The 288,358-nt window shown below is 35.3% G+C and overlaps 3 protein-coding genes across 4 annotated transcripts; 1 reads left to right on the top strand and 2 right to left on the bottom strand.

The window, feature by feature from the left end:
* Positions 1-28,335: 28,335 nt before the first annotated feature.
* LOC149795009 (carbonic anhydrase 14-like) lies at positions 28,336-89,178 on the bottom strand. Of its 2 annotated transcripts, XR_016422233.1 has the most exons (9): positions 88,949-89,178; positions 60,900-60,932; positions 52,428-52,601; positions 42,896-43,041; positions 40,624-40,719; positions 38,323-38,389; positions 36,950-37,113; positions 31,348-35,454; positions 28,336-31,306 (listed from the first exon to the last, which is right to left on the bottom strand). XR_016422233.1 is itself a non-coding variant. In XM_089964668.1 (8 exons), exons 1-8 carry the CDS (start codon positions 89,019-89,021, stop codon positions 34,804-34,806), a joined length of 1,404 nt encoding a protein of 467 aa, XP_089820794.1. In that variant the 5' UTR covers positions 89,022-89,178; the 3' UTR covers positions 28,336-34,803. The 2 variants fall into 2 exon arrangements, 1 of the variants encoding a protein (XP_089820794.1); XM_089964668.1 differs by having other exon boundaries at positions 28,336-35,454.
* A 45,695-nt stretch (positions 89,179-134,873) lies between these two features.
* LOC149795008 (uncharacterized) lies at positions 134,874-204,587 on the top strand. The gene is made up of 10 exons (XM_089964675.1): positions 134,874-135,062; positions 136,632-136,709; positions 142,817-142,937; positions 154,019-154,147; positions 162,504-162,808; positions 175,881-175,952; positions 179,196-179,269; positions 186,697-186,852; positions 190,982-191,072; positions 193,505-204,587. The coding sequence occupies exons 1-10, from the start codon at positions 134,905-134,907 to the stop codon at positions 194,775-194,777; spliced, it is 2,457 nt and encodes an 818-aa protein (XP_089820801.1). The 5' UTR covers positions 134,874-134,904; the 3' UTR covers positions 194,778-204,587.
* A 22,844-nt stretch (positions 204,588-227,431) lies between these two features.
* Positions 227,432-288,106, bottom strand: LOC149795007 (stress-70 protein, mitochondrial-like). Its single transcript, XM_089964667.1, has 17 exons — positions 287,937-288,106; positions 286,651-286,712; positions 283,988-284,257; positions 278,681-278,805; positions 277,167-277,240; positions 270,739-270,845; positions 269,655-269,817; positions 267,301-267,393; positions 266,471-266,680; positions 261,258-261,347; positions 260,814-260,951; positions 249,619-249,723; positions 245,536-245,653; positions 239,870-239,964; positions 236,928-237,020; positions 232,246-232,386; positions 227,432-230,646 (listed from the first exon to the last, which is right to left on the bottom strand). The coding sequence occupies exons 1-17, from the start codon at positions 288,024-288,026 to the stop codon at positions 230,569-230,571; spliced, it is 2,052 nt and encodes a 683-aa protein (XP_089820793.1). The 5' UTR covers positions 288,027-288,106; the 3' UTR covers positions 227,432-230,568.
* Positions 288,107-288,358: the final 252 nt, after the last annotated feature.

Below are 288,358 nucleotides of genomic sequence, written 5' to 3'. Positions count from 1 at the left end.
AAGCATGATGGTTGAGAGTTGGTTTCTTCAGCAGAGGCTTTACAAAAGCAGTTTAAAAAAATGATTGGAATTCCCCAGATGAGAGAGAGGTATTAATAACATCAGTTAGTGAAGGCAATACTGAATCTAAGCACTCAAGCAGCAATGATGTTGGAAATGGATAAAGTTCACATGACTTTGGTGAACTCTTCATCATGATTGTACATACTAAATCCATAGATGCAGGTTCAAATGCTGCTAATCGTTGCTGCTGAAATTCTGTATCACAACTGTATGGTGATGACGAGTCAATTGAAATTGTGTTGTCAGGCTTATCTCTAAGGGTTTGTACTTTGTCACAGAAGAAATTTGCAAACAGGTCCAGAAGGTCGACTTGAGAGAAGGTATTTGTAAGTGGTGTACATTTGTTCCTTGACATTAACTTGTTAGTAATCTCAAAGAGCTCTCTGCAGCTGGAACTTCCCATGATCTTTGTTCTGTAGTAGGCTGATTTCGCTGCGTGGACTATGTTTGTGACATTCTTCTTAGCGGCTTCATAGATTTGCTTACAAATAGTGAGTCTGGTAGAAACCCAAAGCCTCTCAGCTGTACGGCAGTCTCTTTTAGCAGTCCAAAGCTGGTCCCTAACACTGCTATACCATGGAGAACACTTTTGAATTGATACTCTGCACTTGGTTGCTGGGGCATGTTTGTCAGGCAATGAAATTGCAGTTATCAAGTTGCTCTGCTGTAGGAGGTAAGCAAGTGGTTAGGTTTGCTTGGATGTCATGCATTAGTTTGGTTCTATTTATCATGCGGAGGTTTCTCTTAGCAGCAAATAAAGGTGGGCGGTTAGGAACTGATACATCAAGATGGCAAATAATGCAGAGGTGATCTAATGCACGTTTGTGGGATACCAGGGAGGAGCATAGAATGTTATCATCAAGTCTATAAAGAATCCAGTGTAAAATGTGACCATGTTTATGGATGGGTTGGTTAACTGACTGTTTGAGGTTGGAAACGTTACTGGAATCTAGGAGTTTTGATTTGTATGGGTTTCCAGGATGGTCAAAGTGAACACTGAAATCTCTAAGAATAATCAGGTTGCCACCTATTGAATTTCCATACTCCAGAAGATTCGGAAACTGCTCCAAAAAGAGAGATTCAGTCAGCTTGTTTTTTCCACTAGGAGGAAAGCAGTAGAGGCTGGAAAAATGGACAGACCTTTTTTCCAGTGTGAGTGTGGTTTGGACTAGTTCAAATGATGTGTGGTGAAAATTGACGGTTGTAGTTTGGTTAAGACGTTTGATCATGGAGTTCTTTGCGATGACAGCAATTCCACCTCCGCTAGAGTGGCAGGGGAATGACTTGATGGAGTAACCAGTGGATGTTAGATCTGCGCACTTGGGGTCATCGCCTGATATATTTAGTCATATTTCTGTCAGGAAAAAGATGTTGATATTCTGATCATTGATAAAACAATTAGTGAGGGGTTCATCATAACATAAATGGGTTGAGTCACAGGTGAGTATCACATGATGGCAGTTTTGTTCAACAACAAAGGATGTTGTAGCAGTGGGGCAAGACAGATGAGAAAAAGTCTAATTGTTTCTTGTTTCCAAAACAAGGAGATGAAGAAACACATATGAACTGAACAGCCAATGCATGATGAACACAATATTGTAGATGAAGACAGACAACAAGTACATATATAATGAAAAACAGCACAAAAAATAGAACAGCTGCTTCAAGCCAGTTAAGCTGTAGTGGCCATCTTGTACAAAAAAAGCACACAAAACACGCACAACTTTCTGATTTGCTATTAAACCTCCAAAGAAACTATAGTGTTCATAAAATACAAATTTATGTGATCCTTTGGGTGTCCTTTATTGGCAGGTTTCACAGTAACTAGTTTCCCTTCCCTTGATATTGTTATCAACATCACAAGATCACATCATCAAATGGTTTCTCATGATATCTTCCATTCAAGTGAATATCCACAACTTTGCAGAAAATATCAACTAATGACCTTCCAAATTCTGTTGGAGGTCACCAGAACCAAATATTTACCTTAGGTTTGGTCCAATGATACTAGAAATATCTTTGTCACATAATGACTTCCCCTTTTAGTCACAAAATGTTGGCTTTTTATGCTAATAATTGGGCAATTTTTATGTGACTCTCGTAACTAAATTTCATTTCAATCAAAATTTTCCAGTTTCTTCTGTCAAGTACTAAAAGCCCACCCTCTGTAATCACAGAATGACATTAATTGTGTGTACTTGGGGGTGGGGGTATACCTGACTTATAACCACAGAAAACAAATAATCAGGGCTATATTCTACGATATCATTGCTGACTTGTCTTAGTTACAAACTATTGTACACTATTATGGTATCGTCTAATCAAACCATTACATTGAGACAGAGATACCATAATTCCAGTAAGACCTCACTGAGACAAGAAAAATTTGAGATTTATCTTTTATATGGATGAGAGAGAATGATGTCATACAGAGCAACATTTGTAAAAGAGGATATTCAATGATGTCTGGTATCAAAATACACTTGTAAGGATGCAATTATGGTTTCAGCTATCAGGCTGCATCACTGGCTATTTTAATGCTTGATAATGGTAATTGATACTTATTTACACTCTCACTTAAAAGTGGGAGGCTGTGTAGATTTTTTTTTTATGAATCATGAGTTACATAATCTAAATTAGATCATTCAATTTCCTGCATCAGCAGGAATTCTATTAAGATTTCGAAATGAAATCTTATCATGAATATTGGCTTACTGAAATGGAATAAGGTTTCAAGTCCTTGTAAATATTATGAAAACCTGTCCACTGAGATGCTGAAATAATACGTTTATTAGCACATAAAAAACGTAATGGAGATGAAACTTGTACAAACCCAGGTTTTATAATACTTTTCAGGGAATTGTGGTAGATTATCTGACTCATTATCCAAAGGCCTCTACCACTCCGGTGGCATAGTGGTTAGAGCATCCGCCTCAGATGTGGGAGGTCATGGGTTCAATCCCTGTCATACCAAAGACTTACAAAAATGGTATTAACAGCTGCCTTGCTTGGCGCTCAGGATTAAGAGGTTAGTATTTGGAGGACTGGTTGGTCTGGTGTCAGGATAATGTGACTGGGTGGAACATCATGCTACATGTCTGTGGCATAATGCCCCAGTGCTAGACTTCACTATAAACTGCCACATTGCAGACATCATAGCGATATGACTGAATTTTTTTAAAGCTACATTAAAAATCAAAATTACACACAAACACACATTTCCTCAGTGTGATATGGCCAATAAAAATGACATTAAACCTACATACACAATAAATAAAAAAAAATGTTTCAGGCTAAAACCTATGACTTTAACTCAAAATTGAATTGTTGGAAATCATCGTTTTGTTAAACCAGATTTTTAAAAATTTTACAGGAATGTTATTGAAAATGTGCAGTAGACATAGTTAAAAAATTTTGGATAATAAAAGCTGTGAGGTATTCACTCTCAAACTGTCTGAAATTTTTCACTTGCTTGAAAGTGTTCTGAATTTGGAATAAGATATTTTGAATATTGTCTTTTAAGAAATGAAAGAAATCTGGAAGAAAAGAAATTAAAAAAATGATTATAATGAAGCATAATGAAGTAAACCTGCAAATAAAACAAAAAGCAAAACAAAGTACACTTGAGAACAAACCTAAGTGTAATCAAATACATTTAAGAAAAAACTTTTTCAGTTTTATTAAGTATACTTGAGAATAATCCTAAGCATAATCAAGTACCTACATATGAGAATAAACCTAAATAATATCAAGTACATATGAGAATAAACCTAAATATTATCAAGTACATATGAGAATAAACCTAAATATTATCAAGTACATATGAGAATAAACCTAAATATTATCAAGTACATTTGAGAATAAACCTAAATATTACCAAGTACCTATGAGAATAAACCTAAATATTATCAAGTACATTTGAGAATAAACCTAAGCATAATCAAGTACATTTGAGAATAAACCTAAATATTATCAAGTACATTTGAGAATAAACCTAAATATTACCAAGTACCTATGAGAATAAACCTAAATATTATCAAGTACATTTGAGAATAAACCTAAGCATAATCAAGTACATTTGAGAATAAACCTAAATGTTATCAAGTACATATGAGAATAAACCTAAGCATAATCAAGTACATCTGAGATGAAACCTAAGCAAAATCAAGTACATTTGAGAATAAACCTAAGCATAATCAAGTACATTTGAGAATAAACCTAAGCATAATCAAGTACATCTGAGATGAAACCTAAATATTATCAAGTACATTTGAGAATAAACCTAAGCATAATCAAGTACATTTGAGAATAAACCTAAATATTATCAAGTACATTTGAGAATAAACCTAAGCATAATCAAGTACATCTGAGATGAAACCTAAATATTATCAAGTACATTTGAGAATAAACCAAAGCATAATCAAGTACATTTGAGAATAAACCTAAATATTATCAAGTACATTTGAGAATAAACCTAAGCATAATCAAGTACATCTGAGATGAAACCTAAATATTATCAAGTACATTTGAGAATAAACCTAAGCATAATCAAGTACATTTGAGAATAAACCTAAATATTATCAAGTACATTTGAGAATAAACCTAAGCATAATCAAGTACATCTGAGATGAAACCTAAGCAAAATCAAGAACATCTGAAAATAAACCTAAGCATAATCAAGTACACCTGGGAATAAAAGTAAGAATTAGTTCTTGTAATTCAGCGTCTGATTACAAGTTACAAATCTATAAAGTTTTATGTTGAGATGAATGTCAGATCCATGTTACACTTTATTAGTTACAAATCTATACAGTTTTATGTTGAGATGAATGTCAGATCCATGTTACACTTTATTAGTTACAAATCTATACAGTTTTATGTTGAGATGAATGTCAGATGCATGTTACACTTTATTAGTTACAAATCTATACAGTTTTATGTTGAGATGAATGTCAGATCCATGTTACACTTTATTAGTTACAAATCTATACAGTTTTATGTTGAGATGAATGTCAGATCCATGTTACACTTTATTAGTTACAAATCTATACAGTTTTATGCTGAGATGAATGTCAGATCCATGTTACACTTTATTAGTTACAAATCTATACAGTTTTATGTTGAGATGAATGTCAGATCCATGTTACACCTTGTTAGTTATAAATCTATACAGTTTTATGTTGAGATGAATGTCAGATCCATGTTACACTTTGTTTAGTTTAAAATCTACAGTTTTATGTTGAGATGAATGTTAGATCCATGTTTCACTTTGTTAGTTACAAATCTAATCACTTTTATGTTAAGATGAATGTCAGATCCATGTTACACCTTGTTAGTTTTGGTTTTGTACTTTATACAAACGTTTATAAATCTGTATATCTTATGTTAAGATGAATGTTACCCTCTGTTAATGATGTGTGGTTTTGGACTTTATAAAACCAGTTACGAATCTATACATGTTATGTTAAGCTGAATGTCAAATCCATGTTAAACTTTGTTTTTGACTTTTGATTTTGGACTTGATACAACTAGTTACAAATCTATCAATCTTAAATTAAGATGAATGTCAGATCCATGTTACACTTTGTTTGTGACTTGTGGTTTTGGACTTGATACATCTAGTTACAAATCTATCAATCTTATATTAAGATGAATGTCAGATCCATGTTACACTTTGTTTGTGACTTGTGGTTTTGGACTTGATACAACTAGTTACAAATCTATCAATCTTATATTAAGATGAATGTCAGATCCATGTTACACTTTGTTTGTGACTTGTGGTTTTGGACTTGATACAACTAGTTACAAATCTATCAATCTTGTATTAAAATGAATGTCAGATCCATGTTATACTTTGTTAGTGACTTTTAGTTTTAGGCTTGATACAACTAGTCACAAATCTATATAACTTATGTTAAGATGAATGTCAGATCCAAACACATTCATATTAAGGACACTTGCATATAATGAACAATATAGTCAAACAAATTCTAAAGGCAACTTATCTTTTGCTACCACCTATCTTAAACAGACACCTTTTCAAGATACCTTACACTACATGTAGAAATAAACAAAGCAACAAGTTTTCTCTAGGGGACATTTTTTTTGCATATTAAATTAATATGGCTGCTTTCTAATTGATCAGTACTCCCTCACCATAATGTTGATGGTAATCATAAAAGTAGACCACCGTATAAGGGAGTCAGGTTATAATGAGGTATTTTATACATATTATTATTAATTAATGAATTAGGATCCATGACTGTGTGTGCCATATAAAGAAAATCCTTACTTTGAGGTACTTTATAGTGTGTGTGTGTGATTTGAATTTTTAACGTAGATTTAACAATTTTTCAGTCATATCACTACGATGTCTGCAGTGTGGCAGTTTATAGAGATGTCTAGCACTGGAGCATCATGCCTCAGACATGTAGCATGATGTCCCACCCAGACATATTATCCTGACACCAGGCCAACCAGTCCTAACGCTAACCTCTTGATCCTGAGCGCCAAGCAAGGCAGCTGTTAGTACCATTTTTATAAGTCTTTGGTATGACTTGGCCGGAGTTCGAACCTGCGACTTCCCTCCTGCATCTGAGGTGGATGCTCTAAGCATTAGGCCACTGGAGTGGTCCTTACATTATAGTGAGGTGGCACAATATGTTATACCTTATACTAAGGGTGTACTGTAATTGCCTGAACTACTACTATTACTACTACTACTACTACTACTACTACTAATAATAATAATAATGGCTTTATTTAAAGAGGGAAACTCAATTGGTTAACTACAACAAATCTTGCTTGAGACCTTCTAAACAACTATTTCCACTGTAGTGAATATCCCAGCACAGACAGCTAGTTCCAATGCAATGAATGTCCCATTATAGAGAGCAGATTCCACTATAGTGAATGCCCATCAAAGACAGCTAGTTCTACTGTAGTGAATGCTAGTAGCTTTATTAGTGATGACTTAAGATTAACAAGCAGATTTCATTTTGAGGTAGTTTTATTAGTTATGACCTGTGATTGACAAGCAGACTTCATTTTGAGGTAGCTTTATTAGTTATGACCTGTGATAGACAAGCAGATTTCATTTTGAGGTAGCTTTATTTGTTATGACCTGTGATTGACAAGCAGATTTCATTTTGAGGTAACTGTATTAGTTATGACCTATGATTGACAAGCAGATTTCATTTTGAGATAGCTTTACTAGTTATGACTGGGATTTACAAGCAGATTTCTTTTTGAAGTGGGACTATATATTATACCTTATACTATACTAAGGGTGTACTGTAATTGCCTAAACTACTACTACTACTAATAATAATAATAATGGCTTTATTTAAAAAGGGAAACTCAATTGGTTAAATACAACAAATCTCGCTTGAGACCTTCTAAACAACTATTTCCACTGTAGTGAATATCCCAGCACAGACACTGAAATGAATGTCCCATTATAGAGAGCAGATTCCACTATATCTACTGTAGAGAATGCCCCAGCACAGACAGTTTTGTTGTAGTGAATCATAAACAGTTTGTTCCACTGTATTGAATGGCCTCATCATAGACAGCTAGTTTCACTCTAGTGAATAACCCACACCCATCATAGACAGCTAGTTCTACACTATTGAATGCCCCATCGTAGGCAACTAGTTTCATTCAATAACTTTTACAAGACCAGTGATGCTATTAATGATGAATGATTCCACATAATAATCCTTTTATTTAGAAAGTTAACATGCAGTAGCTAGAATCTAATACAATGCTTTTGAATGAATCATAATTTATTTCAAGATACTCAGTGCAGTCAACAAGGGTAATATGGGTTTACTCAGGCCAGTCATAAACTCAAGGTCACGTGGTTTACTCTAGCCAATCATAAACTCAAGGGTCACATGGTTTACTCTAGACAATCATAAACTCAAGGGTCACATGGTTTGCTCTAAGAAATCATAAACTCAAGAGTCATGTGGTTTACTCTAGCCAGTCATAAACTCAAGGGTTACATGATTTACTCTAACCAGTAATAAACTCACGGTTCACATGGTTTACTCTAGGAAATCATAAACTCAAGAGTCATGTGGTTTACTCTAGCCAATCATAAACTCAAGGGTTACATGATTTACTCTAGCCAGTAATAAACTCAAGGGTTACATGATTTACTCTAGCCAGTAATAAACTCAAGAGTCACATGGTTTACTCTGGCCATTCATAAACTCAAGGGTCATGTGGTATACTCTAGCCAATCATAAACTCAAGGGTCACATGGTTTACTCTAGTCAGTCATAAACTCAAGAGTCACATGGTTTACTCTAGCCAATCGTAAACTTGAGGGTTACATGATTTACTCTAGCCAGTAATAAACTCAAGGGTCACATGGTTTACTCTAGCCATTGATAAACTCAAGGGTCACGTGGTATACTCTAGCCAATCATAAACTCAAAGGTCACATGGTTTACTTTAGCCAATCATAGTCTCAAGGGTTACATGATTTACTCTAGCCAGTAATAAACTCAAGAGTCACATGGTATACTCTAGCCAATCATAAACTCAAGGGTTACATGATTTACTCTAGCCAGTAATAAACTCAAGGGTCACATGGTTTACTCTAGCCATTGATAAACTCAAGGGTCACGTGGTATGCTCTAGCCAATCATAAACTCAAGGGTCACATGGTTTACTTTAGCCAATCATAGACTCAAGGGTTACATGATCTACTCTAGCCAGTAATAAACTCAAGAGTCACATGGTTTACTCTAACCACTGATAAACTCAAGGGTCACATGGTTTACTCCAGCAAATCATAAACTTAAGGGTCACATGGTTAACTTTAGCCAATCATAAACTCAAGGGTTACATGATTTACTCTAGCCAGTAATAAACTCAAGAGTCACATGGTTTACTCTAGCCTTTGATAAACCCAAGGGTCATGTGGTATGCTCTAGCCAATCATAAACTCAAGTGTCACATGGTTTACTATAGCCACTTATAAACTCAAGGGTCACATGGTTTACTCTAGCCAATCATGAACCCCATGACTTCCATTCCATTCTTGTCGATAACATATGCTTACTTACTCATATTAGTATGACTTAACTTTGAAAATTATGAATGAAACATCATATGCTCTATTCATGTCACTCGTAGTACAAACTACAATCATAAGACTTTTTTTAGCATTAAGTTGGTCATTAACTGAACAACAATTACAGAACTAGTATTATTTTAAAAAATATACATTTTATAGATATACATAACAATGCAAGGTTTATTTTCAGGTTGACAAGCAGATTTCATTTTCAGGTATCTTTATTAGGTATGACTTATGACTGACAAGCAGATTTTGATTTTCAATTTTCTGTATTTGTTATGACTTACGATTGACAAGCAGATTTCATTTTGAGGTAGCTTTATTAGTTATGACCTATGATTGACAAGCGGTGTTTATTTTCATATAACTTTTTTAGTTATGACCTATGATTGACAAGCAGATTTCATTTTGATGTAGATTTATTAGGTATGATCTGTGATTGACAAGCAGATTTCATTTTGAGGTAGATTTATTAGTTATAACCTATGATTGACAAGCAGATTTTTCTTAATCTAATATATATCATCTCCAAAAACTCTTACTTTTATTGCAGGTGAGTTAACAATAGAAACAAGACAATAGTTAGTGACAAGTCATGGTAAGTACGTTTTATATTTATATTCGATTTCTTACATTGTAAGTGGAGCTGAACTTTTATAGCGCATAAAGGTTACAATTTACAGCTACATCAAATATGTAAAACATAGTTATCTACCTTTAAGTGCTGTCTAATTTGTAGAGGATATATATATATATATATATATATATATATATATATATAGAGAGAGAGAGAGAGAGAGAGAGAGAGAGACTTACTGAAATGTTACAATGTTTACTTCATTATGTAAAAAGTGTTCTGTAAACCCCAGAAAGGAGGGAATCAATTTTTCATTAGATCACTTTTAGTCTGGTCAGTGTCATACCATGTTATCTGCTTCATTGCCCGATGGCAACAGAAAGAAAGCATTAAATAGTTCATCACCTCATTCCTGCAATCAGGAAGGACTTGGAATATGAGATGTCAATTTAGCACATAAGATACCATGACCTATATGTACACTGAGACAAGATTCTTGCCTTTGGTAATTATCAACAACAAATGTAATCAGTAGATGCAAATCAAATCTGACTGCAACAGAGTGACTGTTCCCAATTTGCAGAGACTGATTTAATTAAATATTGTTCATGTGACATCATGGTGAATTTTTCCGAGTTCAGCTTAAAGGCACGTATCTTAGAGGAGTAGCTAATATTACATTATGATAACCTTTCTTTGGTTGAACTTAAAGGCAAATATCTTAGTTCCTGTGACATTATGATAATTTTTTGGGGTTCAACTTAAAGGCATGACATTATGATAACCTATCATAGGGTTCAACTTAGAGACATGTATCTTGGAGGAGGAGGAGTAGTTCATGTGATATTATGATGACCTTTCTTGGGTTCAACTTAAAGACATGTATCTTGGAGGAGGAGTAGTTCATGTGATATTATGATGACCTTTCTTGGGTTCAACTTAAAGACATGTATCTTGGAGGAGACTGTATACTAATAGCTTATTATATTTAGTTTGATTTTAAAATGCTGATATGACTGACTTATAAGAGTTATTTTTCAATTCTCACAACATATTTCTGGTGTTCTTTTTACAGATTGTTCTTTATTCCAACAAGACATTTCTAGTGTTCTCTTTACATATTGTTCTATATTCCCACAAGACTTTTCTAGTGTTCTCTTTAATATTGTTCTATATTCCCACAAGACTTTTCTAGTGTCCTCTTTACCTTTTGTTCTATATTCCCACAATACAATTATAATGCTTTTTACAAATTGTTTTGTATTGCCACAATACAATTCGAGTGCTCTTTACAAATTGTTATGTATTCCCACAAGACATTTCATAAGGTATCTTTACAGTTTGTTTTAAATTCTAACAATATTGTCATCTTTACATATTTTCAATATTCACATGATGCATTTCTAATATTCTATTTATATACTGTTCCATAGTCTTGCAATGCATTTCCAGGGTTCTCTTAGAGTACAGATTGCTCTGTATTCTTGCAGTACATTTCTGGTGTTGTTTGCAGACTGTTCTATAGCTACAAAATGTGTTTTAGTGTTCTGTTTGCATGTGGTTGTATATTTTCATAATACGTTGATAGTGTTCTCTTTACAGACTGTTCTGTACTCTTACCATGCATTTCTTGTGTTCTATTTACAGACTATTTTATTTTCTCACAATATATATCCAGTGTTCTCTTTACAGACTTTTCTGTGGAAATGTGTAACATGGGGACCTCTCATGGTTTGGTGTGTACACACATCGGCTAGAGCAGGAACCAGAGCCTTAGGGCAAAGCCCAGTTATGCAGAAGCCCTTACGTTTTGGCAAATTTTTGCATTCAGCATAGACACATTTTCCAGGGCAAGGGAAAAGAACTTGAGCCTGAGGGCAAAGCCCAATAATTCCAAGTCTTCAACAAAAGCACTGATGCTGTGACAGATGCCGTGTAATGTTGTACAATGCATCGCTGTCAAAGCATGTACATTTCTATGTCATACAATGCATCACTGTCAAAGTATGTACATTTTGATGTCATACAATGCATCACTGTCAAATCATGTACATTTTGATGTCATACACTGCATCACTGTCAAAGCATGTACATTTTGATATCATACAATGCATTGCATCAAAGCATGTATATTTTGATGTCATACAATGCATCACTGTCAAAGTATGTACATTTTGATGTCATACAGTACATCACAGTGTATTAAATGCCAAAACCATGTAGTATGATATCATACAGTACATCACAGTGTATTAAATGCCAAACCATATAGTTTGATGCTAAATACTACATCACAGTGTATTAAATGCCAAACCATGTAGCTTGATGTGTTTCAGTACATCATAGTGGATCAAATGCCAAACCATATAGTGCAATATCATACAGTACATCACAGTGTATTAAATGCCAAACCATAGTACAATATCATACAGTACATCACAGTGTATTAAATGCCAAACCATATAGGTTGATGCTAAATACTACATCACAGTGTATTAAATGCCAAACCATGTAGCTTGATGTGTTTCAGTACATCATAGTGGATCAAATGCCAAACCACATAGTGCAATATCATACAGTACATCACAGTGTATTAAATGCCAAACCATGTCATTTGATGTGATACAGTACATCACAGTGTATTAAATGCCAAACCATATAGTTTGATGCTAAATACTACATCACAGTGTATTAAATGCCAAACCATGTAGCTTGATGTGTTTCAGTACATCATCGTGGATCAAATGCCAAACCATATAGTGCAATATCATACAGTACATCACAGTGTATTAAATGCCAAACCATGTAGTTTGATGTGATACAGTACATCACAGTGTATTAAATGCCAAACCATGTAGCTTGATGTGATACAGTACATCATAGTGGATCAAATGCCAAACCATATAGTGCAATATCATACAGTACATCACAGTGTATTAAATGCCAAACCATGTCATTTGATGTGATACAGTATATCACAGTGTATTAAATACCAAACCATGTAGTGTGATATAATACAGTACATCACAGTGTATTAAATGCCAAACCATGTATTTTGATGTGATACAGTACATCACAGTGGATCAAATGCCAAACCATGTAATTTGATGTGATACAGTACATCACAGTGTAATAAATGCCAAACCATGTAGTTTGATGTCACACACTACATCACAGTGTATCAAATGCCAAACCATATAGTGCAATATCATAAAGTACATCACAGTATATTAAATGCCAAACTATGTAGTACGATATCATACAGTACATCACAGTGTATTAAATGCCAAACCATGTACTTTGATGTGATCAGTATATCACAGTGTATTAAATACCAAACCATGTAGTGTGATATCATACAGTACATAACAGTGTATTAAATGCCAAACCATGTATTTTGATGTGATACAGTATATCACAGTGGATAAAATGCCAAACCATGTAATTTGATGTGATACAGTACATCACAGTGTATTAAATGCCAAACCATGTAGTGCAATATCATACAATACATCACAGTGTATTAAATGTCAAACCATGTAGTTTGATGTGATATAGTACATCACAGTGGATCAAATGCCAAACCATGTAGCATGATATCATACAGTACATCACAGTGTATTAAATGCCAAACCATGTAGTTTGATGTGATACAGTTCATCACAGTGTATTAAATGTCAAACCATGTAGTTTGATGTGATACAGTACATCACAGTGGATCAAATGCCAAACCATGTAGTTTGATGTGATACAGTACATCACAGTGGATCAAATGCCAAACCATGTAGTTTGATGTGATACAGTACACCACAGTGTATTAAATGCCAAACCATGTAAATTGTGATATGATACAGTACATCACAGTGTATTAAATGCCAAACCATTTAGTGCAATATCATACAGTACATCACAGTGGATTAAATGCCAAACCAAGTAGTTTGATGTGATAAAGTACATCACAGTGGATCAAATGCCAAACCATGTAGCATGATATCATACAGTACATCACAGTGTATTAAATGCCAAACCATGTAGTTTGATGTGATACAGTACATCACAGTGTATTAAATGTCAAACCATGTAGTTTGATGTGATACAGTACATCACAGTGGATCAAATGCCAAACCATGTAGTTTGATGTGATACAGTACATCACAGTGGATCAAATGCCAAACCATGTATTTTGATGTGATACAGTACATCACAGTGGATAAAATGCCAAACCATGTAATTTGATGTGATACAGTACATCACAGTGTATTAAATGCCAAACCATGTAGTGCAATATCATACAATACATCACAGTGTATTAAATGTCAAACCATGTAGTTTGATGTGATATAGTACATCACAGTGGATCAAATGCCAAACCATGTAGCATGATATCATACAGTACATCACAGTGTATTAAATGCCAAACCATGTAGTTTGATGTGATACAGTTCATCACAGTGTATTAAATGTCAAACCATGTAGTTTGATGTGATACAGTACATCACAGTGGATCAAATGCCAAACCATGTAGTTTGATGTGATACAGTACATCACAGTGGATCAAATGCCAAACCATGTAGTTTGATGTGATACAGTACACCACAGTGTATTAAATGCCAAACCATGTAAATTGTGATATGATACAGTACATCACAGTGTATTAAATGCCAAACCATTTAGTGCAATATCATACAGTACATCACAGTGGATTAAATGCCAAACCAAGTAGTTTGATGTGATAAAGTACATCACAGTGTATTAAATGCCAAACCATGTAGTACGATATCATACAGTACATCACAGTGTATTAAATGCCAAACCATGTAGTTTGATGTGATACAGTACATCACAGTGTATTAAATGCCAAACCATGTACTTTGATGTGATCAGTATATCACAGTGTATTAAATACCAAACCATGTAGTGTGATATCATACAGTACATCACAGTGTATTAAATGCCAAACCATGTATTTTGATGTGATACAGTACATGTGAGAAAGCTTGCCAGTAGCTTCTCGTGGGTCGGTGGTTCTTTCCGGGGTTTCCCCGGGTTCTTCCTCCACCATTAATACTGGCCGCCATGTATAGCCTATCGTGTGCTGAAAAATGGCGTTAAACCCTACAACAACAACAACAAATATCAAAGCATGTATAGTGTAATGTCATACTATACAGTATAGTATTATTTTTCTTTCATTCACTAAATGAAATTATAATCAATAATTATTAGTAATTTGTAAATCAGTCTCAGATGTATTGTTAAGTATTACTTGGATTGACCAGCACACTGACACAGAAAATATTCCTGATGACCTGTAATTAATACACTGGATTGACCAGCACATTGACACAGATAATATTCCTGATGACCTGTAATTAATACATTGGGTTGACCAGTACATTGACACAGATAATATTCCTGATGACATGTAATTAATACATTGGATTGACCAGCACATTGACACAGATAATATTCCTGATGACCTGTAATTAATACATTGGGTAGACCAGTACATTGACACAGATAATATTCCTGATGACATGTAATTAATACATTGGGATGACCAGTACATTGACACAGATAATATTCCTGATGACTTGTAATTAATACAGTGGGATGACCAGCACATTGATACAGATAATATTCCTGATGACATGTAATTAATACATTGGATTGACCAGCCTACTGACACAGATAATAATCCTGATGACATGTAATTAATACATTGGATTGACCAGCAAATTAACACAGATAATATTCCTGATGACTTGTAATTAATACATTGGGTTGACCAGCACATTGACACAGATAATATTCCTGATGACATGTAATTAATACATTGAATTGACTAGAACACTGACATAGATAATATTCCTGATGACATGTAATTAATACATTGGGATGACCAGTACATTGACACAGATAATATTCCTGATGACTTGTAATTAATATAGTGGGATGACCAGCACATTGATACAGATAATATTCCTGATGACATGTAATTAATACAGTGGGATGACCAGCATATTGATACAGTTAATATTCCTGATGACTTGTAATTAATACATTGGATTGACCAGCACATTGACACAGATAATATTCCAGATGACATCCAATTAATACAATGGATTGACCAGTTTACTGGCACTGATACTATTCCTGATGACATGTAATTAATACATTGGATTGACCAGCACATTGATACAGATAATATTCCTGATGACATGTAATTAATACAGTGGGATGACCAGCACATTGATACAGATAATATTCCTGATGACATGCAATTAATACAGTGGGATGACCAGCACATTGATACAGTTAATATTCCTGATGACTTGTAATTAATACATTGGATTGACCAGCACATTGACACAGGTAATATTCCAGATGACATGCAATTAATACAATGGATTGACCAGTTTACTGGCACTGATACTATTCCTGATGACTTGTAATTAATACAGTGGGATGACCAGCACATTGATACAGATAATATTCCTGATGACATGTAATTAATACAGTGGGATGACCAGCAAATTAACACAGATAATATTCCTGATGACTTGTAATTAATACAGTGGGTTGACCAGTACATTGACACAGATAATATTCCTGATGACATGTAATTAATACATTGGATTGACCAGCCTACTGACACAGATAATATTCCTGATGACTTGTAATTAATACATTGGGACGACCAGCACATTGACACAGATAATATTCCTGATGACATGTAATTAATACATTGAATTGACTAGAACACTGACATAGATAATATTCCTGATGACATGTAATTAATACATTGGGATGACCAGTACATTGACACAGATAATATTCATGATGACTTGTAATTAATACAGTGGGATGACCAGCACATTGATACAGATAATATTCCTGATGACATGTAATTAATACAGTGGGATGACCAGCACATTGATACAGTTAATATTCCTGATGACTTGTAATTAATACATTGGATTGACCAGCACATTGACACAGATAATATTCCAGATGACATGCAATGAATACAATGGATTGACCAGTTTACTGGCACTGATACTATTCCTGATGACATGTAATTAATACATTGGATTGACCAGCACAATTACACAGTTAATATTCCTGACGACATGTAATTAATACATTGGGATGACCAGTACATTGACACAGATAATATTCCTGATGACTTGTAATTAATACATTGGGATGACCAGCACACTGACAGATAATATTCCTGATCACATGTAAATAATAAATTGGATTGACCAGCACAGTGACACAGAAAATATTCCTGATGACATGTAGTTAATACATTTAATTGACCAGCACAATGACACATGTAATATTCCAGATGACTTGTAATAATACACTGGATTGACCAGAACATTGACACAGATAATATTCCTGATGACAGGTAATTAATACATTGGATTGACTAGCCTACTGACACAGATAATATTCCTGATGACATGTAATTAATACAGTGGATTGACCAGTACATTGACACAAATAATATTCCTGATGACATGTAATTAATACATTGAATTGACTAGAACACTGACATAGATAATATTCCTGATGAATTGTAATTAATACATTAGATTGACCAGCACATTGACATAGATAATATTCCTGATGACCTGTAATTAATACATTGGATTGACCAGCACTTTGACACAGATAATATTCCTGATGACCTGTAAGTAATACATTGGGATGACCAGCACATTGACAGATAATATTCTTGATGACCTGTAATTAGTACATTGGGTTGACCAGTACATTGACACAGATAATATTCCTGATGACCTGTAGTCTTGTATTTCCATCATTGCATACACATGATAGTTGCATTGATGGAAGCCATGACATCATACCATGTTTTTGATTGAATGACTGAATATGTTAACATTCAACTGTCCAGAAATCTTGAGGCGTTCACCAGTGTTTTTTATTTTTACAAAGTCTGTATTTAACATTCTTCAGTTGCATATTTATCTTCATATTCCAAATACATACTTTAAGATGGTACAATCTTCCTATTCTGAGTACATACTATAAGATGGTACAGTCTTCCTATTCTGAGTACATACTATAAGATGGTACAGTCTTCCTATTCTGAGTACATGCTATAAGATGGTACAGTCTTCCTATTCTGAGTACATACTGTAAGATGATACAGTCTTTCCATTCTGAGTACATGCTATAAGATAATGCAGTCTTCCTATTCTGAGTACATGCTATAAGATGGTACAGTCTTCCTATTCTGAGTACATACTATAAAGATGATACAGTCTTTCCATTCTGAGTACATGCTATAAGATAATGCAGTCTTCCTATTCTGAGTACATACTATAAAATGGTAGTCTTCCTGTTCAGAGTACATACTTTAAAATGGTACAGTCTTCATATTTTGAGTAGATACTATAAGATGGTACAGTCTTTTTTATGAGTACATTCCATATGATTGTGCATAATCTTCCTATTCTGAGTACATACTATAAGATGGTACAGTCTTTCCATTATGTGTACATTCCATATAATTGTGCATAATCTTCCTATTCATTGTACGTTCCATGTAATTGTACAATCTTCCTATTCTGAGTACATACAGGGCCAACAAGAGGAGGGGACAACCAGGGTTAATGGGACCCAGGTTGAACAACACGTTTTAATTTTATAAAAGAAATATTTTGTTTGAACAAGAACTAGGAGACGCCCAGGTGTTTCTTACCCCAGGGCCCATGATCGCGGCCCTGAGTACATACTTTAATATGGTACAGTCTTCCTATTCTAACACATTCTGTAAGATGATACCATCTTTTCTATTCTGTATGCATACTGGAAGATGGTCCAGTCTCTCTATTCTGAGCACATACTATAAGATGGTACAGTCTTCCTATTCTGAGCACATACTATTAGATGGTACAGTCTTCCTATTCTGAGCAGATACTATAAGATAGTACAGTCTTCCTATTCTGAGTACAAAATATAAGATGGTACAATCTTTGTTCTGAGTACATACTCTAAGATGATACAAGCTTTCCCATTCTAAGTACATACTTAAAGATGGCACTCAAATTTATAGAAGGAAGCAAATCAAATGTTTTATGGATGAACAACCTGACCTTTAAAATATTAAGGATTTTTTAAAATAAGAAACATAATTTTGATACTTGTTTAGGTCAACTTAACTTGAAAAATGTATACAGCTGTTAGAATATAGTCTGGCGAACCATGCTACATGAACTGAATAATGTTTCATACCTTAACACCAAGGAATTATTTCAGTTTTTGAAATCAGATGCAGAAAGAGATCAGGTCAGATTCAGGTTTCCATGGCAATAACAAAGAGTCCTATCATTAGCAAGCATTCTATGCAATTTGTTTGGGGTTGAAATCTTTCCACTTCATAGATCAAAGTTTTGATTACTTTTATTTGCATCTTAATAATACAGTTTGCTTAGATTTATTGATCCAAAATCATGATGATATGCCTGAACTTCACTAGTGCACTGATATAGAAATAAATGCAGTTTGCATAAACCATCAATTTAGCATCTTTAAATGGCTCTTTCCATACTATTATCACACATTAAGCATGCTTTGTTGATGGCTGCTTAAATTTATAGTTTCCTCTTGTCATGCTGTATCATGTCTCATTTATGGTGTTATTGCACTTTAATCTTGTTTATATAATTCTTCATGATCTCTCTGAAAGTAAAAAGTATGCATTCAAAAGATGTTTGCATAAAAGAAAACCTGTCAAAATAGACAGTTAAGGACCCCAAAAATGTGTCCTTTTTGGACAGGTTTCTTATCTATCTATCTATCTATCTATCTATATATATATATATATATATATATATATATATATATATATATATATATATATATATATATATATATATATATATATATATAGAGGTCATAAATATAAGATAAAGGGTGCACAAATTGTTGTTCATTGTGGACATGCTACCTTTATATGAAGGTGATTGCTAAGGCAGGTTTTACTGTATATTTGCCTTCTTGTATTAAAACATGCTAGTGTTTTCTCCAAATCATAAATTATTTTAAAATATTTAATCCTATTTTATTAATTAATGTTGTGTTTTTCTGAACTAAGTAAAGCTTGCCTGCAACATGCATCTTCTCAAAAATGCAGTTATTATCAATGTTGAAGTTAATCCTTGACAGATTGAGGTGTATCACAGTGTTGAAGTTAATCCTTGACAGATTGAGGTGTATCACAGTGTTGAAGTTAATCCTTGACAGATTGAGGTGTATCACAGTGTTGAAGTTAATCCTTGACAGATTGAGGTGTATCACAGTGTTGAAGTTAATCCTTGACAGATTGAGGTGTATCACAGTGTTGAAGTTTATCCATGACAAATTGATGTGTATTTGTGTTGAAGTTTATCATTGACAAATTGAAGTGTATTTCAGTGTTGACATTTATTGATGACAAATTGATGTGTATTTCAGTGTTGAAGTTTATCCTTGACAAATTGAAGTGTATTTCAGTGTTGACATTTATTGATGACAAATTGATGTGTATTTCTGTGTTGAAGTTTATCCTTGACAAATTGATGTGTATTTGTGTTTAAGTTAATCCTTGACAGATTGAAGTGTATTTCAGTGTTGACATTTATTGATGACAAATTGATGTGTATTTCTGTGTTGAAGTTTATCATTGATAAATTGAAGTGTATTTCAGTGTTGACATTTATTGATGACAGATTGATGTGTATTTCTGTGTTGAAGTTTATCCTTGACAAATTGATGTGTGTTTCAGTGTTGAAGTTTATCTTTGACAAATTGTTGTGCATTTCGTTGTTGAAGTTTATCCTTGACACATTGATGTGTATATCAATGTTGAAGTTTATCTTTGACAAATTTATGTGTATTTCAGTGTTGAAGTTTACCTTTGACAAATTGAAGTGTATTTCAGTGTTGGAGTTTCTCTTTGACAAATTTATGTGTATTTCAGTGTTGGAGTTTCTCTTTGACAAATTTACGTGTATTTCAGTGTTGAAGTTTATCTTTGACAAATTGTTGTGCATCTCAGTGTTGTAGTTTATCTTTGACAAACTGATGTGTATCTCAGTATTGAAGTTTATCTTTGACAAATTGATGTGTATCTCAGTATTGAAGTTTATCCATGACAAATTGATATGTGTTTCAGCAGTGAAGTTTATCTTTAACAAATAGATGTGTATTTCAGTGTTGTAGTTTCTCTTTGACAAATTGTTGTGCATCTCAGTATTGTAGTTTATCCATGACAAATGGATGTGTGTTTCAGCAGTGAAGTTTATCTTTAACAAATAGATGTGTATTTCAGTGTTGTAGTTTATCTTTGACAAATTGTTGTGCATCTCAGTATTGAAGTTTATCCATGACAAATTGATGTGTGTTTCAGCAGTGAAGTTTATCTTTAACAAATAGATGTGTATTTCAGTGTTGTAGTTTATCTTTGACAAATTGTTGTGCATCTCAGTATTGAAGTTTATCTTTGATAAATTGATGTGTATCTCAGCGTTGAAGTTTATCTGAATTTTTATATTTTGCAATCAGCATGCACATGACATGGGAAACTTATTTTCTAAAAGTAGAAATTGACTGTCTGGTAGTCAGAAATACTGAATTTTGTCTCTGATGGCATGCCATAAAACTTCAATGAGCGAAGTGTCATGGCCACTGGATTACCCTACCAAATTTGAAGATTTCTATCCATATGAGAATAAAGAAACTCTGTTGGTTCAGATACTGTACTGGTCCTCTTCTATAATGAGTCTACCTTTATTTAATGAAAGAACACAGTTGTAAAAATATGCAAGTTATGTATGGGGAAAAGATGACATTTGATTTGTGAATGTCCTCATTTGGGGCAAGGAAGAACTTCAGTTGCTCAGTGGCTTCTGTGTCATACTCATGACCAAAAGGGTGTATGTTCACATTCTGTAAGTTGGATCAGCCTAGGTCAGCTACTGTGGTGTTTACATTCCCTCAGATATATAACTCAAGAAGTTTTTGGCAAAAAGTCAAAGAGGTTTTATTTTAAAACAAATTCAACAACTCTCCAAGGAAAAATATTACTATTTACAAGTTGAAGATTTACAGACAGCTCTTCCCCAATTCAAGAATTATTTGAGGTTGTACCAACCATGTACTGGCAAATAGTGTGAGTAAAAGCTAATGCCTGTCTATTTATATGCCATTAGGAACAAGAAAGTAGGTTACTGTGAACCAATGCATTGTGTTACAATTTTAACCTCTTCTACAACCATTTTTGTTTGCAGGTTGTAGATAAAAATATACTGTTATTATGACTCTATGGTCTTAAATTAAGTAAAAGAAAAGTGCAAAAAGCATCACTGTTGTAAAATTCAACAAATAATTCATTTCCCTAAAATATAAAGTGAAAATTTTAAAAGAACTTAATGTATTGCAAATTAAATCTGAAATAGCCCAAAAGGTTCTGTCACCAGTCCTTAAATGAATCAAGCTCTAATTATGTTCCAGTGGTGTTCAAAATAAGATAGAGTGTTGAAGGTTTTAATGTGCCTGTAGTCTTGAATTTACTATAGTGTACCAGTGGCCTGAAGTGTGTTTATGTGCTAAAAGTCTTCCAATTAATCACAGTAATATAATCCAGGATGTTCTTTACTGAATTCACTTTAATTCCAAACTAATGTTTCTGTCCAAGAATATTTTTGAGCACTTTGTAATTCCAGAGAATAATAATTTGAATAAATAATTCCTAGCAAATCAAAAATAGAACACAACAATACAGATGATTCTGCTTCTGCTGTTATCACAAGAATGAATAATTTGTCATGTAAACAAGGTTATATAAAAACAAAGATAAAAATATAGAGCCAGGATTTAGGTCCAAAGTTTGTTTCTAGATAACTCTAAGTTATAAACAGATAAAATCTGTTGATAAAATTATTAGAAAAAAATGGGGTAAACATCAGGTAGCCATGGTTATTCTGTGGGGGAATTTCAGTGTCCCAGAGTCTAAGATAAACATGTTTACATTAATAATAAACTGAATGCTTAATTCACAATCATAGGAAGAATATTAGCTATGTATTCTGTTGTCTCCAAAACAAATGTTACTGGTCATGTACAACATGAACTTGAATTTGGACAAGGTCAAATCCAAAATACAATTATACGTAACATAATCATGGGACAAAAACTAACAAATACAATTAAATATGCATAACATCTGTGAATTGTTTTTATTGGTGGGGTAAAGCAATATTTTGTGGATTTTGATATTTCACATTATCAATTTCAAGACCTAATGAACAGTATTGGATTCATAAAGACAACTGGATGTTTTTGCAAATTCCAGTACTAATGAAAATGGCAACAAATAAAAAGGAAAATTGATTGAGCCTTGGCAGCATTTAATGTTAATGTTTTGTGAGAATGTTTTGCAACCAGATACATGTATAAGGAATTCATATAAATTGCATGGACACAGATGAGATAATTGCATGGACACAGATAAGAAAATTGCATGGACACTGATGAGATAATTGTATGGACACATATAAGATAATTGTAAGGACATGGATGAGATTGTTTGGACACAGATGAGATAAATTCATGGACACAGATAAGATAATTATACACAGATGAGATAATTGCACAGGCACAAATGAGACACCAGGTTTTACAGAACATTTGCTTTCTAAATAAGTAAGACATTACAACTGAATAGATTTCAGTTTTTAAGCACAAGACCAATTTGGAAAAGGACAGTGTGATGCAATAAAAGCAATCAGTATAGATTCCTCCATGAAAATGTATAGATTAAAAAGACACGAAGATATTGTAATGCTATGATATAGTACCTCAGGATTACTTTTAAACCCTTTGATCATGAGACTTGGGAGACTAATTGCTTATTTGTTCATAATGCATCTTTGTATGAAGTCATATATTATTTCCTATGAATATTGCTGGCACTTCCTGGAATAATAAATCACATTTCTTCTTCCACACAAACACACTCAAACAAATGATAAATGAGCAATTAATGTAGATGATTCCTAGTTCTGGTTTCATCAACCTTCAGACCGGATGATAAATAGACCATGTTTAACCTTTGCTCTGCCATATCTTGTTTGTATGGGCTATTTTTATAATCACTGGTCCAGCTGGGCACTTGCCAACATCACATTTTACCGAAAAGAAGTCAAAGGTACCAAGAATGTCTGTGGGTTTATTTTCTGATGATTCTTGTCCTTTCCACAAATTTGATGCCACCCCACCCACCCACCCATCCATACTGCTCAAAAATAAAATTAGTCATTGGAATCGATAATTTGTGGCACCAAAAAGAATGAAGAAATGCTCTTGATTGTGGTTCAAATGTTAATTCTTAATTCTTCATTCAGGGAGCAATATACATATATACAACTTTGGATCAGTGAATTTAGTATTCGGGTAATTTTTCCCTATAGATGTCAAGAAATCTGGTCACACAGAAGGATAAATAGCTTAAATTTGACTGCATATACCAGTACTGATGTGCAAGTTAGGTCCATTTGCAAACAACATAGACCCTGATCTGCCATTGCACAATGTACCAGCAGATTGGCGTTTATGTTGCTAATGTTCTATTAATTACGCTTAACAAACTGCAAAAGACCCAGATCTACTGACACATTATGCAATGGCTGATTTATGTCTGCAGTTTGCAGTCTGATATGACTAAATATCAGTGTATACAGTAGCTGTCTCGTTTTATTCTTATGCAAATAATACACTAATTATCAACCGATTGTTTTTATGAATAAGAATCATGTTAGAATAAATAAAGTCTGTAAGATCAATAAAAGCCTCTTTGTTTAATTCATGGTTACTTTAGCAGATATAAAATTTAGTGATGCTGTCCAAAATGAGTGGCCTTAAATTTGCAGATAGAGGGAGGTTTCTATCTTACCACAGATAATCAGATAAAAATAATTCAGTCCATAATAACACAATCCCTATAAAAGCATTTACAATATCACTGATATCAATATATTTTAATTATTAAATTTATGAATAAGATTCAAGGATGAAATATGCATTTTGGATATGGTTCATAATTATTGTTATTGTAATTTTGCCATGCATGTGGCCTACACAATTGGATTAAACAATGGAGGTTAGCTTATTTAGCTCTACTTGGCCTAGACCAGTAGAGCTGATGGCCAGTCATCTGTTAATGCAGTCTGTCCATCTGTCAGCACAGGTTATCATGACCCTTAAACTACCAGATATTTATTTAATTGGTCCAAAATGAAAATGATGCCGAGTTGATGTCTAATATGGCCACCACAACAGCCATATTGAAAATCTTGTTAATCATTGCTCCTCCTGAATGTATGGTCATATCAACATCAAGTTTTCACCAAAAGACTACTGATGATATCTGGTTGGCACTATATAAAAAAGGTGTCACCAGCACATTCAATATGGCCACTACAGCAGCCATCTTGAACAGTTTTTATCACTACTTTGCCTGAATGAATGAACATGTCAGCATGGGGTTTCACTGAAAGACTTTTTATGATGTCTAGATGGACGTAAATTACAATGGTGCCAATTTGACCTCCAATATGGCAACTGCAATGGCCATCTTGAAACTTTTATCATCACTATTTATTCTACATATCTGGGCATACTGACATTGTTCTTTCACAAAAAGACATCTTATGATATCTAGTTGATTCTACATTGAATTGGTGTGAATCCAATATCCAATATTGCCACTTTGGCAGCCATCTTAAAATAATGTTTGAATAATGGGGTCATCTTGCACATAATTGGTTGAATAATGGGGTGATCATGCATATAATTGGCTGAATAATGGGGTAATCTTGCACATAATTGGCTGAATAATGGGGTGAACTTGCACATAATTGGTAGAATAATGGGGTTATCTTGCACATAATTGGTTGAATAATGGGGTGATCTTGCATATAATTGGCTGAATAATGGGGTGATCTTGCACATAATTGGTTGAATAATGGGGGTGATCTTGCACATAATTGGTTAAATAATGGGGTGATCTTGCACATAATTGGTTGAATAATGAGGTGATCTTGTATATAATTGATTTAATAATAGGGTTATCTTGCATATGATTGGTTGAGCTTCTTACCGCTTGAGAGACTGTAATTCTGACCCGATTTTAATAAAACTTGGTAAACAGGATAATGTCATAACCTGTGCACATTTTTGTGGTAATCTTGTATCAGATTGGATAAGTTTTTCACTGCTCTAGAGAACTGAATTATTTTGATACATTTAATTAAACTTGGTAAATCATGATCTTGATTGAGTGTGATCATTAATGAGATTCATGCATATTTTAGTAAGATGGTAAACTGCTAAGTTATGTAAGCCAGATGAGTGGTATCAGGCTCACTTGTTTTTCTTGTTGTTTTTTTTTTATTTTTAGTAAATTAGTTTACATACAAACCAAGAAAGTGTTGCATGCTACTACAATGTTAAATTAGGTCACTATTTGATAGACATGCACATTAATCAAAAACATCAATATACAATTACTCACCCCTACAGTGATGGAAATTCAATACATACTGTATATCAAATAGTAAAATTGATTTTGTGTCAGACCCTATCAAACTACATATAAATCTAATATTGATCTGTGTTACATTTTTCAAACATGACTTTGTAGGCTGTCAAAAAATGAGAATTTTGTTTTATATTATTTTAGGTCAATATTGAATTATTGCTGCAGTGTGTACAGATAGAATCATGAATTAAAAGAGGCCCAGAATCTCAAAGTTCCACATTTTTGACCATTTTCTAGACAACGCTTTAAAGCTTTTGATTCTACCCAAGACTGCTGTGGAATATGATTCCATATTGTTTGAAGTCATTCTAGCCCAGACTGCTACAGTATTTAAGATTCCACAAGGTTTGAGTCCACTCTACTCCAGACTGATGTAGCATATAAGATTCCACATTATTTGAGACCATTCTACTTTTGCCTGCTATAGTATATAAGAGTCCACAATATCTGAGGCCATTCCATCCCAGACTGCTGTGGTACATAACATTCCACATTGTTTGAGGCCAAACCATGTCACTGGCACAGAAACAGATTTATTAAAAAAATCCATCAATATAAAATGTTTAATTACCCATTTTCTGAAGAAGAAAAAAGTGGATCACATAATTCTCCATAGAAAAAACTAAAACAAATGCAAACACTTAGATAAATTATACAGAAGTGGTACATATTGATCAACTGCATAACACTTTATATCTTGTAGAAGAATTGTGTGTGCCAATTTGTCTCCATACAAAGAAACTTACAGTATTGTGTATTAAACTCTCTCACTACAGTCTTAGTATGACACTTCTGTTCACAGGACAGTGATGGTTCCTTTTAAAACTTTATACAGATTTCACTGGTGTGTCAAGGACACTTGTATAAGGACACAGTCAAATTTGTTATTGAAAATTTTATACGAATTTAATCTGTGTCTCTGGGACACTTGTCCAGAAAAAATGCAGTCAGCAATCCTTATTTGAAATTTTATAAAGATCTCATCTTTGTATTATGGACACTTGACAATAAAGAACACAGTGATGGAGCCATTTTTAAAACTTACTATGGATTTCATCTGTGTGTCAAAGACATTTGTCCATAAAGGAAACAGTCATGAACCACCCATATATAAAGGATGACTTTTGATAGATTACACCATGATAGATCTCTTTGTTTCACTTTATACAAATACACTGTATTTTCAGCTTCGTGTCAAGGACACTTGTCCATAAAGAGGGCACAGCCAGGAATCTTCTTTTTTCACCTGAATAAAATAGATGTTATAATGGGTTATTTATATACATAGCAAGTCATGAAATACAGCTAAGTGAAATCAGTTGAATGGTAATTTCAAAAACAAACTTCACACTATAATGTACTCCACTTCATATCAAGGGCTTTTGTATACCATGACATCTTATAATGAGGGACCACAAAGAATATTTCCTACCAAGGTACCATTTACACCCTCTATAGTAAGAGACAGTCAGGAACCATTTTTTTCTAATGTACTTTATAGTGAAGGACAAAAATTTACTATTTTATTCCAATGTACTTTATAGTGAGGGACAACAATAAACTATTTTATTCCAATGTACTGTATAGTGAGGGACCAATATGAACTATTTTACTCCAAGGCTGCTTACAGTGAGGGACAGTCAGGAACAATTTTATTCCAATGTACCTTATAGTAAGGGACTACCATGAGCTATTTTTTGCTAAGGTTGCTTGCAGTGAGGGGCAGTCAGGAACTTTTTTTATTCCAATGTACTGTATAATGAGGGACCAATATGAACTATTTTATTCCAATGTACTGTATAATAAGGGACCAATATGAACTATTTTACTCCAAGGCTGCTTATAGTGAGGGACAGTCAGGAACTACCATGAGCTATTTTTTTCTAATGTTGCTTGTAGTGAGGGGCAGTCAGGAACTTTTTTATTCTAATGTACCTTGTAATTAATTTAGAAGTATGATGAGGAGAAAAGAAAGACAATCCGAAGTAATTTGAATCACTTTATTGGTTCCTTTATTTTTGTCTGTTTCTTTAATACTTGGAATTCAAGACAAAAATAAAATATCTGCTTAAATACTTACAGCAAGAAATTATCATACACTAATTAAAAACAAAAAAGACTTGGCAAGTTTTGTTTGACAAAATGACTTTGTTGTGATTTCATGACAGGTTAAAATGCTTTCAAATCAAGATCATAAGTCTAACACATGTGAAAGCATTGTAAGAAGATGAATAACACAAGTATACTTTTTTTTAAGGCATTTTGTCTTGATGTATTGTGAAAAATTACATTTTTATCAGTTGTAAAATTTGTTAAAAAAAATTCTCCACACATTATTTTATTCATTGGATTTTTAAAATGTAATTTGTAGCAACCTTAAATAAAATACTGCTGTTACAATGTACTGATAATTTAAAACAATAAACCTTTGGTTACCAACATTCATTGTGTCTGATCGCAAACAAAATAGACCCTGATCTGCCATTACATAATGTACCAACAGATCAGGGTTTATGTTTATTCAACTGAATATGCCTAAAAAACAACAAATATACATGTCTGTGAAGAAATATTTGTACTTTTGTCCTACTTCACAATGTAATACAATGGAATATTTCTTTAGCAGTTGCATAGGAGGGTCAGTGGGCAAGGGGGATTATGTAATTCAGGTTGCATAGGAGGGTCAGTGGGCAAGGGGGATTATGTAATTCAGGTTGCATAGGAGGGTCAGTGGGCAAGGGGGATTATGTAATTCAGGTTGCATAGGAGGGTCAGTGGGCAAGGGGGATTATGTAATTCAGGTTGCATAGGAGGGTCAGTGGGCAAGGGGGATTATGTAATTCAGGTTGCAAAGGAGGGTCAGTGGGCAAGGCGGATTATGTAATTCAGGTTGCATTGGAGGGTCAGTGGGCAAGGGGGATTATGTAATTCAGGTTGCATTGGAGGGTCAGTGGGCAAGGGGGATTATGTAATTCAGGTTGCATTGGAGGGTCAGTGGGCAAGGGGGATTATGTAATTCAGGTTGCATAGGAGGGTCAGTGGGCAAGGGGGATTATGTAATTCAGGTTGCATAGGAGGGTCAGTGGGCAAGGGGGATTATGTAATTCAGGTTGCATAGGAGGGTCAGTGGGCAAGGGGCATTATATAATTCAGGTTTTAATTCTCATCTTGAATATTATAAACATACAAGCATTTCTGATTTTACTATAAAATATCTATTAGATTTCCATTAATGTAAAAACGAATAAAATTAAATATACTGAGAAAAACTGCAACAAATTATGTACATGAATGCATTTAACAAAGTTATCATCTTCAGAAAAAAAGCACACTTTGTTTTGTGGAGCATGTCATTGATTGGCCCTTAATATGGGTCACTAGTTTACTGGCCAGTATAAAATAATGTCAAATAACAACAAAAAAATTTCAAATGGCATCAAAACCTTTCAAAACTTTGAATCCCCATGGCAATACCCTTTAGTACATCTATATTTCAGTTGTTTTCTTCAAGAAAGTTGCTACAATGACATCCTTAAGTGATAATATGTTTGCATAAAAATAAGTGACAGATACAGCCAGGGTGTTCCAGAGATATATTATATTTGTATAAACATAAGTGACAGACATAAACAAGGTATTCTAGTGACACAATATGTTTGCATAAATATAACTGACAGATATCAACAAGGTGTTCTAGTGACACAATGTCTGTATAAATATAACTGACAGATATCGACAAGGTGTTTCAATGCAAGGCATAAGCTGATATCTTTTTTTTTCAAGGAAAGATCTCAAAAAGAACTTAATAGTGTCTCTCTCTTCAAAGTAGTGTTGTTAAAACTTCATACGTGCAATGTATAATTAGATATACAAATAAATGTACAAATATTTAATAAAAAAATATTTTCTCATTCTGGGATATTCCTCTGTAAATAGAACCTTTTTATATTTTATATCTAATATTTCCTTTTACAATAAAAATGGGAATGCATTATCAGCAGCAGCTGATAATGACAATGGTAATGTCAATGATAATGATGACAATTATTAATATTGTTGTTTTTCATGTTTGGGGGTGGTGGTGGTGGTATTCTTATTTGATGAAAGTTAAGTTTACTCATTAGAATTCAAATTACAAAAATTTCATAAAAGTACAAGAGATTAATAAGTGAGCTTATCAAAGAGGTCAAAGGTTGCACTTTAGAAAATCATTCATAAAGGGGGATTTCTCACAGACTTTGATGACATGTATCCTAATGAAGTTTTTAATGCTAAGCAGAGTTTTATAGAGACTAACTATATTTGCATACCATTACAGTTTTTAAAATGTTAAGAAAATGTGTGTGAGATTTGAATTTTTAATGTAAAACAATATAAAAAATATATAAGTCAAGAAATAAAGAAATGCTTGAAGAATTTGCCATTGAAAGGATGGTATGGTGAAATAATTTTGTCAAAGTCAACCATTTTAAATGAATATTTGATATTGTGAGATAATTATTAATGGTATTTTTTAAAGCAAAGGTAAGATGTCTGATATGAAAACTTCAATTTGCATAGCATTCCAAATGTTTGTTTTTACTATTGTTTTTATTGTTTTGAAATCCTTTCCTATAAGTAATAGCACATTCTTAACTTTCAAAAAAATAATCTTCATGAAAAATTATTCTTACGGTAATGACAAGATGTTAATGAAAACTTGAATACATACATCTTGTTCTAATTCTGATTTGACCTTACACTGATGATGACTAGACCTTACACACTGATGATGATCAGACCTTACATTGATGATGATTAGACCTTACTCTGGTGATGATTAGACCTTACACTGATGATGATTAGACTTTACTCTGGTGATGATTAGACCTTACACTGATAATGATAAGACCTTACTCTGATAATGATTAGACCTTACTCTGATAATGATTAGACCTTACTCTGGTGATGATTAGACCTTACACTAATGATTAGACCTTACACTGATAATGATTAGACCTTACTCTGGTGATGATTAGACCTTACACTGATATGATTAGGCCAGACACTGACCTTTCATTGATTATATGCCTTATACTAATTCTGATTTGACCATGCACTGATTCTGATTAAAGTTTACGTCAACATGGTCATGCAAGCACATTTACTCATCTTGAATTAAACATGAATTGTTGTTGTAAAATTTAATACAAATAAAGTTTAACCAAGGTTTGTTCAGTGCTAATTGCTGAATGCTTTGTACCTTAAATGCCATTAAAAAACTTCCAACAAAAAATTATGAATCACTATGTACTTTTGCAACAGTGGCCATGTACTAAGCAGGGTCAAGAAATGAGGATATGAATTCTGTTTCAGTTTGTGCAGCTTTCATTGTGACACCATAGCATGACAGTCAGGTTTGTACTGGATCAAACCTTTAGGCCAACCTTTTCACATACTTTGATTTTCTTGAAGCATGTATGTAATGGCCTTCCATGGAATATGGATGTAGGAGAATCAAAATAAAGCGAATAGTTGTTATTTCAATGTATGTGTATTCAAATAGTAAAACATTACACCAATTACTGAGATATTTGGTACTGAATGCGTACACGACTCATAGGACTTGTACTTTGGACCTTGCACTGAGTTTGATTAAAATTCTTTGTAAATATTGTTATATCAGAAAAATTCAAATGGATTGTAATTTGTTTTTAAAAAGGAATTAAAATCAAATTAAAATAAAATTGATGGCATCAAAAATCAACTTTATTCTGAATATTAATAAAATACTGACTTTTAATTACATACAAATTAAAAAAAAGCACTTGGTTTTTTAAAATTACATTAGGATAGGATTTGATTTAATATACATTATATGGACTAATTTTTATTGTATCATATGCTAATCAAATGATAATCAACTGATGAAAGCAATTGTTACAGTTGATCATACTTGTACCGGTTCAAACAACTACAGACTTTCATTTAAATAGGATATGTTAAAGGGGTAATAGTTGCAATTATTTGATACTTTATAATGGGATATATTCACAAGGAGGGTTCACTATAGTTGTGATTAATCCGCCTTCAAGAAAATAAAACAAGAAAAATTTGCTAAAAGGCTAAATATGACTTTTATCTTGTGGAATCATGCTCATGGTCCAGATATCCACAACATCATGAGTTTCTGTATATAAAATGTTGGCCCCATTAAAATACTGAGTTACACCTTTACAACAAAATATAGAATTCTTAATTTTGATTTTATTGAAATAAAATCATCACAGTTATATCTTGCCATATAAATTGACAGAATCTTCCATTCATTTTCATGTTATGTGTAATAAATTTTTAAAATCATTTGTTTACATATGCTATATACATGTTTACAAAATTTGATACAGAGTAAAAGAATCGCATCAAATAAGATCACATGAAAATTGTTCGCAAAGTATTTGTTAATCAAATCTGATGTCAATCTAATATATGACAGACTCTTCAATTCTGAAAATCCATGTGACTCTTTCATCTGATAAAAAATTTTAAAAAGTATTTACCTGTAGAGGTAATGAACATCAATGAAACCATGGCAGTTTATTAACTTACATGTTTTTAAATTAAATTTTATCAATTATTTTGAAGGTATATGCTAAATTGGGATCAAATTTATTAGTTCAAAATTTTAGCTCACCTTTGTAGAACAAAAGGATGAAAAACATTGTAATACATAGAGATTGATGGTCTGTGAATATATATAAATATATCAAACGTCCGTAACTTGTTAATCCATATATTACCTACAATTAGAATTGATAATAACAGTATCAGGTTTAAAAAGACCACAGATTATTTTCTCCCAACAAAATACCATGAATCCACTACTAAACCACACAAAACAAATACCAACTCCCTCCCCTCTTGATATACCCTGAATCTCGGCCAGTTCACACACACACATGCCAAAAATACCAACAGTATTTTAAACACCACCCCCAAAAACTTTGATCAATGACTGATTAAGAATCAAAACACGTCTTCTATTTGTCGTGATTTGATGATGCTAATGATGTTGTTGTTGTAGGGTTTAACGCACATTTTTCAGCACAAGATAGGCTATACATGGCGGCCAGTATTAAAGGTGGAGGAAGAACCCGGGAAATCCCAGGAAAGAACCACCATCCCTCGAGAAGCTACTGGCAAGCTTTCTCACATACCCATATTGGCTGAATCCGAGACTCGAACCTACACAGACAGAGGTGAGATGGCAGTGATCCGTAACGGAGAGTGCTTTAGACCACTCGGCCACTCGGGGCCCCAAATGATGCTAATGAAACTTCTAAAATATAGTAACATTAATATATATGTATATACATGAGAACATACTCCTTTCCTTTGCACTTTCGCCCATTTCATTCTTCTACACTTTATATCTACACATTTTTTTTGGCCATAAAAATTAGACTGTTCTTGTGTACAATAAAATGGATACGTGGAAATCTGACTTAGTGGATACACAAATGCATTTATAACATATCGACTTTCTTCATTTATAAATTCATATAACTTGTGAACTCATGACCAAAAGGTATGGGTTTGAATCCTACATTAAGATAGGCCAAAGTCAGCTGCCACAGTGTGTCCTATGGTAAGGCACTTTGTAACAGATGCCTTGGGTAAGGCACTTTGTAACAGTTGCCTTGGGTAAAGCACTTTGTAACAGTTGCCTCGGGCAAGGCACTTTGCAACATGAATAACTTGTAAGACCATCTAGTTAAACAAGCCAAACCAAATACTGAACCTATACATAAAGTTAACCTGCCACAAAGGACATTTTTGATTCTTGAGTGTTCTCTCAAGACAAATTTCATGATTATCTCTCTGATTTTATTGTTAAAGAAAACACCATTCTGCATTTGTGTAGCTGCTGTTTGACACTGCAATATGAAACCCAAAGGGTCATACTTTAGGTACTTTTTCATACAAGAATTCTGTTTAAATACAGTACATCATACTATGTTAGCATAATGAAATATCATTTTGTTCATAATGTCAGACATCAGTGCAACGAATATACACGCATGCATGTCCATCCACACACAGGATCATTGTCAATGTTACAGTTATTTACTTAGTTCAAGTTTTACTTATTTAAGAAAGTATGGTCCGATTGTATGCTTCCCCCCACCCCACTACCACCAGCAGCTTCTAAACAAAAAAAAAATGCTGTGTATAAACAGCTTAAAATAAACTAACAATGGCTTACTTATTGAATCTGTACAAAATGTCATTTAATAATTGGCAGCAAAATTATGTACAACTCGTTTAAATTGTAAACAAATGTTTTGTACACTTCTTGACATCAATTTCCATGATTTTTTTTAAAACTGAAAATGATTCATGTATACTTTTAAACTCCCAAAGCAAAGAAATTTGCATACTGAATTGTTTTTTTGTAGAATTCATAAAAAATATTTATATTAATGCAAATAAAGTTATAATAATACATAGTAAATGTGTAATTGTGGAGAAAAATCTTTGCGCACCACTGGATTGGTTATTCTGACGGCCTGTCCAATAGTTTGAAGAAGGGGATGGATGGTCAAGAGCGCTGAGGTACTTAAAACTGCGGTAAACAATACGTCCATTTAGAGGTTGAACTGGGCGGTAATTGTTCACAAGAATTTCTTGAATTTCTGCTGATTCCTTGTCCAAATTAACGGATATATCAGCAGCAACCTTGTGTCCACCTGTGATATATTTTTGAGTCTCATCCCCATCTTCAGCGGGCTCTGGCATGGAGTCCTTATGCCCATTATGGTGGCTGCCTTGATGGTCATGTCCACCATTGGAAGTATCAGTTATTTTCTCATTCAACTCATCTTCCAGAGTGAATGAGCTGGACATTTTCCCCAGTGTTGCTTTTGTTTCCATTCCATGTTCATCACTGGACATATCTTTACTGGCATTCAGCAAGAGTTCAGTTTCAAACTTGGCTTTCTCGATAGGGTTGTCCTGAATTCCAAGCTCCACAAAAACAGCTTCCTCTCCCTCCTCTTTAAGGGATCGTTTCTTATGTTTGCCATGCTGCTGCTTTGGCTGCAAGACCTTTCTGAAATGATGTAGCTGGAAAAGAGACAGGATTATATACAAGTTTATGAGCTATAATTCACCTCAGTATTATTTAAAAATAGTTGTTGTTGTGGGGTTTAATGCCATTTTTAAGCACACGATAGGCTATGCATGCCGGCCAGTAAAAATGGTGGAGGAAGAACCCGGGAAAACCATGGAAAGAACCACCGACCCACGAGAAACTACTGGCAAGCTTTCTCACATACCCACATTGGCCAAATCCTAGACTCAAACCCACACAGACAGAGGTGAGATGGCAGTGATCTGTAAAAGAGCGCTTTAGACCACTCAGCCACTCGGGGCCCCTTTAAAAATAGTATCATCATATCTGAATACACTAATAATTGTTTAACTCTCAAAGAACAAATTTTGATCTATCACTGTTTAAACACATTTTCAAACATGTCTACACAAATCTGGTGCATAAAAATGGTGGAAAATGATGGTTTGTATGGCTCTACAACTGACAATGTCATGATATTACTTTCATGTGACAGTTTGTATGGCTCTACAATTGACAATGTCATAATATTACATATGACAGTTTGTGTGGCTTTACATGACAATATCATATTACACGTTTGTGTGGCTCTACACAATAATATCATGATACTGAGTGACCTTTATTGACTGGTTCCACTGTACTAGTGTTTCTTATCTTGAATGTCCTTGATAGGCAGGTTTCATTATACACATTTTGTATTCCTTGAGTGTCCTTTATAGAGAGGCTCCACTGTTTCAATGTATGTGATCTCTGATTGTCCCATATAGACTAATTAACTGTATGAATCATTTGTCATCCACTTAGTGCCCCTTATAGACTGTACTAAGGTTTTTGTGTTCTCTTGATTGACCTTTATAGACAAGTTCCACTGTACTTATGTTTGAGATCCCTTAAGTGACATTTATAGGCTGGTTCTAGTATACCAACGTTTGTGATAACTTGATTGCCCTTTATAGACTGGTTTGGCTGGAGTGGTTCCATTTTAACAATGCTTGTTTCTATAGAAGTGTTTTCAACTAACCAAGCATGTATGTATGTACCTACATCCATCTATCCATCCATCCATAGAGGTCAGTGTGACCAAAAAATTCCTTAGAGCTTGCCACATATATCCACAGGTTATGAATAATGATGATTTTGCTAATGATACTGTCCCTCAGAAACCTTTTTTTTTAGTTCGAGTTAGTATTAATGACTTATGAACATGAAAATTCTTTCATTGACTGAACAGGATACACAGACTTTAGGGCACGGGTCTGACGAGTAATTTTTAAAGTCATGCACTATGATGAAAAAGAAGCAGTTAGAACCAGGTTAATGGACCAGATCTGGCCTGCAAACTTTAAGTTTTATTAGAATGCAATCAAGAGATGCAAAGGATTAATTACAGTTTTATAATCTTCTATAGGATTAATTATGGTTTAATAATCTTCTAAAAGATAATGAAAATTGCTGATATTTCTGAGTGAAAAAAATTGGACTAACCTGTCTATGTGAGATAGTTTGATGACGAGCAAAAACTGTCCAGATCACACTTTCAAAACAAGCCGGTGTTGTCAGGGAACCATTGTACCGATAGAACATGTGTCCGTCTGCTGGTAAATAGCGCTGTAGACCTATTGCAGGAATCTCCACACGTTTTTTCAGATCTAGTGTCAAAAAGCAGAAATTTTTTTAGATTTGAGGATTCTGGATTTATTTTAATAGTCACCTAATACTCTCTACATTATTTTAATATAGTCGCCTAATTCTTTTAATAATCACCTAATAGTCTCTACATTATTTTAATAGTCACCCAATACTCTCTACATTCTTTTAATAATCACCTAATACTCTCTACATTCTTTAAATAATCTCCTAATAATCTATACATTCTTTTAATAATCTCCTAATAATCTATACATTTTTAATAATCACATAATACTCTCTACATTTTAGTAGGCCAGCAAATGAGGAAAAAACAGTATTATTAAAATTTCTGAAGACATTTTCAGATTCAAAAATAAAGTTGTACATTATACATTTATTGGCCTGTTTAAGTGGGCAGATTTGTAGAATTGTTCACCCAAGGCAAGCCATATTCTATATGGGTGAAGCCTGAGTGGATCATGACTTGCTGAGGGTGAATAAATGTTCATATTGTGCCCAAGTAAGTGCAACAAATTATTTATTAAACTAAATCAATTTAAGAGAGGGAAGCATGAACATGAGGGAGACATGTTATGTTTCCCAACATATGACATTCTGTGTGCCAATAATTGACACTTTTATCAGGAATAATATAAATGACTGAGGCACCTGCATTATTGTGTCTATAGCAATAATACAAGTGATTTAGGCACCTGCAGTGTTGTGTCTATATGGATAATAGGATTGAGACACCTGCAGTGTTGTGTCTATAGCAATAATATAAACGACTGAGACACCTGCAGTGTTGTGTCTATAAGGATAATAAAACTGATTGAGACACCTGCAGTGTTGTGTCTATAGGGATAACAGAAGTTATTGAGACACCTGTGGTGTTGTGTCTGTAAGGATAGTAGAAGTGATTGAGACACCTGCAGTGTTGAGTCTATAGGGATAACAGAAGTGATTGAGACACCTGTAGTGTTGTGTCTATAAGGATAGTATATGTGACTGAGACACCTGCAGTGTTGCGTCTATAGGGATTGAGACACCTGCAGTATTATGTCCACTTACTGGTATAAATTTTGTTGTTACTTTATTGGAAAATAATCTTGTGTCCTCTTGCTGTGCCATACTTTCTTGTTACTTTATTTTAAGGTAATCTTTACACCCACTTCCCTGGGCACACTTTCTTGTGACTCTACTGAATGGTAATTTTTGTGTTTACTTACCAGGATTCTTAACCCTGTGTAAGACTCTGATCAGAGGTTCCAAATCAGGATTGTCCTCATGTGCAACCTGTCAATTATAAGAAAATTTTAATCAGTAATATTCTTTCTTTAAATATAATGAAAATAACATGAACCAGAAATATGCTCACAGAACATCAATACTATTCCATTGTCTTGGAAACTGACCTAATGCAAGCATTTAAGTTTAACAAATTAGAGTAACATCCTTGCCCTACGAATGTCATAGTGTCATGGTGGACATACAACCAAAAAATAATTACCTAATCTTAGAAATGCTAACCAAAAAGAACCCTGGGTATCAATGCTGTAAATTGTTTTAACTAGACTGCCAAAATTCTGGTGCAGAGTTAGACTTTAAGTATATCAATGATATTGAAGTTTATTTGCTGCAGTCATTAAGTCCTCAAACTAGACTGCCCGGGTTCTGGTGCAGAGTTAGACTAAGTATATCAATGATATTGAAGTTTATTTGCTGCAGTCATTAAGTCCTCAAACTAGACTGCCCGGGTTCTGGTGCAGAGTTAGACTAAGTATATCAATGATATTGAAGCTTATTTGCTGCAGTCATTAAGTCCTCAAACTAGACTGCCCGGGTTCTGGTGCAGAGTTAGACTTTAATTATGTCAATGATATTGAAGTTTATTTGCTGCAGTCATTAAGTCCTCAAACTAGACTGCCCGGGTTCTGGTGCAGAGTTAGACTAAGTATATCAATGATATTGAAGCTTATTTGCTGCAGTCATTAAGTCCTCAAACTAGACTGCCCGGGTTCTGGTGCAGAGTTAGACTTTAAGTATGTCAATGATATTGAAGTTTATTTGCTGCAGTCATTAAGTCCTCAAACTAGACTGCCCGGGTTCTGGTGCAGAGTTAGACTTTAAGTATGTCAATGATATTGAAGTTTATTTGCTGCAGTCATTAAGTCCTCAAACTAGACTGCCCGGGTTCTGGTGCAGAGTTAGACTTTAAGTATATCAATGATATTGAAGTTTATTTGCTGCAGTCATTAAGTCCTCAAACTAGACTGCCCGGGTTCTGGTGCAGAGTTAGACTTTAAGTATGTCAATGATATTGAAGTTTATTTGCTGCAGTCATTAAGTCCTCAAACTAGACTGCCCGGGTTCTGGTGCAGAGTTAGACTTTAAGTATATCAATGATATTGAAGTTTATTTGCTGCAGTCATTAAGTCCTCAAACTAGACTGCCCGGGTTCTGGTGCAGAGTTAGACTTTAAGTATGTCAATGATATTGAAGTTTATTTGCTGCAGTCATTAAGTCCTCAAACTAGACTGCCCGGGTTCTGGTGCAGAGTTAGACTTTAAGTATGTCAATGATATTGAAGTTTATTTGCTGCAGTCATTAAGTCCTCAAACTAAATTGCCTGGGTTCTGGTGCAGAGTTAAACTTTAAGTATGTGAACAATATTAAGTTTATTTGCTGCAGTCATTAAGTCCTCAAACTAGACTGCCCGGGTTCTGGTGCAGAGTTAGACTTTAATTATGTCAATGATATTGAAGTTTATTTGCTGCAGTCATTAAGTCCTCAAACTAGACTGCCCGGGTTCTGGTGCAGAGTTAGACTTTAAGTATGTCAATGATATTGAAGTTTATTTGCTGCAGTCATTAAGTCCTCAAACTAGACTGCCCGGGTTCTGGTGGAGAGGTAGACTTTAAGTATGTCAATGATATTGAAGTTTATTTGCTTCAGTCATTAAGCTTAGGTTTTCTTCTGTATATTTATACCATGTGTTTAACTTTTGTCCATGACAATAATTTTAATGACCATTTGTAAAGAACAAATGACAAAGCAAAGTTTTGTTTATGATTGTAAATTACATTTTAGAAATAATGACGATTTTGTCAGCAACATGTTTACTTGGATTCGAATTCAGGACATTAATGTTTCCCTTGGGAAAAAAATAGTCTACCTGATGTTTGTCAGGTTGATTCACTAAAATTTAAGTAAATAGACCAAATATTATTTCCAGCTTCTGGTATTTTCCATTAAGATGATGTGTTTTTTCTTCTTCAGAAAAGGTTATTTTGAGATAGATCAAGTGGGGAGGTAGGTGTGTGTGTGTGTGTATATATATATATATATATATATATATATATATCCCTTGAATGCTAGAGAAACCGGGTATGTGTGAAGACTGATAGTTTTATCTTGTGATATGTTATGGTGGTAACAACATTTTTACATAGTCTTATTGCACCAACATGTTACAGTGGTAATAACTGACTGACATTATTTTTAAAAAATTGTGTTTACATGTAGCATACCTTGAACATTATACCAAGAACAGCCAGTCCCTGTGGTTGTATAGCTGCCTCTCCCAGGCTTTGATACAGCTCAGAGTTATAACTCACAATATGCATCTGAAATTGAATTTATTAAATCAGAATTAGAAAAAAGTACAAATTATTATCATAAATTATCTGTTCCCTAATAATTGGAAATGTAGTATCATCAACTCATCTTTATAAGAACTGAATTTCATATTTTACAGGATTCATTAAGTGCTGAACCTTTGAAATTAATTACACACTTTTTGTATGAACTGCAACATTGGCTTTGCTTTGGCAGTTCCTGTAGTGTGTAATCCATTTTCAAGCTTAATTTGAATTCTTAATTGAACAGGTTTAAGTTGTGGTGTAAGGAGAATGGCCTGACACACACACATGTAAAGGGCTTAAAATATGTTATCATGTAACTAAATGAAGTTATACCATTTAAATAGTCTTTTTATTAATACTTAATCTGTGATATTATTATGTAGTCTTTAATAATTTTTCTTAGTCATTATTATTCCTGTCTTTTTTATTTTATTATTAATCTCTATTATTATTACTTAGTCTATCATAATTACTTGGTCTCTATTATAGTTATTTCTTAGCCTTATTATTACTTTTTATTAGTATCACTTGTTCTATTATTACTAAATCTTTATTATTTATTACTAAGTCTCTATTACTAGTATACTTAGTCTCACCTTGAAAAGTTAACTTGAAGATGTATAACAAGAGAAATAAACGATAAGAAATTGGTGATTTCAGTGTATCAGGAGTTGGCTCCCTTGGATGGTCAAATGCAGTGCTTTCTATTAACAATTAATAATTACCCACTACATTTATTTCAAGCATCAAATATTTCCTGTTGATGAACTAAACATACTGATCTGTGGCTATAAACAGTGGTTAAACAATATGGGAGAAGATAAGGTAAAAGTAGAGCGTTCCCTGGTTATAATGTGATAGTATGACATACTTGTATTTCATTTTGTCAAATAATTAAAATAAATAAGTAATTAAACTAAATAAGTAATTAAACTAAATAAGAATACATAATACTAAGCTTCTTTTTTTTTTTGAACCCATAAAGTCATTCATTTGATTGACAGATTCAAGCACAATGGTTTACTCTGCATTTATGGATCCATCATGGGACCATTTTATATCCAGACAATGGTTTGTTTTGGGTCTATAGTTTGACTATGTCTGCATATTACATTTTTTAATTTATTTAACCTTAAAAAATTTATTTTAAAGCATCACCAATTTATCAACAAAACAAGGGTTTCACATAATTCAGTGTCTTACTTAGGCTTTATGCTGTTATGCACCTCTCTAGTATACAGTGTTTCACATAGACGTTGTGATGTGATGTACTCCTACAGACTATAGGGTCATAACTGGGTTTTATGCTGTATGCACCTCTGTAGTATAGTGTTTCACATGGACATTGTGATGTGATGTACTTCATACAGACTATAGGGTCATAACTGGGTTTTATGCTGTATGCACCTCTGTAATATAGTGTTTCACATGGACATTGTGATGTGATGTACTTCCTACAGACTATAGGGTCACAACTGGGTTTTATGCTGTTATGTATCCCCCACAGAATACAGGGTCACACATGGACATTGTGATGTGATGTACTCCTACAGACTATAGGGTCACAACTGGGTTTTATGCTGTTATGTATCCCCCACAGAATACAGGGTCACACCTGGACTTTATGCTGTGCTGTACCCCCACAGCATAGAGGGTCTTACTGGGACTGTGATGTACCCCCTACAGTATAGAGGGTTTTACCTGGACTTAATTTTGTAAGGTACCCCCACAGTATAGATGGTCTTACCTAGACTTTATGTTGTGATGTACCCCCATAGCGGAGAGGGTCTTTCCTGGATTGCATCACCACAGTATTGAGGGTCTAACCTAGACTTTAGGCTGTGATGTACCCCCCACACACACACAGTATAGAGGGTCTTACCTAGAATTTATTTTGTGAGGTATCCCCACAGTAAACAGGGTCTTACCTGGACTTTGTGTTGTGATGTATTGGTACAAAATATAGGGCCCACATGGGCATTATACTGTGATGTACCCTCACATTATATCTGTCTAGTAAAAGAACTTTCACACAGGATCTCAATGTCAACGACTGTAGCACTGTCACCACTGTATAAGTGTTACCTATATCTTACCATTTTCAAATGCAGGCCAGACAATATGTAAATACTGATATTTGTCAAAAGTAAGGGTTTACCTCAAGTGGCACGGCATGTCCATTAATTTTATGTTCAGAGCCATGATTATTGGCATGACCCCAGTGGAAGTGATACTGGACTGTGGTGTACATGTGTGGCAGGCCACCATTTGCCACATAAAATGAACCTTCAGTGTCCACCTGCACTGTAAATAAATTAAAGGTACGTTATAGTACATCTTCACCTTGCTTTATAATGATATAAACTTCTACACATATATGTAGGTCATGAAATGTACTCCTACACAGGCATGTAGGTCATCAAATATACTCCTACACAGGCATGTAGGTCATGAAATATACTCCTACACAGGCATGTAGGTCATGAAATATACTCCTATACAGACATACAGGTCATGAAATATACTCCTAAACAGACATGTAGGTCATGAAATATACTCCTATACAGACATGTAGGTCATCAAATATACTCCTACACAGACAAACAGGTCATGAAATGTACTCCTATACAGACATGTAGGTCAGGAAATATACTTCTACACAGATATGCAGGTCATGAAATATAGTCATACACAGACATACAGGTAATGATAAATACTCTTACACAGACATCTGGTATTACTTATGATTTGATGATTCTTTTTGTTGTGTTTTTCAAGTTATTTTGTAATAATATACATTACAACCTGATGATTTCAGAAACCATATTTAATGCCCACCCACCCCAACACCATTTTTGCGAAAATTGGCAATTATTTACTATTTGTTAAGGATATCTTTGACTTATAATAAAGACTGGATTTTCTTGACCTTAAAATTAACTGGCCACCTATGTTGTACAAACATGGGATATTATTACAGTCATAAACAGAATGCATTTGTTATGTGTGCATACCATAAAAATGTTTAATTAGACTTAAAAATCCATTTTTTAAATGAAAAAAATTATTTGGCAGTCTCTGTAAACAATGGTCAGTTTCTGTGTGTCAAAAAAGGATATAACGTACATTTATCCCTTCTATTCAACCTAGCCATTCAAGTGTTTATTTTCCCCAAGTAAATGTGTGATATATCTTATGATCGTGCTTTTGTACAGCAAAATATGGTGCACTGTGATGCATATGGATGTAAACAACAGAGTGATGATGGGACAAAAGTGTTCTTTCTTTTTCTGAAAGACCCTGTTTACTAGAAGAAAAAGAAGTGGATTGAAGCTGTGGGATTGAATAGGGTGAGGGATGGGAAAGTTGTATCATTTATGCTGGATTATAGTCATTTGGGCTGAAAGACAATTTGGCCCAAAACAATTCGGCTCAAAATGGGACAAAATTAAGACAATTCGACCCTTACTTAACAACAGTTGGAACAAGTTCTTTTTCTTCAAACAACAAGTAGATACTATGTACAATAGGTTTTAGGAATAGGTTTTAGGAAAAAACTAAATTTAAACAAACCAAAGCATCTTGATATTCTTTAAATGAAAATAAAGAATCATACTTCGCAATGTACATACATATATATATATATATATATATATATATATATATATATATATATATATATATATATATATATATATATACACACACACACACACACACATATGAATGAGAGAAATGCAAACTGACATATCATGCTTGTTCTGATTAAAATATTTATGCTAAAAAAATATATGCGTCTGTACAACGACATTCTCAATTTAAGTCTTCAGGTCAAATTATCAATATTGATTTATAAAACAATAATACTTAACAGATAATATTCTATAGAATACATCTACATTTTTCCAAGGGTAGCATACATGAGATATTATAAATATATTTATATTTTAGGCTTCAGGTTGTAACACTGCTGCATATAGTACACACTCGATTACACATGAAAGAGAGAGAATAATGTTGATCATTTTGTCTGTGTTTAGTTGCTGCAATATGAAGCTCTTACCAGTTAATTTTATTGTTTGTTTTTATTTTTCAAGTTGTCTTCATGTGTGCACGTGTAAATTGAAAGCTTGTCATTACTAGTTAGTATTGTCAATCATATCTGCTCCATTATTCCATACAAATAAGAAAGAAAATAATTTTGTGTTAAATTTGTGCTCCCCCAGCATGGTACAATAAAATTGATAAACAAACACTTATTTGAAGATAAAATGAAAGAAACTAACCTTCCATTGTTATCATTTATTCCTTCTTTTTTTATCATGCAAAATTTAGTAAAGAAAAAAATATATCCAATAATACCATATACGTAGCGGATACCGGCTTGCATATGCATCTTTACTGTAGTGTGTATCGCTTATGTCACATAACAAAATCGCAAAAGATATGAAAATATCCCCTGATTGCTTGAAGGCACCTGCAATTCACACATGATAAGTTACAAGGTGCAAACAGACTGTATTGTATCCAGGTTAACTATACAACAGTATCTGGCAAATAAAAAAAATCATTTTAAAATATATTCACTGTGAGTGTAAATGATAATCTTTTCACTAGCATGGGTCATAAAAGTATTATTAAAGTAAGTTATTGTTGTGTATACTATTTGCCTTGCAAACACCAATTATGATTACATATGGCAAACAAATACAAGCCCGGGTGATGAACAAACACAACTGGCAGTGTGCAATAAACTCCTTGCTTAAACTTACCAACAGGATATCAAATACAAATGTTATTTTATTACAAAGCAAACCAACCCTGGAAACTAACTTTAGTATCTTTTAAGTGTGCAGATTTGTTCTTATGATGTTGGCCGACATAAGGAAGCCAAGTTTGATTCCTTGGAATTCTTCTAAGTGTGCCAATTTCTTTTTTTTTTTTATAATGTTGGCTGAAATAGGGAAGCCAGCTTTGATTTTTTTTTACCTGTATTAATGGGAATTTTCAAAATAAATTGAAACAATGGAACAGTTTTTGAAAGCGACACAATCTAGTGCATCATGCACGCATATCAATATAAGGCTAAACAGTAAATAAGTTTTCAGTAGTTTCATCTAACTGTTCCCTATCCATAGTTTATAGTGTTTTACTCTTCAACAACAAGAAGCATGTGCTTGTCTTGTGGGGATAAATTATGTCATTTCCAGTTGGTGCCCTCTATAGGTGGGAAATTGTAGCTAAGGGATAGTAACACCATTGTATACTTCTATTTCGAGTGATTATATTTTCTTCTTTTCACTTGATATTTTTTTTGGTTCTTTTTGTGCAAGTATAACTACTTTTAATCATGTAAGGTAAATCTGATGTAAATATATATATATATATTTAATATAGGAATATGGCAATTGTGCATATTCACTACTGTAATGGAAACATTGTTTATTGCTTCATGTTCAGTTGGTATGACACCACATAACCATCTTTTGAAGCAGAAATATGTTTATCTGGTATTACATGACATATCATTCTTTGCAGTGGAAATATGTTCATCTGGTATTACATGACATGTCTTTCTTTGAAGTGGAAATGTGTTTTTTTGGTATTACATGATATATCATTCTTTGAAGTGGAAAAATGTTCATCTGGTATTACATGACATACCATCCTTTGAAGTGGATGTAGTTCCTTTAATTTAAAATAAAACAACCTCTAGGCTTGTCTATTAAATAAAAGTTTTTTATATACTATTTTAATACCACAATGAAAGAGTAATTCCAGTGCAACTATGTGAAGAAGTACATGCACTGCCTGGATATTTAATTAGCTGTTTTCAAGTAAGAAATTAAAGTTTGGACCTTGTGAGCTAGAAACTTAATTTGTCACATGTCTTTGTGTATAATTCATTAGTGGAAAACATTATGTAGTGTATAATTGACCAAAGGACATTTGTCTCTTTAGTGGGAAACTGTCTTCGAGTCTTTGTTATATATAATTTACTAGTGAGAGACTTGTCTGTGTTGTGCATAATTTAATAATAGGAGACTTATCTGTTGGGAATAATTTACTAATAGGAGTCTTGTCTATGTTGTGTGTAATTTACTAGTAAGAGACTTGTATCTGTTTTGCATTATTTTATAGTAATGGGACTTGTTTCTGTGGTGTATAATTTACCAGTAGAAGACTTGTCTGTTGTGTGTAATCTACTAGTTAGAGACTTGTATCTGTTTTGCATATTTTTTATAGTCTGTTTTGCATATTTTTTATAGTAATGGGACTTGTCTCTGGTATATAATTTACCAGTAGAAGACTTGTGATTGGGATTTTTTGTGTAGCTTTTAACAATTTTTCAGCCATATCACTAGATGTCTGCAATGTGGCAGTTTATAGTGATGTCTAGCACTGGGGCATCATGCACAGACATGTAGCATGATATCCAACCCAGTTATCCTGACACCAGGCCTAACACTAACCTCTTAATGCTGATCACCAAATGAGGCAGCTGTTAGTACCATTTTTGTAAGTCTTTGGTATGACTCGGATGGGGATCGAACCCACGACCTCCTGCATCCAAGGTGGATGCTCTAACTACTACCATGCTCTACTAGCATAATTTTATAGTAATGGGACTTGTCTCTGTGGTGTATAATTTGTCTGTTGTATGTAATTCACTAGTAGGAGACTTGTCTCTGTTGTGTATAATTTTATAGTGTGAGATTTGTCTGTTGTGTATAATTTACCAGTCGAAGATTTGTCTATTGTGTGTAATCTACTGTAACAGACCTGTATCTGTTTTGCATAATTTTACAGTAATAGGACTTGTCTCTGTGGTGTATAATTGACTAGTAGAAGACTTGTCTGTTGTAATTCACTAGTAGGAGACTTGTCCCTGTTGAGACTTGCCTTTGTTGTGTATAATTTACTAGCAGGAGACTAGTCTCTGTTCTGCATAATTCGCTAGCAGGAGACTTTGTGATATACAATTTACTAGTAGAAGACTTGACTTTTATGCATAATTTACTAATGGAAGACTTGTGTCTGTTGTGTATAATTTACTAGTGTGAAACTTGTCTGTTATGCCTAATTTACTAGTGGGAGACTTGTCTGTTATGCCTTTTTTACTAGTGGGAGACTTGTCTGTTATGCCTAATTTACTAGTGGGAGACCAAATTTTGTAATGCTTTATGCAGTGACATTTTCTCAAAAGTGTTATTTAACGGAACACTTTGATGTTATCATTGACCTGAATTAATTCCACAAATTCTTTTACTATCAAAGTAAGAAAAACTTTGTGACATGAAGATGCACCTATAACTATATACTACACACTTTTAAAGTTCATTTTTCAGATATTCTATATACAGGTCAGATGAGAAGTGCACGACTCGGCTTTTGATCAAATTTCAGCGCTTGTTCTGGGGCAAGAATACTAGGGAGTACTATTACTGTAACAGTACTCTGACATACTTACCAACCAAAATGTTGTCATCCTACACTCTGTTTGTATTACGTTATCATCATGCGATTAACATCCTTCGATTTCTAAGCTTCAGGTACTTTTCAGGTGACACAGATTTCAGTAATTTTAGAGACTTCTTGATAATTCAAGGTAGATAAATGCAATCGGATCAACTCTTTGTCCCTGAATGACTTGCTCAATTTCAGTGTTACATTCATACCAATAATCGTATATTTAACGCTGTAAAACAGATTTTGTGTCAGATAACAAAAAAAGATATGACATCTTGATGGAATCAAGAGATACCAGCGTCTGTAATTAAATACATTCAACTTTTGGAGAATTAGGCAAACAATAGATTCAGTAAGAAAAGGGGTTTTCATATTCCTCTCAAGTAATACCACTGATGGGACTGGATCGGCAGTCTAAATGGGAAGTTTTTCCTCTTTTCAGGGGAAAGGTATGCCATATATTTCATTAAATAAATTGAAATCAGTTAAGTTTTGGTGGTAGTGGAATGGTTTCATTTCAGTGCCAGTTTGGTCTGAGAGGTTTTCTTTGTTTTTAAATTTGAAAAAACAATTATGCAGCAAAACACACTCTGTATATTAAACATCAGTCACTCAAGATTTTATGGAAAGTATTCTCTTGCTTGTGACTGCAAAAAGCGTAAACAAAAATATGGGCCTGATGCTCTTGAATCTGTACATGTATTTCCACCTAATTCTCTCAAGAAATATTTTCTTTCATTTTTCCTGAGTAAAATGTAATTATTTATTTCACTCTGATTATGTAAGATTTAATAATAAGCGAGGAATAGTTAAATAAATAATGTAACCTGATAAAATTAAGAAAAGTATTTTAACATCTGATAACTTGAATTTTATAAATTTCAAATGTATTAATTGTATTTTAACTATTTTAACAATAAAAACTTTAGCTGAATGGTACTGAGGTAAGCTTGGCATTATATGTTTGGTGGGGGGGGTGCATGGCTTAAGGTTAATGTCCTTAAATATAACCTTTGTCAATGACTGGTCACTGTCAGGTGTCAGACTAGGGAGGTTAGAAATTGCCAGGTGAAGAGTTCTTTGGTGACTGTGTCATGTGCCTGTTTTATCAGCTAAAGGTAGTCATTACTATTCTGGTATACCTATAGACAGGTATCTGCCAACTTAACACATTTCAACTTGCAGGAATTTTGCATTAATGTGATTTCATATGAATTGTTTTAATTTTTTTAGTTTAGAGTAAAATTAATGAAACTTTTCATCTAAACAAATATGGATTCATAAACATCTAAAATGAATAGAATTAAAGCTAACTGAATTACTTGTTTTTTTTAAAAAAATTAAGACAATGAAACCAAAACTTTTGAATTACATGACCACTCTTGGGAACATAATTTCATGCAATTCTGGGGTTAGCTGTATATATGGGGCAGGAGTCCAGACTTAAGTAGTATTAGTAATAAACACTCTGATGGCACTTGTAGTACACTTCTGTATGAAGAATAGTATTCTACACAACAGATCTTAGAATTTAAAATAATGTATAACTGTATATGCCCATTTACAACACCTGGCACTTAAAACAACAGATCTGGGCTGAAATGTTGACTGTATATACCCATTTACAACACCCATGTACTTAAGCTGAGAACAGATCTGGTTGAAATTATTACTATGTGTATTCATTTACAACACCCCCACACTTAAGCTGAGAACAACACCCTGGGTTGAAAATATTACTGTATGTACTTACTTATAACACCCTTGGTTGAAATTATTACAGTATGTACCTATTTACAACACCCTGGGTTGAAATGATTACTGTATGTACCTGTTTATAACACCCTGGGTTGAAATTATTACTGTATGTACTTATTTATAACACCCTTGGTTGAAATTATTACAGTATGTACCTGTTTACAACACCCTGGGTTGAAATGATTACTGTATGTACCTATTTATAACACCCTGGGTTGAAATCATTACAGTATGTACCTATTTACAACATCCTTGGTTGAAATGATTATTGTATGTATCTGTTTATACTGTGAACAACAGATCTGAATTTATACAATTTATATCGTGTTCTAGCACTGTAACCATAATTTTATTTTATCTTTAATTGTTATTGGATTGTGCTGCTAGCCAATGTAATGAAGAAACAGATAGTGTTGAAAATATAGCTGAAACAAGATTGCCAAACATCAGGATGTGAATTAGAATGAATTAAATTCATGATGATACATGCCAAAACATACCCCAGATCAATAATAATAATAATAATAATAACAATAATCTTTATCAAATTTGTAGATGATAACTCATTTAGTTGAAGACAGTTCTCTGTCTGAGGCTGTCTTGATAAGAAAGTACCATATAACAATTTGTCAAACAAGTTAATGCTAATTGCTATTTAGTTTAATATGACTGTATAAATATAATACCAAATTTGTATTGTTAACAATATCAACATGCTAATATTATTCCTTAAATAATATTTTCTACAGATTTTATAGGCAGTGGGGAATTATCAGTAGAACTGTACTAGAATACAGCGTTTATATACAGTGAAGGAGAGTGATCCATAGAACTACTAAAGTCTGACTATACATCCCCATTTGTTTGTACCCTCCCACCCAATTTCAATAACGAAAATGTTTAATGTGATAAAAAGTGCACAGAACTAAGTCATATGAATCATTGATTTATAATTTCTAACCTGACTGTGACCAGAATGGCACTAATACTGGCATTCCCTCCACCTTTCATGCTAAACGGACTTTCCTCCATACTAACATGGCACCATATTGCATACACTATGGGCTAGTTTATTTCCATCAGACAACATAATGATGTCGTTTATCCTATTTGGTAACTGCCGGATAATTTCGTAAATTACCATAACATTGAGAATTTGGAGTTATATCCCTTTGCACACATAAATATAGAAATTAAACCGCTTGTTAAATCCATGAGAAAGGCAAATTTGTTGTTGTCATTCTTTTCCTTTGCTTGATTCAAGATTGTAAATATCAGAAGCAGACAACATATGTATATACATCTGTAGTCGTGCACACACCCCTTTGCTGAAAATGGACTTGTCCAGGAACTGGAAATGGATCTCAAGCATGTCCGTCTATTATACTGAAAACTTCCATTAAGCAGATAAGCGCAGATGATGACATTGTTAGGGCCACTCTACTCAGAGTCAGGTCAGAAATTATAAATCAACGAATGAATCGAGTAAGGTCTGTGCACTTTTTATCACATGAAAGATTACTGTTTTTTAAATCGGTTGGGGAGGTACAAACAAACGAAGAGGTATATTAAGACGATACAATACTGATTTTAAGTTTAGTGAAGGAGTTTTCCATAGAATTGTACTAGAATATTGAAAGCTTTTCTTGAATTGCTCTGTTCTTGCTTTTTGTGGATGAAGATTTCCATTGTGATTTGATCTCGAGTATTAAAATGTTAAATATGGCCCAAATAAATCCTGAAGATACTCCGATGCAATTCCATGTAGACATAGTTACCATAACTGCCTTGTGAAAAAAATCAATCCTTTCATATACATTATAGCAGTGGTTCCCAAACTTTATCAGGTCACCTGCCTCCTTGGTTATCCTCAGCGCCCCCTACCTTACACTGTAAAAAGCATTATTCAGCATTAGCACCCCCCTTGGTAATCCCATCACCTCCCAGGGGCAGTAATGCACACTTTTGGAACCACTTCTCTATATAATTTTAGTTCTGTAAGTATCACTTTTAATAAATAGTCAATCAATGGGTACATATGCTGCTAGGTACTGTCCTTGGGTGAAAATGCTTCATATATACCCATATGAAAAGCAATAAATACATGCTATAGTATGCTGTTGAAAATACCTAAATATCCTTTAAAAAACAACAACAACAACTAAGACTGATCTATGACTTTTTCCAGTAGGGCCCATTGGGGTATTGGGCCTCAAGATTAAATAACCTTACCACAGATTTTTATACTGTTGAAATGTATGTTATCAGATTTTGTAACACTCCATCATGCTGTGAAAATAAAGGCATAATGGACAGGTATAAAATTAAATGGATTAACGATGGGCAGACAGGGCATCACAGTACCTGTGTATGCTTCTGTGCTAGTATGTTTTGATAAGATCACTGTTTAAAGAAAGTATATGCATAGTGAATTTTAATTACTGTAAACAACAATTGCCTACCTGTATGCCCATTATTGTGGAGAATAAATCTTGACCCTGGTCGTGGAGGGTTAAACCAGAGGGCAAACTCCGTCAGGTTTGGGTCATACACTGTTAGTGATGTCTGGATATTAATGGGTGATTGGTAGAGACCTGAACATGCATCAGGGAACAGTGTGTCCCAGTGATCAACACCTGCAATAAAGATGACCAAAGATGTAAATTTTTACATTGAAGCCAGTTAATTATAAGCCATGTAGGTTTAAATTTACTAAAACCCTTTATACCATGCTTATAAGGAAAGTCCAACTGCAAACTGCACAGACCCAGATCTGCCATCACATAATGTGACAGCAGATCTGGGTCTGTGCAGTGTTGTGTAGTAGTAATCATTAGAACAAACACAGATCCTGATTGGTGGGCACATTATGCCAGTGCCTGTTATTTTGTTTGGGCAGATCAAGATCTTTGTTGTTTGAAGTTTAACTTGTCTTATAATCAAGTATATATGGTAGCAGAATGAAAGCTATATATCACCCAGATTTGTGCTGTATCTTTTAGATAAATAATGCAAAATATTAGGAAAGCAATTCCCAAGAAAATATAGTCTTTTTAAAAAAATCTCTGTCTCTATTTATAGGACTATTGCTTTAATACCATGTCATGACACAGCAGGGGAAGCACAAGTCACCTAAGCCACTCACCTTTATGGCTCATTCACACATCTCATTATGTCCGAGTGAGTTTGAATCCTGGCTTGACCACTGTGGGTATTGGTATGTGAAAAAACTTGGAATAGCTTCCCATGGGTGAGTGGTTCTTCCAGAGATCTTCCTGGTTTCTTCCCCAACAAAATATTCTGGCCACCATGTATAGCCAGTCTATCATGTGCTGCAAAATGGCATCAAACCCAACAGAACCAAAATGCCACAGAAAAACATAATAGTCATTTAATGCTAAGACAACTGGTGTCAGGTGCCTTGCTCAAAGACAGAACACAGGAACCAACTTAGCCTGAATGTTTAGTAGTAATTGAACCAGTACCCTGCAGCTAAAAACATGTTATAGTAGACCTGCTTCAGTACATGCAGTTTAAATCAAACATGTTACCATATTTACACGTATATATCACTTTCAACAGTGACTGTACTGTCAGATCCCTTCATGTTTCACATGACAGTAGATCAGGGTCTAGATGGTTTTTGATTCAAATTATCATAGAACCTGATTTGCCAACATGGTTTCCATTTAGTTTACATTTTATGTACATGAATATGAGCATCTGTTATGTGAGCCTTGTAGGAACCAATATTCTTCATAACGCTGGTACACTGTACTACAATATTTGATGCATTAATTACAATCATCATCATTATCGTCATCATCATCATGATGTTGGTTTTACAATATCTGATGTATCTGAACAATCATCATCATAGTTTCTATTCCTCTTCTATGTTTTCACAAACTTTTCATTTTCCAGCTGTATATGATCATTGTTTTCGGAAGTGTTAAAATCATATCTCCACTGTTGTACAGGAAGATCTGACAGCGAGCACTCAGGGGTCATGCGCTGGTAACCTATGCTATTACCATAATCGCTAATTTTATCAACTATTCAGATGAAGTCTTATATCTTCACGTTTGGAGAGAGAGCACTGTGGATGAAGAACATAATGTGTACCAAATGATTGGATTCACTTTCAGATATTTGAAAGCTGCATTTCCATTGATTAATTCAAAGATCACCAGAACATGACCCTTAAGGGGTCGTCTCCAAATCTTCACGTAGGACAGTGGAGATCTGATTTTGATCAGATTGTTGGGGAAGAGTATTATAATCCTTTAAATTTTCCTCATTACAGATCATCAAGACTAAATGTGGCAAGCATATTCCAAAATTGTGTAAATTATTTTGATTTTGTTACTTATTTTCTAGTTTTTTTGTGTGTGCCTCAGATCAAAGTTTCTTTTTCATTCCTTGTAATGCAAATGGTTCATAAAATGTGATGTGGATGATGCAGTCCAGTTGAGTATATGTTGTTGTTGTTGTTGTTGTTGTAGGGTTTAACACCATTTTTCAGCACACAATAGGCTATACATGGCAGCCAGTATTAATGGTGGAGGAAGAATCCGGGAAAACCCCCGGAAAGAACCACCGACTCACGAGAAGCTACTGGCAAGCTTTCTCAAATACCCACATTGGCTGAATCCCAGACTCAAACCCACGCAGACAGGTTAGATGGCAGTGATCCGTAACTGATAGCGCTTTAGACCACTCGCGGCCCCTCCAGTATAAGTGACGTGGACGATGCAGTACAGTTGAGTATAAATAGGGACTTGTCCAGTTCAGTATACAAGTCATGCAATGTGTATAACCATTTCACTATTCAAGTCATGCTCTCTGCCTGTTCTATTTCATTATATAGTCATGCACTGTGCTTGATCAAGTTTAGGATACAAATCACAGTATGTCCATTATAGTATGCAGGTCATGTGCTGCATGATTGGAGGTTTACATTGCTAAATTGCTTCATTTACAAACTGATTTTAAGTTTTTGTGTCCACAAATATGCTCAGAAATCTTTCAGTCATACATAAAAAAAATCTCCCAGTTGTTACGAAAATTCTAAACTGACAGACCTAAAATACATGGCAATGACCCAATCAAAATAACAGGCACATGGTAATGAACCAGTCAAACTATCAAGCCCTATCATATGACTCAGACTTCATATGTTCATGTATCAATCAAAATAACAGACACATGGTAATGAACCAATCAAGCTATTAAGACCTATCATATGACTCAGATTTCATATGTTCATGAACCAGTCAAAAGAACAGGCAATGGCATATGGCATAGTCATATGGTAATGAACCAATCAAAAGAACAGGCACTGGCATATGGCATAGTCACATGGTAATGAACCAATCAAAAGAACAGGCACTGGCATATGGTACAGACTGATGGTCATGAATTAGCCAAAATAGCATGCACTGCCATAAGGTTTAGTCACATGATAATGAACCAATCAAAATAACAGGCACTGGCATATGGCATGGTCACATCATAAAAAAACCAATCAAAATACCAGGCATTGGCATATGGCACTCTCATTACTAAAAGAATGCATGCATGTATAGTTAATGTGATATGATGTTTATAACCCTGAAATATCCATAACTAAAATTATTATTTTGTAGTAATATACATTTTTCTAAATCAGAATTTTCAGTTTTTCTTTGGGAATTTTAAAAAAAAACTAGCATATGTAATTGGACCAAAATTGTATTTGTTAAATGAATGCATATACATGTACTATGGATATGGCGTCAATAATAATAATAATAATAATAACATCATTTAAAGAGTGACGAGTTGCATGGAACCAATCCTCCTTAATGCCCTCTAATAATAGCATTTACATATATACATAACAGAGTAAGCATGTTCGTGAGTTGGCATCTCTGAGATGGGCCTGTAGGACTATTCTGCTTATTGCAGGTGAAATAAATAATGCTGGTTTGTCCAAACATTCATGTGCACAAATATTGTACAACAAATTGTACATAGTTGTGCATATTTGCATATACAATACATAGCATTTGCATATATACATACACAGTATATATTTGTGCATATTTACATACAAAGTAGATAGTATTTGGATATTTACATACACAGTAGATAGTATTTGGATATTTACACACACACTGTACATATTTGTGCATATTTACATACACAGTAGATAGTATTTGGATATTTACATACACAGTACATAGTATTTGGATATTTACACACACAGTACATAGTATTTGGATATTTACATACACAGTACATAGTATATGGATATTTACATACACAGTACATAGTATTTGGATATTTACATACACAGTAGATAGTATTTGGATATTTACATACACAGTACATAGTATTTGGATATTTACACACACAGTACATAGTATTTGGATATTTACATACACAGTACATAGTTTCAAACACAATAAAGGAAGGCGCATACAACTCTTATTTCATTCTAGTAGTAAAATTAAGTAATAATAAGTCGTAAACTTTAAAAACAGTAAATGTTATTAGAACTTGTTCATATGAGGGATGTACGGTATCTAAAAGAAAGGAGGCAAAGTGCAAGTTTTATGAATCGGTATTTTGAAGATATTTTTATTCCAAATCAAATGGGCCCAGTGTTTCATTCAATGAATTGGACTGTTACAATATGTATATTGCACTTTCCTTTGGGATTCTGTTCCAAAATATTGACCCCAAATACTAAAAATGTTTCTCTGCGGATTTTTTCTTCATTTTGGAATGGAAAAGTTTTAGGTGAATTGAGAGTGTTGTCTTACATAAACTAGTTTCTTGATATATGATGGGACCATATTGTTTTACACTGTGTGCAACTTCAGCCTTTTTCAAAAATATTTTCTCACTAATACCATCGATATTTTAATGTCATTGTATTTGGGATGCCTTCAGTATAATTAAGGATGGGTGGCTTGCAAGCTCTTTTTTTGCATTGCAAATAATCATGTTACAAGTGTTTCCCAAAACATTACAGTCATCTAGGTATAGCATTTGTAATATATTAACTTCTTTAATAATTCACAACAAAATGAAAGTGACAACTGAATAATGTATTGCTTTCTTTATCTCCTTCCTGGAACATTAATTAACAACATATCAACTGCTACTGAGTGCTTTATGATTTCACCTGAAGGAAAAATAGAGTAGGATGTGTAAACGGACATATTTTATCAAAACAGGACATGTGGTTGTCTTCCACAGAGGGCAAAATTAGAACAGAAATTCATCATGAGAAAAATTGATTCACCAAAGCTATTAATAAAACTGTGATCCATGATGTGAAAATAATAAAAAGGCATTAATCTGAACATGTGATAATGAAAAATTTGAGGCATGTGTAATTACTATTCAATGGATATGTCCTTTTTTCATGTTGTCGTTTCTTTAATTGATGCCCTTACACTTGATGTGGCAAGGGGCATAATCATGTCATGCAGTTTTAAACAAAAGTCAAGGAGCAATGTATTTGACCACATTCAACTTTTAGAACATTATTTCAGCCAGTGCTGAGTTTTTATTCACCCAAATATGTCCAAAACAATGATAACTGTCACAGGGATAAAGACCAATACGTCCAAAACATTGATGATTGTCACAGGGATATGTTACAGGGATAAAGAACAAGTTTTTATTCACCCAAATATGTCTAAAACATTGATGATTGTTACAAGGATAAAGACCAATACGTCCAAAACATTGATGATTGTCACGGGGATAAAGACCAAGTTTTTATTCACCCAAATATGTCCAAAACATTGATGATTGTCACAGGGATAAATACCAAGTTTTTTTCTCTCACCCAAATACAGATTTCATTAGGAAATCTAATGTTATGGTTAATGTTTGGGCTTGAATTATCCATGTGTTTGGAATTGAAGGAATAGGTACCATATTATATTCTCACCGGACATCAGTTGTTACTGTATACAGTTATATACTGGCTCATGACAAGTTCGTCCATCGAGTCAACAAGGATCTCTGTGGCTGAAGACGCCATTATGCAGAAGATGAAATATGGTTGACGTACAGAATTAAACAGCTGGCTAAATTCTGAAATATTGTTCTAGGATTTTATACTAAGCACGTTCGTGAGTTGGCATCTCTGAGATGGGCTTGTAGGACTGCTCTAATCACTGGTGAAATAAATAATGCCGGTATGTCCAAAAATTCATGTGCACAAATATTGTACAACAAATGATGGTTTCCATTAGGCTAATATGTAACCCATATATTGTTTTTTAGTTGTTTTGAGATCTTACAAAAAATGCCCAAAGTTAAAATTTTACTTTCGTCAATCAAATTTACCTGCCATCCCTATATTTGCGGCTGGCCAGTCCAAGAATCTAAATAAGTTTATAAAAACTTATCTAAAGATTATTGGAGAACTGTGCCATTCTTATCTCCAGGGAATCATTGTTAGTACATGTATGTATATATGGATGTATATACTGTATATCTTTTTCCAGCTCAACAAATAAGCACAGGTAAACAAAGCAATGTCACCTTCACCAAACTGAGGTCATTATCATCATTTTATCATGAGTACCATATAAACTCACATATAAATCATCAGATCCAAATGTAATCAGCATGGACCCAGACCTGTCTTATCTGCTGGCAGATTTAGGTATGTCTAGTTTGTAAGGAATAATTAGTAGAACAAATAACAAAAACCCTGATGCAATTATGCTCAGGCAGCTTAGGGTCTATGTTGTTTGCAGCAGGATTCGATTTTTATGTGAATATATACGATAAACAGTACTAAGAAAAACACCCACTAAAACATGGTAATATTTTGGCTAAATTCAATATTTGTTAAATTCCCAATATCTGGTAGTGAGATGAATAATCCAAATAACAGAAAATTGGTCAGAAATGTAAAACAATCGAGCATTCAGTTATAATTGTTGAAAAAAGTCAAACAGCCAACCATCTGATTTTAACTGGTCAGGTAAGTCAACAGTGAAATATTTGATTATGATTGGTCAGAAAAGTCAAACAGCCAACCATTTGATTTTAACTGGTCAGGTAAGTCAACAGTGAAATATTTGATTATGATTGGTCAGAAAAATCAAACAGACAAGTAGTCAGTTATGATTGATCCCAAAAAGTAAAACAACCAATCATATGATTATGTGTTGTCATTTTATGGATTTTTAACATAGCTTTAACAATTTGACTCATATTGCTATGATTTCTGTAGTGTGGCACTTTTTAGTGATGTCTAATACTGGGGCATCATGCTCCAGACATGTGACATCATGTTCCATCCAGTCATATTATCCTGACACTAGGCCAACCAGTATTAAAAATAAAATCTTAAGGCTGAATGCCAAGCTAATTTCCCTAATTAAATATAAATGTTTCAACTTTCTTTTACCATCTATTCAACTTTTTGGGGATGAAATCTTTCAGGAAATATAAAAATATACAACTAACAGGTTCCAGTTAATATAGTCGTCATCAAACCAAATAATAAAATGGCAGAAGGCAAACCTGGAATTAAACTTGACTTGAATGTGATACAACAAGTACTTGATAGGCCTCATGTACAGATTTATAGGTAATGTTCATACTGTACTCAATAAGCCTCATGTACAGATGTATACATTTATGGCAATAATCATACTAAACTCAATTATCCTCATTTACAGATATATTTATTTATGGCAATGGTCAGATTGTACTCAATTAGCCTCATTTACAGATGTATATATTTATGGCAATAATCATACTGTACTCAATAAGCCTCATGCACAGATATATTTATTTATGGCAATGGCCATACTGTACTCAATAAGCCTCATGTACAGATGTGTACATTTACGGCAATAATCATACTGTACTCAATTAGCCTCATTTACAGATATATACATTTATGGCAATGGTCAGAATGTACTCAGTTAGCCTCATTTACAGATGTGTACATTTATGGCAATAATCATACTGTGCTCAATAAGCCTCGTGTACAGATATGTACATTTATGGCAATAATCATACTGTACTCAAAAAGCCTCATTTACAGATGCATATATTTATGGCAAGGGTCAGACTGTACTCAATAAGCGTCATGTACAGATATGTACATTTATGGCAATAATCATACTGTACTCAATAAGTCTCATGTACATTTATTTATGGCAGTGTTCAGACTGTACTTTATAAGCCTTATGTACAGATGTATTCATTTATGATAATGATAATATTGTACTCAGTAAGCCTCATGTACATATACATTTATGGCAATGATAATACAGTACTCACAAAGCCTTATGTACAGATATATACATTTATGGCAATGGTCATAATGAAGCCTCATGTATCGATGTATAAATGTATGTAAACTGTACTTGATAAACCTCATATACAGATATCTACATTTATGCCAATGGTCATAGTAAAGCCTCATGTACAGATAAATACATTTTATGGCAATGTACAACCTGTACTTTATAAACCTCATGTATAGATATCTACATTTATGATAATGTTCATCCCAGGTTTGCCAAATAACAAGTTCTGAAATTTTTTTAGCAGAATACATACATGAACATCAAGTTGAAAGGTTTTATGAAAGGGGACCAGGCCATTTACCCTTCTCTTGAATATTCATTTGCCATTATGTCCATTCTCTACTGAGAAAAAAAGTATTGCTGTACATGCTTCTTGGGTCTATGCCACAGGGTATTGTTGATGAGGTACACGAGCATTGCTATTTCTCAGGTTAATTAGACTATTTTAATATTCTGATGAAAGATAAAGGTTCAAAACCTTGTCAACTAGTGAATATCTACAGTACCAAGTTCATTCAAGTTAAACCATCTCTACAGTGTAAAATTGATGACAACAATCTCCAAGTCTGATACGTGGTCAAGGATGGTACATACCTTTGTCCCCTTCATATCCCCAGTTAGCACCACCTAGAGAGAGAAAAGAAAAGGAATAGTAATAAAGGGCTTAAGGGTCCTAACCTATACCATTTAAAAGACTAATTATTATTAACAGGGCTTATATGCTCGTTTATAAGTAGAGTCCAACTGCAAACAATAAAGATCCTGATCTGCTGTAACATAATGTGCCTACAGAACGTGGTCCATGTTTTTTGTTACACTTACTGCTCCTGATAAACTGCACATACCCAGATCTGCCAGTGTATTATGCAATGGCAGATCTGGATCTGTGCAGTTCAAAGTTGGACTCATAACAAGTATATACAGTAACATATGCCATTTAAAAGACTAATTATTAGTTATTATATGCTTATTATATGCCATTTAAATTCCTTTTAAATATAAGAATATTGTATGTTGTTAGAGTAAAATGTTTTCATTTTGATATAAATTTCAACTGAGTCACATTAAGGTGAAGTGAAATTGTTCAGTTTAATTTGTTGCAAATTCAGCAGGTCCCTATTATATGGTCCATCTGTATTATGTGAGGTCACTGAACCATGAAAATTACTGATTACCATATATACTTGCTTACTGAACCATGAAAATTACTGAACATTACCATATATACTTGCTTTCTAGATGAATAAAACTGCAAACAACATAGAGCCACATCTGTGGTAGCATAATGTGCCTCCAGATCAGGGTCTATACTGCTTGTTCTACTGATTGGTCAAAACAAACTGCACAGACCCTGACCTGCCAGAGTATTATGTGACAGCAGATCTGGGTCTGTGCAGTTTGTCGTTTGACCATTATGCTAGTAGATACAGTATTGATGGAATTTCTACATAATTTTTTTCACTTAATGTTATTTCTTAACTGTTTCTATCCTACTTTAGTGTGATTTCACTGAAATTATGCCCTATTATAATACAGTTTTGCATTCAAAATACCCATTAAATATTAGCCTGTTATAATACTGGTTTGCATACAAAATACCCTGTATAACTTGGCATATTATAATAATAATGTACAAAATACAAAATACCTCTCTATAACATAACCTATTATAACATGGTTTTGTATATAAAATATCCCTTTATAACACTGCATTGCTTATGTTATGACTCAAAATAAGGTGGCCTCACCTAAAATGCAAGAGATTTATAGCATTCTGTGTATGTGAAAACTATATTTATTTCAATGCTTTCTTTGCCACAACCTTTACCATCATATTTACCCTTTCTGTGGCTGAAGGACATTACTTGGCTATTTATCTATGTCATTTACATGTCTGTGTGATCACACATGCATACACAAACATAAATAGGTCACAATATTATTCATACACAAGCAATTCTCTCTCTCTCAAAATGTTGCCTTTGCTTATGTGTAAAAAAACAGTTTTTGGTCTTTATCTTGTTCAAATAATAGCTCTGTACTATTGTTAGGACTAGCTGATGTTTTAAGTGATTTATTTCATTCAAGTCTTTTTGACTGGAGACAACTTGACATCTAACAGTTAAACTTATGGCTGTCATTTGACCCTACCTGGTTTTAGTTGGGCATTGCTGATAAAGAATGATACATTGGCAGAGGACATAAAATGCGGAGATATTGTGAATTGAACGCATGACAATGTCATGACCCCTTTGATCACAAATCATACTCAAAAATAAAGTTATCATGTGATCTGCATTGGAAAACCAATGAAGTCAGTGACATTATCTGGTTATCAGTGATGTTGGAAATCTGTACCTAAAGAGTATATTTGAAAGAAAATCCAAAGGTCCATACAAGTTTTGGACATATTGACCTGATTTTTGGATACATTGACTTCATTATTATATTTAAATGCCTGGGGTTTCAACTGAATGACCTCGATAATATACAAAGCCTGAGGTTTGGACACTAGTGACCTCAGTAATATAGTCACAGCCTGAGGTTTGGACACTAGTGACCTCAATAATATACTGTCAGAGCCTAAGGTTTTCCACCAACATTGACCTCAATAATATACAGTCAAAAAGCCTGAGGTTTGGACATAGTGACTTCAGTTAAGCCTGAGAGTGCTGGTCACAGTGACCTCAATAATATACAGTCTAAGCCTGATTTAAGCAGCAATTCCTAGAAAGTGAACAAATGACATTGAAGACATGGGGCTGCTAAATGGTCTTTACTGTTTCAATAATTGAATGAAATGAACCAAAAAATATGGAAGATGATAAAGAAAGGTGATTTCTAAGAGAGTTGATTTGTAAAACATGCTGATCATTAGATATAGTAAAAGGATTGTTCTGCAGAGGGGAAGCTGAAACATCACTAAATCTGCACTGAATAAATTTTCTGGCAGTCCTCTGCACCCACAGCAACTGCCCCACACCCAACATCACCCACAATCCTAATGGTTAATTATAATACTACAAGTTCTTCAAGTTAGCATCATGATTTAAAGATATACAAGCTGCAACGTATTTGGTTTGCACCTCTATAAGTCCTAGTTTGATCCATAGTTGAGACATGTGCAAGAGGTTAACAATACCAGGTTTATGGTTTTCTCAGGGTTTGCCATTTTCCTACAGAGTCCACTTCATGCAGCATCTGAACTCTTGACAGTTCCAATAGGTACAAACAACTTATTTTACAACTCATGTAAAGTGTGAAAATTTTCTAATCAATAGAAAATAATTTGTCTTTTTCATATTTATTAGCGGGTATCTTACATAGTATTATAAATTAGCTAATTAAGACATGTATACAATCGACAGGAACAGGTTGTATACAGCTTTATAAACCATCACCTAATAACTGACACAGGACAGTATTGGTTCCTCATGTACAAATGTCGAGACAATGAAATAACTTAGGAGTGTCACTGGATATTTACTATGTGTAAGGTGTTTTTAGTGCTGCAGTGTTGTAATGGGCCTTTATTTTTAAATTATGTGATCTCCTTTTATTGACTCTGAAATGTGTATAATGTGATCTCCATTTCAGACAGTATTGACTCTGAAATGTGTATAATGTGATCTCCATTTCAGACAGTATTGACTCTGAAATGTGTATAATGTGATCTCCATTTCAGACAGTATTGACTCTGAAATGTGTATAATGTGACCCCATTACAAACAGCATAGACTCAGAAATGTGTAAAATGTGATCATATTACAAACAGCAATGACTCAGAAATGTGTATAATATCATCCCATTACAAACAGCAATGACTGAGAAATGTTTATATGGTAATGTCATCCCATTACAAACAGCATAAATTCAGAGATGTGTATTATGTAATTCTATTACAAACAGCACAGATTCAGAAATGTGTATTATGTGATCACATTACAAATAGTATAGACTCAAAAATGATTCTATTACAAACAGCATAGACTCAGAAATGTGTGTAATGTGATCACCATTACAGTTTAGACTCGGACATGTGTATAATGTTATCTCATTACAAACAGCATTGATTCAGAAATGTTTATTAAATAATCCCATTACAAACAGCAGACTCTCAGAAATGTGTATAATGTGATCCTGTTACAGGCAACATAGGCTCAGAAATGTGTATAATGTGATCCCATTACAAACAGCATAGACTCAGAAATGTTTGTTATATAATCCCATTACAAACAGCAGACTCTCAGAAATGTGTATAATGTGATCACATTACAAACAGCATAAATTCAGAAATGTGTATAGCTTGATCCACATACGAAGAGCATAAACTCAGAAATGTGTGTACTTTGATCCCCATTACAGTTTAGACTCAGAAATGTGTAGAACTTGATCTCCATACAGACAGCATGGACTCAGAAGTGTAGAGAACCTGATCCTCAATTTAGTTATGTTAGAGACTCGGAAATGTTTAGAACATAATCCCATGCCATACAGCATAGACTCAGAAATGTGTAGAAATAGTTCCATTACATACAGCTTAGTTTCAGAAAAGTGTTGTTGTTGTTGTTGTGGGGTTTAATGCCATTTTTCAGCACAAGATAGGCTATACATGGCGGCCAGTATTAATGGTGGAGGAAGAACCCGGGAAAACCCCAGAAAGAACTATGTGTGTGGAACATAAACCCCATTACATACAACATAGACTCAGATGTGTGTGGAACATAACCCCATTACATACAACATAGACTCAGATGTGTGTGGAACATAACCCCATTACATACAACATAGACTCAGATGTGTGTGGAACATAAACCCCATTACATACAACATACTCATATGTGTGTGGAACATAACCCCATTACATACAACAAAGACTCAGATGTGTGTGGAACATAACCCCATTACATACAACAGACTCAGATGTGTGTGGAACATAATCCCATTACATACAACATAGACTAAGAATGTGTTGAACTTGATTCCATTACATTCAGCATAGACTCAGAAATGTGTGGAACATAATCCCATTACATAGAGAAATGTGTGGAACATAATCCCTTTACATACAGTATTGACTCAGAAAAGTGTAGTACTTGATCCCATTAATAATACATCATAGACTAAGATGTGTGGAACTTAATCGCATTGTATGAAGAAATGTGTGGAACATAATCACATTACACACAACATAGACTGACAAAGGTGTGGAACATAGTCACATTACATACAGAAATGTGTGGAACATGATCCCATTACATACAGCAAAGACTGAGAAATGGCAAAACTGTCATGATGTTGTCATATAACCATGATGATGAATCAGCATAAAAAATATAGATCTATGATGTACGATGTGAGATACCCCCTGGCCATGTAAATCTGTTTCCAGTTCAGTGCAAATATGGAGTAGTATATTTAAAATAATCAGCCTATTCCTATATTCAAACATTTCAGTCAATATATATTTGTTAGATACAAACAACAATAGTCATCAGTCAATGTCTGTAAACAGATTTTTCCAACAGCTTTAACCATGACCTTAGTGATTGACTAGTCATGTGTCTTCACAGTCCAAAAATGATGATATTATCACAGCAATATCATTTTAAAACGTACCAATATCATAAAATGACTTTGGACTAATGATGATGTCACTACAGAACTGCCAATTTTCACATAATGTTCCAACAAATAGAGACTTTTTGTTCTATCCATGATTTAACAGCTCCAGTGGCCTAATGGCTAAAGCATCTGCCTCGGATGTGGGAGGTCGTGGGTTCAATCCCAGGTCAAGTTATACCAACGACTTACAAAAATGGAACTAACAGCTGTCTCACTTGGTGCTCAGCATTAAGAGGTTAGTAGTGTTAGGACTGGTAGGCCTGGTGTCAGGATAATGTGACTGGGTGGGACATCATGCTACATGTCTGCGGCATGATGCCCCAGTGCTAGACATCAATATAAACTGCCACAATGCAGACATGGTAGCGATATGACTGAATTTTTTTTAAAGCTACATTAAAAATCCAAATCACACACACACACTATCAATGATTTCATACAGTCAGTTTGACCCAAATTTACTTGCATAGTTTGTGATTGGACGTCTGGGTCTATAACGTCTGAAGTTGGAGACATATTCAGTAGACGCAACTGTAATCACAGATTTTGTGATGTTTGGTTAAGGGTTTATGCTATTTGAAGCTGGGAATGTGGTATATTAAATTCAATTATACTCACATTTTGATATGTCAGGTCTGGGTCTATGTGGTCTTAATTTGGGAATGTGTTTACAGGAGACACATATGTACTTGCACATTTTGTGATTGCAAGTCCAGGTCTATAAAGTTCTGAAGCTGGAGACCTGTTAGACACAAATATATTCACACATTTTGTGATGGCTGGTCTGGGTTTAAGCTGGTTGAAGTTGGGTATGTGTTACAGGAGACCCAGTGTACCTCATACTGTGGTGACAGGTTTGGATCTGTGCTGTTCAAAGTTGAGGACATGTTACACCCATGTAAATTGCGTATTTTAGTTACCAACAGATAATGCATGTTTTGCAGCACACTTGATTTTCACTAGTAAAGAGAGCATTAATTTAAGGGGCCCTGAGTAGCAGAGTGGTCTAAAGCGCTCTCCGTTACTGATCACTGCCATCTCACCTCTGTCTGCGTGGGTTTCGAGCTTCTTGAAGGTCAGTGGTTCTTTCCGGGCATTTCCCGTGTTCTTCCTCCACCATTAATACTGGCTGCCATGTATAACCTATCATGTGCTGAAAAATGGCGTTAAACCCTAAAACAACAACAGAGCATAAACTTATGAATGAAGACTAAAGAACATGTACAATCTGAAAGTAGGCCTGTAAATATTTATCATCCTTATGTAAATGGGATGTCCTTAGTTACCCTCATAGTCAAGAAAACCCTGCTGTCTGATTTAGCTATGTCAAATACAGCCAAGATAAGATTTACCAGACTGAAACACAGAAGAGATAAAACTTAGAAATACAGGAAGTACTCATTGACATTTCTTTGATGACAATATTTTTTTTTACTGCAGATGATTGCACCTGTACAAGGTATGAGGACAGGTTTGGCTATTAGTAGAATCAAGTACCAGACTGACCCGACTGTGCATGTTTATCTCAAAAGTATTAAAAAACAAAATGACACAGCTAAGATAATCCTCTATTTAGATCAAAGTCTAGTCTTTAGATGGAATTATGGTATTTAATTTGGTAGAGCAGCAGACTTATAATCCAAAGGTCCTGGGTTTGACACCCATCCAAGTCAGTCCAGATCACAGAACCCATGAGAGAGATACTTAGCTCCCATTTTCCCAGCATGATATAGCCAATAAATAAGCTAAAATGACATAAAAACCAACAACAACTCAACAAGGACATTAACAGCATTCAAGACTGGAATTGTTTAGCTCACCAGCACAATACAGAGGCGAGTTACAGTACTTCCCCTAGCAAATGGCACTCATGCATATAAAAATATATATAAAGTCATTTGATCTGTCACTATCCAAATGGCATTTAACAAATGACAAAGGGTTGTCTCATCCATGTTGGTGATTGATTATTATTATTTGCCAGTTTACAACTTTATTAACCATCAGCCCAAACTGTATAACATGGCTTTGGTTATCTTATTTACATATCCATTAGTCATCAGCTCAGACTGTATAACATGGCTTTACTGGTAGTTTTCCTGTTGACATATTTACTAACCGTCAGCCCAAACTGTATAACATGGCTTTGACTTTCCTGTTGACATATTAGTCATCAGCCCAAACTGGATAACATCACTTTCATTTTCCTGTTTACAAATGTATTAGCCATCAGTCCAAAATGTGCATCATTTTTGTTTTTCTGCTGACCTGGTTTCAACCTTTAATGATGTATTTTGAAATCACCTTTGCCACCTCACTTCACAAGATCATAATACTACAGGTGTCACCTGACATTCCAGCAAGCACATGAGTTATACATGTATATTAATACATGTTACAATGAGTGCTATCTGCGCACTAGCTATTGGTTCCTCAAATACTGCTTTTGCTATTGGGTCCTCAGATTCTTCACTAGCTATTGATTCCTCAAATACTGCTCTAGCTATTGGTTTCTCAAATACTGCACTAACTGTTGGTTCCTCAAATGCTGCACAAGCTGTTGGTTCCTCAAATACTGCTCTAGCTATTGGTTCCTCAAATACTGCACTAGCTGTTGGTTCCACAAATGCTTTGCTAGCTACAGGTTCAATAAATGCTGCAGCAGCTAATCGTTCCTCAAATGCTACTCTAGTCGTTTCCTCAAATGCTACTCTAGCCGTTTCCTCAAATGCTACTCTAGTCATTTCCTTAAATGCTACTCTAGCTCATTTCCTCAAATGCTGCTTTAGCTGTTGGTTCTTCAGATGTTGCTGTAGTTACTGGTGCTTTAGCTGTTGGTTCCTCAAACAGTTCTATACATATTTATTTGATATTATTTTACCTTTGCTTTTTGGCATCGAATTATGGCTGAGGAACATTTTAATTTTGTCCAATCCATTTGTCCATCCCAAGAAAATTATTAGCACGATTTCACAAAAGAGACCCAATGTGGACAGATAAATTTGGCATGCATATTTCTAGGTATTTAATAGTCAAGTTTTTACAGCTATTGTTCAGTCTTTTTACACATGTTTGGACATCTTGGACTTTTTGACAAAAATCATGCAGCAAAAACCTTTGAAGTAGACACATGAAATTTTAAAGGCATATTTATTTACCTATTTAGATGACTTATTAGATTTTCATACCAGTTCTGAACTTCAGTAATTTACACACAACTGAAGCTTGAGAATCAATACTTTTTGGATGAAAACCTTGTTGGCACAAATCAGCAAAAACAAGAAAATTTGGCATGACTTTTTAGACTTGATGGTCCACTTAACTGCACATATGCCTGTGGAAAACCAAACTCTAGCATAAAGAATTCAGTATCAACATGTAAACATATGTACACTTAATTGCACATATGCCTGTGGAAAACCAAACTCTAGCATAAAGAATTCAGTATCAACACATAAACATATGTACACTTAATTGCACATATGCCTGCGGAAAACCAAACTCTAGCATAAAGAATTCAGTATCAACACAAACATATGTACACTTAATTGCACATATGCCTGTGGAAAACCAAACTCTAGCATAAAGAATTCAGTATCAACACAAACATATGTACACGCCTCACTGCATCTCACCCCTTCTTTCTTCCAAGTTTAGTCTTGTTTAACAGTTTAGATTGGGTTTGATAGCACCTACTCCCTGGGGAGGAGATTAAGGAGACCGAACTCTGTACACATATGTACATTTAATTGTATATTGTTGGTTCAGTTTTGCGTTTACATCATGAATCACATAGGTTCTCATGCAATCTTTCTACATACTCTGTGTGTGTGTGTGTGTGTGTGATTTGGATTTTTTTAATGTAGCTTTAACAATTTTTCAGTTGCATCACTACAATGTCTGCAGTGCAACAGTTTATAGTGATGTCTAGCACTGGGGCTTCATGTTCTGTCTGAACCTGAAACAGTTAGATATGGAGTACCAAAAGGCTCAATTCTAGGTCCATTACTATTCATTTTATTTATTAATGACCTACCACTTTTACTAAGAGACTCAATATCATCTACAGATCTCTATGCAGATGACACAACATTGTCAGACATCCAAAACACAAAGCATGAGCTCGAAATTTCTTTACAGAATGCACTAAGCAAACTGGAAAACTGGTGCACATGTAATGGCATGGTGGTAAATGTTGGTAAAACTAAAATATTATTTATCTCAACACGGCAAAGAAGGACAAATCTTGATAGTGATGAACTATGTCTGACATGGAAGGATACAAATCTGCAAATGGTCAGTCATGACAGACTACTTGGTGTTCTGGTAGATAATAACGTATCATGGACTGAACATGACAAACATATTAGTAAAAAAGTCAATTCAAGTTTATGGCTTCTCAGTAGGATAAGACATTTTCTCCCTGAAAGGTACAGAAAAGTATTTTATAACAGTTACATACAACCCTATTTAGACTACTGTAGTACAGTATGAGGTAATTCAAATGATAAAAACATAGCAAAGCTGGCACATCTTCAAAAAAGAGCATTTGGGCTAATATCAATCCAGAAAGAAAGCAAGGAAAGTTTAGCTGGTAGGTTAAAAATATTACCTATTAAAGACCGTGTCTGTTTGAGAAAAGCCAAATTAATGTACAGGATATCTCATAATAGTGCTCCTGAATATTTACAATCACTATTCCAGTATAGGCTACCTGGTAATACTCCCCACCTGCGATCCATGTCTACCAAACAGTATAAAATTCCCAAACCAAATAAGGAGTTATTTAAAAAAAGTTTCCAATACTCTGGAACTCTGCTCTGGAATTGTATTACAGTTGAGATTAGAAATGCCCACTCTATTTCCTTCTTCCAAACCCAATATATCCAGTGGCTTCAGAGATGCAGCTGAAATAAATTCCTTTATATGAGGGGCTCAAGGTAGATTAGTTTTTAGCTAATTGTGTTACCCTCTTTAAATAAGGTCATTATATATATGGAATCAAATCCTTGATTTTTATCTGTACTGTAATGGAATCAAATCCTTGATTTTCATCTGTACTGTAATGGAATCAAATCCTTGATTTTTATCTGTACTGTAATGGAATCAAATCCTTGATTTTTGTCTGTTCTGTAATGGAATCAAATCCTTGATTTTTATCTGTACTGTAATGGAATCAAATCTTTGGTTTTTATCTGTACTGTAATGGAATCAAATCCTTGATTTTTATCTGTACTGTAATGGAATAAATCCTTGATTTTTGTCTGTACTGTAATGGAATCAAATCCTTGATTTTTATCTGTAATGTAATGGAACCAAATCTTTGATTTTTATCTGTACTGTAATGGAATCAAATCCTTGATTTTTATCTGTACTGTAATGGAATCAAATCCTTGATTTTTATCTGTACTGTAATGGAATCAAATCTTTGATTTTTATCTGTACTGTAATGGAATCAAATCTTTGATTTTTGTCTATACTGTATGGAATCAAATCCTTGATTTTTATCTGTACTGTAATGGAATAAATCCTTGATTTTTGTCTGTACTGTAATGGAATCAAATCTTTGATTTTTATCTTTACTGTAATGGAATCAAATCCTTGATTTGTATCTGTACTGTAATGGAATAAATTCCTTGATTTTTGTCTGTACTGTAATGGAATCAAATCCTTGATTTTTATCTGTACTGTAATGGAATCAAATCCTTGATTTTCATCTGTACTGTAATGGAATCAAATCCTTGATTTTTATCTGTACTGTAATGGAATCAAATCCTTGATTTTTGTCTGTTCTGTAATGGAATCAAATCCTTGATTTTTATCTGTACTGTAATGAAATCAAATCTTTGGTTTTTATCTGTACTGTAATGGAATCAAATCCTTGATTTTTATCTGTACTGTAATGGAATAAATCCTTGATTTTTGTCTGTACTGTAATGGAATCAAATCCTTGATTTTTATCTGTAATGTAATGGAACCAAATCTTTGATTTTTATCTGTATGTAATGGAATCAAATCCTTGATTTTTATCTGTACTGTAATGGAATCAAATCCTTGATTTTTATCTGTCCTGTAATGGAATCAAATCTTTGATTTTTATCTGTACTGTAATGGAATCAAATCTTTGATTTTTGTCTATACTGTATGGAATCTAATCCTTGATTTTTATCTGTACTGTAATGGAATCAAATCCTTGATTTTTGTCTTTACTGTAATGTAGTATTCAGAGGTGAGAGTTTATTTCCTATGAGATATAATGTTTTTGTTGAGATCACTGCAAGTTATTTTCTACAAGCATGCCAAGAATATTATCAAAATAAGTCACTTTCAGATCAGTGCCACCACAGAACATGCAGCATTATCAGTTTGCAATCTTGCTTTTTTCTGCTGTGCAGTTATCAGCATGACTTCAGTTTTTCTGTAGTCAGGATTATGCCATTTTCCTTGCACCATATTGGAAGTCTCTTGAGAGCAGTTTTTAGGTTTTTCTCAAAATTCAGCTTGATTACTAAGTAGTGTCTTCATTGTTAAAATGTATTCTTTTAATTAGTTAAATTTGAGAAACTGTATGGCCTGCAATTGCAAATCCCTATGCTTTTGTTTGCCTGTCCCAAACTCCCATTCATACTCTCCCACCCCAAAGATTTTGACCCAGGAGTCGTCATGCAAAAATCTGTTGCATAGATGATGTATCTTTCTAATACAACTGTACATATAATATTTGGTCAGATAATATATGAAAACGTTATCAAAATTTGTCCACCCCCACCCCCAGTGGACCCTTGTAATGGCGGCTAAGGATTATCACCCTCTTGCAAATGGTTATCTCAAGGGAAGCATAAATTTGAATGTTGAATATTTGCATATCATTCATGGAAATGTGGTAGTGTATAAATGAATGAACAGAGGGGTGGATGGATAGACAGGTGGAGCCCAGTTAAAGCATAGTGATAACAGGTGGATCCCATTTAAAGCATAGTGATAACAGATGGATCCCTGTTAAAGCATAGTTATAACAGATGGATCCCTGTTATAACAGATGGATCCCTGTTAAAGCAGATTGATAAAAGATGGATCCCTGTTAAAGCATAGTTATAACAGATGGATCCCTGTTAAAACTAGTTATAACAGATGGATCCCTGTTAAAGCATAGTTATAACAGATGGATCTTTGTTAAAGCATAGTTATAACAGATGGATCCCTGTTAAAACAGTTATAACAGATGGATCACTGTTAAAGCAGATTGATAACAGATGGATCCCTGTTAAAGCATAGTTATAACAGATGGATCCCTGTTAAAGCATAGTTATAACAGATGGATCCCTGTTAAAGCATAGTTATAACAGATGGATCCCTGTTAAAGCATAGTTATAACAGATGGATCCATGTTAAAGCATAGTGATAACAAGACCATGAGTAAATGTAGATCACTTGACTAGTGCTTATATCTGGATGTGTCAATTTCTTTTGGCACACATTTATTAATACATGTGTTGCCTTTGTGATGTTGAATCATAACCGGCCTAGACCTGGTCAACATACCTGTTCTTCGCTCAACACATTAATTTTAGTCACAAAGGTTTTAAAAGAACAATAGTGTCAAAGAACTGATACGATAAGATCAAGTTTAATTAAGTGAGTAATACTGAAATCTAGAGCTAAATGATGTCACTATGTGCCCATGTTTTGCTGACTGCGCGCCTTTGTGATCAAAGAACTGGAAACAGATACTCTTTTTTTTTTAAAAATAGACTGTTGTATGCACAGAGAGTGTTCTTTTAAGTCATTTATTTGCAGAAAAATTGCCTATATTTTGATGAATACATTTTCTTTCAAACATGGTTTGCCTTAATCATGACAAGCTTGTAAGTTTTGTTAAGTATACTTTTGTAACAGATACACAAATATATTCTTTTTAAACTTTTTAAATTGCTACTGATACTGAAAACATAATTTTGCAAAATATACAATTCCTTAATCTAAACACTTTGGTGGGATATACTGTGATACCCTCAATCTTTCTATCTGTCACAGAAGAAGGTACATCATGGATTTTTATGATGGGGTTTTATTATCTTCACACATTAGATTAGTGGAATATATTGTGATAACCTCTGTCACTAGTCTGTAACCACACCTCGTAAACTGCTGGATGAAAATTCACGAAACTTAGTACAAGGTTCCCCATGTCGTGACCCTTTGCACGAGCAGTTTGATGTGATCTCTTGGAGACTCTTCAAGGTCAAATGAAAAAAAATGTAGTTATAGTGACGTTTTTTAATATATCTGTTAAACAAATTTGATCATGCATTTGTAGATGAACACATTAAATGTAGCAGATATTTGGTTATAACCCCAGAATCATGTTTTAGATTTGGGGGCAGTGGCAGGATTGGGCAGGGATTGGGATTTAATACAAAGTATGTGGTTTAAAAGTTTTTATTACCATTACAACTAGATATACTTCTAGATTACCTATACAACTAGAATGATAATTCTAGAGTGCCAGTACAACTAGAATGATAATTCCAGATTACAAGTACAACTAGAATAATTCTAAATTACTATTACAACTTGACTGGCAATTCTAGGGTACCAGTACAGTTTGATAATTCAAAATTACCAGCATAACTAGAATGATAATTCCAGATTACCAGTACAATGAGATGGACAATTCAAGATTACCCATACAATTTGAATGATAATTCCAGATTACCAGCAGAACTAGAATGATAATTCTAGATTACCAGTACAACTAGACAGATAATTCTAGATTACTATTATAACCTGACTGATAATTTTAGAGTACCAGTATAGTTTGATAATTCAAGATTACCAGTACAACTAGAATGATAATTCCAGATTACTAGTACAATGAGATGGATAATTCTAGTTTATCCATACAACGTGAAAAATAATTCCAGATTATCAGCACAAGGACAATCTACAGGGTTCCCACGCTACTGGGAAATCAGGAAAAACTCTGAAGAAATGACAGTTTTTTTTCAGACTGTGAAAAGTCCTTGAAATTTGCAAATATTGATGAAAGTCGGGAAAAACCCATGAATTTTCCTCCACAACGTGACGCACAAAACAATTATGTAATTGAGTCGTAACTGAACTGATCATGAGTTTAATTTATTTCTAACCAAAATATTAGGAGGATGCAGTATGGATCATTTGGGTGCTTACTATAAATATATTTGTTGTTATTGTTGGGTTTAACACCATTTTTCAGCACACGATAGGCTATACATGGCGGCCAGTATTAATGGTGGAGAAAGAACCACGGAAAACCCCAGAAAGAACCACTGACCAACAAGAAGCTACTGGCAAGCTTTCACACATACCCACACTGGCTGAATCCGAGACTCAAACCAGCGCAGACAGAGGTGAGATGGCAGTGATCCGTAACGGAGAGCGCTTTAGACCACTTGGCCACTCGGGGCCCCCAGATATATTTGTTGAGACAATCCAAACGCTCAGTGGATTAGATTCATCTAATAGACTTTTTGTTTCACAGACAGCTCGATATCCATATTTATTTTTTTTGTATGGAAGCTATGAAAACCAGTCGACCATCACAAGCGGCCAACATGGTGGTGTTAAGTATATCCCCTTAGTGGATGGGCTAGTAAACTTAAATGTTAAATCGAGTTATACCTGCATGAAATTGATATGAAAATTATTTACTTTCTCAGAAATTGTATGAGTATTAAAATCGTTACGTCTTTAATCTGCTGACAGACATGAAACTAACGTGTTGATGAAATTTGAGCTGGTACTAGTTACTTCGATAGCATGTCGCACGAGCACACATAATCTCAACTGTCATTTTGGAATATTGTAGAAAAAATATTAAATCAAAGCTGTATACGGGTTGTAATAAAAATGCAAAAACGAAAGAGCTCAAAATTCTCTATATTTATTCCGAGACCAACTTCAGAGTTTGGTTGTATCACATGATTACCACGCTGACATGTGCTCTCTCACGTATGGAGAATACGAAGCACTGTAACCAGACTATTCTGCTTGATGAATCAGACTGGCCCAGTTTCTTGTAGTTGTTCTCAAAATAAATATGTTGCGAATTATATGTTCTTTCTGGTTTTCACAAAAGGTATCAGACTTTCATTTAATATAACTGAAATTTTATAAAACAATATTAGAAAGGAGTTTGTTGTTGATATCACATGCCTATTGGACTTCTGATGTCACTGTTTGAGATTTGTGAAGTAATGTGACTATTAACGCAAATGGTGAGTACCAGGTCAAGTTTCATCTATGCTGAGTTTCGTCTAGTCTGTCAGTGGAATAAAGACGTAACAATTATAATACTTGCCATTTTTGAGAAAATGAATAATTTTACTATCGATTTCATGCAGGTATAGCTAGGCCCGCTGGTAAACTATCTTACAGTGGCAGCAGATTCCAAATTTGATATGTAATTGCTCTGAACCCACACTCCATCCAAAATGTCCAAATGTGAAAAAATGGGGTTGGAATATTCTGCGGAAACCCTGATTAGAAAAATTTCGGATCTGAGCTGAACTTTGGTGCGAAACTATTACACAGTGACATTTTAGCTTGAAGCATTGGTTTCAGATCTTAAATGGAATGCAGGAAAAATGGGAAATTGTCGTCCCTTTTATCATATATTAAGAAACGATAATAGCCCGGTTTGGGGACTGGCTTATCGAACTACAAGAAGATACGTTTATTTCACAGAAAATTCAGTCCTTGTTTATACAACAGTATATCATTTTGAAGATCTTTTGTCAAAATTTAAATCAACCCTGTTGTAAATGTCTTTAAATGATGGGATTTTTAACCAGATTGTCTTAAGAAGTTTAGGTTGGTTGAAAAATCTTGTTTGAGATTTTATTGGCACACATAATTTCATGGTTAAACTTTTTCTGTAACAAGATAAGATTCTAAAACTTTGCATTTATTGGGGTTTTTTCATACTGTGATAGGAAATGTTTACTTTGTATAACATGTACACATATTGCTCTAGAATTCTTTGGAATTAAAGATTTGAAAGGAAACAAAATGTATGCTCATTATGTTGTTTCCATGTATCAACATAATGCAGGTCAGCAAAGTTAGAATTTGTAATCTGTACATTGAAATAGCTTTAAATGCCAGTTTATGGGAATATAGTCAGATTTGTTTCATGTGACTCATTTTGTGAATTTGTTCATGATTATCTTATCTGACATATGTTTTGGAGAGTCTTGTAAGAGAAACATCTTCAGATTTGGAAAATGCATGTTTTATAATCCAGAATGTTCTTTAATTCCATTCAGTAATGGTCATATGTTAACCTCGAAAAAATTAATTTCATCCTGGAAAAAACCTGGAAATTTATATTTAGGAAAGCGTGGGAACCATGGATCTAGGTTACCAGCACAATTACTCATAATTCTAGATTACCAGTACATCTAGACTGATTATTTCAGGTTACCAGTACAACCAGACCAATAATTGCAGATTACAAGTACAACACAACTATATTAATAAATGAAGACTATTAGCACAGTCAACCAAACTGACGATTCTGGTATACTAGTACAGTAGTCCGAGTTTCCTCTGACCCTTGTCACCCCATTTTTGATATTTATTTTTGTTTGGGGTGTAGGGTCAGAGTCCATCCCCTATCCAAACATTGGAATTCGCCGACACCATTTGGCCACTTACTAGCCGGCCCATCAACTTGAATGACCTTTCATCAACATATACCTGCATGAAATCGATAGGAATATGATTTATTTTCTCAAAAATCGTGAGCATAGCATTTGTCATGTCTTTAATCCATTGACAGACGAGACGAAAGTACGTCGTTGCTGAAATTTGAGCTGGATCTAGCCATTTGCATCCAGAGTGACATGACTATACAAATCTTGCTACCATCATGTCAATTACATCAGAGGTCATACAGTCATGTGATAATGAATATACATATTTCCAAATTTGTTGTACATAGAATTTGGACATATTATATAGAAGTCACTTAATGTTTGTAAATAAATATAATGCACACTTAATTCTTAATATATTCATTCTAAGAATAACGACCAGAAACCTGTCAGTATCGCAGCAGGGTGGAGAAATCCATTTTCAAGAAGTACCGAGCATGTGTCAGTGATTTTTTTTTTGTGTCACGTAACTACCACACTGACATGTGCTCTCTGCATAGTGAATCTGGTTTTCTTCAAATTGCTGCAACATTCACAGATTTTCAGTCGTTTTCACAATTAATATTTTGAGAAGTTTTTCTTCTTCATTTTTCTATAAAAATTACGTGACTTTCATTTATATGTTCGATTTATTTTCCTACAGCAGCACTAGAAATTGTTTATTGTTGATATCATGTGACTGTATGACCTCTGATGTCACTGACATGTAGGTTATGAGAGTTGTATAGCCACATGACTAGGAATGCAAATGGCCAGATCCAGGTCAAATTTCAGCAATGACGTACTTTTTGTCTTGTCTGTCAGTGGATTAAAGACATGACGTATGCTATGCTCACGATTTTTGAGAAAATAAATCATACTCCTTTTGATTTCATGCAGGTATATCTTGATGAAAGGTCGTAAGTTTTTTTGACTGGCAGGTAAATGGCTACCCCATGTTGGCAAATTTCATCTTTTTGATAGGAAATGGACTCTGATCCTACACTCCAACATAAATATCCAAATACCAAAAATGGGGTGACAAGGGTCAGAGGAAACTCAGACTACCAGTACAGCTATAGTGTTAATTCCATATTACCAATACAACTAGACTGATAATTCCATAACCAGCGTAACACAACTAGATTAATTAAAGACTACCCACACAAGACTGATAATTCTAACTAGATTTAGAACTTTTAACTGTAACCTGTCTATATGACACTCAAGAGATAGTAAGAGCTAGTCCTTTATCAGCATGTGTCCTTTATAACAAGTTGAATATGAAAGTGAAAATGTACTCATAAATGTCCCTTATGTGCAGGTGTTTTTATGAGGGTTCCCACTAAGGAAGCTTTCACAGTACACATCTCCCACAATATTCAGTCAAGTAAAATTTTACTGAAGCTTTCTTTGGAATTGTTTGAACCAATTAATGACCATCCTCAACCTCTTACCCTCTAAAGGTGGACCTCAACTCAACGACTATCCTACAAAATATAGACAGACCAACCTCAAGTTTCATACCTTAGTAATCATTCTAATTTGCATTTCCCTTTGCAGAGTTACCAATGTCATGGAACAAGTGTTCTTTGCATATGTACAAGGGCTATTGTAGCTTAGTTGGTAAATAATCAGATAAGAGGTCTCACTAGATTTTAAAACTAAGAGTCCAGGACTCCTAACTTGGTAAAAATTGGAGTCCCACCAGAAAAAGTTGCAGTCCCCTCCCAGAAACATGCTTAAGTGGCTAAATGTCCATTAAAATGCCAGGAATAAACAGACACAAAACTTTGTCAGTTTTATTTATTTGTAATCATTTATTATTCTATAAAATTAAAAATGTATTAAAATTGATATGTACAAAGATCATTCTTTAACTACAGCATAATTCACTTTTGCCTATGTCGCGTTTCAAACAATTTTCTGATGCTTTGGATTCTATTCCTCCTAACTAGGTCCCTTTTCTTTGACTCGCATCATTTGTGTTAAGGTCTCGCATTTTATTCTGGACCTTCCCTTAGTCTTGATTTTGTTCTGCACACTGAAGCCTCTCTTGCATGTCATGGATGTCACTGGTGACACCAACACAATCACAGCCGGTTTCTACAAAGTCTGGAAATCTCTACTCTTGAAGTACTTGTATCGGCTTCTGTCAGTGTGCAGTTCAATGATTTTATGACTACCTAGCAAGTAGGTGGTCTTTAGATGTCTCATGCCTAGAAAATGTAGAACTTTGCAGATTAGAAAAACCAGTAGTTACCATTGAGTTTAATTTTACACATTTTTACACCACTGTCATATAGCTCTTGTTTGTTAGTCAATATGAATTTTGTAAATCCAAGGAAAGTTTTTATTCCAAACACTATGCCAGGCATCACGTACTTTCTTTCTTACATCTGGTTACTGTCCCATCCGAACTATCAGTTTTAGCAACTTTAGCCGAGTTCTGAATCTCATTACAATCTTCATCAGTTTTCCGTTTTAACCCTAGTCCTAAATGTAAGACCTTATGTTGTGGGCGCTTAAACAAAAACAACATGTGCTGTGTCTTACATTGTAGGTCTACGTTTGACTCCAAAATACTTTTCCAGATTTTGCACACGGCATTTTGTCCAAGTCTGTACGTGCCTTGATTTCGAGGTCGCATGCAATATGTATGCAGCTACAGTCAGAAACGAACACAATATTACAGGGATCGCGCCAGGCTTCGCCAATGTCGCAAATTGCGATTTTTTTTTCTTCTAATTAGCGACAGAATATACCATCTGGAGATATTTTTGGCTGATAAAAACTGTATATACAGGCTTTGGAGTGAAGAAATTCAAAGGCACCATGACAGGTCCCCGCCATGTATAGCCTATCTTGTGCTGAAAAATGGCGTTAAACCCTAGAACAACAACAAAAACAGGTCCCCGCAAACATGGATATAAAAATGCACTGGAATCTATTGTTACATAAACAAATCTTGTTTCATATTGACAAACCACACCAACATTGCATTGTTATGTCATGATCTGTTGATGATGGTGTCTGGACTTAATACTGTATGATGTAATATAACCACAATAGCCATGCAACTGACTACTACAGGCAACCACCTGTGAACGCGAGAACGGAAATTATTAGTCGACCAGAGGACAGCAATTTTTGTTGAAAAAAATGTAACAGGAAAAAAAAATAGTTTTCCTGCAACTTCAAAGAAAACTGATTACCTTTGAAGCACCTATATATACCAAGCAAATAAATAAATAAAAAATTTATACAATTATTTGATGTTGGCGCAGAAATAACAAACGGGTATTTGTTTGGTCCTTCAAAGAGAGCCTTTAATGGCGCCTTCAGTAACACATGCACCTTCATCAAAGCAAGCCAACGACCTTTGATCAAAGGAAGTCAGCAAATAACCTAAATAAAATTATTGTTTCATTTTTTTTCCCTCACTTTTCATAGTGATTGGAACATATTTTATTGTGCCGCAAAACTTTCTGTTTGCAAGACACACAAAAAGAGTGTACGGAGGACTCCTGCGTGGGTGATTTTCTGCGTCCCAGATATAAAAGAAATTGCGTCCAAATACGTGTTAATTAAGCTTTTCCGAGATCTGTCTGACATCAGATTTATCGAAGGTTCGGCAAACGATTGTAGGACAGAAAGATACGAGACAAAAAGTCAATTCAGATTTTTACATTTATGAAAGTGGTGTGGGGAAGAAAAAAAAGTCAATTATTTTGATTGGAGTTTAATGAAAAAGCTGTAGGTTAGCAAGTCTTCTTACTGTAAGAGTTAGACCCATGATCATTTTTAAACTCCCATTCCTACTACTGTTATTCATCAATTTTTAGTATTCAGATCAAGTTTTGGGTTAAAATTATAAATTTACATTTACAGATGCAATCTATGAAACATTTTGATCGTGTTCTTTCGTGTTATTTGTAGTACAGTAACACAACACTGTAATTATTTTGTACAGGTGTGTGGGTAGAGAAGCATAAAGAGGGGTTTGTAATACAGAACGTTGACCAGGTGCCTATGAGTAATATAATAACAAGATAAAAATAATAGAACTTTTAATATTGGTATAGCAATTACAAACAGAAGTGAAAAAAAATCAAGTTTTATTTTACATGTTTTGATTCCATTATGAAAAGATAAATTTCCATTACGCTGAACAACACCCAAAAGCGGTCATAAGACAGCTGAAAATTCTTATCAAAACCACCCTTTCCAGGGTACAGTATAATTTGATAAAAGAGACCAGACATTTTCTTCCATGCATAACCTATAACGTTTTTTACACAGTAATTAAAAAACAAGCCATGCTGCCAACTGCTACTTTCTTATAAAAATCACCCTTTCCTGTATAACATATCTGCTCGAAGAAGCAAACCAAACTATCAATAGCTAAATTATTGTCAAAAATACACCATGTCTAACACTCTTGCTCTAGATTTTGTGTAATATATTTTTTCATTATTAATTTTACCATTTTGTTGCATTAAAATTTTCAAGTGTTACATTTTGTTTGTAACTTTTTGTCCTACAAGTTCACCATAACAATCAAAATATTAATTGTGACTTTTTTCCTGTGAATTATATTATCTGTTTTTATGACCTCTTTTCCTACGTATTTTTGTGAATTTCTGTCCATTTATGTTAGCAAACATGTAGCCTAACCAATTTGGACGCCTTTATGTTGCCTTTATGTCCCACGCAAGGGTAATCCAGGGGTTGCAGAATCAGCACACACCCCTGCAAACAAGTTTGCTATAAATTTCAGATGATTATCAACTATAAAAATTCTATGAAAGACTTTAAAAAAACATCTAATTCCAAAGTAAGAAATATCTTATGCCTGTAACTGAATCTGTATTGAATAAACCCCAAATTCTTATTCAAAATGATTACTTTAAACTTGGACGAATGTACAAAAGAGACAAATATAATTAATTTCTTTATACCATAATAGTTTTTCATTACCTGATATGGGCCCTACAGTTAATAAATACTGGAGTCTACTCAAGTTATCAAATAAAAACTGTAACAACCTTTGCAACAGCAGGCTATAGCAAGCTTATAGAAGACCTAGGAATTTGCAAGTTTCTAATCTTGACCTAACAAACAGAATATAAAAATGTTTATCTTCGTCTAAATGTAACACACGTCAGAGTTTCAATGTAAAAATATTACAGAAAGAACCTATCTTAGTAGTTCCAATACAAAAGAAACGTTTTCACTACGTTAAAACACTATCAGCTGATGTAATTTATTTGACAACTTGTAACAAGTGTAACATGCAATATGTTGGACGCAATGAGTTTCACAGAGTATGAATAATTGGTGCTTTCATATAAAATATTGTACTTATCCTCAGTTTCAATATATGTTAATACAAATAACTGCTCTTTATGTAATTTTTCTTTCATGCCAACCAACATTGTGCATGGAGAGATAAACAGACCCTTCAGTTTGAGTCTTTGTATCCCAATGGTCTTAAATATTGTGGTATTAAATAAAACTGCATAGAACATCAATATACAATCTAGATGTTTATACATTGACATCAGATTTAAATATATATTAACAGAATGCATCACCATTGTCTCTGTACTGTGATTTCATGTTAGTATGTTATCAGAGATTTTTGCATCTTCATGTACATGTCCCATTTATTGTGATATTACAGTATATACTCACTTATAAAATGAGTCCGACTGCAAACTGCACAGACTCCAAAATGCCATCACATAATGCGCCAGCAGATCTAGGTCTGTGCAGTTTTGTTTGGAGTAATCAGTGGAACAAACAACATAGGCTTAGATCCACAGGTGCACTATGCTATGGCAGATCAGATCTTTTGTTGCATGCAGTTTGACTCGACTTAAAATCAAGTATATATGGTAGAACGTCTTGCAGGCAACCCAGCAACCCACTTAGTTCTCTTCTCGTAGCTTATTTCACATCAGCTCTGAGTGCCAGTATAGAGTGTCACCATACGTTCCTGAATGCCTCTTTTACTTTAATTTGAAGTTAAAGAAATGGCTGTTATATAGAAGATTAGCTGATCAGTCTCATTTTGTATGTAGCTGTTAAAAATAGAATAGACCACTAGCAAGGAACCATTTATTTGGATAGCTGCCACCTCACCCACCTCCCATTATAACACCCAGACACTGAACAGGCACAGGTTAATAATCCCATATTGAATAGAATCCATAGGTTACTAGCATATTCTGCAACCTTATGCAATATTAAGGACCTGAAATAGATTGTTTTCTTTTACTTGAAGCTTGTGTGAAAGCTACTAAATTCCTTCTTAATTACTATTATCAGAAAGCCAAATAGGATAAAATTAGCCCATTTAAACATTTTTGTACAAGGCAACAAAGAAGTTTTCCCACTGTAGCTTCCTTAGGCTGTGTTTGTAAACAGGTGCAATGAGAGAGAGAGAGAGAGAGAGAGAGAGAGAGAGAGAGAGAGAGAAAAATATAATATAGATACATATATAAAATGAAGATTCATCAACAAATCCTAAATCCATGTGTGGGTTGAACCATAAGGTTCTTTTTGATAAAGATCATTATATTAATTTAAGGACAGTAAAAACTGTAACTGATGATATTGTTAATTTATACATGAGATCAACTCAAGATTTTTTTTTCTCCAACAATTACTGTAAATAACACAGAGATTGGATATTCCAGAATGCTACCAGACATTGGGTGTAAGATAAAATACCCCCATTTTAAGTTTTTAAACTGTTCAAAATGTCAAATATTCTGGAAGAACCACTATAGAAATCTGAGGTATCATCAATATTTGATTTAATGACGGACTTTTTCAAGTTTATCCAATAAAAATTTGGCTTGGATTTTAGTTACTTCACAAAGTATATCAATAATGATCAAATACCATACTTATTTCATCTTTATGCAAGTAATGCATTATTTTTAGTCGATACGGTATACGATAAAAAGGCAAGCGTTAAAAATGTCACTGCAGCTACAATTAGTCTTTTGATCAAAGGATCATTAGACATCTTAATCTCTTTTTCTGTTAAGATCTAACATGTAACCCAGAGTCTATCCGTCTTTTATCAACTCAAGGCAAGCCGACACAAGGCCCAAGCCCACATACAGAGATGTATGTTTGTGTTGGTTTAATAAGTTTTAAACAGGCCACACTTGTACTCGGGGAGGGGATTGTGTCCTATCTTTCATGTTTATTTAGGGATTTCATCTGAACCCACCAGATATCACCTGTTCCCATTTTATATGGAAATAGGTTCACAATTAGCAGCAAGATCAGTGTCTCTATATTGGTTTTAGAAGGCCCCCGAGTGGCCTAAAGCGCACACCGTTACGTAAGATCACTGCCATCTCATCTGCGTGGGTTCGAGTCTCGGATTTGGCCAATGTGGGTATGTGAGAAAGCTTGCCAGTAGCTTCTCGTGGGTCAGTAGTTCTTTCTGGGGTTTTCCTGGGTTCTTCCTCCACCATTTATGCTGGCCACCATGTATCATGTATAGCCTATCTTGTGCTGAAAAATGGTGTTAAACCCTACAACAACAACAACAACAACATATTGATTTTAATGGTACTTTTAACACAGAGGAAACAGAACCGAAGTGCCTTTCCAAACTGAGGCAATCCACTCAGACTGATCCTATCAGGTATCAAACTTGGGATCCTTCAGCTAATTACTCTTAGCTACTGCAGCTGCCAGGGGACCATTATTTTTCTACCTTTTCCATTTTAAATTGATTTTGTATTTGCTAGTATCAGTAAACATTAACATAGCTTCCCCTCCATTTTGATAGATCTTTTGTAATTTTACGACACTTACAAAAATATAATTTACAATTTGCAATAGGCTACTCTTAACTATAAAATTTTAAAATTTCAATATGGGTAAATTAGATAAATTTAAGTTGCAATTAGTACCAGTGCAGTTAGTTCTCAGTGTGACGGGGGATATAAATGTAAATTTTATTCACGTATCTCCCAGACAAATTTTACAAAAGTGATTTACCACAAGCTGTGATTCAGAATTTCTATCCAAATTCAAAATTTATCTTATACCTCTGATTTTGTTAAAAGTGCACTTAAATGTCCAAACAAGTTACATCAATGTACTCATTAACCTTTTTTTCTTACGTTAATAATGAAATATTGTAACAGTATGGTTTACAAAATTGTACGATGAATGAGCTTTCCCAACCTCATCAACAAATCCATATTATGACCACGCACTGCAATGGGAAGTCATTTGCGTTAGCTGAATGGAATGGGCTTGGCTTTATAGGGATTTTCTAAACCACCTCAATCAGTCTTTTTTAACTTAACTTTTTTTTAAAGTACTTAATATGCCTAAGGGGCACATTCATCGTTATTGTTAGTGTTTATCAATAAACTGAAAATAACTTCCTTTTCATACACATCTGTTGCATGTAATAGGGGGAGGTGGGTCTACAGATATTGTGAACTTCTTAAGAGAGTCGCGGGTGTAGGGTGAAGGTTATTTAAATTTGCAACACGGAGAGAATGTTAGTATACCTATATGTGACTTTTGTGTACTGTGGCTCAAATTTGTTTGGAAATTTACATGATCAAAGCACACAGCCAACTGAAATGACTGCTCCCTTGTGCTCCAAACAACAACAACAACAACAAAAAAAAAAAGAAGAAAAAAGCCTAATTAATCTGACGTACAAATCTTCAGCAGTTATTAAATTAGGAAAATGAAATTTGAAAGGCTTGACAAAAGAGCTTCTGATAGTGCAATTAATGCATTATCAAAATATATCAAATGTAAAATGAAGTTATCGGCCATACTGTACTTCGTTCTACAATTATTTTAAGTTTGTGGAAACTTGTCACTTGTTGACAGGTTTTAATTTTCCTATGATTAGCCTCATTCCCTTGGTAGCCTCTGAATGTTGATAACGTTTGTTTCAGGCAGTCCAAAATCCAGGTCAATTAAGTACATGTAGCGAGCGTGTAAACAACAAATTATCCTTATTGTGGGAGAATCCCTTATGACGTCACAAATAAGCGTGGACAGTGTTCATATATGGCAGTGAATGAATAGAACGAAAGTGTGTGCTTGCTATAATGCAAAAGTTAAATACCATTAACAATTACATGGGACTGGTTGATCCAAATTATCTCAGATTCGGATAGACAAGATTTGTCCTATTTGTGTTATATTTTTTTATCACGCTGATATTTTATGCCGGTATTTCAGCATTTAGTTCCAAACCATCATTTGCTATTTTCATTACACATTGGATAACTAATATTTATTACAAAACCTTGTGAAGCAGTGTCAATAAATGATGATGAGATAGATGATAATATTATGTCCATCCCGAGTCTGCGCTACTGATTGAAAATCGTTGTGAATTGTTTAGTAACAGGTGTTTGGTGGCAATAGGATATAGGTCAAGCGAGAATTACTATAAACGTGTGTGTGTGGTGTTTCCTGACAGGATGTGACCGATACATGAATATTCAAACATGTCATTCTTCACATACTGTACAATTCGCAATTTTATATTGATCCATAACACGTGATTCCAAAGCATGCATATATATATATATATATATATATATATATATATATATATATATATATATATATATATATTTGGACATTTATATTAGCTTGTAACAAATATTCATATTCCAAAACTGGGGTGGGATGAGTCAGTGGAAACTCGGATTACTCGCCCAAAGCCGATTCGGCACATTACGAGTTCTGACTACCCAAATCGGTTTATTTATGTACATGGCCCATCACGTACTCGGATTATCGGTCCAATGGCGTTTATTCAGTTTATATCGGGCATTGTTCATCAACATTCCACTGAATATTATTGTATAAATTCGTCGAAAAATGCGTAACGGCAATGATAACGTACTTCAAGATTTGTATGCACAGTCAAGCAAAGGGGGTGGGTGATCTCGTTTAAACCGGATTTGTCGCGCGCTATTATGTAACAAGGAAAGCGTCCGCGGTTGGAAAAAAGTTGTACTGCAAACAAACAGGACAATGTTGTCATTTTGGAAAACACTGGCAGAAAGAAAAAAATATCACACAAGTCCAATAAATTGGAGGCAATTATGCAACGTCGTATATAGCATCCATATGGTCCGTCATGTTTTTTTTTATTATTTCAGTTCGTACATAATAACTATTTTTCCCAAGCAAATATGTGCTTTCTTGCACGTAAAAGACTAGAAACACAGCTGTCAGTTCAGATTTATTTTAGTTACATTTTAAGTTAGGGGCCATTCATTTACTACATACGCAAAAATCTGGCAAAGCTTCACCCCTCCCCTCTCTGTACGCATGCGTACTTTTTTTTACACACACACACACCTGCGTATGTACACTTGACGCGCGCACCCCCCACCCCAGCAATCTTAAAAACGGCCTATATTTAATCTACGCAGAAACCCTAAAGGATTAATACTATTAACGTGTTTAATAAAACATAGTCCACCGATGTTGAATGTCTGGCTGCATCAACGAAATAAGCTGCGTAACTTTAAACATTTTGTCTAGTGTCCGCTAAAATTCAAACGCCGACTGAACCCATCGAACAGGTTACGTATTAGACAAATTATTATCGAGGTTTCACCACCCACCAACCGTTTCCTATGCGTACGTACACGCAAGCGTATGCATTTGGTCCCCCCCCCCCCATGCGTACGTACTAAATGGACGGACCATTATGCTAAATTATCATTCTAAAGAAATGTTAAATATACAAGCTATGAATACAATTTATTGTTATGTTACTCTATCCCATTCATAGTTGAACATCCACACAGGAGATGATGCGCACAACTTCTTGTTCACGCAATCGTACACTTGTAATAGTACAATCCAATATCGCATTCCTTGACTCAGTGTAACGCCGAACTACCATTGTAAAAGTCCATAGCAATCGATAACTTTCGTCTGCAAATTTTGTTATGACAATTAATGTGTAGATCACTCAGAAATCGAGATTGAATAAATTTTATTGTAACTATATTTCGAATAAATTTTCAAAAATAATTAAGTTATATGTATATGGACCGACTCTGCAATATGCCGGGTATGTGTGTTATAGGCCGAGAGCCCCATTCACCGTCCCTAACTTATAATTCAAAAGCAGAATGTATGTAAAGGGCATTTGTTACAGTGAAATTCTTCACTGCACGACATCTGGATAGTTTATCAGCTTAATTATAAACTTCGTGATCTTACAATTTTTAATTAGATAAAGCAACATTGTTTTAGATTAGAATAGCAGTATAATCCAACACTTAATAATCTTCTTCAACTTACCAATACCATTCAAAAATCCAGAGAGAACTACTATCGCCACAAAACCAATTCTTGCCATATCCGGACAAGACATCTCCAAAGCAATTAACTGAAGTGAACTGAAATGTACGCAGGCAGGTAACGAGTAAAGGTGGGAACAGGTAACTGGTAACTGCTGCCCCCCTTCAGGAATTGTACATATGTGAGTACCGCTTAAGTGATAAAGCTAAAATGCGCGACGACGTTTGTGGCGTTAAATTAAATGTTAGGCTTGTGGCGAGTTCTTGTCACGTGACAGTGTAGTTTGTGCCCTTCGTGACAGCAATAATTGTCTATAACAAGCAGAGTTTGTATAATCAAACATTTTTCAGTTTGTATAATTAAACATTTTTCACATTTGATAGATTAAAAACAATCACTTAGTGGAAAGGTATATTTTGGGAGAGCATGTATAAACCCCAGTTCATAATTTATCATAAAGACTGAACCTGTGTAATAGGAACACCATATTAAAGACAGCGTGTATGAAACACTGTTCATAATGTATCATGAACATTGCACTTATATAAAAAGGACACTTCATATCAAGGACATCATTATGAACCAGTTACTCTTTATCACGAAAATCGAACCTACATTAATGTCTATATACATGTACATGTTACTTGGACAACGGATTAATGCCAATATACATGTACGTGTTACTTGGACAACGGATTAATGACAGTATACATGTACGTGTTACTTGGACAACAACTAATGATTAAAATAGTATCTCCTGAATGAGTATTGATATCATGCAAAGGCTGTCTGTCTGTCCGTCTGTCTCGTAGTTTTCTTTTCATAATCAAACAAGACATGTACCGTACTATATATATATATATATATATATATATATATATATATATATATATATATATATATGTGTGTGTGTGTGTGTGTGTGTGTGGCTTAGAGCCGTATGCCTGATCTTTTGCTTAAATCCATGTATATTGATCTCTTGAAATTTTGTATATGATGTGTGCAAATTGTTTGCCAATAAATTATTATTATTATTATTATTTTGTATACCTTTTAAATGTGTTAAGCGTGACCACCTTTTGTATTCTAGGACTTCGTGTTTACTTTTAGACAGAAGTGTTTATCTTTCTGATTGGATTTTTTTTCTGCAATTTTTTTTCTTTGCATTTAGGGCACTTGAGTTTTATTGGCACTATGTGCCAGTCTTTTGCGACCACTCCGGTGGTCTAAGTGGTTAGAGCGTCTGCCTCGGATGCGGGAGGTCGTGGGTTCGATCCCAGGCTGAGTCATACCAAAGACTTACAAGAATGGTACTAACAGCTGCCTCGCTTGGCGCTCAGCATTAAGAGGTTAGTGTTGGGGCTGGTCGGCCTGGTGTCAGGATAATGTGACTGGGTGGGACATCACGCTACATGTCTGCGGCATGATGCCCCAGCGCTAGACATCGCTGTAAACTGTCACACTGCAGACATCGTAGCGATATGACTGAATTTTTTTTTTAAAGCTACGTTAAAAATCTAAATCACACACACACACACACACTCAATTTAAATGACCAGGATTTTATTCACCATTGTTTATAATTTTAAATAATTGTTTTTGGTATAGAAAAATTATGTGTATTTTTAAGTCTTCCTGTTTTGTTTTAAGATGGAAAATCACTTCATGATATTATTGATAGAATATGGCTGTTTCAGTTATTAGCGAACCTGATAGTGAAGTCAGGTGGCCATCATGCATCAGTCATAGTGCATGATAAGTTGTGCATCACGTGTCCATTTATAATTGCTTCTTACCACACTGGAGTCACAACCGTTCCGTTGGCCTAGTGGCTAAAGCGTCAGCATCGGACGCGGGAAGTCGCGGGTTCGAACCCAGGTCGAGTCATACCAAAGGCTTATAAAAATGGTATTAACAGCTGCCTCGCTAGGTGTTCAGTATTAAGAGCTTATTTGTCGGTCTGGTGTCAGAATAATGTGACTGGGTGGGGCATGATGATACATATATGCGACATGATGCCCCACTGCTAGACATCACTACAAACGGCCACACTGCAGACATCGAGCGATATGACTGAAAAATAGTTAAAGCTACGTTAAATATCTAAAACACACACACACACACACCATTCTTGAGTCCATATTGCTGATTTGATTACAAACTTATGTGTGTGTATCTTCAAAATCTCAGATAAGTTTAAAAAAATGAGCGAGATCCAAGCATGTGATCGTTCACCTGATCAGCCAATCTGGCAACCACCCTGGAGGCCATATTTCTAATCTGATGCTGATGCAACTTTTAAAATGTGTCTATTTCATTAAACCTTCAGACAATTTCGCTAATGAGTGAGAGCCATATGTAATGGGAGAAAATCTTGCATCTGGTTGGCTGGTTACCACTATGTAGGCTGCAATATTTATCCGATTTTGATCAAACATGGAAAGTAGGCGTATAACAGTCAGATCTTGGATCAATTTGCTAATGAGTTAGGTTGATCATACTAACAATCTGATGTCGGATCAGACTGGCTTAGCTTATTACCCATCTGAAAACTTTCAATTGCTCTTTGTTCCACGGTTACAAGACTTTCTTCGAAGACAATCAAGGTACAATAAACATACAGTTATATCAGAGACATAGAATCCACTTGTCCAGTAGAGGTACTACCCTGCACCTTAAGAATATGGACCAATACATAAAAAAAAATTTTGAGCAACGATTAGGCGAGAATCGTAATTTTTTCTGTACTGTGGAGTGTAGGGACATGCAACATCGAGGTGTCTGTATGGAAAGCAGATTCGTTGCTATGTTTGTAGTGAGCTAGGACATGAACAAAAGTCATTTCCCAGTCAGCAGCAAAGGGACCGTCTATTTAGTACGTACGCATGGGGGGGGGGGGACCAAATGCATACGCTTGCGTATGAGTGGTCTGCTGATAATGTACGTACGCATAGGAAACGGGGGTGGGGATGAAACCTCGATAATAATTTGTCTAACACGTAACCAGTTCGACTGGATTCAGTCGGCGTTTGAATTTTAGCGGACACTTGACAAACTGTTTAAACTTACGCAGCTTATTTCTTTGATGCAGCCAGGCATTCAACATCGGTGGACTATCTGTTTTATTAATCCTTTATGGTTTCTGCATGGATTAAACATAGGCCGTTATATAGAATGGGGGGTGGGGGTTCGTCAAGCGTACGTACGTAGGTGGGGTGCGTAAAAACATACGCATGTGTACAGAGAGGGGTCAAGCTTTGCCATATTTTTGCGTACGTACTAAATGGATGGCCCCAAACTGGACTAAAACCTGTGTTCAGTTCTGAATGCAAAGACTTATTAAACAGGTTTCAGACATTATCTGATCTGTGTACCGAGTGCAACTTGTTGACATGTAAAAGCTTTGTACTGTCGATAAATTACTCTACAAATACTGTGCAGCTTGTTGACATGTAAAAGATCTGAACTGTCAATAAATAGTCATACAAATACTGTGCAACCTTTTGACATGTACAAGCTTTGAACTGTCACTAAATAGCTCAACAAATACTGTGTAACTTGTTGACATGTAAAAGCTTTGAACTGTCAATAAATAGCTCTATAAATACTGTGCAACTTGTTGACACGTAAATGCTTCGAACTATTAATAAATAACTCTGCAAATACTGTGCAACTTGTTGACATGTAAAAGATTTGAACTGTCAATAAATAAATCTACAAATACTGTAACAATCATTATAAAGAAATATAATGAAATGAGTATGAATCTTAGAGACTGTATCAGTCTACTTTCAGAAGGGACCGTTCCGGTGGCCTAGTAGTTAGAGCGTCCGCCTCGAGTGCGGGCGGTCGCGGGTTTGAGCCCCGGCCGAGCCATACCAAAAAGTTATAAAAATGGTACTAGCAGTTGCCTCGCTTGGCGCTCAGAACTGAGAGGTTAGTAGGACTGGTCGTGCCTAGTGACTGGGTGGGACATGATGCTACATGTCTGCGGTATAATGCCCCAGTGTTAGACATCCCTATAAACTGCCACATTGAAAACTTGTCAATCTGACTGTTATGTGATCATTGTTGTGTTGTGTTAATAGCTACAGTACTGGGTCTACTTGTACACTTTCCTTCAGTAATGAAATAAATTCTCTAAGAGACGATATCTTATCAACTGATGCAAATAAAACTACTTCTATTAACTTTACAACTTTTGGTTTAAATAGGAAAGGTTTAAGGACAGCACAGTTAAATATTCACTATGTTGCACCTAAACCCACCCACCCCCATACGTGCAAATGGATTGGTCAATATTTTGGGACTTTGTAAGACCTTTTTGAATTTTACAATTCCAAAATAACCTGCTTAGTATAGATAATTATGAACTTGAAAGGAAGGACAGAAATGATCCATGGAGTGGGTGTTCTGCAATGCATTGCACATGAATTGGAAAGGAAGGACAGAAATGATCATGGAGGGGGTATTCTGCTATATATTGCACGGTCATTAAGATATAGATGAAGGGAGGATTTAGAAATAGGCAATATAAAAACAATATGGATTAGAATATAACTTCCTTAATCCATACCATTACTTCTTTCATCCAGACATATAATTTATCAAAAATGATCGCTCATGTGGCCTAGTGGTTAGAGCGTCCGCCATGGATGTGGGAGGTCGTGTATTCGATCCCCGGCCGAGTCATACCAAACACTTATAAAAATGGTATTAACAGTTTCCTCGCTTGGCGTTCAGCATTAAGAGGTAAGTGTTAGGACTGGTCGGCCTGGTGTCAGGATAATGTGACTGGGTGGGACATCACGCTACATGTTTTGCGGCATGATTCCCCAGTGCTAGACATCACTCTAAACTGCCACACTGCAGACATCGTAGCGATATGACTGACATTTTTTTAAAGCTACGTTAAAAATCCAAATTACGCACACACACACACACACACACACACACACACACACACACACCCAAAATGATCGATAACCCAAGAGAGAAAACTGAAAACAGTGCTACATTTATTGAACATATCTACTCCAGCAGACCAGAAAATGGTAGTGAAATGAAAGTGCCTGTTTATGTCATAAGTGACCAATAACCGGTGTGTATAACCAGACGCTCTCCACATCTCTCTGTTGTCATCACATGAACACACTTGGAAATAAGGTATAGAGAAATGAAGCACTTTAAGAACAAGGAATTCATTTACGAAATGGCTCAAATGCCTTTCCATGAGTTTGAAAATATTTTTTGTCATTAACACTGCTACTGACACGTGGTGCACGAACAAGAACAAATCAAACATCAGTATCAACCTAAATGGATAACTTCGAAACTAAAGGAAACTAGACATAAAAGGGATAATTTTCATCAAAATAAAGACTTGAAAAACGATAGAAAATTTCAACATAAAATAAACTTTTTAATCAATAAACCTAAGAAAAGTTAATAAGCAACTTCTATTAGAGAACGCAAAAATTATATCTCCCATGTGGCAGTATCTGAAAAAGCTCTATCAATGAAATAAGAACTCCATTCCAAATCATCTGAGTCATGAGAGTACTGTTCTGTAAGTACAATATATAGCTGACATGTTTAATTAGTTCTTTACAAATACAGAAAATACATATTCTGACAGTGAACAAAACGGATGTATCCCAGACTCAGACCGGATCTTAAAAGTTGTTGTTTTTTTTTTTGGGGGGGGGGGGGCACCGTGGGTTCCTGGAGATCTACATTTTACCTTAGATATGGTAAATACAAAATCAGCTCAAAAATGTTGTCATGTTATACAGGAGAGTGGGACCAAAGTCCTACAGTTAATTAGTTGTAATAGACAGCTTGTGTCCTAAATTACATAATTATGTTTTAACATTCAAATTGAAGGCTGACTATCAACTGTTGTGTTTATTTTTTATTTTTTTGGTGGGGTTGGGTTGTTCACTATCTAGGTGGTACAATTTTTGTAGATCTTTACATTTTAAAAATGTCTTAATAGTTTCATGAACAAGATTGCAGACATATTGTTACTTAAAAATATTCTCTGTATTAAAGTTGAATTCGATACATCCTCAATTTTAACGAATCCATTTTTTAAAAAAAATAATAAATCACATGCATATCTTTTGCATATAAGGCAGTTAATTATTTTAAAGGGTGCAGTGAGGTGGGACAGTATGAAAAACCAACATATTTACTTGCTTGGGACAATACAAATGATACGAAAATTATACCAGGGTTAGATTAATTGTAGAAATGTACTAATTCCTTAATGCAGAAGAAACAGGAATTCTGTACACAGTCAGACCAGTATAAACAGTCACTCAGAGTCTAGGCCACCGGAACGGTCAGCTTATTTGCTAGTCTTGAATTAAAATCGTGGCATTGATATACAAATAGTCGTTATCTTAATGCAGGTGGTAAATATGGCATACAATTGTATGTGCTAGTTTTGAGTGTAAATTTAGGCGCTTTGACACATATGACCCTTTTTTTAATACAGGTAGTTGATATAGCAGGTTTCGACTTCCCAAGTTTGTGTACTAGTTTGAATTTAATTTTGGCAATGATAAACAAATAGTCCTTTTAATACAGGTGGTGGATATAGCAGGTTTGAACTTTCTTTACGCAGAAGAAGTAGTCAAATATGTTATACATTTTGGATTGACATACATTTGACAAGTATTACAGCATGTGCTTTATGTATGTTGAGTGCCACATTTAACAAGTATTACAGCATATGATTTATGTATGTTGAGTGCCTCATATGTAGAACACAAGTAATGTTACATGTAAAATGTGTTAAATATGTTTAACAGGACATACTAAATGTATTTTATTTCATACATGCAAAACTTGAAGAAAACTTATTAACCTTGTACCACAAAATTAGGATATGTAAAATTTAAGTGGAAGATATGTTTTTCATATATACAGTTTTGTTATACATGAATTTCAGGTTGTTTATATTAAACAACTTTTATGTATCTTGAACATGTGGCTTGTGTATGTCAAAGATATTTCACATATCTATATATCTATCTTGAACATATGTGACGTGTGTGTTAAAGATATTTCACATATCCACATATCTATCTTGAACATATGTGACGTGTATGTTAAAGCTATTTTGCATATCCTATTATTTTGAATATATGTGACTTCTGTTAAACATGCATGTATCTCAATATGCATTTAACATAATAATAATATCATGTGACATATGAACGTCTGTCAGACACACAATACCATTTTCACTGTGTAATGCGCATTGTGATGAACATCTGTCAGACAGCACTGTTTTCACCGTGTATTTTACACTGTATTGAACATGTGTCATACATATACATGCAGATCTATATTATCTGTTTATTTTCATTCTCTTCACATCAGTTTTTGGATGGACAAAGCTTCAAAGTAAGTTTTATTTAGAGCTCTGTCAACATCTTTCTGAACAATAGCATCCCACATAAATTAAAAATGGACTAACAATTATGACTGATTGATGTTTTAATCTGTCACAGAATTCATGAGCTAATAAAAAAAAAACCTCACCCAAGTCATGTCAAAACCAGTAAGTCATTGACAAATCACAGCATTACCTTGCTAACGAGCTACAATTGGTTAGTTATTGATTGCTATCAGTCAACTGTAGTTGATTTTTCCAAGCTGATATGTAATCATCATGTATCATTATTACCTTTGTAAGACCATGAAGTACAAAATGTGTGTGTGTGTGTGTGTGTGTGTGTGTGTGTGTGTGTGTAATGACATAGTTGATATATGACGGGAGATATGTGAACACTATTATGGATATTGAATTATCTTGCAGAAACAACATAATAAGTTTTTGAATACACTACCATTTAATGTGTGTGTGTTCTTGCAACCGCCTGTTGTAATGGTCAAAATAGAGCAGGTACCATACATGTACGTATACAGTTGGACTTAAGTAATATACTTAAATACACAGTACCAGTCTGATGACTCAGGTACATACCACACATTGATTATTCATCATTTCAGAAAACAAGTTCAGTTAGTTACAATAGTAATTACCAAAGCCACATGTGCTTTATCTGCATGTAATTCCAATGTAATCACCAAATTATGCATATACTTTAGCATTACAATCCGCATTTAATTCCAATGTTACCATCAAATTCTTCCTATCGATTTGCATTACATTCAACGTGTTTATTCCAATGTTACCATCAAATTCTACATATATTTTTACATAGCAATCTACATGTAATTAAAACGTAATCACCAGAGCTACGTGTACGTTAATATTACAATCTACGTGTAACTCAGATGTAATCACTACAGCCTACATGTACTTTAACATAACAATTGGCATGTAATTATAATGTAATCACTACAGCCTACATGTACTTTAACATAACAATTGGCATGTAATTGTAATGTAATCACTACAGCCTACATGTACTTTAACATAACAATTGGCATGTAATTGTAATGTAATCACTACAGCCTACATGTACTTTAACATAACAATTGGCATGTAATTGTAATGCAACCACTACAGTCTACATGTACTTCAACATAACAATTGACATGTAATTGTAATGTAAACACTACAGTCTACATGTACTTCAACATAACAATTGACATGTAATTGTAATGTAATCACTACAGTCTACATGTACTTCAACATAACAATTGACATGTAATTGTAATGTAATCACTACAGTCTACATGTACTTCAACATAACAATTGACATGTAATTGTAATGTAATCACCAAAATATACATGTACTTTAACGTTGCAATCTACATATAATTCTAATGTAACTACCAAAATTTGCATATACTTTAACAAGGCTCAGGAAAACCACTCGCCCACTTCTCGTGACAGAGTGAAAATTGTATGGACAGAGTGAACTTTTAATATGTACTCGTCCCTGAGACAAGTTAGTGCAGATTCGTACCTTAAGAATATATCTGTGTGCATTTTCTACCCGTAACAAGTGCACAAGTTTAACATCACTTGACATTTAGTTTACGTCAGTTATAAATAACTTAATCATAATTCGACTTTATATTATCAGTCTGATCATGTTGCAATAAAAATAATTACTTTTTTAAATTTTTTTATAAAGGTAACTTATGTAAACTTGATATTAAAATGGGTGACGTTATGAACATATTATGTTGCAGTTTCAGACCTAGGCCTCAATTTCTTAATGGTGTTTGCCTTTACAATGACATTTATTCAGCAATTTAGGCGTCATTTTGACGTAGAGAATGAGATTCTCTTTCAGTGAGCAAGCGCATTTTTATTAGTTAGACCTTTTAGATGTTAACAGATGGAGAATATCAAAATTTCGCCAATTTTTTTTATCCGGCCAAACAATGTTTCTGTTGGCGCAGGTCGCCAGTAACTTCAAGACTGAAGCTTTATTGTTACATTGCCATGCCAAAGGGAATATGCAGCAGATATTTCTGGAAGCATGTAGAGACTTTTCGCAAGAAAAACGTTGAAAACTTATATTCGATATGAGTATGTTAAATGCCTCACACAATGCCTGCCAATGTGCACACTGCATATAAAGCAAATAATGTTCAGACGACAACCAGTTGGTTAAAATATACTTGGAATGATGACCTAGAAACGTTCCAAATCTTGTGACCAGTCAGCAATCTTCCCTTTTTTGTCACATGTGTGTAGCATTGAATCATTTGTTATGAAAGTTAATGGAAATTGAGCTGGTTGGAATTCTTTCAAATGGAAGTTACTGATATTTCTTCTTGTGCAAAGCAATTTTTGAAAAAAAATAATTAACAATCTGCTGGCGTCTTTACTTTGGCGTGACAGTGTATTAACATTATTCCGCTAGCTGTGCAGTCTTGAAAATGCTGTTGTCCTAGTGTAAGCATAACAATGTCTGACCAAACGAAAATTATACAATTTTGACATTCATTTTCTCTTAACGTATTCCACATCGCACCCGTAAAGATGTGAGATAGTTCAAATTATGACACTTGATTAGTGTAAGATTTCATTGCAAAAGCAAATACCACTAAGAATTCGAGGCCTGTGTGTTTAACCGCAGTTTCTTACAAGCCATATCTCTTACAGTTATCTAAGGAACCATGTATTAGAACATACTATTTTCATGGTTTTGGCCTATTTTGTTATCGAACCTGCATAAAGTAATTTCTTAGGTAAAAGTGTAAGCAGTGTAGCGAAGAATTCTACCGTATTGAGTATAATTCAGGGTAGGATGAGTATTTTTTGTAATTGTCTTGTCGTAGGGACAGGTGATTGGGGATATTTTTTCCTGAACCTTGCTTAAACATTAGTCTTACAATATGAATGTAGCCATCAAATCTATATATACTTTAGCATAACGGCCTGCGTGTAATTTGAATGTAACAACCAAAACGAACTTTAACATACTGTAAATACTCGCTTATAAGACGATTAGAACTGCATACTGAACAGGCCCAGGTCTGCCGTCGCACAGCACGCGGACAAATCTGGGTCTGTGCAGGTTTTTTTTTTTTTTTTTTTTTTTGTAGTAATCAGTAGAAAACACAGCATAGACCATAGTCTGCAGGCACGTTATGCTATGGCAAATTGCGAAATTTGTTGTTTGCAGTTTGACTCGACTTATTAGTGAGTACATACAGTAATCTATATGCAGTTCAGATGTAACCCAAATTCTGGAAATGTATTCGTTGTCAGAAAATATTTAGAAAATTCACTTGAATGTAAATTAAATTCCACACTTTTCAAAATGACTCGAAAAATATACAGATGACATCAAAAATGTTGCTTTGAAGAAAGAACAGGTGTTAATTACTTGCTATATGCAATAATATACAATGTAGAGGAGTAATGCATTGTCGAAAAAAGTTTTAAAAATATAATATGGAATCTGTACAAGGTCAGTGCATGCAACTGACTGTAACACCGACAGCTAACCTCTGTCCGTGTATGTTCGAGTCTCAGTCTCGGCCAGCCTGGGTATTTGAGAAAGTTGCCAGCAGCTTTCTGTGGGTTGGTATTTTTCCGGGTTCTTCCTCCACCAAGGTTTATTGGCATACATGTACAGCTTATCATGTGCTGATAAATGTCATCAAGGAACAAGATCAGCAACTAATTGTTCTGACAAACCTTCAGTATTTCAGACACTTATATATGATGATTCCTCAGCACATAACCCCATCAGTGTACCCAGTCATCAATCACGTAAATCCCCGTCGGTGTATCCAATCATCTGTCACTTCTAACCACATCGACTGCATCAGAGACCTATATGGTTAGAGCGTCCGGCTCGGATGATAGAAGAGGTCGCGGGTTCGAACCCTGGCCGAGTCATACCAAAGAATTTTAAAAATGGTGCTAGCAGCCGCCTCGCTTGCCGCTCAGCATTAAGAGGTTAATGTTAGCCTTGTCTGTCTGGTGTCAGGACAATGTGACTGGGTGGGACATGATGCTACGTGTCTGCGGAATGATGTCCCAGTGCTAGTTATCACTATCGACTGCCACACTGCAGACATCGTAGCGATATGACTAATAATTGTTAAAGCTACGTTAAAAAACCAAAACACACACCCTCCCTCAAACCCCATCAGTGTTCCCAGTCATCCGTCACTTCATACCCCATCAGTGTCCCCTTTCACCTCAAATTCCAACAGTGTACCTGATCATTCCTAACTACAAACCTCTCAGTATACCAAATCATCCCTCACCACAAACCCCTCATTATACAGTCATACCTCACCATAAAACCCTCAATACACAGGCACCACTTATCACAAATACATCAGCATTCAATCACCCCTCACCATTAACCCCCTCAGTATATCGTGTCGTCCATCACCACAAACCCTTCAGGATATCCAACCATCCCTCAATACAAACCCTGGCAGTGTATCCAGTCATCCCTCACTACAAAACCATATCAGAATAACCAGTCATCCTTCAGTGCAACACCCCATCAGCATACCCATTCATCCTGACCAACCGAATTTGCCACATATAATAGTATCTACATCCACACTTATCGCACATTTGTGGTTACGATTTAACGTTGTTTTTTTATTGCTGTTAAATTTTATTAGGGCGTGAGTGATATCATATGCGATCTCACCTGCTACGGTACTTTGGTTACTATTATATAAGAGATGATAGACCACGGTATTATTGCAGCGATCGAACAAGTAATAAAATAAAATATGTAATTAATAATTGAATAACAGAGATCTGAGCAAATATATAGAATAGAACAACTCGATCCCTCGTACGTAAAATATAAGTTTAATCAACAAAATGAAATTGAACATTACATTTGAACGATACACTTTTTCTTAGAAATAGAATTACAAAATTTATGCGACATGCAATTAACCATTCTGTTATACCAATAAAACAAATTTCATCATAGGACTCAATATGCCGGCACATCAGCGTAACCTGATTGCTTCGATTCTTTACAAATAACTGTTGGTGGCAGGTCAGCGTCGCCACTTCGGTCATCAGCGGTAACTTGGCTACACTCTGCACTATTTTTCCCCATCAAAAGAATAAATCGCACCCTAAATATTTGTCAGATATTCTTTATCCTGGGATCGAAAAATATTCCCACTCTTTTTACATCAGATTTCGTTTTATCGTAACAAAACTAAGCTAATATGGTAAGTTTGAAACCTGAAACTAATACACAGTCAGATTAATATAAAATTAATGTATTTTTCCGAGCTGCTGGCCAGTGCTATATGGAACACGGCATAACTAAACCTTTAATAAACGTTTACATCCACTGTGAGCTGTAAGTTACAAACTGAAAGATGTCGATCGACTTACTACTTTTCTCGGTTAAGAGAATTCACAACTTAATTGCACAAAAGAATTATTGGACTTCACGTCTTGTCTTAACTACGTTACTTGTTAATTAGCGATTCGTTGACATGGACATAGCAAATTCAGTTCTTATCATACATGCTACACAGCATTTAAGACACAAATTGTGCGAACTAATATTTCTATCAGAGTAAGGCCTGAAATTCATACAATACATGGATTTCTATTACATCTGAACGAGATAATTCGAAACAAATTCATATCAGTTCAAGCAAATTCATATTTAATACACGAGTCATATAACATTGGAGACAAATGCATACAAATCATTTGATTCCGAACTCACTGAAAATTAATGTATGAATTTAAATGAATAAATTACACAAAAAAAATTACAAACTTTTATCAATGAAAATATTGTATGCGATTGATAAAATGCGTTTCGTGCCTTTTCGAAACTCACTCTTGCTTTGCAGCCGAATCTCTCCTTCCGTGTCCTTTTACCTCGTCCAGACTTCGTCCCCTGGACAATTTTAATGAGAAAAGTACTTTTTACTGATCTCAGAGCTATGTTCCAATTCCGCCAAAATCTCAAACGGCCGAGTTTCGCAAGAAAATTACTTAAAACTTGAATTTTGTCTGGGGAAAAATACACCATCGTTAAGCTTATCCAATAGGGATTAACTTTCTATAATAATAATAATAATAATAATAATAATAATAAACTATCTTTAACGAGGATAACACATTTGGTCATAGCTGACCCATCTGCCATGTGGTCCTCAGATTTTGTAATTAAAAAAAAAAAAAATAGAAGACCATGCACAAAACCATGTATCGTCGCACACTCATTCGTACATATTTGACATGAATGACTATGTTTTACTATACTGGGAAACATACAGATATATATCAATTATGGATATGATTAGAAAGTTTTCTGTTCAGAGCTTTTAATATGTCATTCCAGCTGGTCTAGAAGGAATTTCTTTAATGATATTTTAAAAGAAGCAAAGGAAGTTGAATTACGTATCCTTATTGGTAAGGAGTTCCATACAGTAGGTGCTGATACAGTAAATGAGCTTTTATAGTGATTGGTTTTCGACCAAGGAATCTGGAGATCATTGTTAGTCGTCGATCGGAGATTACGCTCAGTATTCGATGATCTTAGTTCAGTTATGTTAGAGATATAATCTGGAGAAAGACCGTTTAAAGACTTGTATGTCATGATTCCTTTAAAATAAAGAATACGTTTTTGTATAGGCAGCCATTTCAGACGTGAAAACAAAACATTTGAGGGAGTCACAACAGGAAGTTTCAGTATTATTCGGGCTGCCCTTTTCTGGAGTCTATCAATTCTGGACAGATTATAATTTGATGTGTTTCCCCATATGGTACAGCCGTAATCTATCAGCGGTAGTATATAACCCGAAAAAAATTTCAAGTGATTGTGGAGGTAGAAATTTCGAAAGCAATTTTAATAGAGCTATTCTTTTGACTACCATTGCAGATAAGTGATCGATATGCGCATTCCAGCTTAGGTGTTCATCAATGTAGATACCAAGAAGTTTTTTATTTTTGACAATAGATACGTCTAAGCCATTTTGAGTTAGAAGTAAATCCATGTTAGTTGATAGACGCTGCCTTGTTCCAACTGTCATACATTTCGTTTTAGAGATGTTAATATGCATTTTGTTTTGATGACACCAAACTGATATATTGTTGAGGTCGATTTGAAGTTTATTTTTAATAGAGTCTAGAGATTTATCAGATAAATGCAATGTCGAATCGTCAGCGAAAAGATCTGTGTTAGCGTGCGCTGGATACAAGGCTAAGTCATTGATAAATAGTACAGAAAGAAGAGGGCCTAATATAGATCCTTGAGGAACACCACTTAAGATATGACTTGGTTCGGATATATGTTTACCCGTGCAAACAACCTGGTGTCTGTTTGTGAGATACGAAGTGAACCAGGCAACTGAGTTTGGAGAAAACTTGTAGGCTGAAAGTTTTTTTAATGAGCACCGAATGGTCAACCAAATCGAATGCTTTTTTTAAAAAATCAATGAAGATTGCACCAGTAAGTTCATCTGATTCTACTGCTAGTAGCCATTGGTCTATAAGTTTTGTCATTGCAGTCTGACATGAATGATTCTTTCGAAAACCTGATTTTGATCTATGGAGGAGTTGGTACTTGTCAAGATATCTGAAAATATGCTTGCTGACATGTTTTTCCATAATTTTTGAAAGTACGGATAGAATAGATATGGGTCGGTATTTGGATGGGTCATTCTTTTCATTTCCCTTATAAATTGCGAATACTTCTGCTAACTTCAATGACTCCGGGAATTTATTGGAAGTGATACTACAGTTAATTATTTCTTTCAACGACTCTGAGATTGATAAAGCCGACATTTTCAGAGTTTTGGGGGTGAATTCCATCTAAACCAGCTGATTTGTTTGTGTCAAGTTTATTTATAATATCAAAAGTGTCATTTATTGTTATTAAGGGAATTTTGAAACTAACATGATCGGGTACCCTTTCATTCACGAATTTAGTAAGATTGTCTAAATTAGGCTCTGTATTCGTAGACCTGTCAAGCGTTTGGGAGATATTAGTAAAAAATAAATGGTTCAGCTGGTTTGCAATATCGAGCTCGTCAGTATATTAGTGCCATCAACTATAATTTCACATGGAGCTAGAGGCGCAGGTTTCGTTGAAGTTAGATTTCGTAAGTGATTCCAGATGGATCTGTTATCGGGGTTTGATGTGATGGCTTCTTTGAAAAAGGAGCGTTTGTGTTTTACAATGATTGATTTGACTTTGTTTCGCCATAAACGATAGTTTGTAAAGTCTTTATGTTTATGGTAGTAGTTTCGTTTGCGTTGTGCCTCTGTGATTTCATTATTATACCATTCTGGTTGTTTTGATCGTTTAATTCTCTTGATGCGTATGGGGGCGTGTTTATTTAGGATAGTAAGAAAACAGTGATTCCAGATAGACAAGTCATAATCTGGGTCTATGTTAGGGAAATATATTGTGTTAATGTTTTATGATAGTTCGGAGAGAAATTCATTTTCAGAAAAGTTTTTGAAACATCTGTTTTGCATGTACGAGTATAAGTTGTTTTTCTTTGCGCTCTGTTGCTTACGAGTTGCACATATAGGATAGTGATCACTAATAGGGAAACATGGTACGTTTATCTCGTAGAGATTGATTGCATGGGTAGTATAGATGTGGTCGATCAGAGTAGAAGTACAGGTTGTTACTCTTGTTGGAGCGTCTGTTACCTGTGTAAGGTCGTGCAGTTGTATCATATGTAGCCATTTAGTGTTAGCATCAGAGATGAGGTCAGTATTAAAGTCTCCCATGATAATTACTTCATTGTTGGAAGATAAAGCAGCCTCTAACTCGTGTTCAAATTGGTCAGTCCATGAGGAGAGGGAGTTTGGGGGTCGGTATGCTGAGCAGATTTAGAGTGATTTACTATTGAGGAAACTTAACTCGATCCACATTGATTGGATAGTAGAATTTTCAAAATCTGTTCTCTTGTATGTAAAGTTATCCTCCTATGCTTGTGGTCGATCTCGTCTTTCCAAAGAAAACTTGCTAATAGAGATAGCACTGTCAGGTACATTACAATCTAGAAACGTTTCGCATAGTCCAATTACTGCAAGGTTGGGTTCATTTTGTATCGTTAGTCTTAGTTCATCGATCTTTATCTAACGGCCAACATATTTTAAATCATATGGTGAATGATCAGGAACCACTTAATGTCATTAATACTTTTTGTGTACAATTTTTATCTCCTCAGGTGTATAAGTAATTATCAGTTATGTGCCTAACATTTTTAAAATCTAAAAATGTTCAATAAGAACAGAAAAGTTTTCCGTTCCAAAAATTAAAGGAAAGACATTCATTGATTTTTTATTATTTATTGATTGTATATGAAAATAAGAAGGTAGTAAATACTATTTATATATCTTTTTTAAAAAAACACCACTAAATGGAAAATTTCATTGTGAACAAATTATACAAAAACAAGGTACATATATTTCTTGTTTCTTAGCTTTAGAAAAGTTTAACGCATACAACTTGTTTAAGATGTAAATACTGAGTGTAAATTTACATTTCTATGCACTTCAGCTTTGTTTGCATTTATGTATGCATACAAATTGACACGGTGTCATTAAATGCATGACTGTGCATGATATATCTACCTGACCTTGTAACAGTCACCAGCGTCACCCAAGTCATAATGTATTATGGTAAACTGATTATATCATACAGGCAAAATTATACCTTATGCATAATTTTGATAAGTAGTTCTTACTAAAAGACCCCTTCATGGAATGAGTGACAGATATACTTATTAACATTTGTTAAGGACGCACAGTTGCCATTCAAATTTAGATTTTCTGTATCTACTGTGAAATTGTATCATACATCCTAGATTTGGTTGACAGGAATTGTACAAGTTAATAACGTGTGACGTACATAATAGTGTACCGTCTTTGCCTTCTTGTAAGTCGAGTCCAACTGCAAACTGCACAGACCCATATCTGCCGTCTCATAATGCGTCGGCAGACTGGATCTGTGCAGTTTGTAAGGAGTAATCAGTAGAATAGACAACATAAACCCTGGTCTGCATCTTCATTATGCTAATGCCGATCACTATCTTTGTTGTTGCAATTTTACTTGACTTATGAGCGAGTAAACACGGTAAAATACTTGTGATTTTTGAGTATCATCATTATAGATGCTATTTATCCGTATTGATTTTCCTAAAGATTTTGTTTTCAATATTTATCCCTATCGACTACCAAAATGATCCGTCCAAAGAATTAAACTCGTTTACATCTGTAGCCAAAGCCATCATTATGTTGACACTTGTTAGTTAATTGGGATATCAGTTATAAATATCGCCCAGCTATGCTTTCATGTATAGCATATATCAGTGAACAAGTACAGCCCTATATGAATTATACTCATTAGTTCTAATAAGATTATTCTTATTAAATTATGACAATCAATATTAGGTAAAAAATATTTTAAAACCTGCCACTAGAACAGTTTATTTTATTTTTTTTTTAGTTTCTTATACTTTTGCAAAATAAACTAAAATATGACAAAGTTCAAAACATTTAAAAGCTTTTTTGAAACAACACCACCCACCCACCCCCACCCACCCACCCCCCAAAAAAGCGCAGGAGAGCATCTGCACAGATGTGTTCAAACCTTAGTGGTCACTAATGAGTGAATGACCACAACTTTACAGCTCGATGCTAAAGAGTATGTTATGGGATCAAGTCAAAACTGGACATGAATGTTTTAGACTTGGGTAGATTTTGGGTGAAGTTTTGGAAACTAAACAAACACTGAAATATTAGTTCAACTTGATGCTGATTTATACATGATTGTAAATATAATAATGTACTCTAGTTGCTCCTAGCCGTAGGTATTAATTACATTTATGTAATTTAGATACTCCAGTCAGTGAATATAAATTACAGTAATGTAATCTAGGTACACATATCAGTGTATATAAATTACAATAATGCAATCAAGGTACTCATATCAGTGAGTATTAATCATGTGTAGTTTCTGTTGTGCTCATTTGAGGTCATATGGTCTAAATATATGGTTTAAATGACAAACAGGCACATGAATCCTTAACCTATATATTTTAGCTATATTATGCATGTACCACCTTGTCCTATGATTTTAAGTTTTAAAATACTTTTAAAGGTAGTAAGTAAATATTCAGTACAAGGCACTGGCTTCCACCATAAACTCAATGTATTTAATCTTTTTTCTGTATATAGTACATATTTTATATATTGCACATGCTAACTTACTCAATATTGATTTATATTAGAAATACAATAAAAAGAATTATATTCTGCACCAGTGTAATCATGCTTCTAAAAATAAAAAGTAGCGCCATTTTTCATTTGAGACAGCTTTGTACAATTAATTGGTTTTTTTTTTAATGGTATGGTCTGCAAACATGAACAGTTGCCATTTTTTAAAATTTCTAATCAAAATCATCTAGATGAATTCTGACCAGATTTGACACAAAACATCCTTACATGAAGAACTTTCAAAATTGCGCACATGCTTGCCAGTATGCCAGCGGCAACGATCAGCATTAAAAAAAAAAAAAAAATGAAAACAATTTATTCTCAGTAAGATAAGATAGGATTTATTTAACATCGACATGATTTAAAACAAAAATTTAACACAAGCTCTAACGAGTTATTACAGAAATTAAATGATAATCGTTAACAAAATGTTGTTAAAATATGACAGAAAGCATTCGCCAATGAGGACCTTTCAAGAGTGTACAAATGACGCCGATCTGCTCTCCAATATGGTGGCAAAAAAAAAAACAATAGAAAAATCTTTCAATGACTCGTATAAAATATGGTCACCTTTATAAAAAAAATGGTCAAACCTTTAAATGACTTCTTTAAAACAGCTGAACAAAATTTGATATTTTACAGAAAGTATTCTGGCTTGAACACTTTTGTACAAGTGACGCCATTTCACCATATAATAAAGCTGATGCTGATCCACAAACAAATATGGATGTCATGGATAAAAATAGAAAAAACATCTTTCAAAAAACTGTTACTTTGAATTTGAACAAACTTGACAAAAAGCATTCTGGCATGACTGACCTTTCATGCATGGGCGCCCCCAGGATTTTTTGCGGGGAGGGGGCAGTCAGTCACGGCAGGGAGAGTTAGTTGCGTAGTTAGTATAGTAAGAAAGCTAATATTTACAAAGGGTTTTGAACAGAATCTTGTGACATATTTTCAGCTTCATTTGCATGATTAAACTTGGACTATATATATATATATATATATATATATATATATATATATATATATATATATATATATATATGCAGCATGATGTCGGGGAGGTCACGTGACCCCTTGACCTATGCTGAGGCGCCCATGCGTTCATGTGTCTTACTAGAAATAGTAAAACCTTGAGATAATTTCTCTCCAAAATCGATGAATACAGTAGAGTGTGACCAGTCTTAATATTAGAAAGTATCCTGGCATGACGACTTTTAAGATTTTAAGAAAAGTTAACAATCTGCCTTCAATATTACCACTTTTACTATAAATAGAAAAACATTGAAACAGCTTCTTAAAAACAGTTGATCAAACTTTAACAAATTTTTGAAGAAAAAAAACATCCTGGCATAGCAGTTTTTCAAGTTTGTACGACTAGTGCTGATCCGCTATCAAATATAGTCATTATTAATTATAAAAAATAGAAAAGCCGTTCTTCACAAACTTAAAAAAAAACAAAAACACTCATCAGAAGTTTTCCATCTTTAACAGAAAAGATCGTAGCATACAGGGCTTTCGGGATTGTACAGATGATGCTACTCCCATATCACACATGTCCACTGTTGTTAAAAAAGAAATCCCATTTCAGTACTCCTGCTCAGCAGAGTATATCTAAACTATAAAAATGGGTAATAGGAATAATAAACGTGATCATTCCGGTTTATATACATGCATTACTTTGCTACATCTAAACATGTGTTAAAAAAATTCATTTCTTATTTAAGAGTCTCGCCTATTAGTGCACATAAAAATCTACTGTGACCTGTAATAAAGTCTGTTTCACCTGCCATAAAATAATCTATATATAAAAAAATTTGATGACAATATTTTGAAAGCAGGCGCCGGTTCACGTATTGGGTTAGACTAAGCTATCAGACAGACACATACTTGACCAAACAGGTATCTGCTTCGAGGTCTATTCACTGCCATAGCCGCTAGGCTAGAAAATGACAGCTGACTTGATTTTTCTTTTATACCCAAGTCATGTTTTTAATTACATCTTACAATGAAAAGCTCTTAACAAAACTCCCTCAAGCTATCATTTCGAGGTACGTTCATTTATTCTGGCATTCTGCCAGTTCTTGGACTAAACTGTTAATCATTCAAACACATTGCTTTCCTAACACTAAAATGCTCCATTCTAGTGACGTCATCATTTTGCCGACGCAATGTTAAAAGGCTTACCTGCTGAATGCTATGAATAGATGTTAATTTTAGCCAGAAGGGAATGTACAAGTTGATACTAAAATTTGTAATAATCTGATACTTGAGAGTTTATTCATAGCAAAATTTGCCTGAACAAGAAATGCAGTAGTATACGAGGAAACATGACAATATAAAATATATATAACAATATAAAATATATATAACAATATAAAAACAATAATATGAGAGTAAGAAGTGAAGTAGTTGAGCAATTTTAGATCCAAATAAAGACCAGTATTCCAGTAATCAATAATCTAACATTAACTATCAGTTCAACAATTGGGACAGGAAACCGAATAATATAAGGGATGAAAACAACCCATGATAGGGCCGGAAACATTACCACAGGGAATGGAAGCAACCCATGATACGACAGGAAACAATAACGCATGAAGTGTAAACAATCCATGATAGGACAGAGAACTAAATGACGCAGTGAATGGAAACTACCCAAAAAATACTGAACTGAATAATACAGGGAATTGCAACAACCCAAGATAGGACTGGAAACAATAACACAGGGAATGGAAACAGCTGATGATATGACAGGGAACTAAATAATACGGGGAATGGAAACAACTCATGATATGACAGGAAATAATAATACAGAGACTGGACACAAACCATGATAGGACAAGGAACTAAATAACACAGTGAATGGAAACAACCAAAGATACTGAACTGAATAATACATGGAATTGCAACAACCCAAAATAGGTCGGGAAACACTAACACCGGAATGGAAATAACTTAGGACAGGGAACTAAATAACACATGCAATGGAAAAAAACAAAGATAGGGAACTGAATAAAACAGGGAATGAATATGAATGACCCTTGATAGAATATGACCTGAATCACACAAGAAATGGAAAACAAACCAAAATCAAAAGAATATGTGAATTTTCACACTTAAGTATTTATGCCAGACACTTCCTGTATGGAAGAGCAAACCAGCTGCAACGTATCATGTGTCACAAATATGTCGTGGTTTCTGCACTTAGTTCAAACACGTATAAGTACATGTACATCATATTTTAATTTTTGTACAGATTTAAAGTTTTAAAGTTAGCCATAACTGTAAAATGAGTAAAATAAGAAGTTTTATTTGATGAAAATCCCATTTTAAAGTAACACAGACCAGAGACCCATCCTTCCGGTTTTTTAAAGTAAATTGTTGACAAATATCTCCCGCACGAAAAGTTCTACTAATGCTTTGGTCTGTATATTATTGGCTAAAAATTGCGTTGAATAAAGATATCTTTCGATTTAAAATGTTAAAATATCCAGTCAGTAGCAGCCGATGAAGGATTGCGAGTGTAGAAACATCATAACTTTATATTTTAACTATTTAGGTCACTAATAACCCAAAAGTTTAAATTTCAGTAAATCTGTTTATAGTCAAAATGCAAATGATATATTTTTAAATACATACTTTTTATATTAATAAAATAAACATTAGTTATGACAAATTTTCCAAATACAGAATTGCACATGCCACAGCTATATCCTTCTGTTTTCTCAATGATTGTTATTTTATTTGTTTAACATTAACATGCAAAAAAATCTTTTGCAAAGTTCTTTTAGCTGCCCAGGACACGGTGCGGTTTTGGACATCTGTAAACTATTTATTAAAAAAAACAGTTCCACTCATGGGTGACAGAAAGAAGAACTGCGATGAAACAGGCCGGTTTGTAAGATTACTAGTCTGATTAATATGAGAGAAAAATTAAATTAATTGTACCTAATTAAAATTGAAGAAGGAACAAAAATTAAAAAATATCTTATTTGGAATTCTCAGGGCTGCCTGTGACTTGCATCAACTGAACATTGAGTCGTTTTTAAATAACTTTTTCCCTTAAAGATCCAATTTATCGCACTAAAAGAACGAGTAAATTTGTGGAAGCTTATATATGTTTTAAAATAAATATTTAAATTATTGCATGATAAAATCTTAAATTTGAAGCTATATGTTCAAATTTATGAAAATGATTTTTTAAATATTTGAATAAGTTTAAAATGAAGTTAGATATTAATTCAGAAGAATATCTATTATTTTAAAAATGTACTTTCCACCAGCCTATCCCTCTAGTGGCTGAGTTATGTTTCTTAATTTGCCAAACGTCTTTAATCCCAAATCCTATTTCAGAATTCTTTGGGTAGTTTATAATTTGTTGTAATTGGGTTTTAATATCTTAGCTAATATTAGGTCAAAAAATGAACCAGTTGCTATTGCAAAGGAATGATTTCTGTGGGGATTTATTTCTAATGTTAGCACGTAATATTCTACATCAAAAGTTTAATCAAGTGAAAATTATGAGCATTTATTTTAATTTTAAAATATGTTACTTTTTCTTTCAAAAAGTGGTACATACAATAAGACCTCTTTTTGACGCTGAAAATCACAAATTTTAAAAAGTGTTGTTCATCCAATAAATACTATTGCAAAAAATATATCAACATTTGAAAAACTTCAAATTACAGATGATTTTTAAACATTATTTGATATGACGTCATGGGCACATGTTCAGACGTCACGTTTGGCTATAAAATAGCAATTTTGTGCTAAAATTGGAGCTATTTTTTAAGACAATTAAGGTGGTCCACATGCTGCGACCAAACTCATATTTTTACAGAATGTAAAGGTGTGCGTGGATAACCTTTTACTAAAATATCGTTTTGTTTGCGGCGTGCGGATCGTGTGAAAACGACAAAATTTAAGTCCATCAGCATTGATTGGCACCTTACATCTCTACGACTGTCAAGTTTTAACTACATCTAAACTGACGTATCAGCTACAATGAACGTTTAAAATAAAGTTGACATATTCCACCATGATTATATATCCACTATAACATGTTTGGATATTGTATGGTTAAACACTGAAATAAAATTTTAATTTTGTTCACAAGTAAATTGTTGTATGTTCGTCAACACCGCAAATTTCGCCATATTTATGCATCTTCAAAAGACCTAACAAACAAACTACCAGCGCAGTTTAGAACATATTTTCCTAAGTTTGTTTAAAACTGAACTGACATTCCAATATCGCTTGTCATTTGTATTATTTTTGCCTTTATTCTGATCGCGTTTTGGGACGCGTTCTGAATATTGGGTTGAGTGTAGTCAAATATAGAAGATACGCATTAAGGAATCCGACCCACAATAACAACAACAACAAGTAGCTTACGGTATTATTTTACTAACGGGGTCTAAATGATAATGGAATGTTGATAATAATACAGTGTATCTTTTCCCTGCCGTGGCATGTATTGTTTTAATTGGTTTTGTTGAATATTATACCTGTGCACAGTTGTATGAATTTACAATTTTGAATTCGGACAAACCTCTTCACAGTATGATATAGTGTGTGTGTGTGTGTGTGTGTGTGTGTGTGTGTGTTATTTGGATATTTCACGCAGCTTTAATAATTTTCAAGTCATATTACAGTACTACGATGTCTACAGTGTGGTAGTTTATAGTGATGTCTAGCACTGCGGCATCCTGCAGCCTCGTGCTGCAACCCTGTCACAGTATTCCCAGACCGACCAGTCTTTACACTAACGTCTTAATGCTGTGCGCCAAGCGAGGCAGCTGTTAGTACAATTTTTGTAAGTCTTTGGTTTGACTCTGCCGGGGTTTGAACCCGACCCTTCTGCATCCAAGGCGGACGTTCAAACCACGTATACTACCGGAATGGTCAACGTATGTAATAATAATGTGAATCATAAACATGCATACATGGAAAGTGCTGAAATCAGCATGGAACAAATTATTATTATTATTATTATTCTTATTCATGTTTTATTCATGTTTCACATATGATGAATTACTTCCTCTGATGAAGATTAGATTCAGTCTCCAGCTGACAATAAAAGGGACAACAATAAAACTGAATGCAGTAGCCATCGAAGAAGTATTTATTGAAGAGGGATATTATATTGCAGTGTTATGAATTTTACTCTACTTGTAATGTAAAGACACATATAACATATTTTTTTTTTATAAAACGGCTTTTACAGAGTTTTAATGTCATAATTGCTTTTACCCGAAAGAACCCCACATGACAACAACCTATCTGTATATCAACAGTATGTAACAAATATAACAAAATGCCTGTCACGATTTGTAGGATTCTACGTGGTGAAGGTAAAGTGCACGACTGCACGTAAATCTTTCTTTTGAATTAGCTTAAAAATAACCGTGAAAGCAACTTGTTTTTAATACTGCAATTTCAGCTGGATGATTACATTTTCCGTTACCAAGCTCATTATTGTTTTCCATTCCACTGTTTTCTGATGCTGATTAGTATCAATAAGATATGTTGCTCGTGGCCGTGTGTGTGTGTGTGTGTGTGTGTGTGTTTGAGAGAGAGAGAGAGAGAGAGAGGAGACTGGCCATATCGAAAAAGAAATAGAGGGGACGGGTTTTTTTGCGGTCTAGCTGTTGCATCTTTGCTGGTGTTCAGTTGCAGGATTTCGAATGTTGTATACCTGTCTTCTTTTATCTTACAACTTAAAATGTATATGCATGTTGTATATGTGGTTGTTGATCGTCAAAATCGGGTGAGACGGTCTAACATAGTTGCTCCATTTTTTCCCCCTCAAATTAAATTATAAACAAACAGTTCTATTTATGACCTCACCAGTGGTAGAAAGGTGTCTTTATCCTTTTTATCCCCGAGTAAACAGTTTTTTAAAAGTCTTGATGTCCCTGTACTCTTTGTGTGTGTGTGTGTGTGTGTGTGTGTGTGCGCGCGCGCGCGCTCGACCTGCTATACTTACGAGTGAATGTATATAAATTCTTATGCATGAACTCCAAATTGATGCACATATAAATCATTGTCGACATTTTTTATACCAGAAATGTTGCCGATTTTCCTGTTTATTTGTTAATTGTAACATTAGTATAAAAGTGGTGTACGTATGTTCGATGTTTAGTCCAATGTTTGCATGTATACAGACATAGAACACAATTCATTTTACTATATGTTCTCTACATTTGTTTCTCAATACTGACCTTTCCACTGAGTGATAATCAATACAAATCATATGTTAATCTAAAATACCTTCTAACAAAGATTTCACGGTGTAGTTCTTGTCAAAGGTTGATCTGCATTTTTTTTTTTTTTTTTTTTTTTTTTGGAGAGGCTGGACTGTCAACAGAGCTGCCTGTAAACAGAACACAGATTTCATTTCCAGATCATCACCAAGGCCTTATTACTCACTGTGCACTATCGCCGAAATGCACACGGAAAACCACACCCTGAGCTCATATTCTCAAGAATAAAAGAATTACCTTTAAATCCCTACCAAAAATGCATAAATCTAACTCTTCTATCACCACCAAAACGAGAGAGGAAAAAATGTTCTTAAAATAGACTAGAACTACATTCGTGTATTGAACTGGAAGTACTAATTGTGACCTGATTCCATACAAGAAAATAAATGTTACCGGTGTCAACTTGAAATTCAATGCCATGTCGCATTGTTGATTTAAAGTACTAGGCATCTTCGCTAGCCAGGGTTCAGAAATGTTAACCCTATATACATGTAGTTTGGATTAAAATATCGGAACCTTGGTTAGCGAAGATGAAGTACAAGGGTTCTGGAATACAAACTTCATAAAGAGAAAATGCTATGGTGTAAATCGGGATATTAATAATTGACCAACCTTAATTTCCGTGTCACCTAATATAATATTTACAACTCGGGGGAAATAAATGCAAGTAATATAGAACGATTTACTACATTAAGAAATCTAGAGCGGTTTCCTGATTATATCAACCACTGAATACAGGAACATAAGGGATAAATGCCACGTATTGATAATGGAGAGTTTTAATTGGGTATACAACAGTAATGACGACGATAAGATCGGAGGTGGGGGTATTGCGCAATGGATAAATACATTTATATTATTCTATCTTACTGTAACTTTTTTTTCTTCATACCATCCATTCTGGAGACCTATTTGATATATGATAAGAAATCAATGCCAGTTCACGATATCCTGAGAATAAATGTTTCAAAAGTGATATCCTAAGTCAGCGAGGTAATAAAATTATGCTATACATGTTGAACATGTGCTTCACACGCCTTACAGTCTCTCTCTCTCTCTCTCTCTCTCTCTCTCTCTCATAAAATTGATTGAAATATATCAAATTTTAGGATTAGTCATCATCATAATGAACATTTTTGTTAAATTATTAGTAACACAAACTATACGTTTCCTCCTTGAGCATGCATAAACAATCCAGCTTTAGTACTGACGTTTTCAACAATTTTTTAAAATTCTTCCCTATTCAGAGTTGGATTAACATTTGGCTGTTATTAGTAAACAAAGTGTACTACTTTTTTTCGTGTGAAATTTTTTTATCCACAGATATATAAATTGCCCATTCTGTGGGCGATTCTGGCAATAATATGACAAAAAGATTGCCCATTCTGTGGGCGATTCTGGCAATAATATGACAAAAAGATTGCCCATTCTGTGGGCGATTCTGGCAATAATATGACAAAAAGATTGCCCATTCTGTGGGCGATTCTGGCAATAATATGACAAAAAGTCGTGTACATGCGCGAACAAAATTTTAAATGAATACGAAAACAGGTGTTAGGGGTAATCAACCGAACCTAATAAAATATATACATCATTTATACATTGTTTTATTGTTTTTATCATTGATGTTTATACACATTACGCCTAAATACTTAATTTAACACAAATATTTTGGCCTACATGCCTATAACCAACGAATATAAGTACAACAACGGAGAAGAAAACCTTTATTAAAAGCGGTCCTGGATAAAAATCTAACACATATTTAAGGAACAGAGGGGGGAGGGGCGTATTTTGTCTATATGCTTCATATGGATCTGATTATGGGCTAATAATGACTCATACCTACCCCCTTTTTGAAGAAAAGAAATTTTCATCGGGAGTAAAATTACCATTATTAGTATTTTAAAAAATAAACTACTCAAAAGTGGCACGAACCATAGATCTTCACAGTTCTTTCAAAATCAAGCTTTGAAAATTTATTAACATTTTTCCTGTCAACACATTTGCAAAAAATCTGCATAGGGCCTCATTTGTGTTGCCGTTTATTAATAAAAGCTTCTCATAAAGTCTGATTCATCACAGGGGCTCAGCGGATGCTCTGAGCCAGCTCTCAAATCCCCTCCATACTCATAAAACTGACTCATCATTGAAACTGACTTGCCACAGGGGCTCACAGGATGCTCTGAGACAGCTCCCAAATCCCCTCCATACTCATAAAACTGACTCACTGAAACTGACTTCCACAGGAGCTCACATAATGCTCTGAGATGGCTCAGCAGCAGAGAGGGTGAACAGACCACTTAGGGGAATGGTCACCCTTGTGTTTTACCAAAAAAAATAGTGACCACTCATAGAGGTCAATTACCACGTCTACGATTATTGTTTGTCCCAAACAGAACCGTAGACGCCCCTCTCTGCTGCTATCAATATTGGGAATCATCATCTGAATCATGGGAATCTTCATCTGTTTCATCTTTATTTGTTCTATGTTTCAAGTAATATTCAAGTTCTGATGGTGGTTTTTCTATTTTTGGATTTATGTTCTTTCTGTGTTTATAATATATCATCAAACTTCTGTATTCCTCTTTTGCGGATATTAATTAAATTATCATGTTATAATAAAATGATACATCCAGAATCTCATACTGCAAGAACAGCTCGAGAACGATTAGAAGCAATTAAAAAATTTCTTCCTGTCAAAGACTCATTTAGAAAAAATCTACAAGCGCAGCAAGAAGCAAAAGTTGAGTATGAAGAGGACACTAAAAAACTGTTTAAACCCGTCACTTCAGCAACTGAACAAGTTACAACTGTCATCAAAGAAGATCTTCTTCCGGTATCAAAAAAAATAGCAAGAAGAACTAAACAGACAAGGGAGATTTTACGAGACCTTCCAACTGGCATAGCCGGGAAAATAGCTGCGGCTCAGCCTCCACCTGTTGGTGACGAAATACTTGAAGAACCTGGACAACTTCGTGCTGAGATAGGTGATATGAAAGATCGTGAATCAACAAAATCAGAAGAAGGGAAAATGATTATGCTGAGCAATAAATTTACTAGTGCGGGTATCAAGTTCATAAAAGAAATTGAGGATATTAATACGTTATCAAAACTTGCAGTAGAAAGTTTTAATAAAAAAGAAGAACGTTTAAGACCTGAACATAGTTCCGCTCGTATTAGTGATCCTGAAATTTGGTATAAATGGATATATCGTATATATTACAATAAAGACAGAGTTTACTCTAGTGATGAGGTATATAATGATTATCGCAGAAAAATAGACATGTATCTTGCACAAAAAGAACCAAAATCTCTCAGAACAATAAGTGAGGAAGAAGAAGAAGTATCACCCTCAAGACTATTTAAGAAAAGATCACCCTTAAGACTATTTAAGAAATCAGAAGAAGAAGGAGCTACTGGCAGTGGTCTGGGAAATAATTTTATTTGTCCTGATAATATCATCAATGACGTATCACGGTTAGAAGTTCTCATAGGAGGAAAACGTGCTGGAAATAATTCACCAGAAATAACCAATGAAGCAGCTGATATTTGTCGGCGACTATTTCAAGGTGGTATCATGGATATTGGCGTTTACCGAGAACTTATTGATGAGCTCGTTGATGACTAGTTGTTAGATAAATGGTAAATAAAATAAGATGATTGTGCATGATAATCATCGTAAACCCACACAGGTTAGAGCGGTAAACTCACGATTACCAATCTATAGTGTTATTTACGGAAATGGACTTGGTGATGTCATTCGGGGATTATTCACGAGGATAGCTCCCAAAGTAGCACCAGTTGCAAAACAATTATCGATGAAGGCTATTGATATTGTTCGTGATAAAGCTCCTGGTGCAATTGTCAATGTTGCTGGTAAAGCGTTCTCGGCGATCAAAGAAAGATTATCACGATTATTGCGACGAAAACAACAACCACCGGTGAAACTGGCAAGTACTGAGGTGATGCCTGCAGATGTCAGTAAAATAATAAATCAGGCTGCAAATCAAAAACTAGCGGCGATATCTGAAGAAGCAGAAAAAAATATAACAGCAAATTTAATAGCAGGAAGCGGTCTTCGTCGACGATGATCATCATTTGGAAAAATGGTAACTATAATAAAAATGTTCAGGCGCGAATCAGACCCAGCATTTGATATGGAGGCACCTGTCCTTAAGTACGAGTCAGTACGTGATTATCAGTTTTATTCTTATGACGCAAGACAACCAAATCATCCAGGGAGAATCGAATTACAGGTTCATGATACAAGTAGATATTTCTTGCCCGCTGAAGCGTTTATTGAAGTAGAAGGCAGACTTGTAAAGGGGGATGATACGGCATATGGTGCCAATCTGCGTGTTGGTTTTGTCAACAACGGAATTATGGCACTGTTTGATAGCGCCACATACATGATTGATGGAAAAAATATTGAATCAATTCAGAAGGATGTTGATGTTGCTACAACAATAATTGGTCTGGCGAGATATTCTGACGACTTTACAAGATCGGCTGGTCCAACAATGATGTTTGCTAAGGATATCACCGACAACGCTAACCATAATCAGTATATCAAGTTACTCACACCACAAAATACTTCTGTTGCTAATCAGGCAGAAGGTGCCAACCCCGATCGTGAAGCTAGACCAGGTGCTGATTTTGACATCATAAAAGATATTGCCCCGACTTACAACTTAGGGTTTGCAACACGCCGATCAGCGCTGTCGGGAAATAATAGAAATTTTTCGTGTGCAATTCCATTATCTCACATCTTTGGATTTTGCAGAAATGTTAGAAAGGTCATCTTTGGAGCTAAACACACAATTGTGCTCGTAAGAAAAGGTAATGATAATGATGCAATCTGGCGAGGTGCTGGTGTTGCTGATGCTGGTAAAGTAGATATAACAAAACTTTCATTGTGGATGCCAGTAATGACTCCATCTATTACTGAGGAACAAAAATTACTATCTTTTATGGATCAAGGCGGTAAATCATTGCTATCATGGTTAACAGTAACCACAGATGCTGCTCAAAGCAATATTAATGGTTTATTTACATGGCATATAGCATCACAACAGGGTGTTTCTGCACCACGACATATTTTTATTGCACTACAAGATAATGCTCGGACGAATAATCAAGAACGTTCACATATGATATTTGACAACCTTGGAGTTAATGAAGTTTCCTTACGGATAAATGGACATCAAGAACCAACAGAAAATATACAACTAAATTATGCACAAAATCATGTAGCGCGCGCATATCATCGTTTAATGTCATTCATGGGACGTGATCAAAATATAGATACCGGCTTGCAAATATCACAACTAGATTTTACAGGTCTATATCCGATTTATTATTTTTCACTAGAACATCTTGATTTATCCAAACAATCTGTTGTTGATATACACTTTCGAGCTCATGTTACTAACCCTCCTCCTGATATAGCTGGTCCACCAATTGTTCGCGGCGCCTACAAAGCGATCGCGGTCATACTTAGCGACAAGGCCATGTTACTTGAAGGTGGCAGTGGTCGAATGAGGGTCGTTGATGCACCGGTGGAAAATCTTTAATCGTGTTATTTAGAAAAATATATTTTATATAAAAATGTCGTATAGTCATGTTAATGTTACTCTGACCCCGGGTCAGGTAAAAAAGCTTCAATCAAAAACCGCCAACAAATGCGGAACTAAAATATCACTAAAACGAGATCATATTAGTGGTGGTCCAAACAAATTATCGTTGACAAATAATCAGATTAAACATTTCAATAAAGCCCTAGAATCAAAAACTGGAGTTCAATTCCATCTCTCCCCGAGCGCCATCAAAGACATGGTTAAAACGGGTGGTATATTCCCACTACTTGCGGCCATTCCGGCATTAATAGCTGCAGCTGCTCCAGCCGTAGCAAAAGCGGCCGCGTTAGGTGCTGTTGGAACAGCCGCTGGAATGGCATTAAAGAAAGCAACAGGGAAGGGGTACAAAAAAAAGGGACGCGGTCTAAGATTACCGGGATCTCGTTGGGGGAGAGGCCTAAGGCTTCCAGGATCATTTCGTTAGACGTTCCAGCATCAAATTTTGATTTACTTGATGCTGCTAAACGATTAAAAATAAAAGCCTTTAGAGGTGTTTTTATGCGAGATCAATTACCGAAACAACCAAACAAACTAGAAAAAGGTATTATTAATCTTGACAAACGTTCCGGACCTGGTACTCATTGGGTATCATACGCGGTTGATCCGCGTGGAATTGTTTATTTTGATTCGTACGGGTTAGCTCCACCTGTTGAATTTATCAAGTATGTCGCACCACTCCATGCAACAACTAGAGGTTCCAAAGTTTGGTATTCAACGCTACCCACACAAACAATGACAGATCCGCCAATATGCGGCCGTGAAGTAATTAATGTACTCGACGCTATATCAAAATCATCCAGGCCGCCACATAAAGTCGTGCACGATTATACAAGCAACCGATATGTTGCGCGTAAAGCATTTTAAACAACGGATCTTATTATAATGGTTGACATTTACGGAAGATCTTCACGCGTTAAGAAAATAAAATCCGACGTTGATCTGTCAAAGTATGCGACTAAAGATGACCTCGCTGATATTATGAACTTTGCTGGAGTTGATCCAGATGAGGTTGTTATTTTTCAAGATCGATATGGTAAACTAAAAACCAGCAATATCAAATGGAATGATATAGTCCGGCGAGTACTTGGTGCAGTTACAGATAATATTCCCGTGTTTACTGACGGTGGTAGAATCAGAGATTCAAGTGTATCATTAACAACCATCAGAGATGAAATTGCAAAACGTGTTGCTAATCGCGTGAGAAACACCGGTGACACAATGACGGGTGAACTCAGCATGAACGGAAATAAAATAGTAGTTTTAAGAGATCCAACATCTGACGAAGACGCAGCAACAAAAAAATACGTCGACACCGTAGACGGTAAATTATCCACGTTACGGGCTGAGTATGACGTTCACGCAGGAACTTTTGGAAGATTTCGAAGAAATTTTCAAAAAACCGATGATACCATAGATAAATTCTTCGGTACTCCACGCGCCATTGACATGAAACTCGTTGATATCAAAACTGACCTAGACACGATCAAACAAACACAGCAAGACGTCGTAGCGGGAATTCCTGAGATTGTCAGTAAAACCAATTTGATTAAAATTTCAGCTGCAATAACTCCCGGGCATATCACAAACATCGTATGCACGGTATCATCTGGATTTGCAACATGGTCGCAGCAAAATAATACTATCAAATATACCGCAACAGTCACTGGCGTGTACAGGCTGTCTGTGTTTTCCGCTGCAAAATTTGAAATATATACAACGTTTCCATGGCGTCATTCCACAGACAGGTTTTCCGGGGTTGTATCTGTTGTATTAAATATCGGAACCGAAGAAATATTTATTCTGGAAGCAGCTGATAAGAAATTAACCGCAACATCCTTCTGGTGGTGTTTGGAATTTGTAGCTGAAACACCTCAATTGGTTACGGCATAAAAGTATATATGGACGGTGCACAATACAGATACAATCAAGCGCGTGAATGGCAGGCGACGCTAAAAGATCAAGTTGATCAATATACAGTAAAAGTAAAAAAATATCGACGACGATTGGTTATCGTTGATGTGATTGTTTATTCAGTATCCGCTGTTGTTGCTGGAACCGGTGTAATATTATCAGCGTTGACAACGATGGCACCAGTAGCTGTAACTATCTGTATTTCAGCAGCAACAACTATTGCAGGTGTGCTTGGTATCATCACAAAAAAAATATGTACTTGTACGAACGAAAAATTATCCGATTACAAAATAAAATTACATACAGTGACGGTAGCATACTCGAAATTATCCTCGTTGTTATCAGCGAGTCTCAGTGATGGAATTATATCTGATTTCGAATTTTCAATGATGACCAAAATATACGATGAAGGTATTAAAGATACAAGTATCAATAATGACAGAATTACTCCAGCAGATCGTGACCAACACAACTCCGCCAAAGATAACGATGATCTCGGTAAGTTCAACTAATCCTGAATTTAGTGTTAATTTTCCTATTGCAATTCCAGTAAAAGAAATAGCACTAGCACAATTACGAGTATATTACAGCTGGCCAAATATCAGATCAAAATCATTTAATGGTACACCAGCAAATAATTCGCTCGTATTTACTAACAACAACAAACCCGATGAAACACCTGACTGGGTTGTTGTTGGAATACCAACCGGCAGTTACCAGATTGAAGAGATCGGTGAGGAATTTGCGCGTAGAATAAAATCAATAACGGGAAAGGAATCAAAAATATCAATAAACGTTCATGAGCCGACGTTGTCCTCGACGGTTGAAATAAACTCGCCTGATTATGCCGTTGATATTTATCAATCTTCAATCAGATCCGTACTAGGTTGGCCTGAAATATCACCACCGATAACACCGATACCACCAGAACCGAAAAAGTCTGATTATGTCACGGATAGACAATCATATCATGAAATTAATCCATCATACAGGGAACATCTACGTATTATAAAAAATAAATCAATGTTTCACGATTTTGCCTTTTTCGGTGAAATTGAGGCATGGTTTTTTAAAAATCCGGGAGAAACAGGACGTCATTGGGGTTTTTATCGAGAAGAGATTATTAGAGTTTTTCAGGAAATCAATCAAGAGTGTAAAAAACAACTAGATCAACTAAATCAATATTTTAACGAACATATTTTTGACATATCAGCGTCATCGCGTGAAAAAATCATCACGCGTGTGGAAATATTAAATCAGCTTATATCAGATATGGAATATATTAATAACCGAATAGTTCAGGCGATGCTTAGTCTTTTAGAATCATCTGAAAATCCTGAAGCAAAAGCATGGTTAGAAAAATATAAAATAACAGAAGCCGATGTACCAAATTATAAATTTCCCGGGTATAGTGTAACCGAGTTAAGAAAATCTATCAATGATGTCATTGATGAGTTTTTTCCTAAACTACTCGATGCATGGAGAAAATTAATTCCACCTCCAACCGTTCTTAGACATGATAATGATCCACATGGCGGCGGAAGACACGTATCCCCGCGGATCGTTAATATAACACCGACGGTCGCGGTCAATCTGGTTTGTGACGTAATCGATGGCAGCTATCAAATAGATCTCGGAAGATCAAATCAGGCTCAACAAGGATACATCCTATACACGTTCACACCACAAGTTCCCCCTGGAAATTTAATCGTGCAAGAACCAACTAATCCTGTGTATTTACGGTGTCACAATAATATGTTAACACGAATCAATTTTAAACTCACAGACCACCTTAATCGCTTGATTGACATACGTGAAGAAGAGCTTGTAATAAATCTGTATGTAAAGTCGTAAGGATTTCTGTCTAAGGACTTCCGTCGTAAGGATTTCTGTCTTAAGGACTTTCGTCGTAAAGACTTCCGTCTTAAGGATTTCTGTCTAAGGACTTTTGTCGTAGATCTTCAGAATCAAATTCGATCAACTTAAAAAAATATTTTATTATTACTAGCACAAATTTGTGTTTGGTACAAATTAATCGGCCCAGGCAACTAAAAAAGCTAGTCGATGAAAGTAAAATTAAAATTTCTATCACAAAAAAAATAATATTTATTAATTTTCCTGATTTTTACTGAAATTGTACAAATTACTTGATTTTGACTACCAACTACCCCCTCAGAAACATAAAAATGCACGAACTACTTGATTTTGACTACCAACTACCCCGTCAGAAACATAAAAATGCACGAACTACTTGATTTTGACTACCAACTACCCCGTCAAAATCAAGAAAGTTCTAACCTTGTCAAAATGTTCCTAATAAATTTTATTTATTATAAATTAATTTTATTTATTAATAATATTATTTTTACTGAGATTTTTATTTTTTTTTTACTAAAATACAACGAAATTGCTCAATTTTCCTGATTTTGACTACCAACTACCCCGTCAGAAATCAAGTAGTTCGTGCATTTTTCTTTGATTTTGACTACCAACTACCCCGTCAGAATCAAGTAATTTGTGCATTTTTCTTGATTTTAGTAAAAAAAAAATAAATCCTCAGTAAAAATAAATTAATTCAGTAAAAATAATATTATTAATAAATAAAATTTATTAGGAACAAATTTGACAAGGTTAGAACTTTCTTGATTTTGACTACCAATACACGTGGTCAGCGTTGACTTGGACCCCAGTTACCAAAACTTTCATTTTCATTATCACCAGTAACGAAGTTACCTTGGATCGTTTCACCAGTAACGAAGTTACCTTGGATCGTTTCACCAGTAACGGGGTTACCTTGGATCGTTTCACGATCTAACATAATTTTTCTTAATAGTCTTATGCGAGTACTAATCGTTTTCTTTGCCTCATACTCGTGGGATAATAACAACTTAATTCTTTCTACGGCGGTAGAAAGAGGAACGAACTCCTTCACATGATCATCTTCTACGGTAGCTAGCGACTGAAACATTGCCGATTGAATCCGTTTCATGAGACTGTATTCAGATGATAGTGTGTGTGTCCCCATGGTTTTACGTTCTTGTAAAATCTCAAAGTCAGAAACTATTTTTTCAGGATTAAGTTCATCAGATATATTAATTCCATCTTTTTTTAATTTTTTAATAGCGACAATTACATCATTGATATTTTCATGGTTCATTATATAATATATAAATCTTTAAAATAAAAAAAATATCCCTAGAACACCTATCGAGTGTATTAGCGAGTTCGTCGGGATGTTTCAGGGACAGCACAACATATACAATGAATGAAGAGCTCCTATCGAGTGTATTAGCGAGCTCAGATTATGAATGAAGTACAAACATATAACTTAACTAAGGAAATGGATATATACAATGAAATGGTTATATACAATGAATGAAGAGCCCCTATCGAGTGTATTAGCGAGCTCAGATTATGAATGAAGTACAAACATATAACTTAACTAAGGAAATGGATATATACAATGAAATGAATGATATACAATGAAATGGTTATATACAATGAATGAAGAGCCCCTATCGAGTGTATTAGCGAGCTCAGATTATGAATGAAGTACAAACATATAACTTAACTAAGGACAGTACAAACATATACGCTCAGCAAAATCACACCCACAATAATTAATCCAGTGGGTGATACGAAAATATGTATCAACCACAAGTCAATATTGTGGGTGAATTTTGCTGAGCGGAGGGGTTTTTGCGGTTCCCCCCACTATTATAAAAATCGCAATTATGCGCACCACCGACAAATTGTCAGCCATGGGGATTCGATCCTGGACCGCGAGCGCCACAGTCCAATACCATACTGATCGAGCTATCAAACATTGTTACGAACATATGTTTCGGAAGTTAATATATAGCTAGCTATATAGCTAAGGAACCAATATTTACAGTAAACAGCGGTTTCTGAATAATAACGGTTTCTGTATTTAACAGTTTCTGTATTTGTAGCGGTTTCTGGATAATAACAGTTTCTGTATTTATAACAGTTTCTGAATAACAGTTTCTGTATTTATAACAGTTTCTGAATAATAGTTTCTGTATTTATAACAGTTTCTGAATAATAGTTTCTGTATTTGTAGCTGGTTTCCTAAGCAGACCGAAAATCAATAATAACAGTAGCATTAATGCACCAGTCAAAGAACTTTCCAGAGTGTAAGTTCAGTGAACACACAACTGCAGGTCGATTACAATGAGTAACGGTTTCTGTTTACACACAGCTTCCTACGGATCAATAATATTATCATGTGTTGTATGATGGGAAAATATTTAAAAACCATAAATAATACTTATGAGTCTAATGAGTTAGGTTCGTCGGCACAATACGATGTAATTAGTTAAACTGACTAATTACAATCATAAAAAACCAACCATCTACGAAGAAAACTATATATTACAAAGTAATCTCCCTTATGTAATCAAAAATTCAGTAGTGTATGGAGGACCTACTGTGACATAAATTAAAAAAATTAATTCAATGTGGTGATGATAGTTAATAATGTGGTGATGATAGTTAATAATGTGGTGATGATAGTTATTGATACTGAAATGTAATTTTCTGCTTATATTTTTTCGAGAGAGCAGATCTGGTTATATTATCTGCTACTTTTTGTACTGAACGCGAGTTAATATCAAAATATTTTGCAGCTTAACGCATCGAACGAAACATAATTATTTTACCGGTTTCTATGTTTGTAGAAATTACCGCCCTCTTTCCGATTGTCTTACATCTTCCTGTATTACCGCGTGTATTATTCTCGCTGTGAGAGATAGCTTGTAAATTGGATAAATTATTGTTTTGAGTGTCCCCGTCAATATGATCAATAACAAGACCATCATTGATCACTCCGAAGAAACATTCATACGTAAATCTATGACATAGATAATGTTTCTTCCCAACTGTAAATCTAAGATAACCAACATTATTAATACAACCAACTGGTCTCTTCAACTTGCAGTGTCTGATGATACCATTAATATTTGATTCATAGTTTGTTATGACAGGATGTGGGACAAATATATTTTGCTCCATTATAATAATATTATATGTTTAAATCATTGTTTGTCTGAAATCTTGATATATAATCCTTCACGGATTTTATAGCGTTTTCACCGCTATTATTTTTTTTGTCATAATATCTTTTAAGCTCTCTGAACCGTTTCCCGCCGCACTTCCCACATAATTCTGTCTTTCCTCGCACTCCAATACCACACCGTAGACATGGTATTGGTCCTAGACTTCCTCGTCGTATGTTTTGTGAGTGCATCCAACAAAATTCCTTTCTACAGGATTTGTTGCATCGATTTACTGAGCCGATCATCAACCATCTACATTGGGACATTGTATATATATATATAATTTTCTTTATTTAAATATTTGTTTTAATTATATGAACGAGTTTGAGAGATTATCCCAAACTAGGCCTGTTAAGTATAAATTCAACCTTGACAGATTATCTTCTGACTTGCCAGTACGAGATCTGGTTGATCCGAAAAATAAAAGTTTGATCTCGAAAATTCATGACGCTAAGAAAGAATTTTACACGGATGGTGCATCTCATACATGGTCAACGTTCAAGATTATACGCGCTGACGGAGTCAAGGACGCTGTCACGGACGCCACAATGAACGACAAGCGAGCGGCAACTATCATTAACTACATCGCTGAATACGAGGGCAATCAAAAATATTTCTTCAGAGTAAAATTTATTGTATTAACAGAAACAGATAGTTGGATTATCCGTGACAAATATGATCCTATCCTTGGTAATAATAAAACTATCATATTAAGTAAAAATTCCAGACCGGGTCTACTGACAGGTATTGATAAACCGTATTATGAGCGAGCGTATCCTGTAACAGCAGTTATTTATGGAATTTATGAGATAAATAAAAAACCCAACGTTGATAAACTAGCGCCGATGAAATTTTCAAGGTTAAATTGTGTGGCCGAACGAGTAATAGAACACTTTACAAACGCGATGCGTGGAAATGGATTAACCGATTTAAGGCGTGAAAAAATAAACTCGTGGGCTGATTCAGTTAGGGATACCGGTGCTACAATAAAAGATGTTGCTGAGTTAGGAAAAATATTAAAATTTCCAATAACCGTAGCGACAATAACGGGAGAAGTACTGTACCAGTCGAAATATAAATCGAAAGGAGCTCCAATAAATATTATCGATCATAACGCGCACGCATGGACTAACGCAGTAACAATATTTCCACGTGATCGAACTGTTAGATTTTACTCCCCAGATAATTCTGGGGAAGATATGTTTGATTTTATCAACGAAATAAGTAAAACCGATCCTGTATCGGTATGGTTATTTAAAAGTAATGAGGAGGGTGAATTTGATCAGTTTGTCAAACCGAACGGTGAAATATATCGCACAGAATCCCTCCATGACGAGATGAAAAATCTTGCGACGTTTTTACAGTGCAAGCACGCGGAAAATACTGACAAATTACTAACTAATTGTTTTACCGTTCCATCTGTTGCGGCTCATTTCGCCAGAGAACGAAATTCATGGAAACCAACACGATTTGATTTACTCGAGGACGTACGCGCAAGTTGCGTCGAATATGGACATGGCGGATTATGGAATACCAAATACAATTACAATGATGTTATTTCGGTTGATATGGTTGCATGTTATCCAGGAAGTTTTCTGGGATACGGAGATTGTTCTACGTACTTTGAAAGATTTGGTCACCCTACAAACGAGATGACGCGAGTGGCAATTAATGGACCATTACCTGATTTTGATCTGACTGGATTCGCCTGTATTGAGTCGTTCGAGTTTAACGAAAATCTTCACAAGATTTGTTATGTTTGGTTTGGCAGACATTTTTGTGAAAAACGTTGGGCACCTATAGTTCTGTTGCGATATATGCTAGATTGTGCGATACTGACATCGTTGGTGGTCAGTGAGGCAATTATATCATATCATGCACAGACCAAAGTTTGGTTGCCCATGTCAGATTCTGAAGTTATTAGCGAGTTTAAGGATGATATTCCTAATAGACTCAAAACCGCAAAAGATCTCGGTAGAAAAATTATAGGTAAATTTACTCAAGGTGGTGCATATGATTATAAAAGACATCACGCACGATTAATTCTAGATGATGCCGAGTACGATTTTATAATCGCTGATACAACGGCGAAAAATATATTTGTAAATCGAGAGAGTGTTTATTTATCCGACGGAACAAAATTAGGTACGATCGTTAGTTACATAAATGACGTATCCCCGCAATATACTCATCTAAGATCTTCCATGTTGGCTTATGTTTCTATAAATTTATTATCGATGATTAATAGATTTCCTGAGACCGCAGTCAGAGTCGCAACGGACTCGTTTTATATTTCAAGTAAATATTTAGAACCTGTTATGAAATTTACAAGTAATGATGAACGATGGGGTTCGTGGAGAATAAAAAAGGAACTATTACACAATTATGTAGAATCAGCAGATGTTCCAGTGAGAGATTTTTATCGTGAGGGTAATAAAATATCAGAAATGTCGAAGGCACCATCGTTGAGTGATCCAATAACCAGATATAAGACAGTATATCTCAATGGACCTGGTGGATGCGGCAAAACAACTCGAACGATTAATGTTTTTAGAAATTCAGATATAATCGTGCTGACACCCACACATAGACTTGCACGTGAGATGAAACAGCGGCAAGTACAATCGTGCACGTATCATAGTTTCTTCCGATGGCGCGGAGATACATGGACTCCTGAACGGATGGGAGAAAAATATATACCTAAAATAATTATTTGGGATGAGATATGCACGGTGTCATTAGATACATTAAAAATATTTCTTGATTGGTTGTTGACGAAAAATACTGCCATAATAATGTGTGGCGATCATGGTCAACCGCCGCCTTTTGTTGGACCATCTCCACATGATTGGTTAAAAAATTTCGTTGATTATTACGAAGAAATAGATGATGATCATAGAGCTCTTGATGCAAATTTGAAAGAGTTTAAAAAATTAATCAGATTACAATCAAACAAAATTCAGTGTGAAATAATACGTGGAGTGATCTCAGAGACATCAATGAGTGATTTTTTGAACTCATGGAGACCCAACGATTTGATCGTAGCAAGTAGAAAAATAATCAGAGACGCTTTACAACAACAGTTATTTCAACTACATAAAGAAAAATATTCAGAATTACCCGTACCGTTGTGTTATAGACCATCAGATACACGAAAACAGAATATTAATGTTGATATTCCAGGACCCTTGACAGAGTCAAGGAAACAGAATCTCGTATTAAATGATATTGTCGCCGTTGATATCAGTGTGGTCGAAGATGCAATACACGCTGACAAATCTCCATGGGTGTTGGGATACGCTATGACGATCCACTCGTCTCAGGGATTAACTATTTCTGACACACGAGTCTGGATTGTAGACGATCGCATCGAGTGGTCAAATTTAGTTTATTTAGCGGTATCGAGGGTCAGAAATATATCTCAATTACGTAGAATTATAATTCCTGAAATCGTTGATAAATTTAACATCATCGATGATGATATAATAAGAAAAAAATTAATCGGATACAAACAATCTGACAAAAAAAATAAACGTGACTTTGATCTTGATGTTGAATTTATTATTAAGTTAAAACAGCAGCAGAACAATCATTGCGCATGTTGTAATTGTATAATGTTATGGCGGTATTCGAGTAATGATTCAAGACAATTTACCGTAGATAGAAAAGATAATAGTCGCGGTCATACACGAGAAAATACCATGTTAACCTGTCTTGAGTGTAATCGACGTCGGGGTGCAGGCACCCTGGCGCTAGTTAAGTGATCGAAATCACCGAAGTGATCGTGGCGGTAGTTGTGTATCCGCGGGAATTATTTGTAGTTGTTCACGCGTAAATCCACGTTGAGGAGCAGCAGAATCTAATCTGTAGATTGCAGGTCTGGAAACGCCTACATTTCTTCCAGTGGATCTTGTCACGGTAGATATTTTGTGTGTGGTAACACTCCAAATAGGATCAGTTGCTCTCGCGCTACCACCTTCAAGTTCACCAGGCTCATATAAATATCTGACTGTGACATCACCTAATATTTTTTGTTTTCCAGCATCTTTCCGTTGTGTTGGTATATTTTTTTTGTGACCGCGCTAATGGGTTTCATGTTGGTTGTTCGTGTGATCTCATTATTTAATGCAGCTATCACGTTTGGTAATCTTGCAACCCATTCACGAGATCTTTTATCCTGAATAAATTCCCTCGCGTATTGATATCCAAATAACCGTTCAGCAAGTGTTCGATTAAATCGCTCAACAATTGCTTGATCACGGTGAATTGCAGTATGACCTCGTCGTATTTTGGTATTATGTTGTTTCATCAACGATGATACTGGACCAAGAAATTCCTTGCCAGGATCAACCTGTAGTAGCTGCGGCCATCGCAGACCACCTCGTGGTCCGAGTCCTCGTTGATAAATTCGTTCAAACGCATCGGCTACTTCAGATGATGTTTTCGCCGATAGCGGCTCTGCTTCTTTATATCTACTTGCAACATCAACTACGGTTAACGCGTACTTGTACGTTTTTCCACGTACAGTATCATGCGGTAAAAACAGAATATCAGCTTGATGAACTTCATTAGGAACACTGACATCGAAATACGAGTACTGAATTTGTTTAGGACGTGGTAGATAAATTTGCCATATTGCTTGTTTAGATAACCACGTTTTAGCAGTAGAATGTTTAACCGATGCTGCATCAGCGAGTTTACCAATTGCTGCTTTGCCTCTCCAGTATCCTCTCGGTGAATAATAAATTGATTCCATTATTAATTACCAGCCCCAATCGCTAATTTACCTTTCATCGAGGATCTTACTAACCAATTAGCTAATGATTCTCTAATATTTTTATTTTTTATAGAATTTAATGAATGAATTAATTTTACATCTGCAATATGCCTATCTTGTAGATTTTTACTCTTATAAGCTACATCATGAACATGACAAGCTCGATCAATAGCATTTATTGGTTCCTCGCCTGGTTTTGGTTGATCTTGATCATCGAGCCTGATATCAAGTCTGGTACCAGGACCGCAATAATTATATCCTGGTAGATGTTTTTCTCCGCTGTATTTAGCCCATGGAGCACCTGGAAACTTTGACATCAAATTAGCAATATCACCACCGCGCTTATTAGGTAAAAACGAAAATTTCTTTCTACCGCATACAGAACATTTTCCACCGTACGCTATTTTTTTGTTTTTTGTTATAACCGTAGCTAAATCAACAGTTGGAGTTTTAACTCTACAGCGTAAACAATATAAATTCATGTTATAACATATATGGATATAATTGATTTCTCAGCAACTCGGCAACGAGAGCCAGTTAAGCATCATCCTGCGCTACCGAACTCCATCAGAATGATTATCATAGGACCATCTGGATCGGGTAAGACGCAATTATTACTTAATCTGATAATGAGATGGTTGAAATGGGATAAATTGTATTTAGTAGCACCATCCGTTGATGATCAACGATGTTATGATGTACTTAAAGATTTCAATGAAAACGCGCGATTACTGGATGAAGATAATGATGTTATAGAGTTTATAACCGATATTGATGAAGCACCATCCGTAGATTCCATAGACGGATTTATTAATAATTTAGTTGTATACGACGATGTGATGCTAGATAAACAATCAAATCCAGCCAGAATATTTTCCCGAGGGAGACACAAAAATACAGACGTGATCTATGTTACTCAACGATATACACAAATTCCGAAGGTGATCAGAGACAACTGCAACATTTTAGTTGTGTTTAATGGCGTAGACACACACACGTTGCGAAATATTCATCAAACTTGGTGTGGTGGTGACATGGATATAATTAAATTCAAAAATTTCTTCTCACGAGCGCAAGCTACCCCGCATGGATTTATAACAATAAATTTACATGATCCAAGAACAAGATATCGTGTGGGTATTGATAAAATATTTGGGTAACAGGGGGTGATGATAAAATTAAATTGAATTAAACAGATATCATTAATATAATGAACAACTGTGCGTGGCTGCGTCAAGGAACAACAGATAAATGCAACAAAAGGTGCCGTGGAGAATATTGCAAGAAACATAATTATCTTATAAAGAAAAATCCTCATGCTGGTCCACGAAGATGTGTTGGATGTAACAACGGCGTTAGAGGATTATATCAGATTTGCAAAAATTGCGGTGGAGATCGATACAGAAGTTTGATGATATATTATAAACACAGAAAGAACATAAATCCAAAAATAGAAAAACCACCATCAGAACTTGAATATTACTTGAAACATAGAACAAATAAAGATGAAACAGATGAAGATTCCCATGATTCAGATGATGATTCCCAATATTGATAGCAGCAGAGAGGGGCGTCTACGGTTCTGTTTGGGACAAACAATAATCGTAGACGTGGTAATTGACCTCTATGAGTGGTCACTATTTTTTTTGGTAAAACACAAGGGTGACCATTCCCCTAAGTGGTCTGTTCACCCTCTCTGCTGCTGGCTCTCATAAGGTCTGACTGATCACAGGAGTTCAGTGGATGCTCTGAGCCAGCTCTCATAAAACTGACTCATCCAATGAGTTCATGGAACCCAGTTCAGTGGATGTTGTGAGCAAGTTCTTGTAAGGTCCTTTTTATCACAGGTGTTGAGGGATGCTCTGAGTAAGCTATACAAGCCCTTTTGAAGTCCACTGACATTTCCATTGTTATTTAGTTCCATTCCCATTGTTATTTAGTTCCATTTCCATTGTTATTTAGTTCCATTCCCATTGTTATTTAGTTCCATTCCCATTGTTATTTAATTCCATGTCCATTGTTATTTAGTTCCATGAGCAGAGGCATGAATTGGAAATTAATTTTAAAACAGCCCGGCAAATATCCTTGTTATGAGAATGAGTCATAAGTTGTAGTCCTCATAGTCCATTTTATTGCAATGTTCCTGAGTATATGTATGTATGTATGTATGTAAGTGTGTGTGTGTGTGTATATATATATATATATATCTATATATATATGTGTGTGTGTGTGTGTGTGGGTGGGTGGGTGTGTGTGTACATACACTCAGGAACATTGCAATAATTTTTATTTGCCTTTTAAGACAATTAATGGACGAATCAAAATCACGTGGATTCTTTATTAACATAAAATAGAAACTAATCTCTCTAAATAAGAAATTCTTTGGATACAATGTCTTTTATTCATCAATTTAGTTATTTAAAATGTTTTATGACAGTCAAGTGATTACCAGTAACCAGAAATGTTCAATCTTTTGTTCATCAGTGAGTTAATGTGCTTGATAAAAGTGAAGCGGTTACTAATGGCCACGATCTTTCAATCTTTTCAGATGAGAGAGGGACTCATGAGGCATTCTGTCATCATATGGACGAACAGCTCCGGCTGTACAGATCTGTTACTGTCATATCGCTGGCTGAACTTGCGGGCAAGGAAAAAGTGATAGTAGATGCATTCCTAAACCATGTGTTGGAGTACAACTCACCAGATGTCACCTTTGTGACATTTGATTTCCATGAATACTGGTAAGAGAACATATCCTCTTGTGTACAGTAAAACGAGTGTATACATTAAAGCAAGTATGTACAGTATACCAGAATGTACAGTAAAACCAGTATGTACAGTACAATCAACATATACAGTATATTCTGTGTCCAGCAAAAAGCAGTATGTACAGTATACCAGTATTTCTAGTGAAACCAATGTGTACTGTATACTAGTATGTACAGGAAAACCAGTATGTACCGTAAAATTCAGTATGCAAAGTACAACCAACATGAATGGCATACAAGTTTGTACAATATACCAAGATGTACAGTAAAACCAGTACATAGAGTATACCAATATGTACAGTAAAGATGGTGTTGGTGTTGTGTGGTTTAACGCCATTTTGCAGCACACGATAGGCTATACATGGCGGCCAGTATTAATGGTGGAGGAAGAACACGGGAAACCCCCGGAAAGAACCACCGACCCACGAGAAGCGTACAGTAAAGTCAATGTGTATACCATGTCAGTATGTATAGTAAAAACAGTTTTTAAAGTATACAAGTTTGTAAATGTGTATGGTGTACCAATATGTACAGTATTATTCATGTTGACATGTTTCTTCTCACCAGTTTCATCATTGTTCCAGTAGCTCACTCAGTCCGACTTTAAAGCATTAATTTGCACCCAACCTTGAATACAGTCAAAGCCTTTAATGGGAAATTTAGGACGGTAACATTTGATTTTTTTGTTATAACATCAGCTATAAAAGGTCAGGTAATTCTTCATGTGAGTTGGGAAACTCTAGGACATTTTTATGATAAGATTAATAGGCAGCCGGGGGGGGGGGGCCGAGTGGCCGAGTGGTCTAAAGCGCTCTCCGTTACGGATCACTGCCATCTCGCCTCTGTCTGCGTGGGCATGTGAGAAAACTTGCCAGTCGCTTCTCGTGGGTCGGTGGTTCTTCCCGGGGTTTTCCCGGGTTCTTCCTCCACCATTAATACTGGCCGCCATGCTGAATAATGGCGTTAAACCCCACAACAACAAATGAGGCAGTCAGGGCCAACCTTAAGCTGAATGGACCGATTTGGCCCAATCGGGCCTCGCGCTCATTTTTAAATATATATCTATTGAGAGAAAGTACGTTTTAAGAGATGGAAGAAATTTTAAGTTCCGTATCATATAAAACTTGTTTAAAAGTGTATTTCCAAATGCCATGCTCACAAGGGGCCCCGCACGTTAATGAGTAGGGGGCCCACCAAAATGATCCAGATTGGGTCCGATGTTTGCTAAGGTCATTACTGTTGCAGATTTCTAAATATAATGAGTGATTGGTGTTACTGTTAAAGTTAACGAGGTTTTGTAAACAGTCCAATGCTTAAATGAAAGTACTTTTCTTTCTTGTTCAGAAATACTTAAGAAACATAAATATGAAAATTGTAGTCTTTCTTGTTCGATCTTATTTCTGTGTATCTGACGTGGTAACAACCCATTATAAATGATGATAAGTAATTCGTTTTGAGACTGTTTATTAATATTTTGAATTATTCACACTTATTAATGAGACTATGTACCTTTTATTTATATCTGCCTAATCTCTCTTCCAGCCGAGGAATGAAGTTCGAAAATGTCAACATTTTGACTGATGGCATCAAAGACATCATCAAACACATGAGATACTGCTGGTATGTTGTACATGTACATGATGAAGATTTTGTTTGACTGTTGTGTTATGGGGGATCAGGGGTGGGGGGTGGGGTGAAGTGGTCTAAGGCATTCACCTTTACAATCCCTCACACATATCACCTGGGTTCGAGTCTCGGCTCTGGCTGAGGGAGGAGGATCATTAAATTATTTGTACATATTGCAATCATGAAATCGACATTAATCATTCTGGAGCGTACAACATCCATTAACATAGTAATTCCATCCAGAATCAGGACCGTTTAAGAATGCAGAGCTCAATCCTAAAAGTAACACCTTTAAACATTCTAACTTGAGTGTCCGTTACAGTTTTGACACTCCCTCATGGCAATGCCGATGCAAGTAGATCTTTCTCTGTGCTGAGAACAAATTCAACCAGATCTTTGGTGAAGGTTGAACTGCATTACTATTCACTAGATAACAGTTGTGAAGATGAACACAAATGACAACTGCATCACCTTCAAACCAGTGCAGTTTAAAGATGGAAACTTCGTGTGTTTTTAAAAATAAAATAAAAACATTTTCTTAATGCCTGTGTGGCTGTGATTTATATAAGTGTGGGAACAGTGTGTGTGTGTGTGTGTGTGTGTGTGTGTGTGTGTGGTGATGTTGATCATGCTAACTCTTGTCAGTTGTTTCTTTTTGAATGTGTATTTTTGTTAAAGTTTTGTAAAAAAACAAACAAACAACCTTTCTTATATTCAGATTTGACTTTCCAGTCATTTTCTACATGCTTGTATGAGTAGATAACTTATTTTTAGTTGTACAACATTATTGTTTTGGGTCACATGCACTGCCCCCTCCCCTTGGGACCTCAAAACACACTTCTGAGTCTCAGTCCCCTTGCCTCCAACACTGCCAGGGAAGATTTGCAGGTGTTACGTATGAGTAAGGATTGGCAGTTGAAGGGAGTTTAATCTTCTGTTCCAAGAATCAGGTGCAAAATGATCATATCAAAAAAGATAACATTTCTTTTTCAGTGCTGATACTTTTATCTATTTCAACCTGTTATGCAAGAAAGGTAATATATTTTAATTGCTTGATTTTGCCGCTGATACATATATCCTGTTTTATGTAAAGACCATATAATATAAAGTGTCAGATCGTACCTGGAAGATCCCAAAGACACAGGTTATAGGTACCAAATATACTCACTTAAAAGATGAGTCTAATAGCAGACTGCATCGACCCAAATCTGCCATCACTTAATGCATCAGCAAATGTTGGGCCATGTAGTTTGTTCAGAGTAATCATTAGGACAAACACCACTGACATTAATTTGCCAGTGCATTATGTCAGCATATTAAGGTTCAGTGTTGTTTGCAATTGGAGTTACATATGAGCAAATATATACGGTAAGTGTCTGCACATGTATAAAGAGGAGCATTTGTTATAGATGCAGAAAAGCTGTCTGCCTTTTTCTGTTGACATAAATATTTAAGTTTTGACCTATCAGGTATTTGGTATTTGATGTATTAGGTATTTGTTTTGTAGGTTATTGCAGTTCTTTAGTCACATACCCATGCCCCACATTTTTTCAAGTTTTCGTTTTGCCAATAGCTTGATATATCAATTTTATAAATTACTGTCATTCTTTAGTCACATACCCATGCCCCACATTTTTTCAAGTCCATTTTGCCAATAGTTTGATATATTGATTTTGTAAATTACTGCATTTCTTTAGTCGCAAGCCCATGCCCCACATTTTGTTGAGTCCACTTTGGTGAAAGCTTGAAAGTGACAATCACTTTGACCTCCATGTGCAATGTCCATCAATCCTTCCAGACCCAAGACTAGTATCAGAGCTCAAGCTTTATATGCATGTTTTTATCTAGCTGTAAAAAGGCTTGACCAAAAGGAAATATATTCTTTATGCTTCTTGTTTTTTAAAACATTTACTGAATAGAAACCAATCTTTAACTTGTACAGATTTCCAAGGCATGTGTTTCCCTTCATAACTTGAATGGATTTCCATGACATGATATCTGTGCTTATCTTCATTACTTGTACAGATTTCATAGGCATGATCCTGTGTTTGCCTTCATAACTTGTACAGATTTCCAAGGCATGATCCTGTGCTTACCTTCATTACTTGTATAGATTTCCAGGGCATGATCCCTGTGTTTGCCTTCATAAATCTTATAGATTTCCATGGCATGATCCCTGTGCTTATCTTCATTACTTGCACAGATTTCCTAGGTATGATCCCTGTGCTTATCTTCATTACTTGTACAGATTTCTAAGGCATGATCCTGTGTTTATCTTCATAACTTGTACAGATTTCCAAGGCATGATCCTGTGCTTATCTTCATTACTTGTACAGATTTCCTAGGTATGATCCCTGTGCTTATCTTCATTACTTGTACAGATTTCCAAGGCATGATCCTGTGCTTATCTTCATTACTTGTACAGATTTCCTAGGTATGATCCCTGTGCTTATCTTCATTACTTGTACAGATTTCCAAGGCATGATCCTGTGCTTATCTTCATAACTTGTACAGATTTCCAAGGCATGATCCCTGTGTTTGCCTTTATAATTTGTATGGATTTCCAAGGCATGATCCTTGTGCTTATCTTCATTACTTGTACAAGTTTCCAAGGCATTATCCCAGTGATTATCTTCATTACTTGTATAGATTTCCAGGGCATGATCCCTGTGTTTACCTTCATAACTTATACCGATTTCCAAGCTAGAATCCTTGTGTTTGCCATCAAAGAAATAATGTATGTAACTCTTTAAATTCACATCCACATCATGAATACAATACAAACTCTTGAAATTTCTATCCTAGATAAGTGCACTGGTTTAGTTGTGGATTTCAAATGTAGAAATAAATATGTTGGGTTGAAGATGACATGACTAGTTTTTAAAGAAGGTTAGACTTAATATATTCAGACAACACTATTTATTGACATGATTTAAAATTAGGTGATATTTTATAATACTTAATAAAGACAGGAAGAGATAATGACTCTATTTTTAATTGTATCCATTTCATACCTTTACCCTTCCCCCCCACACATCAAATAGTGGTGGTGTCTCAGCTTTTAGTAAGTAGTAAGGGTTCATATTTATTGTCCTCACAACTGTGTCTTGTATGTGTTTTCCTTACAACTGTCTCATATTTATTGTCCTCACAACTGTCTTATATCTATTGTCCTTACAACTGTCATATCTATTGTTCTCACAACTCTGTCTTGTATGTATTGTTCTCACAGCAGTGTTTTATATGTATTGTCTTCACAATTGTCTCATATCTATTGTCTTCACAGCTGCATCTCATATGTATTGTCCTTACAACTGGGTATTGTATGTATTGTTCTCACAACTGTCTTGTATGTATTGTTCTCACAACCATGTTTTACATGAATTGTCCTCATGACTCTATCTCATATATATTGGCCTCGCAGCTGTGTCCGATATGTGTTGTCCTCACAACTGTCTTGTGTGTATTGTCATCACAACTGTGTCTCATGTATTGCCTTTACAACTGTGTCTCATATCTATTGTCCTCATAGCTGTGTCTTTTATCTGTGATCCTCACTATTCTCATATCTATTGTCCTCATAGCTGTGTCTCTTATCTGTGATCCTCACTATTGTGTCATTCTTTATTAGATATATAAAACTGTGGTTGTTTACCCCAGGAATAGAAGTCAATTTGCCATAACTTAACATTACCATTATTTTGTGGTCAAATACTGTAATAAATTTTGCAGCTTAAAATAGTTGCCTTTTTTGTCTATAAATCTGTATTTTTATGTTAATCATTTAAATTATTTCATTGATTGTTCTGATATTATTATTATTGAAAAACTACCATTGTGGTCTTCACACCCTCAGATAAAGGATACCTGCTTATACAGGACAACATTCTCAAACCCCCTTGTCTTTATTCCCTTTACATATTTCATGTTTATATATGGACACCTGTCCATAACTGAGAAAAGTCTATTACAATGAAATCAAAGACTGGAATGCCTTACCATTGACTATTAAAATTATTACAAACTAGAAACATTTAAAACTACAGTAAAGTCTCTCCTTACCATACAAGATGAAATTACAATGCAAAGGAATTTCTCTGCTATTGATTTCAAATAATTGCCTTTTCTTTAACTTCTACCATTTTTCCCCCCATCAAATAACCAATTTATGACAAGTATTCTTATTCTAAGAACACTGTGATCAACTTATAATTTTATTATCTTCCAACTTGTACTTCTTTCTGTCTGCTGGAATTTTCTGCATTATTTTATTGTTACTGATTCATGTGTCTTGTTGGTATAGTTTTAAATCTGTTAACTATACTGTCATTATAACCCATTCTATCTTGTTATACATCATTCATAAATTTTGGCCCCTTCCCAATTTATTGAACCACAGGTAGGGCATTACTCCCATAAAGGCTTTATGGGTAATCTTGTGATTTTTGGAAATAAGCCCTGCAAAGGCTTTATGGGTAATCTTGTGATGGTTGGAAATAAGCCATACAACGGCTTTATGGGTAATCTTGGGACTGTTGGAAATAAGCCATACAAAGGCTTTATGGGTAATCTTGTGACTGTTGGATATAAGCCATACAAAGGCTTTATGGGTAATCTTGTGACCGTTGGAAATAAGCCATACAAAGGCTTTATGGGTAATCTTGTGACTGTTGGAAATAAGCCATTCAAAGGCTTTATGGGTAATCTTGTGACTGTTGAAAATAAGCTCAATGAAGGCTTTATGGGTAATCTTTAGTTTAATCAACATGTCTTGTTTTATTTGTGTTGTGTGTAGATTTATTATATAATGTGTTTGTGATACTGTATATGTATTAAGTGTTTTACTGGGTATGTGCCTTTTATACTTTTATACTGGTTTATGTTGATTGCTGCATGTTTTATGTCTGGTATCAAAATTTGTATGTATTGCATGTTCTAGTGACTTTACCAAACGAGCTACTGGTTTTACTATGGCTGACCCTTGCTGTAGAGGGTAATGAATGAAAGCTTTCTAACTTTAGTTTACTCTTGACTACAGGCACTCAGTGATCTTGACTCATTGAGTATGCTCCACCTACTCATTTGCATATCAAATTCTGACATATTGTTTCTGCAAATTTGCATACAGACTGCAACAGCAACACTGAGTGCCTGATGAAAATTTGTGTGCAGACTGCAGCAAAAAATCTGAGTATCTGCCACATATATACTGCAATAACGATGCTGGGTATGTGCTGAAATTGGTACCAATTTAATTAAAATCAAATCATCTACCTTGTTCTTCATGCAGTTTTGTAACGTGACAAGGCCATATTAATTAGAAGATCTGATTTTAATCAGATTGAAAGTTTCACAAAATTAAGGCGAATAATAGAAGTATATGTTCCAGCCATAGTGGCTGGACTTGTGACCAGCAGAGAATGGAAACAAATCCTACCACTTGATCCGACTGGATTCACTACTTTGTTGTGTTCCTGAGCAAGATACTTTATTTCACTTGCCTTTGGCACCAACAATGTTCATATGCTTCCATAAAACAACAGAGAAAAACAATGTTATACAAGCAACAAATTTAAATGGCAGAGGTGTCTGTGGACTCGGTCCAAGCAGGATAGATTATTAATTACGATTGTCGTAACTGGCCCATACTCCAATATTGTCAGAGTTTCACTGTGATGATGACAGATAGGTGTGTGTGTGTGTGTGTGATTTGGATTTTAATGTAGCTTTTGAAATTTGTTCTGTCATATCACTGCAATGTCTGCTAAATGGCAGTATATAGTGATGTCTAGCACTGAGGCATCATGCTGCAGACATCTAGCATCATATCCCACCCAGTCACATTATCTTGACACTAGGCTGACCATTCCTAACATTAACCTCTTAATGCTGAGTACCAAATGAGGCAGCTGCAGGTACCATTGTTATAAGTCTTTGTTATGATTCAGCCAGGTTTCAAACCTGCGACTCCCACATCTAAGGTAAACACTCTAACCACTTAGGCTACTGGAGCAGTTGATGACAGATAGGTAGCAATTGATGTATGATCAGTCATTTTATGTTACTGACAAAGCTTAATTTGAGCTGAATTTTAATTTTAGGGTGGACAGGAAAGGGGTCATCTGTGAGCAGAGGGGAGTGTTCCGAGTGAACTGTATTGATTGTCTGGACCGAACCAATGTGGTGCAGACAACTATTGCCAGAATCGTCATGGAAACACAGGTGCCAATTAGAACAATAAACAATAATTTTTAGGCTATAGATTAAAGTTCTGTTCTGCATTTACTTGAACCTTATTCATTATTTTCTGTCAAATATTCTCAACTTTTTTATTTATTTAAATGGCAATATTTCAAAACTAGGCAAATAGCAGATGCCATGTCAGTTATAAATTGCACCCCTCCAAAAACTTTAATAATTCCTACTTCAGGATTGTATTTATCAATAAAGAGAATTTTTTTCTGGGATAAAAAAAACAAAGCCAACAGTGAGAGTAAGCACAGGGATCATACCTTGGAAATAAAGTTTTCATGATGAATATGATGCACAAGAAGATAATGATGGTTACTGCTAGATAGTACACAAGAAGCAAGGATTATGTTTTGTATACAAAAACAAGTACAACCAAATAAGAGAGTACAACCAAATAACAACAAGATATTAAATAAACCATATAAAGCATATTGAATGAGACATATTCAGGGCATTAGATTCTTATAGATAAATTATAGCAATTTAACAAATAGCTTTAGGTACACATTACTTTATTAAGATACATCAGAGAATGCTAGAGGTGAGGAATTACAATTACGAAAGTGATATTTATTGTTGCCACCCAAGAACAACTTTTATGCCCTCTTGATAAGTTATGTTAGAATTCTTCAGCAGTATGGAAGCAATTGCAATATAAAACATAAAAACAGCATCCTATAAACTTACAGGAGACATTCTCTTCAAAGAAGAGATGCAATCTGGAATACAGAAAAATGAATAGATATAAATATTACAATTGAAAATAAGTGAATATGTAATAGTAACTGCACACTGCTCAGACCCAGATCTGCCTTTGCATAATGTGCCAGCAGATCTGGGTCTGTGCAGTTGGTTAGGAATAATCAACAGAACACACAGTATAGACCCTGATCTGTAGGTGCATCATGCTTCAGCAGATTAGGATCTTTGTTGTTTGCAGTTTGCTGCGACTTATATGGTAGGTCTTCATATGTTTTGCTAATATCTGACCACACTGTATTGGTAAGAAAAGATACAAATGTGAAATTATTGTCCGCTTTGGAGAAAAACAGGAGACATATTATCAGTGCATTCACCTGGACATCCAGACAGCCACCCATCATATTTTCCTGTCTGCTTTATAACTTTGATATTTTGGAATGAAACATGGTATGTATATACATTATCATTAGAAGGAGTGACATACCACATTAGGCATCATATCTTCAAAGTCAATGTCACAGCTTAATATTTGATGGGTTTTTTTTCTCCATCACACATTCACTGCTTCTCAATAATTTTAAATCCTTTTGAAATTAAGGATGAAACTTGGCATACTTATAGGTCACCAATAAAAGGTGTGTCAAATACCATATCGGGGAGAGACTATTGTCAAGGCGAAGGTCATAGTTCAATATTTTATGTTTCCATCACACTTTCACACTTTCTCCTCTGAACTTTGACTGTAGAGACATTTGAGATTAAGAGATCAAACTTTGTGTAAGTAATACTATACCTGTTGCTATTGCATAGCTGATACTTTTCTGGGTCCTGCCATTAAGTTGAACAAGAAAATTCCAAATCGCTGGATCACCTATAGGACACCCCATAGATACATTGCCCATGGGTACTGTCCTTTCATTCTTTTTTTTCCTGTCACATGCCTGTAGGACACCCCATAGATACATTGCCCATGGGTACTGTCCTTTCATTCTTTTTTTTCCTGTCACATGCCTGTAGGACACCCCATAGATACATTGCCCATGGGTACTGTCCTTTCATTCTTTTTTTTCCTGTCACATGCCTGTAGGACACCCCATAGATACATTGCCCATGGGTACTGTCCTTTCATTCTTTTTTTTCCTGTCACATGCCTGTAGGACACCCCATAGATACATTGCCCATGGGTACTGTCCTTTCATTCTTTTTTTCCCTGTCACATGCCTGTAGGACACCCCATAGATACATTGCCCATGGGCACTGTCCTTTCATTCTTTTTTTTCCTGTCACATGCCTGTAGGATACCCCATAGATACATTGCCCATGGGTACTGTCCTTTCATTCTTTTTTTTCCTGTCACATGCCTGTATTGTCTACCTTATGTTGATGAAGAGTTGCCATTGCTTGGTGGGTTAACAAGCAAAATTTCTATATCTCAGTGTGCATATTGATTATAAACAGTTGAGTTATACCACTGGTCAAGTTTCTTCTCTGTTAATTTAAGCTCTCTTGAGAGTTATTAGCATTTGTTAGAAAACTCCTTTTTTATGCCTTTGAATTTTTCCCTTCCAAGGGTGTTAGTATTGTAAACATTTTGGTTTGCATTTTTTGAGCTGGGGTAGGTATTTTGTTAATTTTTCCTGTTTCATAATGTGTGGTCTCTGGAATTGTTCATAACTATTTTTATTTACAAATCATTGTAATTCATGTTACCTATATTGTGAATTGTGTTATCTTAGACTTGGTTAATGGGTCACACACCACCTTTTACCTTATGGTGGGCCCTGAGTGACCTAGTGGTCTAAAGCCCTGGCCTTTACTGGTCACTGCCATCTCACCTCTATCTGCATTGGTTCAAGTCTTGGACTCAGCAAGTGTGGTTACATGAGAAAGCTTGCCAATAGCTTCCTGTGGGTCATTGGTTCTTACCAGGGTTTTCCTGGGTTCTTCATCCACCAATTATATTATACTACATGTTAACGTATGTATCAGATTTAGTGTGGGGCACTCATGAAGAACAAGGACTGATTCATATGGGTTCATGATCCTGGGAAGAATCTACCTTCCACATACACAATTTGGCTGGTCTAATGATACAGCTTTAACCTAGACCCTTCCACCATTAATGACTGAGCCACTATGGCTCCCACAGTGCAGGAGGAGGGAACCTGCAAATAACAGGTAAGTATTACATCATTAAAATTGGTTTCTCCCTTTTAATACTTTTATATACATCATTACTGGAAGGTATGTTGCATACCATATTGGGGGTGCTATGTTTAATGCCAAGGTCACAGCTCAGTATATATATATATATATATATATATATATATATATATATATATATATATATATATATATGTTTTCGCTCTCACTTTTCCTTCCACTGTACAATTTTAAAGCCATTTAAAACTGTGGAATGATACATAGTATAATTATTCATCATCACTAAATGGTGTGTTGCATACCTTATTGGGACTACTCTGTTCAAGGTCAAGGTCTCAGTTCAGTATTTTATTTTTTCCACCATGCTTCCCTTCTACTATATTACTTTAAAGCCTTATTATTGAATGAAACTTGATTTACCTTTACAAAGTCAAGGTCAGAGTTCAGTATTTTAAAAGCAGTTATACATTATCTGCTTTTTATTACTTTTGCGATATCTTTTCCCATAGACTCGAAGGTGTAACTTCCCTTCTCCATTTAGTAATTGGAAGCCAAGAAAAAAATAACATGATCCCAGTCTGATCCTCTTGTTATTTCCACCATGGTGAATATCATCCTTCTTGTTCTTGGAATTTGTGTGAGTATCTTGTGTCTGAGCACACCAGATGTTTCATTATTAGCAATGTCTTTTGGAAAAATGGCCATCATATGTTTTCCTCATTATCCTTTTTGTTTAATTTGCAATTTGTTTGTGGTGCTTCCTCGTTTTCATCCCTCTCAGTAATCACTTTTAGGGTAAACACTATCCACTTGTATTTTGCTCCAGTTCATTACATTTGTTGTTTTTCCTGTTCATCATTCATTATTCCATATGCAGCCATGAAAGGACAGATTGGGACACACCATGCCTGCTTGGTGTGCACTTCATGCATACATATAGATAGATGTCTGTTTTGTTCTATTTGGCCCAATGAGACTGTACATAGCTGAAACTTGATGTACCTAAAGGGACATGCTTCCAGCTCTTCTTGATTGGAACATCACTCCATTCCCAGGAGGGACATGGACACTTGCCAGTTTAAAGAATTCATCAACTTGTGTAAGAGATATTTCTGTGGCTCTTTCTATGACATGGAAATCACCAGGTTAAGCAAGCATAGGATTACTGACACTTGTAGAAATGGAATTGTCAGCCGGCTTGAGGGAGGGATCCTAAGCTTGTTCTGATGGAGTGAAGTCCCCAACACCCAGTAACAAGTCTAACCTTCGTGGTACAAGGAAAATGCAGCTTTCTTCTCACTTTAAGTGGATCTATTTGCAGATTGAACATATGACTGTTTGTCAAATTCAAGTTCATGTACAGAGATGAGGACATCGTGACTTCATCACCAGACTGATACTTGACCAGGCACCAGATAAGGTGATTAGTACAGATCACTGGATGATTGTCACCAGTCACTGGTTGCCAGGCACTGGGTAATATTTAAAGTACCAGTCCTAACAATAACCTCTTAATGCTGAATGCCAAGCAAGGCAGCTGTTATTACCATTTATATTAGTCTTTATAATTACTTGACTGGTGTTTGAACCTGCAGCCTCCCACATCCAAGGTGGATGCTCTAACCACTAGGAGGTTAAGAGGTTCTTGTTAGGACTGGTTGGCCTGGTGTAAGGATAATGTGACTGGGTGGGACATCATGCTTCATGTCTACGGCATGAGGTCCCAGTGCAAGACATCACTATAAACCGCCACACTGCAGACATCATAGCCATATGACTGAAAAAATGTTAAAGCTACGTTAAAAATCCAAATCACACACACACACCAACTAGGAGGCAATCAGCTTCCATGATTTACAGTGTCAAATGGAGAATTTTCTATCATTGCTGCAGTAGAGAATGCATTAAACTTATCTGCCCACCCTTTAACTGCAGTTGTAGGTTCCCTTCCTTTTTTCTTTTCTTTGTAAAGATGATGGCTCAGTTTACATTACATTAAGGACTATAAAGCAGCACCCTCCAGTACTCTTAATTACTCTGTGTAGTCCTTAATAGGATCAACCCTCATCTTTTAGAAGTGATCAGGTACATGTATTTTGAACTTCAGAGAACAGTTGCTCATTTTAAGCCTAATTTTAACTTTGTATGCATCATTTGATCATTATCTCAACCTCTTTGTGAACCTTTGAGTGTAGCTTCCTTTGCAATTCTTACCCTTAAGACAGTCTACCTTCTGTATGTATGACATAGTTAAAATTAGTTTTACAGACAGAAAAAATACATTTTATTAGAATGCTGTTTGCATGAAATAAAAGAAACTTCACTGTGTTCAAGATTGTTGCTGAAATTAAAAGAAAACTGTAACACATGTATGGGCAATATTTCTTCATTTTTTTGTCAATTTTTTTTTGCATTTAGGTCAAAACTAAATAGTTTTTTGCACACTGTTTGCACTATGTTATATTGAAAAACATAAAACATGATGAAGGGATGCATCTTGATGAGTGCTACAACCTTTTTTACAAAATTAAGTCACAGTGACCCATTTTTCATGGATCACTGAATTTGATTAAATTCGGTGTTTTATATTTATTTCGCATGCTCAGTCAATGCTAGAGTTATTAGATGATTGTATGTATTTCTTTTTTCATCTATTACTTCATTCCCAGTATAAAGAAGATTACTGTGGTCTAAATTTACATTTTACCAGCTTAGGTTTAATTTTTGCATTTTACTTGTGACTAGGGGGCCCTGAGTGGACGAGTGGTCTAAAGCGCTCTCCGTTACTGATAACTGCCATCTCATCTCTGTCTGCGTGGGTTTGAGTCTCGGATTCGGCTAATGTGGATATGTGAGAAAGATTGCCAGTAGCTTCTCGTGGGTCGGTGGTTCGTTCTGGGGTTTTCCTGGGTTCTTCCTCCACCATTAATACTGGCCACCATGTATAGTCTATCATGCGCTGAAAAAAGGCGTTAAACCCAAACAACAACTACAACTACAACTTGTGACTATATAGGTTTTTTGCATGCTGTGACATACTGTTTAACAGAATAGTGAAGCATGGAAGATTCATGCATCTTAATGAGTATGAGTAGTATGCCTTTCATGCCAAAGTAGGTCACTGTGGCCCTATTTTACACTTCCCTGATTTGAGTTAAATGTTGTGTTTCAAGTTAATTTCTCAAAATGCTGTTCATGCTAGAATATTTAAACTAGCTGATTGTGTGCATATCTATTAATACCACACCCATACAACAAGAAAAGGTCATTGTGACCTATATTCATATTTCCAGGTTTAAGTTTTTGTGATTTGTTGACTGTGACATTGGTTTTGGTATGCTGTATACATACCAGCCTTCCTAGAATCATGAAACTTGCTTCACTGAGATTTGTGCATGCTTTTATATATACTAACGTGAATAGAAGGCCCTTTCTTACCAGTATTCATGAAAGTGGGAATGAATATTGTTATTCATTGATAAAACTTTCTTATCAATGATTCCACATTGTTGATCATGATAGGTTTCTCTTGACGAGTTAACTTGGCATTGTACATGTGAATGAGTAAGTAAACTACATGCATTTTATATGCGGTTTCAGCTGTAGTGGTTCAACAAGGTGATGCTTGTAGATGGCAGAAACCTGGCTGACTGTCTAAGGTTACTCAAAGTCTGCCTCAGCTGTAGTAACTCATCAAGGTGATTACTTGTGCTTGTCAGTAGTGCTCATGTGGCTGTCTTTCCCAGATTACCTTGTGACTTTCACCCAATACAGTCTCATGTCACTGAGTGTCAAGGATAATAATTTTTTTAAGCAGTTTTTATCAACAGTTATTTAAAGAACATAAAGATGCAACAATTACTCTCTGGTTTTTATCAGGTTATTGCAGCACCTTTATGTATAATACATTTTTAAAAAAAATATCTTTATGCTGTATCACAGTATCAACAATTTGTCAAGAAATCTTTAATCTGAATGTATTTTCTGAGTGATAATTGATGTTTACATGGCTGATGGTGGAGAGAAGCAATGTAATGATTGATTTTATTTTTTGTATGGCAGGAAACATTACCACAGATGAGTACTCTTCTAACTGTACTGTTTCCTCCTTAAATTACCACAGATGAGTACTCTTCTAACTGTACTGTTTCCTCCTTAAATTACCACAGATGAGTACTCTTCTAACTGTACTGTTTCCTCCTTAAATTACCACAGATGAGTACTCTTCTAACTGTACTGTTTCCTCATTAAATTACCACAGATGAGTACTCTTCCAACTGTACTGATTGTTTCCTCATTAAATTACCACAGACAAGTACTCTTCCAACTGTACTGATTGTTTCCTCATTAAATCACTGCAGATGATTATTCATCCAACTGTTCTAGCCTGATTGTTTCTTCATTAATTTACCACAGATGAGTACTCTTCCAACTGTACTGATTGTTTCCTCATTAAGTTACCACAGATGAGTACTCTTCTAACTGTACTGATTGTTTCCTCATTAAATTACCACAGATGATTATTCATCCAACTGTACTAGCCTGTTGTTTCTCCATTAAATTACCACAGATGATTATTCTTCCAACTACTGTCTCCTCATTAAGTGTACAATGTACAGTTATTTTTCTGCAGTTATTGGAACTTTTTATGGAAACATTTGTGCTTACTCCTAAAAATGGCTCAGAATTATTGAGAAGTCAAGGTCAACATATCAAGATCCATCACATCCCCTTGCAGAAATAATATGCCCGTAGAATATTTAATTCCAGAGCATGCAGTATTTTCAGATCCTTTGTATGTTCTTGTGTGTGTGTGTGATTTGGATTTTTAGCATAGCTTTAACAATTTTTCAGTCATATTGATACGTTGTCATCAGTTACCGGTGGGCAGTTTATAATGATGTCTAGCACTGAGGCATCATGTTGCAGACATGTAGCATCATGTCCCACCCAGTCACATTATCCTGACACCAGGCCAACTGGTCCTAACACTAACCTCTTAATGCTGAGTGTCTAGCAAGGCAGCTGCTAGTACCATTTTTATAAGTCTTCGTTATCGCTCTGCTGTGGTTAGAACCCATGACCTCCCGAAACCAAGGCAGACACTCTAACCACTTCGGCCACCAAAGCAGACATATGTTCTTTTGTATTTCTGCCTTTAATTTGTATGCTTCCATTTTGGTACCAGAAGGGGAATATTGTTTTGCTGCTTTCTGCATGTTAATATATCCATATTTTTGTACATGGATCCTGTATTCAAGTACAATTAAAAACAATTTGATGAAAGCAAATTAAATTGACCAGACATCCTTGTACTCATGTAAGTAATCTGATTTTATTTTCATGCCATTTAAACAAAATCAAAATTTGAAATTCTTTTCCTTTGCTTTTTGGACTTAATCTGTTCACAGTTATTAAGAAAATTGATGACCTGAGCAAAAGAAATGCAGACTGTATGTTGCAAGTTTAATTACCTAAATGATTATTGTGAAATTTAAGTAATTGCTTTACTTTAATTTGATGTTTGTACTTTTTTAAAAAAACTTTTATTACAAAAACTTTCTGAAGGCAATCATTCTGAAACTGATTTATTTATAGAAATGAAATCTGGTCTGCATGTTCGTGTATATATGTCTGTGACAACTGTATAAAACTCAGCTCAAATTTTGCATGCTGATTTGTTTGTAAAGTACAGTAGAATAATTACAGTCAACCTACATTTTAAAACAAGTTATTATAATTACAAATGTGCCAGGTAATTTAATATTTAGAGCAGAATTTAATTTTGTTTGGTCACACTACAGAAAGATATAATGCCATTTAGTTTGGCAAAAGTCCACTTGTATCAAATAATTCTTTCATGCAAGGCAAGATTACTAGTACATGTAACATTATTTATACATGTGCAAGGAACGATTGCCTACACATATGCTAGTAACATTGCTTACACAAGTGCAAGGAAAGATTGCCTACACATATACTAATATTGCTTGCACATGTGCAAGGAAAGATTGCCTACACATATGCAAGGTAACATTGCTTACACAAGTGCAAGGCAAGATTACTTGTACATAGAGCATTATTTATACATGTGCAAGGAAAGGTTGCCTACACATATACTAGGTAATATTGCTTACACAAATGCAAGGAAAGATTGCCTACACATATGCTAGGTAATATTGCTTACACAAGTGCAAGGAAAGATTGCCTACACATATGCTAGTAACATTGCTTACACATGTGCAGGGAAAGATTGCCTACACATATACTAATATTGCTTGCACATGTGCAAGGAAAGATTGCCTACACATATGCAAGGTAACATTGCTTACACAAGTGCAAGGCAAGATTACTTGTACATATAGCATTATTTATACATGTGCAAGGAAAGGTTGCCTACACATATACTAGGTAATATTGCTTACACAAATGCAAGGAAAGATTGCCTACACATATGCTAGTAACATTGCTTAAACATGTGCAAGGAAAGATTGCCTACACATATGCAAGGTAACATTGCTTACACAAGTGCAAGGCAAGATTACTTGTACATATAGCATTATTTATACATGTGCAAGGAAAGGTTGCCTACACATATGCTAGGTAATATTGCTTACACAAGTGCATGGAAAGATTGCCTACACATATGCTAGGTAACATTGCTTACACAAGTGCAAGGAAAGATTGCCTACACATATGCTAGGTAACATTGCTTACACAAGTGCACGGAAAGATTGCCTACACATATGCTAGGTAACATTGCTTACACATGTGTAAGGAAAGATTGCCTACACATATGCTAGGTAATATTGCTTACATAAGTGCAAGGAAAGATTGCCTACATATATCCTAGGGAACATTGCTTTCACATGTGCAAAATAACATTACTTACACACATATATTTCTGTCTAAAAATTGCAGTTCTACATGACATATTTTCAATTAACAAATTTTTATGCAGCAAAATATATTTGATGTACCATTCATCTACCAGCTATTTAGATAACACACAATACATAGGTTCATTATAAACTTTACTGTAAATATAGATAATCTTTGGCATATTGGGGACATGTCCTATCACACAGCACATTGCACCAGCAGAGCTCTGAATTTTTTCTATAGAAATACCTCAGGAAGAGAGACTTTTGGGGAGTTTGTAGGGTTGTGAAGAGTGTCCGACACCTGTATGTGGAGCTGCAAGGGCCTGATACGAGGTATATAGGGACATTGATAACCGAAATTCGACAAGTCGAATCATGAGGATGCTATGATGACAAACTTCAGCTGATACTCCATACATGCACCATGGGAAGCGGATATGAAGTATATGGGCATAATAGTTGAGTACATTTAAGTACTGACACAAATTGGGGGTCAAAGTTGTGAATGTATGAAACTGACAATCACCCAGGTTGGGAATTTTGTTTCTATGGGAATACCTCAGGAAGAGAGACTTGGGGAGTTTGTAGGATTGTGAAGAATGTCTGACACCTATATGTGGAGCCACAAGGGGCTGATACGAGATATATAGGGACACTGATAACCGAAACTCTAAAAGTCTGATCCCGAGGATTGCCATGATAATAACCATTAGCCAGTTTGGCAATGGCTACCCAGAACAGCTGGAATGGTATGCTATGCAAGAAATATCCCAAATAAAGAACATGGTGGAAGGAGGGGAGGCAGGTGGTTCTTTCCACAAGTAATGTTAAAAATTAGATGAAGCATCTACACTGAAAGGTGCGCATCTCTACAGGTATCACTGTTGCTATATGAATGACACCCTAACTGACACATTGTTTGATCATATGATCCAACTCAGTCATCTGATTGGTTCAACATGACAACATATCTAAATTTAGTTATTAGCTTATTAACATATATTGGCTGCAATGACATAATGTCTGGGCATAGAAACCATAGTAGACAAAGATGGGCCCAGCAAGGGGCCAGAGAAGGATGCATTGTGTTTTACTCAAACTACATTTAATCAATTAAACTATAATTTAAATGGTTGTTACACAGATTTCTTATTTATCTGTACCAGGTTTACTCAAGTTACACTCTATATAAAATTGGATTTCTTATTTATCTGTACAAAATAGTTGTAACAAGTACCAGGTTTATTCGAGTTACACTCTGTATAAAATTGGCTGTCATATTTTTGTCATTCTGCATTTCAGTGCAGAAAGCTAGGACTTCTGGCTCCAGATGAGAGTCTTCCCCTCAACTGCCGCAGAATCTACCAGCAGATGTGGGCCAATAATGGAGATGCTATCAGTCAACAGTATGCAGGGACAGTGGCTCTGAAGGTAAGGTTTAGAGTGGTTGAGTTTTCAACAAAAAAACAACCAACGATCAGATGCATATTCCATCTATCTATCTATCTATCTATCTATCTATCTATCTATCTATCTATCTGTCTGTCTGTCTGTCTGTCTGTCTATCTATCTATCTATCTATCTATCTATCTATCTATCTATCTATCTAGATAGATAGATAGATAGATAGATAGATAGATAGATAGATAGATAGACAGGTAGTGTAACGTCGCCTTCTTATAAAAAGGGGTGCTTAATTGGGTTTGGCTGCATTATCCAGAGGATGACCTCCCTCGATATTATAGCTCGGCAGGAGTGAATGAAGAATGGAATTTCAACATAGCACTGAGCGAGAATACTGGGGAGAAACAAAACAATACGAGCCCCCTTTGACAAGAAAATAACATATTTAATCAGAACAAATTAAAACAGTAATTCAAATTCAAGTTAGATTATATAAGTAGAATTTAATAGGTGTGTCCAATTTGGATTTATTACATCATCATAACGAGAGGTGAAAGAGCGCAATGTCCACGATTGATTGCATCACCTTCATTCACTTTGACCATATATCAACGTCTCCTAGTTCATCCTTCCAAACTCTAGGTTCTGCCCCTTCATGGACTTCCTGGTCCTTTTACTCTGACCTTGTCCTTCTTTCTTTCTTTTCCCCGTACTCCAGTCTTTGGACTGTCTCGTCCTTCTCTCCGAAAGCTGTTCCTTAAAGGACAGATTTACCCCATAAGACTGTATACTTTCTGTTCAGAGGCACATACTACAATTCACTTAATCGTTATTCAGAGCCTGTGGCTATCCACACATCGAGTAAATTCTAACTTAGTACGGTAGGACATTGTGGCAAATCTTTAATTACCACATGACTACTAAGTATTACCGTATTAATTTACATATGCTACTACATGTTTGATCACTATTGCATGAAATTCAAAAGAACTGTAACTCATGGCATTTCTTAACTACAAGATTATCCAAGCATTACAAAATCAGATATAATTAGGTAATTATCGTTAACTCATGATGATCTGTATTGTCCTAACAACAAAGGAAGTTATTTCATATAACCATATGAAGTCTTACTCATATGAACATTTGGATCGCATGCAGTCAATTCTACCAATGAACTAATAACTGTAAAATTGAAATGGTAAATTGCATAACAATTCTAGCATCAACACTTTCCATAAAATTGAATAAAATAAATTGCATAATAACTCTTAGCATCAACACTCTTCATGAAATTGAATAAAGTTGCATAACATCTCTAGCATCAACACATTCCCATGAGTTGAATAATCAATACATAATATAGAAACGTAGTCATAGCAAACGCATTTGTATAAAACAAGTAATCAAATAATAGAATATTGTGTGAAACTAAAATTGTGTACCTCTTCGCTGCTTTTCTTTCAGGACTTCTGTGTCCTAGCACTAAACATGCCTATCTTTTTACATGATGACCAACCAGTCCCTTTTCTTGTTTCACGAGGAAAGCACTAATCTTTAGGCTTCCACGTAGTCGACTAAGTTTTCTCTTCCAGGAAAATTTCAGACTAAAGAATTTACACTAGGGTTGTCACTTTAAAGTCGGATTGCTCTAAAGTGTAAGCCCTAATTTATTCTACCCAATCGTAGGCAAGGGGCCCTAATCTTTCCCAAAGAAATAATTTCTTTCATCAGATTTAGACAGCTCAGAATCTGTGTACAACAGTGCATGACAATTTTCCCTTTGAAAATATGATGAGTGGACATAGGTTCCTACCAAATGGTTAGGGTCGGTAGCTCAAATGTTTACTTCTAAGGACCGTTTTAAGATACCCTGGTCAATTTCACTGGGTCGGAAATATTTTTCCTTTGAAGTTTACACTGACATGGGAGGAAATGAACGATGAAAGTTCAGAGTGACCCTTCACAAAAGACTTTCCTGGCTTAACTGTAATAACTTTAATTGCTAAATGCATTCAACTTTAAATTTTCTGTAATTCAAAATTCGACACTTCACAGATAGATAGATAGATAGATAGATAGAGAGAGAGAGACAAACAGACAGACAGATTAATAGATAGATAGATGGTGCTATGACTCTGTGGTTGTAAACTAAGTAAAGAAAAGAGGGAAAACCAACAAATTTTGTAAAGTTCAACAAATAATGTTTTTAAATACAAAGTGAAAATTTAAAAAGAACTTAGTATTTGAATTAAATCCTAAAACTTCTATCAAAATTCCAAAGTATGGAGTATTCCTAATGGGGGCCCCGAGTGGCCGAGTGGTCTAAAGCGCTGTCCGTTACGGATCACTGCCATCTCACCTCTGTCTGCGTGTGTTCAAGTCTCGGATTCGGCCAATGTGGTTATGTGAGAAAGCTTGCCAGTAGCTTCTCGAGAGTCGGTGGTTCTTTCTGAGGATTTCCCGGGTTCTTCCTCCACCATTAATACTGGCCACCATGTATAGCCTATCGTGTGCTGAAAAATGGCGTTAAGCCCTACAACAACAGCAACAGTATTCCTAATGAATTCCAATGGTGTTCCAAATCATTTAAAATCTTTAATGTGCTGATGTTCCTCAAATCTCAGTTGTGCTAATGTGCCAGCTGTCTTGATGTGTCACAGTGATATAATCCAAAATGTCCTTTAATGAATTCACAATGATTCCAGAGTAGTGGTTTACTTCTAAATCGGTGAGCACTTTGTGATTCCAATAAATGATATAAATAAATAAATTAAATCCTCTCAACTGAATACAAACAAAATTGATTCCACCAAGACTGTTGTTAAGATATTGAAGGGTTAATTCTGAAGTAAACACAGTTTATGTACCTCTCCACCTAACCTACACCTAACCTTTGTCACAATAATCATTTCCTGAAATACTCTGTCATCTTAATGGAATTTTCCATCAAATTTCTAAACAAGGTCAGGTCTGTTTACATAAATTTAATCAAGCTACCTGGAAAAGGGCAGGTAGACCATGGTTTTTCCAAGGGAATACCAATATACTGAATTCAGATCCAAGTCAACATGTTTACTTCCAAAAAATAATACTCTTAACATATAATCTAATATCATGGTCAAATATTACCATATCTATGTAATATGTTGTCTATAAAAAGAAGACATTAGTTATGTAGGCCCATGTCTTACCCTCAGTTATGGATCAAGGTAAATCACACAATACAAATGATAGATAGATAGACAGACTGACATATAGACAGATAGATAGATAGAATACAGAACACTAACAATTGAAAGCAGCAAGGTCATAAAAAGTCAAGCTGCATAGGAAATCTGTTTGAAATCCAATGCTAATTTATGGAATTATTGCTTGGAAAAATGGGTGGGTCTGGCAATCTGTCTATTACTCTTCTAAATGATGATGCAGAAGGCGTACAATGGAACTCAGCCAAGGCCTTATCAGTATCAAACTGAACACCAAATTGGGATGTTAATCCAGTGATAATTATGGGAATTAGTGCATGGGAACTGAAGTGGGTGGGTCTGAAAATCAAGGTTATAATCCTGATAAGCAATGATTCAGAATGCTAACAATCCAATTCATCCAAGGTCTCATCAGTATCAAAGAAATGATAATGATAACAATGATGACACCAAATTTGATTGAAGTATAATAATTATTAAGGGAGTTACTGTGTGATAACAATGATGGCTCCAAATTTGATTGAAATATAATAATTATTAAGGGAATTACTGTGTGATAACAATGATGACTCCAAATTTGATATAAATTATAATAATTATTAATGGAATTACCATGTGATAACAATGATGCAGTATGCTGACATTTTCAACCAAATCCTCATCAATATTAAACTGCATAGCAAATTTGGCTGAAATGTAATAATAATTAATGTTTTACTGTGCGAAAATTACAATGGGCCAGTCTGACAATCAGGGGTCATATTGTGGGATTTAATAGTGAGGAACTTCTATAATACACTCATTGGGAAAAGAGACCACTGTATATTGTAGAATTTAATAGGGAGGAACCTCTTTAATACCTTCATTGAGAAAAGAAACAGCAGTTTACTGTAGGATTTTATAGCGTGGGACCTCTTAAATGCTTTCATTGGGAAGATAGGCCACTGTATAATGTGGGATTTAATAGTGAGGGATCTCTGTAATAACCTCATTGGGAAAACAGGCCACTGTATTCTCTGAGATTTAATAATGAGTTACCTCTACAATACCCCTCATTGGGAAGAAAACAGCAGATTAGGAATGTTCAAGTTTTAGTACACTGCCAATGGTATAATTTTTGGAGATAACTTGATTACCATTATAATTGATGTAGATTTTTCTCTATACCTAGTGTCATATTACATGCCATACAAGAGTGTCATATATCCTTCAGAGACATTACCACGTTATAACATGATGCTGGTACATGTAATTATTATAATACCATATTTATCATGTATTATGTGACCCAGATTTCTAATGGGTAGCAAATAAAGGGTCAGTTCTCTTTGTTGTCCCCAGCTTTTTTTGTTCATTGCACTTTTGATATCACACAGAAAGTCCCTTAGTTACTATCGAATTACAGTCAGATTTGGTAAACAGCTTGACATTGATGGGATCTTACATGAGTTTAGTTGTCAGCATTTTATGTTGTAGTTCATGAGAGTTATAACCCGTGATTGTCTGATGGACCCAGTTTCATTTCTCCATAGTAAATCCATTAATTATTATTAGATTTTAACAGACTTTTATATATACCTCAATATTGATGAGGATATTTTTGAACTTGTCAGCATTCTGTGTCATTATTATCGCACAGTAACTGCCTAATAATTATTATAATTCAATCAAATTTGGTGTCATCATTGTTATCACACAGTAATTCACTTAATAATTATTATATTTCAATCAAATTTGGTGTCGTCATTGTTATCACGCAGTAATTCACTTAATAATTATTATATTTCAATCAAATTTGGAGTCATCATTGTTATCACACAGTAACTCCCTAATAATTATTATAATTCAATCAAATTTGGTGTCATCATTGTTATCACACAGTAATTCACTTAATAATTATTATATTTCAATCAAATTTGGTGTCATCATTGTTATCACACAGTAATTCACTTAATAATTATTATATTTCAATCAAATTTGGTGTCGTCATTGTTATCACGCAGTAATTCACTTAATAATTATTATATTTCAATCAAATTTGGAGTCATCATTGTTATCACACAGTAACTCCCTAATAATTATTGTAATTCAATCAAATTTGGTGTCAGCATTGTTATCACACAATAATTCACTTAATAATTATTATATTTCAATCAAATTTGGTGTCATCATTGTTATCACACAGTAATTTACTAAATAATTATTATACTTCAATCAAATTTGGTTTCTTTGATATTGATGAGACCTTGGATGAATTGGATTGTTAGCATTCTGAATCATTGCTTATCAGGATTGTAACCTTGATTTTCAGACCCACCCACTTTTGTTCCCATGCACTAATTCCCATAATTATCATTGGATTAACATCCCAATTTGGTATTAAGTTTGATACTGATAAGGCCTTGGCTGAGTTCCATTGTACGCCTTCTGCATCATCATTTAGAAGAGTTATAGACTGATTGCCAGACCCACCCATTTTTCCAAGCAATAATTCCATAAATTAGCATTGGATTTCAAACAAATTTCCTATGCAGCTTTATTTTCTTTGGACTTTGCTGCTTTCAATTGTTAGTGTTCTGCATTGTTTAGCAGAGTTATAACCCTTGATTGCCATATACACCTTCTTAACTTTTTGCACCACATCTTTCTTAATTATTATTTAAGTGTCACCAATTTTTACAAGACAGCTTGATCTTGATGAGGCAAAGAAATTGACATCAGTTCTGGACTTTCCTTGTTCTGTGTGTAATTTATATGGAATTGTGAGGATCTGACCTGCAGATGCATTATGCAGGTGTTGTCCTGGATGATCTAATAGTGGCATTTGGGTTTGCATTAGAAATCGGTAGATACTGGTTCCTGGCACTTTCTGGCAACACTATGAAGAGACAAAAGACATCATGCAGAGACAAGTAGCATAAAGTGCCTTGCCGAAAGAAACAATGCAATTGCCAATTCAGGGGAATATTTTGGTGGTAATTGAACCTGTCCTCTTCTGGCCCCAGTTGTTATAAATTTCTTAAAATCTTTCCTCAAACAATATCAGTATTTTTGTTAGAAGTAGAGATAGTGGAAAGGATGCAAAATAACATCTTAGTTTTAAATTCAAGCTTCTAAAAAACGTGAGGACACTGAAAATTTCCTTGGAGATAAGGCAAAAAATTCCTTTAGGGAAACTCAAGATTTTGGGGCTGTAATTTAATCCATGATGAATGCTGAAAATTTTGTGAAAAGATATCATTGCTATCAATCAAGCACATGAAATGAATTGAAAAATCTCAATTTGAGGAAGAAATTTTGAGATGTTTGGTAAAATTGGGACCTGGTCATAAGTCCAGCAGCAAAACCACTCAATAAGTTCAGTGTCAAAATGCCTCAGCAAACACAGTTCTTCAGATGATCGCAGGTACAGTATTAAAATAAGTCTTTGAATAATTTGTGAAACATTCAGAACATTGTCAAAGCATAGTACAGTATGTAAATGTCTTAGTTCTTTTTTGTAACAGTACACAAGTTAAAGTACATGAGCACAGACCAAAAATAAAGGTCAAACCTGAATTTTAATGTTTGGGCATTATTATATATACACCTTGACAATATTTTATGAGTGCACTCCAAAACTTGTTACATGCCATATTTACACAAATATAGCTCAACAGCAAAGAGAATAGACCAAGACTAGCTATGACATAATGCAGGTAGATCAGAGTCTATCGTAATTAACTAGGAACAGGTAGAAATAAACAGTGGACCCTGATATATAGGTTTATTATGCAACACCAGTTACGAGTCCTGCAGTTTGCAGAAATTGGTTGAATGTGTTATTCTCAGATAAATGTATATACAGCACTACCTTGTTTGAATTAATGTTCATAGGAGTAATAAAATGATCTGGTTTATAAATGAGGATTGTTTCTAGACAGCTCTGACCTGATAGTGAATTAATATAAGATATGGTACCTGTAGGAAGTTTTTGATTAAGTCGTAGAGTTGTAATGAATACACCAAGATATAGTATCTGTATAAAATGTTTGGTTAAGGTGCAATCCTGTAGGAAGTGTTTCATTAAGGTATAGTCCCCATATGAAGTGGTTGATTAAGACATGATCCCTGTTTGAGTCCCTGTATGAAGTGTTTGATTAAGGTATAGTCCATGTTTGAAGTATTGATTAAGGTTTAATCCCTGTATGAGGTGTTTGATTAAGGAATAGTCCCTGTTTGAGGTATTTGATTAATGTATAGTCCCTGTATGAAGAAGTGTTTGATTAAGGAATAGTCCCTGTTTGAGGTATTTGATTAATGTATAGTCCCTGTATGAAGTGTTTGATTAAGGTACAGTTCCTGTTTGAAGTATTTGATTATGGTATAGTCCCTGTATGGAGTGTTTGATTAAGGTATATTCCCTGTTTGAAGTGTATGATTAAGGTATAGTCTCTGTATGAAGTGTTTGATTAAGGAATAGTCCCTGTTTGTAGTATTTTATTAAGGTATTGTCCCTGTATGAAGTGTTTGATTAAGGAATAGTCCCTGTTTGAAGTATGTGATTAAGGTATAGTCCCTGTATGAAGTGTTTGATTAAGGAATAGTCCCTGTCTGAGGTATTTGATTAATGTATAGTCCCTGTATGAAGTGTTTGATTAAGGTACAGTCCCTGTTTAAAGTATTTGATTATGGTATAGTCCCTCTATGGAGTGTTTGATTAAGGAATAGTCCCTGTTTGAAGTGTTTGATTAAGGAATAGTCCCTGTATGGAGTGTTTGATCAAGGTATAGTCCCTGTTTGAAGTGTTCGATCCTTTATAATGACAGCATTATCATCAAATTAATTTTTAAATAGATCTCAATTTGTGTACATAAAATGTTGTACAGTAAAACCTGTCTTAAAAGACCACTGATATGTGAGACCACCTGTCTTGAGAGACCACATTGTCATTCCACACATTTATTGATTATAAAGCATTGTGACCTGTTTTGAGAGACCACTGATCTTGAGAGACCATACATTGTTGGCAAAAGAGGTGGTCTTTCACGTCAGGTTCTAGTGTACTTAACAAAGAATGTGGCTACTCAAAGATAATGATTCCAAAGTAGTTATCTTGTCATGTATTATGTGGCTTTTTCCATCATCAAGATAACCAGAATGAATTCCATTTGCTTTGGCCATTGTTCTGTCAGGGAGACTACACAAGAACAGGGGAAAGAAGACTGACCGGAATGATGAAAGATGGCGTAAACTCTGCCAGCAGATATTACCTACGATTCAAGGATGCATATCGTCAGGCAGCCATAAACTTGACCTTGGGTCAGCCAGTCTCAGATGACCTTTTGACCTTGGGACCAAAGGTCCAAGAAGAAGATGACCGAGATTTGGTGGAAAAAGAAGAAAATGTAAAGATGCTGATCGAAGACTGCAAAAAAATGCTGATTGTCGAGCCAGAAGAATGTTTAGGTGGATGGAGTCTTGTGGATGCTGACCCAGTGTAAGTACAGTTAGTTAATTGACGTTTTGCACATCTTTCATGCTGGATTTATACTAATTGCAACCTCATTAGGGTTATTGGTCAATCAAAATTTGTTTTCTCCTTTTATAAATTTTCTGTTTTTCTTTTTTTTTAACCTGAAAGACCATTTCTTTTCAACTTTTCTGCACCTTTTGAATAATGTTTGCATTGTGTTGTTCATTCTGTTTTTCAGTCACTGAGATAAACATCTTGATTTATTATCTTCCTGACTGAATGTACAGATAGCAGTGTTTGTCAGACCATCCATTTGTTATCAAGGTTTTGTGCACAACAATTTTATTTACAGTGTTGTTTTCAATTTGCTCAAGTTGTATAGGTGGGCAGTCCTTGGATAGAACAAGCACACTGAGGTAACTGTTCTAAGGTCTTGGTCACTAGATTCAAGTTCTGATTTAATTTCCACACAATAAATACAATTTCCTGTAACCAATTTCATCAAACTTCATTGCTACACTGTATGTGTGCTAAAAGGCAGTTTCCTGTTTATTTCGGGGGTTAAAGGTCAAAGGTCAAGGTGACCATAGCTGAAATTGTAACTTTTAAGTTTCCACACATTAACTAATGTTTTGTCTCCCTCATTTTTAAAAGAAACAACAACAGAATTTCTGTAGTTATTTATGTCAGCATGGTAATTTAAGTTTCTCTTGACCAGTTATCATTGTACTTTACCAGGTAATGTGGTGAGTCAAGGTAATTATCATCTAACTTAAGAAAATCGTGACTCAGGGTGATTATCATAAAAATTTGCCAGGAAATATAGTGAGTTAGGGTGATTATCATACAAATTTGCCAGGAAATATATAGAGTTAGGGTGACTATCATAAATATTTGCCAGGAAATATAGTGAATCAGGGTGATTATCATACAAATTCGCCAGGAAATATAGTGAGTCAGGGTGGTTGTCAAAATTTGTCAGGAAATATAGTAAGTTTTGGTGATTATCCTCTAACATCACCAAGTAATATGGTCAAGGTATTATCTTACTTATCAGGGAATATGGTGAATCAAATTGATTAGCCACTTGACTGTCAGTACAAAATTTATATTAGGATAACTTTTTTTCCTACATAAAGATTTGTTACCTAAATCTACTGTAGAAATACACTGTTTTTATTGGTATTTTATTAAAAATTCAGTCCATACTTCCATGTAGCAGCTAACCTTTGATTATAACAATCACTGTTGCGTAACCATTGATTCACTGTTACATAACTTAGGATCATAAAAGCTGTTATATAAACATTGGAATTTTAATGCAACACACACTTTAATATTATCTAGAAAAAGAATTTCATCCTTTCTAATCTAATTTTATTTCTCCAGTCTTTTTGTAAATTGTGCATAAATATTGGCTGATACAATCTGAATGTAAATTGTACATGAATATTGGTTGACATAATTTTTAGTTAAATGTAAAGAATGGCTGACACAAATCAGATGTAAATTTTACTAAAATATTTACTGGCACAATTCAGATGTAAATTGTACATGAGTATTGGCTGACATAATTTAGATGTAAATTGTAAATAAACAATGGCTGACATGATTTTGATGTAAATTGTACATAAATATGGACTGACCAAATTCAGATGGAAATTGTACATAAATATTGGCTGACACAGTTTGGATGTAAATATTGGCTGACACAGTTTGGATGTAATTATTGGCTGATATGATGATTCAAATATAAATTGTACATAAGCAATGGATGAACAGTTAGGATAATTATTTATTGTATTCATGTGCACAGCCAGGCTTGTAATGTATCTTCATTTAATTACTGCATTTAAAATTTACATGCACTGAGATGCATAATTTTTGGTATTAGTCTAACTTTATTTGAAGTTTCGAATCCATTATGCACTTTATGTATGTTTCGTGACTTCTTTACAAATTTGTTTTGCAACCTTTGTAAACTGATGTGTAACATTTAAATTCCAAGGTGACACATAAAAGTCAGTGCATATTTTCAGACACATGCTGTAAACTTGTGAAACAATGTGAAGCATGCAGTCTTGCATGGGATGTACTTTGACTCAAAATATTATTGAACCAGTCTGTTTTTTTATATATATTCTTATGAACCACCTGAAGTGGTCTAGTCAGTGTAAAATCTATATATGATTATGTGTAATTTTCTTTTTCCTGTTGGGTCACTTCTTGATCACGTTGTATACTGTAATGGATGACTAAGTCAGGAATGAAAATACAATGGATAGTTGAAGTCCCTAAATAGGACCAGGCAAAGCACTCAGCATTAAGAGGTTCGTGTTAGGACTGGTTGGCCTGGTGTCAGGATAATGTGATTGGGTGGGACATAATGCTACATGTCTGCAGCATGATGACCCAGTGCTAGACATTACTATAAACTGCCACACTGCAGACATCGTAGCTCTATGTTTGTTAAAGCTACGTGGACCTTTTTCCACATGCAGAAGCAACTCATACGTAGATAAAGTCTTTGATTACCTTTCTGTCAGCTACACAGAATCCTAGATCTTCGAAAATACATATACAAACCTTGGATATATAATCTCTCAGGTCACTGTTCTACTTCATAGATACACCAATTAAACACTATCCATCTAGCAGGGATCACTGTCCTTGTTTACAGTATATACTTGCATTTATCCTGGATCCACTTATGAACTCAGATCTGCTTCACATGATGTACCAGTAGATCTGGGTCTGTGCAGTTTGTTAGAAATAGTAATCAGAAGAACAAACAGCATAAACCCTGATCTGTCAATGCATTATGTGATGGCAGTTCAGAGTCAGTTTTGTTTGCCATTTGACCTATCAGTACAGGCAAGTAAAGAGGGTAAATGAAAGGTATATATTATGTTAACACATTACTATGAATAATTGATCATATAAATCAAGATTAGAGCAAGGATAAAATCTCTGTTATTAATTGGGTCATAATACACATTTACTACATATGTTTTAAAGATTTTGTTCTTTAGTAGAGGATTATATTCCCCACCCCCCCACCCCCTGTATTAAAGATGTCAGATATTACATGTAGTTCTTTCAATGTGGTTTGTAGATCAGCCTGTATGGCCCATTTTTTAGACATTTCACTGGAATAGTTGTTAGGGCTGGTCCGTTGATAAATAATATTGCAGCATGCATGCATAGTGTATATAGTTCATGTGAGTGAGATAAATGTGTCTTACTATACACACATAATTACATGCAGTACAATACCCTTTTTTAGAGTGGACCAAGCCCACTAGAAGTTAAGCCAACATTTTATTCTGGAGAGTCTCTATCTTCATGTTTGTAAATAAGGTAAAATGTACATTAATGCAAATAAAAATGACAAAACTGATCTCCCTTTTTTAAATAATTTGTTATTTATTTATTTGGCACACCTTCAGCCTAAAACATGTCAGAGAATAAGAAAATCAGTAAAAGCATGACTTGCATGAAAGAAAAAAGATAAGCTAATGTGTGTTTAATATTCACTGGGTTTATCCATATTTTGGCCTCTTAATTATCCAAAAGGTCAATATTTCCAAGTTCTTACTACATTAATAACCAGTTGGTCAATATTTCCAAGTTCTTACTTCATTAATTACCAGCGGGTCAATATTTCCAAGTTCTGACCTCTTGAATATCCACTGGGTTTATATTTCCATGCCCTGACCTCTTTAATATCCAAAGGTCAGTATTTCCATGCCCAGATCTCTTTAATATCCAAAGGTCAATATTTCCATGCCCTGACCTCTTTAATATCCAAAGGTCAATATTTCCAAGTTCTTACCTCAATAATAATGAGGGGGGGGGAATATTTCCAAGTTCTTACCTCTTGAATATCCACTGTGTTTATATGCCCATGCCCTGACCTCTTTAATATCCAAAAGTCAATTTTTCCAAGTTCTTACTTCATTACCAGTAATATCCATTTGGTCAATATTTCCAAGCCCTGACCTCAGATTAATTAATACATTAAGACTGTGACTGAAGACATACTCCAAATTTTGATGTCATACTTGCTGATCAGTCACATAAACTACAATAAATTTTTAGAGAAAACATGATTAAAGAGTAAAAAATATATGTGAAAAATACAACTTTTTATTATTGAAATAGGTTTAAGCTTGTTCCTATCATTCAGATCCTAGCAACATCCATCACAATGTCTTTTCCTCCTCTGTTACTCTAAGGTCATGATTGATCATGGCTTTCAATTTTCAGTGATTTTTTGGTTGCTACAGACAAAAAATTTTAAGACCCAACAAACAACAAATAATAATCTTTTTGTGGGAACAACTAAGAACACCTTCCTCAGTCCACAACAAAGAATAATCTTTTTTTGGGAACAACTAAGGTCATTTTCCTCAAGCCTCAAGAACCAGTGTTTTTGCAAGAACAGCAAAAAGGACACCTTCCTCAATCCACAACAAAGAACAATCATTGTATGGGAACAACTAAGGGATCTGTCTTTAATAGATCAATTACTATAGTTGGTACACATGAAAATAAATGAATTCATTGTGTACCTACAATGTATTTTTCTGCTGGTCTCCTAGCAGTAGTTCCAGCAATGAAGTTCATTAAATTAAACTTAAATTTTTGTAACAAGATTTTACTAACGTATTATGTTGGGTGATGGTGTCTGCCTGACTAAAATATGTAGAACCAAATCCACCATTGTATAACAGTAGTGTAGCTAAGTGATGTTCATCTGTCAAAAGCTAGTCCAGACCTACAGTGTAATTAAGTGATGTCCATTTGACTATTAAAAGATAGACCCAAACTTACCATTAAACAAATAGGGGTGTAGCTAAGTGGTGTCCACCTGAATACCAAAACTTGACCCAGACCTGCAGTTAAACAAATAAGGGTATCGCTAAGTGATGTCCACCTGAATGTTAAAAGCTAGACCCAGATCTACCACTAAACAAATAAGGGTGTAGCTATGTGATGTCCACCTGAATATTGAAGGCTAGACCCAGACCTACCATTAAACAAATAGGGGTGTAGCTAAGTGATGTCCACCTGAATGTCAAAAGCTAGACCCAGATCTACCATTAAACAAATAAGGGTGTAGCTAAGTGATGTGCACCTGAATGTTGAAGGCTAGACCCAGACCTACCATTATACAAATAGGTGTGAAGCTAAGTGATGTGCACCTGTCAGAACTTGACCCAGACCTGCAGTTAACAATTACAGGTGTAGCTAAGAATTGTCCACTTGACAATCAATCAAACACTAGATTCAGACATGCCATTACATAACCAGGTTAGAGTCAAGTGATGTTCTACTTACAGTTAAAAGTTTATACCCAGACTTGCTATTACATAACTGTGGTGTAGCTAGGTGATGTCCCATTTAATATTAAAAGCTACCAGCAGATCTTGACCTGTTATTACATAACTGAGTTGTAGCTATGTGCTGTCCACCTCTCAAAAGCTAGGTCCAGAACTAGTGGTGTAACTAAGTGATACCCACTCAACTGACACAAGCTAGACCCAAACCTGCCTTTACATAAAAGGGGTGTAGCTATGCAACTTTTTTGATGCACACGCTGTCATAGGGGCTGGGGAAGGGTTAATCTTTGAAATTTGAAACATGCTATCTTGAATTTTCTGAGTGGCATGCGTGTATCTGTATGTATGCCTATGTCACTAAATGATGTGTGTATCTGTGTGTATACCTAGTTATGCCACTGAATGACATGCATGTATCTGTTTGTACGCTTAGCTGTGTTACTGAATGAATGCATGTATCTGTTTGTATCCCTGGCTGTGTTACTGAATGACACGCATGTATCTGTTTGTATCCCTGACTGTGTTACTGAATGACATGCGTGTATCTGTGTGTATGCCTAGCTGTGCCATTGCATAATAGATCAGGGTCAACAGCTTTGTGCATGAAATTTGCAGTGTACAAAGATAGTCCACCTCAGTGCCACTAGACAGGATCCCTTCATCGGATTCAGCAACTGACTCCATCTTCTAACTTATGCTGAGCCATTAGACCTAACATCTTACTTATCTATTGTGTATTGCTTTCAAAGCAATATTTGTAACTTCAACAGTCACCTTGTAAGACTATACAGAATATTTACAAGGTAAAGTACACAATACAGAAATGAATTTTTTTAATTGGGTAGTGGCAGGATGACATTCTGATTATACTGTTTGATTTATTTTCTGTCAGGAAAAATGAAACTTAGATCTTAGGTTACTCGTTACAAAGGCTGAATACTTTGTTGAGTGACTCACATTGTGGCCTGGTATCAAATGAATGGATTCGGTTGACTGGATTTTTTGTTCATTCGTTTTTTATTATTTATTGCTATTGGAAACTAATCATAAAAGTTATAGCATCTGTTTATTAATTTGTCTGCAAGTTTCTTTGGTAAAAATTGTTTGTGAACAGTTAAGACACCATGTACATCTCTTGCTTGCATCGATCTTGAGGATTACTGTAATAAAACCTTATATCCTTACCACAGGTGTACCAAATTTTGCTTCATCAGCACAGAACAGGGAATGTTAATATAAATTCCAAATTGTAATAGTCAGATATCAAAGAGAGATAATTTTGTCTTTTTGTGAATTCATCTTGTAAAGACATACGTTGGTATAGATTATTTAGTACAGTACTCTGATTTTAGATTATCCTAGAAATACAATGTTACACTTATCAAAGGGAGATTATTTACTTGTACTGTTAACTTTTAATCTGATTTTAATTAACCCTCCAAAAATGATGTAGCTGCAAATATCAATGGGAGGTAATTTAGTCTTATTTTTAACTTGTCTAGTAATTTGAGCTTAGCTGTGTGTGTATATATATATATATATATATATATATATATATATATATATAGAGAGAGAGAGAGAGAGAGAGAGAGAGAGAGAGAGAGCAAAGGGAGGTAATACTAGTCTTGTTTTTCATCTTGTGAAGGACAAATATTGATATGGATTATTTAGTACAGTAATCTGATTTTAGTTTACTGTATAAGATATGAAGCTACAGTTATCAAAGAGAAATAATTTACCTCACCTCTACAAAGTTACTGCCGATAAAGCTCGCCTCTGTGAAAGCTTATGTGACTTGTGTTACTCATATTTATTCATGATTCAGATTAATGTGACTTGTATTACTCATATTTATTCATGATTCAGATTTATGTGACTTGTGTTACTCATATTTATTTATGATTCAGATTTATGTGACTTGTATTACTCATATTTATTCATGATTCAGATTTATGTGACTTGTGTTACTCATATTTATTTATGATTCAGATTTATGTGACTTGTGTTACTCATATTTATTCATGATTCAGATTTATGTGACTTGTGTTACTCATATTTATTGATGATTCAGATTTATGTGACTTGTGTTACTCATATTTATTCATGTTTCAGATTTATGTGACTTGTGTTACTCATATTTATTTATGATTCAGATTTATGTGACTTGTGTTACTCATATTTATTCATGATTCAGATTTATGTGACTTGTGTTACTCATATTTATTCATGATTCAGATTTATGACTTGTGTTACTCATATTTATTCATTACTCTGATGTGGTGGCAAAAATTATTAATATTATTTAAATATTATACATGTAAAAAGACAGTGAGATAAATTGATTAAGTTTTGAAAGATCTGTGACAAATTACAACTAATTAACACATGATTTTCACAGAAGATCTAAAGGTCAAACAACACAGTCTGTATCTGTTGTCAGTGGAATCAGTCAGTAGAATAAAATAAACCATTTCAAGCATTTTACATAAATAAAAAGATGATAGTATGATGAGAGTTTTTATTTTAATTTACTTTATTAAAATTAATATCAATAATAGTGAAAGATAATAAAAAAATATTTAAATTTATACATTCATCATCTACATTGCTTTCTCTGCAATGCTGTTCATTACAGCTGTAAAGTGATCTGTGTTATAAGCAATGGACCCTTACAATGAAGGATGTTCTAAAATGAGTATGTCCTATAATTGTATACAAACATTAATATGGGGTATTTAATGATGCCAAATGAGAACAATATTGATTCTTACTAGCCCCCCCCCACCAATAATTAAATGAAATAATTAAATTAGCAATGATAAAACAAGATTCAGAGAACTAAATGGAATCCATAACCATGCTCACATTTTAATAAGGACAGTGGTATAATGAGAGTTTTATAGTAAAGGACCAATGTAAATGGGATCTATGACAACATCCACCCTATAAGAGGGAAGTGGGTTATTGAGGGACTTTATACTAAGGGACACTGTAAATGAGATCCATAATCATACCTGCTCAGTATTAAGGTCAGTGGTATTCTGGGGGTCTTTAAAAGTAAGGGACCAGTGTAAATCAGATTCATAACTATACCTATGCTATAGGAAATACATTGGTGGTATACTGAGTAGTTTTGATGTAAGGGACCACTGTGATGTGATGTGATTTTGATTTTTAACGCAGCTTTAACAATTTTTCAGTCATATTGCTATGATGTCTGCAATGTGGCAGTTTATAGTGATGTCTAGCACTGGGGCATCATGCCGCAGACATGTAGCATGATGTCCCACCCAGTCACATTATCCTGACACCGGGCCGACCAGTCCTAACACTAACCTCTTAATGCTGAGCGCCAAGCAAGGCAGCTGTTAGTACCATTTTTGTAAGTCTTTGGTATGACTCGGCCGGGGATCGAACCCACGACCTCCCGCATCCGAGGCGGATGCTCTAACCACTAGGCCACCGGAGCGGTCGGGGACCACTGTAAATGGGACCAATGACCACACCTACACTATAAGAAGTTCACTGGTATACTCGTCTGATTAAAATCAGATCTCCACATTCCTACTTGAAGATTTGACAGCAACCGCTTGGGGGTCATGTTCTGGTGACATGTTATTACCATAATCACTAATTTTATGAGCCAATCAGATGAAAGCTTATATCTTTGCCTTTGGGAGACTGAACAGTATAGCTGAAGAGAATGAGTGTGTTCCTTTTGATTTGATTCACTTTCAAACTTCTGAAAGCTGCATTTCTGTTGGATAACTCAAAAGTCACCAGAATATGACCCCTAAGCGGTCACTGTCAGATCTTCACTAAGAATAGATTGGTGGTATTCTGAGGAGTTTTATAGTAAGGGACTACTGTAAATGGGATCCATGACCACACCCACACTATAAGAAGGGAAGTGCTGTACTGATGGTTTATAGTAAGAGACCACTGTAAATGGCATTCATGACTATGCCCATACTATAAGAAGAGAAGTGCTATATTGAGGGGTTTTACATTAAGGGACCACTGTAAATGGGATTTTTCATAAGGAGAGTTATGCTTGCAACAGCTCAAATATGAGAAACACTAACTACCTTGTATATTGCAAACAAAATAGAACCTCATTGCATAAGGCACCAGCAGATCAGAATCTGTTTGTTTGTTCTATTGATTACTACTAACAAGCTGCATAGACCCATATCTCTTGACATGTCATGCTGTAGATCTGGGTCTGTGAAGTCTGCAGATGACCTATATATGGTAGATTTAACTATGCAGAATTTTCATTTCCAACAATGGGGCACATTAATAGGAATGTAACAGATATTGCCAAAAATACATAAATAAAAACATTTGAGAACAGCAAACTTCATCATCATCAACAGTAGATGTTATCTGATATGTAGTCATAGATTTTAATTACTAAGGGCAACACAGAATTTTTGTTATCCGAGAGGGGTTTGAGAAGTGAATGACTTGTGTTGCTCCACTTTGTATTTTACTAAAAAAATCTATACTATTTTAGTTGGAAAAAATACCAACTAACCACCTTTTTTAAAACTTGCAACTAGTTAAATCAGTTACAGAGCAATAGGGTATGAATCATATAAATATACTGTGACATGTAAAGGGGTATGGATCATATCAATATGCTATGGCATGTAAGGGAGTATAACTCATATAAATATACTGTAACATGTAAAGGGGTATGGATCATATCAATATGCTATGGCATGTAAGGGAGTATAACTCATATAAATATACTGTGACATGTAAGGGGGTATGGATCATATCAATATGCTATGGCATGTAAGGGAGTATGACTCATATAAATATACTGTGACATGTAAGGGGGTATGGATCATATCAATATGCTATGGCATGTAAGGGAGTATGACTCATATAAATATACTGTGACATGTAAGGGGGTATGGATCATATCAATATGCTATGGCATGTAAGGGAGTATGACTCATATAAATATACTGTGACATTTAAAAGGGTATGGATAATACAAATATGCTATGGCATGTAAGGGAGTATGAATCATATAAATATACTGTGACATGTAAGGGGGTCATTCATTTGTTCGTTTGTCACTTTGCCACTGGAGAGCAGATGTATCACTTTCTGTGTCTCAAGCAATGTTGGAGGGTCATCCAGTGCTTCGTTAATGGGTAGTTAGGGGAGACGACTGATGGCTTCATCATTGATGAACGAAGGGTGATTCAGGACACTGTCAAAGTGTTCAGCCCATTGTTGAAGAATCTTCACTTTGTCAGTAATTAGTGTGTTCCTGACTGCACTGAGAAGGGGGGATGATCCAGAGGATGTAGGTCCATACACTTCTTTCAGGGCATTGTAGAAGTTCTTCATGTCATGCCTGTCTGCATAGCACTGGATCTCATCAGCTTTGTTGCTCAGCAATTTTTCTCACATCTGATGGAGTTTCTGCTGTACATTTCTGCATATATTGTTGTATGCATTTTTCCTGGAGGTGGACATGGGGTTTTTGAGGTAGTTTCGATGAAGACAGTGTTTCCCATCCAGGATCTGCTTGATCTCTTCACAGTTCTCATCAAACCAGTCTTGGTGCTTTCTGGTTGAGGGTCCTAGGATTTCTGAAGGTGTGCTGTAGACCAGCTCTCTGAATGCCTCCCAGTCAGTCTCCACATTCTGATTGTCCAGAGGGGTGGATTTCAGATGTTCTTCCAAGGCATCCACGAGAGACTGTTTGATACTGGTGCATTTCAGGTTGATGATGTTTAGTCATTTAGGAGCCTTCTTTCCCTGTGGGCATCTTTTGGGCTGAATGCAGATGTTGAGCTTGGTGATGATGAGGCAGTGGTCTGTCCAGCAGTCAGCACTGCACAAGGACTTGGTCACACGATCATCCTGCCTTTCTCTCTTCCTGATAATGATGTAGTCGATGAGATGCCAGTGCTTAGAGCGAGAGTGTATCCATGATGTCCAGTTATGGGTACTGAGGCAGAAGATTGGTGATCAGCAATTAATGCTCGACGCAAGTCTGGAGCAAATATGAATAATATAAATATACTATGACATGTAAAGGGGTATGGATCATATCAATATGCTATGGCACGTAAGAGAGTATGACTCATATAAATATACTGTGACATTTAAAAGGGTATGGATAATACAAATATGCTATGGCATGTAAGGGAGTATGAATCATATCAATATACTGTGACATGTAAGGGGATATGGATCATTTAAATATACTATACTGTGACATTTAAGGGAGTATGGGTCATATAAATATGCTGTGACATGTAAGGGGTTATGGATAATTTAAATATACTGTGACATTTACGGGGGTATGAATGATATAAATTTACTGTGACATGTAAAGGGATATGAATTATATGAATATACTGTGACATGTAAGGGGTATGAACTATATAAAGATACTGTGACATGTAAGGGGATATGAATTATATAAATATACTGTGACATGTAAGGGGTATGAATTATATAAATATACTGTGACATGTAAGGGGGTATGAATTATATAAATATACTGTGACATGTACAGGAGTGTGAATTATATAAATATACTGTAACATGTAAGGAGGTATGAATCATATAAATATACTGTGACATGTATGGGGGCATGCATAAATGAATATTTACAGCTTTAGTTGTGAATTTTCTTATCTTGCTGCTCATGCGCTGCTTTTCATGCCTGATAAATTTAGGGTCCTGGGTAGCTGAGTGATCTAATGCATTCACCTTTACAAATAACTGGCATCTCACCTTGGTCCACATGAGATTTAGTCTCATCTAAACCAACATGGGTATGTGAGAAAGCTTGCCTGTAGCTTCCTGTGGGTCATTGGTTCTTCCCAATATCTTCCGCCATGAAATATATTAGCCATCATGTATAGCCTACCATGTGTTGAAAAATTTCATAAAACAAAAATCAGTCCTGCCCAATAAATATTTCCAGGCTCTGAGACTTGCCTATGTGCACAAGATACATTAGTTGCCCCCATTTGGAGTCATGGATATCCTCGTTACTATCTTGACATCCTCATGGTTCTCTTGGCTTCTTGCCTCCACTCAGCTTTCAGCCTTATACACACAAGATATCATGTAACCCATCATGTTACCTGATGCACCTATTCATAAGTGTGACTGCACCAATGGCCTAGTGGTTAGAGTGTCCACCTTGGATGCAGGAGGTCACGGGTTCAAACTCCAGCCAAGTCATATCAAAGACTTGGTAAAAATGATACTAGCAGCTGTCTTGCTTGGTGCTCAGCATTAAGAGTTTAGTGTTAAGGATGGGTCAGCTTGGTGTCAGGATAATGAGATTGGTTGGGACATGATGCAACATGTCTGTAGCATGATGCCCCAGTGCAAGACATCACTATAAACTGTCACACTGTAGATATTGTAGCAATATGAGGTTCATGTTGTAGTAAACGTAATTTGGTAATGAATACACTACATCAGCATTTGGTAACAAGTTACTGCATCAACATTTGGTAATGAGTACTCTACAGCAATATTTGGAAATGAATCCACTGCAGCACAGTTTAGTAATGAATACACTACAGCAGCATTTGGTAATGAATACACTGCAGCAACATCTGGTAATGAATACACTGCAGCAACATTTGGTAATGACTCTCAGCTACAGCGTGTTTAGTACAGGCCTAAATGAAGATTTTTGCCTCCTGTTATGCAGAATTCTCCAAGTAAAATTCTAATTCTGTTTTACTCTGTTTCAGAACTGGAGACCCAGACCGGCAGGAAATGGACACCATCCTGTTACTGAGTCAGCGGGCAGTTTATGTCGCATGGTACGTTTACTGAAATTCATATCCCATATTTAACACAAAATCTCATCTGCAAATGTAGCTCCAGTAGGACAGATGTCTAGCTATGACATTGTAATTGCAAATTAACAGAGACAAGGTACATTAAGTTTCTCCCTAGCCAAAGAAGGTTATGTGGTGCAACAGTCTTCGTTGCCAAAATAAATTTACCACATTGCCTCCTCCACCCATACACCATGGTTCTGTGTCTTGAAATGTCTGTATTCAGCAGGCAATCATAACCTATTATTTTATGTTTGTTCTTCATAAAAGTCCTTTTTTAATGTCAAGAAAATCCTAAATAAAAGAACATGGATACATTTTGTTACACAAAAAATCTTGATATAAAGATCTTGCCAATTTTGTACAAATTATGTCAGTTCACCCAAAAATGATTCCAACAATGCTGAAGAGAAACAAAAACAAAATTTTAAATGACCTCATATAAACAAAACACTCAATAGAATTTGACAGAAAGTCTCTGGTCTTTAAGGTCTTTCAGATTTATACAAATAATCATCATTCACTAAATGATCGAAAGGCCCCATTTGATTATACACTACATGATCTTAGGTCCCATTTGATCATGCACTAAATGATCTTAGATCCCATTTCATCATACACTAAATGATATAAGGTCCCATTTCATCATACACTAAATGATTGAAAGGCCCCTTATGATCATACACTAAATGATCTAAGGCCCCATTTGATCATACACTAAAGGATCTAAGGTCCCATTTCATCATACACTAAATGATCTAAGGTCCCATTTCATCATAACTAAATGATCTAAGGTCCCATTTGATCATACACTAAATGATCTAAGGCCCATTTGATCATACACTAAATGATCTAAGGTCCCATTTGATCATACAATAACTGATCTAAGGTCCAATTTCATCATACACTAAATCATCTAAGGTCCCATTTCATCATGCAATAAATGATCTAAGGTCCCATTTCATCATACACTGAATGATCTAAGGTCCCATTTCATCATACACTAAATGATCTAAGGTCCCATTTCATCATACACTAAATGATTGAAAGGCCCCTTATGATCATACACTAAATGATCTAACGCAACCATTTGATCATACACTAAATGATCTAAGGTCCCATTTGATCACGCACTAAATGATCTAAAGTCCCATTTCATCATACAGTAAATGAGCTAAGGTCCCATTTCATCATACACTAAATGATCTAAGGTCCCATTTCATCATACACTAAATGATCTAAGGTCCAATTTCATCATACAATAATTGATCGAAGGTCCCATTTCATCATACACTAAATGATCTAAGGTCCCATTTCATCATACACTAAATGATCTAAGGTCCAATTTCATCATACAATAAAATGATCTAAGGTCCCATTTCATCATACACTAACTGATCTAAGGTCCCCTTTTCATCATACACTAAATGATCGAAAGGCCCCTTATGATCATACACTAAATGATCTAAGGCAACCATTTGATCATACACTAAATGATCTAAGGTCCCATTTGATCATGCACTAAATGATCTAAGGTCCCATTTCATCATACAATAAATGATCTAAGGTCCCGTATCATCATACACTAAATTATCTAATGTCCCATTTCATCATACACTAAATGATATGATCTAAGGTTCCATTTCATCATACACTAAATGATCTAAGGTCCCATTTCATCATACAATAATTGATCGAAGGTCCCATTTCATCATACACTAAATGATCAAAAGGCCCCTTATGATCATACACTAAATGATCTAAGGCAACCATTTGATCATACACTAAATGATCTAAGGTCCCATTTGATCATGCACTAAATGATCTAAAGTCCCATTTCATCATACAGTAAATGATCTAAGGTCCCATTTCATGATACACTAAATTATCTAATATCCCATTTCATCATACACTAAATGATATGATTTAAGATCCCATTTGATTATACACTAAATGATCTATGGCCCCATTTGATCATACATTAAATGATCTAAGGTCCCATTTCATCATTTACTAAATGATCTAAGGTCCCATTTGATCATACACTAAATGATCTAAGGTCGCATTTGATCATACAATAAATGATCTAAGGTCCCATTTCATCATACACTAAATGATCTAAGGTCCCATTTCATCATACACTAAATGATCTTAGGTCCAATTTCATCATACAATAAAATGATCTAAGGTCCCCTTTTCATCATACACTAAATGATCGAAAGGCACCTTATGATCATATACTAAATGATCTAAGGCAACCATTTGATCATACACTAAATGATCTAAGGTCCCATTTGATCATGCACTAAATGATCTAAGGTCCCATTTCATCATACAATAAATGATCTAAGGTCCCGTATCATCATACACTAAATTATCTAATGTCCCATTTCATCATACACTAAATGATATGATCTAAGGTCCCATTTCATCATACAGAAAATGATCTAAGGTCCCATTTCATCATACACTAAATGATCTAAAGTCCCATTTCATCATACACTAAATGATCAAAAGGCCCCTTATGATCATACACTAAATGATCTAAGGCAACCATTTGATCATACACTAAATGATCTAAGGTCCCATTTGATCATGCACTAAATGATCTAAGGTCCCATTTCATCATACAATAAATGATCTAAGGTCCCATTTCATCATACACTAAATTATCTAATGTCCCATTTCATCATACACTAAATGATATGATCTAAGGCCTCATTTGATCATACATTAAATGATCTAAGGTCCCATTTCATCATTTACTAAATGATCTAAGGTCCCATTTCAACATACACTAAATGATCTAAGGTCCCATTTCATCATACACTAAATGATCTAAGGTCCCATTTCATCATACAGTAAATGATCTAAGGTCCCATTTCATCATACACTAAATGATCTAAGGTCCCATTTCATCATACACTAAATGATATGATCTAAGGTCCCATTTCGTCATACACTAAATGATTTAAGGCCCCATTTGATCATACACTAAATGATCTAAGGTCCCATTTGATCATACACTAAATGATCTAAGGTCCCATTTGATCGTCAACAAAGTAGCACCTTAAAGTATACTTGCCAATATTATTTGATAAATATATTTTGTTGCAAATGCAATATGAATGTAATATTACATTTAGCTACAAATGCAGTATGAATGTAATATTATGTTTTGTTACAAATGCAATTGAACATAATGATGATTTTGCTTGATTGTAGGTATGATGATGAAGAAGAAAAAGTGACAAGTTACCAGAGAATCTTTCTAGAGGATCTGGAGAAGTTAGAGATAGGTGAGAGCTATTTAATTTCTAACACTCACACTCACAAAAGTGAGATTCATTTACATGAGTTTTAATTTAAACTCAACTGTCCACTCAATGTAAAAAAAACTCTCACAAAAGTTCAAGTTATTTGCACAAGTCTAAATACAGACTCACATTTGTTTAACACATGCACTCGTAAAGGTTTATACAAATGAGTCTTAATTTAACCTCACCTTTGTTCACTCAATGTCTAATACCCACACTCACAGAAGTTGAGTTATTTACAGGAGTCTTAATTGAAATTCATTTTCATTCACTCAGTGTCTAACAGACTTACAAAGATGAGAGTTATTCCTTTACATGAGTCTTAATTTAAATCACCATTGTCCACTCAGTGTCTAACAGACTTACAAAGATGAGAGTTATTCCTTTACATGAGTCTTAATTTAAATCACCATTGTCCACTCAGTGTCTAACAGACTTACAAAGATGAGAGTTATTCCTTTACATGAGTCTTAATTTAAATCACTATTGTCCACTCAGTATATAACTGGCTTACAAAGGTGAGAGTTATTCATTTACATGTGTCTTAATTTAAGTCACCATTGTCCACTCAGTGTCTAACAGACTTACAAAGATGAGTTATTCATTTACATGAGTCTTAATTTAAGTCACCATTGTCCACTCCGTGTCTAATACACACACTCCAGTGTAAAATCTTCACTCACAAAGGTTCCTGAAGAAGTTAGAGGTAAGTGAGAGTTATTTACTTGAGTCTCAATTTAAACTCACCTTCATTCACTCAAATCTAACACCCACACTCATAAACATGAGAGTTATACATTTATATGAGTCTTAATTGAATTTCACCTCCATCTACTCATTGTCTAATGTCCACACTCACAAAGTTGAGAATCGTTTATACAAGTCCTAATTTAAACAAATCTTCATTCCGCAATGTCTAACACCCACTTTGACAAAGGTGGGAGTTATTTATTTAAAAGAGTCTTAATTTAATATCCCATTGTCCACTCAGTTTCTAATACCCACACTAACAATGTAATAATACCCACACTAACAATGTAAAACCCACATTCTTAGAGGTGAGAGTTAGTCATTTACATGAGTCTTTATTTCATTCACTCAGTGTCTAACACTCACACTCACATTGTAAACCCACACTCACAAAGTAAAACCCACACTTCCAAAGTAAGACCCATACCCAAACTCACCAAAGTTCCTGGAGAATTATTCGTTTACATGAGTCTTAACTTAAACTTATCTTCATCCATTCAGTGTGTAACACCCACACTCACAAAGTAAACACACACACACACACACACACACACACACACACACTTGCAATGTAAAACGGCTTCCACACTCACAAAGATTAAGACCCACACCCATACTCACAAAGTTAACCCACACCTGCAAATAAAAGCCACACACACATAGAAAGCCAATCCCAAACTCACAAGTAAAACCCACACTCACAATGTATATCCCACACTCAAAAAGTAAAACCACATCCAGACTTGCAATGTAAATCCCACATGCCATAAGTAAAACCTAAATCCATGCTCACAAAGTAAAACCCACATTCACAATGTATATCCCATGCTCACAAAGTAAAACCCACACTCACAATGTATACCCGACACTCACAAATTAAAACCCACACTCACAATGTATATCCCACATGCACAAAGTAAACCCCACACTCACAAAGTAAAACCCACACTCACAATGTATATCCCACGCTTACAAAGTAAAAGCCACACTCACAATGTATATCCCATGTTCACAAAGTAAAACTCACACTCACAATGTATATCCCACACTCACAAAGTAAAACCCATACTCTCAATGTATGGCCCACACTCACAAAGTAAAACCCACACTCAGTGTATATCCCACATTCAAAAGTAAAACCCACACTCACAATGTATATCCCATGCTTGCAAAGTAAAACCCACACTCACAATGTATATCCCATGCTCACAAAGTAAAACCCACACTCACAATGTATATCTCACACTCCCAAAGTAAAACCCAAATCCAAACTTGCAATGAAATTCCCACACTCCCAAAGTAAAACCTACATCCATACTCACAAAGTAAAACCCACACTCACAATGTATATCCCACACTCACAAAGATGCATGTAAGACCCACACTGAAACTCTTTGTTTATAAACCAATTATAGTTTATAAACCAACTATCGGAAGTAACTCTTTTTTTTTGTAATCTATCACCCTCCCACTGAGTTGTAATATTTAACATACGTAAAATTTTACTCAAAATATGCCCTAACAAGAATGAAAATGAAGATTTCTATTTTATTAAAATATGCCCTAATGAGGATGAGAATGAAGACCTATATTTTATCAAAATATGCCCTAATGAGGATGAGAATGAAGACCTATATTTTATTAAAATATGCCCTAACAAGGATGAGAATGAAGACCTATATTTTATTAAAATATGCCCTAATGAGGATGAGAATGAAGACTTGTATTTTATTAAAATATGCCCTAACAAGGATGAGAATGAAGACTTGTATTTTATTAAAATATGTCCTAATGAGGATGAGAATGAAGACCTATATTTTATTAAAATATGCCCTAATGAGGATGAGAATGAAGACCTATATTTTATTAAAATATGCCCTAACAAGGATGAGAATGAAGACCTATATTTTATTAAAATATGCCCTAACAAGGATGAGAATGAAGACTTGTATTTTATTAAAATATGTCCTAATGAGGATGAGAATGAAGACCTATATTTTATTAAAATATGCCCTAATGAGGATGAGAATGAAGACCTATATTTTATTAAAATATGCCCTAACAAGGATGAGAATGAAGGCCTATATTTTATTAAAATATGCCCTAATGAGGATGAGAATGAAGACCTATATTTTATTAAAATATGCCCTAATGAGGATGAGAATGAAGACCTATATTTTATTAAAATATGCCCTAACAAGGATGAGAATGAAGACCTATATTTTATTAAAATATGCCCTAATGAGGATGAGAATGAAGACCTATATGTTATCAAAATATGCCCTAATGAGGATGAGAATCAAGACTTGTATTTTATTAAAATATGCCCTAATGAGGATGAGAATGAAGACCTATATTTTATTAAAATATGCCCTAACAAGGATGAGAAAGAAGACCTATATTTTATTAAAATATGCCCTAATGAGGATGAGAATCAAGACTTGTATTTTATTAAAATATGCCCTAAAGAGGATGAGAATGAAGACTTGTATTTTATTAAGATATGCCCTAACAAGGATGAAAATAAAGACCTATATTTTATTAAAATATGCCCTAACAAGGATGAGAATGAAGACCTATATTTTATTAAAATATGCCCTAACAAGGATGAGAATGAAGACCTATATTTTATTAAAATATGCCCTAACAAGGATGAGAATGAAGACTTGTATTTTATTAAAATATGCCCTAACAAGGATGAGAATGAAGACTTGTATTTTATTAAAATATGCCCTAACAAGGATGAGAATGAAGACTTGTATTTTATTAAAATATGCCCTAACAAGGATGAGAATGAAGACTTGTATTTTATTAAAATATGCCCTAACAAGGATGAGAATGAAGACTTGTATTTTATTAAAATATGCCCAAATGAGGATGAAAATGAAGACTTGTATTTTATTAAAATATGCCCTAACAAGGATGAGAATGAAGACTTGTATTTTATTAAAATATGCCCTAACAAGGATGAGAATGAAGACTTGTATTTTATTAAAATATGCCCTAACAAGGATGAGAATGAAGACTTGTATTTTGTTAAAATATGCCCTAACAAGGATGAGAATGAAGACCTATATTTTATTAAAATATGCCCAAATGAGCATGAGAATGAAGACTTGTATTTTATTAAAATATGCCCTAACAAGGATTAGAATGAAGACTTGTATTTTGTTAAAATATGCCCTAACAAGGATGAAAATGAAGACATATTTGATTAAAATCATTTTTATGCCCATAAAATGATAATTACCATCCTTAAGATATGCTGTAGTCCAAGAGAAGCTGTAAATTTACTTCACCATTAGTGAGTCCTTCCCATGCTTTCTGTGGTAAGCTGGTCAGTGTTATGTCAGTCCTATTAGGAAAACTACCAGAGACTGAACCAGGAGTAACAACATGATTCTGGAATTATTCCTGTTTGGAAAAAAAGTGTAGTGACTGGCATTGCTGGAATTAATCCAGTCTGGAAAAAAAAGTAGTGACTGACATGTCTGCAGGATCTTGCAAAACTAAAATGCAAATTAAATAATGTACACTCTCTCTTGGCGTGTTCTTCAATGTAACTTCAATAGCATTTAAGCTGTGTATTGTTTGTAAGTTGCCCGACAAACACACACACACAAACAAACACACACACACACACACACTTAGAAGGGATGGGAGAAACTATTTTCTGAAAGAGATTTGCTTTTTGCCATTCTTAATTATAATGTGCTTTTTGTTATTTAATATTTGCAATATTATGCTGCTAATTTTTAAAACCTGCAAATCTGAGATAAGATTTATACATTTTATGCCCCATGGTCCTTACATCTAAGTAAAATGTGTATATAAATTAAATATAAAAAGATAGGTGTCTTTTGTATAGAGATACATGAACAACTATTGAATGCTTCTGTCATTGTTAAAAACCATATGTACAACAGTTAAAAAGTATTCCAAGAATTAAAATGAATATCATAATTCAACAGAAATTTTAAGATACAATTATTACTACTGGATATTCTTGTTAACATTTGAAAACATGTATGTTGTCATTAATTCTTGAAGTTTAATAGTAAGTGATGCCTAATGTTACAACCTATGACTAACCTTTTGATAGAAATACAAAAACTGACATTTGAAAGAGCATAATCATTAAGAACAAAAAGATCAGAAAGAAATGATGGTAATTTGAAAGATGTTGACTGACATCCCATGATACAGATCAATGTGTATTTTATGTGATATGTCTCAAATGCATAATCTTTACATATCTTTAATAATTTCCTTAAACTGCCAATGAAAGACTTATCAGTGATGTTTCACCAGTTAGACTAAAATTTTTAAGTAATATGCTATTTAATAGTAGTAACAGTCCCATTTAACACTGGCCCAACATAAGATTTAAATTGTCCACATAAATATTAATAACAAAGGCAAAAGAACACCTCCCTACATTACTCCATCAATTTCATATAACAACTGTTTGCCATACCAGTTAAACTATGAACTATGTAGGGAAGTATTTGATTGTTGAGTAACTTTATAAAAAATTGCAATGACTGACCCTATCACATGCTTTACTGACATTTGAAAAATACATTCTAAATAAAAGTTGACAATTTTCTGCTGATTGTTGTATCTTAAAACAATGTTAATTATAAGAAATTATGACTTCACATCACTGTAGTATTTCAAAATAATTTACATGAGAGCTATAATTGTCTGCCAGATTACCAATTTTACATCTTAATAAGGTTCAAGCCTCAGCCAAGTCATACCAAAGACTTATAAAAATGGTACTTACAGCAGCCTTGCTAGGCACTCAGCATTAAGAGGCTAGTGTTAGGACTGGTTGGCCTGGTGGTCAGGATAATGTGACTGGATAGGACATCATGCTACATGTCTGCGACATGATGAGTACTAGACATCACTATAAACTGCCACACTACAGACATCGTAGTGATATGACTGAAAAATTGTTAAAGCTAGGTTAAAAATCCAAATGCCATGCACACACAGACTTTTTAATAAAGGAATAATTGTCACTTTCATGAAATCATCAGGAATACAGACCCTTCTAAAAGGATCGTCATGTCAGCTTTGGGTTTCACTCACTGAATGACATTATAATGTCTAGTTGGTCCTACATGTGCTTGGTGCTGATCATTTTTTGTGGTGGCTACAAAATAGCAATAAATGGACTCACAGTATATGTGTGTGGATTCACTATTTGGATTCACAATATATATATGTAGATTCAGTATTTGGATTTGCAGTATATGGATTCATAAGATATGGATTCATGATATATGGATTCCTAATATATGGATTCACAATATATGTATGTGGATTCAGTATTTGGAATCACAGTATATGTATATATATTCACTATTTGGATTTGCAGTATATGGATTCATAAGATATGGATTCACAGTATGTGAATTCATAATATATGGATTCACAATATATGTGTATCGATTCAATATTGGATTCACAGTATATGTATGTTGATATCAGTACATGTATTTGGATTTGCATTATATGGATTCACAGTATATGGATTCATAATATATGGATTCACAATATATGTATATGGATTCATTATTTGGATTCACAGTATATGTATGTAGATTCTGTATTTGGATTCATAGTACTGTATATGTATTTATAAGATATGGATTCACAGAATATGGACTCATAATATATGGATTCACAATATATGTATGTGAATTCAGTATGTGGATTCACTGTATATGGATTGATAATACATGTATATGGATTTACAATATATATATGTGGATTCATTATTTGGATTCATGGCATATGGATTCATAATATATGGATTCACAGTATATTTGTGTGGATTCAGTATTTGGATTAACACTATATGTATGTTGATTCATTATTAGGATTCACAGTATATGGATTCATAATATATGGATTCACGATATATGTATGTGAATTCATTATTTGGATTCATGATATATGGATTCATAATATATGGATTCACAGTATATGTGTGTGGATTCAGTATTTGGATTCACAGTATATGGATTCATAGTATGCAGATTTACAGTACGTGTGGATTCACTATGTGGCTTCACATTAAATGGGTTCATTTCAGTCAAGTCAGAATCACAAAACAATATAGTCTAATCATGTTAAAATATAGAGCTAAAACAGTAAATGGATTTCAAGTATATGGATTCACAGTAAATGGAATTACAATACATGGATTCACAGTATATGGATTCACAATACATATATGTGAATTCAATATATGGATTAACACAGTACATGTATATGGATTAAGTGTATGATTCACAGTATATGTTGAAGGAATGAGAATTGAAAATAACCTGTATGAATGATTGTAATGTAAATAACTTTGTGGGGCCCCGAGTGGCCGAGTGGTCTAAAGCGCTCACCGTTCCGGATCACTGCCATCTCACCTCTGCCTGCGTGGGTTCGAGTCCAAGGCTCGGCTAGCGTGGGTGCGTGGGAAAGACTGCCAGTAGCTTCTCGTGGGTCGGTGGTTCTTCCCTGGGTTTTCCAGGGTTTTTCCTCCACCAGTTATACTGGCTGCCATGTATAGCCTATCTTGTGCTGAAAAATGGCGTTAAACCCGAGAACAACAACAACAAATAACATTGCATTTTCCTTTCTTGTTATAGGAGCAGAACCAGCCTTCTTCAAATCCAAGTATATCTGTATGCGGCTTTACTACCGTAATTTTGCTGATGAGCGGTTCTTCCACACATTACGTACCCCTGCTACCAGACTTTTCAACAACATCGTTATAACCATAAACAGTCAGGAGGAAGCAAAAGGTAATTGTCATTCAATCATCCACCCAACTTGGACACAAACCAGTAACTTGATAAGGCAGGGTTCTTTAAGTGGTGGAGAAAACTGTTAAAAGTTGAGTAGAAATATTTCAAGAACATGTACAACTGTCTGTATATGAAACAATTAAACAGCATTTTAGTCAGAATGTGGATATCATGGGTCTGGGTAATTAAGACTGGATTGGTGTACAGGTAAATCGTGGATCTGGGTAATTAAGACTGGATTAGTGTACAGGTAAATCGTGGGTCTGGGTAATTAAGACTGGATTGGTGTACAGGTAAATCTTGGGTCTGGTTAATTAAGACTGGATTGGTGTACAGGTAAATCATGGGTCTGGTTAATTAAGACTGGATTGGTGTACAGGTAAATCACAAATTTTCTGGCACCCTTGGTTCCAAAGCCTTGCCGGATTAACAGTTTCGCCGAACCAACCAAGGTCAGGCATTGCCAATATAATGCAGTTTCAGCTGCATTATACATTTGCTCAGGACTTAGGTGCTCATCAACTACAAGCATATTTGTCCACAAACTCAGCAGTTCCTTTGTGGTCTGCAGACCGTTTTTCTCCACACACTTTATGCATGGAAATTCTATGATGCTTCTTAAACCTTTGAAGCCATCCTTCAGTATAGTCACACTCATGTTCTACTTTAAGTTCTTTATGAAACAACTAAGCCTGGTCCATACTATCCTGCCAGACAAGTCAACTCCGTCACTTCAACGTTGTCAAAACCATTCCATCATCATTCAGTCATGCTCAGTATTCTTACCATTGTTCATACTTTTTCTAACGTTCATTCGCTTCTTGGAATCACTGTCTGAATAGAATTTCAATATTTTGTCCCCATGCTTCTTTATATTGTAAACAGTTGATGAACCAATGCCATATGTGTCACACAGCTTTTGCACGGAAACACCACGGTCCAGTTTTTTCAACAGTTCTACTTTATCTTGTATCGATATTGACTGCTGTTTATGCTTGACACCACCACTGACACTTGCATCTTTCTCAGAAGCCATAGCTAGGGTTAAATGTAAGTAAAATAAGCTAAGAATCACACAAAATACAAGTATCACCCCCAACAACTGCAATGTAAGCAATCCAAAGGAGTGCATGCACAGTAAACTAATTTGGTGGTGTTGGGAATTTCAAGTGCCCTCTCATAATTTAATTTGGATTAAAAGAGGTGCCAGACCATCTGTTGCTGGAAAATCGGTGGCTTACCTGTATGTAAAACATAATGTGGATAATTGGAGTCTGGATTGGTGTATTTAAATAAAAAAAATGTAGGTAAGGTTGGTCTGGGTAATTAAGACTGTATTGATGTTTTTAAATAAAAGATGTAGATAATGTTGTCTGGGTAATTAAGACTGGACTGTTATATTTACATAAAAAAGGTGGATAATGGTGGTCTGGGTAATTAAGGCTGTATTGATGTTTTTAAATAAAAGATGTAGATAATGTTGTCTGGGTAATTAAGACTGGACTGTTATATTTACATAAAAAAGGTGGATAATGGTGGTCTGGGTAATTAAGACTGTATTGATGTTTTTAAATAAAAGATATAGATAATGTTGTCTGGGTAATTAAGACTGGACTGTTATATTTACATAAAAAAGGTGGATAATGTTGTCTGGGTAATTAAGACTGTATTGATGTTTTTAAATAAAAAATGTAGATAATGTTGTCTGGGTAATTAAGACTGGACTGTTATATTTACATAAAAAAGGTGGATAATGGTGGTCTGGGTAATTAAGACTGGATTGATGTTTTTAAATAAAAAATGTAGATAATGTTGTCTGGGTAATTAAGACTGGACTGTTATATTTAGATAAAAAATATGGATAATGGTGGTATGGATAATTAGGACTGGATTGGTGTATTTAAATCAATTATGTGGATTATGGGGTTCTGGGTAACTGAGACTGGATTGGCATATTTAAATCAATAATGTAAATAATTGGGGTCTGGGTAATTAAGACTGGATTGGTGTATTTAACTCAAAATGTTGATATTGTTGGTCTGGGTAATGAACTTAATAATGTGGATAACAGAGGTCTGCTTAATTGAGACTAGATTGGTGCATTTAAATCAATAATTGGGCTCTGGGTAACTGAGGGTGGACTCATCTTGTAAGCGAGTAAATAGGTTATATGTAATCTGAGGATATCCTTCTTGCCCCCCCCCCAACACACACTCACAGAAAAGGGCTAAAGTTACTCACATTGATTAACATAGGAACAAAGAAGTCATAATTAACTTCAGATCTATATCTCTCTTACCCTGTTTATCAAAACGTCTTGAAAAACACGTTCATGATATTTTTATCATGTACTTAGAAAACCCACGTTGCACCAAAATCAATCCAGGTTCAGGGAGAATAACTCATTTAAGACAGCCTTACTGTGGCCAAATGGATTACAGCCCTTGATGAAGGGAAATTAGTGAAAACAATACTTGTTGACTTTTGGTAAGCTTTTGACCTTGTAGATTACAGTATTCTTGTCAGTAAATTGATTATGTATAAATGAGATGCAAAAGTATTATAAAATGATTTACTTCCTACCTCAGATACCTCCTGCCTCACAGATAGTTTACAGTGAGTTATTGGGAAACTTTCTGGGTCCACTCCTATTACTTCAATTCATTACTCATTTGCCTTTGCAAATTGGTATCTACAATTCGTATTCTGATCTGTAATGCAAACAAACACAACTCTGTCTGATTTGATATATACAGATCAGACCTCATGATAGCTTTACACCTGGCTCAGGATAAATTAGGTTCCCGATGTAATGAATATGGCATGAAGATAAATACTGAGAAACCAAGCTTTTAATGACAAGGACTACATTAGGAAAGCATAGCTAGTAAATGATTCTTCAATTCGTACACTGAATGATGCAAGTTTACAAACTGAATGCCAGGAATTCTGGGAGCAGTTGTCAACAAGAATTTTACTATGACTCTTTATAGAAAAAAAATCCTTCCTTGTGTTTATTATACAGAATTAAGCCATATTTGTCAATGAAATGTAGGGAATGTACTATAAAAGCTATATTCAACCCCATATTTAATTGACTGCGATGTTGCCTGGGAAACACATTCAGTAGGAACATGTACAAATTAATCTGTACAAGAAAGAGCATGTAAATTTTGCATTCATAACATTGAGTACAGTCAGTATGAAAAAAATGAAAATTCTGACATTTAATGATAGAATTTACTGGAAGAAGGCTGAAATTATGTACAAAAGTTTCAAAATAATAGATTTCAAAATGACACAGCTCCAGTGTATCTCCAGAAGTTATTTCATGTTAGAGAGCAAGGTCTTTTTCAGCTGACGATTTTCTTCTTCCAAACCAAGCAAAGAGGAACTGTATTGAATATCAAGTCTCATAACTCACATCAACTCATTTTGGAATAGTGTTCCAAAGGAAATAATGGAAAAATTAATTGATTTTGCTAGTACATGATGAATTGGATGAAAATCCAAAACTTCCTGTTTGTATAATCAATGTTGTAAATGGCATAGTTTTGTATATACACTACATAACATATTGTGGTCACTTACCAATGTAACAAGAATGATTTTATTTTACCATGTACCAAACATTGTGCTGGCCTCTATAAAATAATGACATTACTGTTATTATTATTATTATTGTATTTTTTATTATTATTATTATTATTATTATTATTATTACTATTATAATCATCATCATCATCATCATTATTTTTATTATTATTATTATTATAATCATCATCATCAATTATTATTATTATCATCATCATCATTATTATTATTATTATTGTTATTATTATTATTATTATTATTATAAAAATAAGTCCAAGTCAATTACATGTTCATACATCAAAGTAATGACTGCTTGAAAGAAATGTTATCCTTCAGAACCTGTATTTCTGATTCTATATCCATACTGGCCTATCAATACCAAAGATGATGCTTTTGTTTTGTCAATAATGGAAAATCTTAGATCCTCAAACATCAGTTCCCTTTGCCCATTACAGATTTTCAAAAAAATGTAGGTAGTCATCACAGTGTTTTAGGTCATTTTGATTGCTTTGCTCAATTCATTTGTTTCCAGAATCTCTGAAGGCCATTGGTCAAGCCTTCACTGCAGCCCAGCCTATTATCTCACTTAAGCTGTTGGTGGAGGACAGACCTAAATTAGAAAGGTCAGTAATTTATGTCAGACAGTTGATCCCATCATGTTAATCCATAAAATCTTAACAACATACCTTTTGGCCAGTTTGACACTATCCAAAATGATGTTTTATGTGACTGTCATTCATAAACACCAATAAGACAGGAATATTATAACACTGTCATAAATAAACACCAAAAGGACTTAAATATTATAACACTCATTCATAAACACCCATAAGACAGGAATGTTATAACATTTTCATAAACACTAATAAGACAGGAATATTATAACATTGTCATAAATAAACACCAATAAGACAAAAATACAACATTCACTCATAAACTCCAATAAGACAGGAATGATATACCACTCACACTCATAAACACCAATAAGACAGAAATATTATAACACTCACTTATAAACACCAATGAGACGAGTATTTTAACACTCACTGATAACCACCAATATGTTGGAAATGTTATACCACTCTCACTCATAGACTCCAATATGATGGAAATGTTATACCTCTCTCACTCACAAACACCAGCAAGACAGGAATATTATAACACTCATAAACACCAATAAGACAGGAAGATTATAACTCACTCAAAAACTCCAGTGAGTTGGGGAATATTATACCACTCTCACTCACCAGTAGACAGAAATATTGTGAAGCTCTTACTTGCAAACACCAGAAATATTATTTCATGCTCATAAACACCAGTAAGACAGAAATATTATAACATTCGTGCTCACAAACACCTGTAAGACAGAAATATTATAACATTCAAGCTCACAAACACCAGTAAGCTAAGATAGAAATATTATAACATTCACACTCACAAACACCAGTAAGACAGAAATATTATAACATTCACACTCACAAACACCAGCAAGACAGAATTATTATAAAATTCATCCTCATAAGCACATCAAGATTGGAATTCATTCAGAACACTCTGATTACCTTGATTATTGTTAACTGGGCCTCCTACAGCCTCAACAGCATAATTATTGTTGGTTCACTCTGCCTCAAATTGCCATAACAGCATAATTATTGTTGGTTCACTCTTCCTCAAATTGCCATAACAGCATACTTATTGTTGGTTCACTCTGCCTCAAATTGCCATAACAGCATAATTATTGTTGGTTTACTCTGCCTCAAATTGCCATACCAGCATAATTATTGTTGGTTCACTCTGCCTCAAATTTTCATAACAGCATAATTATTGTTGGTTCACTCTGCTTCAAATTGCCATAACAGCATATATCGTTTGGGCCTCATGTTGCATCATCCGCATGATTTTTGTTTGTTGGGCATTCGATTACATTAACAGCATGATTATTTTTCATTGATCCCCCAGTTTTCTTTACAGAATGATTATTGCTCACTGGACCTTCTGTTGCCTTGACAGTTGTTATGTACATTTAATTTTAAGTGTGCTTGACCTTTGTCCATAATTTAGGGTAGAAGTTTGGCCTATCTGATTATTCTCATGTTTTTGTTGTGTTTGTAATTTATAAATAAAAAAAATTTGATCAGAGATCCAGATCATGTTATTGTATCTTTAATTTATATAAGGTTGAGGTTAACAAATGTATTCAGTGAGATCACTTTTAGCTGTGTTCAGATATAATTTGAGAGGAATCATTTTTTAAATTACTCATTGGAATTACAAAGTTTTTTGTGGATTGTTTGGACTAAACACAATTTTGGGATTATTGTGAATTCATTCAAAAAGACATTATGGATTATGTCACTGTGATACATGGAATTCATTTGGAATATTCTATACGTTTGAACTTGTGATAGAACATTTATGATTACTTGAGATTTAACTTCAAATACGGTAAATTCCCTTTAAATTTGCACTTTATATTCTGCGGAAATAAATTGCCTTTTGAATTTTGTTTGTTGAATTTTACAAGGCTTGTTGGTTTTGCTTTTTTCTGTTACATAGTTTAAGACCTTAGAGTCATAACACAGTGATTCATTGGACCTCCAATTGCCTCACAGGCATGATTATTTTCATTGAGCCTCCTATCACCTCAACACCATGATAACTGTTTGTTATGTATTTTCAGTAACCATGAAGCCCTTGAAAAAACTTTTTGAATCAGCCATTAAATTGAGGTGAGAGAGAATCCCAGGAATATTTTCTTTTAAATTCTTGGTCTCAAATAGCTTTATGAAATACTCTTAATATGAATAACAGCCAAATAAAACCAACAACAAACTTTTATATCCATTTTATTCATAAATTATCCTTAGGTCAAACATAAACAAAATGCTAACTTAAAAGAAAATCACCCCCCCCCCATGAAATGGTGGGTCACTAATTAATTACTATTGGAAAATGAAAAATCATATGACACTTCCATAAAGTCAACAAGGGCAGAGGGATGAGGGTGAGGGAGGCAACATTCCTTTTTTACATTTCAATTTTTTACACATTGCAGGAAGAAAACACAGCCACATCCTGATGTGCACAACATTCATCATGAAATTCATGAACATTCCTTGTCTGGAATCAGACTTCCGCGGGACATTTCCACAGACATTACTCCACAGTCAACATCACGGAATCCCTCCCCAGTGCCAGATAGGAAGATGTCCCCAGTACCAGCGAGACGAGAGACTAGTCAAGTAACAAAAACTCTGTCTTTTCCAAGGTCAGATATAGAGGGCAAAGAAAGTATCTCAGAAAAGCCAAGTTCTTCATCATCTGGGTCTAGTTCATCTGAAGGATACAGAAAGAAGATAATGGCCAGCATTCAAGGTCCAATGAATATACTGAACAAAAATATAAGTGTGCCAAAATTTAACGTCAAGCCCATCATGAAGAAACTTTCTAAAGACAGCACCAGTAAACTTCTGTCTGTTGGACGAAGTGTCTTCCTCTCTTCAGCAGGGAAAACAGGAGAAGATAATGCTCAGGTAATTGAAGGAAAGACAATGAGGCAGCCACCGTTAGAACAACAAAGGCCACTGAGTCACAATAACTATTTAGTTGAAGAGGTTCCAAGTATAGAAGATCAGGATGACAAGAAAGAAGTATTGCTTGACAGTTGTGGTATCCTGGCAACTAGTTCCAAACAAATTTTGAACTCTCCACAAATATCAATAGAAGAAATTGAAGATTCTGCATCAGGGAGGAAAACTCCTGGAGAACGGACAGATGAAGTGAGCAATAAAACTCCAAGTAAAGATTCTAATTCAAGTCTGGTCTCAGGCAAACAGTCTGGAAACGTATCAGATCTGCAAGAGACAAGCCAGACTGTAAAAAATATCACTGAACCCACTGACACTGATAGGAATTCAAATGCGGTAACTTACACTTTATCTGATACTGATCTTTCCCTATCTCCTACAGCTGGCAAGGAATTTGATGTTGTCATAAAAACAAGTGGCAAGGTCCTGGAGATCTCAGAGGCAGATAAAATTCTAGCAAAATATGCAAATAACAGAAAAAGATCACTAAGCAATCCTGTAATGAAAACCAGCCTGAGTGATGGTGCATTGGCTATTCATGCAGAAAATGAATCCGCAATTAAAATGGCTCTCAACTCTGATTTTCTGATAAACAGTGAACTTCGTGCTCAGGGACCAATGAATCTTCTGGAAAGGGTTATGATGCCACGCAAAATCCAGAGAGTTTATGACACTCTGAAGCAACAGGTTCATGACAAGTTAGGGGATAGGGAGTGTTTGACAACTATAATTTTTATTTAGATTAGCAGCACCTACCTTAATGTTGTTAAATTTGTGTCTTTCAAGTGAAATTCAAAAATATCTAGATTCTGTACTTTCTTTTTTACATTAAAAACTTATCTCTTGTCAAATTTGATTGGTCAAAATTTTACATTTACTTCAGTCAGATTGCTGGTTGTAACAAAGACTGTGAAGGTATACTTTTGCATTTGGGACACCTCACAGGTTTTCTGCATAGATTCCATCTTGGATTTACCTAGTTTTTGAGATGCATTGTAAAAAGGGGTAAATAGACTCAAAATATAAAAGAACATTGTTACTTGCTAAAGAATGCTAGGCAGAATGTAATCACCTCAGAAACATTATAATACTTGTATGCAACTATTTGCACGCGTTTAGTGAGAGGAGTTCTCTTGAACAATCCTGCTTTCAAAAAGAAATTTGGAAAAAATTTGGAAATATTTCGGCCAGGACTAAGTAATTTCAGTCAAGTCAGCAGTAATGGCATGCTGATGTCTACACAACGTTCCTTTGGTAAACATGTATACGCAGTGGCTTCCACTGTAGTATTTCTACGGTGTTCTTCCAGTTATGGGCAGAAGAGTTCATGTCCAATTATAGACTTTTGTCGCTGAACCTTAGAAAATGTGGTCTGTGTATCAGTTCTCTGCAGTCATGTCTAAAATAAGAATCAGCTTGTTCAAACATAATCTGATCATCCCAATAGGAAATGTTTAAATGTAACCAGAACTTTTACAAACATAATACAGCATACTGGTAGCTAGTAGCTGTTTAAGTAAAACAAGTATTTAAGGATTTTTTTTATTTAAAAAGCAGGGTTCAGTCTTGTATTCAGGGATATGGGGGTCAGTAGCCCCTTGATATTTTCTAAGGGACCCAGTCAGATTGTGGGCCAATATTCCCATTTTTTTTCTTAAATAGAATATAAATTTTGTTCTTTATTAATTTTACACCGTGCAACTCATTAGAGAGAGTGTAAATAAATTAACATCCAAATTACTACATCATTTGAATCAGATGTTTGTTTATGTGGTATACTCTGCACTCTTGTCATAATCATTGAAAAGAACTATCCACCATTTACTAGGATCTCACAGTGAAATTAGATATATATTGTGGATTGCCAGTGAAAAATAATTGGATCCAATGTAGAGAAAACAAAATTGCTTCCCTGTTTTATAAATAATTTAATTTATGTAATGTGTTTGACTCTGGTGTTATAATGACCTTATTCAAAGAGGGTAACACAATTAGCTAAGAACTAATCTACCTTGAGGCCCTCAGTTAACCAGTATACTGTGGTCATGACCTGCTGCTATGTTCTTCTGCTTATACAAAGGGTAAATTCAATCGCAAGATGTACGATGATACCGAAATGAAAATAACTTCGTTTGCATCTGTCTCATTTGGTATGATCATTTTAACTATCACTACTTATTTATCAAGAGAGAATCAGAGAGAAACATTTTGATTTGACCAACATTGTTACCATGATCCAAGGGGGCCTTGAGTGGCTGAGTGGTCTAAAGTGCTCACCATTACAAATCACTGCCATCTCACCTCTGTCTGTGTGTGTTTGAGTCTCAGGCTCGGCCATTGTGGGTATGTGAGAAAGCTTGCCAGTAGCTTCTCATGGGTCAGTTGTTTTTCCCAGGGTTTTACCAGGTTCTTCCTCCACCATTGATACTGGTTACCAATGTATAGCTGATCTTGTACTGAAAATTGGCATTAAACCCTACAACAACAACAACAACCATAGTCATGGCAGGTCTTGATACCTAAATGCCTATTTGATACACTGTCATAGCAAGCCATGATGCCTTTAGGGCCAGTTTATTTCACTGTTATAGCAGGCCATGATGCCTATAGGGCCATTTATTGCACTGTCATAGAAAGCCATGATGCTTATAGGGCCAATTTATTTCACTGTTATAGCAAGCCATGATGCCTATAGGGCCAACATTATTACCATGGTGATAGCAAGCCATGATGCCTATAGTGCCACATTATTACCATGGTCATAGCAAGCCATGGTGCCTAAAGTGCCACATTATTACCATGGTCATAGCAAGCCATGGTGCCTAAAGTGCCACATTATTACCATGGTCATACCAAGCCATGATGCCTGAAGTGCCACATTATCATGGTCATAGCAAGCCATGATGCCTATAGGGCCAACATTATTACCATGGTCATAGCAAGCCATGATGCCTATAGTGCCACATTATTACCATGGTCATAGCAAGCCATGGTGCCTAAAGTGCCACATTATTACCATAGTCATATCAAGCCATGATGCCTATAGGGCCAACATTATTACCATGGTCATGACAAGCCATGATGGGGCCCCGAGTGGCCGAGTGGTCTAAAGCGCTCTCCGTTATGGATCACTGCCATCTCACCTCAGTCTGCATGGGTTCGAGTCTTGGATTCGACCTATGTGGGTATGTGAGAAAGCTTGCCAGTAGCTTCTCGAGGGTCGGTGGTTCTTTCCAGGGATTTCCCGGGTTCTTCCTCCACCATTAATACTGGCTGCCATGTATAGCCTATCGTGTGTTGAAAAATGGCGTTAAACCCTACAACAACAACAACAACAACAACAACAAGCCATGATGCCTATAGTGCTAATTATTACCATGGTCATGGCAAACCATAATACCAATATGGCCAACATTATTATCATGGTCATGACAAGCCATGATGCCCATATGGACAACTTTAGTACCATGGTCATACCAAGTCATAATGCTTGTTGGTCTAGCTTTATAGCCATGTTCAAAACAAGCCATGATAACTGTTAGGCTGACATTGTTACCATGGTCATGGCAAACCATGATGCCATGGTCATAGCAAGCCATGATTACCATATTGATGAGTTTATTATCACTCAGATTTTTTTTTATAAAGTTCATTTTTGGGGTTCCATTGGAATGGGTGAAAAGAGAGAAGTCTCTTGAGGCAGTTTTAGTTGGATGGTATTAGTCACTTCATTGCATTAAATTAGGCATTTTTCTGTATAAATAAAAAAAAAGTAAAAGGGATAAGACCAGTACTATTTTCGTTTAGGACCATTAAGACTACATTTAGTGAAAACCCCATGCCAATATGACTTTTCATTCAGGAGCAGTAATGATAGCAAGACTTTCAAGATGGCTGCCAACTCTTTATCTATAACCAAAAGATCGGTGAAATTTTTTGATTGCTGTAAACAACTGCACAGTATTATGTGACCCTGTTGGAGTCCAAACTGACATTGACTGACCAGTATTATGTGACCATATGGGAACCCAAACTGGCAGTGACTACTCAGTAATACGTGACCATATGGAAACCCAAACTGAACAAGTAATCAAAAGGCAAGGGAGAGAATATAAAATTATGTTTCGGTCAGACTTGGCATCTTTGTGTATCTCCGGACTGTTGTGAATAAGTTTGAAAAAATGCCTTACTTGATCTTTGGGTTCAGAACAGAAGTCAGTTCCTTGATTTTCTTTATATCAATTGTATATTTAGTTACATTTGAATCTACAAGTTGATATTAACAAATCTGATATCGGGGCCCCAAGTGGCCGAGTGGTCTAAAGCGCTCTCCGTTACGGACCACTGCCATCTCACCTCTCTCTGCGTGGGTTTGAGTCTCGGATTCGGCCAATGTGGGTATGTGAGAAAGCTTGCCAGAAGCTTCTCATGGGTCAGTGGTTCTTTCCGGTGTTTTCCCGGGTTCTTCCTCCACCATTAATACTGGCTGCCATATATAGCCTATCATGTGCTGAAAAATGGCGTTAAACCCTACAACAACAACAAATCTGATATCAATTTTAAGTCAAAATTCATGATTCAGGTTATTTTGTAATGGATTGTTGATATGAAAACAAAAGTAGGACTGGATTTTTATCAGACATGTTTGGTAGATTTGTCTGAAGATTGCCTTGAATGATTGACACTTGACTTGGGGTTTTGAACTACACTGGCTTGTGAATACAACAATTGTACTAGTAATTGTGGATTTTAACCAAACTATGCATGTGAAAATATCTTTTGACAGTTCCCAAAATATACCCAGTCACCTTTCCTTGAAAGGAGAATCAAGTTCAAAGTTCATGACTTGATATTTTGTTTTTTTTTTGTCAAATTCAGTATGTTGGAGTTCAGCAACATCCTTTATGGTTTCAAAAGTTAGCACCCAAAAAGAATACAAGGGAAGAATTGGACTTGGCATAGAATCCTGCACATTCTTTTGTGGCCATTAGAACATCAACCCCTTTTAGGGACTTTTGATACTATATGCTTGCCAAGGCATTTGATGTACCTGGCATAATCTACAACAATCCTTGCCAAATCATTTGATATGCTTGGCATAATTGGCAATAATGTATCCCAAAGCATTTGATATCTCTGGCATAATCTGCAACAATCCTTGCCAAAGCATTTGATATATCTGGCACAATCTACAACAATGTATGCCAAAGCATTTGATATATTTGTCGTATTCTACATCAGTGTAAGCTAAAGCATTTGATATACCTGGAAAAACCTGGCATAATGTACAACAATGTGGGTATGTCAGAAAAGTGTTCCAGTAGCTTCCCAGGGGCATTTTTCTTGTCAGGGTTCTTCCTCCACCAGTTATACAGTCCACCATGTATTGGCTATCATGTGCTAAAAGCTGGCATTAAACCCACATCAACAACTTTTATAGGCCTGCTGTTAACACTTATCATAAGTGAACACTACATGAGTAGTTTTGGGACATCTAGAATATATTGAGGAAGGATTCCATGTTTTTAGAAATAAACAAGTCCTTGTTTATACTTTTGCATTTATGAAGGGTGATTTATTTGGATCTAAAAAGTGGTAAAGAGTCTGCAAGAAAAAGAGATCAAACATCCATGTAGTTACCATAGTAGAATCATTGTGAAGCACCTGGTAAATATTTTTCTGCCATTTTTTCTACCACTTGCTTCCATTCATATAATGGCTACTCTGGAAAGGGGATGGGGATGGGGATGGTGGCATGAAGTCACTTCTTAAAAGACTGCACTACCTTCCTAATTTTGACTGGATAATAAAACACTTAGAAAAGTCTGGATTACCTACCTGCCCATATTTTATACTTTCTAACTCCTATATCTTTAAATCCAAAACAACCACATTAAGACAAATTATCTCATGGAAAGTTAAGTAAATGTTCTGTTAAATAATACTGTCCTACAGATGTCAAACAAAATGTTCATTAACTGTAAACACCTATAATGGATTTATTCTTTGGCATTTAAATTCTGCATCTTCAAGGACAAAAATATTGCCACAATAAGAAAAAAGACAAAACAACAGTTACATTTTCTTCCCAAAATCACTCTAGCAGCAATGTCCACCTGTATATAAATACAGCCTTTATATAAAGCTGTATTCCATGAGTCCTGTTTATATGCAGACCAATACGAAAAGGGACATATAACAATCACCCGCTTCAGAATCTCATTCTAGGTTCAGATCTCTTATCGGTATACAGGAAATCTTTGGGGTGTCATTAAGATCCTTGTTCGACCACCTAGGTTTTCATTTTGATACTGTACTGTATCTAAAAATGTATCAATATCTCTGATCTAACCATGTATTTTAATACAGTTGTTTCACTTAAGATATTTGTATACAGAATTGGTTGGGTGATAATGATATTAGTGTCATCAGCAACACCTAAGTATTTAAATCTTTCTTTGACCTTTACCAGTGAAATGTTACTTAAGTATCAAGGTTGTGCCTTATATTGTATAACATTATCACAATACTGTAACTGTCAATCTTGCATTAATTAATTAGGTTTTTTTCACAATTATCTACAATTTATTAAATGCTGTAATGAAAATAAACTGTTATTACATGCCATAATGCAATACATAAGGTGTTATTACATGCTGTTAACATTTTGTAATTATGTGCTCTGATGGAATACATAAGGTGTTATTACACACCATAACACAATACATAAGGTGTTATGACATAATGCAATAAACAGGTTGTTATTACTCACTGTAGTGAAATACATCAAGTGTTAGTGCATACCATGAAATGATACATAAGGTGTTGTAACATTCCGTAATGCAATACATGTAGTATTACAGGCTGCAACACAATCTATAGGTGTTATTCCATGACTTAACATGATACATAAGGTGTTAAAACAAGCCATAATGCAATACAAGAGGTGTTATTATATGCCATGGTGCAATATTGTTATAACATGCCATAATGCAATACATAATGTGTTACTTTATGCCATAATGTATTGTTTTAACATGATGTAATGCAATAGTGTTATTACATGCTGTAATGCAATAATGTATTTTTCATGTCCTAATGAAATCTATAATTTGTTCCTACATGACACAATGCAATTATGTGTTATAACATGCTGTAATGCAAAAACAACAAACAACTACTTAATATTTTATTTTATAGTATACAAGTAGCATGTATTTTTTAAATTAAGTGTTGTGTTAAATTTCTCACCCAATTAACTTTTCAAGCCCAACTATTTATTAGCTATGGTGCTAGGGGGTGGAATTAGAATTTCCATTCAAGCCAGAAAGGGATTTGTTGTATCCTTATCAAGGATATACATTTTTCCACACATTGATACAAGAAAATGAGCAACAAGTTAAGCACCTTTTTATTAGTAGTGGAGGGGCCATTTTAGTCTTAATAGTGATATCTAAAAACTAATGAAAGACAAAAAACACAATGCCAGATTAGTCTGCTTTTGTTCTGATGTGGTTATGGGATTATTAATATATCGTACAAGTCATGATGTTTTCCAATTCAATAGTTACATTAGGATGTCCTGTTAATATTGAAATAATATAGAAGTTCAGTCATTATCAAATAGATGTGTTCGAAATGACCTATCATAGTATCTGACAGCAGCACTGACTTTGTCTTTAAGAATATCCCATGTGTTTGTCTTGTCCTGGGCAAACAGAACCAACCCAAAAATAGAACCATGACATGACCTTTCAACTGAAGGTCAATAGTATAATCATTATTGACTAGAACTGAACTCAGATATTACTGGTAATGTGTAGGATCTTACACCTTTCAAATGGAATTTATAAAATAAGTGTTCATGCAGAACGGTTCCTTGAATACGCTCAACAGACATTTGTCTATATGAAATATTGGGCCTGTTTTATTACTTTTGCGTATTCTATCACCATTTCAGGCAACTTATATTACAGTATAATAACAAGACTTCTTTATGCATTTTTCTATGCCCTCACTGTTTGAATTGGTCCTACCCATCCATACCTGCACCTGTCTTTTCAGAGGAGCAATTAAGCAGGATTGTGCAGAAACAACCATATTTCAGCTCTTGCATATTTCTGAACTTTGTCATCAAATCTTTTATTTACAAAAATCTTGTTAACTAAGTAATGAATAAAATGTATACAAATTAGAAGATACATTTATATGTAGATGACCAGAGGCCCATATGGCAGTTTTTTCAATTCCCTGCATATTTGCAATCTTTTGGGACTTTTTGGGGTAAAAAATTTAATTAATTTTAGCACGATTAAGGAAAAACTCACCATGCACTAAATTAGTCGGCATGTTTTTATGTCCTACGAGTTTTCTCATTTTAACACCTTTCAAAACATGAACATGTGACAAAAACCTTGTTAGTACAAATTGGTAAACAAAAAAAGCACTCAAGGTAGAAGAATTAGATTGGGTATACATGTTTGTAGGCATATGGAAGATGGCCTGATTAGATTTTCATACCATTAGAAAAAATTTTGTTTTGCTGTGCAGGAATGTGTTTTACATACACAAATTTTTATGTTTGTTTTTTTCTTTCTAACTCTTCTGGTCATAGACCAGAAGAGCTTATGGAATGGTTTGTCTGTCTGTCTGTTAGCACAAATTTCTAATCTCCTAATTTACTACCTGGAAGACTCATACATTCTACACATATATTCATTGCAAAATGAAAATGGTGGACAGCTTGAAAATCTTGTTACCGTTACTCTTCCTTAATGGAAGGTCATAATCAACATGGCGTTTTCGCAAAAAGACTTTCCATGATGTAAAGTTTGATGATGTGCTAAAAGAAAATGGTGCCGATCTTGAAAATCTTGTTATCGTTACTCTTCCTTAATGGAAGGTCATATGAACATGATGTTTTCGCAAAAGGACTTTCCATGATGTCTAGTTTGATGATGTCCTAAAAGAAAATGGTGCCGATCTTGAAAATCTTGGTATTGCTCATCCTTTTGAATAAAAATTAATATTGTCGTGGTTTTTTTCCTCAAAATTAAACAAAATGAAAATGGCATCATATGATGTCCATTATGACCATCATGATGGTCATCTTGAAAATCTTGATATTGCTCATCTGATGTCCAATATGACCATAGCTAGTTCTAAATAAAAATGATGCTGATCAGATATCATTATGGCTGCATGAGTGACCATCTTGTAAATCTTGTTATTGCTACTCGACCAGAATGGATGATCACACTAACATTGGGTTTTCACTTCTCATGTTGTCTAGTTGGTTCTAAATGAAAATTGTGTCTAGTATGACCACTTCAGTGACCATCTTGTAAATCTTGTTATTGCTAATCCTTATGAATGAAAAATAATACTGCCATGGACTTTTCACCAGAACACTTCTTACAATGTATACTTTCCAATATGAAATTGGTGTGAATGTCATCTTGAAAATATTAACACTGTTCCTGAATGGATAGTCCTATTAACATGGGCCTTTACTAAACTTCTTATAGTCATTTTATCCTTCTTATGAGGTGAGTTGGTACTAATTGTACTGTTCAAACATGCATTATATCTGCTTCAGTGGCCATCTTGAAAATCTTTATTACCACTATTTCTGTTGATGGAATGATCATATCAGCATGAAGTTTCCACTGATGGACTTCTTATGATGTCAAGTTGGCCGCAAATGAAAATGGTGCTGACCTGACTTCTAATACTACTGCCAAAATGGCAGCCATCTTGGAAACCTTGTTATCACTACTTGTCCTAGATGGCTGGTTATATTTACATCGTGCTTTTGTCAAGAGTTCTTCTGATGCCTAACTAAATAGAAATGGCGCCAAGCTAACATCAGATATGTCTACCATAACATCCATCTTGAAATACTTTTTATCATTGTTCCTCTAGAATGGAGTCATATCAACCTGGGGTTTCCACTGTAAGACTTTTCAAGCTGCCTTTTTTGGGCTTAACTGAATATGGCCCAAGCTGACATCCAGCATGTCCGTCACAGCAGTGAATTTGAAAATATTTTTTGTTGCTGAGGAATATCAAAAGGAAGAAATAGTCATATCTTGAATTCCTGGAAATTCCTGCCAGTAGACCATCAGTCCTTTAAAATCTGTTTCTCATCAAAATACGTCATTGCAGTATTTTATAAACATATGTCACTCTGCACAGCTGTTTCTTTTATTCATGCAGTGACATGCTGTCAGAATTTGTTGTTGAAAAAATAAAATAGTGTTGACCATTGTTCAATACAATAATGTAACATTTGTCCACAGGAAATCTGATCTGGTGTAGTTAGCAAGTCTACAAGATACTCTTTTTGAATTTCATATACATGTGTAGTATGTGTTTACTGTAGTCAGAAATAATATTCCAGTATTCCAACTTTTCGCTTTTATATATTGGCTCATAATAAAATATAGCATTCTTAAATATTGTCTTCTATGCATACACCTAGGAGATTTTAAAGTTATGATGTTAACTTTGTCACCAATGGTTTTCTTTGAATAAAAAGTCTCAGAAAAATCCCTTGCCTCATAGTCTTGCTTTTTCATTACATTGGACCAGTACTTGTATATCTACCCAGCATATGTACACTGAAGACCAATTCATTTACATCTGACCAGTACATGTACATTGGACCAGTATATTTACCAATCAAAGACCAAGTAGTTTATGTTCGCACATCACAAACCTTTGCAGATATAAAAGCAAATTAGCATGTGGGTGGGTTTATCACATACTTTACATAAATACTCGGGTGCAAAATTTGTGTCCTGAGATGCAAGTAGTGAAGAGGGGCACATTATGGACAAGGGGAAAATACATTACAGACACACACACCCCCGCCATGTTTATGGACAAGATTTTTCAGCTCCCCCTGGGCATGTCTACGGACAATGGGAATTCAACATAGGGAATATTGGGTCTCTATATGGACAAGGGAAAGTTGGGTTGTTGTATAGGGACAATAGGAATGGAACAGGTGAGGTGATGTCACGGTACTGAAGATTGGTAACAATGTTGTAAGGGGCTGACCTCAATTGGGCCAAACAGCAAACTGTGGGTAGCGAGTAAGTTCAACTAGTTCAGTGGGTGACGGGTAAGTTCAGCTAGTTCAGCAGGTAGTGGGTGGTGGGTAAGTTCAACTAGTTCATGAACTATACCAATAAAATAGTGCTTGGTGGGGGTGGGACTGGTGAGGGATAGAACTTCTTTATAGACAGAGACATAGGCACATATAACACATACAACATACAGACATAGATTGATGAACATCAATCTATGACACAAGCTACTATACAACTGACTAAAAAAAAGTTTAGGCAAGTAAGCAAATCTTTTCAAGGCATATGAGTGGCCCTAAAAGAGCCTTTGGTTTTCTTTCTCTAATTTCCTCCACCATCTTCTTATTTTCTGTCCTACACTTTTTGTCTTCTTCTTCTTCTCATGTTTTTCCTCCTGTTTTTCCTTCTCCTCTTTCTTTCTTCCTTTCATTTTCTTCTTCCTTTTCTATCTTGTTATTCCACTCTTTCATACTCTGTAGGTCCTCTTCATCCTCCTTCTCCTCTTTTAATCAGTTGTCTCAGTTGCTCATTAGCCTTTTTTAAATTGTTTAATACTATTTTTAAAATGTGCGGACTATAGGCCCCATTTTCATTTCTCACTAGTAGTACTTCCACCATGCCAATCATATGCACCACTTCCTGTAGTTTCAACATTTTATTCATATGGTTGCTTGCCATCTTCTTTGGTCATTCCTTAGAATGGCGCAAAATGACGGACGCTTGACTTTATATCCTTACACTCTCTTCACATATTATGTACTATCCATACAGGGGAAGGGGAAAAAACAAACCCCAAATATACTATCCACACAAACGTATGCGAACCCATACAAACCGCAAAAATATACTATCAAAAGACCACAATATCTACTATCCACACAAATGTACGTGAACAAACACAAACCCAAAATATACTATCTAAAACCCCAATATATACTATCTACACATGGTTAGGAGAAAAAACTATCTACTATCCACACAAACGTATGCGAATGCTTACAAACTCCAAAATCTACTATCCACACAAACATACATGCACTCAACGAACACACACTCTACTTTCCACACAAACGTACGCAAACTCATACCTTCACAATCACATCAGTAAAGGAGTGAGTGTTTATAATCACACTACTCCACACTCACTCAAATTGGCAACTTGAATAATCTCTTTTCCAGAGATTTGGTTAGCCCTAGCTGATAAGGGCTGTTTTTTTTTTTTATAAAAACTTCAAATACACCTGGTTAATGCTGGCATCTCCCAGTCCTGGCCCCACACACGGAACTTCTACTCCAGTCCTGCTCCCAATTTAATTTGTGCAAAGGTGGGTTGAGTGGCCTCATCATCCCAATCTTCACATTGTGGGAAAGTGAAGACTTCCCTCTGTCTTCTATTTTGCAGGAGGGGATGATGCGGTCTCCTTATCTCTGGAACTGGTACTGGTGGCTGTAGCTGACATTGTTGTGGTTGTAGTGCTGGATGACAAGCTGGTTGTAATGGTGGAGGCATCCTCACCTCAGGCTTGACCTCACACAGAGATCTCAGCATGAGGTGAGGCAGGATTTTTTCTTCCTTCTCTATCTTCTTTTTCCTCTCCTCCTCCTCCTCTTTTATTCTTGCACTTTCTTCTATGGCCTCCATAGCCAGTTCATCCAGGAGGTGCCTGGCATACTCCAGATGCATCTGAAGTTCTAAGAGTTTTGTGATTCTGATACTCGTTCTTCGTAGTTCATGAATCAGTGATGGGTAGCCAGACTGACTGACTATTTGGATTAGAGTGGTGTTCATACATATGTCCATGTACTACTAAATTATGCCTGCATGGCAGGCTGTTTAATTAGTGCCACATCCTCAGACGTATATGTGCTCACAGAGCACTATTTCATTTAAATGTCCCTTATGACCTGAATGAAGGGCTTTCATGAGTGTGGATGGACCCAGCACACACTCATGTTAAAAGATGTTATTTCAGTCTGCTATCAACAGAGCCAGGTGTTGACTAAAGCAGTATGTGATGCCTGTAGTGATTGGTTACCACTATCATGTCGGGACACCTGGGTTTGGACGGGTGGAAATGGTTCCACATCTCCATCACGGTACAGGAAGTCCAGGAGAGGCAAGGGAGGACAGGTACCCGGCAGCAGGCGTAAATGCACAAGGCCTTAAAACACCAGCCTGTACTTAACCAAATTTAGTCCAGTTATTTTAATGGACAATAAAAATACCATTTGTGTGTAAGCCACCTGTGCAATTAATCAAATCAACTGAGTCCAAATGTTTTTTAAAAAATGATTAATTTATAAAGTTGTAATTTAGCGTAATAAAGTGTACATAAGATAAACTAATTTTTAAAAAAATCAGTAAACTCAGAATGACTTATCAATAGTTTGTATCACGCATAATAAAAATTGAAAAATAAAAATCCCACATTTTTCTCCACGTGGTCTAAAGTGATGTCTTCCTGTTCCCAGTATTTCTCTTTGAATTTCTTTCGGTCTTTGGGAATGTGGCAACAGGAAGGATAGCTGCTGGCTTATTGTTTCAGTTTCAAAAAGGTATCCACGTAGTCTGCGAAAATGCCTTTCTGAGTTTGGTCACCCTTGTGGTAATTTTATGTCTTGGGAAGATGGTAAATTTCGTACACTTCTAACAATTGTTATCCCAGGTCCAGAACTTTAAACAATTCCATGCTAACCCACGCTCCCGTCAAGGCGCGTTCTTTCTGGGTGTGCTGACAAGGTTGGTTTTGGTTGCACGTTTCGGTACAAGTACGGCACAAGGGAAATATCAGTTTTCCTTGGCAATGGTGAGGTAAAACGTGGGAGGCAAGACTTTGCACTTGATCAGTCCTTTGTATTGCTGAATGTTGTCCACGTCGATCCGTCAGCAATTGCAGGTGACAATATTTGCACACGTAAGGATACAGCGAACACACGTCTAAATATTTGATTTCTTCTCCTTTATCCTCGTCGGCGTGGTACAGCAAACAGGTGGCATTCACCCGTCCACTGTACGAACTATCCCTTGTGTTCAGAGGGTCCACCAGCTTGTAGCTTTCCATGATGCGTTTAAACTTGGGATCGGTTTTCAAAGGGTGATCGTACTCGTGTTCCCACATTTCTACTACTTGGTATCCTTGCTATTCTAACTTCAAGCGTCGCTGACAAGTGGCCTCGTACAAGTCTTCCATGGTACGTCGTAAAAATTAGAGTCACTTGAGGGTAGCAAAGGGGACATCCGTGAAATGTTGTTGCTGTTGTTGTAGGGTTTAGCGCCATTTTCAACACACGATAGGCTATGCATGGTGGCCAGTATTAATGGTGGAGGAAGAACCCGGGAAAACACCGGAAAGAACCACCGACCCACGAGAAGCTACTGGCAAGCTTTCTCACATACCCACATTGGCTGAATCCGAGACTCGAACCCACGCAGACAGAGGTGAGATGGCAGTGGTCCGTAACGGAGAGCGCTTTAGACCACTCGGCCACTCGGGGCCCCCACATTCGTGAAATAAGCATCCATTAAACTTGTACACGATCTTGGGGTTTTCTAAGTCTCAGCCATCCACCGAATATGGTTCGATGATCTCCTCCGTTGTGGGCATGTTGAATCCATTTGTCTTCCTTTTCGCGCAAGTAATGTAGCCAGCGTAGGGTTTTGACCGAGTATCGACGTTTGACAAAGTTGTTTGTTTGAAGGCTAATGACAGCCATAGTGTTTTCAGGCATGAATCATTGGCGGTATACAAAGGAACACGCTTTAGGCAATGGTGCAGGCTTCTTTCCAAGGATCGATCCCTGCATGTTCCATAAATAGTTCGCAAAATTTTACACAGCAACGCTGTAAAATGTCCACTTCGGAACGAAAATGCTTTAACATTTTTTCCTGAATGTCGCAGGGGCCCGAGGAGTGAGACTGGTACAAAGCGTAGAAAGCTTCTCTTTGTTTGGTGCACAGGTTGTCGGGTTCGTAGTAGTGAGCCTCAGGCAAATGGGGTAGAACGGCTTGTTTATTGGCTTCGGTATTGAAAATATGTGGAAAATAGCTTTCAGCCATTTCTGTCATTCCAAACGTTGTATGCATTCAGCTCAAAGGCACGGCCAAGTAAATCGTGGAATCATTAAACTGCATTTGTCCCACCTGCATGGAAATGATTTCGACTCCTTTCAAAGTCACTTTAGGACGTTCGGTACTTTATTCCGTATAGTATCTCAAAAGAAACTGTCCATCGTATCCCGAAAAATTGTGAGCCATCACCGTCGCATGGCGATGGCACTCTCCTTAACGTTCGATGTCCTCTTAGCTCGTCGTCTCGTTGATGGGGTATAAGATCCATTGGGCGAAATCGGCTAGAGTGTTTGGTCCCCGAAAGATTTTTTCACGTCCTCCAGAAATCTTGCTGCAGTGAGGACAATGACTAAAGATATGTTCTTGGATGCACTTCTCGCACGCTCGATGAGCCACGAAGATATTAGGAATGTGAATGCCAGTCTCGTTTTTGTCAGCATACGTTTGTCCTACGAAGATGGCACGGGCTAAACACATCTTGTCTTGATGGGTGTTAATTCGGACGAGACTCTTTTTGGTGCTGCGAAGGTCGTCCACCAATCAATAACACCTTTTTGCGTCCTGTCCCTTGGGGAAGAGACACGTGGGTCATGAACAGTGTCGCTTTAGCGGCAGAGGAGGCACACACACCTTTTGCTAGAACGTCATTTTTGAAGAAGAAAAAAAGTCTTCCTACGGAAAAAAGTAAGGTCACTAACACAAAACTGAAGCATCTAACTTACAGAGAGTTTCTCCAGCTGGGATAGTTTTTTTGTTACTTTATTTTTGTCGTTCGTGTTTTTCTAAATTTGTATGTGTGTTCGTTTACCCACCCGGATGTTTCTTTGAGGTCGCACCTCATCTGCTGCTATAATGTGTGAGTAATTAAATAAATCTCTCAGCCAAATATTTTATCAAGACCTATACGATATCATGATCGAGGATCATGTAAATTTATTGTTATAAATCCGTGTGGAGCAGATTGTGATTTTGAAAAGACGTTTTTGAACTTAATCATGTCCATGTCCCCACTACACCAAGTCTAACGAATAGTTCGCAGAGTATGTGTATCAACTCCATTAAACACAACTAAAATATTGCAGTTATCTCTGATCACTTTAGGTGTTTGTGTATATCGTTGAGTAACATAAATCACATCAGTTATTTTATGTCTGCCTCGATAAAATGTTCTAGCTGGATTTGATTTTGTCCAGCATTACATCGTCATATACTACAAGATTATTAATAAATCCATCAAAGTCATCTACAGATGGGCCTTCATAAAAATCGGTGATAAAATCAATAATATCATTACCATCTTCGTCCAACAATTCTGCGTTTTCATTAAAATCTTTAAGTACATCGTAACATCTCATCAACTGAGAGCTACTAAATACAACCTATCCCACTTGAGCCATCTCAGTATCAAATTAAGTATCTTATGGCACGTGTTTAGGCTGGAATAAACAGTAACACAAGAAAGAGTGAAAAGAACAAGCTTTGAAAAATAAGATACTTTATTTTCCTGGAAAAATTCTGTACAAATAAAAAAATATGAACTTACGGTTTTCTAAAATCAAATCCAAAATAATCCAAGAATAATCCAAGAGTCAAAATTTTGAAGTCCTAATAACAAAATCTTCTACTGAATTAAAGTTTAAATCTCGACGAAGAATCCAAAATGGAAGACGATGACGTTTGCTGAAATCTGTAGTGTTCAAGTCTACAGTTCCTTGCAGAAACAAGAATTATCACTCCGGTTTTGGAAATTAACAAAAATTTCTTAACAGAACTGTCTTTGATTAAGAATCTCACATGAGCACATGTATTTTCCAGAAAAATTACATAATATATTCTTTTGAATCCAAGTGATTTGAAATAACTCCAAACAGCACAACATACAACTTCCAGTTTAACAGCCCATCTTCTACTGAGAAGAACTCTCCAAAACAGAGGTTATATCGTATCCTAAAACGTCATAATGTAGCATTCATTCCTAATTGTTTTGCAATCGATATTGCTTTTGGAGCTATTCTCTTAAATATACCTTGAAAAACATCATCAAGTCCATCTCCGTAAATCACTTTGTACGTTGGCAGTCATTAGTTCACTACCCTAACTATTACAGATCTACGTTGAGCATTGTGTATACTCATTTTTTTAAATTATAAGTTAATTAATTAATTGTTTTCAGTGGCTGTAATAATCATCAAAAATTTCATTAAGGAGAAAATGATCAACATTACGATCCATAACGCCGCCTGTAAGTCATCTTCGACAAATGTCAGATATTTCATTAATAATTTTTGGAGAATTATTTCCTGCGCGTTTTCCTCCGATCAGAATTTCTAATTAGGCCAACATCGGCAAGAACACTGTCAGGACAAATTCCTAATCCACTTCCAGTTTTTGGTTCAGGTTTTCCCAACAGTTCAGTAAGAACAGCCATCCCTCCTTGCTGTAATTCTTGTTCTCTACTTATTACATCATTAAGCAATGCTTGCTGAAATTCTTCATCATCTGCAACTGTAAAACCAAATTTAACTAATATATTTTTAATCCAATTATTTTTTGTCAACGATCTATATTCAGGTTTTAAATATTTATCTTTTTCATCATATTTGCAGCAAGTTCAACTATTTCAGGAATTCCCAAAATGATGATAGTCCTTAAACCTTTAGCTTTAAATTAATCTTTAAGATCAGCTTCAATTTCAGCACTAGAAGGTTGAGGAATTTGAGCTTAAGGTTTACGTGGTGCTTTTTGTTTTTGTTGTAATTGCTGTATTTGTTGTTATTGTAATTGTTGTTGTCGTTGTTGTTGTTATAATTGCTGTTGTTGAAGAATTTGTGGTTTAGAAGGTAATACTTGTTTCTGAATTCTTTGTAATTCTTTAAAGGCAATAGAGTCATCTGATTGTTGTAAATATTCATCAAATTTATCACCTCGTGCTTAATTTTTCTCATCATATACACGAAACATCCATTTACGCTATTGCTCAAAAGATACACCTTTAACATATTCAGGTCTTCAATATCTTTCTCGTTCTGCATAACCATCCACAGAAATGTTATATATATCTTTACTTTCTCTTATATTTTGAATACCCTCTGGGGTAAATTTATCAAGCATTCCAACATTTTCTTCTTTTGTTTTGTTATTGGTTTTGGCTCATCGCCAACAGCACCTTCACTTATTTCTCGTTGATCCGGAGGTTAAGCCGGATGTTGAGCTGGTTGAGCAGCAGCTATTCCAGCTGGGAGTTCTCTTAAAATAGTTTTTGCTTGTTTGGTTCTTCTTGTTATCTTTTCAATTTTTTCAGCAGTTTGTTTTAACGCTGGAAGAAGACTCTCAGTAACGTCCACAACTTACTAGTAGCCTTTGTAACAGATTTTAAAAATCGTTCTTTTTCTTCTGCATATTCAACTTGTGCTTCTTGACGTTCTTGCAGGTTTCGTTTGAGAGCGTCACGAACAGGGAGGCTTTTTCTAATTGCTTCTAATCTTTCTCGAGCTCATCTACTAGAGTAATATTCCATTATTGATATAGTAATGATTTAATTACTCACACATTATAGCAGCAGAGGAGGTGCGACCTCAATGAAACGTCTGGGTGGGTAAACGAACACACATACAAATTTAGAAGAAAAAAACACGAACGACAAAAAATAAATGTAGCAACAAAAAAAAAATAACCTAACTGGAGAAACTCTCAGTAAGTTAGAAGCTTCGGTTCTTTTTATTGACCATATTTTTTGTTATTTTGTTTTCGTAGGAAGCCTTAATTTTTCAAAATTGACGTTCTAGCAAAATGACTGTTCACCTCCTCTAATGCTGCTTTTCCATTGGTGATGTGAAACCTGTCGTTGGATTGTTGCACGTGTTGAATCTTGTCGATGACTTTGGAAGGTGTCAATTCTGCTGGGCTGCTAAACTCGATCCAAATGGGGGACTTCAAACAGTCGTGATGAATGGAAAGTCTCAAGCAATCGTCTTCTTTGCCGTTTAAGTGTGGTTAGCAAAGAATCCCATACCTCGGTGATGAACCCCTCTGCTTTCTCCGACGATACTTCGGTTTTGAAATCTTTAAACTTCACGGTGTAAGTGTAAGCCGTAGTTCAAAATTTTCTAGACGAGCGCTTTTCCGTTTCTCGAATGTGGTAGTAGTTTTTAGAGGTTATTGGTGGTGGGTGTAGAATCTCTCGGTCTGGGTTCTGGCTCACTCATGTCATCTTTAAAATCGCTGGCATGAATTTGAGCCAATACTTCAGCTACTGTGCGAGGCGATAAATCACGTCTCTGCCTGTTACTTTCTTCTCCTTTCTCCACGAAATGATGCGATCGTTTCATCTTGACTGCAAAAAGTCAAACGACTACATTTTTAACGTCATGGGCCCCTTTATATCCATGACAGACCATTGTATATATAAAGGGTCAGTGTTTTCCCTTCTAGTATTCATTTCACTCTCGAACCGACCAGAAAGATGGAAGAGCCAACACAGATCGAACTTCTGATCAGAGCTTTGCGAGGTGTCATACGAAAGTTTTCTTCAGACAAGCCGACGGTCTACTGACCCTCCTTTCGAGATAAAAGTCAAGATATTTGCTATATCTGTAAGAAGAAAGGGCATTGGGCTACAGAGTGTTAAAACATGTGTCAGAAGAGACAAGACATGTGTCAGAAGAGACAAAAGTCCAGATACACGTTATCATTGTCAAGAGAAAGGACATTGGTCTTCAGAATGTCCTAAGAAAGAACAGGAGCAAGAGGAAGAGAGGGGTTCCGAACAGGACGAAGATGTACCCTCCTTAAAGGAAGAACTCGGACACGTACATAAAAAAAAGAAGAAAAGAAGACGAGGAGAAAGCGAAGAAGAAGAGGAGGAAAAGTCTTTGAAAGTGAAGAAATTAAAATAAAAAAAACAGACAGGGTGAACAAAGACAGAAGAAGTCTATGAACTTGTTAAAGTATTGTGTCGTGAGTTGGATTATAAAATTTGTACAAGAACAACCCAGACAGAAAACGTAAGTGTCTTTTGGTTTTGATATTTTAGAATATGGACCTACACGCACGCACTCATTCACTCACACACGTTCATCATGGGGAAAAAAATGATTTTGAGTTTTAATTGATTTTGGCAAAATGAATATTATCTCCTTTCGAGAGAAGTAGGCGGCCCTGAAAATGACCGTTGCGTGTTTGGTTTTTTTTTTTTTTGTTTTTTTTTGTTTTTTTTTTTAAATCAGGAACGGGACGTAATCAGCTTTAACTGCCTTAAGCCTCTGCCACGGCCAAGTCATACCTCTGGACTGGCTCCAAGACCAACCCTTCTAGATCAAACTGTTTAGCTAAAAAGCTAAGTTATGAGCCCAGCTAAGCGTCAATTCGATAGTGATCTCCCTTTCATACCATCAGCGCCAAATCCCGTGACTGCTCGTGCCGAGAAGCACGCTCTCTACTGATAGGGGGCCCTCACAAAAGTCATTTAAATAGTCTGTGAGTTTTCTGCCTCAAAACAAGCTGGATGAGTTTCATCTTCGAAGGAAGTGTACTTCAGCTATACAGGGGTATGTACTATAAGAGTCGTTTTCGGATTATAAACAGCTCCAGATTAAATATTTGTTGGCAAAACATGCCCTTCTCTCTTCCTTAAATATGTATTTGATTTTTATCCAGGTCTGCTTTTAATAATGTTGTTGTTGTTGTTGTTGTGGGGTTTAACGCCATTTTTCAGCACGATAGGCTATACATGGCGGCCAGTATTAATGGTGGAGGAAGAACCCGGAAAACCCCGGAAAGAACCACCGACCCACGAGAAGCTACTGGCAAGCTTTCTCACATGCCCACATTGGCTAATCTTAGACTCGAACCGCCGCAGAGAGATTTTAATAATGTAAATTAACAATTAAATTGCATATATATATATATATATATATATATATATATATATATATATATATATATATATATATATACACACGCTGTATCAAATGATATACCACGAGATGTATAAATTTTTCATTATATGGAAACGAAGCTTGCCGAGTTTCCTTTTAATGTAAAATTTATACGAGTCTTGTATCATTGATACAACGTACATACTATGCATATTTTTTTATTGATATCACATACAATTACATATATGGGACATTTTCAAAAAAACTCGAAATTTATGTCACACTCATTTTTTTTTCAAGATACACAATTAGAGCATTAAAAAAATAGTTTACAAGGTATGTTAATACATATTCTAAATAGGAGCACACAAAAAAACTATACACCTACATATCTTATTGTCTCGTGATCATGATTTATATCCTCAAAATTGACATTTTTGCATGTCACAAAAACAAATTTTAATATTTGTGATAAAACTATGTTACTTAAAACATACAATTTTTAACTTTTTATAGCTCAACTATAAACTTTAACATGATTTCTTTACTTCTTTGTCACTAACATTCAAATATTATAGTATTTTTTTTTTTTTTCAATTTCACTTTTGTCACAGAAAAAATGTCCATTGCATAACGCATACACATTTTTTTTATTTTGCATTACCCCCCTTTATGTGTTATTTCCCCTTGTACTACTTGTCACTAACTCTACTTTCATAAAGTTAAAATGGCGGGGTGATTGAGACAACAAAAGACATTTTACAAAGAAAACATTGATAAGGTAAGTCCGATTAGTGGCATATATTTTAAACATGTCCAGTAAGTAACTCATACAAATAGCATTTGCTGCAATCTTTGGAAAACAAGAAATTATTCTAATAATTGCATTTCCTGTGCAGATGTTATTAACAGAAAATTATCATTGACCTTTAAGTAGTGACGAGTAAAAATAGAAAAGCATGTGAATATGTCCATTGCATAACAGTCCATGATATAACGCCGAATATCGTTATGCAATGGACATAGTCCGTTATGCAATTGACAAATGCCGTTAGCTGATGGACATGATTCGTTATGCAATTGACAAAACATGCAACAATGAAATAAAAACATTCAGCAAAATAATACACTACCCTCACAAACATTTTTAAAGTGTTTGCGAATTAAACCAGTTTTTATTGCATTTATTCAAAGCCCTTCAAGGTTCATGTAGACTCACAGCATCATACAAAACGTCCTCGTGATGAAGTGGACAAAAATATATTGCTTATTTTAGTATGGCAGTAAAGTGGCACATCATTTATCTAAGAATGTGGTAGATTTTATATTGAAAAAAACAACGATAAAATAGTCTGTGCATTAGTTAAAAATCTGACTAATTCCTGTAACAAGACATGACAAAAAAGTGAATTTAAGGCTATATTTGGCGACATGTCCATTTGAAAAATATCTTCTTTTTATTATCCACAGATAAACCTAAAATATCATGGTTTTGACAACAAAAGAAAGACAAAGGAGGTTTCGTGAAAGATTAAAACAAGATCCAGAAAGATATGAAGAATTTAAACAGAAAATGAGACAACGGTATCATGACCAGAAAGCAGCTGGCAAAATTACCTTAATTGACACCAAATCCGAAAGAAATAAAAGAAGTCAGAGAAAATATTGGAGACAACAGAAGAGGAAACAGAGATCAAGACAGAAAGACTTGGAAAAAGAACTTACACCGCCATCTTCGCCATCTACACCCGCAAGTAAAGATCAAGAACCTCCAGCACCGTCAAGACCACAACCATATAGACAAAAGGAACAAAGTAAACGTGAAAGAAAAAGAAAGGATGCAAAGTGCTACAGAGACAAGAACTCCCTACAAATGAAACTTGATAGTGCCAACAAAAAGCTGGCTATGTACAGGAAGAGAATACAAAGAATGAAAGATGCACTAAGTAAGGATTCACCAAAAACTAAAACAAAGAAATTACTGAGACATCTGGCAGGCAACAACTCATCGATCAATAAAGTAAGAAGGTCCCTAGAGTTTCACTATGCTTTAATCAAACAACTTAGACTTAAATACAAGTTAAAAGAGAATAAGAAAAAGGTTAGTCATGCTGTAATTGGTAGTGTGATTCGAAAATATAAAGCCCTAAGCTATATTCGATCAGAAATTGGAATAAGGAATCCATCAAAAGATGACAGGAAGAAGAAGAAAGGAACTAAAATCAAGCGTCTGCGTGTTGATGTTCAGCAGTTTTTTGAAAGAGATGACAATTCCCGAATTACAACAGGAGTTCGTCAAACTGTAACTAAACTCAAGGATAAAAGGCAGAAACGTTTATTGCTAGATACGATTGAGAATCTTTATGAAAAGTATCGAAGGGAAGCTAAGGAAGCCATAAGTTTTACCACATTTTGGCGTCTCAAACCATTTTGGGTGAAACAAAAGACAGAAAAAGAGAGGGAGACATGTCTGTGTAAGACTTGCGAAAATCTTACTTTTATGGCCACTGCCCTGTACAAACACAAGGCAATAAAAACATTTAATATTGAAGTCCTAGTAACACAAGTGGTTTGCAATCCTAATAACAAAGACTGCATGTTTGGGAATTGTAGTAGTTGCAAGGAAAAACAAGTAGAAACAAACATCGAAGATTTCAACACTGAGATCAGTTGGAATCAGTGGAAAACAGAGAAGGAAAAGAGAACATTTAAAAACGGAGAAATAAAAGAAGTAACTGTCACGAAAAAAACCCAGGAAAATGGATCACTTGGACATCTTATGGACAGATTTCACGATGACCTATGGATAAAAGGAAGAAAGCACCTTTTCATTGTTAAAAACCAAATGAATCACTACAGAAAACTTAAGGAATCACTAGGCCCAAATGAATGTCTTCTCCACGTGGATTTTGCAGAGAATTATGTAGGAAAGATGGAAAAAGAGATTCAAAGTGTTCACTTTGGAGCTTCACAGAATCAAATAACACTACACACAGGTTATTATATCACTGGAACAATGAACAAGCTTCAATCTTTTTGTGGAATTTCAGATAGCCTCCAACATGATCCATATTCTATTTGGGCTCACTTGAATCCAGTGTTGAGTGAAATTAGAGAGAAATATCCAGAGGTAGACACTGTACACTTTTACAGTGATGGTCCAACGACACAATATAAGCAGAAGTTGAACTTTCACATTCTTAGTAATGAAATTTTTAGTTACGGCTTTACACAAGCTCAATGGAATTTTCATGCTGCAGGGCATGGCAAAGGGATACCAGACGGAATAGGGGCAGCTCTTAAGAGATCTGCAGATCAGAAAGTAAAACATGGAGCAGATATTCTTAATGCTGACAGCTTCTTAAAAGAAATGAAGACTACAAACACTTTGATACAGGTGTATCTTGTCAGAGATGTTGATATTCACAGTATGGAGGCAAAATACAAGAACCCACTGTTAACAGTTCCAGGGACAACAAAACTCCATCAGATTTTTATTGATAAACCAGATGTTATCAAATATAGAGATGTTAGTTGTGTATGTTATAAACAATGTTGCAAGGACCATCAACTTCAAACGTTCTCATTGTTACCAGGTACAAAAGCAGAAGAATCAAAAAGGGTGTTCAGCAAAGGCAAAAGTGAAACAAATCAGAAACAAGATAACAGCTTCAAGGATATACCGATTACAGATGAGAAAAAGAAACAGACTACCTTGAACGGTCGAACGAATGAGGATCTACAGGAAGTCAGAAGAAAAGAAGGAACATTTAGAAGAATTCTAAAGTCATTACAGGCTAGAGACACATTCATTAATCTGAAAAAGCAATGTGCCATAATAAAAAATCAGATTGGGTATACACATGGAACACCAAGGTCTTATCATAACTTTCAAGCTGAGCCTATTTCACAATCAATTCTACCAAACAACATTTCTGTTAATGGTGACACGGCAGTGAAGGTCAAAGCAGACGGAGATTGTCTTCCTGCGTGTGGAAGTGTTTTTGCATATGGGAACGACTTACATGTATTTGAGATGAGAACACGAATAGTAGCAGAACTGACATTAAATGAGGAATACTATCTAAATGAAACTAATCTTATCAAAGGCGAGGTAGCAAACACTGAAAAGGTTGGATCACTGATAAAAGCATATGCAATGTATTCCGAAGAATACATGCATGATGGGAAACTAACATCAGATAAAATCAGAGATATTTATGAAAGAGAAGTTCTGAAGATAACTAAAGAAAAAGTTTACATGGGAATCTGGCAAATCCATGCCCTTTCATCGGTTCTAGGAATGTCACTTCGATCTATTTACCCTGAACTTGGAAATCCAGTAGTTAGACGACATTTGAATAGAACAGTTGAACCAAGAATTAATGAGAAAAGGTCATGTGTTGGACAAATTTTTTGGACAACTACTAGATCAGACATGCAAAATCAAAACTGGATACCGAACCATTTTGTCCCCATTTTACCAGAAACCTGCAACACCAGTGTCAATGAGATTGAGAAAAAAACAGAAAGAAACACTAATGCAGAAATCAAAGAACTATATCATAAATTTTGCGAACAAACCAAATCTACTGAAGTGAGTATAGATGGTTACCTAGGAAAGTATGTTTTAATAACATACAATGACCAGTATTATCCTGGATTGGTTAATGACATTGATTTTGAATCTCAAATGGTGTTTATCGAATGTATGGTCAGAATTGGATCCAAAAACGAAAACTGCTTTTTCTGGCCAAAGAAAATTCACGACAAGAACTGGTATGAACTTGATGAGATTAGATGCATGATTTCTGAACCAGAACCTATTGAGGGTACAAACCACTTTGCGGTAAAACAGTCTGAGTGGGAAGATGCTAAAAGACCCTAAACCTGCACTTACATTTTAACTGTGTATCAAGATGTAAAGATGAAAAGAAACACTGTTTGAATTTGTATTTCTGTGTAGTTAAGATTTTTGACGTGATAAAATTAGGGTAAAATGTTAGTGTAGTTTGATAAAAGTTAGTTATGATAGTTAAAATTTGCATATTTTAAATTTTGTTTCAATGGTCATCAAGTAAGATACTTAGAGACTTTTGCCTTTATATTAATTGACCATACCAAAATGTTTTTTTAGTAAATATGTTTCTTCTGTTTTGACTTTTTAATTTAAAGTTTATATTAATTCTTGACAGGATATTGTCAACTGCATAACGAGAGTGTCAATTGTATAACGGTAATGTCAATTGCATAACATGCTTAATATAACATTTTTTGCAAATTCTAACACCATTCAATGCTTGTTATCTAATTATTTAATGTTGTTTTCATCATGTGTATAACATCAATCTCTTCAAATGGGGATTGTTTATTTGTTGTTCATGTAAAATAATTTTTTTCGATTGTTTTTTAAACATTTTTTAACAATAACTACATGTTTCAACAATATAATAAGTTAGTTGAAAAAATGGAGGATAAAATAGGTGGGATATGTTTGTAATCGTATAACACATTATTTGGTTTATGGTTTTGATTACTATATTAACTCAGAAAAAAAATATAAAGATTTTTGTTATCGTTATGCAATTGACATTTGTTGTAACCTGTATTTGAATATTTTGAAAAAAAATATATTTACTGTTTGAGTTAAGGTTGCATATTTTTTATTAGTGGTATTTGATGTTGGTTTGTTTGATTGAAAAAAATAAAAAGTCTTTATCAAATAATTTATTTTTGTCCACGGCCTAGTCTGAAATTTCGCGTTTTTTTGAAAATGGCCCATATCTGCCCTTTGAACAAAGTTTAAATTTACTACAGGCAGCAGTTTATTGACTAGTGAATGAATGAACTCACATCACCGAGTGTGTCCACTTCAAAATTAGTTCTATGCTTTTGTGGCTATTCACAATCACCTTTGCATATTGATAAGTTAAATAATTAAATCAATATAATGCACACTAATAATTAAACAACGAAAGATGGTTTTCATGATGAAAGTAGAGCACTACAAACACTTGATATTCACATGAACACTTAGCCATTCACATACCAGCGCAAAAACATTAATGTGGAATAGAAACTAACTGAAATTACGAAGCAACAAGAGGTAATTAAAATATTTTAATATATTTACAGTTGATCTAGGTCATTATTCTGCTTTAGTTAAACCCCACAACAACAACATTTGCTCATTTTCAGCCCAAGTTACGCATTTGATCTCCAATGCCCAATGCTCGTCTAACTATGACAGGAAGTCACGAACAAGCCAACCCATTTCCAAGCCTAACTCCAAGTAAATATAAACCACATTACATATTTAGCTTATGTGTGAATTTATAAATGCTAGGTCATTAGTCTGCTTTCGTAACAGTACCACCAACCGGTTTGACTTTAAAACTCTCTCTCTCTCTCTCTCATCCTTTGCTCGGCTTGACTTAACTTTTGCATCATTTATAAGTCCAGAGACATCGTGGGTAGTACTGGTATATCAAATTGCTTTATACCAATACCTTAAAAGTCATGTTATTTTTAACATACATACATACATACATACATACTCAAGGATAAGGAGACATTTTTACCAGTGTTGATGCCGGCAATCTGTTTATAATTTGATTGGGGGAAAAAGAACTTTATGATCATGGACGCCCCCACGAATTAGCACAAAAAGGGGAGGGGGACACGTCACCGCTAAAGCGGTGTTTTGGCCTAGATCCGTAAACTTAATAGCTGACCACTACATGTTTGCTCCACACACCCACACCCGAACAAAAAAGAATTCTGCGGGCGCCCCTGGCTATTGTAGACCGTTTCGCCAAATATTTGACGAACTACAAGCACATATTCAACACGTATATACAGTTAAGTTGCAAGACAAAAGAAGACCTGTATATAACTGTCACGATCAGCAGTATCAAATACTGCCGAAGATGCGTATTAACGAAGTTCGAAACCCCGGTCAGCAAAGCTGACACCCTAAATACACAGAACTCAAGATTCAATAGATACAACTTTTATGAAATGTAATTAATAAATACATTCAGCATGAAGTTTTCAATTTCTGCATAACGCAACTGATATACTAATTGACCTGGTTAATCGAATTCCAACATAACACGTTTATTCATCATTCGAAATTTCGCGATCTGTTTGTGAGTCGCTATTATTTGTGTTGTTCCTTCTACTCGTCTGCTCCTATCTTTCTCATGCTTTCTTCCCTCCTTCCTCATTTCGCTTTCCACCTATTCCCCGTTCCTTCTGCTTCTCCATCATTTCCCTCTTCCTTTCTTTTTCTCTCGCATTTTTCTTTCTCCTCCTTTCTGTTCTTTTGCTGCCTCGTGCTGGCACCCTGGAAGTTCTTTCTGAAGCTCTTAAATTCCAAATTCAAATTGCCTTAAGTGGCCGCGAATCTCGTAGCGACCTTCAGGTATCACTTGACAGTTTATCTGGTGAATTTTCATCCAACAATGACCTACTGCAGAAAGCATACATGTGAGATTTTGACTGCAGCAATCAGGCTAATTCCTGATGCAACTGGTGGTTTTAATACTGAACCAACACTGCCACCAACCCCTAAATTTTACATTCATTTTTGACAGGAAATCGCTATTTTGAATATTTTCCTGTGACAAGGCAGCTATAAGAATCAGTATGTGCCTTATGCATGAATAAAGTTCACTAGTACTATAACAAATTAACATACTTTTCATCACCCCTCAACCATCTAGATTTTTAGATATTTACCTCTAGCAGACATTAAATAGGTAAGCCAAGTCAGCTGTTCATTTGCTTCGGTCAATGTATGTGAGAAAGCTTGCCAGTAGCTTCTCGTGGGTCGGTGGTTCTTCCAGGGGTTTTCTCGGGTTCTTCCTCGACCATTAATACTGGCCGCCATGCATAGCCTATCGTGTGCTGACAAATGACATTAAACCCCACAACAACAAAATTTGCTCATTTTCAGCCCAAGTTACGCATTTGATCTCCAATGCCCAATGCTCGTCTATGACAGGAAGTCAAGAACAAGCCAACCCATTTCCAAGCCTAACTCCAAGTAAATATAAACCACATCACATATTTAGCTTATGTGTGAATTTATAAATGCTAGGCTTGTGATAATTTGGTGCATGCCTTCTACCTTAAAAATGGGGGGGGGGGGTCAAAATATGAAACATCCAGTGAGACCTTCATTTAGAATTCATTTCAGCCATACAGTGTCCCTTTTCTAGAACACTGCGATTTAAGGACACACAGCACTAATGTTATGGAAAAATGGGAACCAGCCTGGAAATGGGTGCACATAAAATAGTTTATATGGGTTTGGCTGACCAGGATTGGTTAATAGGGTAAGATATGTTTTAGGAAAAAGAATCTTTTGATAGCTTATCCTAGTTATAAGTGAACAAAAAACAAAAACAGAAACATTGTTTTATTGATGGAATTTCAGTCCTTTAACAGTCTTGAGTTTGAAACATTCATTACTAAAATTAGCATCTGACTTTTTTGTGCGGAATCGAAAGCACATGTTTCAAAGACATGCAGGTCCAGAAAATGCCGCGGCTCATATCCTTTCCTCTATGCTAATAAATATAGGTTTGATCATGAGCACTCAAAATAATATTAATAAAACGTATTAGGAGATAATTTGCGGAGGGGGGGGGGCATGCTTTAGACTGTTTGAGGGCCTCCACATGGTTTAATCCGACACTGTCAAGGAGGTATACAAATAAGACATGCCCCAGTGCTAGACATCACTATAAACTGTCACACTGCATATATCGTAGTGATAAGACTGAAAAATTGTAAAAGCTACTTTAATAATCAAAATCAGACACATACACAGCTCCAATTGTATCGCCAAATGTGACGTTATGAGCACATGTCTGTGATATATCAAAAAACTTTTTAAAAAATCGTTTGCAATTTAAGTTTTTCAAATGTCGATATATTTTGGCCACGGTATCATGTGGTCTAAAATGTTTCTGGACATTTGTGATATTGGGCCAAAAGAAGTCTCCTCCAACTTTGATGTTCTTTCTTTCTCCTTCGAATACGCTCCCCATTCACATTGCATTAGGAATATAGCCTGCTACCTCTCGAATCCGCCATACTGAAAGATGAAAATCGTCTTGACCTCTCTACTTTAATGAGATAACGGGCAGTAACTCTTGCCAATTATATCCCGTTGATGCACCATCGACTTTGTTCGCTTACTCCGTCCGCTACTAGTTCTTCTGAAATGCTGCTCGATATTTATGCTTAGTTTAATATTTCACGATGTTTTGATAGAATTATAGTTTATTAACTAAGCATTGTGTATATGTTCATAACAGGGCCATATATTTCTGATAACGGTCTTTTAGCGGACTAGTAATTTCAATATATTAGTTTCTGCTTTAATTTGAGTTTTGTGGCATTTCACCAGATGTCAGTTTAAATGATTTATATTCATCTTTAGAGCACTGAAGTCTACCATGACTCTCGTTTTGTTTATACTATGTATACACCATTATTGTTGTGCAACGTTTATAATACGTAGTCAGTGAGAGTCTGAGCTTCCGTTTTAGGTAATTAGTCGTATACTTATTTGCTAATCTACGCTTTTTCTCTTGTATTGTTTCAGAACGAATGTTCACTATACGCATGAAATGCACGTTCAAAGCGATCGTCCTTGATGGGAAAGAAAGATGGATTAAATCAAGAATATTTTCGTTGTTGGCGAAACCGATTCATTGTTGAGTCTTCTCCAATTTTAGGAATCCCACGAGGCGCAAGTCCCTCCGCATTTTCCAAATATGGTCTTCGGGCAAGCAAGTCCGTGCCAAAGCCATCGAGTCGAACTCTTAATTCAGCCGTACAGGTACTGGCCGTGCAACAGTCCCGACATCGCCAACCGTTCAACTGACAGTGACAGTTCAGCCGTACCAGAATGGGGACCTTTTCATTGAAATGGTCTAGCCAAATAGTTGATACGCGGATCTTAGTGATAGATCCATCCGTCTAGGCACGCCTTCGGCGTTTTGTCATTACTATACAGGAGATTTCAATTAGAAATCTAACCGTTTTACCAGGCCTTTGGTGCGGCCGGTACTGGTGACTGTCGGACCGTCTTATATACCGCTAGCATCAGGTCCGATCATACACCGTTCACACTGGATCCATTGAATCTAATGCATATTTAAACCGCACCTTCGCCTGCCTTTCAGCTGTTTCACCATGGGGAACTTTCTGTCGAATCGATCCAGCCAACTATGATTTACGGGGATCTTAGTGACAGATTCGTCCGTCCAACTGTAGTCTGCGACATGTCCTTTATATGACGGAGAATTCAGCGAGAAATCTGTCCAGCCGGTACCGGTGACAGCCGGACAGTTTCTATACCGAGAGCTTCCAGGCCGACCAGTCGGCAGTGCCAGAATCCCGTATGCTTACTGCTTGTCCACAAAGGAGAGTTAGTGACGTTTTAATCGGGATGGTATGCCTTCTCTAGCTCTGCAAATAGACCCGGGTGGGCGCTTCGACGTACAGTGAGTGCGACGGAATTCCTTTAACTTCACCATCCTTCATATCATACTGGGATCCAAACATGGAACGGACTTAAGTTTAGCTTTTAAGTCGCCATCGAGAAATATTGTTAGGGCGTTGGCTACTTCAGAATGTCCTCCACCCTTACCCCTGTTCTAAAGAATTGGGAGATCTCGGGAAGGATGAAGAGGCGGCAGACACTTTTAGAACTGATCTCCCGGCATCTGACAAGAATATAGCAGACGTTCATATTTATACATGTCTGTCTTACAGGGGGGCCAATCTGCTCCATACCCATTAGAACTGGTTCAGTATGTTACTGTATTTGCAGACATTTGGTAATAGCCACGCTTGAGAGGGTCAATGACTAGGGCTGCTCTCAATATCATAGCCAATACTTTGACTGGTTCGGCCAATCTACTCTTGATACGAGGTGTTGCATGTATGATATCCACGTCTATGTGACCTTATCATATCCTCTCTTGCCGGTCTACCCTGTTCTGTTCACCATTGCTTTGGAGCAAGAAGAAAAGAGGTTAGGAGTCAGGCAGCTCAGGAACTGCCCCTCTACCCAAACATTAGTTTGGAACCACTACCCCGGTCAGGGATGTTAAGCGCCTTAAGACACAATCCACATGACTTTACTCAAGTCTGTTTCCTGTTCGGGAAGCATGTAGCAAGTTGAGACCCACCACTGTCCAGTTAAGATGAAGACGTCGAGGTCAACCCGCCTTTGCGTCAGATTGGCCGAGTGTGCCGTCACTCCCAATCTGAAAGACGCATACTTTCACGTCCCTATCCACCCCATCTCCCACAAGTTTCTCAGTTTCGCTTACCGCGACACTGTTTATCAATTCACCGTTCTTCCTTTCGGGGTCAACATCAGCCCCAGAGTTTTCACTCAGATTATGGATCACTGTTCCGGTCGACGTCATTCTATCCCACTCCAAGGCAGGAACGGTCTTCTAGATCATCTTGGCTTTTTAGTGAACTGGGAAAGTCAGACCTTTGTCCATCTGTGTATTGAGTTTTTAACTTTTTGTCATCATATTCGCTATTCCTGTCATTTGCAAAATACCAAATGGTCCAATTTTCATGGCTTCTGCTAAACACAACACAACACTATTTGATAATTTTGTTCTTGCATATGCATATTTTCTGCAATTTTGCAATCAGGAAACGTCTGTTTGAACAAAGGATCAGTAGTCTTCTACCACTAGGGGTTGTCCGTGTTCTAGCAAGAACTTGGTAGATAACGCATCTGCATTTATAAAATTTGTGTCCACAATTTACTTCTGCTGTAAACAAGAAATTACCTTAGTATTGGAGTTAGTAAAACGAGCTAATTCAAGGTCTTTGTTTTACCACCAGTATTAAAATTCTTTCCACACAGCCTGCAAGGGGCATGAAGCTGCCCTTGAATGGAATGCTGTATAATGTAATTCACGTATTAGTTTCTGAATCGATTTTCTTTTTTCTAATCCATCTGTGAAATTATTTGAAAAACAATTTTGCTCTAACACATGCATTGACTAGAATAAATCTAATTTTTCGCACCAACCTAGACTGGTACAGTATTACAAGTTAGAAAACCAGGTGTTCTCTCCTAACTTTGCCATACAGCTGTAAATAGAAACACAGGTCAAAAGTTTGAAGGCAGAACCAGCCTTTTTCATGGAAATCAAGCAGCTGCTATAAATATAACATAATACTGTTAGGAAAGTGCATGTAAGTCTATGGACATGTGTACTTGTGTCATAGTTACATAGAAACCATCTTTTCTAGAATACAGTCTGTGGTATTGAGGGGGGATATACTGAAAAAGTGTAATCCGAATACATTTATGCGCAAGGTTTAATTTAGTAAAAAAAGGTATAATGGTTAGCATGTGTGCAAGCATAACTTTACACAAGTACATCAGATGCTTCAAACTGCATGTTTTTTTGTGATGCAAAACATCTACAGGATCAAGCCGTTAGAACTTTCTAAAAAATGGTACCCAACAAAACATGTAATGCCAAGTAGAATGGGCCAAAATGCAACTTAAAAAGTTTTAACAGTATACAAGAATAAAAACGAATATTCAGGCTCTTGGGAAGGGTAACAATTACATTTATTGGACATTGATTCTTGTTATGGGAAAGAAGAGTGCCCTCAGCATGTAAATTCAAGTTGAGAGACAGCCTGAAGCCATATAGCTCTATTGGGTATGGAACTGCAGGTCCAAGTATGCTTTACAAACTGTTTGGTTGAACATACTGCTGCTGCATTAGTCTTGAATCACACTTCTTTTTCCACCTAACTGAAAGCTGGTCAAATTAATGGAAATCGCCAGTGTGACGTTATAGGTATATCTATTTGCCTCTGAAGCTATCTCCAAACAAAATGTTAATCTTTGGGATACAAGTTAAATTCCTTTTCATTATGGTCAGTGGTCATTCAATATTCAAAAAATGTCTAAAGCCAGGTGAATTTTCGGATCATGGTTTACAAAGAATAGCCATATACAACTTCTTTTGACGTTCTCTTCATCACAAAACTAATCCTAAATTTTCAGTCCCAGAAAAGTAATGAATTGCTGTGGGCCCACATTTTTGGTTCAATTCATATACACACTAATGTTAGAAACTATTAACAGCAGATGAATCTCATTACCAAGGCTATTTTGTTTTTAAATGTACTGTTACTTGTGAAATCACATTTATCTCTCAGAACTAAAACAACAAACTCCATCTACTTTAACTTTTATTTCCTAAAAAAAAAATTTGTCTCCAACTTGTACAATCCACTAATTTATGCACCATTTTTTAAATCTGTATAATTACTCGAGATTATTATTGTTTACTGGATCCATCAGTAAGTGATTAGTACTAGTCTCGACTTGTCCAGATACAAATGCATGATAAATGGTTCTCTTAAGATATCAACAAGACAGAAGAAAAGCCCCATGTGAATGACAGATTGTAATAAAAATGTTGGTACACCGCAATTTTACAGAATACAAGGTTTGATGACAATATCAGGAGGTATTAAGGGAACAAGTGACAAGCCAGCTCCAGCAGCAGTAATGGATCAGTGTCTTATTCAGTTCCCCCCACCCCCCATGGGATCATCTGATACAGCACATCTTCGGGCAAGGTACTTTCCTTGCCTCATCATATCATGATGCAACCTTCAAAGTGTTGCTGTGCCAAGACACCAAACCAAATCTGTATATCCTACCCATATACTCTGTGTGCGGAGGGGTACAATATGGACTGTTTATTGCAAAAGTGGGCAATTACAGTTTCAAATGGCAAGATTAGAAATGAGGTTCCAAATCAATTTTACTTCCCCCTAACAAATGAAAGTGATTTTTTTTTTTTTCTGGGATAAAACTAAATAAGTTAAATATGATAAAAAGATTACAGTAATCAGCAAATGCAAGAAACTAAACTCTTAAATATCACAGAAATATACACTAATATATGCAAACTTTACACTGAATTTACCAATGCATCTTATTTACAAAAATGACAAAAACCTTTGATCAATTGCAAAACATCTCTTTCAACCTACACAGGCTGAAAAACAACTGAATGTAAAGCACATTTAATAGGAGTCCCTCACAGGAACCTCCACCCAAATGGCCAGAAATTCAAGGCATTTTCTGGCTGCCAAGTGTTGAAACTATAATATTCAGCAATAGCAAGAATTTAAAAATAGCTGATTTGGACGACATACTGGATGTCAGATTGGTTCCATTTTTCTTTAGGACCAAAATGATATTACAAAAAGTCGTCTTATATATTTTTCTATTTTGGAAAAGTAACCAAAACAAGATTTTCAGGATGGATGCCATGGTGTTCATATCGGATATCAGGTTAGGACTAACTAAACATCTTTTTTGGTAAATGCACAATATTGATAAGACCATCATTGTAGCCATAATCGATTTATGAGCAGCAGCACATTTCATTTCCGACCAACTACACGTGATAAGACATTTAGTAAAATTCCAATTGTGACAAGATATTCACTATGGCCACTGCAGTTGAATGTACAAGCAGCACCATTTTCATAAATTTTCAACTAAAACCCAAATATCTGCTTCTCTGGCCATCAGATGTCAATGACCATCCTTACAGGATTTTTATTAAGGACCAACAAGACATCAACAGGAATATTTTAAGTGAAAATGCGTTGATATCTCTTTCCATTTTCAGGAGGAATAGCTATAACATGATTTTCAATATGTCTTCCACACTGCACATCATATTGGTACTAACAAGTCATTATAAGAAGTCTTGCGCCAAAAAGTTGATTTAGGACCGACTAGAATAAGGAATGAACACTTGAATAAAGATTCATGACAGCGCTAACTTGTGCTAACGGATGGACAATGGACCAATACACAAGCTCTTCCGGTCCATAACCAGCATTAAAATGCTTCCTTGAAGTAATGATAATAATAAAAAAACATGGTGAAGGAAGAATCTGGCTGGATTTCATTCAATTAAATGATCACATGATTAAAGACAAGTTGGAGGATTCACTTTAGGCATGCAATTTAATTGATTACTGGTCACATTTGCCTCTTTCCAAATATACCTTTGTATGATTTCAGAGACCTATAAAATGTTTCCACCTATCTACAATACACTGCTTCTAATTTGCTAAAGATTCATAGATGATGATGGTTTGCACCAGTTGTCCGTTTTGAACACTTGTTCTTGGTTCTGTGCAGTTTTTTCACAATAGTAGCCAAGAGACAAAGCCTAATAATCCAGTGGGTTTTGTTTCCACCAAAAACTTGAGAAATGAAAACTAATTCTGCATTATGCATTGTGGATGAATATCAGGCCATGTTTTAAGTTTTTAAATCTGTCAAGACTGAGTCACTCAAAAATAATAATCCCATCGCTGTTATGTGTTGGCACATGCTTCAGTGATGGGCAAATAGAACATCCATGATGATACATCAATGAAAATGATTAATTCTTTTCTTCCTTCTTATCATCATCGGGTGAATTACTTGTTTTCTGGCTACCAGACTCCCTCTCAGATGCCATCTGAAATAAACAAATTTCTAGTTAAACAGACTTCTTTACAATTCCTAACGATCTCTGAATTCCAGCCTCAACACACAATGCAAAGGTAAACTTAAAGTTTCAGCAGTTAAATGAAATTAATTGGATACTGCTTCTCCTTAGTATAACAGAACTGCATTTTTATCTATATTGATAAATTTAAGCACAGAAGTTTTAACATTAACAATCACAAGCCATTTCTCTTCAGATTATGTATTTTGTAAGATAATTCAAAGTTCTATATGGTATTTTAAAGGCACTTCAAACAGTTCAAGTACCTATTACAAGCTAGTCTAGATCAAATGCATCCGTGTATGCCATCTAGAGGTTTTAGCATCACCAATCAAAGGTAATTATTCCCATGAGATAACTGAATGGCAGTCTAGACAAGCAGCCACCCACTCTATATTGGCAGAATCCCTTGGCACCTATAAGTTTGTGCTCAAACGTACCCCTCAAGGAATATTTGCAGATTTCAATGCATTGACATTAGCTCCAAGCAGATCTATAAAAGAAAGAACTTTAATCCACATAATAAGGCATGGGCTGTTTCAGTAAAATATATCTTGGGTACTCAATTTTAATCATCCAGATATATAATTTAGAACTTTCTTATTTTAATAGGAATTCTGTGAAATCAAAGTGCACTGGCATACATTTTTTAAAATAAAATCTGCCTTCCAATGGAACCAAGTATGCTTAAATGAAACACCCCTAAGTAATTTTATAAATATTTACTGGGTTTTGTCCCTTTATTAATTACTAATCTTATTATCGAGATGACAAAAGCTAACAGCTGAGAAGCCAGTATAGTTCAACTTGTTGCCATAACGAAATGACATTTTAGCTGTAATAAATTCTCTCTCCTATATTATGAAATGTAAGCAAAATTGGGCAAGCTTACTACTTTTGCAAACAAAGAACACTTCATGACTTCATATAGTAACTACAAATTGCTTGTGAAAGCAACAAAATTATTGCAGAACCAACATTCTCCATTTAGAAAGAATTGAACACAATTTGCCTAAATGATAAAAGATGAGGCACTGGATTGCTGCAGAGAAACATGATGTGCGAAAAATTCAAACAGCAGTTGTACATTCTAGTTTCTAAACTGGTTAAAGAAAATAATATAACTACCACAACCCAATGTTTGAACCCAAATTTTACTGAAAAGTCGGTTTTGTACTACAACTGATGGTTACTTTCTTACTGATTATGTAATTATTACCCATATCTTGTGATCACCCTCCAGAAAAGCCACTTTCCTGCTGCAGATGGGTGCACTGTACATCCTATCTACATACCATAAAGTATACTTCCCAAAAGCTAATTCTTGTGTATTGCTGGAGGATGGTTTTGGGTTTACCCACCATAGAATATACTTCCCATCCATTACTTCCTTTTCTGTACAATAGGTTGGAGATTTAGCATTACCTACCTCAATCATGCTTTCCAGTGAAATCTTGTGTTTGTAAAATAGTTTAAGCACTATCAAGTTGCACTTGCCATGCGACAGATTTATAGTTATCAACTGTGGCCTTACCAACAACCAGTTGCTCTTAAAATCGGATAACCTACCTTCTTGTATGCAATCTCAAAGAGTTTAAGTGAGGCTTGCTGGAGGTCACCGACAGCCTTCTTGATTGTCTCTGGGGACTCCTTGTCCTTGTTTGCCAGTAGCTGCCTCACCTGAGCAATCTGCTCCTTCAACTTGTTATACTGCAGGGAAAAAAAGAGACGACTGTAGTTTCACAGACTCCAATCACAGGTTTCACATATATATTGCAAGCACGTCATCTACAGTGGCAGAATGCTTTTTTTCATGTCAGCAACGGGCTGGGTTGCAATCTAACACAGACACTCAAGGTATTGTCGGATAAATATTCATTTATTTTATGATAATTTCAAGGTTTAACTGCAGAATTTACAATACTGTATAAAAAGTGAGTAGCCACTACAAAAAAATGTTAAAGAAAATTTTACTGTACTAATAATACTTGGATGTTAAACGTTTGCATCTTATTACATTTTGAATTTTGCTGACTCTGAAAGTTGTCCAATGCAAAACTAGAGACCTGCCAACACTTAAAAAATAAAAATCAGCAATTTACCCCCAAATCAGGAGGCACAAGAGCAAGGTGTATATATCAAGATAAAGATGTTATCTTTTGTTATTTCAGTCCATTGTGTGTTGCACTGCTGCAAAAGTTCATTTATTTGTCCTTGGGTGCTAAATTTGCTAACAAAAATAGCTTCCGGGGCACCTCTGCGTGGGTTCGAGTCCAAGGCTCGGCAAGCATGGGTACATGGGAAAACCTGCCAGTAGCTTCTTGTGGGTTGGTGGTTCTTCCTCCACCAGTCATACTGGCCGCCATGTATATCCTGTGCTGAAAAATGGCGTTAAACCCTAGAACAACAACAAAGCTTACAGAGTTGATACTGACAGGCTGGCTCTTTGGCTGGTTGTTTTTCTGACCACTGAGAATGCTCTCAGCATTGCTGTTGCTGTGCAGTATTGAAAGTACTGATAGCATTATTCTCCCAAGGGTTGGAAACGACAGTTCACCTGATCCATCCTTTCTTTCCTGAGAGCATCCCACTAAAGGATGACTTATTTATTCATGCAAGCATTGCAGTTGTCTAAACAATCTGTAGCATCATTTAAGGACCAAGTCTTTTTCTCCAACTGAATGAAAGGAATCAACACTGATGATCTGCAGTTTTTCAGTTTTACCAAATCTACAATTTTGACGCAGAATTGAATGTGGGAAGAGCCAATAATCAGTGGCAGAATGCATGATAGGCCCTGTGAGTCACTGGACGAATAAGAGCAAACTGCCTCTCCCAACTACTCCTATATTTTTGATCCTATTTCTTTTTCTTGGCTGGTGAAAAGTCGTCAGTTACTTCCATTTCTTCTTTTTACGCTTCTTGCTGAGAAACTTACCCATTATTTTGCTGAGATCTGCTGATTTGGTCAGAAAAAAACTACACTGAGATAATCTCTTTATATTGGCAGCTGAAAACCAGAAATCAAGCTGGATATGGTGAAGTACTAAGCAGCATGCCAGACACAGAAAAACCAGAAACAAGAAAGTTTTTGTATTTAAAAGAAATTTGATTTTTTTTTCTCTCTCTCTTGAATTTTAAAAAAAAAAATATTAACAATTGGGCAATCTCCCAATTCTTTCAGTAGGGTTGGCGGGTCTGGGACTGATTTAGAGACCCAAATATCAACAAAAAAAAAACCAAATTATATCGGCCTAAGATTTTTAATGGGTTAAGGTTTCAGTCAATTCTAAAGTTTTTAATGTCTTGGTGGACAATTCACCATTTGGAAATACTGTCAAAATAACAGACCACAAACTTGTATTAAAATGTGTTGATGATTTTATCTGAGTTGATGTTCCTTCCAATTTTCTTGACAATGCAACCCCAATACAAAATGCCAAAACATGAATGAATGCTCAGTGTATAAACTTTAGCAAACTTCTGATCCAGCATGTTCAACAAGTTTCATCGTTAAAATATACTCTTTAGCAGTGAATTTCAACAGTTCAGTACGGTCTCTTTACATCATTATTCTCCTGAGAAACCACAACCTGCATCCTTTAATCTCTCGATTTCTTAAATGTCAGTACTTCTGCATATTGATCAAACATGTATTCTTTTTTAAACCTTTTTAGATGCTTATTTTATTCAATTTATGCTAACAGTCTAAATTCTATACTGCACAAAGTGCATTTTAAACAAGACATTCAATTGCAGGAATTCCCACATTACAAGTGCACAAATTTGTATAATATTTTTCCATTCTTTGCACACTTGCCCTTGCAGCAACTACAGAGGTGCTCCGATGGTTTTATGATGAAGGTGGATTTCCAGCTTGTCACAAAATAAGGGGGAAGTAGAACAAAAAGGGGCAGGAGGAAATTGCAATAGTTCAATATTTACCTAACACATCAATAAACATCTGCTCCACTTTGTAAGACCCCTACTAAAATCAAAATCTTTGCCTTTAGTTGTAAAATCATTGATCTGTTTGTTGTTTCTAAGCTTAATCAAAAGGGACACGTACCTAGCTAGCTTAGCCAGATGGAACAAATTTGAAATTTTTTCCACAGCTAACTACTATGCCTGATTTACTGTTCAGTAATACTGTATTTGGATTTCAAGACCATTAATGCCCTAGTCTACTTGTTAAAACGGAGGTATTGTGATCAAATAAACATCTTAACCTACAGTTTTGTAGCAGATGTTCCTGCAGGCTAAAAACTGATGAGAAAAGAAAAGTTGCACTTTATTTTTAAAATACTACTGAAATGAGGGATTTACCAGCATGGAGTCTGTATTTTGTCATCCTGCATATACATCAGATTTGTATTTAAAACCATTTTTGGGCTCAGAGTCACTTGCTGGTATATCCATTAACATTTTTCCCAGGTCGTATAATCTGATGTATTCTCCAACTTTAAAGGGCTGAGTATATTTTCATCAGTGCAACTTGATATTTATTTGTGGGGTTCTCACATATCAGAACTTTTCAAGTGCACAAATTAATATAAATTTTGCCCTGGAAGCATCTCTGCATCTATCTTGCAAGGCTCAGATTGTATCTTCATCACAGATTTAAGAGACGAAAAATAATAACATCATTGCCTTACAAGTCATGTAGTTTTCTGCAGTACACAGTCATAACTTTGTTACCTTTTTAGAAAAGTGCTTTTAGGAAGAGTACTGGGCTAGATTTTGAGTTGGAAAAGCTATGCATACAATGTCCTGTTGCATAAATGATTACCTCAGGTTTATGTGTGCATTTCATTATCGAATTCAGAGATTCTGATGAACAAGCTTACATTCTAGAGAGATGTGTGGCCTTGATAGAGGCAACAAGCAGCTGGTGATGAACAGAACAATGAAAAGTTGATCTAATTTGCACGCATGGTTTTTCAAAAGAACTATTTCAACGCTTTTCAATTTTGGTAATATGACACTCTGTAATCGAACGTGCTACTGCCCATGAAATCAGGTCTGCAGAAAGCGAGTACCAGTATAGGGTTGCTGGAGCTGAAACAAATACAGCACAACAGCAGAATTCATCTTAAACAGTTAACAGCATGGTCTTTGCATGCATCATGTTTCTATATTCCATGAGATTTCTATAATCCAACTATTTGTTTACACATCATTTTAAATGATGGTGTCATACTAATTTTGAATAGTTCTGTTTTTTCTTAGCTCCTTTTTTTTTCTTCTCATTTTAGCCTCTGGTACAAAACATACAAGGAATCCAAATACCTCCATTGGGAATCAGAAGTAGGATGTCATCAGACGTTGCATAGCTGCAGAAGATATTTTAATTGGAGTTACAAACGTCTAATAAACACTGACCAAACAAGAGCTATGTATCTTCTCATCTCACCCAGATATGCAAGTGGTGACCATAAATAATTCAGAGTTAATCATTTCTTCGTTTCTATCAATATCATAAAATATCCAATTTGTATACTAAATTTAATCTGCATACCAAAAATTCCAACTGGCACTCATTTTTTTCCCTGGCTGTACACCATAAAATTAACTTGCAAAGGACCAGCAGACAGGCAGCAATTTCTCACGCTGGATGAGCATGGGTGTGCATGTACACATATTACAAGGCTCAGACTGTCTTCTTCATCACAGATTTAAGAGACGAAAAATAATAGCATCACTGCCTTGTACATCCAGTTTTCTGCAGTTCGAGTTTCAACTAGTTATCTTTAATTTTTTGTCAAAGAGTTTACAAGCAGAACATGTCAGGTTTATAAGGAAAACCTCTCCATATAATGTCCCATCCCATGAATGAAGACTCCAAAAAGGCAGTTTAGCATGAAGTGGGCAAAACCTAATGCTCACAATTCACAATAAGGGAAAAGCAGGCTTCATTCTGGGATTACAACTGATGAGGCCAGTGGTCCCCTGAGATATTTTAAAGAGGCCATGTCAGAGATCACATGAAGATTAGATCATGAATTTACCCCAAAATGATGCATAAAATATGCAATGAATGCAGCATTATTTTTAAACATGGAGTACAAAATTATTTCACAATCCAAAATTAAGAAATGATTACTGATGACATTTAACTGCATAGTATTTTGATAAACATCTCCCTAATATAAAATGTTTCAAGTATCTACAACTATACTGTTCATAAAGATGACATCAATAGGAAAGAACAGTTATCAGGTAAAATCCAACAGTCATCCCATGGGGCTTACCTCCTCAGATGGCAGTTGACTCTTAAATTCTTCCATTTTGCTCTCTGTGTCGTGAATGATACCTTCAGCCTGGTTCACAGTCTCAACCAAATCCTGAAAGAATATACATTCCAAAACATTTATTCATAAATATGAATCCTTTCACGAACAGTAGCAAGTTTAAATTAGTCAACACCTTATAGACTGGTAAAGAGAAAAAATCCCCGAATTACTAAACCCTGAAAATTAGGTCACATTGACATACTTTTGGTATGGTCAAGCTATCCTCCAAGTGATTCATCAGATGAAATTTTTAATGTGTATGCGTAACAGGATAATGATACTGTGGGTGTAATAAACAATGAAAGATATGAAATGTCGTTCAAGCATGAAAATTATGAATCCAACGCTCTACTGACTGACCAACCACACTGATCTATGCTGGTTATGGTTGTGTTATTAGTGTTAAATGGATCCATCCATGGTTCAAATGCATTTGTAAAGATAAATTTCCAGGTTCACATATGACCATTACTGAATGGAATAAAAGAACATTTTAGATTGTAAAACATGCATTTTCTAAATTTAAAGACGTTTCTCATTCAAGACTACAAAATATCTGAGTCAGAAAAGATGATCATGTACAAAAGCACAAAACGTATTGCGTGAAACTAGTTTGATTATATTCCTATAAATTGGCATGTAAAGTCATTTCAATGTACAGAATAAAAATTCTAACATTTTACTGACCTGCATTATGTTGCCAAATGGGAACAACATAGTGAACATAAATTAGTTGTTTCCTTGCAAACCTTTACTTCTATATCAATACATTTATCTTATAGAAAGTAAACATTTTCTTTTACAGTATATAAAAAACAATAAACGCAAATAATTAAAATCTTGTAACAAAAACAGTTTAACCCTAAATTTGTCTGTGCCAATAAAATCCCAAACTAGATTTTTCAAACAACCTAATCTCCTTAAGACTGGTTAAAAATCCATCATTTAAAAAATATTTTTAAAAGGGTTGATTTTAATTTTGACAAAAGACCTTCAAAATTATATACTGTTGTACAAACAAGGCCTGAATGACAATATCATTTCAGCTCAGAGATTCAACGATCTGGACTACAACTTGGGCATTTTCAACGATCTGGACTACAACTTGGGCATTTTCAACGATCTGGACTACAACTTGGGCTTAAAACTAATAGCAGTGCATTTTCTAATCCTAGTTTCCTCTGAATATCCCCACCCCATTTTTCATATTTGGGCATTAAGGTTGAGGTGCGGAGTCATTGCAATTGCATATAAAATATTTGGAATTTGCCGCCACTGTGCTTAGTGACATATGGTAGTCGCTTACCAGTGGGCTGGGCAAATTTAAACCTATGTTATATTGACTCATACCTGTAAGAAATCGATAGGAAAATGATTTATTTTCTCAGAAATGGCAAGTATTATAAACGTTGTGTTTTTAATGACAGACTAGACAAAACTACGGCATAGATGAAACCTGACCCTGTACTCACCATTTGCATTACTAGTCACACGACTTCAAAAATCTCAAACAACATCGGAAGTCCAATAGTCACGTGATATCGACAAAAAACTCCTTTTTAATGGCGTTGTACAGAAATTCAAGTGTATTAAATGAAAGTCAGACAATTTTTGTAAAAAAAAGCAATCTGGCCAGTCTGATTTATCAAGCAGAGAGTACATGTCAACAAAACTCCAGAAGTTGTTCTTGGAATATATAAATATGGAGAATTTTGTGTTTTTATGTTTTTGTATTTCTATTACAAAAAGCATATGACTTTCATTAAATTTTTTTCTTTCTTCCTCTACAACACTGAAATTGTGGGTTGTTAAATTTGTGTGATCATGCGATTAGCAATGCAAATTGCGAGTACCAGGTAACATTTCATCAACGCCGTAGATTTTATTTTGTCTTTCAGCAGATTAAAGACATAATGATTTTAATACTCACAATCAAAAGTGAGTAATTTTCAGGCATGTATCACTCGATCTAACGTTTAAGTTTGCTTGGAAATCCGGTAAGCGGCTACACTTTGCCATGACCATGTTGGCATCTTGTGATGCTAGACTGGTTTTCATACCTTCTGTGTAATGAAAGATATCAAGCAGAGTTTGAAAATAAAAGTCTACTAGATGAATCTAATCCACTGAGTATTTGGATTCACTCAGCATATGTTTATTGCAAGTATCCAAATGATCCATATACTGCACCCTCTGAATATTCTGGCTAGAACTCGATAAATTTAAGTCATGATCAGTTTAGTTATGACTCAATTACGTGATTGCGTCAAGTGGTGGTGTAAAATTCCAGGTTTCTCTCTCGACTTTCTTCAATATTCGCGAAATTCAAAGATTTTTCTAGGTTGAGAAAAAAAAGTATAATTTCTCCTGACTTTTTCCCAAGCGTGGGAACCCTGTCTGTCCATCAAACCATTTTATACAGTGATGGCAAAATATGCTCATGATATCAAGGTGTTACAAATAAAAACATTTTTAAATTCATTGTCTCTTTGGCTTGGTAAACACTCCCATCAGGACCTTATATAAATGCCTGGAGGTTTTAACTATATTCATATGAGGTTTAAAGTCAACAGGATAAATGTCTCATTGGTGTGGTTCACTTTTATGTAGGATATTATGTCATCATTGTACGAGTTTAAAACAGCTGAAGATTTAACAAAGGTTATTGGCATAGTTTACATTTTATTCCTATCTATTCATAGATCCTTTTGTTTCTGTGATGTTTTGCAAACCCTAATATATTTGCAATTTAAAATAAACTGCATTTCAGATGGATTGGTAAGAACAGTAATAACAATATCACATTGATCATCATCTCCATCCATCATGGAATTTTAAAAACTGAAAAATGTTAGTGCTTCAGTTAGTATGAGCTGTAAATGCATGAATGGTCATCTTGCCTTCTTTTTCTTGTCAGCTTCAGCATATCTCTCTGCATTCCTAACCATGTTCTCAATCTCATCTTTGCTGAGACCTCCAGATGACTGGATCACAACTGTAAAGAAATGGGCATGTAATCATAAAGAATACTGTAACAATACAGCTAATCTAAGTTTTGATTATGTTGTTGTTGTAGGGTTTAACGCCATTTTTTCAGCACACGATAGGATATATATGGCGGCCAGTATTAATGGTGGAGGAAGAACCCAGGAAAAACCCAGAAAGAACCACCACCCCACGAGAAGCTACTGGCAAGCTTTCTCACATACCCACATTGGCTGAATCTGAGACTTGAACCCACGCAGACTGAGGTGAGATGGCAGTGATCCGTAACAGACAGCACTTTAGACCACTCGGCCACTCGGGGCCCCGTTTTGATCAGAACTCCACAAGACAAACTCAGTTCAAAGAGACAGACTGTACCTGCAGTTTCATTACATTAGTTGTGATAATATCAAAGTAATTATAATAATATTAATAAAATAACAATTTATTAAATAAATCCTTTAAATGTGTAGGCACAAGATTTTCAAGATTGCCTCTGTGGTAGCCATATTAGATGTTCATTTGGCACCATTTTCATTTAGGGCTTCTCCATTTAAACATGTATGGTACCCAGAAAAGGCACTTTTAAAAAAAAAATATATGCTAGGGTAGCCAAAGAGTTTACATGAAAACACAAAATTCTAAATTGCATCAATGGGTGACTATTCTTTATCAGAAGTGCCTTCCCTGGGTCCCACATATATTTTACTGAACAGCCATTTAGTCATAAAATGTGGGACACCTTTTAAACCATTCAAAAATTACATGTCGGAAAATGCACTCCAACTGAAATTTTATTTAAAAAAATATAAAACTGAACTTGAGATAAAACTCTTTAATCCACTGCAGCAGCATCTCATCAACACAACTCTTCTCCTTCACACGCATGATCCATTCTTTCAGTGCACGAATATATTTTGTTTAGCATTCTCATACCACGAAAAATTGTTACAGGCAACACATCACCTAAAGCAGAAACTGCAAGAACTAAAGTCAAATTTTTTCAACTCTGCACCAGTCTAATTCTCACACTTTTGACCCAGAACTTATCATCAGTTCATCTAGGAATGCGATCTACGTACACTAGAATTTCATCCATGTTAATGATCATATCGTTGGCGAAATCATCTGCTTCTCTTCTGGAATTCATGAATTCATCACATGATTTTATTTTCTCCAAATCTTCTGGGCAATGTTGGTTGTTGTGGGGTTTAAGGGTTTAACGCTATTTTTCAGCACACGATAGGCTATACATGGCAGCCAGTATTAATGGTGGAGGAAGAACCCAGGAAAACCCTGGAAAGAACCATCAACCCACAAGAAGCTACCAGCAAACTTTCTCACATACCCACACCAGCTGAATCTGAGACTCGAACCAGCGCAGACAGAGGTGAGATGGCAGTGATCTGTAACAAGAGAGCGCTTTAGACCACTCGGGCCCCCCTGGGCGATGTTGGGTTATCGTTGTCCTATCACGAAGCACTTTATTGTCATTTAAAAATTGTTCCATTGTTTCAATTTATTTTCAAAATTACGGAATACTGGTGAAAAAGAACATAAGTGTTAGCTTCGATATCTTGGCAGTCTTTGTATAATCAAAAAAAAAAATTTTAAAAAAAAAAAGAGGAAAAAAAACCAGTAGTACAATTAAAAGAATCCAAAATCAGCTTGCTTTGCAAAAAAAATAAACCTTTGTGATTATCTTCTTTTAAAAAGGAAAACAAAACTGGCTTCTGAGGTGGCCTACTTTGTAATAAAAATAACCTTTGTCTTTGATGTCCTGTTGGTAAGTTCAAAGAAGGAATTTACTGCTAGCTGCCAGTTGTGTTTATTCACCACCTGGGCTTCTATGTGCTTGGCATCTGTAGTTATAATTAATACAAAGGAGCATCGATGTCCGCGTGGTAAATATTAATAATACGTTTGTAACCTGTGCTGACGAAAAGACTCAATTATACTCAAGTGAATCTGTTGTCAAATAATGATTTTTATTTGCAATATACTGTCATACACTTGACTTGGATATAATTCAATCATGCTTATTTTGCACCTAACACAATGTCATGCGTGATCTTCAATATATTGGTTGAATATATCCCTCTCGTTTGCGAAATCATCTGCTTCTCTTCTGGCATGCATGAATTCATCACATGATTTTATTTTCTCCAAATATTCTGGGCGACGCTGGGTCATGGACTTCCGTGCACAAAGCACTATATTGTGTCACTTTAAAATTTGTTCCATTGTTTCAATTTATTTTCAAAATTCCAGTGAATACCGGTGAACAGTAACCAAAGTTTGTTTCTTTGTCATGGCTGTCTTTGTACATTAAAAAAAAATTTGGCAAAAAAGTAACCAAAATCGGCTTCCGAGGTTGGCTTGCTTTGTAATAAAAAATAACCTTTGTCTCTGATGTTCTGTCAGTAAGTTCAAAGAAAGAGTTTACTGCTTGATGTCAGTTGTGTTACGCTGGGGCTTCTGTGTGCCTGGCATCTGTAGTTATAATTAACACAAAGGAGCATTGATGTCAGCAGGTAAATAGTAATGATACTTTTGTAACCCGTGCTTGCAAAAAGATTGTCACTTACACTCAAGTGAATGTGTTTTCAAATATTGATTTTTATTTGCAAGATAATGTCATACAGTTGATCTGGATATAATCCAATCTTGATTATTTTGTACTTAACACCTTGCATTAATGACAGTTGTCAAGATAGCAGTTGATTATTTCCCTCTTGTTTGCGATTTTGTTGGATCCAGTTTTCATTCAGATAACATATTCAAATGAGCACAACCAAAACACAATTTATTTCTCAATGTTCATGTTAATGAACAACGTGGTGTGTTATCGGACATAAGTGATACATGCTACAGTGTGTAAGCCTACGCTACATATACGGCTTTTGTGGATATATTTTATTCTCTAATGCTCATGTTGAAAAAAACAAAACGAACAACAAATGATAACAATACAATGTTAGTTTCTTTTTATTATCAAATTAGCGTTTTGTTACCTATTTTATTGCGGGGGGGGGGGGCCACAAATGCAATACAAATTGATTTTGTTTCTTAAGTCTTGGAACATATGATCCAGGTGCAAAAATGTTTCACCATAAGTTCTGGGACAGGAAAAAAAATTGATTTATTTTACCATGTCCCAACATATACGGTATATAATACTAACATTAGTACCCCTACTTTGCAAAGGCTAAGACATCATAGCTATTATATTATATGCCTTAAATACAGTACTCTGTATGAAAACTGTCATTTATTCTTATTACTAACCTGGACCTGCAGTTAAAAATACTTGGCATAAATCGGTAAAATTCACGTGGATTAGAACAAGAATATAACACAAAACAAACTGATTTTTTTTATTATTCTACCCTTACTTTAACTAGTTAACATATTTTGTCAAATGATAATTAAGTCCACAGATTCTGTTCTCAATCCAATTGCTGTATTGAATCACTCTCATGTTCTTGACAAATTTTTAAAGCTGTTTTGAATTGTCCTGTTTGGACATGTTTTGAAGTTTAAAAAGACCCATCTGCTCTAAGAAATGTCATCCATAAATCAACCTATACAAGTCCATTTCACATAATATCTGGCACCATTTTCTTTAAAAGTACAGACTGGTCCACTATCTATATCCATTACCTATATAATGAATCTCCAAGCCAAAGTTTCAAACTAAAGAAACCCAACTGTTTCTTGCAAATCGTTTATGTAGTTGCAATAAATAGAAAACTGGGAAAGTACAAATAGCTTTATGATGGACAAATTAGCTCTTGTGATATTATCTTCTTTTTAGATTATTCCCAATTTTTTTAAGACAAGTGGAAATAATGAAATAATATAAATTACAAACACAACTTTTAATGCTTTAATGTTATTTTTTAACATACTGGAAAAGTGTAATCCATGCACAGTCAAGCATGAAACATAATTTAGTTTTAAAAAAGTGCAATGATTATGTCAAGTAAATAATTTCCCTCAACAAAAGCTGTGCTCAGCAAAGTCTGTCAACATATATCCTGTTAAAAAAGATATAATACTGATGACGAAAAATTATGACATCATAGCACAAAGAGGTTGCCAAAAGCATAATGGTTGGTATGTATGTGAGAAGTGCAAAGTTATTCTAGCCTGAATGTAACAAGAAAAATGAACTGCAATATTTTCCAAACACAGAATTTCCGTGCATTTGCAAAGAAGACAAAAACCTACATTCACATTATGAGCTATATGTCGCTACTTTTACTCACTGTGGTGCATATGATGTTTTATGCTGGAAGATTAAAAGGGAACCAACTCTTTATTTTCTTTGGTTACTCTAACATAGCTGCCAACCTTCCAGGCTCACAATTAGTGAAATCTGGGAGAAAAAGTCGTGAATTTGGACATGAATTCGTGAAAAATACCATGAAAATAACTCCATCCACTCCGACCGTCAATACTACACTATATCAAGTTCGCAAAATAAAAATAAAACACTACATATATGCAGAAATATTTATTTATCAAGACATGATACTGTGGCAGACTTGAACTTCCTCAACTGCTTGATCGTAAATTTGTCTTCTAAACTGTTCCGACTTCTTGCCTGCTGGTTGATCTTGGGGACTAAAATTGCTGACAAATTTTCTGCAGCTAAGGAGGCCCTAAAGTCTTATTTTTCCTCACTAAAGAAAATTTGAAAGCGATTTTCAACGGGAACATTTGTCAGAACAAATGTTTGGCATGGTCTCCAGCTGATAAAGGTAGATTGTGTTCGACAAGAAAACTCACAAATAATGCTTCAGCGTTGGTAGCCTGCAGGTCTTCCGCCAATGGTTTAAAATATTCCAGAGCTGAAATCTGCGAATTCTTAATTTTCCCAACTTCTACCTGTTTTTTGCAACCGACATTCTTCCTCACATCGTCTCTGCGATGGCACACGGAGTGCAAAAAGCATGAATGAATATCAATGTTTAATGGCAGAATGCACGGCCAATTTTTGATATATTCCAAATTAAACTTCACTTTTTGAGTAATACATTTCTTTTTCCTTGGTGGTGAAGACATTTTCAAGATCCTACATGCGATGCTGAACGGTAACTAAAATCATTGTTTTGACGCATGCGCGGAGCAAATTTCCGGTTAGGCCCCAGTTTCTCTCAAAAGCATTTGTAAAACTATTCTTATACATATTGATTAAAATAGGCTAAAATGCTTGCTACCGGGCCAACTGTACTAATCGGCTGTAGATCTACTAATATCGTGACCAGCAGTACCGGACCGTTTCGGCAAATGCGAATATCAAGACTAGCGCTTAACGGGAAATCGGTTACTTTATTAAAGATTTAAAATAATTGAGGATTGGAAAATTCGTGAATTTTTGGCTTATGGCGTGAATCCGTGAATTGCTGAAAAAGTCGAGAAATTCACACCAAATTCGTGAGGGTTGGCAGCTATGCTCTAATATACAAACCGCACCTGAAAACCAGAATTCAGCACTGATCCAGAAAGATGTATAGCTCTAAAGGGAGATAGGAGAGGGGTGGTGGAGTGTAATGAATATGCCAGGGGAGCTTACTTTGTTGTTCTTTTCCGGTTCCCTTGTCTCTAGCGGACACATTTACAATACCATTAGCATCAATGTCAAATGTCACTTCAATCTGGGGGACACCTCGGGGAGCAGGGGGAATTCCCACCTAAAATTTAATTAAAATGTTTACTTAATTATGAAAAAATTAAATACCACCTGCATTAATTATGACCTAATAATTTCCCTCAACAAAAGCTGTGCTCAGCAAAGTCTGTCAACATATATCCTGTTAAAAAGGATATAATACTGATGACGAAAAATTATAACATCATAGCACAAAGAGGTTGCTACTTAACGGTAACCGATCAACTAGACATATGAACTCCATACGGTGAGCAGAACAAATTTCTTAATGTGACTTGTGCTCTATTTCAGGAATCTAATATAAGACCATTTCTTCATTTCAACAACACATTTTTGAAATCAGCTCAGATATTCTTAAGCAACAAGATTTTCAAAGTGGCTGTTGTGGTGACCACATTTGCACCAGATCAACAAGAGACTATCTGAATTCTGGTGAAAACTCCAATGTAACCATCCATTTTGAAAAATTACTGATCAGATTTTCAAGATGGCCACATTATTATTTAGGACCAACTGGACACAATTTTTAGTGACCACCCTCCCCATTGCCATGGTGATCCATTTAGGATTAGTGATCACAACAATTTTAAGAGGCCACTATGATAGCCATAGTGTATGTCAGATTGGTCTCGTATTAATTCAATACCAACCAGACATCACTTTTGCTGAAAACCCATTATGTAGGTACAGTCGTGAATTTACAATTTGGCAACCATAATGAAAGTCTGATCAGCACAATTTTCATTTAGTAGCAAGACAGACATCATAAAACTTTTTGTGAAAACTACATTAAGAAATAATAATAATAATAATAATAATAATAATGAGGACTTTGTATAGCGCCTAATCTTTAGAAGCTCTAAGCACTTTACAACATCAGACAACACCTATAAGATAAAAAACAATGATACGATTACAAAAACAAACACCATGAAATTAGAAAACATTAAAAAAACATGCTGAGAATATTTCAGGTAGGAAACATTATTAGATCTTTAAGTTTGTTCTTGCAGCTGAAATAAGTGAGTTTTTAGAGCCCTCTAGAATGTGATCACTGTGTTTTTGTGTCTAGGTTCAGTGGGCAATTCACTCCATGTTGCTGGGCCCTGGTATGCAAAAGAATGCTGTCCATGTGACTTTGTTTTCATACTTGGAATAATGAGTATACAATTGTCAGATGAGCGCAAGTATCTTGCTGGTGTGTACACATGGGTGAGGTCAGATAAGTATGTTGGACTAGAGTCCGACAGTGAAACGTAGCACAGAGAACAAATTTTGTGTTTGATCCTGGATCAAATGGATAGCCAGTGTAGGGTACAGAGCTGCGGGGAGGTGTGCTCTGATCGTGGTACTCTAAGTATGATCCGAGCAGCTGTGTTTTGAACTTTTTTAAGTTTCTGGAACAGATATTGAGATGAACCAGACAGAATCGAGTTACAATAGTCCAGTCTTGAAAGTACTAATGAACACACAAGTGTTTTAGTGGCATCAACTGAAAGATATTTGCGAATGGAGCTGATGCGTCTCAGCTCAAGATATGCAGCCTTGCATATGTTCATGACATGTTGGTGCAATGTGAGAGTACTGTCCAGAGTAACACCTAGGGTTCGTACTGATTGTGTGAATTTAATGTTGGTGTTGCTGATATTTATTGTTTGAGGTAAAGGATGTGAATGAGAAAATCTTTGTCTTTTATCATCATTTATCTGCAGCATGTTACATGTCATTCATGATTTCACATCAGAAATGCACCTCTCAACACCCTGGATGGTAGCATCAACTTCAGTTGGGTGGCTAGATTTGTATATTTGGGTGTCATCAGCGTACAATTGGTGAGACGCTGGATGATGTTATATGACACTTGAGAGCGACTGAGTGTACAGAATGAAGAGAACAGTTCCAAGAACAGACCCCTGTGGAACACCACATCATAGATCAAGCGGGCTGGAGTGTATTCCATTTGCAGATGCAATTTGTGTCCTGATGACCAAGTAGGACTTGAACCACAGTAAGGCTGTATCATGAATGCCAAATACATGTTGGAGACGGTGAAGTAATATATCATGGTCTATTGTGTCAAATGCTGCAGACAAATCAAGGAGGGTGAGGACTGTAATATTTCCACTATCCAACGCAGAGAGAATGTCATTAACTACTTTTAGAAAAGTAGTTTCAGTGCTGTGGCAGGGGCGATATGCAGATTGTACATTGCTAAAAAGACTGTTTGAATTTAGAGGAGACACAAGCTGGGATAGAACAACCTTTTCTGAGATTTTTTATTTGAATGGGAGATTGGAAACTGGGCGGTAGTTCTTTAAATCGTTATGGTCTAGTGTTGGTTTCTTCAGCAGAGGCTTTACAATGGCATTTTTGAAAAATGATCGGAATTCCCCAGATAAGAGGTAGTAATAACATCAGTTAGCGAAGGCAATACTGAATCTAAGCACTCAAGCAGCAGTGATGTTGGAACTGGATCAAGTTCACATGACTTTGGTGCACTCTTCATCAGGATTGTACGTACGAAATCCATAGAGACAGGTTCAAATGCTGCTAATGGTTGCTGCTCAATTTCTGTATCCCACCTGTATGGTGACGACGAGTGTAGATTTGTTCCTTGACATTAGCTTGTTAGTAATCTCTAAGAGCTCTTTGCAGCTGGAACTTTCCATGATCTTAGTAGTATAGTGGGCTGATTTCGCTGCATGGACTGTATTTGTGACATTCTTCTTAGCGGCTTCATAGATTTGCTTATGAATAATGAGTCTGGTGGAAAACTTCCATTTAGATGGATTAGTGACAAGATTTTCAAGATGGCAACACGATTTCATTATTAGATACCAGATTGATACGATTTTCATTTATGAACAACAGGACATCATAAGAAGTCTTATAACTATAAAAAAAACAACACTTTCAATGTGACCATGTATTCAGGAGGAGTAGCAGTAACAAGATTTCCAAAATGGTGGAGATGTTTGATGTAATTTAGGATCAAGCAGAATATACATGTCAAGTCTTGTAATAATCCTCCCAGTAGTTCAGGAAAAGTAGCAATAACAAATTTTTTACAAGGACACAGGATACTGAACAACAGATTATTGGAGAAGCTCCTCTGTCTCTAACCAGTATACTAACAATTGCCATTATGGCCTGCAGATTCTAACCAGATTATCAACTTAATACCATCATAAAGAGCACAGCATTTCTTGGTTTTAGATCAAGTACCTTTTGTGCTACAGCTCTATTACTGATTTGGGTCAGAATTGGAGAACTGACAGCACAAACTAACAGCAACAAAATAATATCTACCCATACGCTACCAAAATGGGGACATAAAAATAATACAAAAAGAACCTTCACTGATCTGAATAAATAGCATATACAAGACAAGATTAGTTGCAACTTTAATTGACACCTGATCGTTTGATTTTCTTTTGTGCAGTTTAACACAAATTTCTGCATATTATAGTTTATACATGGCAGTCGAAATTTCTGGTAGAGGAAAACTCTGAATGACCATGGAAAGAACCATATACCTACTACAATGCCTTCTAAATGGTCAAGCCGAGACTGAAATTCATGCAGAGGGAGGCAAGATGTGCAAGTCCTGTTTAAAAGTGTACATTAAACCACTCTGCATCAAACTTCCACTCCACCATACCAGCCTGTAATCTCTAAGATTTCATCTACCAACCAGAATGGAAGACACATCAATTGCACCTGCTTGCAATATTTCTATACTTGGTTATAGAATTTCATCTACTATCAGAAGCAAGACTTGTTAACAACTGAATACATGGAATGAGGCTGGTTTTCTTTCTGCAAATATTGGAACATACAGAGTGTGCAAGCCCCACAAACACATCAGCAAATGAAACATACCTTTTGTGACTATTTGACCTGTACAAGTTATATGTGCACTGTAAATTCAGGAAAATCAGCCAACAAAAGGTCTTGGGGGGAAAGATAGTATCTGCTCATACATACCAGCTGAAATTGTCCAAGCAGTTTGTTGTCATTAGCCATCTCTCGCTCTCCCTGGAACACCTTTATTTCCACCTGGGTCTGCCCATCTGCAGCCGTTGAGAAGACCTATACAAGTAGACAATAGATACCTAGTGTTTATATTCATGCTTTGAAATCAAAATTACAAAAACACGGATTAAATGGCACCTCATTTTGACTATCTTCAACAAAATACTATATGAACATACTTCAGTCCTATCATTGAAGGATCATTACGATGTCAAATTTAGCTCTTATTTTCATCATTAGTATGTTCATCACTAATCACAACTTCAGATTGAATGCCTAAGAACATAAATATAAAGTCTTGGTTCAAACAGTGCTCAGGTGTTGCTGAATCAAAGCTATAAAGAAGAAACATTTGTGTAGTTTACACAGGCAATTAGTAGCAACCCCATTCATTTTTCTGATATTGAAATAACTGCAAACACTTGATTTCTTCATACTGATCTGTTTTTTTAGCATTCCAAAACAGTTTGTTTTAAATATCTCTATTAGAAAAAAAGTTTTGCAACTTTTAAGTTCCAAAATATTGACAAATGTCTAGAATTTGTGTCTTACATAAATGTATTCATATTATGTGGCAGTCATGGAACCGAAGGTAAAATTTCATTCCATAAAAAATGTTATAACTTTCTTTTCGTCAAGATATTATGGAATTTGATATTCGGATTGCATTTTTCCTGCTGAATTCATTGCTCTCATTAAATCTGTTGTCCAACTTCAATATTTTCATTTATAAAAGAAAAGCATATAAATACTGCATAACTTTCACAACATTTAACTGAATATAAATATATCACATTAGAAAAAGTTCATATGTATGTAAAACTACAAAAAAGAAAAGAAAAAAATGTTTATTCAGAATTGTCATTTAAACAATGTTGCAAGACCTAATTTCATGAATAGGATTCAAGTTGGTTTCATCTTCTAAATCATGTGATGTTATATTTAGCTCCTTGCAGAATGGACCAGGGAATGCTGGCATCTTTCACTTAGAAATAACGTTTCAATACCATACCTGCAACATAATTTATCACTTTCAGACTTTGTATTTTTTGTTTTGTATTTTGAAAACACTGATCCTATCAAATGTTATCAATGCATTGTGAATTTAAGAACCTACTTTAAGTGTGCGTGTAGTTACTTTGCTATGCTCATCAAAGTAAAAAATAAATGTCATACTGAAACTTCGCATTTGTCTGATAGTGATGCGATTTTTAATCATTTCATCAGACAATGTCTCATTAGAAAAGTTAAACAAATGTAATAACATAATGAATATAAGGTGAACATATTTTAAAATCAATGACCGTTTGTCAGTTAAGATATTTACAGCATTGACAACTTAAGCCTAGTTATAGTGGACGAAAATGTACGCTTTGCGTGTTCATTTTGCGACTATACCATCTAAACCATACAACAAGCGTTAATACAATAAAAACTATTTAGCCATGTACCTCTGGCACACCAATTTGTACAAAATTAATAAGTTTAGTTTTGGAACAACAGTTATGGAAAAGTTCACATCATTATCAGTTGTTAGAAAATTAAAACATGGCAGACAATGTCGACATGGGTAAATCTGGTAGCTTGGAATATGCCGATTTTGACAATAAAGAAATAATCCCTCAAACTTTATGCAGATTTGACCAAAAGCTTGGCAAATTAAAATAAATGCATCATATGTGTAGGAATATCATAGGAACATGCTACAACCATTGATCAAATTGTTTACATCTCTGATTGGATTGAAAATTTCATAAATATTTATGAAGTTTTAATAACCCGCATTTTGTAACAAAGCGGTTTCACGCTACCGCAGCATGATCAGCATTTATTTTCAATGACGAGTGAAATCTGTTGCTTTCGGTGATTATAAAGTAATAATTCCACTAATACAGTGTCAAATATAAAAAGAAAACATGCCCATTATAATTTCTTTGCTTTTACAATATATAAAATGTGTTGCAATCTGATGATATATATTGATGCTGCAATGAAAATTCTACACTTGGTCAACAGTTTCATCAGATTTCCAAGTGAACTGTCATCTTGTCAATGTTAGATTGGGGTTTGCTACAATTAGACCAACAATGCGAAACAAGATTTAAATGCAATCAAATTATCCGAAGCAATATAAATTAAAACATTTTCCCCAAACCTGTCTGCATATTACTGCTGCTGCAAGCACAGCCCTTGTTGGTGGCACATTTGATCAAAATAAGCTATCCAGATGTTCAGAGCAAATGTGAAAGGACTGTACTTGATAACTGAGAACAATCATTTAAATAGAGTGACAAAACTAAAATATACCCTGTAATATTCTTGGTCACTAAGACATCTGACATTTTAAAAAGGCATGATTAGTATCTTGATGATTAAGACTCGGCATTGTAGCACTATTTAATAAATTCACCATCTCTGGGAGTATGTTCCTGTTGGCCTAAGCAAGAAACAGATTTGTATATTACACATGGTCTAACAGTAAAAAAGCTGTAAGAAAGTTTGAGTTGTTTATTCAGGGTTAACCATTATGTCTACTGCCATTTTAGTTTATGCAAAATACTTGCAACATCAGCTATTTGAAATGTACAATATTTTGAAGCCAAAATTACACTAACATAAGTCAAAATAAGGTATTGGATGCACTATCTTCAACAAAACTAAACCCTACATGAACATACTTCAGTCCTATCATTGAAGGATCATTACTGTTATCATAAACTTAGCTCTCTTTTGTTTTCATCATTAGTATGTTCATCTCTTGCACCAAACTGTTTGGGAATTGTTTATGCACATGGCTAAAATGAAAATCTGATGCCTGCAATTGTTTGTGGGTTTGGTTGCAGAATAGATTCAATGCACCTTCCTGCATTTCATGAGACATGACAAATGGAGGCAGGAAAGATTCTTTTCCCCATTCATTTAAAAGAACACCGATTATAGCGCAAATATAACTTGAAAATTAAGGAATTTGTACCCTTGTTCAACCTTTATCTTTGTTCTGCATGACTTTGGGGATATCTAAACTTGTTTTGCACTAAGTACTGTGCTTATGTGCTTTTAAACCCTATACATACATACTTTACAAACTTGTTTTGCACTAAGTACTGTGCTTATGTGCTTTTAAACCCTATACATACATACTTTGTTGACTCCTCTGCAAAAATTGTTTATTTTGGCTGAACCATTATGTTCAATAAGCTTTTAATGTACAATTTTATATTTAATTTAACCACCACGATCAGTTAAATCAAAACAACCAGTATTCCCAAAGTTAAGATTTCACTAACATTGCATTCAACACTGAATAGACTGATCCTTCATAAATACAAGATGTACATGAACACACTACAGTCCTGTCCTCAAAACTCGATAGATCATGAAAAATTTAAACCCTATATGAACATACTTCAGTCCTATCATTGAAGGATCATTACTGTTATCATAAACTTAGCTCTCTTTTGTTTTCATCATTAGTATGTTCATCTCCTGCTACAAATCGATATTGAAATAGGGATTCACATTACAGAGTACTTGACAGAATATTTTTATTGACCTAAATGATTCGCTTTACACTGTATCCATTCATGCAAATATGTGAAGTGCTGACAATAACAAATAAGGCCAAATCTAGGTCAAATAAAATCTTAAGTTTTGCCCAAGTTACACAACACACAAATACAATTTCAAAAAGATTGTTTTTTTAGTCCTTTTCTGCATGGAACTCTCTTATCTTGATGTTTATACATCTGTAAAATAATGATTTAGAATAAAATCTTTCGAAATCAGACTTGCATGCATCTTCAACAGCTTTTCCATGACTTAATGGAGACAACCTCAAATGATACACTTTAAAAAGTTTGGTGCTTTACGGCACAGCAACAAAAGTAGATCTGGTGCAGAATAAAAATCGAGTATTGTGCCTTTCCCAGGGATACACCAGACTGGCTGACCCAGACTGGACCTATGGCATGATATGAACTTGAAACTTAGTGGTCCAGAGTCCACAATGCTAACTAATAAGCCACTACATCTCCCCTTTTCAACATTACCAACATTAAAGCATTTTTCAACCTTGTGCAACCCGTGGTATTGTTTGGTTCTACAGATAAATTCTTGTCTACATATAAACCCAAATTTAGATCTTGTGTTCCCTCTTTGGGTTTGATGAATAAAAAATTCACTGCACCATGTGTTGCGAGTCTATGCTCTAAAACTAACAGAATATAGTGAAGACAACAAGCTTTATAAAATTTAACGAATAATTTCCCTAGAATACAAAGTGAAAAATGAGAAGAAAAAAAACTTAATGCGAATTAAATCCAAAAATAATCCAAGAATTAAAGACAAGTATTAGTAATAACAAGTTTAAAGTGAATCTCAGTTCAAATCCCAATGAAATTCAAGATGTAAGGCGATGACATCTCTGTAACAATCTCCAAAGTATAGATGTGTCAATAGTCTCTTGAAATATTATTCCAGTTTTGAATTCAGTGTAAATTCCAGTAAATGTCTTTATCCAAGAATTTTGTTAGTGCACTTTTGTATTTCCATTGAAAATAATCACTTGAATTCAATAATTTGATACAACTTAACAAATCAAGTGTTTTAAGCCTAAATGACCATCCTTTATCGTAACACCAGTTATACGACTAAGATGCAAAACAGATTCCTGGATAGGTTCATTCTTTTGGAAATAAATAAAAGTTTGTTACTAGTTTGGTACATGATCAAAATCATGTAGTCCAGGTATGACCTTGACTAAACTTAACGATTCTTACTCTGAGATGGATTTAAAAAAAAATTAAAAAAAGTTATTTACTTGAATAATAATTCTGTACATCAGGGCATACACACTGAATCTAATGAAGCTATTTTTAGTTGTTTACAAAAATGAAATAAAAATAAATTATTTTTAAAAAAGTCAATCAGGTTAAGCAGAAATGAACTCAATTTTGGACAAGATCAAGTCCAGTAAATAATGTTACATAAGCATGTAATGAAATAAATTGAAAATAAAAATAAAAATAACCGACAAACAATTAAATATACATAACACATGCTGCATGTCCTAAGAGGTGAACAATGAAGGAGGCAGCCTTCTTCCAAATGGATGTGTCATGGGACATCTTCACAATCAAAAGTTCGTGGAACTTTTTAACGAGTATGGAATAGCGTGTTTCATTTAAAATGTAACTATTTTCAGATATTTTCTTTTCAGAACCATCATCTTTTTTTGCAGGACATCTAAATCTACTCAGCATTATAAAGCCCACAACTGTTCTGATCCACTATTACACATTTCATTATTCTGCACAACATACATATATCATGTTTCTTGCCTAAGCAAAGACTGACTGTTCTTTGCATGATCATTCTAACAGCTTCAGCTAAAATGCTCTCAGAAAATTTCAGGTTGTTCATTCTGGGTGAAGTAACAAGTTTTCTGCCATTTTAATTTAAACGAAATTATGCAAGTTTGCCTTATAAAATATGTTACAACATGAACTATTTAAAACATACAATCTTCACATTCAGATCTTCAACAAAACTAAACCCTATATGAACATACTTCAGTCCTATCATTGAAGGATCATTACTATCATAAACTTAGCTCTTTTATTTTCATCATTAGTATGTTCATCTCTCACCACAATTTGAGACTGAAACTGGGAGAAATTCAAAGTCTTGGTCTAAAGATGTCTTTGAGTACACAGATAAAATGAAACTCATGGCTTGTAATTGTTCCATCTGTGGGTTTGGTTGTAGAATATATTCAATGCACCCTCCTGCATTTCACAAGTCATGACAAATGGTGGTCAAAAAAGTTTCCCTGAATTTTCCAAAAGAATGCCAATTATAACACAAACATAACTTTTAATATTAAGGATTTTACCAATGCTCAACCTTTATCTTTGTTCTGTATGCCTTTTGGTAAAATCTAAACCTGCTTGGCACTATATATTTAAGATTGTGATTATGTGCTTTTAAACCCTATAAATACAGTTTGTTCATTTCTCTGCAAAAATGCTATTAATTTTTTTTTGTATTTTGGCTGAACCCTTATGTTCAATACACTTTGAATGTAAAATTTTTCATTAATGTAAGCACCAGGGTGGCCTAGTGGTTAGAGTGTCCGCCTCGGATGTGGGAAGTCATGGGTTCAATCCCTGGGCAAATCATACCAAAGACTTATACAAATGGTACTAACGGCTGCCTTGCCTGGTGCTCAGCATTAAGAGGTTAGTGTTAAGACTGGTCAGCCTGGTGTCAGGATAACGTGACTGGGTGGGACATCATGCTACATGTCTGCATCATGATGCCCAATTACTAGAAATCACTATAAATTGCCACATTGCTGACATAGCGATATGAAAAATTGTTAAAGCTACTTTACAAAAACAAATCACACCACACACCAGGATCAGTTAGTCAAAACACAGTATTCCCACCCTGAAGTCTACATTTACTAACACTGCATTCAACAGCCTGTTTTGAATCCACCTTCAAAAACATAAGATCTATATGAACACACATCACATCAGTCCTATCAATGTGACTCGATCATTAAAAACTTAGTCCTATATGAACATACTTCAGTCCTATCATTGAAGGATCATTATTGTTATCATAAACTTAGCTCTTTTGTTTTCATCATTAGTACGTTCATCTTTTGCTACAAATTGATACTAAAATAGGAGACAATTTTTAAAAAGTCTTGATTCAAGTGGTAATGTTTGTGTAATCATAGTTCACAGGCATTTCACATGGAAATCCATGTGACTTTTTAAACAACGTTTTCAAGTTATAAGAAATCTGATTTTAAAGAATATAATTAACTGTCTAAAACTTGACCAGAATGCTGAATATGGCATCTCAAGTTCACATCAAGTCAGGCTTCAATTTTAGACAAGAGCACTGAAATGCTTCAACTGAACAAGTTCTTGTGAAGGCACTAGCTTAGGGGACTTGGGGTGCGAGGCATAGGGTATTTTTGAGTTTGGGGAGTTAGTAATTTGACTAAGTTTCTGTCTATAGAGTTCTTAATGCTTAAATAAAAAGTTCTCTAAATTCAATCAATACCGCATAGCATCACAGGTAGGTAATTTTGTGCAGAAGCAATTGGAGTAAAGAGCCTTTCCAAAAGACACACCACAGTGGCTGACCCAGACTGGTTGGATGGAAGGATTTGAACCTGCATCCTATCAGCCAAGAGTCCTGCATGCTAAACACTTTGCCACTGAGACTACCCTTCTTGAAGTAATTATCAATATTCAACAACTTTTTAATCATGTTTAACCACTGATATTGTTTGGTTCTATGGATTAATTCTTGCTTGCAAATAAATCTTTTGACTTGATGATGCATAATCAGTTCACTGCATAATACTTTATATCCTTCGAGTTGTCTGATGGAGGCAGCCAATTTGAATGGGATGCATCGTGACATCTTCAAAATCAGAAGTGCATGGAATTTTTAAAAGTGTACTGATTGCAACCAAAGAAAAGGAGACCATTTTCAGATATTTTCTTTTCAGAACCATCAGCTTCGTTCTGTATTCTCTTCTTTGGGGGGGGGGGGGGCATCTAAATTCTACTCAGTACTATAAAACCCACAACTCTTTTGATCCACACACACACTGCATAACATCAAATTACACTACTTTACATAAACACATCATTTACTTGTGTGTCTTTTTTAGGAACAAGTTTCTCCTGACCCAAACAAAGAGTTAATGCTCTCAGAAAATTTCAAGCTGTTTATTCTGGGTAAACCATAAAAAGTGTTCTGTCATTTTAGTTTAAAAATTGAGCACAAGATTGCAATTTAATGTACATTAGAACATCTGCTGTTCAAAACGTACAATATTCACCTTCAAGTCAAAATTACAGTAACACATGCATCCTATATCTTAATTTTACTGTGTCCTACTGTGGTTTAGTTTTTAATTATGCAAATTAATTTGCATCATCAGCTATTGTATAATATTCACGTTCAAGTCAAAGTTACATAAGCACCATGCATCTACATCTTATTTTGACTATCTTCAACAAAACTAAACCCTATATGAACATACTTCAGTCCTATCATTGAAGGATCATTACTGTTATCATAAACTTAGCTCTCTTGTTTTCATCATTAGTATGTTCATCTCTTGCACCAAACTGATATTGAAATGGGAAGAAATTTTCAAGTCTGGTTCAAGCAGGAATGTTTGAGTCTTGTTTAATTACGGATTCTAGATTAGAGGTGTATTTGCACTTCATTTAAAATTGCATGAAGTGTGCAAACACACAATTTATTTAGAACTCTAGTCTCAAAATGTACAGTTAACTTTTAAATGCAATCAAATTATGCCAAATGAAACATAGCAGATTTATTAAATTCTTATCTATAGCTCTGTGACTACAATGACAAATTGAAGTTGTTTAAACAGTAATCCCAATTTTAATCGAACTAAGAAGCAAGTAAATAAATTTAATAAATTTTAATATTTTTGCAATAATCATATAAAATGTTGCACATCCATTTAACCAGCAGATGTTCTGTAAAATACGAACGGACCAAGTGTCCAGTCTTGAAAATCTTTTTGAACACACCTCAGTCCTATCATTACAAAGATCATGGCGTTGCTCAGATGAGTAAGGAATTTGTTGGCTCAATGGAATCATCATCAGTGTGTTCTACATTTTTTCTGATATTCTATAACACGAGTTCCAGAACTAAAAAATTCATTACTAGGATCCACAAAATGTTTTGTCAAATCAATGTGATGTATTAAAATCAGTCTCTATATCTTGGAGTTCCTAATATAGTGGTATGGTACAGTCATTGATATCTAATGTAATCTAAAACAGCATTCACCATGTCTGGAAATTCCTTTAAAAAAAGGGGGCATGGTACAGATACTGATCTCCAAAGTGAAATATTAAAAGCATTCCCTACCCATCTGGGGAATTCCTAATAGTGGCACGATACAGTTACTGATCTCCAATGCGATTTATTAACAGCATTCCCTACCTCTGGGAATTCCTTAGTCCTACATTGTTACATGTCTACCCTGGTATTATTATTTGAGTTGATGCCATTTCGCCTAAATTAATGGCAGGTGTAGTGTATTCCCCCCATCAAATGACAGGGAAATGAGACCAAATTTTCAAGAACATCTTGTACACTTTGCTGCCAATATTAGCACTTTTCTACAAATTAAAGTCTAGTTTCTTTAGTCATATAATACTTGCTGATATCTTTTTCCTAATGGATTCTGATTCTGACACAAGCAAATGGATGCATTTTCAAGTTCCGATGACATACAATTCTGTTGGCTAAAATGTAATGGAGGCCAAGGTACGATAAAGTCGATATATGTTTCTTAAAAGAAACATAAAACGATACTAAAATTGCGTAGCTGCCAAGCCCAGAGTACAAAAATACTGACTGCTTATGAGAAAAATATGAATTTTCAGGAACAAATATTGATTTTTAAAACTTTAATGCATATGGAACTATTTACAACATCTACAACCATCAGTAAAGTAGGACAGTAACTAATTTATTTAATGTCAAAGATACATTTGTTGCACTCTTGCACCTTCTGAATGAGCACACTATTACACTGAGTGCCCATTCAGACGGTGCAAGAGTGCAACACACTCACACTCAGGCTGTTTATAGGAGACTTTTCCACACCTAGTTTTTTCCCAATCACTTCTGATTCCAATGTACCATCTTTCACTGATGATCTAATTCTGGTGATTTCTTGTTACTGAACTGTTTTTGTTCTACACATGAATAATTCTTTGCAATTTTGACTGTCTGGAAGTGTGCAAAATAAATCAGCAATATTAGCAACTGAGAGGAATGTTCATTTCTAAAGAAATTTAGTAAAATGAGCTTCTGATCAAATGACATCAAGGTTCTCTCCAGTGGTTATAAATGTTTAATGTTAGGCTGTAATGTTGACGATGAAGCAGCAAGCTGATGATTATTAGCTTTTTCATCCTGTTTTATGTAATGGGCACCTCCATGCTCAAAAGCAAAATCAGTTATACAATTTGCAAAACATAAAATTTTCACATTTACTAGATGGCCATCTAGCTTTTTCTTTTCTTTGCTGAAGAAAATTCTGAATCTTCTACTTTCTTGTTTTGACATGACTAGAAGATGAATATTACAAAGACGAGATACAGTGATAGTGGCAACTGTTTTGTGCAATCCAATATGGTGGTTAAAAGCTGGCATGGTAGCCTGGATTTCAAATAAACCAATCATATGTTAAATTCTGAATCCCTATATACGTGCAATAAATTTACTCTCAGAACAGTACCTGGTGCCCACTCTAAACAGAAAATTGCAAGGACATTTTTAATATTTTTTTTTCTTTTAAAAAAATGTGATTTTTAACCAGAAAAATGCACACCTGTATTCAGGTCCAAAATACAGTAAAAGCATGACACTTGGCAGCTATGATACTGATGATTTTTTTAATAGATATTAGACAGCTTCATTTCATTAAAGATACTCTTAATTCCTTTAACAAATTTCAGCATTCCCTGGCTTTCATCACATTCCAGCCAAAAGAAATGTTTATCAACTGAACCTGAAAACATTCAAACGTCCATTTTGAAGTTTAAAATTATCAGTTTTTGAAAGTTTCAATAACCTATGTTGACGGACTATCGACAATGCTCACTAAATGACACGCCTGATAAAGGGCCATACAATAAACTCACTCAGTCATAAGGCCAGGTGAGCCAAGAAAAATATACAGGTAGGTACACAATACCCACTATTTGACATAACAGACACACAGTAAGCTTACTTGGCCACTGGCCACAAGGCCAAGTGAGCTAAGAAAAGGATACACAGAAATATCGATTAGTAAGCAATGATACCTAGAACAAGGCATTTACTCACAAACATGAATCACCCTCACCAACTATAACAAAGTTTGAATAGCATACACTATAATGATTGGTATGGAGAAATGATGCCCAGGTAATGGGATATAAAAACCTTGTAAAAATAATTCATCATGGTTGTTGTTTGCAAGTCTATGCTAACAACTAAGCCATATGTTGAGAAGGGCACATTACTGTGACAACAGCAGTATATAAAAAAATAGCCACATACAAAACAAACTTGCAAACCTGGCTTTTCTTGGTGGGAATGGTTGTATTTCTGGAGATGAGTTTGGTAAAGACACCTCCCAGAGTTTCAATACCAAGTGACAGTGGTGTAACATCTAGAAGAAGTACATCTGTAACATCGCCAGCCAAAACTCCTCCCTGCAACAATAAATGTCATTAATATTGGTTTTGAGGAACAATACATCTTGTCATGGAACAAAATTATCTTGATGGACTTCAAAAAATGTGTGTTTATCTTCGCTTTTCATTTCCAATCATGGGATATTTGGCGTAAAAGTTTCTGTAATGTAAAGTGCCTCTGACGATCAACCCATATTCTGATTTCTAAACAAATATCGAGTGTTAAGAATGAAGTTCAGACGTGTAAAAAGTGAGCATTAAACTTCGGACTCATCAACAGTGTCAAGAGGAGAAATTCAAACAGATAGAAATAATTTCACTAACCTGAATGGCAGCTCCAATAGCAACAGCTTCATCTGGGTTGACAGATTTGCTTGGAGTCCGACCAAAAAGTTCTTGTACTGTGGCTTGGACCTGAAAACAGGCAGCAGTAAGGCTTAAGTGACAAGTGCTCCAACTACACACACTTAAGCATGCATACACAAGGAATTGGATATGAACTATTTAAACAGGCAAATATTAAACAAAAGTAGTATCATGAATTAACATTTTTTGCCCATCATGTTTTTAATAATCGGTCAAGTTCTCTATGTGGGCACTGTACATGGCTTTACAAATTTTTTAAAAAAGTCCATATGCCCCTGGAAGACCTGAGCTTGCCCAAACAATATGACAACAAAAGTTAAAAAATGAACAAAATCAAATACTGGCTTTTTGGGGAAAACTTGTTACATTTATTTTACAAATAAAGAACTTTATTCTTTTATCTCTCTTTGCACCTTAAAACCATATGCTGATCATTATTATTTTCAAAAAAGATACTTGTAAATAGTACACAGACAGATGTATAGATGAGAAAAAGCATAGGTTATAAGCCATAAGCTGTTAGAAGACAGTCAGCAAAGTTTTTGTCTTAGAGATCAAAGACCTTGAACTGAACACATCTGTGTTGATTTAACTGTAATCATGTTTTAATATATAACATGTGACTTTATTTACTTTTCAAGTTCAAGTAATCACACACTCATCTCCTCATCAATAATGTTATTTTTTGTGGGTTTAGCACTTTTTTTTAGCAGATGATATATACATGGAGACCAGTATATTTGATGGACAAAGATCCCAGGAAAAACCACCAACCAACGGGCAGCTACAGCACACATGCCAACCCATGGCGAGGAAAAAGTGTAATCCAAGTGGGCAAAAAGAGGAATCCAAGCAGAAAGAGTACTCCACATATAACATGATAAAAATTCAATGAGCATATGTACAAAATGATTCATTTATCCCTATGGACTTTTAACATCAAGTATTGCTTCAAGTTTTCATATGTAACACTTTGAGCTTTAAAAAGCAACAGACTCTCATATTGCACTTCAAAACACTTTGTACCAGCTGAGACTATGAATGTTTTGTACAACAGTAGAGCACTAAGTGCTGGGTTACAGAGCGTGGAACTGAATTCAGTTTTATTTTTGTTAACAATACTGAACGATCTCTAAGTCAGCATTAGAACGATAAAGAACCAATATTCATTTCATAACAAGACAAAGAGGAAATCTATATCTTACAGTTATTGGGTGAAAATTAAGATGAAAAACATCAACTCTGTCCGCATGAAGTACACTGTCAGGTACAGTGCCAATCTGATACTTCAGTTCTCTGCCAACTTATGTTTATTCAAAGCATTATCAAGCAAATGAAATAAATGTTTCTCCATTGGAATCTACTATTAATTCTGGTAACGAAAGAAGAGCAGTATGACTCTGCCCTTTTTGTCGTCAACGCCTCTTACACAGACTGGGTACAACTTTTTGTCATAATCACTACTCCTGTCTATTGCAATACTAAATGGCCCAATTTTCATGGCTTCTGCAGTTTTTAGCGAAGTATCTTCTGCTAAACACCTAACAATATTAGATGACTTTGTTCTTGCACATGAATATTTTCAGCAATTTTGGAATCACGAAACGTCTGATTGAACAAAGGACCAATGTAGTTTTCTAGGGTAGTCGTGTTCTAGTAAGAACGTGGTAGATAACGCATCTGCATTTATAAAATTCGTGTCCACAATTTACTTCTGCTGTAAACAGGATATTACCTTAGTAATGGAGTTAGTAAAACATGTTAATTCAAGGTTTCTTTGTTTTATCACCATGACCAATATTAAAATCCTGTCCACACTGCCTGCAAGGGGCATGAAACTGCCCTAGAATGGAACGCTGTATTGTGTAATTCATGTATTCATCTCTGTATCAGTTTTTCGTCTTTCCTAATCCATATGTGAAATTATTTTTAAAATATTTTTGCCCTAGCACGCGCATCTGCTAGAAATCTGACTTGACTTTTAGCGCCAAATACCTACAGACTGGTTCTGTACCAAATATGAATTAGAACAAAGAATCTGCGAGCAAAGATTAAAAGTTAGAAACCAGTCTGTTCTCTCCTAACTAAGAGATGCAGCTGCTATAAATAGAAACAGAGGTCAAAAATTGAAAGTAGAAACCAGTATGTTTCTTGGAAATATGGCAACTGCTATAAATATAAAATAACACTGTTAGGAAAGTGCATGCAAGTCTTCGGACAAGCGTACTCTTACGTTGTAGTTATATAGAGGCCATCTTTTCTAGGATACGGTCTGTGGGATTAATGAGATGTTAATAAAAATGAGAAAACAAATTATTAATTTTGTTTGGAAGGGGATATACCGAAAACACGTAATCCAAATACAGTTACACGTAAGGTGTAATTTAGTGAAAAAAAGCGTAATGATTATGCCAAAAGAGTGGTTGGCATATATGCTACAGGCAAGCGTTCTTACATACAATGGCCAGATGAAGCTATAGCTGAGATGTGTGAGCAATCTGTAAAGGCAAGTACCTTAGCACACTCAGCCACTCGTGGCTTCTGAACAATAGTGAAAGCTAGACTTTTTTATTACTTGCAGCTGAATAGCTTGAAAAAAGTTTTTAATCCACTTGACAATTTTCACCTGGTCACTCTGAAAACGGCAACATGCATCAAAACAATCTTTAGTAAACCAACTTTTAAGAATGATTACAAACCACTTATTCTTCTCCATCTAATGTCTGCTAAATATGCGTGTATGGTCTCTTGAAATTAACAGGCTTCTTTCTTTCCCATGTTGAGCCTTCCACAAAGTTTGGTAACTTTGATGGTGGAGATATAAAGTTATTGTGCTCAAAATGTTTCTTTTTTCAGGGACATTAATCTCAACCCTGAAATCAATGGTTCTTCATTAGTCACTTTAGATGGTTGAAAACTCTGGTTATTTTGCAGAAACAAACTGTTAAAAGATTGGTAGACAGACTACATCGCAACATAACATGCTCTGTCACATGGCATGTGTATTAAAAATCCAACAGTAGTTAAGACCAATTAGATGACAATCTAGAATGTGTTGAAAATTTCTATTTATGGAGCAAGGCAGTTGCCCTTGCTCTTTGTGTAGAAAATTCCATTCTACTATTCCAAAGCTTTGGCCCTGGATGTTATCTCAACATTCAGGAATTTGACTTGCTTTGGGAACAATAACAATATGTGTGTGCATGTGTGTGTGATTTGGATTTTTAATATAGCTTTAACAGACTTTAACATCGCTGCAATGTCTGCAGTGGGGCAGTTTAAAGTGATGTCTAGCACTGAGGCATCATGCTGCAGACATGTAGCATGATGTCCCACCAAGTCACATTATTCTGACACCAGGCTGAATAGTTCTAATACTAACCCCTTAATGCTGAGCACCCTTTTTGTAAGTCTTTGGTATGACTTGGCCAGGGATCCAATCACAATTTGAAGCTATCATATCCAAAGCTGAAATGTGACAGATCTGTATCATGAACTTTTATGGAGAAAAGTGATATTGTAATAGTGGTATTTACTTTTACAGCAAACTAGGGACAAAATGGTTCTGAATAGCTTCTTTTAATGACCACTTGGGGTTTCAGGGATGTAATATAGTCCCAATGTACCTTCCTGCATGGTTAGGGTCTCCTAACAAAGGCAGAAGCAATGGTAACTAAGATTAGAATGTCTGACATGTGATGGAAAAAACACAGGTTTGAATTCAAGTATTGTATTAGCCTGGGTCAGCTATCATGGTGCATCTTTAGCAAAGGCACTTCACTCCATTTACCTCAAAACTAAATTACCTACTGTAAGATAAAACACTAAAAACCAACCCTTTTCATGATGTGTACCATAAAAGAAGTATTAACGATTCTGATATCATTACAGCAAAACTCTCAGGAATGAAAATTCAATTAACCAAAATCCACTTAAAATGAATCAGGTTTCTGGTCCCACATTTTTTCATCTTTACTTTCAACAAACTTAAACATGGAAACCCAAGACAATTAATCTCACAAAATCCAAAAAATGTTCAGACTATGTGTCCAGCCAGTGATCTTCAAACAGAGAATGTCGCCAGCTACTGGTCTTTAAACACAGCACATGGCCAACCAATGGTCTTTTTTTTTAAAAGGACCAGTAACCAGCCAATGATCTTAAAATATGTGCACAACCAATGGTCCTTAAACATGTGGCCAACCCATGGTCTTTATACATGGCATGTGGCCAGTCAATGGTCTTTAAACAGAACATGGGCCAACTAAAGTCCTTTAACAGTTCATGTGGCCAACCAATGGTCTTTAAACATGGCATGTGAACAGCCAATAGTCTTTAAACATGTCATGTGGCTAGTGAAGAAACACAAATGCACATATTTGTTTTAAAAGCCAACCAGCAATTTATATTTTTTTGTTGTTGTTCTAGGGTTTAACGCCATTTTTCAGCACAAGATAGGCTATACATGGCAGCCAGTATAACTGGTGGAGGAAGAGCCCTGGAAAACCCAGGGAAGAACCCACGAGAAGCTACTGGAGGCTTTCCCACGTACCCACGAGAAGCTACTGGCAGGCTTTCCCACGTACCTACGCTAGCCGAGCCTTGGACTCGAACCCAAGCAGACAGAGGTGAGATGGCAGTGATCCGGAACGGTGGGCGCTTTAGACCACTTGGGGCCCCTGATATTTTGTCAAGAAATATAAATGTTTACTTGCATGTGAAACCAATCAAAACAGAAAATAGAATTTGGTCCATGATGAATTTCGGTCTTGAGTGGTTTGATGATGTCATAGCATAATATACACCACACAAGGAAAAGTTCTGTTAAATTGGTAAAAATAAAGCCACAAGAATCTGGCATAAAAATTGTGCTGCAAATCAATTCGTAACTAAAAATGGCATACACTTACATAATCATTCTTGGTCACTCCCAATTCTCTAAAATACCAAGCGAAATGGTTAGACATAAAGAAAGAGAAAGATGCACCATGCAACTTAAACTATTACAAAATGCAAACATTGTAATAAATCAAAGTCATGTATGGCAACATTGTGTTACAATATTTTCATTCTTTATTTCATCACAAAGATTTTTAACAGTTCACAAATACAATAGGTAACTTTCCCTTCAAATTTATTGGATTAAAAAGGCAATTTATAGGTATTATTACCTTCGGCATCCTGGTCATGCCTCCAACTAAAATAACATCACCAATATCCGAGGGCTTGACCTCAGCATCCTGCAGTGCCTTCTGACATGGTCCAACAGTCCGCTTTATTAAGTGCTCGACCAGGCTCTCAAACTTTGCCCTTGATAACTTCAAGTTCATGTGCTTTGGTCCACCAGCATCCATTGTTAGATATGGCAGATTGATCTCTGTCTGTATGAACATACAATAATTTATGGTAATTTCATTTGTCTTGAGAGCTATACTGACAAGCACAGCATTTTCTATAAAATTGTATAGTTGTCCCTGAGGAAGGTACAATCAACTACTGCAGTTTTTAAAGTTAATTTTATCAGGTTCATGATAACTAGATGCAGAAAAGTATTTTTAGTTAAAACAAATTTATTATTGTGCTATATCCAAGACCAAGACAAAAGTACTCCACATTTTAGCACAAAAAATATGAATATGTGCATGTAATAATTTATAGTTTTGTACTAAAGGGCAATGAGTTTATTGTAAAATATTTTGAAAATTAACTGAAAGGTGGGTGGCACTTGCAAGTCAGTGACAGATTTGATAATGACCACAACATTCACACTAATCAACTTATTAAAAATTCTTTTCACTTCAAGAATTATGCACAAATATTTGAGCAAATGTTTACTGTTCACTTGCCCACCCACCATCTGCAGGAGTAAAATTCTTCACTTCAGTTATCAACCTGCTTATTTTGAAAATGGCCTAAAACATCCTAATGACACTGGTGAAAGACAGAAAGTCAGCAATCAGCCTTTCTTTTATACAATAAAGTACATTTTTGACAAATTTACCTGTAGTGATGAGGAGAGTTCAATTTTAGCCTTTTCTGAAGCCTCCCTCAATCTCTGCATTGCCATGCCATCCTTTGAAACATCAAGTCCTTGCTAAAGAAAATATGTATGAATAGTAGAAGTATATATTCTTGACTGATAGGAATTAAATTTCATTTTTTTTAACATACTAAATATTACAAGGAGTAGAAGTAACCTCAAGACTACTCAACCTGCTAACATAACTAACAGCCAATGCAAAAGCAGTCTGTCAGCAGAATGTTCCCTTTAGACGTTCATTTCAGATGCCATTGTTTGAGGACTTTTTAGAGTAAATATCAGCTGTAGTCAACACTATTGGCATGTTAAGAGTCAGCCAATACACAGCCTGGAGCACATGCAGCGAGATGGTCATTGCCATTTGTACAGATGAAAGTAGCTGAAAAACTGCCAAGAAGCTACTGCATCTTAAAATCTGATCTTCCTTGACTGAGCTTTTTCATTTATGCATGTTTAAGGAATGCTTTTCTGCTATCTGATCCATAAGTTTGTCTTTGGAGCTCATGCACCAGGTTCTACAAATTTTTGAATATATTCCAAAAAAACTCCTTATTGTTGTCTCTTTGTTCTAACCAGCTCCATTTAAAACAATTCCTTTTACTAACTGGTCAAATTTACTGATGTCCATACATTTTCCTCTTTTATCAAATTTAAATTCTGTAGAACTTCCAATATATGGTGCCTTGTTACAGTTTTCCCCACTCAAATTATATCCAGGAAAGAAAGAAAAAAGACTGTTAAAAAAAGAGAATGAAATCCAATGAAAACATTGGCAAATAAAGGAAAACTGGTCTGCATTTAAAAAATGGAAAGCTCAGAAGGTTCTGTTGAAAATCCTTTATACCATGTTGCTTCAAAAATAAATAACAGGCGAAGACTGATTACAATATGCATGTTGCTTTCATTAGAACTATAGGAGTCATGGGTCAAAATTTCAACTTTTAATACATAATTTTGTTTTAAACAAAGCCAGCAACAATTTGTAATGCACTGGAAGAGGAACAAGGGCTATCTTGTGGAGGGGATGGGATTAAATGTAGATTGAGTGAAACATGCCGCTGTACTGTTTCTATTTTAGACGTGTATTTGAGCTTACTGTTTCTGCTGATAGTGAATATGACAAAATTTTCAAAGGTTAGAGATTCCAAAAGACTTCACAGGTAGCCTGTACATCTCACTTCTTGAATGTGATTTCAGCACTTTCACAAATTTTCCCCATATTTTCGTTAAGGCCAAAAATACACACATTTTAAAAAAATAAAACGTATACTTAAAAAATATCTCCTTGTGGAAGTAACCTCTGATCCCACAAATTAAAGGTCTTTTCAATGCCATTGGTCAAAATTAACCTTGCTAAATCTGGGCTGAACTTAGAGCCAAAACTCAAATGTGTTTCGTAGATCACTGGTTTTCATAATGAGGGTTGGCAGGTCATTTAAAAAAAACAACTTTATATTTAATTAAATAAAATTGCCATTAGGGGAAAAAGGTGCAAGGAATGGCAAAGAGTTAGTAGGTCAACTGGAAACATTTTTTGGCCTATGGTCTAATGAAGGCTACCTTTGAAATTCACAAACCTTTCAAGACTGTGCAAGTTGTGTTGCTTTAAATGACCAGGACAGGAATCTTATCGGATGCAAACATGCATGAAATTTTGTGTATGTTCCATTAACCACGAAGGTATATGATTAATCACACTGCTTCTCCAGAACAAATAATTCATCTCCCATGATGAATCAGTCTCTCAGGAATCTCTAGTCCTGAGAACATCAATATACAACATGGGTATCGATTTGTTACTTTAAACAGCAGTTACCAAAGAGGATTCCAAAATATATGCAGCCGATATTAACATTATTTTAAGCAGTCTGATTCAAGTTCAATATCAGGACTATAGTTTTCTCAACAGACTTAGGAGTAATTTGCACACTTCATCTGAACATTATAGATATAACTTTAAAAAAATGGTGCCCAATTTACCCACAAAAATATACTTCTGCCTCTCTCGCATCTCACATGGGGACAGGTACAAAGACTACTCTATAAACAGTTACAGCACTTCTGATCAAAACACCATGTATGAGGGGGCAAGATTTTAAGGTTTTAATTTAGGAACAATCTGATAACCAATTTTTCCAAGTAAAATTTTTTTCTTCGAAAATACTTACCCAATCATAATACGTTAGTGTATTATGATTAGGTAACGTATGTTGCCAATTATAAATTGTCACTCTATACAAGCTATGATCTAGTGACACCTGACCATGTGGTGGTGTTCAAGATATAGTCATTAGATAAGATGTAGAACTACTCACATCTTTCTTGAATTCCTTGACCAGGAAGTTTACAAGAGTATTGTCAAAGTCTTCACCACCCAAGAAGGTATCTCCATTTGTCGACTTCACCTCAAAGACACCTTTCTGGATCTCAAGGATGGAAATATCAAAAGTTCCACCTCCCAGGTCATATACTGCAATACTAAATCACAACAGATTTGATAAAGAATGACAACAGCATTAACAGGAACTCTAAACTTGCCTGTTAGCCTCACTATATTGTAACATGTACACATGTACGCATATGACTTGCCTAACATTGTGTGCATGCATGATTTGGATTTTTAATGTAGCTTTAACAAAGTTTCATTCATATCACTACGCTGCCTGCAATGTGGCAGTTTATAGTAATGTCTAACATTAGGGCATCATGCCACAGACATGTAGCATGATGTCCCACCCAAGCACATTATCCTGACACCAGGACAACCAGTACTGGCACTGACACCAAGCAAGGCAGCTGTTGGTACCATTTTTATTAAATCTTTGGTATGACTCTGCCGGGGATTGAACCTGCAACCTCCTGCATCCGAGGCGGACATTCTAACCACTAGGAGACCAGAGTCCTAAATTACACTGGTGATATCATGCATAATAATGTAATACCTCTGTTTCAATGTTAGCTTTTAAATATTTTCTCCACATCAACTCTTATCATTAAAGTTATAAACCTTTAAGCACAAAAAAACAGCAAATATAACATAATGTCAACAGATAACAACAAACAGCATATTGTCAAAAGATTACACCAAATATGACCAAGCCAATAACACAACCACATTTTAACAGTAAAAACTGAAAAGCAACCAAAGTTCATCACATGCCACCAAATTTATATTAAATATGACTCAACATCAAAAGATGCTCTCAGAAGCAATTTGATCACCTACAAATTTATACTACTATAAATTTACTGAAATTTAAAAGTTTCTCCAACCTGTGGTACAGGATTCACAGACAACGATAAATGCAGACTTGGAACAGCCGGACACATAGGAAGCAGGAAATACACGAATACATGTATATGCATGATTGAGAGACTATAGTGCTGTGGTATACATACATCTTATCATCTGTTTTATCCATGCCATAGGCAAGGGCAGCTGCTGTAGGTTCATTGATCACACGAAGGACATTCAAACCAGCAATCTGACCCGCATCCTTGGTAGCCTGTTTAAAATAAAAAGCAGGAATGTAATTTAACCCAAATGGTTATGCCCATGATGCAAGAAAGAACCAAACTGATAGAGCCTACAAACATTTTTAAAACCAAAGTGATCAAGCCTATGATAGAAGAACTGACCAATGACCAAATCTACGATGCAAAATTTTAACAGTGGTCAAGTCTACAAGGTAAAAATTAACCAAATTGGTGTAGTATGCAAAAATTTCCGAAATGGACAACTCTACGATGAAAAAACTGGCCAAAATGGACAGGGTATGGTGTAAGAATTGCCGAAATGGACAGGTAAGTGATAAGAATTACCAAAATGGACAAGTCTCTGTTAAGAATTGCCCAAATGGACAAGTCTATCATGCAAGAACTGCCTAAAATGGTAAAATCTATGATGTAAAAATTAACCATATTCATTGAGCCTATCAAACAAGAAAAATAAATATGAAAGCTGTTAAAAGTTCATGTAAGAATTTACAAAACTGGTGATATGAAGCAAGAAATAGCCAGTGATCAAGCCTATGCTGAAAAATTAACAATGAAGTTTTGATATCTTGACCTAGCATCCATTTCTGCATGTTTGACAGATGGAGACATGGATAAGAGCAACACTTTGTACTATAGGCACGAGATGGAAAGACGAATAAGAGTACCAATGCACAATAGGCATGATAGATAGAGAGATGGTCAAGGGTAACAACACATATTTTTGGCATAACAGATGGAAATATGGATCAGCGCAACACTATGTACCATAAGCCAGACAAATGGAGAGATATCCATGGGTAACACCATACTGATGGCACAACAGATGGAGATGTGGATCAGGGCAACACTATGTACTGTAGGCACGGCAGAGACAATGATAAAAGGCAACACTACTGTGGGCATAAGAGAGACAGATCTGGATCAGGGCAACACTATGTACTGCAGGTATGAGAGAGACAGTCAAGAGTAACACTGTACTGTAGGCATGACAGAGATGGACAAGAATAACACTTTGTACTGCAGGCATGACGAACAGTGAGATGGGCAATAGTGAAACTATACCATAGTCCTGACAGATGGAGAGATGGTCAAGAGTAACACTGTACCGCAGGCATGACAGTGAGATGGGCAATAGTGAAACTATACCCTAGTCCTGACAGATGGAGAGATGGTCAAGAGTAACACTGTACCGCATGCATGACAGTGAGATGGGCAATAGTGAAACTATACCCTAGTCTTGACAGATGTGATATGGTCAAGAGTAACACTATGTACTGCAGGCATGACAGTGAGATGGGCAATAGTGAAACTATACCATAGTCCTGACAGATGGAGAGATGGTCAAGAGTAACACTGTACTGCAGGCATGACAGTGAGATGGGCAATAGTGAAACTATACCATAGTCCTGACAGATGGAGAGATGGTCAAGAGTAACACTGTACCACAGGCATGACAGTGAGATGGGCAATAGTGAAACTATACCCTAGTCTTGACAGATGTGATATGGTCAAGAGTAACACTATGTACTGCAGGCATGACAGTGAGATGGGCAATAGTGAAACTATACCATAGTCCTGACAGATGGAGAGATTGTCAAGAGTAACACTATGTACTGCAGGCATGACAGTGAGATGGGCAATAGTGAAACTATACCATAGTCCCGACAGATGGAGAGATGGTCAAGAGTAACACTGTACTGCAGGCATGACAGTGAGATGGGCAATAGTGAAACTATACCACAGTCTTGTCAGATGGAGAGATGAACAAGGGTAACACCATATACTGTTTCCTCAGGGACAAACAACTTGACCAATGTACCGACACCTGAATCAATTTCATTTCTTTCTTATTGCAAAAGCTCCTTCAAAATTAGTTCCAATTCCAGACATCATTTTGGTCTCCATTAAAAAAAAGCTGAAAAAATGTTAAGGTGGGTTTCGGGGTCCTCTCCCGACAGGATCTTGAGTGGCAGTTGAATGCCCTGGACAAAAATGCATTTTACACTTATAAAAATTTGCTCCTGGTGCAACTTATGATCATAAAATAAACCAAAATAATCATCTGAAAAACCAATAAACTTACTAAAAATGTTCAACAATTTCACAATATTTATAGTCACATGAATTTATTCTCCAATACTACTGATGCTAAGTTATTTCATGTGCATGTCAGTGTTCACATCATAATTAAATCACAATAATTTCAATTTTTGCAGCAAATATACAATACTTCTCTCTTTTCATAACAAATCTGTAAAGTAAAGACCCAATATCATCAACTGTATACAAATAATCCCATACATTCACTTGTCTTTTTCTCCAATGGAGACACTTGTTGATGTACCATTAGAGTTCTTTTTGCAGCTTTGACAAAGATTTCTTTAGCCTTCCTTTTTGTCACCAATGACTTTTTACGCTCAATGTGCAATCATTTCTTTTCCTTCTCAGTGAGAGCCTTTTTCCTTTCAAGCTGGTGTTTGGCAACATGCAGTGTGCATATTCTGACAGAAGGCTACATCTGTTCTCTTATGAAAGAAATCTTTCCTCTTATAGTACTTAACTGCACTTTTTCCAGATGCCTTCCGAACTTCAATTTTTCCGTATGTAGCTTCTTTTGTAGGTATTGCTCCAAACTATTCCAACTGTGATTACTATAATTCAGATCTTTATTGCAGAAGTCACATACGCCATTCCCCTAGCGTTCAGTTTTAAAAAATATAAACTAAATTTATGTCAACTTTTCATTCCGGCAGGACTTTTCTTTTCCATATGTTTTTTAAAAACTTTTATCTAAACTTTTCGTGTCATGGTCTCTCTCAACTCAGCACGCCATGTTTTGTAAGCATGCTTCTTTCCATTGCCATCAGTTTCCATTACACGAAGATTCAATGGATGAATTTAAACTTTTGACCATTCAGAATACTCTTTACGAGAGTTGTGGGGTAACTAATAAATGGAATGAATATGTTACAAGGGTTGCTACAGAATGGGACCGAACAGACCCTTTTTAAAAAATCAGATCCGAGATGATAAAAATAACCGGACTATATTAAGCAAAAAATCTGATTCATATCAGAAGAGAAGCAGAATTCCACTTTAAAATAGAGAAAAATTATGTCTACAATTCACAAAGATTTGTATGCATTTACATCTGAAAGACCATAAATATCAAATCAGAAAACATATTAGGATCTAAGAACAGTACAAAAGTACTTTGCACAATTTATACTGGTGGTAGTCATATCCTGTTGCTTTAGGTGTGTTCCCTTCAATAGTATTTGTGGGTTTTTGAAGGTCCAGTAAAGATATAAATTAAGGAAAATGCAGTTGTTGGGGAGGGTGGGGTGAATTTATTTTAAGATGCCGAGAACACTGACACAGTTTGTTCCTCTATGTCCGACCCATATGAAGTAGCCATGAGCTCCATTAGGACAGTATTACCTGTTTGACATCAGAGCAGGGTGGAAGAGGGTGGAGAAATCTGGCAATAGCAACAGGTAAATATTTTCATCATTAAAATTAGTTTACTGCCCCACCCCCAGCCCTATAAATACGCATTTTAATATCAGTAATAATCCACCTACTGCTATTGCGCAACAAAATCTGCGAGTTTGATGGGAGGCTAATCATCTCCCAAAACCAGTATAAACAAGAAAATACTCACCCTTAGTGAAGAAAAGTCCTGTGCTACAATGCTGATGTCTGCATGGGCAACATTTTGTCCCATACCTATGCACCATACACAATATATGCTTTCCCAATGATGCAGCAAAGGTGAGAAGTAAAATCAGAAGGTTCTATGCAACTCCTCCAATGACAAATGTGATAGGCCATAAAGCAGTAATGATGAACCTTATGCTTTAATCTTCAGAATGAAAGGTTAATCTCCATAAAAGACTCATAAACTGCCTTAATCATTACCATAATCAGAGCCCTATAAGGCAAGGAAAAGAACACACACACCCTTCAACATTTATAAGTGACCAAATAAACTGTAATAACCTAAAATGAGCAGAATAGTTGAATCTCGATCATCTTCAGCACAGAGTCTGAAGACCTCTGGAGAATGAATCTACTGATAGATGCCCTTTTTTAAAAACTAAGAAACAAGGTTGTGAAAGGAGAGAAATAATTTGTAATTGCCACTGAACCAAAGACAACCCTGTTTAATAGACAAGGCATGAAGTTTGCTCCTTCATCTCTGAGATGCTAAGAAGCGAATGAAAACAGTCTTGGGGGTAACAGGCATGATTTGGTATTCCACAAAAAAAGCAGAAAATTTTAAAGAGCGGTTTGGGGGTCCTTCCCCAACTGGGTCTTGAGGGGCAGTGTCCCCGATCTGGGGGTCCATTTTACAATCATAAAAAACTGCTCACGGTGCAACTTATGATCATAATATATAACAAAATAATCTTTTGAAAAACTAACAAACTTACCAACTTGAATAATCATTATTGTCACATGAATTTGTTCTCCAATACTATTGGTGCTTAAGTTATTTCATATGCATGTCAGTGTTCACATCGTAATTAAGTCATAAATATGTCTCAATTTTTGCAGCAAATAGATTTTACTTCTCTCTTTTCATAACAAATATGTAAAATAAACACCCAAGTACATCAACTATATACAAATAATTCCATACATTCACTGGTCTTTTTCTCCAATGGACACAACCTGTTGATATTCCAGTTGAGCTTTTTGTGTGGCTTTGGCAAAGATTTGATTAGCCTTCCTTTTTGGGCTCAATACGAATTTCTTTTCTTTCTCAGTGAAAGCCTTTTTCCTTTCAAGCTGGTGCTTGTATTGGCGACATGCTTAGCGCATATTCAGACAGAGTTACATCTGTTCTCTCAAGCAAGTAATCTTTCTTCTTAAGTAATTAATTGCACTTTTTTCCAGATGCCTTCTGAGCTTCAATTTTTCCATATGCAGCTTCTTTTGTAAGTGCCTTTTCTAACTCTTCCAACCGCGATTAACGTAGAGCAGAGGTCACAAAATGCCAGTCCTCTAGCGTTCAGTTTTCTTATAAACTGACCAGCTAAATTTCTGCTGACTTTTTGCTCCAGCCATTCCCAGTGCCATGTTTTTTTAAAATTTTTTTATCTAAACTTCTTGTGTCATGGTCTCTCTCAACAACTCAGGATGCCATTTTTTGCAAACACACTTCTTTCCATTGCCATCAGTTTCCATTACACGAAGATTCACTGGATGAATTTAAACTTTTGACCAATCAGAATACTCTATATGAGAGTCATGGGCTAACAAACACATGGAACGAATACGTTATAAGGGTCGTTGTGGAATGGGACTGAACAGACCGTTTTTTTTAAAAACCAGATCGGTGATGATTAAAAAAGGACTATATCAAGAAAAATCTGACTAAAGTCTGGAAAACAGCGGAATTCTGCTTTAAAATGGAGAAAAATCATGTCTTGGGTAGGTTATCATAAGAAGTTTCATCCAATGGTTCTAATGGGTTTTTGTTAAAGACTACAATAAGCTTGTTCATCCAGGCACCGGAGAACAAGATACAAGCCTTTGTAGCTTGAAATGGCTACTGTGTATGGACCACTGACATGGGGGAACAGGCTGGGTCTGTGTTTTTGTAGTCTGAACTTTCTGGAACATTCGGAAATGGTTCATTCAGGAGAGAATTAATCTTTATAATGGGACGATGGCAATTCCAACATGGAAAAAAGTAATCCATGTAACATGTTGCTGACAATAAAGAAACAACATGACTTCACATGAAGTCCAAGTTATACAGATCATGTAGGTGTTCAGCGTGGACCATTTCAGCAATGGTTTTATTTTTTAAAAATTTGATTTCATGTACTTTTAAACAACAGTTGTACACTTTATTTTGAGCCTCACAACCATATTTCATTGATGTAAACTATATACAAAAATAAATGAATATTACAGTAACAATATTAAAAGCATGCAGACATTTTTGGAACAGGTCAACATAAACACAACACAAACCAGACCGAATGTCGCACGCTGTGCATATTGAAAATTTTTGCCTACCCTATTATCTGTTATGATTGGACTCGATGTTCTCTTTTCCTCACCCAGATAAGTACATGGATGCCCATAGTAATCAACACTTTTCATATGAAAGTTAATTTTTATGACAGTTAAGGTGCAAAGCATTCAACCATTACAACTTAATTGACTTTGGTTAAAACTATTTTACTATTAAAACTTCCATGTTAACATACACTTTATAGATCTCCACAATCAGTGAAAACCGACTACATATTCTAGGCTGCTTCCCTTTTTTAAACAAAAATACCTCTTTATATAACTTTGGCCTGACATACCTGTCTTTGAGAATCGTTGAAATAAGCTGGTACAGTAATTACAGCATTCTTCACAGACTGCCCGAGGTAGTTCTCTGAAAAAAATTAAAGAAAGAGCAATTAATAATGGACTATGTTCTAATCAATATTATAGCTTCTATAATCTCTAACAATCTGAACTTTAGAAAATACCAAACACTGATCACTTTCTCATGATTGTTGTTTTAAAAAACAGGAATCCCTTGACTTATGTTCTACTTTCCAGGCATCAAGACAGGATGGTTTCTTTCTTTAACAGTACAGTATTCATCCCATCTATGATATTCTCCATAGCTCCAAATATGATAATCAATAATAAAACGTGGGCTCGAGTTAATGATTTCACATGATATCTGCAAGATAGAATTCTTTATCACGATGTTTGACCCTGAACCTTATATGGATGGAGTAGCAACAAACTCGTCTAAATGTAAAGATATAACCAGATGCCAAGTTCATTTCAGTCCATTTTGGAAAAAGCTGACATTATCTAAATGGTACCATGCAAGGTATTCTTCAGATATATCCAGAAACTAGGTTAAACTATAAAATCCACTTGAACTTGTTTGTGAGACCACATTTACACATCATTAACCCCTGGTGCCTCACGCATCAGTAGATAGTCTACTTCCGAGCTCTGTAGCAGCAAGGTCATTTAAGATACACTAAAGTGGGTGGTATTACTGAAAGGCAGGCAGATGCAGCTCTACAATGATACCAAATAATCTGGACGTTGTAGCTGCACTACAAAATACTGAGGAAAAACATGTTTTTACCCTGATTTTTTTTCCACCAAAAATTTGGCCATGATCAGAAAGTGGTGCTCTTTTTTAAAAATATAAAAGTAAATTTTTATTTTTCATTGATATAAGTGACCATGGCCACTTAATACCTGTTTTCACTATCTGCTGCAGTCATTGGATCAAGTCGGTAGATGATGAATAAGACCTTATTCAAACATGATTACAGTTAACTGCAAGCTGTCAGTTGGTTTTGAGAAGCAATTAAATGTGAATAATAGGAAATAAGGAATGATTGGGATATATGCTTTTGTTGAACAGGTCGGCAAAAACATTCAGCATCATTTTTACAATAAGTTTAACGCAAACTGAGAGTAAGCACTTGGATCTGCAAAGTGTTTTAGGGATTATTTACTTAGATATCATGTCCTTTTTTGTTTGAACTTAACAGAGTAACACAGGATACCGCTACAAGAATCAGCAAGATCAAACTAGTAAGCAGACATGTAAATGGGCAACCATCCTATACAGAAACTTTTAGCAAAATTGTAATTTTTATTTTTTACAAAATGATTCTTCACATAACATATACATGTATTCAGGTCTAAAATATGGGATAAATACGGAAGAAAGATTGGACGCTTTGCAACTGCCATGGCAATCCCCTAGATAGGTAAATCCAAAGGGGGCAACCATGGACAACCTCTCTTAACACATGCCTCTCTCTCTCATACCTTACTTGAGAAAAGAATGTACCTGCTGTTTCTTTCATCTTCACCAGAACAAAAGCTCCAACCTGGCTAGGAGAGTACAATTTACCACGGCCTTCAACCCAAGCATCGCCATTGGTTGCTCTTACAATCTTGTATGACACATTCTTCCTGCAGAATGAAGACAAAACTGAACACAATAATTAAAGGGTCCAAGTATATCTGAAACATTGATAACCAAATGTTAGATTGCCAAGGCCTAGCAATTTATTGTCCTTAACCATGAGCAGAAATCAATCATGTAGGTAAGTAATGACAGAAAGAAAACAAAAAGAAAAATGTTCAACATCAGAAGATAATAAATAAAAAAAAAATAAGCAATTTTAAATAAAGCATTAAGTTATATTTAAAAGTATAATCATATCAGTTTGACAGAATGGTAAGCACTCTCTGTCTGCTTCAACCTCAGGTCGGCAAATAAAAATCAGTTTGAAACTTCTCTAAACTATTTTTCTTCTTAACTGGCCTAAATTCACCACTAAATATGAGTGTTTCAATCAGGTTTAACAAAAAATGTGCCAATTTGCATTCTGAATTTGAGAAATTAAGTCAACAGCAAGATACAAGCAAACCTCATAATAAAATAAGGTATCATGTACATAATCGTACGTCAATTGCATGAAAAACCAAATAAATAGGGCCGCTTTCATTGTACAATTCTCTTCTTGAGGTGTCTCCGACCATACTGAAACAGTGCACAAGTCTAACAGTACATTATAGTTGATTTTTGTGAAGTTTCAGATTACAAGCAATTTTTTGGATGGGGTAATAATGTTTATATTTTTCTTTTATTCAACAATGTAAACAAGACCAGAGTGGAAGTTGCCAAAATACCTTACTTGAATCTGTTTATATTTCGTCAAAACTATTGCAACTCAGTTGCATTCCATTCTTAACCTCTCAACCAAGAAATACTATTGGAGATACTCAGCTTACAATGATTTCGAGAGAATTCTGAACTTTGCATATATAGGGTAAGTAGATTGAGGGAAATTAGTCCAACCAATGCAATCAAAAAAGATTGCTAAAAAGATTTTGTTCCTGTACACAAATACAATAATGAACATTCTGAACATTAAATGACTGTATGGCATATCTGCATCAGATTAAAGGCAAAGGAAAATGGACCTTGTTCATTAGGTGCATGCAGTTTCTTTTCTTGCAGGACTTTTTAAGATTTTTTTGCACTCTTGCAAGGGCAGATTCTGACTGCAAAAAAAAGCTTATATTTTACAAAATGTCCTGAATGTACATTATTCCTGTATCAGCCATAAAGAGATACTGTCAGGATTTTATTTAAAGAGACAGGGGTGGGGGAGCTTCCCTTGTCACAGACATAAGGGAAAGTAGAACAAAACGGGGAGGAGGAAACTGAAAGTTCAATATTTACCAAACACTTTAATGTCCATCTTTCTTCCTGCTCAACTCTGTTAGAGCCCCATTGATTCAATCTTTAAAAGTGTTACATCTAGTTGTATAAACATTAATCTGTACATTTTCCCCGAAGTTTTAATCGGTTCCTTACCCAAGGATGAATCGTCCTGTGTGGAGAACCCTCCTCCCAAGTCTGCTGTCTGAAAGGGCACATATACAGCTGAACATGTTTGAAAACTGTTCTTTATGGTTATGTACAATTTTCCTCAGTTCAAGGTGTCTTTTGGATACTTCTGATCCAATACAAGATTTTTCATTAACATAAGCTGTGTCAAAGCTTCACTTTCTTTAATCAGTGCTTTACTATTATGCCAGAGTTACTATTGGTTTCATAATGCTGAATAATTATTTCAAGTCCATAAATGCCATTGTCAACTTATTCAGACAGAGGTATGTAATAAATATCCAGACTTCTTAATTTCATTTGTAGATTCTTATTAATTAAATTTATCTCAATCTTTACACTAGGGCTATATGATTTTATAGCACAAGACCCTGCAGGGATGTACTGTCATGAGAAAAGGAAGGAAAATTACAATCTACTTATAAACTGTCTGTATTTTAACTTGGCTTGTATTTACACCATTTTCGGGTTCAAAATCACTCACTGGCATCTCTCCATTAACACAATAATCTGATATGCTTCCAAACTCAAAAAAATAAAAAAATAAATTGACTTCATCACTATCAAAAGCCAATATTTGCCGACTGAAAATCTAAAGATGCACCAAGCTTGTGATCAGCCATTCTGTGTTTTCTGGGCACCTTGTTATTATAAATGCAAACTTATAAAACTTCCTTCATGCATGGTTCAAACTACAACCGAACGCTTGTTCCAGGGGAAAATGTGCCAATCAAATTTAGTTTAACAACCATTCATCTCAAGGTGATTATCCTAGATATGTAAACAGTAACGAATTCTACAATACCTCTATCTACGTCATCTATGTTGCACTTTAATGGTGAACAGCTGAATTAGAATTATTTACTGCATATGCATGACTTTAATTTGTGGGACTTCTTGTGCAATGGCCTCCAAATGCATGAATTTGTACAAATTTTGCACAATTCACAACTGAAAGACCTGGCAGCATCACAGCATAATGACTCAAGCTCTTATCTCTGGACCCCAAAATGAACAAGTTTCTTCCTTACCACAAGTGCAAGCCAATAACACAGTTTGGTAAAAGTAGGGTGTGTGTGTGATTAGGATTTTGAACATAGCTTTAACAATTTTTCAGACATATCGCTACTATGTCTGCAGTGTGACAGTTTATAGTGGTCTTGTACTGGGACATCATGCCACAGACATGTAGCATGATGTCCCACCAGTTACATTATCCTGACACCAGGCCGACCAGTCCTAACACTAACCTCTTAATGCTGAGTGCCAAGTGAGGCAGCTGTTAGTACCATTTTTGCAAGTCTTTGGTATGACTCAGCTGGGGATCGAACCCACAACCTCCCACTTCTGAGATGGATGCTCTAACCACTAGGCCACCGGAGGGGTGGTAAAAAGAGTAAATAATCAAGATATTAACAAAATATGGCAACATCATAACATTACGCATAAGATGGTTCTGTTCAGCAAGCTGAACATTATTTCCAATAAATGTTATTATAACTCCAGTATGAAAAATCTGTGAAATCTGCCATTGTTGTTGTTATGGGGTTTAACGCCATTTTTCAGCACACGATAGCTATGCATGGCAGCCAGTATTAATGGTGAAGGAAGAACCTGGAAAAACCCTGGGAAGAACCACCGACCCACGAGAAGCTACTGGCAAGCTTTCTCACATACCCACATTAGCCAAATCCTAGACTGGAACCCACGCAGACATTGGTGAGATAGCAGTGATCCGTAATGGAGAGCGCTTTAGACCACTCGAGGCCCATGAAATGTCATTTGTAAAATGCCTACTGTTGTAAGAAACCAGGACTGACCGGTAGTAATCAGGGTGAGTAGCATAACCTCTTTCAAAATTTTCAAGGTTCAAAAGCATGTTTTTCAAGGTGCATTATTACATTAATTTTAAAAGATACATAAATGAAACTGTACGTAAACACAAGTTAATATTTACTATTACTTCATACGAGGAACATTTCTTGCAAACTTATTTTCTTTATTAAAAAACAAGAGGTCGATAGTATGATGACTGATATCTTTCCCATTAATATTAAACATCCTATATCTGGGCATTAGAATAATGTAGTCACTGAACAACGTCCATTTTACTGTCTCCACTACACTATTTACAGGTCCAAAATATATTGTGTGAATTTTTCAGTTCTTGTAGCTTGTCATCAAGGTGTTTTTCAAGAACTCCAAGTTTATCAATTTTGTCTTTTTCACTTTTCTTCAAATTATTTTGATGTCATGATAAAGGAAATTTTCCTGTGGATCTTTGCCATCAATGCATAGTCATCAGCAGTAGCTGTCATTGTCTCAATGTCTTATTCAGTGCCTTTCTTTCTTCTTCACTCATCTCCATAAGCAAAACAAGTAAAGATATTTGTTTTCTATATTATCACTTATTTAAAAACAGCGTATGGATATTTTCATATTAGATATATTAATAATAATTCTCTCAGCTTAGCTATATTCCAGATTTTTAGATCAATCTTGTTCATTGCAATTATCGCCTGTCCTATTTTCCACTCAATCCCAAATTAAGACTATATACAGTTACTATTTTAAAACTGTAATCTCTGTGTTCACAGACATACCTCATTTGTCAAAAATGATTTCATGCTGAAGGCTTCTCGTTTTGCCGGTATTAAGCACCATTACAAGAGCTTTTTTTTTTTCCCCCAGCTGCATGTGACCATGGAGCAATCTCTCCCACTGCACACAAAACAATATCCATACGGCATAATTTGCATTTTGCAAAGCTCTTCCGAGAAAGATCTCATAATTCAAACTTTATAGTTTTATACATCTAGCCACCGAAGTTGGAATCTGCAGCCAGCCATGTCAAAGCAAAGGATTCAAATTTAAACCACTGCTACAGCTGGGCTTCATACAATCATAAGTTCAAAATGTACGACTGTGCAATGGCCAGCTGTGGAAAAATTTCCATTCTAGCACAAACTTAGCAAGAGATTGGTCCCCGCCCCCATTTAAATTTAATTCTGTAAAACAAAAACTATTAATTCCTTTTGGTTTCATGAAAATCAAGGCTTTTCAAGGTACCAGACAATATTTTGAATTTTCAAGGTGCTTTCAAGACCCTGAGGGAACAATTCCATTTTCAAGGTCCCCTATGGACCCTGAGTATTAGCAGTAGTAGTACAAAGTGTAACAGCAACCCCACATATTAGCAATTTTCTTGCCAAAAGATTACAGTAGTAATACAAAGTGTAATAGTAACCACACATAATAGCGATTTTCTTGCCAAATGATTACAGATGAACCAGCACCCTAAATGGACCTGCCATAATCTTGAGCCAGTTTCAGACCATCCTTTGTGTTTACCTCAAATAATGATTTTTAAATTTATCTTTAATACTACTATTATCTCTGCTGTGACACAATGACTCTATTAAAATTAGCTGTAACACAATGACTCTATTAAAATTAGCAGTAACACAATGACTCTATTAAAATTAGCTGTAACACTGCTACTACTTGACCAGAGTGTAATAAATTTTGCTGCTGCTATTTCTACTACATCCTGGTGTTGCCCTACTGAAAATTAAATAATAATTTAAACGTTAAAAAGGCAGAGAAGCATCCACCACATGCTTTATTTGTAGGGATCTTTGATTGTATTGTGCTTCTTGATTATGCACTTAAAATTAGCATGTCAGAGAATTAAGGAAACATAAAATGCACACTCCAAATGAAACAGAAACCTACATGTCCTTCTGCACTTCTGGGTCCTCAAATCTTCGCCCTATTAAACGTTTTGTTGCAGAGAATGTGTTTTCAGCATTTGTAACAGCCTGTCGTTTTGCGGGCATTCCAACAAGCCGTTCGCCATCTTTTGTGAAAGCCACAACTGATGGAGTGGTGCGTGCACCCTCAGAGTTTTCGAGAACTTTGGCAGTCTTTCCCTCCATGATGGCAACACAGGAATTGGTTGTTCCAAGATCAATCCCAATGACATGGCCCTTGACTTTGTCGGATCTTAAATAGAAAAAGATCATTTTATAGCATCTGTAAGTACAACCATGAAAAATTATTTAACTGCATATTGCAAATTAAGTGTTTGCCCTGCAATGTTCTTGTTCAATCTGGTAAGACTCACTGTTAATAAATCTTATATGGTCCTTACACAAACTTTAAATGCACGTACAAATCAGGTTTAAAAAACCCCATTAAGAATCCATGCAAAGAACTGATGCTCTACAGCCAACAAGAATATCCAGGAATTTTGTCCTTTTTACTGCCAAGTGTTGAAATCGTTTCTGACAGTCTTTAGCAATAGCAATTATTAGTAGTTGCTGTGATGGACATACTGGTTGTCCAATTGACACCATCACCATTTTCATTTAGGACAAAAAAGGACACCATAAGAAGTCTTATAAAGGAAACCACATGCTGATAAGACTTTTCACAGAAATAACAATAAAAGATTTTCAAGATGACAGTCATGGTGCCATACTGGATATCACATTGGTACCAATGCAGAAGTCTTTTGGTGAATGTGCAATGACCATACATCTTGTAGGTGAAGCCTCAAGATTTTCAAGATGGCTATTATGATGGCCATACTGTAAGTTAGATCAGCACAGTTATAATTTATGACCATCTAGACATCATAAGAAGTCTTTCAGTGAAAACCCCATTCTGATATGACCATTCAGAAGAAGTATTGAAAGCAAAGATTTTCACGTTGGCTAGTATGGCAGTTATACCAGATGTCTGAACAGCACCGGTTTCATTTATGAACTAGACATCGCCTGTTATTTATTATTCAACAAAAAACACTGATATGACTTAATTTTATAAGATTTGCAAGCGGTTATCATTTTCATTTTAGACCAACTATAGACACCACAAGTGATCTTTCTGGTTTAAATCTCAAAGCATTGTGATTTTTTTTTATTAAAGAAATCAATAACAAGATGGATGATGTGGTGTCAAAGTTGGAAATCTGATCTTCACCATTTTAATCAAGGCTCAATCTGACTTCATAACAAATTTTTAATTGAAAGCCCTACTAATATGACTATCCATTCTGGTGAAATAGTGTGTGTGTGTGTGATCTGAATTTTTAATGTAGCTTTTAAAAAATTCAGTCATATTGTTATGATGTCTGCAGTGTAACAGTTTATAGTGTTGTCTAGCACTGGGGCAGCATGTCGCAGACATGTAGCATGATGTCCCACCTAGTCACATTATGCTGATACCAGGACGACCAGTCCTAACACTAACCTCTTAACACTGAGTGCCAAGCGAGGCAGCTGTTAGCACCGTTTTTGTAGTTCTTTTGTATGACTCAAATGGAGATCGATCTCACGACCTCCTGCATCCGAGGTGAACTCTAACCACTAGTCCACCAGAGCGGTCCTGGTGAAATAGCAGTAACATGGTTTTCAAGGTGGCTACAGTAGTGGCCATTTTTAATGCCTGAACAGAACCATTTTTTATTTATAACCTTGTGATAAATGTTTCTGTAAAGTTTCATGGCAAATCGTCAAAGTACTCAGGAGGAGAACACACCAGATGTTTTTCCCTAAGGGTTGGATAGACAACAGGCCATCCTGTAAGGTCTTCTAGTCCATGACCAGTACATCTAACAGAAAATCCTCAAAATGACCAAGTGTATGCATGTCATACGTTCAGCTGCTCCCAGGGTGAAAACCTTAAAATTTGTGCACAAAAACCACTTTTCTTTCAGTCAATGATCCTTACCTTTGGCTTTTGAAACCCCAAAACATGCTTCTTCAATACTTCATGTGAAAGATATCAACATGTTTGGCGCTGCTCTGTTTAGTAGAAATGGTGCGAGGAAACAATTTTATTCTTTCAGTGACTTTTACCTTTCGATTATAAAATCAATTTGCTTCTTCCTTGCCCTTAATCCACCTCATTCATAAACTTGGGTAGATGATATGATGAGAAATTCAAGTTAATATGCAGAAACGATTTTTCTTTTTTCAGTCTGTGACCTTGTCTTTTTGATGATGAAATACCTAGTTAATGCCTTATCTCACATACAAGCCATCCACAAAGTCTTGCTACTAAATGGTAAACAACAAGTTTTTGTGTAGAAACCCTTATCTTCATTTAGTGACCTCGACATTCACTACTTTGACCATGATACTGACAAGTTTATAATCGGACATGTGCAGAACTGAATTGATAACAGATTGGGTGGCCTTTACAACACGTACAAAGAGAAAAATAATTGTCCAACCTGTCTCTTTCACCACTATAAAAAAAATGCAAGAAATGAAGTTAAATTTGAGCCATAGCTATCATACAATGGGTGGCTGCATTAGTGACATAAATCTTAACAAATTTCATTTAGATACAAAAGAAGCAATTATGCTAGAATATTAAAGATGTTATACCTGAATCTCTTGCTGTGTATGAACAAAACTTCATTCGGCTGTATACTGCTTGCTGTGAGAATCTGAAAAAAGAAGGAAAAAAATTACAGCTTTCAATTGCTAATGCAGATTGTCTCAATATTCCAATTTCATTTTTTTTTTAAACAAACATCCCTCAAAGAGACTGGTGCTTTATTATCCCCCCTCCATAAATTCAAGGCGAGAGCATCTCTTCTTTTTAAATTGTTTAATGTTGAAATCATCTGGTCTATTCCTTAATGACAAGATTGTCAAATTCATTGCAGCAGCCAACATAATGTCACATTAGCACCCTCTTTCACTCAGAACAAAGAAGATCTCTTCAAACTTTCTCGTGAAAGCCCACTTCTAAATGACCATCCAGTATTTGGGACAGAAACAACAAAATTATCAAGTCAGCCCCACTGGATGTACCATTAGCACATTTTTATTGTGGACAGACTAAGTATCATAAGTCTTGTGATGAAAAACATTTGCATCAATTTGGTTGAAATGATAATTTTTTAAGATGGTCGCAGACATGTAGCATGATGCCTCACCCAGTCACATTATCCCGACACCAGGCCGACCAATCCTAACACTATCCTCTTAATGCTGAGCTCCAAGCAAGGCAGCTGCTAGTACCATTTTTGTAAGTCTTTGGTATGACTCGGGTTGGGGATCGAACCCACAACCTCCCGCATCCGAGGCAGATGCTCTAACCACTAGGCCACTGAGCAAGAGCACCACCCTGACTCAATCTCAAAACAGTATCCATCTCTTAGTCCTACAATGTAACAGTCTTGCACTGTATGACTAAAAAAAAACACGTGGTAAGTCTTACATTGTAGGACTAATAGGCCCATCAGCGGCGGCAGAGGAAAACTCCAATTTTTAAAGGGACAATTGGCTCTGACCACACACCAGAAAATAAATGTCAAAATATCTAAAATTTAATGGGGCAAGTCAGAACAAACTCGGACTATCTAACCCATTACAGTGTTGTATATTCGAACGAGCTCTAGATTGCGTAAGACGCAGTTACGAAACGGAGACAACTGCGCAAATTACAATTAGTAACACTTTAAAAGGTTGTAAGATGCTAAAAAGACATATCTGTATCAATAATTCTGCATAAAAACAAACACTCGTCATGCAATCTGTGCTTTCCTTCAGCTTTTATCCTCAACCTCTGCCGTTTCGCCGGTTACTCTCACGTGTTCGAGGCAATTCTAGCTCGATGCAAATATCCCTTGTTAACAATCAATAACGCCAGCACTCCTACGAACCTTTCTACATAATTTTGCTATGTTCCTCGCTTGTGTAAGTTCATTTCCCTTTCTGATGTATCGTGTCGTTATTCTTGTAGCGGAGAGCATTTTTGATAGATTTTCTCAAGGACGAATCTTCCCGACTGTCCCGCACGTGTGATGCAAATTGGTGAAAGACTGCGCTTGCGTCAGACAGAACTGTATTAAGCTTTTCCTCCTATAGAACAGGGAATATGTTATCAGAAGTTTAGTAGCAGTCCAAGTCAAAGTGGGACACATTTTAGTTTTGCATATAACAGTTATGAACTGAAATACATTTTGGAGTCCAGTCTAAACATATCTAAACGTTAAATTGTACTGAGGTCGCTCCACAGACAAGTTTATCACCCTCAGAAAATGTCACTATCTTTAAATCTATAAATGTGTTTACAAGAATCTTA

The sequence above is a fragment of the Sinohyriopsis cumingii genome, chromosome 7 (assembly GCF_028554795.1).
Source record: "Sinohyriopsis cumingii isolate HCF-2022 chromosome 7, ASM2855479v2, whole genome shotgun sequence".
Taxonomy (NCBI): Eukaryota; Metazoa; Mollusca; class Bivalvia; order Unionida; family Unionidae; genus Sinohyriopsis; species Sinohyriopsis cumingii.
This window is presented reverse-complemented; position numbering and strand designations above follow the sequence as displayed.

Coding starts and splice junctions, on each gene's coding strand:
- LOC149795009 (XM_089964668.1), bottom strand. CDS start 89,021: ATGTCTTGTCCGGATATGGCAAGAATTGGTTTTGTGGCGATAGTAGTT. Junction 43,042..52,427: donor CCACAATAATGGGCATACAG/GTAGGCAATTGT, acceptor ATTTATTTACAG/TGCAGGTGGACACTGAAGGT. Junction 35,455..36,949: donor AAACTATCTCACATAGACAG/GTTAGTCCAATT, acceptor TCTCTTTTCCAG/CTACATCATTTCAGAAAGGT.
- LOC149795007 (XM_089964667.1), bottom strand. CDS start 288,026: ATGCTCTCCGCTACAAGAATAACGACACGATACATCAGAAAGGGAAAT. Junction 278,806..283,987: donor CCAGAAGTGCAGAAGGACAT/GTAGGTTTCTGT, acceptor TTCATTCTGCAG/GAAGAATGTGTCATACAAGA. Junction 269,818..270,738: donor GATAAAACAGATGATAAGAT/GTATGTATACCA, acceptor GTTGTGATTTAG/TATTGCAGTATATGACCTGG.
- LOC149795008 (XM_089964675.1), top strand. CDS start 134,905: ATGGACGAACAGCTCCGGCTGTACAGATCTGTTACTGTCATATCGCTG. Junction 135,063..136,631: donor TTTGATTTCCATGAATACTG/GTAAGAGAACAT, acceptor TCTCTCTTCCAG/CCGAGGAATGAAGTTCGAAA. Junction 142,938..154,018: donor GAATCGTCATGGAAACACAG/GTGCCAATTAGA, acceptor TCTGCATTTCAG/TGCAGAAAGCTAGGACTTCT.